Genomic DNA, 288358 nt, shown 5'->3' on the forward strand with positions numbered 1-288358 from the left:
GATATTGATATCGATAACAAATATCGGAACTAGCCTCATATTGCAACAACCCTATTTACAAGAATGTTCTTGAGGAAGTCTTTTTAAGAATACTGTACTTTTAATTTAATTGTCCCATAATAGTGGCGTATATATATCATTATTTTGGAGGGGGTTGACACACTGGGTGGTTTAGGAGGTATGAAATACCCTCCAAAATTAGGGGCTCGGAAATCTTTCCCTGGGAAATTCGTTGGGCTTTATGATCTCATAGTGTTCTAGCTTAAAATAAACTTCTGGGTGCAATTTAAACGTTTTTATTACAAAATTTCAGGGGGGGGGGTGCTTGAGCCCCCCTTACATATGCGCATGCCCATAACACTCTTTTTCTTCAATTTACATGAAACTTCATTTCTACATAGACACAACTGAGTTTGATGATGGTGCATGTCTATCCATGGCCATATTGCATATTGTGGGCTGAGCATCATCAAAGCTTATTGCCACAAAGATTTGTTTCTCTGTGCTATCACTTAGTAGGCTGGCAAAATTGCTCTGTCTGCCGGGGGGGGGGGGGGGGGGAGGATATCTTGAAAATAAAATGAGCTATAGACTTGAATTTTAGCTGCAAATTCAGTGAATTCTGTTACATGACATATGGTTTGTTTTACTTCTACTTTGATCAATTAAGAATAGAAAAAAATTAAGTTTTATTAAAATTAAGTGAAAATTGATGTATATAATAAATATTTTATTAAGGGCTGGAATTCCAACCAGAATTTGCTGTGTATGCAGTGTTTCATCTAATTTGCAGTTTTACTAATTTCATATTATTTGATTTAATAATATTACTTAATAATAAACTACAACCCTATTGAAAAACATTTATTTGTCACATGTGTTTTGGCATTCCACCATCTTCAGTGTACATTAACCTCTAACACACCTAGTTGATTATTATACTAATTAAAGATAACCATATAATGTGGAGATAACGACATAATTGATTTAATAAATTATCAAGCCATGTAACTTTCAAGACCTCTTATGTATACAAATTAAAATATTATTCTTTATAAATTTCACCATAGTACATCTTTTAAAATTAAAAGAAGATACAGTTAAAGGATTTTTCAATTTTACCAGACAAAGTTATGAGGGTACATTTTTATTACATTATTTTGATCACAGAACAACATCACTGTTGTATTATTTTGTGTAACAGCTGTAAATGAATTTGGTTTATTTTAACCTAATTCACTCAATAATAATATTTTCCTTTTGCACAGTAAATGAAGATGATAAATCCTGAACAGGACCCAGAATTGATGAGCGTGTTTACAATCGATGACGATGATGATGATGCTGAAGATAGTGATGAGGAATATTGTAAGTATTGCAGTTAAGATTTTCACAGCATTGTTTTCGAATTCATTTGGAAGCTTTATTCGACTATTTTCACAATATTTCATTGAATTTATAAGTTTCTTTTTTGTTATAAATATAAAAATAAGTTAACTTTCTGTTTCATATTACAACATTTTTATAACAATCTTACAATGAAATAACTAAGCCCATGAACTGAAAAACTTAGATGTAGGATATAATGATGAGTTAAACTTTGATAGACTTCTGATATAAAACAAACTGTAAACTCAATTTTGATATCCATATGAAAAAAGAAAACATCCCAATAAAATAAAATATTGTGAAAGCAGTCAAATAAAGCTGCCAACAAATTCTTTTTATTCGCTCATGGCAAGAATTTAAGGTAACCGGATTGACTAAAATTAAAAGACACTTCACAGATCTTATTGTTTTAATTCTTATAACAAAGGGGTTTTCCAGTGGATTCTAATCTGGTATTCATCTGCCAGGAGATAAAGATAAAATACAAGAAGAGCACTGAAGAATGTTAATAAGCTTTTTAGTTATCCAGAGTTACCAGAATCCATGCTCAACCTAGGTCCTTCTCCAATAATTCTTGTTTGGTTTGGCATATTCTCACACATGGCTTCCTCATGAGTAGAGATGATCCTCCGGTCTGCGACACTGTCATCACAGTTGAACATGTGCTTATTGACTGCCCTTGCTACTCGGTACATAGGCGCAACTCGAATCTGCCGGCTTCGTGGAACGATATTCTCCGCGACGACGAGACGGCAACTCAAAGACTTCTATGTTTTCTGAATACAACGTTGCTGATTAACAAAATATAGTATTGTGTTAAGTTTATCTATTCCGATTATCGATTGTTGTTAATATTTATTAATTTTATTATTTAATTTTTATTTATCATTATCATGACAGCTGCCAAATTAGGCCCTTTACAGCTACATTGGTGGCAGTAAAATTTGTTAAGTTTTTACAGTTTATTTAATTAATGTTATGTACCTTGTCCTTATTTATGTTCTATTTATATTTTTAGCCTCTATATGGGTTAAGACATCTCTACAGTCTTTCCCTTGTTACATATATTGTTATCTAGTTCTAAGGTTATTTTAAATTATTTACTAACCTACTTGCCTTGATTCCTATTTATATTTTTTCTTATAGAATGTAATCTATGTTTGCCTAATTGACACCACCAAATACGAGCAGGTGCCAATTTTCTCTTCAGGGCGATGATAACCGTAGCGTTTTTCGCCCCTAATAATAATTTTAAAAAATGGTTTGGCATACTTAGTAAGACTTGGTTGAATGAAGATACCTAGTGGGTCCAGAACTCCAATGGGAGGGTGGTTTGCCACAATTGGTAGGGTAGCGACAATTTGCTTGTAATTTTTGTTGTTTTCTTAGGACAAGAAGCTGAGAAATTGCTCTTTGTCTTAAAAGAACCTTTGCGCTCTCCCGGAGTGACAGGATATTATGGATGGATAAGGTTGGAGTAGAGGCTGCCTTTTATCAAGATCCTTGAGGAAGGATTTTGGCATAATCTCAGTCTTGTTTCCACGGAAGAAGGGAAGCTCTGAACCAGCCTCTCCAGCCAAAGCAGGCAGGAGTGGCACACCCTTATGTCTAGGCTAGCAACTGCCTTTGTCACTTAGGGAGCCCTACCAACTCTAAAGTCATCCAATGTAGATCTATCAGTCTATCCTTGCACCCCAATACAAGATACATAAGCCTGTGTAAAGTATCAGACTAGAATCATAGAATCAAGAAGAAGAATTGGGTCTTTACACTACGAGTTGGATGCCATGTAGATGTTTCAAATCAATACCATATAAATTTTAGATACCAATTTTGAACCTTGGGGCTTATCTAACCACAAAATACTCTATAGTAAACCATCCATATTTTGAAATATCTGCAGGAAGGAATAAGATTCACTCCACGATTTAAAGCAAGGGAGAATCAAAACGCTATAAGTTTTCTTAAAAAGATGGGCAAGTTTGTTGAAAGCCTTATAAAAGTCTAAAATTCTGAACAATCAAGCTTTTTCATACAGGGTGTAAAAAAAGTCCTGCACTGGCTTGGTAACTCCCGAACAATTACAGGTAAAGCAATAAAACTTGGTACATCATTACTGTAACTACAGTATAACTCTACTTTTTGAAGTAACTACCATTTTTTTGTCATGTCAAGGGGATGGCCCGCAAGGAGTTAGAAGGAAATCTTAGATGAGAGCGTAGGTCGAGTAGTACATAAAATTAAAGCTCTTTATTAGTAGAGTACAATGCATAAACTTTTTTTGCCAAACTCCTTGAGAATGAACCCTTTGAGGTTGGATTTGCGGCATTGTACTCTAATAATAAGGAGCTTTAATTTGATTTACTACTAGACCTATGCTCATCTAAGATTTCCTTCTGACTCCTTGAGGGCCATTCCCTGACATGAGAAAAATATGATATTTACTTCAAAAAGTAGATTTATATGTGCAGTAATGATGTACAAAGTTTTATTGCTTTACCTGTAATCGTTTGGAAATTATCAAGCCTGTGCGGGACTTTTTTTACACCCTGTATAGCCATAAGATGAAATAATGGATCATTATAGATATAACTGCATATTACTTTTTTTAAACCTGTATTTGGGTTACATAAGTCGTAAAAGTGAACAACGTAAAAGTGATATAGGTTCAAAACTTGAAAAGAAATTTAAAACTATAATGAAATTGTTTTTATTATTGTTGTTAGACTACTACTTTTTAAAAGAAATGAAATGTAAGATTTAATAAGTAAATAGTTCAATTGACTTGTAACAATTGAACGTTTTAGTTAAGAGTACATAACCTCAGCCAGTAAGAAACTAGGTACCTTGACTAATGCTACTATCAGTGTATTAATGACAAGATACTAGTGCCAGTAGCCTAGCGAGGGATAACCTTGACATCATGTCCATAAATGTGAGATAACCAGTAGTCAAATTCAGTAATCCCTTTAATTCTACAAACTGAATGAGTCTTTAAGCTTTGATAGCAAACTAATGTGAGCAATTTTGATAATGATACATATACAAATTGTATTGATTTCACTCTATTTACAATATTGTGTTGCGCATAAATATCTACATGATAGTACTTTCTTAATTGGAATATATAAACTATCCATTGTTCAAATGGATTAACTATCCTGTCTTCTGATTGCAGATCCAATAAGCCCGACGGGTAAGACACTAAGGGAGGTGGAGGACCCTTATGATAAGACAGTGAGAATTCAGCAGGCTAATCGAGAACTGTTCTCGCAGCCAGGCAATCGCAAGAAGCAACCCAACAAGGTCACCTTCGATCCTGTACCCAAAATGATAATCCTCAATGACACCGGAGATGTAACAGGAATGGTCGAGCTAACGGGCATCCTTCCACAAAGTAAGTCCTATCATTCGTCTTCTAAAATATTGGGAGTAAATTAATTTTTTAATATTTTTGATAGCAATTGTGAATTTTGAAGCTCGGATTTTAAATATTTGTTACAAAATGACTGGATAAAGATAAATACCGCACAAGTTGATTCTTGTTTAAGTTAGGAATCAATAAGCATTAATGTCCAGTATGAATAGCACAGAATACTTTATATTTGCCATGGGCTGTAAGACCAATTGAGACCCCTCTGTTTAACTCATTTGGCATTTATTCTGTCCCACAATTATGTCCAAACATGTTTAAATAAATATACATTGTTGGACTGTCTCTCCGATCATCCTACAGCAACGATTATGGCCATTCATCCAGACTGCATTATTAGAATAGAAGAATAGAATAGAATATTCTTTATTGCACATATTCTTGGAGAACAGGGCAAAAGTCATGTTTATGTTACAATTGGTGTATGAGTTATTGTTTGTCAAAAATTGTGTGTTCTACATTGAACAAATTCTTGGATTGTGTAAATTGGTCGCTCCAGTAGCCAGTTTCTCAAGGAGGCTTTGAAGTTCTTTTCTGGCAGTCTTCTTAGGGATTCAGGTAGAATGTTGAAGAACATTGCTCCTCGATAAGAAGGTTTCCTCTCAAATAAGCTGAGATGATGTTGATTTAGGAGAAAGTTGCTCCTGTGTCTGGTTTTATAGGAGTGTCTGTCTCCAGTCCTTGCTTGCCCTGATTTGATTGTATAGAGGATTGTCTCTTGGATGTAGAGTCCTACTACAGTCAGAATTCTCAGTTCTTTGAAGGCTGTTCGGCATGTGTCAAGTGGTCCTAGTCCTTTTAGAGCTCTAATTGTCCTTTTTTGTAGAACCAGCACCCTTTGGAGATTTGAGATTGTCGTGCCTCCCCAGGCTATCAGGCCGTATCTCAAGTGAGATTCAAACAACGAGTAGTATGCTGTCATAGCTACATCAGTGTTGCTGATTTGTGCAATTCTCCTTATTGCGTAAAGACTGCTATTTAGTTTTTGACAGCTGGTTGATGTGTGGTTCCCAAGATAAATTTCGGTCCAAGGTGAGTCCTAAATATTTTCCGAATTCTATTGTAGTTACTTCTGGGAGACCATGATAGTTATTTTGAGTAGCTGTAAAAATTAGTTGTTGGGTTTTTGATTCATTTAAAACCAAATCATTTAGGTTGCAATATTGTTTAGCCATATTGAAAGCTACAAAGGAGTCAATGTCTAGTTGATCTTTGTTTTTGTTTGCTACAATAAGGGCTGTATCATCGGCGTACATTACCATTTCACAATAGTTTTGAAGGTATTCTGGAAAGTCGCTAGTCAGAAGGATATACAAGACGGGTCCAAGAACAGAGCCTTGCGGCACTCCTCTGCTTACTGGTAGTGGTTCAGATTTTACTTTTTTGACTGTGTTGTGTGTAGTGTAAGTAATTTCCACAATCTGTGTCCTATTGCTGAGGTAGCTCTTGAACCAGTCTATTTCTTTGTCAATGATTCCCAGAGTTTGCAGTTTTTTTGTAATGAGCTTGTGGTCTAGACAATCGAAGGCCTTGGTAAAGTCCAAAAGTATACTTGTGGCTATATATCCTGCTTCCAATTTATTGCTGTGATTCCAAATATTTTAGACATTCCAGCAGTACAAAAGCCTTATCTTGAGTCCCAAAGACCTGCTACGACACATCTGAACTGAACCAAGAATCATTTTGTAATATTTTGGTGTGTTACAAAGATATGAACTACGCCTCCCTGTAAAGGCGATAAAATATCTACAGCTAGATTTACCCTTAGGCTCATCTTACATCTACATCATCACCAATGTACCACCAGAACTAGAGCCTTACTGATTAACTCAATGGGTGTGGTTTTAATCTTCTTTACCACCGCTAATGTCAAGTAAATTTTAGTGAGTAATGCACCACCATTTTCCTCTTGAAATGAGAGAACAGTACACTGGGAACAGTTGGTAAGCCTGCACCTGGTTGCACGCTGAAATACAATATTATAGTAATAATTTATAATTGAGACGATTGAATTTAGAAACATGGTACTTTAAGTCACCAGTGGTAAACTTAAAGTAGTAGCTTAGAGAAGCATACAAAATGTAATACTAAAGTAATTGCTGAATGCTAAATATGATTTAGTTACTAATACAATTACTACAAGAGCCAATACAGTGAAAAATTACAATTTGGTTGCTTAATTGCTATTTGGAGAAACTACATATTGATTTAGTTTTTTAATGCCAAAGTTATTGCAATTTAATTCATATATATACAGGGTAAGGCAGAACACCCGCCCGTGATGTATAGCGGCTAAACCGAGAAACCTACCTTCTTTGATTTAATGAAAACCTTCATATTTTGACCGACAAGAATTTGGGAAAATAATTTTTAACACTCAAAAATACCCCAAAATGGCACTTGGGGAGGGGAGGTAATGGTAATTTTTGAGATTTAAAAATGTAAATATTAGGTCAAGCCGTGCCTCATTTTAAAGGTCTATTCACTGAACGTTTCTTGAAAATGTAAACAAAAATGTCAAAGTCATACAGTTTCATAGTGTTATTTTCACAGTTATTTTGTTAAGAATTTTAGCATATCCAAATTGGTATCCAAGGTTACCAAGGAAGTACTCTTTCAAAAAAATTCTTACAGTTGTCACTTTTCAGCACTATTTTTAAATAGTTATGATTTAGGATATTTCAAACTCGTATAACGTAAAATATTCAAATAGCAAGGAATGACTTTCATTACACCTATCAATAGCTCTCTTACAAATTAAATTCTTTTGTATTTAAAGTTAAATTTTATCTTGGATGGTGAAGAAATTGTGTCAAGAATACTAATTTGGATGATGTTGTTTGTAAAGAATGCTTACTGTCACCGGAACCCCAAAAAAACAATATAGTTTTGGTACTTATAGTAGACACACCCGATCTATCCTTGCACCAGCCACTATGTCTAAACAGCTGTTTCAGCATGTACAAATCAGTGCAAGTTACATGACTTTTCCTGGAAAATAAAAAGCCGATATGTATGTAGAGGATGCACCTAAAATCCCTTTCTTACAAATCTTGGAACCACTTTCTCCAGTATTAAGTAGAAAGGAGAACACAACAACCAAAATCCTTTAGGGCTATACCAGATTTCCGCACTTTAGTATAAAGCCAAGCCAACTTCCAGGATAAAGATGCACAAGTGAGGTGATCTATTTTTCACTGTTAGCAAACCAATCTGACCCTGTCTTCTCCACGTTGATTTACTCGTATAAGGACCAATCGCCCACTCAGTCCTTCTGAGTCACTACTACTACTATGTGCATTACATTCCATTGTGAATTATTGGCATGTCGCTGTGTGACTTCTCCACAGCTCCATTGGTTTTTGTTATTTTTATCTTAAGACAAGAAGCTTTGAAATTGCAATAGTTCTAAAATGATCACCGCACTGCTTCCGGAGTGACAGAATATTTTGGATGGGTAAGGTTGAGGGTAGGGGCCGTTTCCTTTTTAGATCCATGAGGAAGGATTTTGGGCATTAATCTCAGTCATGTCTCTGTGGAAGGGGAATCCAGCTCTGTCTACACAAGTAATTATCCTATTTTTATTAATTTTTGTTCACTCAATATTATTATTTGTTTTTGTCTACTTTCTCTACAATTTTACTAAATATCAGAATTTCTAAGTCATAGCCATAAGTTAATCTGCTTCAGATAACTTCCTTCAATTAAAAATTTATAAAATTAATCTACACACTGCTCAAGCTAAAATTCAAACCCTAACAATTTCAACTCGAGTCTATGCACAGGCCATTAAGGCCCACGTAGGCTCTTTCTCCCATATTATTCAGAAATTGTGTAGCAAATTTAATGTTGTTTTTACTAGGTATGTGTGTGTATACATATATATATATATATATATATATATATATATATATATATATATATATTTTAATTAATCTATTTCATTACATGGATTTATTTCTTTTGATATAAGACTTTTTTATATTATTTTAGTGATAATTATTTTGAAGTGTATTATTAGAATACTTTTGTATATTCTGCATTAATTAGATATCCAAATGCTACAGTTGTTATCCTTTTCAATATTAAGATTTACATCTGTCTATTTTTGTGTGGAAATAAACGTGATTTGATTTGTACCAGCCTCTCCAGTCAAATGTAGGCAGAGGTAGCATGGCCTTATCGGGGGAGGGAGGGGGAGAGAGAGAATTCCATAACGAGAATAACAAAATATAGCGTGATGCTCCAAAAACACCAACGTAAATAAAACACTCGGTTCCTACTTGTGTCTTGTAAAGGAAAATAATACTCATAGATTGAGCAGTGGTCGAGCTCCTGCTCCTCCCTCCCCTTATGCGCAAGAAATCTTCGCATAGGTCGTTTTCAAAGCGGCTCATCTATAGTACTTGTACCTTCTTGTATTTCCTCTATGGTCGAAAATTTTATTTAAAATTGGAATTTTATACAAAATTTGTCAATTGCAAAAATGAGATCTGAAACACTGTAGCGATTTCCAGCAGAGACGGACCAAGAGGAGCGTGAACGGCAGCAAAGACTGAAAAATTCGTACCGCCGTCGGCAGACCCCGATGTTTTTGGCGTCTCGCCACACCTCGCAGCCCTCCACCTCCTCCACGACCACCCTACCCATCGCACCTCGCCTCACCGTCAAACCCAGGAGAGCCACCTCACCAGTCTGAAACACTCAACATTGATCTCGAGTCTGTAAAGCACGGAGAACACAGGTCTCAATTGGCTCAAGTAAATTAACAACACAATTTCATATTTTAAGACAGTCATTTATTTCGAACAGTTACAAACTTCTCACAGAAGAGATGTATGTACATAGATAGATATAACGTGGCGAAAGCAAAAGACGATTACAACTGTGGAAAAATAAAATTTACTATAGAATACTTAGTACGTTTGAGCTTTTTTCACAACAATGTAGGTTTTCAGTTCTATGTAGTTACCTGGGTTACACACTTATAATTTTTATTATACAAAATATTTTTGGACAAGAGTCCAAAGTTAATGTTACAATGTGAAATTTTTAAATGAAGCGTTGAATAACCTTGAATAACTGAATATACAATAATCTTAGTCACAATATTATATTATCACAAAATATACTCTGTCTCAAGAGCTCAAATGCTTCACTGACCAGACTATTCCAAAATGCTGTAAATGCTTACGATATTATCCAAGTACTAATTTTCTAAAATCATGTAACGATTAATTTGGTATATTAAAACCCTAATTCAATGTAAATGTTGTAGGGTATATCATTAATATACAAGTAATACATCATATTCCTTTATAATTGCGTCTTCAATAATCCTCTTATCCTGACATTCTTAACCCTTTGAGTCCCTCGAAATCCTACCATTTTATCCATATTGTGCAACGCAAAGAAATAATAAAATATTTTACTGCACCACTTTCAAATCGTCTAATCACAAATAAGTGAAAAAGCGTAATTGAAAACCATGTGTCGTAAAAAAGGTAAATTAACCTATTACAATTTTTCTGTTGGTATACTGTGTGCTGATGATGCATTTACAATTTTTTTCGGTTTCATTGCGCTTTCAAATAACAAGTAACTGTTAGTATAAAACACAACCAAGAGGCATAGATGATATTTATAGGCAAAATTTACTTTATATTTAAAAATTAAAAAACTAATTAAGTTGTATATTTTACGATGGTAAAATCTGTTTTACTCATACGTTTTCCACTCTGAAAAAGAATTTCTAATACTGTAAAGAGAAAAAAATTTTGGAGATTATAAAATTCAAAAAGATTTTAACAAAACAAAAATGTGTAGCATGCAATTTGTATAATTGTATTACTTGTATATACAAATATACACTTTGAATTTTAGGGTACATATTGTATGACACTTAAAGGGTTAAAAATTCTGTTTTATGAATAATTAATTTCAAAATTTAATAAAATTATTAGTTTATATAACTTATACTAATGATATCTTAAATAATACTAATAAATAAATTGTTAACTACTTAAGAGTATACTTAACCTAAAATTAGCTGCCGAAATATTAACTAATAGTAAATTATAAAGGCAGTGTAAGATGATTAGTCATCACAGTTTGCTCACGGGATGGAGATTTATCGTTTTGCAATTTTACAAAAATTGTGAAAATGTAAAAAACGTAATAATTTTGTTTCGTTATGTGAACTACATTCTAAAAATCTTTAAAATGTTTATTTTACATAAATGAATTTCTAGTTGCTTTGAAAATAATAATGTTATGATAAAATAATTCTTCAAAGAAATATTTACAGAATATTGTAGTTTTACACTGTCATTATTATTTACCTTTTGTAGCATTAAAGGTTTATCTGAGAACAGGAAACCATATTTTATTTCTATAAATTATAATATAGATATTTCACAGAAAATTATTCTAAAACTAAGAAACAACTTGATTCGGAATCTTTGATTTTCTCACTGACTACTTAAGTCACAATAATGAATCAGTCCACTTATTAAGTATGCTGAATGCCTAATCCTAGAATAATAAACAATATTTACATAAATGTTTAACAAATAGTATATAATGTTTTATGTACAACAACCGGGTACAGTTCAAGGACACAAATAAGCTATCATGTAACGTCAAGAGCACTTTAAAAGACACTAACAGAAAGTTATAAAAAAAGGTGTATGTATAGAAAATTCATACTTCAACAAAAAGAGGTACAAAAATAAAATGCGAAAAGTTCCCTGAACCGAAATACAAAACTGAAGCTTCTAAGAATTCCAAAACCCTGTAAAGAGAAATAGCCCCACTAAGGAAGATATAACATTGGTTAATAAATAGGCTGTTTATACATTAGCACCTTAATTCAGCCAAATATTTTTTGTAATTTTCACAAACGAGTGACAAGAAACGGTCACTACACGGACATGTACAAAATGGACATAACAGGAGCTGTTATATTCGTAAAAATACTAATAAACATGCAGTAAATGTTGTAAAGGACACTTGAGTGAAAATAATAAATAACTGGCTTTAAACATACACATCGCTAACTTGTTTTTATAAGCAAAATATTTTATCTAGAGGGAAATTGTCATAAAAATAAAATCAGTAAGGAAGCTGTATGTTTCCTTGATAAAACTAACAATAACACTACGAACGTCTTGTACAGTAATCACAAATAACAAGACGGAGCTTAGGAGTAAGATTCTACTCGAAGGCCTCAATCAGGAGGGAAACTGAATCAACTTTCAGGAATCCAACACCACAACATTTAGGGATGAACCTTAAAATAAAAAATTAAGTAAAAAAATCACTGATGAATTATACATTATAAAATGTAACGTTTTCTTTACATTTTATAAACCGTTTTCTTTGCCTCAGTCTTTGAGGGCACAAATTAAAGTAAGGGAGGCGCAAAGGTCCTTTTTAGGACTAAGCGCGGGGACAAACTGTCCTCTTCCCTCAGGAAAAAAAAAAAGAAAAAAGTTTTCTTTGTTTAAAATATTGCATCATAATAAAACAAATGTAATAAAATAATTATATTTCTTAGTATTTCTTAAAATGGCATATTAAAAAACATATACAAAATTCAAAATTTTATAAACAACAATTATTAAGAAATTTGTTATCAAACAAACTATTTAAATTTCGGCTCCTTATTTCCTTCAACTGCCAATTGAATGTTATTCTCATACGAATTTATAGTTTTCATACATTTATTAAATCTGTTAGTGATTAATGATAATCTTTTTCACCCTGAGTGGGCCAACATGTTGTGGTGGGAAGGCGAGAGCTCGCGTACAATTTTAATAATAATTACAGTCAGATGTCACTTGGGTGTGATGACTAGTAGTCATGGTTGTCGTCGATGCGATGTTTCTCCAGGTTGCCCGACAGTGTGGGGTCGGGCCGCCGCCGCTTGAAGAAGCCCAACTTCCAGAGTAGCAGGATCAGCAAAATCAACAGCAGGAGACCGACGACTATAGCCACTATGTAGATCCACCACGGCACAGGCTCGGCTGCCTGCTGCTCCAACAGGTCCACTTTGCACAACGTCTCCACCTGCACACAATCTCACTTTGCACTTTGCACAACAAACTGATTATATAACATTTGATATCATTTCACAAGTTGACAACTTGCATCATAGTTTCACTGTAAGATGTCAGAAAAACGAGATGAAAAAGTGTGAAATGCCATATGCTGTCTTATTAACCCATTATCCTAATTAGACAAGAGCGTTTTGCCACATGTACGAGGCATGTCCAGAAATGCTCTCACGGCCGGAAGGATTTTTTTCTTGACATGTTGGCTACACTGCCGTGTAGTCAGATTCCTCCCCTCCCCAACGACACCAGTTCAAGATCAGTACATTAAGAACTATCAATGGGATAATACGTTTAGTGAAAAATGTCAATGAATTTCCCGTCAAGTGCGAAATACACGGTTCGATCTGTTATCTTGTTTGGAAGGGAAAAACTCCGATTGAGGATTATAATGAGGTAGGAACTGCTTAATTCCAAACGATGAAGTGGAAAAATTGATCTGTATGGAGTTTATAGCGTTTCAAAAACTCTTGTCCCAAATCCACTCAATTCAACTTGTGTTGGTCTGTCAACTGTTTTGGGAGCCACCTCACGAACATTTTTCGATATTTGAGGGTCTCTGTGATGGTTTTGTGTAGCAGAGATCTGGAGATTTGCGGAAATATTGTATCTGTGATTCTTACGGAGTGCATTAACAAATCTTTTCAAGTAGTTGTCACAATTAAATATCTCCTTTCCGCTCCTCTGATCATCGTGTACAAACATATGACTGTTTTTGAACTCACGATACCACTTGAACACACTTGTATGATTTATAGCTTTAACACCATATGCAGTTTTTATGTCATTATAAACTTTAACTGGAGTTTTTCCCTTCCAAACAAGATAACAGATAACGCCTGTACCTCACAATTGGCGGGAGATTGGATTGACATTTTTCACAAAGCATATTGTTACATCAACAGTTCTCAATGTACTGAACTCGAAACAGTCTTGTTACCAAGGAGAGGAATCTGTCTGGCCTTGAGAGCCTCAGTACACTTATTTTCTGGATACGACTCCTACTTCACCATTTTCCCACAACATTACTCAGTCTTAATATTGTTTCTATGTTCTGTGTAAGACTACTGTACCATTTTTATATTTTGGACGTTCTTTTGAGAGTGAAAGATAAATTTTCTCATGAATTGTAGTACAATATTGAAAAAATGTAAAAATAATGATTGATTTGAAACAGAAGCTGCATTTCATTTAGAAATTAACTTCTAATTAACCCAAAATTAACAATATGACATCTTTTAAAGAAACTCTTTGGATGTATTAAAAAAACAGTTTTTGTCAAATTGCTGCCACTTTTAAATCAACATTATTCATATATTTAACCCTAGAACTGGCAATGGTGTCACTCTGTACAGGCGGCTCTATTTTAACAGCCTCGCAGACGTTTCTTATAATGTATCACATTTCATAACTGTTAGTCCAAATATAAACTATTATATGTCAATGTATTCACAACTATATGGAGAGCATTATAATAACAATATCTTATTGTTTCCATGGAAACATATTTTTATTTTTTTTTACAAAATGTAAGAAAAATGTTTTTTGGAAATTTTTTTGTAAATATTCCGTTGTGTAACTGCTTAGCAATAAACTTTACATCAAAACCGTAAATGTATAACTTATTTAAAATTTTGTCCTGATTCCAAAAATATATAATTATTGTAACTTTTAACTCAAAACGTATGTGTTACAGGGCTTTGTATGAAAAAGCACCCATATTTACTTATTTTCAAAAATGCGTACATTTCTTAATAAATATTATTGTTCGTGGGTAAACATAATCTCTTGACTGCATTTATACTTATATAAGTATGACAGTTAAAACAAAAATAAAATAAAATAATAAATTTTAATCTTACCTTATTTACATATGTACAATATATACAAAGTTTCATTTTTCACTTAGCGCCCTGCGAGCTCTCTAAGATCATTTGATCGGTCTCTAAAGTTTTCACCCATACTGAACAACTAAAACTATAACCTAAGAAAGCTAAAAAAAAAAACAATAATAACAACACCAAATACTATTGGATTCGTAACCTCAAACACAAAACCCGGCACTAGTTTAGTTTCACAACAATGTGGTTGACCCGTACTACGTTCACGTCAGCTGTCCAAAAAAAAAAACGATGTTTTACGGTAAACAAAGAAGACAATAATCGAACTAAGAACAGTAAATCGGTACTATAGTTATTGCTCTTCCAGAATATATAAAATAAAAATAATTTATATGACCTTAATTGCCTACAATTTCAATAACTGTACATGTCTACTTTGGCGACGAAAATTCGTTTCATACCAGCTCTAGGGTTAAACCATTGTAACAAAGAAAAATTAATTTTTAGTAAAAACTTATTTGTAATTAACATAAAACTAACCTAAATTAATATTAACACTGTCAAGTTTTACGTAATTTTTCAATAAGGAAACATATCAGAATGCTGTAAATTCACAACTTTCATTAAAATCTAAAAAGCAAAATTAAGGTAAAGAAATTTCAAACCAAATTCTTTTATGGTCTAAGCTAACTGGATTTACTGTGTACTTCAAAGGCAGCATAAACTAGTACCAGTCTTACAGTAGTACAGTCTGGGTTAAATGGCTTTCTAAGGCTTGTGAGAGGCCACCAGTTGTAATGCAACATAAGGGGACGTAATAGACAAACCTGAGCGACATCGTCACTGGTGTCCTGGTGGATGATGAGGGATGGAGGGATGTGCAGCTTGGCTCGGGAAGATATGGAGACATGGTCCACCTTGGGGTAGTCCGCCACCAGCGTGGAGTTCCACAGCCTGCAACCCCACATCAACACACACAGTGTAACAACTGTCTGCTTGTTACAATAAAAAAATATCATAAAAATTGATAAATCTCTGTAACTTTTTCAAAGTGCACCATAATGAATTATCATGTAACACATTAATGAACCATTAACAAAGCTTATCACTCGAGTGGGTGGAAAAATGTAATTTCCGTCTGTCATGAAGCTTCAAAACTGAGTTTGATAATTATTGTGCATGTCACTCCATAGGATTTAACTGAATTACTCAATATTTTTACATTGATCTTATGGGTAACCATATAGGCAACGAGAAAATCTATATATATATATAAAAGAAAGTCGTGTTAGTTACACTTTTTATAACTCAAGAACGGCTGAACCGATTTGGCTGAAAATTGGTAGGGAGGTAGCTAAAAACTGGGAGAAGGACATAGGATACTTTTTATCCCGTTCCTGATTCAGGATTCCGCCCCACTGGTCTCTAAATGTTACGGAAATACCCGTAAGAAATGCATTGCAGCAAACATATGTTATTAAGTGAAAGAGCCTGTTCAAATTTAATCAGCTGTTCTTTGTAAACATATATGCGACAAACAAATATGTTTATATAGTTTAATTACGATTTTAAATTTCTTTACATTTATAGTTTGAAAGCATAAAGTAAGCTTAAGAGAATCAGCAAATTTTGTTTCAATAAAATAAAAACCATACGCAATTTCGTTTAACATCTGGAGCTCATAATCATTAGACTGTAATAATATGTACCTAATATATGCCTATTTTCGTTTCAAAATTACATTGAGCGCCATCATTTATTACATCGTATTTGTGCAAATGAATTCGACTTTTGACTCCTGTCCACGCTGGGCTAATATAGTTCAATTGTATACAAAAATCATAGAATATTAGAGAAAAATTCCAGTTATTTCACAAGTGCATATTGAGAGATGTTTTAAAATTTAAATCTTAAATAGTTCATGAGCTTGGGGTATCTTTCAGTGACTATTTATCTCAGAAGGGTAATAAGGACGTTCAAAAGAAATATGCCTCCTATGTCCCAATTTTTCTGCAGGAAATCGCGTGCGAAGCCGTGGGTAACTGGGTATCTGGTTGTAATTGGTATTTTATTGAAAATCAAGAGTTTTCGTTATAAAATACTACGAATGTATTGACGAACTAGCTGTTACCCGCGGCTAATTGCGCATAATTGCTTTTAATAAGTAATATAAGGACTTTTCTAAAGATTGTGTGCGAAGCCGCGGGTAACAGCTAGTACCAGAATAAATCAATTTAAACAAGCTGAGTATAAGCATACGAGATTTTACTCTGTGACAAGATTTGTCTTCAGCACATTTTTTTTGTTGCAGTATCCTCCCTACTTCGTTGGGAACTTTTTTTTATTCAAGCACTGCTATGAGACCTAATTCTACGAACAAAACGTGAATGAATCACGTGGCAAGATATCATGACAAAGATTTCATCTGTAGACTTTAATTTTATGAACTTCATTTCTACAGACAAGAATGAGTTCTAAAGATGGTGCGTGTCCAACCATGGAATTTGGCTGAGCATCATTGAAGCCTACATTTAGTAGGATGACAATTTCTCTTTTGTCTGCCAAGGAGATGTAGGAAATATATTTTTTTCTGTACGAATGTCTGCCTGGCTATCTGTCCGCAAAACGCCTTGAGAATGAAATGAATACGTCTTATGAATGAAATACGTCTTGTATTTTTGTTGCTAAAGGCTTGAAATGTTCAAACAACTTCAGCGAAGTTTGTTACATGATATGTGGTGTGGTCTAGTCCTACCTTCATTAAAAATCACTGTAAAACAATGAACAAGTTAAACTACGTTTTAACTACATTTCAACTACGTTAAAACATTTTTAACATTAATTTGCTTTTTTTTCCTATTCGAACCTATGTAAAATAATAATAATACGCAATTAATGCCGTTTTCAGCTGACTTAAATGACTTAAACATCAGGGCACTTTTAATAGAATTTGGTAATTTGTTGACAAATTGGACTAAGGCCTGTGAAGGCAAACGTTCATATGCTACCATCCTGTGTCTTCCAGTGCGGTAGTTCTCCCTGCCTCTAGTCTCACAAAAGTGTAAGTTACTACCCATTATGATATTATATTTTGACTCAAAATAGAGACATGTCTCTAAATTTTAGAGGCAGGGTAGTGTCAACAATTTCAGATTTTTTAATGCTGGTATACATAACTCTGCTGCAATTTTTTAATTATTGGAACTGTGATTATAAGTTTTTTCTTCTCCAAGTGAATTTTTCACATATAATAGAAATAGGATAACATTTATATTTAAAAAATAAAAACTGTCCAATCACCTAAACATCCAAAATATTCTTTGTTTAACGTTTGTTATTGATGATGGACAGTTTGAAAAAGAGTTATATGACTTTGGACATTTGCGTTATATGTTACAATATGTGTTATATATGTACAAAAATATTACATTTTGTAGGATACAACAATGGGAAATTTCCAAAATCTTACTGTTCTTTCAGACCAAAAAATATTTTAACCAATGATTTTGGACTTCACGTGTTGAGATTTGAAAACATAATTTTTAATGTAAATCACATTTCCATTGTAACATTACAGACAAAAAACCCACGTGTAGAAAGGGCCACTAAAACAAGTTGTCTAGGTTTTTGAGGCGATTCCACAGAAAGTGGAAATTTCACACTACCTTGCTCGGATGGAGATGGTGGCCTCCTGGTTCTTCTGCAAGTTATAGACGACACATCGGAACTTAAAACACTTGGCGGTGCCCAGCAAGCAGTTCTGTAACCAACGTACGAGATACAGTCAACCAACAATATTTTTATGAATCGTGAATATTAAGGATAAAGGGTTATAGTTTTATTATTTTAAAGTTTACTGTTTCTAAGCAGATGACATCATAAATGCTCACTAACAATTCAAAACATGTTGATTTGTAATATGCAAACAATTTGTAATTATTGAATAGTGTCAAAAGTTTGTCACAAGCACATGTAAAGTCTTGTATATATGTATATTGTAAATAAATTAGCATATTTTAACAATTTCATTCTACTCAAATATTTATACAAACCCAGAATAAAATAAACTCAACATAGAATCAATAAAAATTATACATATTTTCACACCAAACTTTAAAAGGTAAAAAAATTATCTCATTGTGCCTGTTAAAAATCCTTAGATTTTTACTAAATAATCCATAATGCTTTATTACATTTGGAAGGTACTTAAAAAATCAGGCTTTTAGTTGTTCTCCTTATTTGGCTATTAGCAGATTTTGGAACTGGACTATCTCCATAGCTGACAGCTCCTTTTCAGCCGCCAATTATTGACACAAAATAGGTACTTCAATTTATCTCCTTTATTCACATGAGAGAGTAACTACTGAAATGGTATGTGGATCGTTAAGAAAAGGTTGTTATTGTCGGAAATTGTGTTCGTGTATCCCTAGGCAATGTTCCAAGTAATTGTAGCTTGTTTGGAACTGGTCTGCAGATTTCAGAATTGACAACAACTTAGTTTATTCTATGAGGTAAAAGAAATCAAGGTATTCACCGGATGGCTCTAGAATACACTGCCTTGTTTTAGCAAACTGGTTATCCATCCGATTATGATACAGTAAAACCTCCTTAATCCGGCATTCTATAGTCCGGAATTGTCTATAAGCCATCATCAACAGCAATCGACAAAAATTATACAATTGCCTTCACAATGAACATTGTAAAGTGAGCAACTCGACAGCTACCGCCAACATTTAAGAGCCACAAAGCATTACGCTCTGATCAGTAAATTTCATACTGTATTCAAATTTATTTCATCATGTACTATATTTTAAAAATGCATTTCTATAATTTAATGCATAAATTTTGCATTATTTCTCCTATATTTATATGTTCATTTATATTGTTTAAATAGCCCATGTTTAAATAATAAATACATACAGTAAAAGTTTTTGGAGCAAATTGTGTTATTTTTCATATGACTCCTGTATTTTTATAAATAACCTCCATAGTCCGGATTTTTCTTTAATCCGGCAAGCGTTGAGTCCCAAACGTTCCGGATTAAAGAGGTTCTAATGTAATGTGCTAAAATGCTGAGAAAATAATAACTACAATTTACTAGTTTATTAACGTCACACAATGTCTGAACTGCCTTACCATGTTGACAACTCTGTGAATACGGCCGTCCTTGTCTTTGTAGGTCTCGGCCGTGACAACCATCTCTGCGTCACGTCGTCGTCGCGTGCGCTGCCCCTCACCGTTCCCCTCCTGTGAGACATTGTACGGGGGCACCGGTGTGCTGCCATCTAGTGGCACTTCCAGTAGCCCCGGTCGGTCCACCAGCCCCAGGGGGTTCACCTGGTTCGGGGCCATGAAGCACTCTCCTCCACTCAATGCTAGTGACATCACACACAATTAAAAAATAGTTTAACCCTTTTAGGTCTCATTACAAATCGTACCAACATGCAGCCCTAGTTTGTATTTATTTTCTGCTATGTTACAACTTTTTTACATTATACAAACCAAAGTGTTTTAAACTTTTTTCTGTAATACTTCTTTTTAAAAGGAAAGTTAATAATTCCACGAAAGCCTATGCATTCTTTAAATTTTGTTATGTTTATACGTAATAATTTGTAAAATGCATTTTCATATTTTTTTGGACTACATTACGCGGCAGGGGGAGGGGGAGACCTTTATCTAGTTCTATCCAGCTGTTTGTCTACCTTGCGCTTACTACAGAGCCAAAACCAAATATATCCGCTGTCTGTCCTGATGATAGCTTTGAAACCTTAGAAAAAAATGCTCTTATAATTAATAGTTTACATAATGTTTCATTTTTATTATATTGTGCCATGAATTTGAATTTAGATCAAATTAACAGTATAGTAAATAGACACTTTTAGATTTTTATCAATAAATATGCTAACTTTAACTAAAATGCCATTTCCTATTTTTTTGAATTTACCTCTTATAGCATATTTATAATAAAACGTAGCTTTTAACTTTGAAAAGGGTTAAAACAAAATACTGACTTGGTAAAAATACCACTTGAGGAGCAAACACTGCTTTTCAGTCTCCTTTTATTCCCTTTTTTCACAAGAAACGTCTTCTATCTGTACATTTCTAATAGGGCTGGATTGTGGCCTTAAATTATCACCCATTTTCAAACTGTAACTCGCATGTCACAAGTGTTACAACACAACGAGAACGATGACAACATCTGATGCAATAAACAGCTGTCATCGGACAGTGGTTACTGAATTTCTACCAGTCACCACATGATCTAGCCAAATAAGATAAGTTGATTAGAGACAGTGCATGGCAGAAATCTTATAATCGGCTATTTAAAATAATATACAGTATATCGTATTTCAAATATAAAAACTACCTCTAATGACATCATTGTAAACAGCTGCCTACCTATCGCGATCATGACCAGGAGAGTTAAAATATGTATTTCTAAATACCATATGTACAACAAATACTGTACACAAGTCAACTGCCTACCTTCAATGTATGGTTTCTCCTCCATGTAGAGCAGCCACTTGCCCAGAGGCTTGGTGTTGGCCACTTGGAATGGCCACTCTATGTGTATCTCCAGGTTAGACACTCGCCAAGGCCCCTGGTTATACACCTGGTAGGTGTGTTGCACTCTGGAGCCGATCTCGTCCTTGTACACCATCGCAGACTCGCCTCGCACCGGACCTCCATACAGCACCTGCTCCGGCTTGGCTACCCTATAAACACAGTTAGTCTACTTGTAAACAATCGTAAACCTTTATCTCAACGGAACTCGGCATAATTCTTTGCTCCGGCTTTAATGAACAAAATTGTAAGTAAAAAACTTCTAAAGTAAATAATATATACGTGTTAGAAAATTGCTCACTTCAGTCAGAAACATTAATTCACCATCACATGCTCGTGAGCAAAATATTCACACATAACTTAATAATCGTTCAGTGCCTACCTAAAGACCTCTGCAGACTAGATTAACCCAAAATCAGGTAGGAGATGAGGATAACTTGGATACATTATTCACCAAACAAAGAAAAAAAATCAGTCTTTGTGGCATTTTGCTGTAGGAGCCCATAATGATTAACATGTTAAAATATTAAAAAAATTAAAATCAAGATTTAAAATGATTACTGATTACTGATTACAAATCAACTCATGTCATAACTACATAAATACATTATACAATGAACAATTAGACCAAAATTTCACTCCAATTTTAAACTTACCCTCAGAAAAGTGAAACCTTCCATCTCAGTGGTAGATAGTACATTGGGAAACTTCCTGCCTGTACTATAGCACCTCACTTTTATATTATAGCATTTTAACCCTCTCCCGCTCGCATTGTTTCCAGGCGCTCACGGTGCTTCTAACCTCAATTAATTCGCTCTGCCGGTCGCGCTCGGTCAAAATACGCGGCGCCTCAACTTACACACGTTCTGTCATTGTAATTAACTATAATTATATATATTAATTATTTTACTATATATTGGTTCAATGAAGTTGATTGTGCGAGACCAGTGAGGGGGCACACGGACAGCTGGGCGCTGGTGGCACGGGGTTGTTTGTTGCGCAGTTACTTGGTGAAGGTCATTGTCTGGCTCGCCGTCACTGCCCCTGCCACTGTGATCACTCCGAACTACATCCTCAATGCCACCAACCACTTCACAAAGCTCTGGTACATCACTACACTCACTTGAATCGTCGCAATCTCTACTAATAACGAGATCGATTTCTCTGTCACGAAGTGTACGACTACAACCCGCCATTGTTTCCGCACAACTAATATAAATAGCAAAATAATGGAATAAATCTACTGTAAAAATAAAGTAAATGGTCTCCTGATAGCAAACAACCCGTAGTAGTACAAACTATTGCTACTCGAGAGCAGCACTTATCGGCTCTAGTGGGTAAAGCAGTGCGTGCCGATCTGTGCCGTTTAAGCTGCAGTGGCTATGTGGTGGCCGTGCCGATTCATACCTGCGAGCGGGAGAGGGTTAACTGTGTTAAACTTATGAGTTTTGTTCTATTTCAAGTTTAGGGAGAAACTACTGATAAAATTAATCTAATACAGATAGTGCTATATTTTAATCCTATACTCGAAGGCAGTATTTATAATTTGTCCTTGGAGTTTGTATGTCCAGCTGTACTGACCAAGATATAACATTACCATGGCTTGTAAGGCCAGCACCACTGGCCACTAAACATAGCAGTTATTTTTTAATATTCTCTTTGTTTTATAATGAATGGTGAGTGCAGAAACCTATTGAGCAGCTTTATTTTTAAGTAAAGCGGAAAATTTTAAATTAGTCTATAATTCTTCTCTAAACATTGACTGTAAAAATAAGACAAATGACGTGTAGTGGGCCTATAAACTGAAGTGATAGAAACCTAGAAAATGTTACTAGAAGACATATACTAACTATTCTTGACTACACATAGGTATGTAATTTTTAAAAGTTTTATTCCGTAAAAATGTAGACAGAAAAATGTTAAATAGTTCATGTCTAAGTATAACATAAAAGTCTACTTTATAACATTTTTATTTACATATCTTTGTATTAGATTCATTAAAAATTCATTGTTGATTATTTTTAATTTCCTCTTTAAAAATCTTAAATTATCATGTAAATAATGCGGAGGAAAGTGAAAAATAATTCGCATCTGGGGAGGCAAACAACAAATATGACCACCGAACTGTCAATGAAAGTAGCACGGCCATCTGTACTGGCCATACGAGTTTTGAGGACAAACTACGGCAAAACTAACGCGAGCTGTCTGTAACCTTGGTGTGGCGCATGATACTGGCCTTTCGAGCTCAAAGGGTTAATACACCATTGTAGGTAAAATAATCTCGAAAGATAATTGACATTCTCTAACAAAACGTACATTCTCTATGCAGAGTACTAAGTGGTGTGATTACAACCAACTAAATTCTATTAATCATGTTTTAGTCTTCCTTAACAAACTGTCCATAAATTAGATATGGTGAAAGGTAACTAGTTACCCCTTGAGAGACAGTTCAGCACGCTTGACTACGGTGGCCCGCAGCACCAGAGGCTCCTGAGGGTTGACCACGACACTGGTGGAGTTGGCCCACACTGTGAACTCCAGCAGGCTCTGGGAGTCGTCCAACTCCCGAGGGTCGAACCTGAGCTGCAACTCCACCGCCTCCTGGTCCCTAGTCAGCGGGTTGCCGAGGCTACAGGCTACCAGCGTGGAGTTGAATGGGTTGCATGTCAACTGCTTGCCCTATTATAACATACACATAGTAATGTACATTTTGATATTTGATGCAAATAGTAACGTACATTATGATATTTGATGCAAATAGTAATGTACATTTTGATATTTGATGCAAATAGTAACATACACTTTGATATTTGATGCAAATAGTAACGTACATTTTGATATTTGATGCAAATAGTAACGTACATTTTGATATTTGATGCAAATAGTAACGTACACTTTGATATTTGATGCAAATAGTAACGTACACTTTGATATTTGATGCAAATAGTAATGTACATTTTGATATTTGATGCAAATAGTAACGTACATTTTGAGATTCAATGCAAATAGTAACATACATTTTAAAATTTTTTTAAATTGAGAATAAAACCCAAAGGATACTACTATTAGAAACAGCAGAAAAAAACATTGGAATAAGGAAGGACAAAAATGATAGTGAAATTTCGGTGGAATTGATGAAAAGTAAAAGAAATGAGAAGTCACTTTTAAAGTGTATAATTACTAACAAACACAGTCGTCTTACAAAAGTAAGAATGTGTTACCTTGCCTGTTTTGAACCACCAGCTGAAAATATCAGCTGTGATGTAGAATCTGTGTGCCTTGCAACCGAAATAAGAATGACCAAAATGTAACATTTGTAGCTTAATTTAAACTTAACTTACACATATCTTGAAAATCACAAAAATCAACATGCACTAGTATAGATTGACACTAAAGACAAGAATTTCCAGGTTTTGTCTATCATTAGGTCCAGTTGTCTACACTGAATAAAGAATTTTACTTTAGGTAATATTTTAAATATAAATAAAATGTGACATAAAACCAGAATTGCAATCTTTAAATGTGATATTGTGTTGTCTATAAACATATTTATGTTATTTACAAATTGTAAAACACAAATAAGAAAATATCACATTAAATTATAATTTTTTTAAGTAAAACAATTTGTAAAATAACTAAATTCAAAACACAGCTAAAAATTAGGAAGATGTAGCAGGAATGTATAATGTTCATTAGATATCAAAACTATAAAATGGTAAAAACAACGTATACGTTTGTTAAAATATATATTGTATATTTAGTACAAGTAATTACAGTACTAATTTATTCATGTCCAAACAGAATCAGCTGCTGTATATTATTACAAAGAAGGATTGATTAGTAAGAATGGGCATTTCCATTAATTCGTTTTTACTTCAATACTAGAATTACACTTTTAATTTTTTTCAAATAAATTAAGAACACCAACTTAATATATAATCAAGTAAAAATTAATGAAACCTGCTTGCCTCAGGGTTGCTATATAAGACTATAGCTACAGTCCAAGTAATATGAACTGTCTCAAAATTGACATCACATTTACATTAAACTGTGACTGTAACATGATTTGTTGTGATGTCAATGTTAAAACCCCCCCTCCCAATAACCTCAAATCGCTTGTCAACCTGGCCCTAAAGAGTTTTTAACCATACCACGAGTATATGTATTTGTTAAAGAATAGTATTGCCGCTCGAAGAACGTCATTTTCAAATTCAAGTGAATATAGTAGCGATGTTACTGAACGTCATTTAGCTATTATATTGCGCTAGTGGTAGTCTTTCAACTCTGCAGAGGAAAGCAACCAGCTGTTTCGTATCTATAACATCTGAAGCTGTTTCTCATGTAAATGTTTTCCGCAGCGACGAGATTTGTAACTCCGCCAGCTGCTAGCAGAGACAAAGACCCGCTTCATCTCACTAGTAGACGCTTTCCTCACCTTCTTACAACACAAAATCCCAGAAGGAATGATACGTCTGTTCCCATACCTCAAACAGAGAAAAGAAGAGGACGGATATAACTTTCCAGTTCTTCCTCTATGTGGCGTGGAACTGTGGGTGTTCTGATATGTGTATACTTTGAAGAATTTCGTATAAAAAACAAATTTTGGTCCTCTAATTTTTTGTTTGATCAAAAGTCAATATTTCATTTTTTTATTAATAAAAAGAAATGTTAGTCTAATTTTCATGTAAAAAAAAACAAAAATTTCTTACATTTTGGATGTGTACTCTTATAAACAAATCATGTAATAACGTTCCAGAATGTCAATACTCTCCTAAGGGTTAACTTCTCAAGATAAACATATAACCAGTAATGTCATCCTTCTTCAATGAATATTGATCTGCAATGTGCCGCTACCTAAGAACAATTTTTATATCACTCCATTGATATTGATTGACACTCCTTTCTATAAAATAAACTCTAGTTTCTGGGGTACCTAAAAAAGAGAACAAATTTCACTAGAAGCGTACAGGTCTAGATTTCTGTAATTAATATTATAAACTAAAATGCAAATTATTATTTCATTTACTTTAAACTTGTGAGCTTAATCATTTTTACCACCTCATCATAGATAATTTAATACGCTTTAAAACGGTGTATATGAAATGTAATAGTTCCGTTCTACAATAATTAAATAGTTAACACTATGAAAATATTAATGTTGTCCCATAGCCAGATTAGTATTAAATTATAGAGGATCCATGTGGTATAGCATTGCAAATTGCTCAGATTTACAATCAAGTTACAAAACACAAAATATTTTTAAAACTAATATTAGACTTTAAATAACATTAAAAATATAAAACAAAATTTTTTTATGTAATATAACATAACATAACTAAGCATTTTTACTACTTAAAATTCACTTTAAAAATATAATTGACTTAAAAATAACAGACTACCTATTCAGAGTACATTTAAAATCCACAATTATGGTTAAAAACACTCCCAGAATTCATTTGTGAAGTTTTCTATTTACAAACGATTGAAGCAATAAAACAATCTGAAAACTTTTGTAAAACACACTCTTTTAGGCTTAACTGTGTTAAATGACATTTTTAAAACTCTAATGGTTAAAAAAACTCGAGTTAAAAAAAATCATGAGTTTTTCACACAGAAGAAGGGTTCATCACCAGCACAACACTAACCTCATCATCCCACATTTTGGACATCTTTTCCTGAAAAGTCATCACATAACTGTGAAAACAAGTCATAGTACAACACAATTGATAATTTTACTCTCATAGCATTAAAATCCAACACAGTACATAAAATATGGATATGTCTAACGTAATTTTATAAAATCTTAAACTTACCGTTTTATGTACTTAATGAACAAGTAAGGTACAAACATTTTGTACTTGTTCTGTATTCCACAATTTGTAATGTGATCTTTATAACAACACACTGATTTTCCAGACCACTGAAACCAGTAAAATTGTAATAAATTAGTTCACATAATACCTCAAGATCAGGCAAATGTGACTTTCTACAGATTTTTGTCAACAATAAATAAAATTCACACCAATACGTATAATAATTTAACAGATAACTGAGTGAACAGTTTGAGCGTGAACTGACCTGGGCTTGGGAGCGGCCGATGTAGCTGAGACTGGCCGGGTGTGACACGAACAGCTGAGCCTCGTACGCTGACTCCTGCAGGTTGTGTGCCGTGATGTTCAGCACTACTTCCATGTGCTGACCCAGCATTAGCTCCCAGGATGACTTGTTCTCTCCTGAGAAAACACAATTTATATAATATATACAATACATTATATTCAACATATTAAGTGTTCCAAAATTCAGGTCACACTTTTTGGTCCTTTTGGTATATATTTGTTTTCCAGTTACCCAGAGACCATACACAGGAGAGTACTGTGTGTCCAACACGTGCAGTTGCCGGTTGTCTGTTTGGTTGCTACCGTAGGAAAACCTAAGGAATGTGACATTTGTGCAGTAATTCACTTATTGTTCGCAAACAACCACCATATACCTGCTTATATTTATCCGTCACCAAAACAAACTTCAAGAAACTTGTTAGAAACCCATGAAGGGCATTTGAACATTTTCATTTGTTCTAAGTTGAGGTGATTCTTGACCATCCTTTACAGAAGTACTACAAAACACTAACACGTTGTGAATGTACCGAAAAGTAACGGCAAACTTGTGTATTAGGTGTAGTCTTTTTACTAATATCTAAAAATACAACCAAAATTCAGTGAAGGATACTCTATAATATAATAAGGATTTTGGTCATAGTCGTAATATGCAGCAGACCACATTTTAGCACTAAGAAAGGGAGGTTATAATAATCCTAGGATAAATAAAATGTAAGGTGGCACATGAATATTTAAAATTTTACCACACAACTATGAAACAATCCTTGCAATCTGAATGGATAAATTCATGCTACCTTAAACTTAGTAAAGGACTAAAATATTATTGTTTCTGATTGGCAATATAGGACTCACCGGTGGTAGGCAACTGCAACGAAGCCACGACTGAAAGTTCGCTCTCACAGATATCATTATCGCCGCAGTCCTTGAGGAAGGTGACGTAAAACACCTTGTCCGCTTCTTGTTGGTTGAGTATAGGCAGGTTATCCACGGGAGGCAGAGGTTCACCCTCGGACGGGGGCACTGGTTCCTCTTGCTCTAGTGAATAGCTTCGCTTGAATGCTATCGGAGACTGAATGTCTCGTGTGTTCTCCTAATGACAGATACAATTCTTTGTTTGAAGTTTGTTTTGACAATGGAAGGATTTAGAAGGAAGAAATCATCGTTCAGTGATACAATACATTCAGTTACACTAAGTTTCGAGATCCGCAATCTGATCTCTTCCTTAGGTGAATGACTTATCTTGAATACATAACTACATACTAAGATAAAGTAAACAAAACATACCATTATATTCAAATGTTACTATAAATATTTAAATATAAATATGTGTTTTAAATTAAAATGGACAAATTCACATTTTTTAAATAAATTCAAAATTTGTTTTTGAAACTGAGAGTTTTCATTAATAAATCTCAATAAAAACCCTTAATTAGTTGAGGCATTTTATTTCAATCTCCAGAAATTTTCTTTCAATCTCTTTTCTATTGTAATATAAAAACATACTGATTTGGAAAAAATCAACAAATAAATGTGTTGTGTTATCAACAAGAAAATATGTAACAGTTAGATATGAAATATGTCATATATAGTTAGATGCGTTTGTTAAAACGTTAATATTGGGTATTCATATATCTTCTTCACCCCTATATGTTTCGTTTTTGGTCTTTCAATTACTATTTTGAAACTGGTTTAATGTGGAATATGATTAGATTAATATGGTTTCTTTGTATACTTGTTTGCAACCGTGGATCATCTGTTAATTGCAAAACCTGTAGTTAGACGCACATCACCATATAAATTATCTGTAAAGTGTGACTATTGAAGTAATGATACACTGTAACATATATTCTTAACTATATATTATGTAAAACTCGGTATACACCTGTAAGGTAAAAAGCTGCTCTTTTCAGTTAGTATCACAAAACTGTCCAGCCCGCAAAATACAAAATTTTGGACACAACTTAAAGATTTTAAATATAAACTCACGTCAAATTACACATTGTTTTAAAGGTCTTTATGAACAAAAAAATTAACAGTGAAACTTATAGGTTACTATTTCAAACCAATATATTTCATGGTGAAATCCAAGCACTCTAACCAATAACAATAATCATATAGTTTAAACAAACTGTCAGTTTAAACAGAACAAAAACATCAGAGGTTCCATGATTGATCCTTGTGGTATACCTGATTTTCTAATTACCTTGATGTAAACCGTGTGTTCCTGGCAGTTCTTGAGCTGACCAGTGCGGGGGTCAAGGGTCAGCACGACTCCCATCTCCACTGTGGACATTCTGGAATCCGTGTCAGGACCCAGGTACACTCGTGGCAGCTTGCGCTTCTTATCCGCTTCTAGCTTGTAGAGCAGGCCCAAACCGTCACCCACCGCTCGTCCCTCCACTGTCACACGTGACTCCAGTACCACACACGATCGGAATGAGAAACTGCAACAATAAGGTACAATAGTCACGAGACAACTAATAAAAAAATCAATTTTCTAAAAGTCAAATTTGAATTAAATCAAGTTATTTTTAGTGTGAAACACATTATGTTCATTGCTTAAACGTATTACTTTAACAAATTTTCTGAAAACATTGAAATAACAGAATAACATTTGATATTTTATTTTAAAGAACTGCCTCAGAGAATTTGCAAGGTGTTTCGAAGGATACTTTAATACTATAAACAATCTTTTTTATAGGATTGGAAATGCATCTATTGCATGTTATCTAGACAGACAGTCAAACTTCTGTACAATAAATTATTAAAATTGAAATTTACTTACTAGTCTATTAAAAAAGCAAATCAGCACCAAAACATTCAAAAAATTTAAAGGATTGTTGCTTACCGTTTGATTTAACTTAATTACAACATAAGACACTATTATTGGAAATATAACTTACAATAGGCCAGATATATAATAACAAATATTATTATCATCAAATAAATAACTCAAAATCTTAGTTATTGCAAAGTAATTTGTAGTCTCTTGCCTTGATTTGGGATAAAAATGTATAGAACTTGTACACTAAGCATACCAAAATATGTTGTGAATTTTACATTTATCAGAATCAGAAACATCTTTATTCAAAGTGTACACATGCTGTACATGAAAGGTGTCAAGTGTATACCACATTAGATATATTTAAATACATAAGTGGATGTTTGTAAAATCCACAAAAAGTTGATAAAAAATAAGCAATATTAGTGTTATAAATAATTTAGATAAGTATGAAAATAAATGGTAACAAAAATGTATAAAATCCTTATCCATTATGAATTTAAAAAATTCAGATAAGGGATATAATGTTAAGTTGGTTAGATAATTTCACAATTTAGTTTGAGAATGTTTAGTCTCTTTAATTAATTTCGTCTTCATGATACAATATAATTTATCATTTTCTCAGGTGACAATCTAGTGTAAGGGAAGCAACAAATTTACTGTACTAGTAGTTTTATATCTATTATTTAGTTTTTTAAACATTGCGGTCTTCATTTATATACGAGGGTCTTCCAGAAAGTAAAGAACGTTTTGTTATAAGTCAATAAAAACAAAAGATAAGAGCATGAAAATTTATTTATAACTTATAAACTTATACTTATAAACTTACTCTATTTTTCTACAAAATCGCCGGAACTGTCAAGGCACTTGTTGTAGCGTGGCACCAGTTTTTCTATACCGACGTTATACTGTTCTTCCGCCAAGGAATGAAGCCACGTTTTTACTCCTTCTTTGAGGTCTTCGTCACCCAAAAAGTTGTTTCCGCCTAAAAACACTTTCAACTTTGGAAACAAGTGATAGTCACTCGGAGCCAGATCTGGACTATACGGAGGGTGTCCGAAGATTTGCCATTTGAAAGAATTGAGTTCTGCTTTGGTTCGTGCACTGCAATGAGGCCGAGCATTGTCGTGGATCAGCACCACTTTCGACGACAGCATTCCGCGTCGTTTGTTCTGAATAGCGCGGCGAAGCCGATGCAAGGTCTCGATGTAGGCCTCTGAGTTGATTGTTTCGCCTCTCGGCATGAACTCCACATGGATTAGGCCTTTTCGGTCCCAAAAAACTGTTGCCATCAATTTCCTGGTGTTCAAATTTGGTTTTTCTTTCCTGTTTTTTGTTGGTGAATTCGAGTGATGCCATTCCATTGACTGGAGCTTTGTTTCCGGGGTTCGATAGGAAACCCAAGTTTCGTCACCCGTTACGATGCGGTCAAGAAACGCATCACCTTCTTCGTCATACTGAGTCAAAAATTTAAGAGCTGCTCCCATCCGTTTAGTCTTGTGGACATCAGTAAGAATCTTAGGCACCCAACGAGCACACATTTTCTGATAACCAAGACGTTCAGTCACTATTTCGTGCAAAAGCGACCTTGAAATTTGTGGAAAAAATTCCACTAGACCACTCAAAGTGAAACGACGGTTTTGTTGAATTTTTCCATCAACTTTCGCTGCCAACTCGTCAGTAACGAGTGACGGCCTTCCACTTCGTTCCTCGTCGTGCACATTAGTTCGACCTTCCTTAAATTGAATGCACCATTTTCTCACTGATGACTCGTTCATCGCATTGTCACCGTAAACTGCCTTAATTTGCCTATAAATTTCAATAGGTCGAACATTCTGTGCATTCAGAAACCGTATCACACTACGCAGTTCACACTTGGCGGGATTTTCAATTAACGCCGCCATTTTAAACTTTCACAGGAGACGCAAACGTGACCTCACGGTACCGCTACTCAGCTCACACTGAGGCAGAAGGTGTGGCTAACGAACAAGCTATCTACCGCGGTGGTGGGGGAACTGCGCCGCCCGTGATGCGCAATCGTCTTTACTTTCTGGAAGACCCTCGTAATACAATGTATACAAGTAATTTTATTATTATTAAATCAAATCACTTTATTCCACATATAATCAGAATATACAAGAAAATGACAAAGCTTTTATTCGTATGGACAATTCCCAGCAAGACTATAGGTCAGAGTGCTGGGAAGAGTTCTTTCTTAAATTTACATACCTTTACATAAAAGCTATATTAATGTATGAGAGAATAAAAATAAAATTTCTTTAAAAGTATAACCTAAAATACTAACAACATTGAGAAGAAAGGATTACAACTAAAACAAACAACTTGTCTAACAAACAAAAGCAGGCCTACGTATGAAAATCAATAGCTACATATTTATTTAAATTGACAGGTGCCAAGTTTTATGCAAAAATTAAATTAATAACTAATAGTCATAAAACAATTCATTAACAGAGCTTTGCACTGGTAATTTAGGTGTAAGGTGATAACAACAGCGCCTCTGCAGCCCGCCATACAACACGTAGTAACCATGCTGTCACCTTCCGCTTAAACACAATGACGCTGTCACTCTCTGCTTCTTTCATTTCATTAGGTAAATTTATATAAGTATTTGGGCCAGATAAAATGAGTTACTAATTCCTGAACTATGAACTAATCTAGGAATGCAATAACCGTAATTATCTTTGAGCCTTGTTACATAACGATGTTGAGTTTCAGTAAAAATCGTTCCTTTATTACTTCTTATGAATAATAACAATGTTTTAATAAAAAGCTGTCTTATATTGAGCACAGGATATTCCACAAAAAGTAATAAAAAAGAAAATTTATAGCTCTTTTTTAAAACAGTTTTTACTATTGCTTTCTGTGTGATCGCCAGGTGTTCCAAGATGGCATTGGAGGCACTATCAAACATACTTTAGAATTTTGACAAAGACAACTTATTCAACAAGAAATTAAATCCACTTATAGGCAAAAAACGAACGTTTTGAATTTTCCGTTTATAAATTTTATCATGGAAACGGACGTGGAAGTGACGTAACTGACCAGGTGAACTCCGAGTCCGGGTCCCTGGCACAGCCTTTCTTGTTGGGGTCGATGTTGGTGATGTCGTCTACAGGCTCTACGCTGGTCACCAGCCCGACGATGGGCCGAGCTCTCAGCAGCACTACGCTGTCACTCTCGTACGCTCCCACCAGCAGGTCCGGGTAGCCGTTCTTGTCCAGGTCCAGGCCTCCGGACAGGGAGTGGCCTAGGGTCCACACTCCGGGGAAACTGTCTGCACGGATTGTCTGCAACCAGAGGAGTTCACTCAAACATGCGGCATGGGAAAGCTCCAACAGGAATACTTCAGAATCAGAATCAGAATCAGAAACATCTTTATTCATATTAATACACATGGTGTACATAAGAATGGTGTCAATCCAATATAAATATTATTAACATTAACATCATTGTTAACAAATAGTAACAGGTCACAATTCATTATATAATACAATAGTTTCATACTAAAATTATTTAAAAATTACAAATGAAAATTTAAAAATTAAAGTTAAAGAAAAAAAAAATGTAATAAAACTGTTTTTATCCATGTTTTCTACCATGGATTTCAAAAAATTCAGAAAACGAATACAGGGGAAGGTTAGTTAAATATTTTTTTTTTTAGTTTAACATTGAACAAATTATTATTTTCCAGTAATTTTATGTAGTTTGACAACAAGTTGAAGAATTTAGCTCCCATGTATTTTGGTTTTTTACAAAAAAATTCCAAATTATGTCGGATGATTATTTCCATATTATTTCTATTTCTTGTATTATGAGTGGTTTTTTAACCACATATTTCAATATCATTTATTCGATTTTTCACTGACAGTATAGTGTTATATATGTATGCACTATAGACAGTCATGATTTCTAATTGAGGAAAGTGGTTTTTTACGGATTCATTCCATTGTAAAACCGAGCATAATACGAATTGCCTTTTTTTGTACAGTTTAGGGATTGAATTTAAATTTCTAATTGAAGTTGATCCATATAGGGCAATACCAAAAACAATATGTGAATGAATATGAGAAAAGTATACTGACTTCAAAGTATTGTTTGTACATAATTTTGATATTTTTCGAAGAGCATAAAGACCAGAACCCATTTTTGAAAGTACATTGTCTATGTGTTTATTCCATGACAATGAGCTATCCAATGTTAATCCCAGAAATTTTACCTCCTCGACTTTTGCTATAGAAATTTGATCCATTCGTATACTAGGATTAATTTTGTTTCTACACCGGTTAGTATTAAATTCAATATAGTTTGTTTTGGTTGGATTTAGAATTAAATTATTTTCTTGGAAAAATTTATTTAAATTGGATAGACTAAGAAACGCATCCATTTCAATGTTCATACTTAGATGGTGCGCTTATTCGCAGAGTGACATCATCAGCATACAAACACAATTTTTCCAATTCAGGAAGACCTTTTAGGTAGCAGAGAAATAGCAGAGGTCCCAATATGGAACCTTGAGGAACCCCAAAAATGGTTTGTTGATACTAAAATTATTTTTAGTGTTTTGGTGAGCTATTTCCACAAATTGTTGCCTATTTTGTAAGTATGATTTAAACCAATTGTATTCATTTTCTTTAAATACCTAGTAATGCTAATTTAGACAGTAATGTGGTGTGACAAACACTATCAAAAGCCTTATGTAAGTCCATGAACACTCCTATCACTTTTATCTCCTCTATCAATAGAATCAATCACGCCTTCTAGAAACTCGGTGGCAGCTGTGACAACAGATTTTCCTTTTTCTCAAGCCGTGTTGTATGTTATCAATTAATCATTTTCTTCTAGATAACTGATCAACTGATCAGCCATTGCCCGTTTCAAATATTTTGATATAACTGGTAGCAAAGCAAGTGGCCGATAATTTGCAGCATCCATCTGATCGCCTTTTTTGAAAAGAGGTTTAATTTTTTGTTACCGTATTTTAAGTTTTTCTGGAAAAATTCCAGATAATAAGGAAGAATCCACACTGAAGTGGTATGGATAGAACGAACAGATTCCAAACTTTAATTTCATATAGTATTATATTGTACTGGCTATACGTTTTGTTTACTGTATGTCGATTTTAAACGCCTTTGGCGAGTCGCGTTGATAGAATAACACTCGCGGCTTGTTGACAGTGGCCGTAGTCCGCCAACAGCGTTGTTTGTTTGGTTCTGTTGTTTCTAACAATTAAAATTGGATAGTGCTTTACGTTCTAGTGATATTAGGGAACTTGTAGCAGATGAAGAATTAAGTGATGTAAGTGTTAGTGATTTAGAAGCTGATAAATTTTCCCCGACGACGTTAGCCTAGAGGACTTCTCATCCGGAAGCGATGAGGTTTATGTGCCTAACCAAGACGATGTTGACACTTCTGATGATGAAAACCAGAGAATTGATGTGAGTGGTAATAATAATTCTAGGCCTAGCACACCTCAGCCTACATGGATGCGAGCTTATCCTCCTGAACCACCAATTTGACATTTCAACTGTTTTCACAGTTAGGAATCCAGGTGTTCGAAATTGCCCACCTCGAAAATAGCGCTCCTATACAATATTTCTTTTTGTTTTTCACTACCGCTGTGTGGCAAACAATAATTTATTGTCAGAGAAACTAATGAATATGCTAGAAAATTAATTGAAAAGAAAAGAAGATCTGGTGAAATGAAAACCTTTTCAAGGTTACAGGCATGGGTTGATGTAACAGTTTCGGAATTGAAAAAATATTTTGCTCTACTTATTAAATATGGGATTTAGTAAGTTAAGAACAATTTATCAGACTACTGTCTACTAGACCTAATCTTAGAACTCCATTCTTCCCTGAAAACAATGCCCCTGAAAAGATTTTCAGGGCAATAAGTTCAGCTCTCCATCTGACATCAGAAACTAGTGTACGTCGAGGCCAGCCAGGGTATGATCCCTGGGTTAAAATTAGGTTTATACTTGACCACTTTAATTTTTGTCTCTAAGCATCACTTTGTACCTACACAAAATATTAGCATTGATGAGAGCTTAGTGGGTATGAAAAATAGATGTACATTCATACAGTACATGCCCAACAAAAAGCACAAACAATTCGGTATAAAAAAATTTTGAAGTATGTGAAAGCCAAACAAGCTATGTCATCCACATAGAGCTCTACACTGGCAAGGATTACTTGTAGAACAGACCTGAACCATTTGTTCATAAAGTTGTACTAGAAATTCTAGAAAAAAGCCAATTGCTAAACAAAGGTTATCATATTTTTTACTGATAACTTTTTACACAAAACCCGATTTAGCTGAAACATTGTTGGAAAGAAAAACTTTCATGACAGGTACAGTAAATAAAAATTCTAAAAAACTATTTCAAAAAACCTTGTAGCCCACAAACTAAACAAAGGAGAGAGTATTTACTACAGAAAAAATAAATTACTGGCTATTGGATTCAAACAAAAAGTAAAAGGCAAAAAATGTCCTACTTGCTTTCGACTGCATGTCATGCGGAGGATGTGAATGTGAGAAGCAGAAAAGGGATCTGTACAAAAAAGCCACTAGTAATAAACCAATATAATCTGTATATGGGAGGTGTGGACACTAGTGACAAGTCTATATATCATCGTTTTCTTGCTCCAGGACAACATCAAAGTATTGGAAAAGACTGTTCACAAACATCCTCGACTTGTGCCTCCTGAATTCTTATGTAATTTTATTCAAAAAACACTGACAAACCTATGGCCAGAAAGGAATATCTGTCTGATATTGTAAATTCACTGGTTGAATGCCAACAAACAGTGCATCCCAATCCTGTACCACCTCCTGGACCAAGTTGGTGACCTTGCACATCAGATTGCGCACTTACCTGGACGCAAAGAAAGACTATGTGCTGTATGTTGGACCCACAAAAAAAAGAGGCAAAAGCCACTTTTGGTGTCCAGCCTGCAATTGTGGAGTTCACAGAGAGTGCTTTCCCTACTTGGAACATTATTGGAGACCTCTAAGGCCTGGAAGAAAGAGGAAGAAAGAAGATGGCTCAGATACAGACTAAAATGTCATAAAAAAACTGGTGTACATAATAGTTTTTATGTAATTAGTGTTAGTGTATTTTTTTTTTTTTAGTTAATTTAAACTGTGTGTTTTTCAAATTAAAATTAAATTTAGAACAAGACTGCTATCAAGAATAGTTGATTTTTAGCTATTTTTTAATTTCATAATTGAAGCCAAACATAAAAATTAAAATTTTCAAAAAAATATTTTGGTTTTTTCAACTCATCTACTTTTCAACTAAACAAAGGTAAGTAAATTATTTTTAACATTGTTACATTGTGTGTTTTGTGCAGTTTAATTTTGATATGTAATATGTCATATTTGTATAATTGTTTGACCTAAAAAATATGTATATATTGATACAATACAAAATAGGAGAAAAAGTCCCGCCACTTAGAGAAAAAGTAGTTGCCACTGGGAGGGTTAAAATCCACGAATAGATAACCTAGTTGGATGATCATCTTATATTTGTAAATAATATTTTGCTGGACACTTGAATTCAACTGAATTAAAATAGAATTCGAAATTCAAGAATCAATTTTTAAGATTCAGAATCAGATTTGAGACTTCAGGATTTACCCATCACAACCCTAGTGTTTTTCAAACACTAAGTATGACAAATCATGTTTTAGCTATTGAAAATGTGTGTACTGCCCTTCATCCAATAATTAAGAGAGGCGGTGGATCTGTGCAAAATTCAAGTCAAATACCATTGATAGATTTTCTCGAATACAAATTTTTGTTGAATGACTATTGGCATTAAAAAGTTATATATTTTGGAAGGACATTACATAATATATAAAATGAAAGTAGAAGATAGAGGATAACACTTAGATCAAATCTCTTTGAAATAGAGTAGTGTTATTGAATTACTTTTTGTGTTATTAGACGTCTACAAAGTTTAATTTGAAATTAAAGAATAGGATGTAGATTTTTGTTTAATAATTGGATAAGATTCGAGAGTTCTACAATTGTTCATTACTGATTCTCAACTTTCCTTTTCTATTATCTGATAATTTGCAATAGGAAAGGTTTTAAAATAACAGATACGCTAGTTAATGATTTTATTTAAATAAAACTTGGGTTAAAATATTACAATTCAAAATTTGACAATCAGAATCCATTTTTAAACTTTGGAATTAGATTTGAGATTTATAAGTACTACATTTATTTATCAAGTTGAAGAGATAACATTAAACTTAAACTGAGGATGAAATGTAATGAAGGATTTTAACCCTTTGTGCTAGGGAGGGTTCTTTAAGAAATGTCCTCTCAGTTCTGAGGGTCATTCTGATTTTTATATTACCTATCCCTAGCAACAACATAGAACAGTTTCTTTAATGTTCTAAAACTATTTTTCCAGCTATTTTAGAAATATGGAAAGAAGAAGAAATCGTTAGTGACCATCTGTGCTTGACATATCACCTCAGGGGACAAATAATTAAATATAACAGACCTCGCAAAGGAATGGTGGTATTGGTCATACGAATGCAAAGGAAATATGGAAATATGGAAATAATGTTGAAAAAAGGATAATATGAACAAACAAAAGGAGAAACAGTAACATCTACACAATGTCAGAAGGGTTCATTAATTCTGGTTTATACTTTCCAATTGAACCTACCACTGGGCAAAGCAAAAACCAATGTGTCACTTAAATCTGGGCAACCTTATGGATGTCCAGGAGCGGCACATCACTAAAGTGCAAATGTCGAAATTCTGGGGTGCAAGGGTAGATTGATAGGTCTAGTCTACTGCGGAGAATGACTGTTGGAGTTGTTGGTGAGGCTCCCTAAGTGTTAAGGGCTGTTGCCAGCCTAGACATAAGAGTGTGCCACCCCCTGTCTGCTTTGACTGGAGATGCTGAAATAGAGCTGGCTTCCCCTTCTTCCAAGGAGACGCGATTGAGATTAATACCCAAAATCCTCATTGATCCCAACAGGAGGTGGCTCCTACTACCAATATTATTCATCCAGAATAGCCTGACGCTCAGAAAGCAGCGCAAAGACCCTTTTAAGACTAAATGCAATTTCTTGTCCTAAGAGAACATATACACAAAACAACCCCACCCTTATTTCATCCACTCACTCCCTCATGTTATTAAACGTCTTGAAGACAGTACCTGAGAGGGTTCCACAATGAGTCCATCTTTGGAACCCAGGTAGATGTAAACAGTTCCATTCCCCTCGTAGGGGGCACCGATGGCAACATCTTCAAATCCATCCTTGTTCAGATCACCCAAGTTGGCAATGGCAAATCCAAACCTACATCAAACACACCTTATCAAACTGTTTATTTGGAAATACTAGATTATGGATTAACTAGGAGTACATAAACAAAACCGTTTTAGTTTGTCCTCGGTTTCATTGAAGACATTTTTTAGTTTGGCTTTTATGAGCCACAGTATATTTTAAGATATTTGAACAATAATGTACTTCGTTCACTGTTAGTTGATGAATTTACTGAGAACATATAGGAATTTTGTCATCTAATTTTATCACTTTGATGATCAAGCAGTGGTATATTGTGATCACAGAGTATATGTAAAACATATCACATAGTAATATATTACCATTGGCAAACCACGTAGTACTACAACAAAATAATCTACACCTGGTTATTAAGATACTATGCCATTACGTCATGTAATTATAATATTTTATAGTTATTCAAGTATCTTTACTGTACTTTTAATGTACTTATTAGTGTTTCCATAAATCACAAGATAAGAATCTTGGAGCGATGAGAGTCAATTAGACTGTGAGTTGAATGATCGCAACATTACTGTAAATATAATTTTAGTTTGTTACCGCAAACATCTTCTAAAAGCTGTAAAATGTGTGTATAAGTATACAATCAAGGTACCAAGGTACTGTGTTTAAGTACTTTAAAAAAATTGAAGTAATATTTTATAATTGTATGAATACACGGAATAAGTTTATAAATGTAACAATAATTTTTGTCAAAGTAACGTCATTTTCACTTTTTTAAGTTAATTAATAATGAATTGTATTAAATGAAAAATATCTATTTATGTTAAAACATGTATATATTGATTTTTAATCGCAAATTATCATAATTTAATAATAAAAAAATAACCATTCAAATGAGCAAAGTAATTGAGTCTTTTTTTACAGTTATCAAAGAAAATAGTTAAGTTACCACGTATTAAAGACCAACTCTAGTGGCAAATACAGGAACAATATCTGTTTAAATTACATAACGTGTACTCTATGAGCGTTGTTTTGACGACACAATGTCTTGATATTTCTTTCCTATTGATATTCGCATCATATTTCAGTGTCACCATTAACTTTAACGCCAGACTGAACAATGGTAAGGAGAAAGGAAAGAGAGATTGTGTGGGGAGTAAGTCAGGATCTCACCTCGACTCGGACTTTCCGGTGAGTTTGACAGGTTGACTGCAGTTGAGGCAGTGGTCCTTGTTCATGTAGATGTAGACAGCACCTCCGTCCTCACGTGTGAAGTAGAATGGAGCCCCCACTAGCAAGTCCGGTAGACTGGTAACAAAACGTTCTTGATAAAGTACGTTTTTACCACTTTGTTATATTTCTCACCACTTGGGCCATTCCACCTTGAGGCCTTCCCAGCGTCAACCAATCATTTATTATTATTAAAGTACAGATATTAAGTTGTAATATACACTGACAAAGTAAAACATTAGTTCATATACTTCATGATTAGTTAACATACATGTTTATAACATTAGCACTGATAGATCATGATTATCTCTCCATATGCAAAAGGATAGTTATGAATCCTAGATCTGAGCAAGGAGGATATACGATAGTACTGTGGATGGAAAGGACATGGTCCCCCTTTTTTTTCCTTCCTGAGGGAAGCGGACAGTTTGTCCCCGCACTTAGTCCTAAAAAGGACCTTTGCGCCTCCCTTACTTTAATTTGTGCCCTCAAAGACAGAGGCTTTTGCAAAAACCAATCAGATTTAAGGGCTCCTGTTCTCTAATGTCCTTGGGGCTGAGGAGATATGCTCCCAAGTATCTTTTCCTAGTCTCTACGATGGCAGGACAATCCAACCAAATGTGCTCCGCTGACTCCTCCTCTTCTCCACAGAGTCTACATTCGCTGCTCTGACTAAGGCCTACCTTCAAAAGGTGCTTCCTCAGAGGGCCATGTCCTGCCAACATTCCTAATATCAGTCTTATATCCTCCTTATTCTGGTCTAGGAGAGCTGTCCACCCTTTTGCATAAGGAGAGATAAACATTTTGGATATTCTTAAACCTGAGGCTCTACTCCAATTCTTGTGTCTTGTTCTCTTTTCCCAATCTTTGACCAGAGCTTTAATGTTGGAGAAGGCTATCCCACAACCTGGCTCAGGCCCCACCAGTGTGGATTCTGCTCCCTTTTTGGCGAGGATGTCCGCTTTTTCATTCCCATGAATACCTTCATGACCCGGTACCCAACCGAGTGTTACTCTGTTATTTGTTGCTAGCTCTGCTAGAGCATTCCTGCATTCCCAGACCGCTTTCGAATCAATCGAACAGGTATCCAGTGCCTTCAGTGCAGCCTGACTATCAGAAAGTATTAGGTATGATAATCCTTTTGTCCTCAACTGTGTGAGTCTTCTGGAACATGAATCTATTGCCACATGGTCCCCTTAGGAAACATCTGATGAAGGTGGCTCTAAGCCAGACTGATGAGTATTGACTCTGCGGAGGGGCAGAAGAATCAGCGGAACACATATGGCTAAACTAGAAAAATATCCTAGGGGCTTATTTTCTCAGCCCAAAGGACATCAGAGAACATGAGCTTTCAAATCTTAAAGGTATCTGAAGCCACAGATTTTGAAGATCTAAAACTTAAGTAAGTGAGGTGCAAGGTCTTTTCAGGACTCAGGCCCCTTCTTTTTAACAGACACATCGTAGTGCACTTAATGAGACAATGAGCATATCTCTTCACTTAGAAAACCTATTTTTTGTAGACTCTCTGATGTCAATACAATGTAAAGAGTTAGTTTTGAGCTTATTTGTCACAGATATTTTTGGATCTCTTTACATGAAAATGACTCCAAACTCCAGGAGTCAAGTCTGTTACAGTGTCAGATTCCAAACACTGCACTAAGAGGAAGGTGAACTGGAGCTGAATTCAAAAGTCACAAAGTACATAAGGTTATAGACAACTAGGACTTTAAAAAGTATAGACTCCAATAGCATTTTAAAGACTTCATTCTTTATACTGTCAAGAAAATGTTATCAAATGAGTTGAGCACTTCATTCCAATATGTTAAAAAAACTAAGTTTCGTTAAAGTCCCAAGTATTGAAGAACTTGTTGAAGATGATAGTCAGTATAATGTGACCCAGGAAAATTTTTGTCAAAAAGGCTGAATAATAAAAAACAGAGACGAGTGTACTCCTTGATACATTGGGCAACCTCCATAATGTTTTTTGGCCCTGTAAATATTCTAATTTTTTGTGCTCTCAATTTACACTTTGTTTTGATTTGTTTACTTCGTTCTGGTTGAAATATTGTGTTAGTTATGTTATTATTTTTGTTTCTTGTAGACCTAGACTAATTATAAACTTGGTTTGAAGTTTCTTTTTGATGGAAGGATTGTAAAATTATAACCTATTTGGTCTTTTTATAACCTTAAGCTCAAAACTTATTCCAGAGATTTTGATATAATTTAATTATAACAATTTACAGAGCTCCATTTAACACGTTCACGGTGACGGGTTTTTCCGGACTTTTTTATTTGCCGTCAATCATTCAATAAAAATGGCATAAAACCGTAATTGGTTTTTTACGTTAAACGTCTTAACTATAACTAGAAAAGTAAGAAGGCTTCGCTATTTCGCACAAAGAAAATTATTTCAACACTTTATTTAAATTTTTCTCTGTGTACCCCAAGGGGTACCTAAAAATCAATTTACCTTAAAAATTAAGCAATCGTGCGTCCGACGGGGTACACCACAATCTGAGGTATTTATTTAAGCGGGGGATAAAATTGAACAAACTATTAATAAAAATGCATAGCAATGCCCCCCATCGGGCGCACAACATGCTTCATGAAAGCTCAGTGTGTGCACCCTGGTACACGATGGAAGATCATGTGTACCCGATGGGGTAGACGTCGACATGAACACGTTAAATGCTTGTTAAGCATTTTGTTATGACTGTAGTACGTATGGTCTTAAGAAGTTTGGATGACAGTAACTCACCCGTCACCATTGACGTCAGCGGTGGACACCTCGTATCCGAAGCTGGAGGCGAACTGTTCTCCACCGATGACCTGTAGTACCTGTAGCATCACTGCGGTGGCAGTAGGGTTCTTGGCAAACAGCACGACCTGACCTGTACCCCCTGCCCGAGGTGCTCCTGCCGCATACACCATTCGTCCTTCCTCCAGGAACTGACCCGCCGTCACCGACATGCCTGTCGCCACATAACCGTCAGTTGTACAACATTTTAGGGTTATAAGACATGTAAGAAGTAAATATTCAACTATCTAAATTATTAGCTTTATATTCAATCTCAGTGATTAAGAGAATGCAGTGATTTAAAATGACAGCAAAGATTTCAAAAGGTATATTCTTAACTAGGTGTTTCATGCGGCTTCGAACACTTTTCGTAAGCTTTGCCCGTGTATGAGCACTTCTGGTTCAAGTGAATTATATTTCCAACGCCGATGTAGTTTGTATTGTTACCACAATCAAGAAAATCTATCAAAAGTGTATGTTTACAGCCATTGTAAACGTACATGTACTTTATTATAAAGTGGTCTAACACTCAAGCTTTAAGTTCAACCAGAAATTTATTTTAACCCTTTTAACCCGGGAGAAAAAACGAAGTTCTCTTAAAACTGCCACGCCAATTTTATGAAAGTCTCATAAAACTGCTGCATGCTCACTGCTTTGTTTTTGTACGTTTTTTTATAACAAATTATTTTTCTGATTTTTACTCAGGCTATTGTAATGTTTCTGCTACCAAAATTTACAGAATTAAATTTTCTAACTAAATGAAGAATTTTAAAGTTTATCAAAGCAATTTAATAATTAGCTATTATATGTTTTTTATGTTTATAAACTTTTAAAAATGTTAAAAAATAACTTTTAAGCCTTAAAACTACAAGAAATAATAAAAACTTTACTGTGGAGAGCCAAATATTTCAGTTCTGCATTTAATTAGCTATAACATATCAAAATTTCATACCCTTAGGGGAACAAATAATAATTTTATAATAAAATAAAATAAAATTGTTATGTGCCAATTTTTGGAAAAATAAAAACAAATACAAATCACTCACCAATAGCATCAAAAGGAGTTCCAATCATTGAACCAATGAAGTTTTTTCACTATCACTAAGTCACAAAATCTATTTACACATTTGTACAAACACTATTTTATATGTTTACAATTTTTTTTTAATCTGGTAGGCCTAACTGCAAATGTGTTTGGGCAAACACATTGGATGGCAGGCCTTTTCGCAAAGAGAACAGACAGTTCTAGATCTCTTTCTATTACTCATATAGGTCAACTTTCAACCAAGTCATATGATATAACTGTTGTATTTTTAGTTAATTTTTATATTATACAACAACAACCACACTAAAGCAATAAACTAGTTTTGTTTCAACTCAGTAAAAACATAAACATAACCAAACACAGTTGTTTGAAGCAGAGTAAAACAGCATCGCCTGCCGACTGCCAAGACGCATTGATCAGCTGTGGACGACTCAGTATTTAGAATAAAAAAAAGTCAAAGACTTTTAAATAGATGATTTATATTGATTACTAAATCACCAATAAACTACAAAAAACTATAAACACAATTAAATATATATTTCTTGAGCAAATATACTTTATTTCAAAACATGAAATCGGCGGACACTAAATTGTCCGCCCGTACACTTCGCGTAGTATTCGGCGGTCAATATATTGTCCACCTGGGTTATAAGGGTTAAATACAAATATGCATACAAAAATAGCGCCTTCAAATAGTGTTTGGCTATTTAATAAGCACCGCCTGGTGGTGAGTTACATCAATGGGCATAGCATATAAACCTTCTACATGGAAAAATACATATACATACAAATTTTCATAATGATCGGTCAAATAGTTTCTGAGTCCAAATAGTTTCACATAAAAATTCATTATGCTCATTTGTAATTTACCTAATTTTGCCCACTGTAAACAATTTTGTATAAAACTAAGCATCCTCCCTCTCCCATCTTTGTTATTTTGCCCACACTAATCTATATTAAGGAAGACCTCCACACTTTTCAACATATAACTGATATTCACGGCTATAAAACAAGAAACAGGCTAACTATTGTTCCACAAATATGTGTTTACTCTAGCACTTGGAACAGCTTTGTACATCAAGGCAATGAGCGATTCAATGTATTACTACCTCGATAAGTCAAGACATGTCTCTAAACAGATTTAAAACCACAGTTAAATTAGGGTTGACTTGAAAATGCTTGGATATTGTGAGTACTTTGAAGTATAGGTCAACTTTCAACCAAGTCATATGATATAACTGTTGTATTTTTAGTTCATTTTTACATCTTAACTATATTAATTTGGAATTTTAATTAGGCCTACGATGTGAGGGGTTACCCCCCAAAGATATCAGAATAGAACTGGTAGGGAATGGATATGCGTATTATGTGATTATTCCATTATGCATGTATAATGTGTAGGATGGCCTATTGCAATGCAGGTGACCTGGCTTGTTCTCTTTAACCGCAATGGCTGTTTAGCTAGTACTGATTGTTCTCTCTTTCTTTTATACAATGACAAATTTACGTGAACAATGTGCATCAGTGGAAATTTGCTCCCTGCTCAGTAAAAACGGTGCTGTAACAGTTTTACTGTTGAGAACAGCTTATAAAGATGACATAAGGAGAAAAACTCAAGTGTATGAATGGTTTCCTTATTTTAAAATTGGTGAAATGTCTATTGATAACTAACACGCAACATAGCTATGGTGACAAGGTTGATTCAAGTCAAATGTTGAGTTTAGCCCCATTACTCTGTTGAAAACTCTGTCGATGCATCGTGTTTTGGGATTGTGTCTAAAAAATTTTAGTACACTCAATTGTGCACCTGATGAGACAGTGAGAACACCTCTTCAGCTAGATTACGCTATATTTTGTAGTCCAGGTGTCTCTGATGTTGAAACGATGCCAGAGTTCGTTTGAACGTCTTTGTCACCAAATATTTTTGGATCTCTTCAGACATGACACGGTATCCATATTTCAGAAGTAAGGTCTGCGACAGTGTCACATTTTAGACACTGCACTGGCGGAAGTGAAATGTAGCTAAACTCAACATTCGTATTGATAACCGACTTATTCCGATTAATCATCAACAGCCTGAAGGGAAAAAAATGTTGAAAAATTTGAGAAACAGTTTGATGGCCAGAATCTTAACTAAGCCTTTTAGTTAGAGAATCTGTCTATGCAACAGTGTTCATCAAAGAGACCTGATTTGTGGCACAGGGGCCTGGTTTTTCCACCATGACAACAAACTGCACACACAGCCACCTCTGTTAGTCAGTTTTTGGCAAAAAACGGCACCTCTGCCTTAATCCCCTTGAACTCATTTGACTTAGTTCTACAAATTTTTTAATTTTCTCATCATCAAGAGAAGCATGAAAGCTTTGATGACATCTAGAAACAACAAGGGGAGAATATCCGTTATTGAAGATAAGTTCAAGCCATGTTTTGAAATGTGGAATCTCTCTTTTGATAAATTATCAAGTATAATGGAGGGTGCTTTGAAGGGAATAGGTTGTTTTGTAAAAAATATTAAATATACAGCTTTTTAAAATAATCTTGGTTTCTTTTGGGTGTCTCCCTGTACTTTTCCTAATTAATAAAACAGTAACATGTGTAGTTTGTTTCTTGATGTGTAACCACTAAAAGTCCGTGAGTTAAGTTTAATTCATCAGAATATTAGAAGCTTAAGAAGTAATTTTTAACTGAACTGACAGCTAGAAAGTTTTATCCAGAAATAATAATATTATCTGAAATATGGGTTAAATGTAACGAAATACAGTTCTATGACATTCCAAATTATATTAGCTTTTTTAAAAATAATGAAACTTATCGAGCTGGTGGAGTTGTGGTTTATATAAGGAATCAAGATAAATTACCCGTCATAAAATTTAATCCCGTTAATTTTAAGTCGGCAGATATTGTAACAGTAGAATTTAGTTTTTTAAACCAGGAGTTTTTGCTAATAGCTATATATAGATTACATTTGTACGACAAAAGTTTGTTTTTAAATGAGCTTACTAATTTTTTTATAAAAAATAACTTTTTTAAATCTTTTAAAAACACGTCTTTTTTGTTGGTGATGTTAATTTCAATATTTTATGTGATGACAATTTAGTAGATCGGTATAATAATATATTATCTTTTGGTGGACTAGAATGCTTAATAAAAGATCCGACTAGGATTACTGACGAAACAAGAACTTGTATTGATCATGTTTTTGCACAAGTAAATAGTAAAGATGAGACGGAGATAGAGGCAACTGTTTGTACAAGCAAACATAACTGATCATTGTATGATTGTGGTGCGTGTGCGTGTGTGTGTGCAGGCGGCAGGGTGCAGCTGACCTTTGCTTCTCATGCTACCAACCGGTTCTTACCGCATCAATTACGCCAACACTTAGATCGGTTCTTGCTAACACGGATTGGACGGATGTTTATTGTCAGCCTAACCCTTCTGATGCTTTTGACGTTTTTCTTAATGTTTTTAATTCATGCAATTTCTATAAGTAAATTTGAGACTGCAAATAGGGCTATGGTCTGTCTGTAAGTTAAAGCCGTGGATGAATGATTTTATTTGCCGTCGAATTAAGTTTAAAAATAAGCTGTTTGAAAAAGTTAAAAGGGCATCCAGAGAACGTTAGGTTGAAAATTTATTTTAAAAAAACTTAGGAATAAGCTTGTGTCAGATATCCGTTTATTGCGTGATTCATATTATAGTCTTCTTTTAGAAAACTGTCGAGGTGATTCAAAGTCTACTTGGAGGGTAATAAATGATGTTACTGGTCAGAAAACTCGAAAACCTGGAAAAATAGCCTTAATTGTATAATGGAAGTACAGTTAGTGATCCACATGTTGTGGCAAATGAGTTTAAACAATGTTTTTTCTCTCTGTTGTTGATAAACTAAATATTTCTAGTGAAAAGCCAGATAACTTTAATAATTTGGAGTATAAACAATATTTTTCCCCAGAAATTTACGTTAAAATCAATGTTTTTGGATGAAGTAAACGTCGAAGACCTAACAATTGCAATTCATTCATTAAAAAACAGTACATCACCTGGCATCGATGGTATCAACTCTACTTTAATTAAGTCCATTCTGAAAGAAATATTGGAAGTTTTTACATTATTTAATTAATTTTAGTTTTAATGAATGTATATTTCCTGATAAATTAAAACAGGCTGTAGTGATTCCTTTGCAATTCAAAAAATTATTGCAATAACTTTTGGCCTATATGGCTCCTTTCAACATTTGCTAAGATTTATGAGAAAGTAATGAAGAAAAAATTAATAAAATTTCTTCAAAAAATAATTTTTTTTTTTTAGTAAAAACCAGTTTGGATTTAGAAGTGGTTTTAAATACAGAAGATGCTTTAAGAAATTTTTTAGAAAATGTTTACTTTGGTTTGAATTCAGCTAAAAAGGTTACTGGTCTGTTTTTGGATATTAAGAAAGCTTTCGATACAGTGGATCATAGGATACTCTTAGAAAAAATGTTTGGCTGTGGAATCAGAGGTAAAGTTTTAAAAATGGTTTCAAAGCTATTTAACAGATAGAAAACAATGTGTAAAAGTTTGTAAAACAATCAGTGACTTTGGCATAATAAAACACAGTGTACCCCAAGGATCTGTGCTTGGTCCGATCTTATTTTTAATTTATATTAATGATCTTTGCGATGCACGTTTTCACGGTCACCATAACTTCTTTTGCTGATGATACAGCCTTATGTTATGTTGAAGATGATTGGGAAACGGTCAAAATTCCCTTAGTTTTTGATTTGAATGCACTTCAATGGTGGTTTTCTAGTAATAATATGCTGCTAAGTCCTGCCAAGACAAAATATATAAAACTTTAATTTAAGGATTGAGAAGAAATTCCAAGACTGTATAGTTTATAAATGTGCTAAATGCCTTTGTTTTCAATCCAAATGCAATATTGAATGTGCTATAGTAGGTCAGACAACCACTATGAAGTATTTAGGAGTTATATTAGATCATGAGTTAAATTGGAAGAAACATATACAAAATTTGAAGTCTAAACTTACTAATGTATTGAGATGTTTTTACTTTGAAAACAATTTGTAGAGAACAAGTTTTAAGAACGGTTTATTTCTCATTAGTTAATAGTAGAATGGAATATGGTTTAATTTGTAGGGGTGGGAATTATGAATCAAATATCAAAACCGATTTTTTCTTTTGCAAAAGTTTTTTTTTAAGATTAATGACAGGAAAGGTGAAGACAGAAGCTTTGTATCCTCTATTTGTAACTAGTAAAAATTCTTCCTCTGAAGCATTTTTGTTTGTTTTCAAGGTCCTAAAAGCTGTTTTATGTAAGAAGTGGGAATTTACCACAAAAAAAATAGTAGTTATTATATCTCTAAATTAAGAAATGAAACCTGTATTTACTGTGCCCAAGCCTAATTTAACTTTTTTTTTCAAAAAGGTTACATCTTTTTTAGGACCCAAAATTTACAACGTTTTGCGAAGTGTAATAATAAATTGTAATAATTCTAAATCATTTTCAAAAATTAAATTAAAAACGTGGTTATTGTCTTTTGAAAGTGTTGATTTTCTAGTAAATATAAATAGTTGATAATTAATTTTAAGTTTATTGTTGGTTAAGTCTGTACAAACGTTAAGTCTATATGGAAGATATAATAACTGGATATGGTTATAATTTATATTTATGGCATTTTATGTACTGAATTAGCTTTAGACTTTGAAAATTATATAATGTGTTTTTTATTCAAATTTGTTTTATTTAAAGCTTAGTTTAAATGGGAAGATTTATCGTATTTGAATTTATTTGTTAATTTCATTTGCTTGAGTGTTGTTTTCTTTTGTTTTTCTAAGAAAGTTGGAGCCTCTACACAGGCAGTTCCTTGCCTTTTGAGGTCCTATTTTGTTTTCTTGAATTTTGTTTATTGATGTACCTTAGCTGTATTAATATAAAAAAAAAAGACATGTTCATATTTCTTTAACAAAAAGTTAGATTGTTTTATTTTTATTTTCATGTCAATTGTGTCTACAACTAAGGAGCAATGTTTTGTGCTTAAGGTATAAATGATGTTTATATAATTTTATTATTGTACATATTTTCAAGAAATAAATAATTTTTCTATTTATTTTCTATTCTAAGTAAGTACGTGATTATACGCACATCTGGTTTTCTCACAAATACTTTTACTGTTTAGAACTTATGATAAAGTTTAATCTTTCTGTACTTAGCTTTTGATAAGAAAAGAGTACCACACGCCTTTATAAAGGATAGAGTGGGAACAACAGATTTTTATGAAATTGAAGTTCATTCGTCTTATTCTTGACATCAACAAATTAAAATAAATACAAATGGGATATTTCATGGCCACTGGGCAATCTGTCAACTACAGAGAGAGTGAGCAAGATCCTAACTAACAATCTTCCAACTTGGTAAAGATACGCATGTTTTTTGTGTTCAGCTCATTACTAGTATGCAACTGTCAAACGACTACACTATGCCTGTTTGGTGCAGACCAATTTTTAATCCTGGCTCTCACAGGGTGCAACACAATATAAACAACAATCATAAGGTTGTCACCCACCTAGATAACTGTACTTGTCGACAGGAGCCTCCCCCTCGATGACAGGGCCGTAGTAGAAGTTCTTGTCCCGCAGTAGGAAATCATCGGAGACGCTGAAGACAAAGACAGTGCCTCGCCACGTGTACGGCCCAGGGGTGCCAATCAAAGCCGTATCGTCGTTGAGCAGCAGACCACTGGTGCCGGCCTGGCAATAGCCGTACTGCTCGTGGGCCCTGCGTAAGACATTCCTGTACTACTGGCGAGACTACATTACACGTGTTACAGCCTCTACATGGTATACACTGCATATTTTACATATATGTCTCCCTAGATTGTAATTATTACTGACTGCAAATAATGTTAATTCACTCCAAAAGCTAGAGTATCAATATTAGGTTATTTATTGCCGCTGACAAAATGTTTATATTTCACTGAAGTGAAATACGAACAAGGTTAGTAATACTTACATGGACAACAAATTTATATATTTGATCAATGCTCTTAAATTTTTAGCAATAATGAAATTATATAGCCTACTCAAATTGTGTTACAAATACAGAAAAAATAAAAGTTAAACATTTTTATGTAAATGAAATTTTGAATACACAAAAAATATACTCAAATTTTAAAATGTGTTTTTTTTATTCTTTGATTATTTCTTTTCAAAATTAATCATAAAGTAACAAGATATGACCACAAATAAAAAATAAATGGTACAATTTTGGCCAACTCTTTTTATGTATAGAATTGCTTAGCACTTTTATATATGGTACCAGACAAGATGTTGTAGCACTAAAAGGGTTAATTTAACAATGTAAAAACAAAGATTATTTTGAAGATGCATATTTTAAGGTTATACTATTCATGTGCTAACTAAGTTCACTTTCAGCTCAATCCTTCTATTGACACTTCTACAGTATATACAAAAAAATAATATAAATCACTGTCTTAATTAAATGATAACATATATGTCATGGACTTGTTTTTGTTATATATTACACAATACTGAGAAAAAACATTTCAATCAATTATATCTGACCTTTACTTTTTGTAAATAGTGCGAAACACAAAACTAATAAAGTAAGACATTTTAAAGTAAAAAAAAACCACTGTACGTGCCAAGATTAAGTATCACATTACTGAACATACATTTAAAACCCACACCAAATCTAATTAATTTTAATCTACTTGAAACTTGAATTTTTTAAGACAGGAATTTGAACAAACTAAATTGTAAACAGTCGCCGTTAAGAGTGGATACTCTTGTCATATTTCTCAGAACAATGACCAGAGATTTATTAAGGACCCACAAGAATCCTTTTAAAATTGTGTTCTTGTCCTTATGCATATACGATAACATTTGATAGAAAAGACATAGCGAATTGAATTTCGTTACATAGGTTCCTCTTAGTCGAAAGAAGAACACTATTGATTTTGAATCAAAATTAAAGATAAAAATTAAATTCTAACATTTTTGCATTGATTGGTCTAACGGATAACACCATGATGGCAAAGAGAGACAGAATAAACAAATTTGTAAACTCACCAAATACAATCATATAACATTTTATCATTTGACATAGGAACACATGTGATGATGTTAGATTGTTACATTTTTGGCAAGCCTTTTCGTTAGGTTCTGTCAGGTTCTTTGATACTCTGTTTTAGCTATTTATTGATTCATTACTTAATCATATCAAACTGTATTTGATTTGATTTTTCTACGGGGCCGATCTCTACTAACATGAAAAGAATAAACGTTCCGAGAAATCACTGTAAGAGTACTCATAAAATCTAACACTTAACCCTTTTAGGACCAACTAACGATATATCGTTAGTTTGTCTTTTAGGCTAAAAATACCAACTAACAATTTATCAGTAGTTTGGTTTTATGGGTATAAGAAAATAATTAATAACTTTGATTCAACCAAATTTTGACTCCACATCTATTGATTAGTTTCTACATTCACAATCGTCTTTGAATTGAGTTAAATTTTAATCCACGGAGGAGTGGGAAATGATAAATTGCGCAGTTGGTAGCGCTAGCTCTCAGCCGCGACCAACACGCGATCGCCAGCGCCAGCTGACTGACACGGCCTGCCGAGTTTGTTTACGTTTTGTTCATTGTTTTTAGACGAGTATGACTAAAAATGACTAAAAGATAAGATGAAGAGATCCAGAACTGCCTGTGTCAAATGTAATAAAGGCTTACATGGAGTGTGCCTCACCAAACATGTTTGTTAGACTTGTCAGCAGTTCTGTAACATTTCTTCTTTGTGCAAAATAATTTATGAGTAAGTTTTAGAATAGTTCTCATGAACTTTCAAACTTAATAAGACAATGAAATAACTGAGTTAAAGACAAAATATTGTTTCATTACTGCTTAATTGGCCTGTTCTCTGTCGTTAAGTTATCTTATTCTGCTTCTATCTATTTTCTAATTTTTACCATTATTATTATTTTTCCTCGTATCTCAGCCATTTATTGAAGAAAAGTATTGAAATAAGTTGCAATCTCCTAAGCAATAACTTGTAAATACATGTATCTATATGTGTGGACTGTTCTATTTTTTTTAGATTACACAAAATTCCTGTAAACCAAAAAATAATTTTTTTTTTCAAAAAACTTTTTTTATTTATAGGTGTTAACAAACCTTTTTTTGATTTGCACTAAGTAAAACCTATTTTCTTATTGTTAGTCACTTCTTGCAGAAAAAATTGTTGAAAAAATTATTGAATTATCTCCACTACTTTAGAATATACAATTTTTACCCAAACCCTTACACTTTTTAAAAATACAAGGCGGTCTTTTAGGCATAGAAAATCTGAAAACGCGCGGTCCTAAAAGGGTTAAATACAACTCATCAAAAGATTGTAGTCTGTAAATTGTTAAATAAAGAACAACGACGAAGTGAACATAGGATGAACTCACAGATTGGTAGGTTTGCCCTTGCAGGGTTCCCAGCTGTCTTCGTAGTCCAAACGTTGCGTCAAGGAGTAGCACAGCCCTTGCCCCCACTGGTACTCCTCCCCCTTCCGTATGTAGCGGTGAGCGCACACCTGGACACGCAAATACCATTCATCATATCTGGCGTTCCACAACTTCGAGAATGGTGGATTATTATTTTTATTTATAGAGTCAAAATAAAAAAAGTACTATTTTGGCCACATAAACTAATTTTATACATTCATTTTCACAATTCCATTAGAGAAGTCATAGGAACATTAAATGTACACAAGCACGGTTTTTTAACATTAGTAGTATTATTCACCATGAGCTACAGTTTTGTCACACAGAGTAAGGAGAGTCGGTACAATACCGAGTTGACAGACAGTTTACAGTTCTACAAGATTTGACTCTATGATATCTCAAACTCAGACCAAAACACCAATACCTTAGTTTGTGCAGCAATCTGCTCTTTCTGAGAGCAACTGGCAAGAGCTCTTCTCTCCAGGGGTCATAAATCAAAGTAGAGTGCATATTAAAGACAAACAGAAAGAGTTCTTTCTCCAGAGGTCATAGATCAAAGTAGGGTTCATATTCAAGACCAACTGGCAAGAGCGCTCTCTCCAAGGATCAGAGAACATCGAGGGAGGATGTTCAAGACAAACTGAGAAAAGCTTTCTCTAGATAGGGATGAGATTATTAACGGAGAATATCTAAATCTTTTACAAGAGAATATGTTTATTTTAAATGAGACACAAAACAGACTAGAATTACAAAGCAACCTCGTTAAGTCGGACTCCTTTATGTCCAATCTCCGGGTAACCCGGATTCAGTTCAGGAAAATTTTAAATTAACTTTTTTCGTCCACCCAGACTGCAGAGTGTAAGGTGGATGTTTGTTTATCACTAAACTGTTTGTAGAACTCGAGAGTCAGCCGGACGCTGACAACGTGGGAGGAGAGGGGGATAGTCTACCTGCTCCGTTGGCATAAACGTCGATGGATTCTCAAACGTTGACATTAATAATATTGAAAGGTGGCTGGAGGCTGACAACACCGGAAGCTACGGTACTCTTACTGATGACCAAATTACATGTATTGCGACTTGTGATAAAGATGCTGATAACAGAGAGGATACTTACAAAAAAAACACTGTAAATATCGCAGTTATAAGCCTTGCAGAAGCAGCATCTCATTTGTGCGAATTAATAGTTTATTTCGAGCAACAAGGCTTCTCATGATTGTTAAAACGGATGCGTGACCGTACAGCACGGAAATGGCATTCAAAGTTAACGCAACTCAAATCAACAAATTTCTTTCTGAAAAATTATACTGTATTTATGCTTTATCGATGAATTTTTAAGCGCTCTTCCACAGTAAAAATTTTTTTTTTATACATGTTATTCTTTATTTTTTTAACATTCTCCATTTAACCCAAATTTTCGTTGTCGGATTGGCCGCAGTCCCGGCTAACGAGGTTGCACTGTATGTAAGAATTGAAAACCCCTCAATGTTCTACTACCTGGAAATTGATGTAGATTTTAACCGGAAAATAAACTCATAAATTACATTTAACAGTCTGAAAGTTAGGTTTTAGACGATATAACAGACTACCAAATTTAATACTTGCTCATCCAAAAGCTTAGTCTCATGAGAACTGTTACACAAGTTCCTGAAGGTGTGGTAGTCTTTGACTACACCTCTCTACAGACCTGACTACAATTCTTCACAGGTTACTTGTAGTGTTAGTAATACTGACAATGACTCACTATGACTTTCCCGCCGGCTCCCTGACTCCGCACGGTGACTCCTAGCCATTGGTTGTCCTTGATCTCATCGTCCAGTGGTGGCATCAGGTTGTCCGAGTCTATGGCTGCACAACACATCGTCGTTAACACACCACTTCTATAACCATCACTAACTTCAGATCAACTATCAGATAGAATAAAATACAACATTGTAAATCTGCTAGTTTTACATTTTCAACACAAAAACTTGAACTGATAAGTGAAAATTAGTTATAATATTGGTTAGCATTATTCAAATAATATAAAATTGTTAATCAACAGTTAATCAATTGCAGATCATACATTGCTCAAGAACCTTTTGCGCACCCTGGAAGCACACCATGAGGCCTACCAGTCTATGATTTCATGTTTAGTTTAGACAATCCCAAATGTAAAATAACTTGTTTGTAAAATTGTAAACCTCAACATCGATAGTGCATTTGCTATAAACAACTTATGTTCTTAATATAAAAATTTCCATATCCGGCTTTAACAATACCCTGTCTGCAGCGGCATTAGGCCGGTTATGACATGTTTTACTGTATTTGGATTTTATTATTAAAATCGATAATTCAACTTTACAAAATTGAACTGAAAAAATAGCTGTCGTATTATGTCCTGCTCAACACTACGTAACATTAAACCGTACATCTAATTTGTAAATGTCTTCAAGCATACAAACTTTATCAGTAAAAAGTTCCAAGTTTGTGTTGTAAGATGTGAGCTATTTTGTTTAAAAAAAGTGACTCAACTGTAATAAAGTTTGTGCCTATTTATTGCTTTATGTTTTCATATCAGAAGCTATTTTCATATAGCATCACTTCTATGAACTGTCAAAGTCTCAAGTTCCTCAATCAATTCTTTCCATGCGATTCTACAAACTACTGCAGATATCTTCTACGAAAGGCTGCTTCCTACTAAAATGGATATATGTGCGGTACAAACATTTTTTTAAATATGAATTTTCTGCACGCCTACTTAATATGTTCCGATGACTTTCTATGTTTTTGAAATTAGGATGTGCATGACCTGCTACGCATTCACGCTCATTTAGGATAGGTTCAAGTGCCGTTGTGATGCGACATCAAGGGTTTTAAATACTTTATTAGGTACTTTTTGATCATAATGGCAGGGAAGAGGCCATCTCATCATCAAATCTTGAGACCAGGTTTTCGATAACTCACAATGAGATTATCACTGCAATGACGGTATGTTACTAAGCGTGTTGCACAGTGTATTAACATTGAGTGAGAAAATCTCAAATTAAATCATATTCAAAACATTACAAGTTGCAATTGTAGATCTGCAATGGGCTAACAGTTACAGTTTTGTTAATGCACAAAAGTTCTAAAATAAATTTGTAAGTTTTCCAATAATTAATTTGCTAATTCAATCTAAGGATTTGGTATTTGTTAGACATTTATTTTATAAAAATACTCAAGTAAGTTATATAAAAATTGTATCGGACACAATTTCTATGGTACACTAATAGATAGAACGCTTAAAATAAAGTGTAAGGGATTAAGTGTCAAGATTGAAAACTTAAAATTTAAGACTTCAAGTTTAGACCAATTTTAAGTTTTACAAGAATAACATTTCTACAGATTTTTGGCCATGCTCATTCTTAAATCCACTATTATGGAAACATGTTCATGAGTAATTATTTTAAACGTAAAAAATGTAAATGCACTACACTTTGTAATACTTAGCAACCAAAATTTAAACTTAAAATTAATTTTGAGTACATCTTTCGCTGAATAATAGAGTAAAACTGTAATACTTGTATGAGAGTTGCTAAAAAATTAAAATAACTGTGTACAGCTCAAATTATTAATACTTTGTTTTAATAAATTTAAAGACATTGACACACCATGTTATTGATGTACAAAATATATTTTATTCCTCAAAATATTTTACACACTAAATGCGTGATTGAAATTTGTAAGGCTACTCATATCTTTAAATACGAAAACATAAACAGGTAATGAGAAAATAATATTGAAAGTCACATATCTCAGGTATAAACAGTTAAAACTAAAATATACATTTAGCTAAGCATTAATAGCCTAATGGCCAGGGCTGGAGACGTCAAGGGGGAATACCGGAAAACTCGACAACGACCCTTTGCATTATAAGAACTTCATATTTACCGTCTTCACTTTCAAACCATTCCCCCTCTCACAAAGCCTCCAGCCTAAGCAATTCTGCCGAGCCGTATATAGTAAACAAATTACATTCACAAACTTTGTAAAACAAGATTTGCCATAAGCGTGATCAACGGGCATCTTAAATTTTGACAGGAGAAAATCAAGAAAACACTCATCTGGAAAAATAATCATCTGGACTACCTTCTTAGCCCGAAATTGTCACTGATTACACACATCTCATAAACGTAAAGGTGCCTAGAAGAAACATCATCAACATCAATTTACACTAAGAAACACAACTGTATAATTTCATTACATATTTTTACAAGTCCATTCATTCACAATTTCTGGTGCAACATGCAGAATAGCTACAGATACAAGAAGAACTACAAAATTAAATGTCTACGCTACAAAATTTGTCTATTTAAACAGTACGATCTAAAACACAATAATTGCTCAAAAGTTAACATCACTCTAAGGTTGATTCAACTAAATATTATTCGGAACCAAAAGCAACAGACTATGTAATGTATAGCTACTTTACAATATTCACAAAAGACAATGAGTGAACGTGGTTATCTGATATCGCACAATTTGGCAGCACCTTCACACGTTAGTGTAGCTGAAAACAAAAGTGTACAAGAATGAACATGATTTCAAGTTAATAGTGACTATCTTGATGATTCAAATGAAACTATTACACTTTGTCTAGTTATTCCTGTAGAATTTTGGAAATATGCAGGTTAGCACAAATCGCTAGTGAGCTACCGCTCACACATCTGATGTTCCACTTTTAACACAGGGCTAATGTTTCAAACTACATTATAAATAGGAATTAGTCGCCACTCCATAAATGTTTCGCTTCAGAAATTAGATGTTAATATCTCAATGCTAATGAATCTATTGTAAATACTTGTTTATAATTTATATTGAGTACAGACTTTCCAATACGAAACTCTATTTTTAATGTCTTTTCCTTATAAAGTTACAGATTTACGAATTTGAGACAATTTCATTTATAATAGTTTTAAACTTTATCCTAAAGTTAAAATCAGAGCCTCCGATACATGTCTGGCACCTTACTAGCGTGACCTCTCAGAACGGTGAAAGCTTCATAAAATACACCCCACATAATTCTGCTCTGGTGGGGAATTTGACTTTTGGAACATTCCAAATGACGAAAGAACAGTTCTTTGAACCAAAAATTGGAAAAAATATCTCCACCTGGTATTATTCTTTAGAAAAATGTTCATATCATACATTTTTTAAACCAATAAATCTTTAAAAAAAAACTTATTCAGGTAGCAGTGAAGATGGCGGTGAAAACCTGCAGAGTATTGAGTACGGGCTGAATGGGAATTCCAGACCCGGAAATTATGTCATCAATTCTAGTCAACAAGTTCCACACCCGGACATCTTTTTGGGCGAGTAAAACCATTTATTTATATTTTTCCACATTTTAGGCTTGGATGTTGTATTATTTCCGCAGATAATGTATTGAAACGATCTTAATAAGAGGCTTAACGAAACTATTACGATAAAGCCTCATTAATTCTTCCCCTTGTTTCCTTACTTCGACAAAAAGGAAGTAAAACAATCATCCAATTGTTTAAAATGTTACCTCACCAATTTTTGTAAATTGGATATTTTGTTTATTAGTTTTTTTTAGAGAATATATATTACACGTTCAGAAACATCGATGCAATGATTTCCTATTTATCAATACCTCATCACTACCAAATAATTTCCAGATTACAAAATTTATATAGTTTATTTGATTATAAAAATCCATTGAAAATTAAAGCTGTCAGTTTTTTTAGCCAGATAACAAAAAGATCGTAAAAGTTGCACTTTGCATTACAAAAATAAGTGTTATACGATGGTAGAAAACCACTATATTACATATACTCCAAAGTTCGTGTGATACCCCAATATTCCGTGTATATATACTCCATCGACTCCATAAAGTTTAAGTACCTGTTTATGTCACCAAATAATCATTAACATTGGTGCCAAACTACCCACCTTGGAGAGTATTAATACACCACGCTTTTACTGTGGTGTAGCAAAATTCCAGCATGACTATTTAACCCTCGAACCGAAAGTATTTTTCTCTAACTGGCCAGCTATTACACGCAATTTGTTGACTTTTTTTATGTAATGTGAAAAACTTTGAACTAGAGAATACTACTGGTCAAAATATTAAAATGTCAAATTTTCTTTGACTCAGTTATAAAAACTGGTTGTAAAAACAAAAAGAGTGGGGATGTAACTAGGGGAGATAGGTATATAAATAATTTTAATATAGCCAAAATATTCTAAATTTTTTCTAATTACAACAATTATTGCATTATATGGCTTATAGTACATACAATGAAAATAGTACATAAACACATATTTTGTTGCCATAGAAACAGGAATTCGAACAAAATTATAACTTGTTATAATGCTCTTGAGTGCTTATTGTAACCAAAGAACAAGTTACTGCTCTTGAGTGCTTATTGTAACTAAAGAACAAGTTAATGCTCGTGAGTGCTTATTGTAACTAAAGAACAAGTAAACAAGATGAAGCACTGATGACAAAACCCTACCATTGGTTAACCCTTTTAGTGACAGGCCAAAAATTAAGTCATTTCCAAGAATACCGGGGATTTCCCAACCAGTACTACTGAAGGATTCCAGGCCTATTTCTGCCGTTTTGCAGTGTATTACTAAAAAATGGTTTTAATTTAAAAATTGAGATATTTTCTTAAATTTTTACATTTAACAAAAAAATAAATTTCCTCCTTAAAAACTGTAAAACAAATCTTATTTTTAAGTATAATTTTTTAATTAAAAAAATATTTATTTACAGTATATAATTTCTTCAGTTTCACATGACAAATAGAACAATGAAAAAAATATTTAACTGCAAAACATAATACCACTTGAAAGAGAAAATAAAGCTAAACACAAACAGATTAGTTTTGATTAATATTTTAAAAACTGTAAAAGTAATATGAAGTTTTTTTAGAATTCACTTTTTCACTACGTTTTCACTTTTTTTGAAATTTTTTACACTAAATTTCAAACTAAACAGCTGATTAATTTTAAAATATTGTCATAATTCTTTTCTTGTAATTTAGTTCATTATGATCGTTTATATACCAACAAATTTACAATACACTAAAAAAATGATCGTGGTAGAATTTCTTACGTGAATGTTTTCTGTATGTACGGACAAAATATTGTATAGCGCTAAAAGGGTTAAAGTACACAGACCAACAAACTGATCGTCATTGATTTTTGGCAACCATAACTCTCTTCATAATTATGTAATTGTGTGTTAATTAACATAAAGGAAAAAAGCAAGGCATTATGTTATTTAGTTGTTCCTGATTTTTCTAATGGTATGTAAATAATATGATTGTTAACCAGTATGCGTACTATAAAGTATAATAACTAATTATGCAAATCAACGGATGATCCATTAATCGTCAGTAACAAAACAACGTGACCAACGAAATATCCGCTGATTGGCAATTCAAAGGTTAAAACATTTGCTGTGACGCGGCTCGGTACGGTCAACACGTAAGTACAACAGGTATTGAGGAATGCAGGCGAATCAACACACCATATTTTTTTCGTTATTATAAGCCTGTATTATTACAGCTGAAACCATTTAACAACAATTGTTTTATAAAATATCACTTCCAAACAATTCAATACTCTTCCAATCCAACCAGCCACCTTCTTCCGATCTATTCCTGTAGGATCAACCCCCACCTCCGCAGTTACTCAGATACCCAATCACTACAAACCTCTCACCCGTATTAACTCTCCTAGATGCTTCCATGTTCTTAATCCCTCCATAAATACTGTAAATATTACACGAAATGAGCTTCAGTAGCAAAGTCAGATTAGTTTGAAGCAAAAACGAAAAAGCCTTGCAAAGATAGTGTTTTCAAGTCGAAATAAATAGGTGGAGGAATAAATCTAGTAGGTATCAGAGTTATAGATTATATTCAGTCATGATTACAAGAAGTCATTCTGTTATTTCTCCATGCACTTTGAGAACTTTTTATGTAACCACAGTAATATATTAGTTGAAAATCTCATACGATTTCGTTCATATAAAGATATGCTATTTGATAACTAAAAGTTAAACTTCAAATAAAAACCTTCAGTACATAAAAAAATCAACCTACAAAAGAAAATGTGGTGAGACATGAAAACTAAACCGATGAACTCAAAAACGCTCTGCAAGATCGTAAAGAAAGCAGTATGAAAACTGAAAAGGCAAGGTGTTAGTATTAGTATCGCATGCAATGTGATCGGTGAAAGCAACGGCAAATCGGATCACGGCACACTCAGCCCAGCTTATGTTCGAGGACTTACACGAGTCATAGAAGCCGTCGACTGCGTCTGTAGGAACAAAACAAATCAGCTTTATAGAGAGGTTAGACTTTATCAGTGGAGTTCCTTCTCCAGAGCACATGTCCTAGGTTTAAACAGAGTTTATAGTTATTATTACTTGGAAATTGTCTACCCCAGCCAGCCAGCACAGGTTATCCCATATTAGTCCTGTACATTATGTTAGTGCTAGTAACACTATATTACACATCTATTATGTTACATGACACTTCGGATATGTGTATGCCCTCGTTCTTACAAATAATGTGATCGATCCTTATAGCTTCGAAAAACTTAACTTCATCGAAAACTGTAACTTGACCAAAACTTGAATCACTACTATTATAGTACAAAGTAAATTACAGACTACTTTTTGAAAACTTCTATACAAAAAACATTGCATCTATATTAAAATTACAACTAATATCTAATTATTTAATAAAACTTCTACGCACTACAAAAAAAAACCTCAAAAATTATTGACCGTAAAAAATAATATACAATATTATGAGTTTTGAATCTAAAAATGAAGAATGACAAAACAATTTGATAAAAAGTATGTTAAAAAGAAGTATTTTATCAAAGTAAAAAATCTCAACAATTCTGAATCTAATATGAGGGTCATCCAATCAACCCACTGTTACTTGCATGGTATAATCTACCTTTTTATTCCTGCGAATTTCAAAAATTCTGTTTAATTTTTTTTAACTCACACTAAAGCGCAAATGAGTTTTCTGATTCTACACACCTTCAGGATATCAGAATCTCTAATTAGAGCAGTTGCACATTTCGTCCAACAGAGTATTAATTTCGTTTTTGAGAAAAGACACAATATACTCTACAGTTAGTCACATTTAAGTAATGCCGGATTAAGATATCAATAGCAAATCCACATAACTTGAACTGAAATTAATGTACAAACATAAAAACTTTAATTTTGATGATGTTGATTTGATTTTGGTTTTTACCAAATCACAGTTAGAAAAATAAAGTATCCATCAAAATGTATTTTTGACGGGAGGGAAACAACTAAATTATTTTTTAATCCATTGATTTTTGTAAATAAAATATATAATTTAGAGTTGAAAGTGATACGCACTGAGGACACCATAATTTGGAACATTTCAAACAAAGTTACGGCTTATTCAAAATAATAATAATAAACTTATTTATTGTGTTCTTACATGTAAAGTTACTTAAATGGAGACATTAATTTAGTCACTGAGAAGTCAATGATAAAAATGTAATCAAAATTAAATATGATAATTATAAGAAAATTTGTTTTAAACAAATACTATATACACTGATTCCACTTCTGTTATTGCATCAACACTAAAGACTGACTAATCCAAAATTTTGAAAAAAGGTAAAAAGGTGGCAGGCAGTTCTATAACGAATGATGTGTTCATGGTTATGTGTGGTTACTTCATAATACTCGTTAAAGACAATTCATGCTGAGGAGAACTAAAACATTACTTGTGATTTCAGATTACTTATTTTTTGAATTTACTAAAATAGACAGAAAATAATTTCATGATTAAAACTGCACATAAATTAATTTGCAAATTCACACTGTAAAAAAAAGGTGTTTATCTTGAATACTTTTGATAATTAATGGTGTTTAAAATATTCTTTTTCATTTTGTTCCATGAAGATCACGGAATTTTGCCTCTAGTGTGTATACGAAAACTTTGCTAACAATAATCTACAACACAAATCTGATTCAGCGTTGTTACTTAGTTACAATTCTACGTTTAACTAATCTAGGAGAGCAGAAATAACTCACACTGGTTGTTCCGAGACTGTACTGAGAAGATCAGTTCCATCACCTGTGGCTACATATGTACAGTAGAGTACTGCTGGGTACAGTACCGAATGCTACTACTCACTACGTGTGGTCTAACACTACACTCTCACCTTTCCTCAGAGTGTACAAACATTTTACAGTCTCATTTTGGAACCGTTAACTTTCACAGTTCAACATCCATTTACGTAAACACTTTAATATCATCAAAAAACAATTTTACTTTACTTTTAACAGAATTTAAAACTTGTACAACAACAAAATTTGGTTTTAACTCAAAACAGACCCATAAATACTCCTCTCTCAATCTATGAAATTAATTGTTAATAAATTTATTAATTAAAAGTGGCACAATTAAAAATGTATCGCATAGTAAAATTATTTTTGGTAAAAACTAAAGGAAAATAAAAAAAAATGTTTTAAGCAAACTGTTTGACTTATACAACCAAACAGAGTTTCGAGTTATATATTTCCTGGAGCGGTCTTGAAATATCAAAGCCCTATACATTTTCACAAACTTCATTAAACTGTATAAGTGGCAAGTAAAGAGTGGGAGATATTTCAAAAGTGGTGCTCCTCTCAAAGACTTGATTATCAAGTTTAACTGAGTTTTTGCAACCACGACCGTGAGGACCCCAACTCACTTCTCTTGCCGTCGGTGATGACCTGCTCGCAGTCGTCGGTCCATGTGGTCAGCGGACACTTCCACAGCGCCCCCGACCTGTTGGTGCCGGGCTGTAGATTCTGTCCCAGCGGAGCCCCCACCAGCAACCTGCGCAACAACAAACACTCAACACCGCTGCAATAACAATTCCATACACATATTATTGAGACACATGTAATATATTTACTTTCAATCAACAATATGCACTGTGCTGTTTATTGTATATTCATAAAAACCTGTACAGATATGAATTTAATGAATATTCCCGAAATACACGCTTGTCTTCTAAACTCACAATTAAAACTGAAAACCTGCACAAGGAAATGGCTAAAAAACAGTTTGCTTCTGCAGGAGTTTAAATATTTAATAATTTTACTATACCCATATTTGTTGGTGTAGTTGTAACAATATTTATTATGTTTTGTTTTAAAATGGTGTATTTACTAGTGTTAAATTGTTATTGCATTATTAGTTATAAAAAGTAATTTAATTATAGAGTAAACGTTTTCCTGGGATAACATGGTGGGATTACTGCACTGTATAGTAGCCATATGACAGTATTTGAAAAAGTGTATTAATAATGTATGTTTTTCAGAATCCCGCACGTGCCATGTAAGGCACATGGGATCATGTATAAAGTAAAAAATTGTTAATAAATAAACGTATTTGAACTGTGAACTTGTCTTTGTCTAATCTGCTTATATATCATTTTACTTTGAAACTAATAAAGCTAAAAGCATTTAGTTACCGAACTGTAATATTACACTGATAAAGGTATGCATACGGTAGGCGAGTCACGAGAAGACCCCTAGCGTCTTTGCATACCGGCAAATTCAAGGCACTAATCACCTATCTTGAGACTCTAACTATACTTGTGTGCACTAAATTAGCAGACGTAATTACTGACTCAAGTGCCTACAAAATAAGGTGATACCGCTACAATACACAGCTGCACTGAGTACAGGGGTCATCTCGTGACTCGCCTACAGTATAACGCTTTCTTATAAGTGTTAAAGAACACATTATTAACTGTCCATCTACACATGAATCTCATAATTGTCCTAAAAGAACAAACCAATGTTACAATTTCTATCATTTAAACTATTAAATACCAAACATTTTTGATTAAAATAAATTATTTAATAAGTTGCCAGAAAAAGCAAGGTTTATACCTCTAATAAAATATAAAACAGTTGTCAAAAGATGGTTTAAATGAAATGTTTAATCATTGCATTGAGAATGTTTCGGCTTGTGATGCCACAACATTAATTTTATACATTCTATTTGAATTTATTAGTAATTTATCTGGTTATTATTATTAACGGGTATTTAGCTTTATAAAATGTACCTAGATGTATTAATTTTTTTCTGTATCTGTAGGTATATGTTCAGTTTTTTATAATTCTGATGACTCAATCCCATAGTTGTATTTGACTAGACTAACAAACGTATTGAGTAGGGAAGCCAAATTTCAGAGCACAAAATTTCGGTTTACCAAGGAGTGCTGACAATCATCAACACCACACGAGAAGTGCTAATGACTGACATCTGTCAACGCAAAGAACTTCTCTCTTCACTAAGAAAGAAGCTCTCTTCCACTGATGCAAGATTACCCAGCTCATTCCTCACAACATCAACAGTGGGAGTAACACCACTTCACCAACTTTTCAACATCTTCAAGAAATACTAGTGGTGACCTTCAACTGCATTAATTTACAAAGAGCAACGTCTTTACAGAGCAATATTTTAGGGAATATTTCGCTAATTAAACTAAGAAATATATGCACAGATTGAAGAAATATGTTTTGCAATTATCTTTCAATACTGTGTGTTAGTGTTCAGAAGCCCAAGCAATTTTATTATGTAACAAATTTTGTAAAATAATCACAACAAATAGAAACTGAAATCAAAATATAATTGTTAAGAGTACGATAATTTGTCAATTTCTCACCTATTTACACTTTTTTATACACAAAGTACAAAACAACACGTATTTACAATCAGTAATTTGCTGTCGTCCACGAATAGATGAGGCAGACTCATGGTGATGCACAAAGCACAATCAAATTAAGATTTCCAAAACTAAGCTAATTTGTTAATTAGGCTATGAATCTACTGGTTTTCATGTAAGTAGTACAACAATAAACATGTTTCTGCGATTTGTAACTCCCGTACGATAATTAATGATGCAGCACGTCTTCGCAGATTCGATTGTCGAATCCCACCAACTGATTATTTGTTGGACTAGCGATTAAACTTCAACACATGCTAGTTATAATCATTATGCCACTAAAACTGATATTTTACAAAACAGAAAATTTCTGAATGTTTTAGTGGGAAAGAATTTTAATCTGTTTAAGAACAGTGTCCTTACGGTGTGAATGAGTAATACTGAGCAAAACAAATCGTTTTTTTTTTGTCTGAATGTTAGTGGCAACACTTGCTCATCCGTCTGTCTGGCACGATATTTCAGGAACGACAACTCCTAGCTTGTTGTAATAACTACAGTTCAGAAGTTCACTGTGTTGTAATGATATTCAATCTCTAATGTTTATGTTCAAATATTAATATTTTACTTAGCATTTATTATAGATTATACTGAATTGTTTATTCATATGCCTTACAAAATACATTGATTAGGCTAATACAAACAGGGTGCGAATTGAAAATTTAATTGACCCCCTCACCTTCACTTGGAAATATTTTTACCCTCCAAAAAGTCCCAAAAGGTATTTCTATAGGTATGGTGAAGATTTTACATCAATATTTCAATCCGTTTGGAATATATCCAGGTGTATCAGGATTTAATTTACACCCTGTATAACTAAGTATATTATTAAAATTTTGAAACCACCAATAACTTTCTACATACTCAATGATACCTAACTAATTACAATTTAATTTATTCTCAACGTTTTACGATACTGATACGTCATCTACTGTACGGCATTTCCTATAATTTGGGATTCAAATAAAAAGAAAAAAAAGGATAAACATAAATGTAATAATTTATGATACTCAGAGCACGTGATCACTCCGGCCAGACGTTGCAATGGAGTTTAATTGACTTCTGATCAATCTTATGACCTTTGATCAGAGGCTCGCTAGTAAACAGCTGTATTAAGATGGTTATATGTGCCTAAACAGTACCATATATTTTAAAGTAAAAGTAAAGTATTTGTTAACTTATGTTTTATCATAAAAAGTTGGTAACTGTCTTAAACCACTGAGGACTGAAAATTCAAATTTAACATTAAAGATTCGTGTTAAAAAGAATAAAAACTGCAAATAAACAACATACACTTCATATATTGCAGTTATACTTAAAATAAAGGAAATAAATTAAAATAACAACTTGTTCCAGACATTCAATGTGATTATCTATTTACCGTTTTCATAAAGAAAAGACAGTAGTAGGCTACTAAAAGATATTCCATAATTTGAAATATCTAACAAATTTAAAAATCATGTATTGTAGGCCACTTTTTTTCCTTTTAAATATCTACTGTATTTAGAAGACGATCTCTCTACATTACTAAACAATCAGAAATAACACTGTACAAAAACTATGACAGATGAATAATTGCAACATGATGAGTTGACATGTCATGATCAACAAAACCAAACTACTAACTACATACAACACCAACACATGTTCCTGTTCTCCACAAATGGTTCACACCACATCTCCGTGCATTGGAGTGCCAGACCACCTGTGTGTCTGTCCGTCTGTCTGTCAGCCAAAGTGTTGTACTCAAAAGGCCCACTGACGGTGATCGCTCCCTTTGCTGGTCTTTGGGCGTTTTACATACAATGGACTCCCACTTCGCGTCCTTTAATACTCGGTTAAAAGGATTATTTTACATCTCAATCCTCACCGAGCCCAGATAATAATAGTAGGTGTGGCCAACTTCCACAACTGGCCCTCTCTACAATCATTCTGCCTACTAATTTGAACAGATTTAAAACACTGAATGCAGCAAAACAAATTCCAAACTGTATTAGGCCTATTCCATCTAAACGAAAAATTCTAACTGCCATTACTCGGAAAAACTGATCAGTACAAGAGGTAAAATGTACAGACAGTTAGTTTTACATAGGCTATATGTAATTAGTAAAGCCTCGCACTATAAAACACTCCCACAATACCAGGAATAAAAATGCTGCATCTATTAATTTTAATAGATTGAGGAAAACTCTTGAAAGCCATTCTGTTATTGCACTGAGGGTGTACAACCATTTGTTTATCCTTAGTCCTGAAGTACAATAAAAAACATATTTTTGAATAAATATTAACTTACTTATGGCTGTTAAATAACCCATTTTATGCACTGGACGAGTTCTTCCTGACTAAAAAACATTTTACTTTAAATTCCCCAATGTCACTGGCTGAATTTGAGTATTGTGGTTTATGTTTGCGTAACATAAGATATAATTAATCTAAGATTTATAACTGATGGCTATATTTATATTGAAAGCTGTACAGTAATGAGACTTTGTCAATGATCTTTATTTTATGGCAATAAAAAAATGTTGATTGGTTGATATTATAAAATATATGTAGATAAAGGGAAAATTCATTCTTTTAACTCTCAGCTGCATAACTTAGCACCTTTTGTGCCATAAAAGCCTAAATTCCATACCTGAATTCCACACCTTTTAGTGTGGGATTATAACTTGAACTGCAACTTCTATAAAAATAGTTGCAGTAAAATAGTGACTCCCCCAGTCCCGCCCACAGACTCAGACTAGGCGGCCTGTTTGTCTAAGATAAGCTGAAACAGATAACAGGCTATTCCAGGCCAAACTATCTAACCAGCTAGGTTCCACCATTACACCAGTGCAGAGTCTACTCATTTTCTAAGAGTTTAGTTAGAACACACCAAATGTCGAAGATGGAGCAACATTAAATACTATCAGTATTGGTTCTTGTGATTTTCAATGTACGTAGTGGTTGAATTAACAGCAAATATTTCTGTGTTTAAAGACTCTATAAAAGATTTTTCAGTATTTATTTTTTTGTGTTTTAGAATTTTACAGAAACTATTATATAGGCCTATTATAAAAAGATACTTATCTTTTAAAGATTACAAACATTGTCATTTCCTTATCTCAAATATTGAATCATCATCTTAACTGGTATAAAAAAAAAACTTTTAAATTGAATCCCAAAATGAGACTAACTTTGAAATGTAGGTATGAACTAGGGCTTTAATTTGTGATGCAATACCTACTTATAATAACAATAACCGGTGATGGTTTGGTGTTTGTAAGACTTAATGGTTAAATAAATTCACAGGCGAATTTGACAAGAGAGAATGCTTCGAGAGAACAAAAATGAACTATATTGGTTCTGTAAACATACAACTAAACAAAAATATTTTCTTCACCTGAAATGGTTAAAAATCTACAAACTTCCTCCCCTCCCACAAAAAAAATAATAATAATAATAATAACGATTAGGACTACACTAAACATTATTATTTAACTTATTTAATTCTTTGACCTGTTCCATACAATTCATTCTTTTGGGATATTTACATTTCTGTTAATAATTAACTACATTAACACAAAACACTGTAGTGGTGGTGAGACAGAAAAGAGTAAACTCATGCTCATATCACAGAGAAACTAACTAATATAATCCTTTGTCTGTGCTCATATGAACTGAATTCTCGGTTAGCTAATTTATTCTCTACATCAATCACTTTCTGATGAAAACTTGTACCTCACATAAGTACAATGTGCTTTTTCAAAATATTCACTGTTAAAATAACCAAGATTATTTTACTATATCATAGAAATTCAGGATATTCTGGTCACAATATAGGACTCTGGAACATACTTTAAAATCAGAACAGTTTGGATTTATTCAAGGTGTCATTCTTTTATTTTTTTCTACTTATAGAACTATTTTTCTAGAAGTCGTCAGTGTAACAATAATAATAGTGGGCAGTACTGCGGAAGTTCACAATCTCTACTCTTTCAGCTACAAACCTTTGCACTTTAACATCACAAATTTAATTTAGCGTAACAAACAAGAAAAAAAAGAAAAAACAAGGAAAGAGGAAGAAGACCAAGAGGAAGACCGAGAGGAAGATGGGAGGACCAAGTGTGGAAAGACATAGAGAGAAGGGGACTACAGAAAATGCAGGTGGAGGAAGAGGAGACCTGGAATGACAGACAAAAGTGGAGGAGGCTGTGTACGACGACCCACGATAACGGAAACGTCAGATGATGATGATGAAACAAGAAAAAATACTTAATTAAAAATGCTTGTTAAAACCTTTCTTTACAATGCAAGTATTCAGAAGCTAGCGATTAAATACATTTACAAATAAAGAATCTCAAATAATAAGATAATAATAATAAGTCTATTTTATTTAGTGAAATACTAAAAAAATGTTGGCTTTCTTAAATGATTATAATAAACCTCCAAGAGCTCATTGTCTAAAATCTTTTATGACTTTAACATTACTTGACATTTCAAAATTAAATAACGTTAAACAGATTGTGATTACATTCCCATACAAATTTCTAGCAATTTCTTTGTCTGTATTCAAGGTTAAGTTCAAAAGAATCCATAAACAACAATTTAACGTTTATTAAACAACAGTATTGGTAAACTGGCATAATGTATTAAACACAAGATTGAGAAAGTTTTATCACATAAATGTTGGTTTTAAGACACTTGCGGGCTTATCACTTTACTAGGAACTGACCGTTATCATCAGAGCTGTTTCCTTCTGGAGAAAAGCAACAAAGAGTTTATCACTAGTCTGAGGTCTCTACCAATGACTCACAATGAGAGATGTGCCGAGAACGCATTCCATCACATTCAATCTTTGATTAGTCTGTACACGAATGACTAATATGTCTGCTGAAAACATGTGTCATCGCTCTGGATCTGAATAAGGGGAAGGCACAACATTCTTCTACACATGGTGGTCCACATGTTTGATTTGTTAATGAAACTATTCACTTAACAAAAACTTTACAATGTAAGGAAATATAACATTACATCTGTAAAAAACTTACCTTTCATCCTTTTATAGGAGTAAATGATATATCAGGTCATCAAAATGTATGTAAACTAAAGATAATTCTCATGACTTGTAACGGTTTTTCAATAAACAGCATGACAGCAGTGACATAACTAGGACTTCGTTTTGGGGGGAGGGGGGAATGAATATAATTGAAGAGCATACCACACAAAGGGGAGGGGGAATGTACAATAAATCTTAATAATTTTCATTTAAATACAATAGGATTCATTCAAAGTAAAAAATTTAACTACTGTATACCAAACACGTTAAATTGCTGTTATACATATATTTGTTTTAAACGTATTAATGGCACCGGTACTGGCGTATTTCATAAGACAGTGAGATCATATATTACCAAATCCTACCTCTATTACAAATATCAAACAAAGAGTAAATTTGTAAAATGATATATTCTGAACTTTCACAATTTAATACTTATTAAACAAGCAACCAGACCCTCCCTCCCAAGTACTAAAATATAAATAATAAAACTTCTTTAAAAAAACTTCTAGTAAAAGAGTATACATACTTGAATATAAATCGTGTTTATACTTCATGCATTTTTAGTTTTACAACGTGAATAGAAACAAATATGTTAATTTGGATGCAAAGCATTGCAATGCTAAAGAAAAGTGTTGCTCTATTTGTGAGTGTTGATGAACAAGCCAATACACTAGTACTGGCTAAACGTCATATATAAACTAGGTAGTTGTTATGTTATTAACTCCACTTATAGGGTTATCTATATATATTAATGTAATGAAAGTAACTAAAACCCTTTTACGTAAGTTACTTTTACATAAGTACTTATGTGAAAGGGTTTTAGTTACTTTCATTACATTAATATAAACTAGGTAGTTTATTTACCCTATATAAAGCACCATAACAAAGGTGTATTTGGTAAATTCCATATAAAGTGTAAGTAAAAAAAATGTACTTTACCATGTACACCTTCGTGCGTTCGTCCCTAAGGCACTCGCTTACAGGACAACACTATTGCTGCCAATAAAGCATTTTTATGGCAAAAACACGAATTTAGAGTAATGGCTGATGATGATGATTATGAAAATGGAGAAGAAATATTGCAACTCCGTGTTGCAGCACTAAAGTCAGCATTCATAAAGAAGCATGAGGAACGTAAAAAAGAGGACTTATTGTAAAAAAAAGGAAGCGGGAAGTAGTGGTAATGTAGATGATTTTGTTATTCCAAGTTTAAGAGGCCACGAGGTTCTTCTCTCAGAAAACAGTATGACTTCTAAACAAAGTGAACTTGAATGTCCTAGGTCACCAGAGACTGTTCAAGGTGAAGAGGACATAGAAATCGATTTTGATTCAATTGGGGATATCATAGAAAATAATAATATCCAAAAGACACCACAAATGATCAGTGATTCTACTACTTGCAAGCCTCCCTTATCCAACTGTGATACTATGGCTGATGTTTCATCTCAAGAATTTTGTAGAAATACTTATTTTTCTAGTTTTAAAATTATGACATTAACTTGTATCATGTTTCAACATTTAGTTTATATTAGAGAAAATGTTTATGTTTTTACTTCACACGAGTCTTTACATAATTATAACACTAAATTTGGACCAAATCTTTTAACACTCAATGTAAGAGTGGCTAGACATGTAATAGATACAATTGTCAGCAATTTAGAATACTCAAAACGTCACAGTAGTGTAAGGGATTTGCTCACAAATAAGTTCAAGCTAGTTATTTTAACTTGATTAAAACTCAAAGCCTTCAATTGTTAAGTACCGTTATATGAAAAGTAATACGCTTGACTTGTCTAAAGAAGTTACGTACACATTCTAATATTTATTTTAATCTTAATATAATATCATGATTGTAATAAAGGATTATTTAAATCTAATTATCATGTACAGTAATTGTAAATTATTTTTACAAAGCGTTATTTAATGACCAATAAATATTCTTGATTTCAAGACTGTAAATCGTTTTATAAGACGACATAAAACTCCTTTGACAGTGACTGAATGCAGCTGTGACACCTGAATCTATGTCACTGTCGACAGTTAAGTGATGAGGAGATTCTGGTGAATACAAGTCAGATGTAGACATGACATCAGAGATTTGTTTACAGCTGACTCATGGCAATGTCCTCTGTCTCTACTGACTCCACTCTCGCACACTCACTTAGTCGACAAAACTCTCAACTCTCGTTTGCCACCTTATCTTTTATCTCTGTTCACTGCAGTGCGATAAATATAATCTTTATTGAAAGGATTCAGCTTTGACTCATATCTTTAGAGCAGTAAAAATAAATATACCATTACCACCATGGAATGTGAAATTATTTTACACAGAAAAATTTTATTCATATGGGGCAGTATGACTTTACAATGATTAGATTAAATTTAAGAAATAAAAGATTTGATAAAGAGTTAAATGACTCACTACAATAAATCATTCTAGTCATCAAAGATTTTTCTGCCCGTATAAATTTGTTTCTTTGTTTAAAATTTTGAGAGTAAAGAAACATAAATATAGCATTTTAACATTAAATACATTTATAATAAAGGTTTATCAACGTTCGCTATTTTTGATAAATAAATTTAAGCAAATTAACAGAATAATTAATAATTCTACACGAGGAAATATTGTCAAAATTTAAACCAAAGTAGAATTTTGAATAGATTTTTTTTAACTCTTAACTTGAAAGTTATTTTTTAATCTGATGTTGTATCTAGGAAACACTCTAGTGTGAACCAATCCGAGGACATTTTAAGATGGGAAGTTTAATATTCTCATAGTAAAAAACAAGCCACCGATAATACACAATCACTCAAAAAATGTTTTCATAATTTTTTTAACATTTTGGGCATTGCATATTGTTGGTTAGCTAGTGACTGACAAACCAATTTGGAAATAAAAAGACATCTTCAACTCTGTACTTGCATCAACAGAATAAAATGTGTACATCATGATGTTTAATGCGTGGTGTAAAAATGAAAAGTATGCGTAATAGTAATTGATGGAAGGTATAATTATGTTATGTTTAGAGAGGTTGTATCAAACTCTGCAATTGCCAAGCCAACATGGATAGGCCACTCACCCATTCTTTGTTTAAACATAGTTACAATGTGCTTCTACAACATTTGTTCAAAGATTTCTGTAAAAAGGTTATGGTCACAGACAGAATTTGAACCTGCACTATCTCAACTCATATCCAAAGTCCAAAAAATGTGTGGCTATTGACTCTTTCCTATCCTAAAAAATAATAAAAAACAAAAAGGCATATGATGCTTATTCTACCTCGGTAATAAAGGCATTTTTCAACACATGTGTTTTGTACCACTTTAAATACAGTTATAAGCTGAGCCATCAGTCGGCTAAAATTAATAATTATTTTATTTTAGTTCCACAAAATCAAAATTATAATTTTGCAGTAACAAATGCCACATTTTATTGTTTATTTTTGGTTACAAGTTTTGGGAGATGTATCGTTTTAAAGATATGAATTTTATGTACCAACTTCTTTTCAGCCTTGTTTGATTCTATTATTGGTTAATCAATCGCAATTTTTTTTCAAAACATTTGATTTTGAAAAAGCGCAAACACTACTTCAGAAAACTCCAGAGGAAACAATTGGACTCATGCATGTTGCACTTTTTACATGTTGAAAACTTAATAACTACTAACCATAAGGGCATGAAGGGCCAACGTTCATATAATTCTCAAGGGCGCTTCAGGAGAGACAGCTCAAGTTCATGTTACCACTTCGGTTGCCAACACCCCAAGGTTACCAACAACAGCAGTCTGTCTGCTGAATGTGGGCCACACACATGGCAAAAAATGTGTACATCATTTTCAACGCAACAACGATATTCAAAACTTAAACAATTTTTAGTTGAAAATTCATTACTGATCATAGAAATTTGCAAAGGATTGTGAATTAACTACAACTATATGTGCAACGACAAAACCTGAATCATTTCTAATGATGATAATGTTTTTTGTAACACATAATGATAAGAAATGTATGTAATAATTTCGACTCCTTCATAATGAAAAAGAACAACAAACTAAAGACAGAACTGAAATGATATGAAGAGAGAAAACAATGAATTAATCATGGAATATGTGAATAACTGCTTCAAGGTTAAAAGCCTTCAAGTGTTGTTCATAACAATTATTAAACAAAGTAAATATGACTGGAAATGCTATTACTTCTTTTCAACAACCTCTATTCTGCAATAGTTTTTTGTTACTAATTTTACAAATAAAAACTAACAGGAGTGAAAACAATATTTTACCAAGGTTGACAAATAGACTGAAAGATAATCTTCTAATGAAGTTCTTAACAATTATTTTTTGCACAATTTATTATGTTTAGACCACAACAAAATTTTAAGAATATTAAAAATTAATATATTTCTCAAGTAAAAGTAGAGAACTAGAGGTGTAAAACTTTAAGAAAGCTATATGTACATTACTTAATTTATAAACAAATACTCCAATAAATATGAATAATTATTATTAAAGCATTTGTTTATAAATTAAATATTTGATTTCAATAAGAAGCTGGTAGAAAATATGTGTGTGTGTGTGTGTTTTATTTAAATACTTGAGGATAAAATTAATTTTATTTTGAAAACTCATTAGGAAGAAGATTAGAGCTGGTCTAAATGTTATTTGAATCATTTCAGAATGGTTTTATATTGATTCAAATTATTTTACACAGGAAAATAAAAAGAAATAAAAATAAAATATGTATTAAGGCATTAATTTAATTTAATTTAATGTTGTTAATTTATCCATAATATATACAATAAATTCCACAAGTTTTTTAGCAATAGAATATTGTTTAAGATGTTCAGTTAATACAGATTTATATGTTATAGAAAGTATATTAATTATATCTATAAGAATTTATTAAATTTTTGTCTTTACAAATTTGTGTTCATATGCACTCACGCACACAAACATGCATTTATGCTTTTCTAAAATAATGTATTATTATAAACTAATCTGTTTTAAATAATTGATTTTATCATTAAATCGTAAATTACATAAGTTCAACTGTAGAAGTTGATGAAAGAAGCACATTCAAAACTGTATTCCTGTAAACTTGAAAGAACATTTTTTGAAAAAACAAGCAGTGACACCAGTAGTTTTTAACTCTACAAAAGGTAGAAATAATTTTAACACTACTTCTCTTGTAAATAAACGTAATGTTTCAAAAACAAATTCAGTACTTAGTTAATTAATCGAGCGTGGTAGAATTGAAAACAACACGAGAAATAGGGTGAATCATTTAATTAAATTAAGCGCGCACATTCTACATTAGATCTCTCCAACACAAAGCCGTGTGTGTGCTGGATAGCTAGAATCGTGAAGAATTAAACTCTACTTTAGAAATGACAAATGTGCTGTGGTTGTAAACAGAAAAGTTATTATTGGCCAAGCTAAATTTAAGACCATCCATTCCTGGTGTCAAACATCAACATTGGTAAGTCAGCTGTATAGGTGATGAAGGGTGGAGTTCGGGAAAAGTGAGAGTACCTGGCGTATCGATTACAACGCATTACAGTTGTCTAAGGGAGCCTCCCCCCACCCACCCCCGCAAGACAATGGTCAATTTGACTAATTTGATGGCCCGCTGCTATTATTGGACTCTAGTCTCGTGCTGTCTCTCTAGTCTCCTCGCACACTTCAACTCGTCTCCCGATTTAACAGCTGACCTGGCACACATTCTATCACCCCCTCCCCGCCCCCAACATCACATTCTCTAATATTATAAGTATTAAGTATGTAACCAAAAATGTACACATAAATATTAAATTATATTACAAATTACATAAAATATGTCTTATTATTTAAGAAGATTACAGGTTGTATTTCTAAAAAAAGAGATATATAGAGAAATTTACTAACAATTCTTATAACACGATTTTAAATTACAACCACGATTTTATTTGTGACAATTAAATTAAACACTTTTATTACTGAACTTATTTTTCTACTACATAATTCTGGTTCATTCACGGGCTTTCACTATTGATTAAAAATTAGAACAATACCTAATTTCTTGTTAGTTTAATTTATACAGATTAGAAGTACGCTACACCACATGTCATAACAGGCATCGCTGATGTTACATGTAAAATTTCTAATGAATAGCTCATTTCCTAAATATGAAATGACGCACCATAGAACTCATTCTTGTAGAAATGAAGTTTCATAACAAATTTAAAATCTACATATGCAATCTTTTTCAACATATCTTGTCATATGATACATTCACATTTTTCCATACAATTTGGTTTCATATCAATGTTTAAAATAATAAAATTATATAAAATTCACTACAAAATGATGTATGTGTGGGGATAGTACACTACACGTGTTGCTACGTTACATGTTTGAAACTCTTATGAGGGTACTGAGTTTGTTAAAAAATGTATTTATTCTTTATTTTCACGTTGCCATCACGGTTATCCATAAAAACAATGTAAAAATATTCGCTAACACTCAGCCAAATCTTATGTAGTGATATGCACCATCATCGAACTCAGTGTTCCTCATACATAAGTGAAGCTTTATACACCATTTCAAGTCTATATGTCAGTTCGTTTTTGAAATATCGTTTGGACAGACAGACAGACAGCAATGACATTTTTCCAGCGATACTTTTTGCTAAAGCTCAGCCAATAAATGTTGACTACTATCATGTTGTTAGTCTTTATCTTTATTAGGAAAGACGAACATAATAACATGTACTTATGATTACTGGTTTTTACATTTCTATTTACATGTTGCTTTGTGTAAATCTAAATATTTAGTACACATCTAAAATTTGTTTGTATATGACTCCTAAAAATAAAACTATTAGTATAATTGCCACCCACGACATTTTCTACATTTTTATGATTTTAAATTTCAGATCGGTGTATCTTGTGAATTTCTCTGTAACTATATTTTATGGGGTAAGGGAATTGGGAACTTCATATCAATTATGAATATATTTATTGGCTGAGCATTAGCGAAGCCTAACATTCAAGGAGCTAGAAAAAATTCATTTCTGTCTGTTGCACAATATCTAAAAAATTAACAGACCTGTATACTTTATATTACGCATGGAAGCTTTATTTCTGTGTGAGGAACATCGAGTTTGATGATGGTGTCTATCACTCCGTGAGATTTTACTGAGTGTTTATATTTGTCTAATGGGTAAACAGTAATGGCAATGAGAAATACAGAATAAAAACATTTGTAAACAGACTGAGATAAATCATATGACTTTTTAACATATGATTATTTGGTTGGTAACACTTTCATTACTATCAATTGGGTCCTTAGATACTCCGTTGTATCCGTTTATTTGTATACAGACAAGGTAGAGTTCAATGATGATGCATGGGATTTGGCTGAGCGTTAACAAAGCCTATAACTCAGAGTGATAACTACAGATTTAATAGAACTATATCTCAAAATTTTGTATATTTGCTTACCTATCATAAAGGAGTCTAGTAAAATTTCTCTTCTGTCTATGTCTATCTGCCTATGTGTATGGTGGACATATCAAGAACAAATTAAGCTGTGGACTTGAAATTTTCCAAGTTACATCATTTCTACTTAGGCAATGTCGTGTTTGATTCCATATCCTTCCATGGAATTTGGCTAAGCCTTCACGTAGCCTAACTATCTAAAGGATATTTCGAGAGTGCTTTCATCTTTAGACTTCAAATTTCACATGAAACTTCATTTCTAATTAGGCAATGTCATGTTTGATTCCATGTCCTACCATGGAATTTGACTAACCTTCGCGTAGCCTAACTATCTAAAGGATATTTCGAGAGTGCTTTCATCTTTAGACTTCAAATTTCACATGAAACTTCATTTCTAATTAGGCAATGTCATGTTTGATTCCATGTCCTACCATGGAATTTGACTAACCTTCGCGTAGCCTAACTATCTAAAGGATATTTCGAGAGTGCTTTCATCTGTAGACTTCAAATTTAGCACGAAACTTCATTTCTACATAGACTATATGTATGGTGGACATATCAAGAACAAATTAAGCTGTGGACTTGACATTTTCCAAGTTACATCATTTCTACTTAGGCAATGTCGTGTTTGATTCCATATCCTTCCATGGAATTTGGCTAAGCCTTCACGTAGCCTAACTATCTAAAGGATATTTCGAGAGTGCTTTCATCTTTAGACTTCAAATTTCACATGAAACTTCATTTCTAATTAGGCAATGTCATGTTTGATTCCATGTCCTACCATGGAATTTGACTAACCTTCACGTAGCCTAACTATCTAAAGGATATTTCGAGAGTGCTTTCATCTGTAGACTTCAAATTTCACATGAAACTTCATTTCTAATTAGGCAATGTCATGTTTGATTCCATGTCCTACCATGGAATTTGACTAACCTTCGCGTAGCCTAACTATCTAAAGGATATTTCGAGAGTACTTTCATCTTTAGACTTCAAATTTCACATGAAACTTCATTTCTAATTAGGCAATGTCATGTTTGATTCCATGTCCTACCATGGAATTTGACTAACCTTCGTGTAGCCGAACTATCTAAAGGATATTTCGAGAGTACTTTCATCTTTAGACTTCAAATTTCACATGAAACTTCATTTCTAATTAGGCAATGTCATGTTTGATTCCATGTCCTACCATGGAATTTGACTAACCTTCGCGTAGCCTAACTATCTAAAGGATATTTCGAGAGTGCTTTCATCTGTAGACTTCAAATTTAGCACGAAACTTCATTTCTACATAGACAAGGCATGAGTTCAATGAAAGCGCATGTCCATCGAGAGATTTTACTGAGCGTCATTGAAAGAAGTCACTCAGTAGGCTGGCAGATTTTCTCTTCAGTTTACCTGGACGGTGTAAAATTTGTATTCTGTCTGTTTTTGTGTCTGTCCGCAGAAATTCTCGGGCATGAAATGAGGTATAGACTTCACACATTCCACGCAACTACAGAGAAGCATGTTACACAAAACGTGGTGTAGCGTACTCCTGCCTTGATTAATATATCTATTGGTATTAAATATGGTCCGTTAGGTAGTGTTGTATTTGAAATCAAACATTTTGTTTGTTTGTTAAACTGTATAACATATTGTGTGGAAGAGTAGACACATATTGTCTATTAACCCTGGAACTTGGCCTAATTAACCCATTTCTATTCAATCAATCAATCATTTATTGTCAGAACACAAAGTGTATAACAACGTCAACAGTTAAAGGATAACAACAATCCACACTAACGTATAATTATTAAATACAAATACATATTAAAGGTGAGGTGTTCTTTGTACCCTGTACATCGCTTCCTCCAATTAAGGCTGAACATTATTTTTAAGGCTTTCCTTGTAGAATTCCAATTTTGCTTCAATATATCTCCAAACAGAATAATCCAATAGTAAATTGGAGTGAATTAGACACTTTAAGGTTTGCATAAATTTGACATTCTCGTAAAAGGAAACAAGCCAATCTTCTTCAAGGCCACAACATCTATGACCATATTCAAATTAAAATTTTAATCCAATGTTGACAAAAGAATGGAGTTGTTTTGATTTCAGACATTAAAAGAACTGATATTCTTGAACTTTGATTTGTTGTATTTTTAACATTTAAAAAATTAGTTTCTTCATTATTTATAAGTAATTGTTGAGTATGAAATAATTGTTTTGAATTATTTGAGTTTATAAAAAACATACAATATTTTCACTTCTCCAGTCCTACCTTGGACATTTAAGGATCATAAAATAAATATAAATGGGTAATACTGCAGTTTTGATCTGATTTTGTAGAACTCCATATTTTACAAGGGAAGTGTTATTCCAAATTTTCTTATTGTACAATGGGATTTCTTAGTGTTGTACAACACTTTTTGTCGAACAAACACATCCTTATATAATTTCTTATAATAACTACATCAATGTATCAATGTGATTTATGCACCATTGATTTAAGGCAGAATTGAGCTATTAAAGTTATATTTTTTCCAAAAGAGACACATTTTTAGTTTTCCTGTTTGCCATCTTGCAACAACTAGATAAAATATCAAACTAATTTTACATATACAGTTTCCACTATTTAATAATTAAACAAAACACTGTAAATATTTTATTAGAACAATCAGTGTTAAACATATTATTTACATAAGATTATTATAAGCTAAACACCAGTCAAATAAAAATATGAAAAGGATTAATAATTTTTTATGTTAGTTAATAACATAAAAAAACTAATACAACAAAATCCGTACTGATTTAACAGATTTAAATTCCTATTTCTTTTTGAGACACAAGTTCTTTACAGTTATAAGGAAATACAAAAACATGGATTCTGGCCATATATATATATATATATATATAAACTTAATTTCTAAAGCGTAATCCAGAGCTATTTCTACATCACCTTTAATTTGGTTTATACTTTCGAGATAGCAATTTTGCAAAGTGTCTGATGAAGATAGCCTTGCTATTTAGAAGTCTAACATAATAGAGAGCTTGTTGCGAATTTTCAATACTGTAATTACAATACGAAACAAATATAATCACCATTTTTCAGATTGTTTCTGTTATGTTTGATACAACACTTTACGGCAATACAGAGGAAACTTGTTTGAACTCACTATACAATACATTTTTATCATCAGGTTTGAAGTTTCTAGTTGAGTTTCCTACAGACATCAGACATAATCTGTATTTCTCCATCTTCTTCTTTAAGCAATTAACATCATGTGATCTGTCGTTGGTTCGCTTCTTTATTGCTGCTTGAAACTGCACCAAAATATATTTCCCTCGCATAATTTTTACACAGTAACTGCTTTGGAACTTGTACTATCAACGTTAGTTTCTGCAAGGATTACTATTTGAATTGTCATCTGTCAGAATGAGTTTTTAACCCTTTGAGTGCCACGGCAAATTTTCCCAAGTCATACGCATAAATTGCCGGAGCATTTCCTTCTGTTTTGCAAGCGTGTGTGTGCAAAAAACTATATTAAAAAAACTATTCAACCGATTTGAATAATTTTTTTTTAGTTTGTGTGTTATAAAACAAGGTATTTTTTCCATATAATATTATAATTTTATTTTTATTTACACAAAAAGAATATAAGTTATAACAAAAAACTAAAAAATGAAAAAAAATAAATTTCAAGTTTGAACTAAAATTTTATTTATACAATATTTTTTTTAATGTAAATCATAAAAATAATTTCAATTCCCAAAAACAAATTTTGGTACTTTGGGATTATACCGACCACACCAGTATGAAGAACACAAAAATAGAAATTTATAGAAACAAACATGATAGAACGAAAAAAACAACTCTTCAATTACAAAATTACAAACTTACAAGCATTTCCAGGTATTGTGATCGGTATTGTTGTCGCTGTTATCTTATCTTTCTCGAGAATCCTGATTACGGCAGGCCGCGCGGCATCACGTGATTTGCACGGTACATCATTGCCTTTCCATTACAATTCAATTTATATTTCTGATTAGCCCCTCTAGAATTTGATATTTTACTGATAGGTACTATCTCGAGGGATGATGTTTTTCTTTCGTCGACATCAGCGCGGGGCAGCACCTTCGGTGCTGCCGAAGCCCGCGCTGATGGCCGGAGGCACTCGCATTTTGGGTGGCGGAATGTGATCAAGAATAAAAACAAGTTTTGAGTGTTTTTTTAATAAAAAGTTTAGTTTGGTAAATGTTTGTTTTTGTTGAATTTTTGTGTTTGGAGAAATGTAGAGGTAAAACACGGAAGTACAACAAAGCGATGCACCAGCTGAACGGGCGGCGAGACTCTGCAATCACGTTATCTACTAGACGCTCGACTTTGACCTCTGTCTGAGGATGGGGAGGTGTTTGCGATAAGACAATTCCTGTTTTATATTGACGAAATATTGTTCTACGCTAATCTAGTAATCAGTAGAAACGAAATGTGAAATAACGATTCATGTCTGGGTGTGGTCGGTATAATCCCAAAGTACCCAAATTTTTTTGCAAAATAGTAAAATTTTGCGTTTTTACAAAATGTACATATTTATGTTTAGATTTTCAATATGGTTATTATATCTTAAAACTTTCATTATTATTTATCACTTGATGGCAAATTTTATGATAAAAAAATTGATGTCACTTGATACAATCAACTCTAGAGTAAAAATAAAACAAATCAAAATACTAGCAACTAGTAAAAACTAGTCTTTTGACTGTATAAAAATGTAGCTAACTTTGTTTGAAATGGATATTTTTCTGGGACCAGACACTAATAAACAGATGCCCTTCTTGAAGAAGAAATTCTGAACGCAGTGATGTAGCCAACCTGTTTCCCAAACAAAATTGTTTGTGTCAATTGTACAAAACAAAATCCTGTTATTTTGCATTCTGTCGAAGTGGGCAAGCAGAAATCGCAAACGAACGTTTTTTATTGCTACTTTATAATTTTGTTGTGTAATTATTATTATTCAATAATAATAATACTTTAAATTAAACTGTGAAATGTCCTATTAATCTGATATACAATTTGTCCTACTTAAATCTGATGTTTGATAGCAAAGTTTGATTATAAAGATGGCTGCAAAAGACTAGTGACTAGTCGTTTCACACTGAAGAAACATTTTTAGGCGACTAAAAACTAGTCACTAGTCATTAGACAGATCCAGGGGTAATAGTTTTCAGACATTTTACATCGTTATATATTACGTAGACAAATTTTTGTATTATATAACAATGGCAAATGTCCCAAATCTATTAGATATTCTTCTATTTAAACTGTTCTATACCCTTAGTGACTGGATTTGTCATCTTAATTGATTGCTATGGTTTGTAAATATTAAACAATTAATTACAAAAATTCCAGGATTTTTCAGTTATCCAGTAGTTGATAGCTTTTCACTGGTATCAAATTATTTAGTTGGATGTTATTAATGGGGAACATAATTTTAAAATGCCAAATATTCTAATCGAAAATAGGTTGTTGTACTAAATTATACCAAATTCTAGCTTTAGCCTTCTTTAGGATAGAAATATAGTTACTCTAGTATGGTAAGGATCCATGTTTTTGCATTTCCTTATAACTACAAAGATTTTGTGTCTCAGAAAGCCATAGGAATTTTTATCTGTTAAATTCATGCAGATTTAGTTTTATTAATTGTGATGAATGTTATTAAACTACCTCTTTTAATATTTTTGTATTTAACACCCATGTTTAATAGGCTTTTGTGTTTGGTACTGACTATTCTAATATTTATAGTTTTTCTTTGATTATTAAATGGTGAGAATCAATATAAGTAAAATATTTTAGTTTAATACTTTATTTAGTTTTTTTTTTTTTTTTTTTCTTGAGGGCCAATTCAGATCTGCTGTAAAAAATCTCTAGGCCTAGTGAATATTCTTGTCCATTTATATAAAAAGTTAATAAGTAATAGAAAATGGGTCATACTAATTTTAGTATTCAACATTGTATATTTTTTTACCGTTCATGTAAACTATTACCCATTCACAAAAGAATATTTTATTAGCAAATAGATGAGGATAACAGTTCTGTATACAAACACAACCTCTTGATTGGACAAATGTATAACGTTTAAAGCTGAATTACACTGGACCCAAACAACCAAGCTGAGAAGAATATTGAAATTAAACCTTTATAGTTTTTAAGTACTTTCCACTACAAAAACCATAAATAATGTGAAGTGGGACTTGTAATCATTTATCGTAAAATAAAATTAAACAGCAAGGGTCCATTATTATTTATTTCCTTAATCCTTTGAGTTCTGTAACTATTTTGCTATATTATCCTATTATAAATTGCCAGCCTGATATTTTTATATCTGCTAGTTTTTGGAAAAATATAGTTGTTCAATAACACTGAACCTATTTTCATAATTGTTTTGCAATTTAATAAGGAATACATATTTTTCTGGTGAAAATAGAATACAATATACTTCCAATATGTTTTGGTTGGTACAAAATGTATTTTTTAAATTTTGTTCTTCATTTAAAATTGTCCATAAATACACGATCTTCACAAAAGGGTGTCACAAACTTCTATGGATAAGGAAGAAATGTCTCGTCTAGCCGCTAGCCACCATTTTGTACTTTTTATAAAAAAACTATTCTCTAAAACTAGCTAAGCTGAAGAAACCAAATTTGGTACATAGGTTTGAATAGATAAAAAGAAAATAAAAAAATTATTGTTTATTTTCAGTAATATTAACAAAATGACGTCTGTTGAAAATGTTCAAAGTACTAGACACTAACTACTTGAACTATTTCATTACAATTCCAATGATACTTGTCTCAATAAATTTATTCAATGTAAAAGCAAGAACGAGTAATTTAAAGGTGCGTATTCTGAGTAAAAAAATATGTAATATAACATATATATTCATGTACAATTGTATTAGCAACACTTATAAACTAAACTCTTATGTATACACCTAATTTTCTTAATTTATGCACAGAACTGATTTTGTTTTACAGCTTTATTATGGCTTTATAAATGTGTATAAGGTTTGTTTTTCTAAAACAAGATAAAATTTGACATAAATTATCTCACATTTACATTTTACTCGCAATAACTTGATTTTATAGGTAAGGTCCCACCCAAATTAAGGTATCTTTTTGCTTTTTTTAAAACATTTTTTAAATTAATATTTTATTATGGCCTACTTTAAATGCAAATATTATTCTTTGTTTAGTTCTGAACAAAAATATATAGCCTACATTTATATATATATTACTCCTACTTTATATTTTTAATAAATAAAAAAAAACCTTGCCTGAAGCTCTAAAACAGCTCGACACTACAGGATGAAATGACTGCCAGTTATAGGGTTAATAAGGGACCTACACATGTTATTTGATTATTATCATGAAATGATTCGTCATATAAACTTCAATTTATCTAATAATTGTATGCAACAAGAAGTATAATACATTAACAAGTATAGCCTGTTACAATAACAAAAGTAATTTTAAAATAGCATTAAAATAACAAAACCAACTTTATCATAATATATTAAGGCATACATAAGAGATATTTTACAATACTAACAGTTTGCCCGGATAGCAGTGAGCAAGCGGTTTTGGAAAATAGAGAAAAGGGTTTGCTCCAGAAAGGTGCTAAACAGTCTGCCAATATTATACTGACCATCACCAGAACTGCCACAATCTCATATCCATTACCATTTTCAAATTCTCCAAAAATGAGTTACATTTTGTTCTCAATTGTTTACATTTAACATAATTTTAATTTATTAATAAGTTGAAGTCATAGCCTATTTTAAATTAAATAAATTGTAATATCAAATTGTTTATTTTATAAAAACAATCGAAACATTCAACATAAACAACGGAATAACAAGTGTACCCAACAGTGTAAGCCTTCTTATTAGTCTACCCAATAAAAATAATTAACCTACATATCAAGGCTACTTAACCTAATTTAAGCCTTCCCCCTGCTTAATGAAAAGAGTAAGTGGTCATAAGTTATATTAGGCATATTTTTAAAATAAATAAATAAAAGTAGCCAGCTTTTTGTATTGTAATTTTAATAATTAAAGAGACACTCACCAACTATGTTCAATGGCATCATCTATTTCATTCACCGACTGATGTTCGGCCACAGAATAACCAAAGTATGTGTTTCCACCTCCTCGTTTTATCACAGGTAATCTTGTTTCTAAATTAAAGCCGAAGACCACGGTTACAAAAAACACTAAAGATAAAAATAAACTAAAAGCGTTATTACTCATTATAAAGTACATTAAATATCACTAACATTGAAACCGCCACTCCCACATACTACTGGATTCCACTGACTGACAATAAAAACATCCAGGCTTTTTTCTGCCCCCACTCGAACTCAGTCTCTTCTACCAACATCTACTCTCATAATAATGCCTCTTAAAAACACCATATCCTAATCAGCATATAATTACCGTACGTAATACAACAGCTAGAAGGCTTCGTTGTTGTATAGGTGGATACTGCTCATATTCAACTTGTTCTGACTAAATAGAAAGAAAAAACAATTTACACCATAGGCCTGTCTCCATTTTGCCTTTATTGAGCAAAATATTCGAAACACTCTTTTTGTCAAGAATGCTACATTTTTTGAACAAGCGCAACCAGCTTTCAGACGACCAATTTGGTTTCAGAGTCGACAATTGACGCTATAGTGAATTTTGTCGATATGGTTGTAGAGAGAATTAAAGGTCACAATCATACATTAAGTGTATTTCTTGAACTTTATAAAGCATTTGAATGTGTTGACCACAAAACACTGCTTGACAAATTGGAATCCCACGGGATTCGAGGAGTGCCACTTTTATGGATTAGTTCATTCCTAAACCATAGAACACAGGTCGCCCAAGTTTCGAATCAAATTTCAAAACCTACTGCACTGAGCTATGGAGTTCCCCAGGGATCAATACTCAGCCCAATTCTTTTCCTGATACATGTTAATGACATTGAATCATCACTACTGCATGGAAAGCTTGTGCAGTACGCAGATGACACGACTCTGTTTTATAGAAAGTACAAAAAAATTTAGAAATACATACCTTTGTTCACCTTAACGATTGTATCCAACATTTCAATAGTCTCAATCTTCAGATAAACTCATCAAAATCAAATTTCCTAAACTTTTTAATGCGCTCTACAAACATTGAAAGAGATCCTGCTGTTATGGTTGCAAATACATAATTGCAGGAAGTTTATTCTTCAAAGTTCCTTGGAATACACCTTGATCGAAGGTTGACATGGAAAAATCACATTGATCATGTTTGTGCCAAATTATTCTCAGGAGTTTATGTCTTAAGATCTTTGGCAAAATATTGCTCGAATCAGGTACTGATTACGGCGTACTACGGCCTACTTTATCCCCACCTTTCGTATGGAATCGTTTTGTGGAGAACCTGTGCAAACAAGCATTTTATGAGAGTTTTCAAATTACAAAAAAAGCAATTCACATTATCACTAAATTAAACTTCAGAGTCGTGCAGGACAGCGTTTAAGAATTTGCAACTGTTGACTTTGCCGTGTTCCTTAAAAACAACCTTGTATTGTTTGTCTAAATGTACCTTAACCAGAGGACGAGACATACATATATGAGACAAGACGCAGAGATAACTACCGTTCGGGAATGCACAGAACGGTGGTTTATGAACATTTACCTTCGCAGGCAGGTGTTCATTTTATAAACAGGTTGGCAAACAAAATTTAAAATGCCTCAACACCCAAGGTGTTAAAAACTCGTATCAAACTGGCGTCAAACGCTTTCTACAGTGTTGATGAGTTTCTGGTGTTCAACTGGAAGACAACGCGATGAGGAAATTGACTCCAGCGCCGAAAGTGGGCGTAGTTGGCATGGAATGAATGGGGAGTGAATGTTCGAATTTTGTAACATTGAATGTGGCCTTGATGTGGGATGAAAAAAGTTAGGTATGAAAATTGACGATTGCTATGCAATTAAACGATTTGATTTGATATTACCGCGGGTTTATGACACCACACACACACACACACGCACGCACACACACACTTTTTGCAGTTTCCTTACATCACTGACAGTATTTATATTGTATGAAGAGTCCAAAGAATGGCAATCAAATCGCATGTAATTGCCACAACGCATGACAGAAGATACCTGACAAACTTAATTTTCGATGAATTTAAAGTTTTCAATATAAATCAACTCTATGTAAGAACCCTCATTTTATATATTTTTGACAACAAGTCTACCCTTTTCACACCTATAGGCCACCACTACCTTACTCGTTCAGTGCAAAATATTGGAATTGTGATTCCTAGATTATCGAAATCTATTAACAAAACCTGTTCGTTTTACATAATTAACATGTTGTATTCAAATTTACCAGCACACCTTAAAGTTAACGATGTCCTAAGAATAAATAGTTACAAAAAATTAGTAAACAAATGGTTAGTTGAAGTGGGGAGAGAAGGTGTTGAACGGTTTATTGTTTCTATATATTCCTAACGAGCGGTGTGGTGTGTGGGGGGTGTGTGTTTGTGTGGTGTGTGTGTGTGTACGAGAGCGGCTGGGTGTGTGTGAGAGAGAATGAGTGAGAAATTGGGAGGTAAGTGTGAGTGAATGTAAAAGGGAGTGAGAGGGATATTGACTGAAAGGAGTGAGAAAGATATAGAGAGAGACATTGCTGATTTGTCTTGTACTTGTTGATAGTTTCACATGCAGGACGAAAGGATGCCGAAATTTTATAGTGTTACATAATTTTACAAATTAGGTCATTGTAATTAGCTTATCAAATAAGTAGTGTCAAATTGTATTACCTTTCTTTTCTCATCTATCTCTAATTCGCTAATTTAAGTATATTAAACCTATTCATAAATTGATTACAAGAGTTAATTTTTTGTTTCTTAGAATTAATTCAGCTATCTTATATTTTTATTTATACTTTATGTTTGCTATATTTGTTTAGTAGACTTTTAGAGCTCGTTACCAGCACACAGGCATATGCCTTTGCTGGGAACATATTTCACTTACAAATATGTATGTATTTAATGATTTCTGTGTGAAATAAAGTTTCTCATTTCTCAATTTACCATCATTACATACGTCTAGAAATAAAAGTCGTTAGAATTTACAAATTTCCAGTGAAAATGTAACATAAATGAATTTGAATTTGGTACTGTGTGGGATATGGCAGACTAGGTGCACCCGTTTCCGTTGAGCTAGGGAGAGTAATGCAATGGAGAGCGAGGGAAAATTAAATTTAGGAACTGGCTTTCATTGACTACACACTGTATACGTATTTTTTAATTCTTTACTCTATGCCAGTCACTACATGCGAGTTAACAATCAGTTTAGTTAGTTTGTGTAGCGCTGAGATGAACGGTTTCAAGCGAACCACTCGCTGCCATCACAGGTCGACCTGTAATTAAAGAACAGTGGGAAAATCACAGGTAGTGATTTTGGTTCCATCACTAGAAGTAACCAGTCTGTGATGCAAATTTACGTGTTTCACAAACTTCACTTACTGTTCTGTTAAGTACTATACTTACTGCGCTCTTTGAAAAGCGACCAGCATACAGAGGAGCCAAGTTTTTCAATGTTCTACCCAAAGAACTGAAAAGCCTAGATTACCCTAAGATGAAGTCTCCTCTCAGGAAGTGGCTGTCACAACGACCCTTCTACTTTGTAAATGAGTTCATCTCTTGGAGAGACTGGGATATTTTGTGTTAACTCATTACTAAACTATCTTTGTTTTGTTTATTTTCAATGACCATTTATGACATTTTGCTCATTGACGCCTGTCAAATCTTAAAGATTTTGAATAAAAACTTCTCTCTCTCTCTCTCTCTCTCTCTGTTCAATACACAGAATTATCAGTAAGGGTCATACCACCAAGGTTTTTTTACTTGAGTGCACTACAATGTTTTAGATAAGATCTGTAAGTACGTTGGAGCAACCGAGTTTTCTACACATAACTTTGCTATCTATGGCGGCAAGAGTTGATTCAATGTAAATGTTGAGTTAATCTCCAGTCCACCTTCCTCTTAGTGCAACACATACAATCTGACACTGTTACAGACCTTACTCGTGAAATCTGGATTCATGATATTCTGAAAAGATCCAAGAGTCTGCAACGAAAAAGCTCCAATGAATGATGTAAGCATTGTTTCGATATCAGAAACATCTAGATTACAAAGTATAATGTAATTTAGGTGAAAAGGTATTCTCATTGTCTCATCAGCAAGGACGTAGCCAGGAAAAAATTGGGGAGGGGGTCAAGACAGCTGATATTTTTCCGTAGTGAACAGAAAGTAAAGCAATTGTAGTCAACTGCTCATTCCCCATTTTGTTCCTTAAAACTGTCTTGACCCGAATGTTGAGAACGATCCTTCAGCAGTACATGTTAGTAATGCTGAATTACTTAAATACCAATAACCGATTGTTAAGAAAGTAATTTGAAAATTTGGGGGGAGTCCGGATTCCTTGGACCACCTCGCTGGTTACGTCCTTGCTCATTATGTGTACATGTAAGTGACGATGTTTTAGACACAATCGCTAAACAAGGTGGAGCAACCTAGTTTTCTTCACATAAGGTATCTATAGTGTGAAGGGTTGATTCAATGTAAACTTAGAGTTTTAACTTCAGTTCACCGTCCTCTTAGACCAGTGACTGAAGTCTGATGCTGTTATAGACTCGACTCATGGAATCTGGAGTCATGTTCGTCTGAAGAGATTCAAAAAGTATTCTTACTAATTATTGATTACACTATCTACATTAATGATTAACCTCGACTGAGCGATTAAACAAGGATATCAAGAAATGCTCCTCTTTTAATTGGACAGCTGAAATGTTTAGTAGTGTTTCACATCCTTTTCTCCTTTCCGTACTAATATAAATTCAGGATATATACCGTTATTAAAATATTGTAGGTGTTATTCTAAGTTAGCCAATTTTGTCATCTACTTCAAATTGTGGTTTTATTATTCATTTTATGATTACTATCATTTTATGATTTTTTTTCCAACTGGTATCATGGTGGAGGCTGTAAAACAGCGACTCCTTCAGTGACAGCAGATTCCATACCAAGTGCTCCAGGATGGAAAACCACACTCATTCCTGGATATGCCTATTCTTCATCACCACCTACTGTACCAGTTAGATAAAGATTAACTCCCTGAATAAATGTAAATTTAAATAATTAAAGTATCCTAATTCAAAGTAAAACAATAAACTGCTGTACTTACAACAAATTAGATTGCTGTTATACAAAATTTTGTACACTTTTTAAGAATTCTGGAAAGGGTTCTATCCCTCTCATCCCCTCCCCCCTTAGTTTCACCACTTGATAATATTATAATATGAAATAGGTACTATTCAATTTGAACATACTACTGCAATCTGATGGTTAATTTATAGCAGTTTTAGAAAATAACGCTAAATTTAGGTTGTTGTTAAAAATACTAAGTAGCATAAACCACACTAAGCATTCTACCGGAGATGATAGTGAGTACTAGAAGGCAATGACACAATGATGAAATGAGCCATACCATAAGGCCTGACAAGATATCAGCAATCCAATTGTGGAATTGAGCAATCCATTGGGGGTTAAAAGGAACTTATTTTTTAATCCTTTGTGGTAAATCAGTAAAGTACAAGTTTTTAGGCTTGGTGAAAATTTTGTTTACAGAAAAACGTTTTTCTGACACCTTTAGATGTAAAACCTAGTGTGTGATTAAAGATTTTCACTTAGTCATTTTCTTAACGGTTTAATGGCAAAGAAAGCTTGCTGATATATCCGACTGCAATATTTACCAATGCACAAAATAATTTTCTTTTAAAAATATTCATTAAATAAATTTTTTGTAAGTTTTCACACATATTTTTACCTTTGATACAGGTTTTAAACAGGTTCAGATGAAACATAGATTGGTATTGGCTTGGTTTGATTTTGCAGATATATCCGCAACCGTCCTGAAGATTTAATGTACCGTAATGTATTTAATCATTTATCAAAATGCCTGGTTTCCATTATCCAATTATACCATTAATATGGTACATAATATTAACGAAAAGATCATTACTTCCTCCCTAACTGAAATCCTATCTATGCTATTGACATATGATTTATCCAACGTAAAAACACTACGAGGGTTTGTGGGGATAAATAAGAAAGAGAACGGATACTTGTTATAATGAATGTAATAGTAACAAATGATGGCAACTGACTTGAAGCACAGGATATAAAAGGTGAGGATTGTAAAACTAGTGACCATCATAAGTACAAGTCATTTATTGATTAAAAATAGTCCATATTGACTAGGGAATTGTTTCTTATCTAATGTTGAAAAATATATCTATAGGCAATGATTATAATAATAACAATGTATAATATATATTATATTAAACAAGCTAAGCAGGTTGAGATGGTAACGTTCCTAACGCTAAGTAACAATTGTCAACACGACCGCCACACCAATCTGGTTGCTTATTCTTTTTAACGGGTAATTTGTTTAAAGTAGGCTTTAAGAGGTATCGATATTACAAAATAACATATAAATGTATAACAATTGGTTATAGTGAGTGTTTCACTATAAGTATTCATAATTAATCACTCACATTGGGAATAAATATAGTAAAAATAAAATTTATTATCAATAACATTTAGAAAGTAATGAAAAATATAATTATATATAGCGCTAAGTAAAACAACTGGAATTTTAACATTTAAATACACTGACAAAACAAAAAATAAAATTTACACACAATATTAACAAACATTCAAACAGAGAAGGTAAACAACAATAACTATTACTAAGATGCAATACTTAAAAAAGAAAACAAAATGAAAGTGGTTTATTTTGTAAGTTGTTTATTTATGTATTTATAATGTTATTTACCACTAACAGGACAACAAAGTGCATTAATATCAAATAAATAACACAAAAAATTAATAACATTTAATATAAACTGAATTGAAAGCATGTAATCACACAGATTACTGTTATCAATAAAAAAAAAAACTAGTTAATAGGCTAACGATCTAAAATATCCAAAAGTAAAATTCACCAAATTATATAATGCAAAGGGTTTTCATTGTGTTTTTTTTTTTTTAGACCAAATGATGTGACAATTGCGTTGACTCGGAAATGTGAACACTTGAACGTATACGTACAAGGGAGTATTGTGCAAGGGGACGTGAAAGACAAATATAAAAAGTATTTACAAATAGTTAAAACTGTGTACATAACAATTTAGCAGATAGAAGCTTAACAATGTATTATCATATAACATACAAATAATTGAGATGATAAGAGCATTGCACTATTACTTAGGCCTGTGCTTAAGAAAAGCATGTCTTTTATAATGGGGTAGGCTAGACATTATAATCAGCTGGTTAGGTGTCAGTTAGTGTAGTTTTGCTGCGAACTTGGACGCATCAGCATATTAGTGTTCAGTCTCGGAAACGTATAGTCAGTTGTTTTAAAACAAAGCTTTTAATAACAGACAATGAACTATACAAAACTAAAAAGAATTAAGTACGGAAAACTTTTGAATATCTCGATGCTACTATCACCGTCATATTTTACACACTACTAGGAGAGAAGTAAAGTGACTATTTATATGTATATATATATATATATAATATATTGTAAAAATTAAATCTGAACACAATAAACACATACAAGTGTCATTATAAAATACATCTAGCGTACATTAAACACATTTAACTATAATATTGTTATATTGGTGTTATGTTTATGAGCAAGCGTCAGCAAAGCTAAATTAAATATGTAATTGTAAGATAGGCCTACTAAAGACTAAGTAAAATGGGACGGGAGTGGACTTAATGAAACTATCGCAAAAAACTAGACTTTTTATAAACTGCTTTGTAACTTTATTACGGATCCAAAATGCCATAAATAAAGTTTTAAATACATTAATACAACAATAATTTCAGTACGATTATAATTTCAAGGTAAAATTCTAGTCTTCTGAAAAATATTATAACTTGAAAAAGTATGTTTAAATTCAGAGAACTTCCAATAAATTTACATCATAATTACCATATTTGTTTGTCTTTAAAATGTTGATTACTTATTTACTAAATCAAAGCATATTATTAAGTATTTTAACAAAACTACACCAACCGACAAGAATCTACTGTAGAATAGATAGGTAGCACTAGTTCGTGTTTATTTTTGCCAAAATTCTCTACACATAACAAAGAGTTACCGCAATACAAAATCTACGAATTCACATAAACATGAAAGCCCTGATCCAAGGCAATATAAAACTCACTGCTAACATACTATCTGGTAGAAACGAGACAGAACATTAATAGTCACTTCGCCACTAAACTAGGCGTACATTAAACTTAATCAGACTGGAGAAAATCAATTAAGTACTTATTTTGTACTATCTAAATCGGTATTAGGAGATCTTTAAACACATGAGTAAATGCCTTATTAAAAGTCACAAACATAAAAACATTTAAATGTCGATTTGACCACCACAGTTCTATGTTGCTATGAATAAAATCTTAAGCAAAATATCAAAACATTTTTTATAAGTGTTTGAAACTATATTTTACATTGTAGAGAATATGCAAATAAACGTAGGATAATATGTGAGACAGTGAAATCGAACTGGAAATTTTAAGCGGAATTATAATTATGTACAAGACGACCTTTTAAAGGTAATTATCTGGCACAGGACAGGGAAATCTAATGATGAAAATAGGCTACATCAATTACATAACAATCTTAACAATGTAATAACAGAAAACAAAAGTTCGGCTAAGAAAAATAATATTGATATTTTAAAATATTAAACGCTAATATTTTATTTTCACATTATTCGTAGTAAACTGTTAATACAATATTAAAAAAATGAAAACAATGTTTTTCCTCACAGCCCTATATTGCAACACACAGAGATACAAGTGCACGATAAAATAGCAGATATAATGTGACGTAAGTGTAACGTAATGACAACGTTGGTGTTAGTATGACGGAGGATTCTCTAAGGAGCAAGGCGCCGATCTGAATCTACTTATGCGACTTTGCTTCACATACTGTAATTCTTTGTTCTGACTGAGAAAAACATCAATATGAACACTTTAGACAAAAGTTTTAAATGAGCCATTACAATCAGTGTAAACAATCAATTTAATTTAACAAATTCAATTTCAATCTCTAAACTTAGCGATTTGATTGTAAAAGAAACAAAGGGAATATTTTAAACTAATTATTAACATTTGTACAAATTTAGAGAAATAATCTTAAAAAGAGGTAAAAAAGCATGTTTCTCTTAAATATATTAGATTCAATTTGACAGTGATGATTGCTAGGATATTCCTTAAGGAAAACATTTACGACCGATTTGAAACTGCTACATCCTCCTACGTGATGTTATGTCACTATAAAGTTTTAACACTAAATTATTGAGTTGTACATTTTATAAAAGACATCAAAATGTGTTTAAATTGAGTAGCAAATTTTTTAATATTGAAATGTCTAAATTTTTACAGGAAAATCACAAGAATTTACATGCAACAGGGGAAGCGTTAATAGACCGAGAAAAAAGTACTTGAAATCTATTTTGATGTCAAACAAAACATTTAAAAACATTCACAAATGGCAACTAAAACGGAAAATTCTACCAACTACCTGACACCAGAGCTAACAATGAAAACAAGTCACTAAAAACGAGTAAAAAGAGATAATTAAGGTAATTTTATTTTCAATTTACACTAATTATCTCTTTTTACTTATCGTTAAACAAACAAGGTAAAACTGTAACAACTTTTTTCAAGAATAACAAAACACATTTCGGAAACTTCGATTAAACCTTAGAGATACCATGAAAACAAAATACAAACGAAACAGTCTTGTATTTCAGACAGATGGTTGTACTATGAGCACAAATTTCATTGGAGACAATCGTTAAGCAAAACGCCAAAAGGAATGCAACCTGAATTCGCTAAGGTAATATCTAATAGTAATAAAAACATTACTCCATTTTACCAAAGTAACAAATAATACGAATATTTTTTCACTTGTGAGCTACCAAAAAGAAAACTTTACAAACAATAGATTGTGCTACGTTTGAATATTCAAAGTGTCCCTCGACCTACCTACCTCATTGTAATTCACTATAATAGTTAAAATGTATATTTTTTATATAGTGGCTTATCAGAGATGTGAAAATATGAAAAATTATTCTAAACTACGGATAGTACAGTGACTGGTGTATATTGAACAAGAGAATTAGTATTTACAAAGGGCAGATCTAGTATTGTTGTTCATTTTCTTATCATCTCCCGTAGGAAAATATTCCAATACTTTAGTTTTATAGGTATTTAAATGAGCTGTACCAAACTCCAAGTATAGTATTAAGTATAGTTTATAAATTTATAAACTATATTTGATGTTTTAATAAAATGTTTAATTTGAAACCTATTAGTAAAAATTAATTGTTGAGATGGATTCTCATATCAATATGTTGGCTCAATCATCCTTAGTAATATGGCTAATTAACTCTGACCAAGCACAGCAATAATAAAAAAACAAATAATTTATTTTTTGTTTTATATACAGTATATGGTTATTTATACATGTACCGGTAATCGATTATTAAAATATGATAAATGTTATTTTTCTAAATAAAAGTTCATTATACTATTCACAGTGTCACAAATAAGTAAACAAGCTGAATTTGAAAATAAACAAATAACTTCTATTTATTTTTGTCAAAAATGAAAAGGTACTATTTAACGATGATTAAATAAACAAAATATAAATTTTTTGAAGGTAATTGTAAAATAGTTTAGTGCATGACTAACTATTAGGCAATAATTGTTTATATAATTGGTAAGGAAAGTACACATAGTGTGATAAAAATTCAGAAATAAAAAAATAAATAGCATGTTATGGTTATCCTTACGTATAAAATAGTAATTTTTATAACGTTTTAGCAGTTGTCCAAAGAAGCCGATCAGAAATAATACTTCTAAATTATACATTACTTTCAATAAAACAAAAAAATTTCAATTCGTAGAAGTAACCACACATTTTTATAAGAATTTTATAAAACCTTATTTCTTCTAAGGCCTATATGCTGTACGATTTAATTTTGAGATCTTTTTCAAGTTCAGCTTTTGGGAATCAAGTTCAAATGAATTCAGGTGTTTTTTGCTCTCTTTTGTGATTTTTGGGTATTGCGGAAATTGGAGAATTCCAAAGTCCTTTTAATAATTTATTAAGACAAATTATTTACATGTACGCACATGTTTTAGTAATAAATTTACAAATCAACATAGTTATAGTAACTCTTTTCGTAATGCTGTTCTGTAACGTACTGGAACTTGACATATCATAGTAAAAGTATTTATTCCTGAGTTTCCTTCAGGTTTCTCTCAATCCACAATGGACAACAACACTAGTTCATCGCCCGATTGGAAAGACTATTGAACGAACAAACACTATGATGAGTTTGTACTGCTACATGGTTACAAGTCTAATGGTTTGAGCCAATGTCAAGCATTCTCTAGTCTACAGCTTAACTGAGACCCGACCTCCAGACTTGTCCAAACCGGAGCTTTCACACTGACAAGTGCTTCTTGTGTCTGCTAACAGACTGTTATATTACGTTAATAACTTTGTTATAATAATGGTATATTACGTTAATAGCTTTGTTATAATAATGGTATATTACGTTAATAGCTTTGTTATAATAACGTTACATTACGTTAATAACTTTGTTATAATAACATTACATTATGTTAATAACTTTGTTATAATAACGTTACATTACGTTAATAACATTGTTATAATAACGTAAAAATAGTCAAAATAACAGGGAAACATACAAAAATTATAAAATAGGCCTAGTTGGTAAGTTGACAAATATCCAATAGACAATTTATGAAACAATAACATTGTAACTGCACTTCTCTTGGTGAAACTGATTGTCTTTTCAATGGTGAAATTTATGTTTTATCAGATGCTTGGATGTACTGCTTCACAAAACCCAGTAAACCTTGAAAAAAAACTACACTAACTTGATAAAGAAAACACACAAGGGAATTCCACGAGCATCAACTGTAAATGATCGTGCAAATAAGTTCCGAACTGATAAATTCCTAACACTTCGGTTTTGACAGTTTCGTAAACATGTAAAAGGACTTTCGCTATAAGTCTGGAGACCGATCTAGTACAATGGCAAACTTGTGAGATACCTAAAACCTACTTAATAGTTGACCAACTAAATGTACGTTACCTAAATTCGAACCATTTGTATCAAAAATACGATCTTGAACACGTGATCACACCAACAAACAGGCCGACCAACTTAACTTAATAAAAATATGTCATTTATTTTTTGTAACAACGAATCATAGCTTTCTACCTAAATCTAAAACATAACCATCCCAATAAACTAATACCAGTTTGGAAAATAAACACACCAAAACTGTAACTATTCAGCGTCATCTCTCGAACTGAATCTGTTTCGTGGTTTCTGAATTCACTCACGTGCTGGTTCCAGTTTGCAAGTTCGCTTTTGATGTCTTCTGCATATTATTACGGTGTGACCAGAGCATGATGGTCAGACCACTAAAATCGGTGCTAGAAATAATCTGTGTTGTTCACTAGGGTGGCCACAGTGGCAACAGAAAGGCTACTGAAGAAACCGATGTGTTACTATGGTGCCTAGCTGGAATAAATAATTCTGTTTCAAATCCTGAACGTAATTCAGCAGTGAGTTAGGATTGAGGTTATGTTACACAAGGGGTAGGGTAATATAACCTATTTTCTTATTTATTTTTACAGTGAATATAATTGGTTTCTTCCCATGAAACCTGAGATAAATTTAAGATATATTTATTATTTATATTACACAATCCTCTTGAATCTTTAAAGAATCAAATTTTCAAACCTAAATATAGAAAGTTTATTTTATTTTATTTTACAATGGTGAAGACATTGAAAATTGCATTTTTTAGTTCTAACATTTTTTTTTAATACATAATTTGAAACTATAGATTACAATCTCCTCCTGAATATAAACAACCAGTTTTTGGGCTGATGGGAAGAGTATTATATTTATTAATACCTGGGAACCATACGTGATGCTAGATGTTTTTGACATATTTTGGGATAATTCTTTACACCAGTGTTTCAATTTTGTAAAAAACCCTAATTAAGATGTTATGCTAATTAATATGAAGTTGAAGCATTTACTGTCTACTAATCTTAATTTGAAAGTCGCCTATGATAGTTTAGTGGTCTGGAGTGGGTCAAGCACCTCAAGCTTCAGAGTACTAGTCATTCCGAAATGGGTCACACTAATAGAACTAAGACCAATCTGCAGAGAAGCCTTCGACAAACTCAAGATATTGACAGTAGCTGTCCTGCAGATCGTAAAACCAGTTCTGCATATAGTAAAGACAGATCAAGCCAAATTAGGAGACCAAAAGATTTACAGCACAATAGGCATATCTTTATACTGCACCTAATCACTCATCATCTGTGTCTATTTGAGAAGAAGTCTCCTATCGAAGACCTGCCTTCTACAACTGATTTCCAGAAGTTACCAGAGAAGAATCTAAAAACTCTAGCTGGCTCTCAGAACAAACAGTATATTCAATCCAGGACTGTCTGGATTGCAGAACAACAGTGAAGACGCATGTTATACTTTAACTTTTATTTTATCACTCAATTCTAACGCTCTAACATTACTTGACACCATCGCTATACTCAATATATTTACGAATAATGATTGATTTACTTTTGGGATTTGGATTTTGTCTTGTAAGTAAGTGCACTATAGTTAGGCAAGTAAGCTTTGTAATATGTTATCATAGAATTCTCAGAGAAGTACGGATGACAGTGAAGAAGTCGAATATGCCACTATAAAAAAGAATCCCAGAAAAAATTAATGGTTCTCGAAAACAAAACATTTAGAAGAATTTTTGGCTCTTTCCAAGAGCAAAAGAGAAAGGGAAATTAGGAAAAATTGGGAGCTAAGAGACTTGTACCCGGAGCCAGATGTAGTTCTCTTCTAAGAAGCAGAAGATTAAAACGGCTGAGCCATGTTAATAGAAGTGAGGAGTCGTTTTAAAAGTGTGAGAAGGAAGACCATAGAGAATGAGACGAAGAGGAAGACCAAACATGAGATGGGAGATGAGACAAGAGCAGACCTGAGGAAGATGGAACAAGATCTGTGGATAAGCCAACACAGAAGAGTGTGGAGACGCATTGTTAGTGAGGCCAATCCCAGTGGGGTTTCTAGTGGCCATAGGAATAAGAAAGTATGTAAGTATATAATACAAAGTAGATTGCTGACTCTGGCTTGTAAGGGTTATACCAAGTTCTTAAAATCGGTTGGGTTTTAATTTGTATGCACAACTTGTTTTTTTTAACTGAGTAACTGCAACTAGTAATGTACAGTGTTTATTTCCTGTTCCCAGGGGCGTATTTAGAAATAATTTCGGGGGGGGGGGGTACAATGACACAGTGAGTGTTTATGAAGTATAAAATACCCTCCAAAAACGGGGGTTCAGGAATCTTCCCCCAGAAAAGTTTGAGCTTTAAGACCTCATAAATGTTTTCAAGCTTAAAACAGACAGGGTGCAATTTTAATGTTTGTCTTTCAAAATTTCGAAGGGGGCAGCCCCCCTTATATTTGCCCTTGCTGCTTCCACTGTGACCATTGTTGTCTTTCTAGAAAATGAAACTTAAAAAACGTTTCCTTGATTTCCGGAATCTGAATTGGCGTGCACTTCGATCAATGAATCTACAAACTGTACTAGAACAAGTTTTTTAGTAGAACTCTTTAAATCTTTTTTTATTTTCACAGTTACTATTACTGTGCTTTTATCAAGTAGGCCAAAATGTCCACAACTGTTTTATGATCTACATATAACAGTTGTATTCTATAATGTATTGGGAAAAGAATAGAGCTCTTTTGAACAGCAACAATTGAATTAATTTATGTTTTAATAGTCTACTTATTTTTCAAACATTAACCTTTTGCACTCGGATGGGTCCTGCTGACACAATTTTCTATTTCAGTCACCTCTACAACCACAAAGATCTACTCATTAGCACAGAATCGTGTTTTAGTATCAAAAGTTTTCAGCGTTATATAAAAATTTAACAAGTTATAAACAACGTTTTTACCAAAATAAAGGAACAGAAAATGTACTATGGTAATCTGCCTTTTTGTGCTATCTGGTAAAGTTCTTATTAAGATATATTTGTTCATGCAGATAATTCATGATTATAAAAACTAAACCCTTATAAAGTTCATCTATTTAATACATGGTTTTCTTTCAAGTAGATCATATCTATTTACAATTGTAAGAATCTAAATTATTAAATATTTATTAAGAAATTTATTCCTTAAGATAAAAAATATCTCCCACGTGATAAGGAAATATTACTGCTGAAGTGTTATAATTTGTAAGAATTCATACTAACTGAAAAAATAACGTTTTGCGAAGTTGGTAAGCCTGGACAACCAATCTGTGAGTGCAGAAGGTTAACGTGTTGGCAAATAAGTGAACTTTCCACAACATTAGGTTTATTAAGTGTTACACTTTTATAACAGTTAAATGATTTAATTATTAAGATTGCAGTGACAGCGTTTATAAACACTTGCAGGCTGGAGCAGAACTGAGCTGAAATACTCGAATAAGACATAACACAGTTATTGTAGTGAACAAACATAACAACTGTGAGAAAACATGTCTTAGCACCATACGATGTTTCTCTGCAACCGGATAACGACTGGCAGCGAACGTAAAGTGATACATATCGTAACATTAAGCAGATACGATGCTAGAAGATTGTAAAGGTAAAGATCATTGCTTGTTGATTGTTGCACTGGGCAGGGGCGAGAGCAGCGAACGAAGACAGACAGACGGTCAGACATGTAGCCAGCTCAGCCGGGGCTGTCTGTATCGTTAGCGGCTCTGCAAAAAAAAAAAACAATATAACTTAAAAACATTATGAGAACATGGTATTCTGTAGAGACTAATCCTTTTTTATTGTGAATTATTTCAAATTCATCAATGAATTGGTTTTTATAAATAGAAATAGCTTCAATATCTTCCTTACTATTACAGCAAAATTTAAATAACAAAATAAATAAATGCATGAAAAATAAAATAAAAAACGTACAGTTATTTTACCATAAAAATATATGAGGTGTCCTAATACGCACACGCACACGCACACACACACACACACACACACACATACACATACATACATATTAGTATATTATGAATGTTTGTCTGTATGTCCTTTATAGAATCGTAAACTATTTGACTGACCATTATGAAATTTTGTATGTATATGTATTTTTCCACAGAGAAGGTTTATATGCTGTGTCCATTGATGTGACTCGCCACCAGGCGGCGCTGCAAAAGATGCAAGTTTTAAAAATGCCTGCACATTATAAACTGCAATTACGGGACAATTACGTATATTAAATAGCCAAACACTATTTGAAGGTGCTATGTTATGATGTATATTTGTCTTTAAATCAATTTCTTGTTGAACTTAAAACTTGAGTGTTAGACCACTTTAGAATAAAGTACATGTACATGTACAATGGCTATAAACGTACACTTTTGACAGATTTTCTTGATCGTGGCAACAAGGAAACTGTACATCGGCGTTGGAAATATAATTAACTTAAAGCAGAAGTGCTTATAGAAGGGCAAACTTAATAAAAGTGTGCAAAGCCATGAGAAACAGCTAGTCAAAAATAAAACCTACATCAAAGATTGGTAATATGGTCTTATTATTCCAAATTTCAGGAAAGAAGAAAAATACGAACTATAGTATAACCTGTAAAATATATTAACCTGTTCTCAAATTATTTCTCAGTTTTCTACTTCATCATGTAAATCATAACTCAATATAACTTTACCTTAAGTATACCATTGAATATATTCAATGGTTTAATTAATATTTGGTGTATTGAACTATCATAAATCTCAGTGATCTATAACAGGTTTCAAGCAAACAAACTTTACTTGAATTGAGGTAAAAACGATTGTATTTTGCGGAATACAATTTTTAAAGTTTAAACTCCCAGCATCGAATTGCTAACACACAGAAACAGTTGAATGTAGAAAGATTGGAAGGGAAGATTGCTCGTCCAAATATTTATGCAGTAGTCTATCACTGAATCATAATTTCAGAGTCATATACTTAAAAAACAATGATTGAATTCTTATATTATTATTTTAGTAAACAATTCTAAAACTAGGAACACGATATGATAAAACATACCTGAAACTGTTATTTTGTTCTATGGAAAGTGAACTGTCTGGATAGGATGACTTTTGAGGGGCATCCTTGAGACATAGGGCCACCTGCCTCTCTCTTTCTGCTCGTTCTCTCTGTAACCTACAACAGAAACACAACATGTGATGGCTGTATGTTGAGACATAGGGCCACCTGCCTCTCTCTTTCTGCTCGTTCTCTCTGTAACCTACAACAGAAACACAACATGTGATGGCTGTATGTTGAGAAATATAGGGCCACCTGCCTCTCTCTTTCTGCTCGTTCTCTCTGTAACCTACAACAGAAACACAACATGTGATGGCTGTATGTTGAGAAATATAGGGCCACCTGCCTCTCTCTTTCTGCTCGTTCTCTCTGTAACCTACAACAGAAACACAACATGTGATGGCTGTATGTTGAGAAATATAGGGCCACCTGCCTCTCTCTTTCTGCTCGTTCTCTCTGTAACCTACAACAGAAACACAACATGTGATGGCTGTATGTTGAGAAATATAGGGCCACCTGCCTCTCTCTTTCTGCTCGTTCTCTCTGTAACCTACAACAGAAACACAACATGTGATGGCTGTATGTTGAGAAATATAGGGCCACCTGCCTCTCTCTTTCTGCTCGTTCTCTCTGTAACCTACAACAGAAACACAACATGTGATGGCTGTATGTTGAGAAATATAGGGCCACCTGCCTCTCTCTTTCTGCTCGTTCTCTCTGTAACCTACAACAGAAACACAACATGTGATGGCTGTATGTTGAGAAATATAGGGCCACCTGCCTCTCTCTTTCTGCTCGTTCTCTCTGTAACCTACAACAGAAACACAACATGTGATGGCTGTATGTTGAGAAATATAGGGCCACCTGCCTCTCTCTTTCTGCTCGTTCTCTCTGTAACCTACAACAGAAACACAACATGTGATGGCTGTATGTTGAGAAATATAGGGCCACCTGCCTCTCTCTTTCTGCTCGTTCTCTCTGTAACCTACAACAGAAACACAACATGTGATGGCTGTATGTTGAGAAATATAGGGCCACCTGCCTCTCTCTTTCTGCTCGTTCTCTCTGTAACCTACAACAGAAACACAACATGTGATGGCTGTATGTTGAGAAATATAGGGCCACCTGCCTCTCTCTTTCTGCTCGTTCTCTCTATAACCTACAACAGAAACACGACATGTGATGGCTGTGTTGAGAAATATAGGTCCTTCTGCCTCTTGAAATTTGAAATGCTTGGGTTGCAAGATTTTGCTAAAAGGTGAGATTTTAAATGGAAAAATCTAAAACACACATTGTAAAAATTACCATGCATCATATATCATAAATGTATCAGGTATCACTTAGCAGTTGTCATGGGCTACTTCTCTTCATCATCCTTTTTGGTTTGCTACGTTCAATACCAACTTCTCTGACATTGGTGATGTTTATCCAAATGGAAACACAGTGCCTTATAGAAGAGCAAACCTCCAGACAGGGCTGATGTGGTCAAACTTCAGTGCTTGTTACCTAAAGGTAATCAACTAAGTACGGAAAAATGTCAGACTGTTGTATTTTGGAAATGGGTCCTTAAACTAAGGAGTAAGTTTAAGATGACTTTCATATACTTAGAGTGCATATTGTATTTAAATATAGCTGTTAAGGACTTATTATTTTTTTTGTTAAATGAGAAAAAGAGTCTAAGATCTTACACTTAGTTCTTAAAGGACCTTTGTGCCCCACTTAGTTATATTTAACCTTAAATTCTTCATGGCTCTGTCTTCTGCAAAAACCAATTAGATTTGTGGGCTCCTGTTCTCTGATGTCCTTTCGGCTCAAGAGATGAATTACTAGGACTTTTTCTTACTTTTACAAAAAGCAAGAGAGTTTAGCCATATGTGCTGTGCTGATTCTTCTGCTTCTTCATAAAGTCTGCGTCCATCATTCTCACTTAAACACACTTTCATTACATGTCTCATGTCTTCAAAGAAAGCCATGTTCTGTTAGCACATGGCCTCGTTTCACACCTAGAAGCATCGGGCCACCCTACTAATCGTATATCCTCCTAGCCTATATCTAGGAGCCTGGAACACTGTAGCATATGGAGAGATAAAAATTTGTGATTGCTGAAGTATTGAGCCTTTCTTCAGGTCTCGGATCTGATCCCTCTTTTTTCCAGGTATTTACTACTAACTATTTACTTTCTAACTTAAGGTTGAAGATTTTGACGTTAGATGCAAGAATATTTTTCTTCGCAAAGTTCCATTTATCAGGATACAAAATCAAATTGTGATCTATCACATCTAAGAATCCATGTGAATTTTATAATAGTACTTTATAAATCAAATATATTTTTGAATTTTTCAGGCAAAAACGTAATTAATCGTGGTTGTTTAAAATACTACAGAATAAAACTCAAAGACAATGCTATCTGACTGTAAAAATACTATTTTAAATTCAGTGATGGATTATTATATAAAAGAAATATGATTAGTTTATCACATTAAGATTAGATGTGCAAAGTTACTTACCATCGTGCCGGGACTGATTTCCCACACACTGACGAGAGCATTGGGAAAGAAAATTGTTTGTACTGACAAATTATCGAAGATCATCTCAAAGATAATATATATATATATATATATATATTATTTACTGATAGATAAGCCATTCAAAAAAAGCAATGTTGATGGAAATTGATTATACGGTAAACAGTTCTATTATCTGTTTTAATAGCATTAAAAAACACTTTTACTTGATTTTTCAGTAACTGACAAAAGATGGACTTTTGCTTATACAATATAGCAATAGCAATCAAGATTACATGATTAGTCTGTTTGTAGTCTGTTGGAGAATAATGTACAGGGTGTTATATAATGTGCGGCACATATTCAAAAGATTTAAGTTTGAGGGAGGGGTCAAATTTACCTCCTAACATTTCTGGTCAGGAGGTAGTTAACATTTTGTTTTGGAATAATATGGATCGTAGGGTACAAAATTTGAAAATGTGATCCAAATCTCTGAGGAATGGTTTGACACAGAAAGTTTATTCTAGAATGAGCCCATATCTAGACTAATTTACCACCTGCTTGAATTTATATTTAAAAATTCATAACTCTAAGGCAGTTCAAGTGATAATTGTAAATTTACATGGAAATTTATTAACTAAAACATAATTAGGAAATAAGTTAGAGCAACCTTTTTGTTCATTTTAACCAATAGAACCATTTTAGATGTGGCTGGATTTGTGTTTCAAATTATTGTTTATTGTAAAGATAATATTATAATATCTAATATAACATTGGAATTTCAAAACACAGTATTGCATATGTAATGGTGTAAAATATATACTTGGTAAGTATTAACATTTTATTATCTCTAGATTATTTAGACTAGTGATGGTTGTAAGATGAGAGAAAAAGATTTTTGATTTTATTCTAGTAAATAATAGAGCAGTTTTATTTTGGTAACTAAAATTATGTTTTTTTACTGATTTTTCTGCTGTTTGTTTACAAAGACAGGTTTGTTGAGTTTAGATACATACTTATTTATGAAACAAAGTTATTTTTAAAATCGTACTATTTTTTATATATCTTCCTAAGTCATTTTCACTATCCGTATCCGTGTCATCACCACGCAAACAAAACAACGTCATTCGGCTATTTGTACATCAGATATTTCTATGTATAGTACAATAAACACTAGAAATAAAACTGTAAAATACTCCAGGATGGGTGACATGCAACATGTGGTAGCTGTCTGCACTGTGCGACTACAGGGAACTCACCAAGGTACAAACACTCAAGATAGAGGACCAAGTAGGTGTTGATATCTAGTAGAAAACACCAGAACTCCTTGTGTGACACGCAGTTGTTATAGAAATTCTTCTGTGCGTTATTACGACAAGCAGCAGAATAAAGCAGGAATAATATAACGATGCATAATAATTACGTCAGAAGTAAACTTTTACGTAGTTGCCGCTATGAGCGTAAAATTACGTCAAAAACTGTGAAGGTGTTAATAAACATTACCATCAGCTGAATTGTGAATGGCACCATAAAACTGCTACTATCTATTGTCTTCAGCTGATAAATGTAACTTTATTATTGATTGTAAATAGATTTTTTTATACCGTAAGGTAGCATTTGAATAGAATAATTTAAATCAGCAAATTGTTTGTTTGGATTGAGTTTCACCCAAAATGTTGAGAATGACAAAACAAGTGTGGAGCGAAACGTACATGATGTACTGAGTACATTAAATGAGTCGAACGGTTACGTAAACACATTGTATATAAATGATACTAAAGTACACATTTTTTGGCTCATGAAGATAATTCGTATTGTACTGAAATATTTTCCAATTTTTGGCACAAAATTACATGATTTTGTCGAATGATCCAGAATTTCAAACTGTTGCGAGACTGAGCTGTTTACTCACTTGTTCTTGGATTGTCTCATAAACTGTTGGATCTTGCGTGCAGCTTGGTGCTGTCTCCTCTGAGAATATGTCCGCCTGAAACCACAAAATGTTTTAATATAAGTTTGTGTTTTATAAGGATGTTAAATTGTTTTAAAATTTTTAATCCAAATGATGAAAATTTGGACAAATAATGAATAGTAAATTTGCAACTTAAACATTACTGTTGTAACAGTTTTTTGAGAAAAGAAGTGGTTAACTAGTGGAGGGTGGGTGTGGAAAGAGTTTATGAAGAAAACAACATTGGTCCTAGTGCGGATCCCTGCGGTACTCACTTGAGGCCAGTGGGTGGGGTGGACTCCCCTGCTCTCCCCTGATCCCTGTAGTTGCGATAGTAGTTCTGTATCCTCACCGCTGCCTCTTGGTTCTTCTTGAACCTCTTGTGCTCACAGTACGAGCGGAAACCGTTTTGTATCACCATCGCCGCTCGAGTCATCTGCTTGAAGTAGGCGTACTGCACACCACAACATTGTTTGTTGTCAACGTTAATGAGACAAATTATAACGGGATAAGAATGAAATGGAGGGTAATTTAATTTTGCTTTCCTCGTTATTTATACTTAATATAACGCCAAACAAGAATCTACAGAGACAACTAAAAGCCTGGAGATGCCTAGTTTTTTTAGTGTTTTGGAGTAGAAAAATAAACTAAAAATGTATTAACGCAACAAACTAACTCTGTATAAGCAAAACATAGTCCAAATAAGTTCATACAAAAAAAGTTTAATCAACGCCATGCATTTTTGTTAAAAATAAATGCAAGTACAAGGAAACAAAAGGGTCTAGTAAATTTAAATGGAAAAGGTTAAACTCTTGTGTGTTTAACTCCAAACTTTTCTGGAATACTTATTAGGTCATTCCCTATATTTCGCTAGGATCAATTAAGATATTGTTTGTCAGGGTCCAGGATATATGGATCAAGGAAAATGATGTCTTGGAAAATTTGGTTCAGCATTAAACATGATGACACCTAAATTTTCTGTGGAATCCCCAATCATGTGATCTTTAGAAGTACTTCAAACTGTACACAATGAACAGACAAGAAGATGAAGAATATTACTAGTCTACAAAACTTCAACTTCCTATAGTGACAAATGCTCTTTCTTGTGAGCAGATGTTTATTTCCTCAGATAGTGAGGTAATCATAGGGCATGGATATCTAAGTACCAATCTTTAAAGATTGACTATTTTTAGACATAATCCACTCTGTGTAGACTATGTAATTACCAAGACGAAACTGCAGAAAAGTTGCTTTTTGACTGTAGGAATGTTAGCTAAGGATTTTTTTTATACTTTGGACAAGGATGGAAAGTTCCCTCATTGGTTGTCAACACCTTTAGTATGTTTTCAGTATTTTATGGGACTGTTGAAATTGTAAACTGCTAGGGGTTCATTTCACATTTACATGGTGTGCAGTAGGTCCGAGAATTAAGTAGTTGGCAATAAGTCACAATTTAGAAGAAGACAATAGTCAATAGAAAGAGGAAAAGGAAGTGCCTCCGCACCCTGGAAGGTATCTTAGAGAAACAGTCCAAATTTAACAAAAAGAAAATATTTTATTAATTTCATCACAACAACACACACACAAAAAAACAACTTATCCTGTTGAGTAGTAGCTGAAAATGGTTCCAAATGAGTACTGACCGTTTTAACCGTCCATCACAGAATTATTCAATAATCTATATTATGGCTGTTTACGTTCTCTAATGGCGTTTTTAAGTTCTATTTCGACTGTGAAACTATTGCTGTGACAGAATATATAATCACAGCTTTGCCGTCAAACGTCCCGTCACTTTCGTTTGGCAAGTCTGGTTATAGATTACTTTCAGTTCTTTCAATTCATTGACCATTGATGTACAATACTGGCTCAAATACCACTTGGAGTAAGCACAAAAGAAAAACTGCTTATGAGTGCACTAATTGTGAAGTAGTATATTGCATGTACCCATGTTTAAAAAAATTATCATACTTACAAAACATATAGCTTTAACGTCTCAAAGGTGCAAATAATGCATTATTTTGATATTTTATAACGTTTCAATACATTTTGAATAAATACAACTAAAAAGTGTTCTTTACTCATTGGAGTCCATTAATGATAATTTTGCCTACTTAAGTAGTAGACCCTAGGTAGGTCGACGGTTATATCCGTCAGTACTCCTCAACAGGTTAAAGCTATATATTCAGTAAGGAAACCCAGGTTTTATTCAAACAGTTTTCGAGAACTTAAATTTTTCATGAGAAGGTTTTCATAGAATAAAACTGAAAATTGGTTAATGCCATTATGCTCCTATTACAAAAAAAGCTATCACATTTCCAACTTTCCAGTGCCATCTGAAACTGTACCTGTTTATATCTGCGATAGTAGTTCTGTATCAAGATGGCAGCTGCACGCTCTTTGTCCTGCTCCTCCAGCTTCTTGCGGCCCTTGTACGAGCGGTACGCCTTCTGGATGATCTTAGCTGCCTCGTACAGCTCCCTCTGCTCCCGATCTGTCCACATCCAAGTTTTGAATGAGTTAACTAATCATTATAACTGGAAAATCCAAATTTCTAAGAAAAATAAAAGCATTAATTAATTATTGCTCCATTTAGATGTGTTTAAAATATTCAAACGACTTAAATGAAACATTTTTTCTATTGTTTTACTATGACAAACATTTTTGTCATTTAGATTTAGCAGACGTGTATTCAATTCCTTCTGGTGGAAAGAGATTATTTGTCAATATTTCCACAGTGTATCTGTCATTGATGGCTCTGCGGAACACGAGCACAACACCCGATCACGTATGAACCTCCGACAGACATTACTCGGCTTTGGCTGAAGGTTTGCCTCTTAATGTCTGTGCCAGGTGTTTTTGGAGGCTTCCTGATTGCCTAAAGTTCATCCAAAACAAATCGGAATTCAAGTTAAAATTGAGGGAGCACTTGGTTGCGGGGTGCTTTTACTCAGTGGTGGAGTTTTTAGCGTAGATGTATTACATTTGCGCTTAACACTGATTCTCTTAATTGGATTCCTCTGTCTAGGGTGATTTCTTTTATCATTGAATGAATCTAAGACCCTTGTTGTTTTTGACTAATGGTTTTGTTATAGCAATTAATTGTAAGATATTGCACACAACTTGTAGTTGTCATATGACAATAAATGTATTTGGTAACTGGTAAAGTGCTATTGCTGAAATGACTAGGAAGCTGTGAATTTTGTCACCGCGTGATGTGTATAGTGAAAATAATTTAAATCCTTACATCAAATCAAAAATAATTTATTTCATTCGTTCTAATATACGTAACATTGATACCAGCTATTTTGACTTATATGTAACAAATACATTAGCTTCTGCTATTAGTTATTTACTGAAATGTACTTCCACATAAGCATAGCTTGTGTCTGGGAAGGGTCACTATTGATTAATTACATTATAATTTTTACATGAATTTATAAGGCTGCTGCAAAATTTAAAAAGTACTAGGAATGACTTATTTTAAGACAAATGAATGTAGAACATAATATTTAGGGCAACTATAACTTGTACTACCAGCTGTTAACGAAGGGGCAAAGAAGATCCGGAAATCGGTTCGTAATATATGAGGTAATTTCTTATTTATTAATTAATACTTATTCTGTTATGTTTGCTTATTAGGATAGTAAAGTTAAGTTGTTATTTATAGGTGTTAAAACAAAAACGATTTTCAACATTCTGTGTTTGTATTTTAATTATATGCTTGAGTTTAATACTTTTTGTTGAATAATAAAAACTAACTAATATTTGCTGTAATAGTTTTTAATACCATATGATCTTAAATTCACAGCATGTTTACTCAAAGGGTATAAAACACACAAATCTCTCCCGGATGACAAAATTATAGGAGAAGGTCACCTACCGGACAGTGTCAAATTGGAGAAGTCCTTCTCGAAGAAGAGACTGTTGGAGGAGGCGTGGAAGAACTCACAGAAGTCGGCAGTGGTGGGGGGTGGAGAGGGGGAGTCGGGGAGGGCGAACGAGGACGGAGAGGGGGAGGGGAGGCAACTAGACGAGGCTGGGCTCAGACTGGAGCTAGGCGTGCTCACGTCGTAATACCTACACATGTTGGAACATGTCAGGTGTACAGTGGTTGGATACTAGTTCAAAAATAGACAATATTGTTTACAAAAAAAACTATGTCTTTTCTCTATCATTAAAATGAAAGCAGTAAAAAATATATACATATTTTGCAGCTGTGTCTGCAAAAGTAACATATTTTCTTCTGATGCCACTGCAGTACTGTCACTCTGTATACATAACTGTGAAAATAGTGTGAAGTATTTTCTTCCAAACACACTTAGAAATGAAATTAAACGATTGATTAACCCAATAGAACATTACACTGTTATAAGGCTCGTCAAGATACAAAAACACTAAATACTAAATAACAATGAACATAACTAAAACACTCAAAACGTATAGCTAAATCTAGTTGAAGTATGATTTTCACATCTTAATTATTTTCTGGTGAATTCGGACAAAATCGTCAAAAGTATAAATTTCACTTTGCATATATATCCATAATAGTTTTTTGAAAACCTTTCATGTAGTAGTCTCCCTCCATGTTAGGGGCAGTTTATAAAAAAAAATGGTGACTGTTTTAAGAGAAAGAAATATGTTTTAAAATGGGTTACTGTGTGTATAGGCACAGGTAGAGAATGACTGTAACGTGTTGTGCAGTTATAATAGGAGATAAAGTGATTGGACTGTATTCTTTTATAAGTTTGAGTTAAAACTTTCATTATGTAAAGACTTCTCACTGTCAAAATTTGTTTAAAATATATTGTACAGTACCTATAAAAGGAAGTATGCAACTTATTTCTTTAGCTTCAAAAGGAATTTACCTGGTTACAAGAAATTATGAATATTTTAATTTGACTTAACAGTGTAGAAGCCCTTTTGTATTGGAATTATTTAATTAATTTTAAAACAAACACTCCAATAATACAATTTTCATTTTTCTTCTTGCATTTTTGTTTTAGTTGTCGATTTTAACGTTTTCTTTATTCTTTAGACTTTGTTGAAAAGTATTTGAAGAACTATTAGTTATAAGTTTTACACTATAAGTTCTTTTGAATTGAAGAGAATGAAATGCTTTTGAAAACATGTGTTGTATCAAATTTAACTGTTCTTAAAGTTTTATTTCTATTATCACTTTAAAAATTTATTGAATTCCATGTTTAAATTTGACTATTTTTTAAATGTGAAAATTACTTCAATTTGTTCAAGCTGTTTTCAAAGGTATGTTTGAGTAGTTTATGTTATTTATTTATTTATTTTACATTTTACATGACAGCTACAGGACAATTATCGCTGACAAACACAATTTGACAGCTATCTTACTGATTAATGAAATGAAAACTAATTATATGGGGAAAAAATTTCTAAATTATTTACCTGAGGAAATCAAAAAAGAAACTCTAATTATAACAAATTTGAAATAAACTTTTTTAATTTATAGAGTATCTTGCGAACAAAGCACAATTTACTTTATTAATGAATTGGGGAAAAGTAAATTATTTACCTGAGGAAATAAAAAAAGCCAAATTTGAAATAAAAATTAAGAGCCAGCACTTTACTTTATTAATGATTGGTAGATGAGGCCAGAAATTAATTGAGGCAATAGTTTTAATACAATCAATGTATTAAAAAATGTAAATATTATTTTTAGGTTAGGTTTAGAAAATCATATTTTAGTATTAGTACTGACGCTATTCATATACATTTAATGTATTATATATTTCATGGAATAAAGATGATTCTCTCTCTCTCTGGTATTACAGTTCGCCCAATGTGCAGCGACATAACAATCTAGTTAAGGTGAACTGTCTCAAACAACACGATCTGCAATGAGTTATAGAGAAACGAGGAAACCGGACAGAAATCACTGACCTGTAGTTATGGTCGAAGTTGAACTCGTTGTTTGTGTCGAAGCAGCAGGAGGATGATGAGGAGGGTGGCTCGTCCAGGAGTAGGGGAGACTCCATCACCTCAACAGACTGATTGCTGAGCAGCAGCATCATGTCCTCGCTCTCATTCTGTGACAATCAGTCTCCGTCAATATTGATGGAGTTTAAAAAAGTAAACGTTCATTGACGAATAACATAACTCCCTTTGAAATGGTTGCGATGTGCAGCGATACATCCATTCCTGTTACACAACCGCTTTCTGAATCCAGGTGAATCTAACTTCGATCAATAAAGCAATAAAGAGTCTAAGAGTATTTTTATATTAATTACGCTAAGATATATTGTAACTACAGACATCCTCATTACTGTCTACTATGCCTACCTTCATAGTTTCTTATCTTATGAAATTATTGTATGGGGCAATTAATTGTAACACAACAAAATTATTAATTTTACAAAAACGTGCAATCAAGATTGTAGCTAATATAAACATAAGGACTTACTGTAAACCTTTATTTACAAAGTATGGTATTCGTACAGTACCTGTACTGTATATTTTAGTTGTCTATTGTATACAAAAAGAAATTTACATCCCATGCCTTCAAATAGATCTGTTGATAACCGTATGATTAGAAACTCAAATTCTCTTAGAATATCTCAATGTTGTCTTAAAACCACTTTGAATTGTTTTGCTGAAACACGCATTAAACTCTACAACTCTCTTCCTTATCACCTTAAATCTCTTGAAATTAATTGTTTCAAGAAAAGTGTAAAATGCTATTGATTAATATCAGCCCATATGACATCAGTGATTGTTTCGCTATAATTGGATATACACTTGTTAGGCCTAGGCGATGTATATCATAGATGATTGTTTATGCTGAATTTGTTTCTGACACTGCTTTACACTGTGAAGATATTCTGGCAATAAAGAATTTGAGTTTGATCAATGTCAAAGAGTTTCTGTGATTCGGATATAATTTCAGATGAATATCATGAATATGCATAGGTGCAGTAATGATTTACCAAGTTTTATCGCTTTACCTGTAACCATTCGGGAATTATCAAGCCCGTGCTGGACTTTTATTACACCCCTATATATTGAAATAGTCGTACAATTAGCATAAACGTAAAACTTCCTGGCCAAACAGAGGTAGCCGCTACACCATGTACTCCATGAGTGATGTCTTGCGCAGTGGCGGTGGACGAAACTAGACCGCCAGGCTGTCACACCTATTTTTCTTTCCACCATGGTCCACCACAGATTTTCAATTGAACTGATATCTTAGGAATCCCAATCTTTTACTTCATCATGCCTTCAGATTCTGCAGAGTTTACATGCTGAACAAACTACAAACCCATTGATAATTGAGTGAACTAATAATTACCTTGATCCTGTCGGGCATGGCTGCGATGATTTGTTCTGCCAATGTCAGCACTCGCACCTCTTGTTCCCCTGAAACACAAAAAATAAATATGAGAACCTGGCAAAAACGAGAGCAGATTGTTTCAGACATTCTAGTTTTGACAAGTTCAATTAACAAGTTGATTTATTCAACTCTTGTTGATAGAATTTATTTATAAATAATTGGCCAGAAGACGGCTTGATGACTTTTTTATCGGTTAATTTACTAAAGCAGCAATCTGCGGATCAATATAAGATCTAAAAACTACTTTTGTATTCAGGGGCAAATAAAATTTGTAAAACAAGCTTACTGCATGGTATATTTGTAAGTAAGATTTTATTCTACATAACCACAATGTTTAGATATTATTTTTTTTATATGCGATGGTTTTTTTATATGGTTTGGCTTTTTCATTTTCTAATTCCTGTGATTAGTTACAAACAACTAACTGTTAGACTCATTCTGTTACCTATTTTTTACCACGAGAAACATTTAGCAAGTTGAATTTCATCAATTAGAGGAAATTTAAAAAAATGTGTCCATACGTGGTAACAATGGGGCAAAACTTCAGCGTGCAATTCGAAACAAAAGGAGAGGAATGTTTAGGCAGGAAGTTGTGTTGTTCCATAACAATGTTTGAACACATCCTGTTGATGGCAGTTAAAAAGGCCAGTTCAATTTGAAGTTTGAAAATGACAAATTTTGAAAAAATAAATAAAAACTCTTGAGTAGTTATTCCAAAATTGAGTTTTGTTCAAAAAACTTAACTCTCTCAGTCTTTTCAGGACCTAGAGGTGTACAACATTAATATTTAAGGTTTCCAATTCCAGTGGTTAATACTGATGAAAAATGCTTTCGCAAGAATTCCCAGCTTAATTTGAAACAGGCTGATTTTCTTCTTTGTGGTGATGGAAATAACACAAAGAAGTTGAGCTCAATACACCAGAGCCCACACAACAGAAATTCTCCAGTAGTACTTACAGTGAGGTTGAAATGACAAAACCCGTTGAGAGATTCACTCTGAAACTATGAACCACAACATGTCATAGGCAAGGCCTGAGTATCCATTACGTGGAATAGCTGCAACCTTAGGCTACCATACTGAAATTTTTAATTGAGAAGCTTACAACCTTCTTTAGAGTATCATGAATATTACCAGAAGTAATAATGCTAAACAAATCCAAATTGAGACAAATAAATATAATAGTTTCAGATTTGGTTTCTATTATTTTGAACGGTGTTTTTTTTGTTCTCTTAGGCCGAGTAGCTGAGAAATTGCACTTAGTCCTAAATGGACCTTTGTGCTGCTTCCAGAGTGACGGGATTTTCTGGATGGGTAAGGTTGGGGGTAGGGGCCGCCTCCTGTAGAGATCCATGAGGAAGAGTTTAGGGCACTAATCACAGGTCATGTCTCCTTGAAAGAAGAGACCAGCTCTGAACCAGCCCCTCCAGTCAAAGTAGGCAGAGAGTGGCACACCCTTGTTGAGGCTAGCAAGAACCTCTGATGGTTAGGGAACGAACCCCATCAACTCCAACAATCATCTCCCGCAGTAGACTAGATCTATCGATCAACCCTTGCACTCCAGAATCTCGACATTTACGGTTAGTGATGTGCCGCTCCTGGACATCCATAAGGTTGCCCAGATTTAAGTGACACATAGGTTTTTGCTGTGCCCATTAAAGGTTTAACTGGAAGGTACGAACCAGCCAGAAGTGAAGACTCCTGAGGAGTTTATTAGCACTTTTGTTGTGTTAATTTTGGACTCAAGTGACAATTAAATTTCCTTACCTCGACCAAATCCAAAAATACAATGAAGCGATCTTGAGGTTCTTATTTCATTACAACTACACAGTACATAAAATGGAAAACAAACTTTTTACACTAAACATATTAAAATTTTGTATGCCTACATTTACATGAAAAGCAGTTAGTTAATATGAGTAATTTATTGTAAATTACAACCAATTACTTGTCAATTGCATCCAAAAGAAAAAAAGCTAATGAATTTTTGTTACCCTTGTCTTTACTCATATTCATTTTAGAATCCTCTATTGACTTTACAAAGACAAATAATGAATAACCTAGTACCAATGTTTCTTTATGATGGTTCTTCCTTATACAGGAAATTCCAAATAATTGTATTTTTTAAATTTAATTTCAGAATTAAAACAGAATACAGTACTTAATTTATTATATGTGAATTTTATAACATCATATACTACAAAATTCAACTAAATACATTATTATTCCCAAAAAATAAAAAAAGATTTGTAATGAATACAATATATTTACACAGTTTTATTCTACTTAGTAATCGTACTTAAGTAGAAATCTAAACTAAGTTATAAATTAATCTAAGAACAAAAATGGGTACAATTCAATACAACAGTTAACAATGATAGCTCAATGACAAACATTCAGCATTCCTACACTAACATTGCTAGATGCCACATTATAACATTAAATAACCCTCCATCCCAAAATGTTCCACTTCTATATATATAAAAATGAATGTTTGTATGTTTGTCCTTTATGGAATCGTGAACTATTGGACCGATCATGATGAAAATTTGTACGTATATGTATTTTTCCACGGAGAAGGTTTATAAGCTATGCCCATCCCTTTCCCGATTCAGGATTCCGCCCCACTGGTTACAGAAATACCCATAAGAAATGCATTGCAGCAAACATATGTTAACGTCTTTTCAAATTTTTAATCAGCTGTTCTTTGTAAACATATATTACACTTATAGTTTTAAAGCATAGAGTAAGCTTAAGAGAAACGACAAATTTTGTTTAAACTGTTTTTTGCAATCACTGTTAAACATAGACTTTACTATCCAGATAATACAATTCAAATTTGACGTAAAAATTCACCTTTAACTGCAATATTTATTTAATATAAACCATGCTCATGCTTGATCAGAAGAGTAATGCAGATATCATAATTACTATCTTACGTTGGCTACAAATATAAAGAATGTTATAAAATCAACCTTAGTTGTTTTTTTTGACAGAAGTATGGTTCTCAAAACTCCGTGTGTACATATTCTCTCGATCGAGACAACAAAGCAAGCTCAATCGTGGCATCGGAGATATAACTAATTTAATCTAAAATTTATTATAGTAAAAAAAAAAATTTACTAAGTAATATAAGGACTTCGGTTCTTAAGATTTGCGTGCGAAGCCCTGGGTAACAGCTAGATAGAGGCAGGAATATGGTACATACCTTCATAATACGCCCAAGAGGCTCACGATGGAACGACTATCAATTATCTCAGCAATGTTTAGAATGTGATAGAAAAAGAATAAGTGAATATAGTGTACTGTTTTCAACGGGAAATTGCGTGCGAAGCCGCGGGCAACTTTTGCAAAAAATTATTGAAATGCGCAGCAAAGCGCGCCGGGCCCGCTAGTTAGTCATTAAAAATAAAAAAATAATCAGCTGATATAAGTTTGAAATAATCATAGCATGGTCTTATTCACTGTGAGATAGGATGATCTGACAAGTGGAGTCATATACAACTCTTAAACTATTTTATCTTCTCAATATCATATGTATAAAACTAACAGTATTGCTTGTACAATCAAATTTGGATAATTCAAACATTGTTAGTAGTTCTAAATTTTTGAATCGATCAAATTGTTCTCCAGGTCTCTTGACATTTCTATACAATAATAATAATAAAGTGAATAAACAAAAATCTTGGGTAGTTTGATTTTTTTCATAGGTTTCCTGAACTTTGACTTAGCCAAGTATACATGTAAATTAACCCCTTAACGGTTTTTGACGTAGTAGTATTACATTCATAGCGATTGTGTAAAAGTGTGATACTGACGTAATATCACGCATTGTTATATTGTTCCTGTTTTATTCTGTTGCTTGTAGTAATATTGCGCAAGAAGCCTTTCTATGACTAACGCACATCACGGAAGTAGTTCTGGCATTTTCTACTAGATATCAGCACTTCCTTGGTTCTCTGTCATGAGTGTTTGCACCTTGGTGAGTTCCCGTAGCCGCACACTGCAGACAGCTATTGCGTGTAGTTGCATGTCATCCGTCCTGGAGTAATGTATCGTTTTATTTCTAGTGTTCATTGTACCATGCAAATATCCGATGCACAAATACACGATTGGATTTGTTTGCGTTATGTTGACACGAAAATGTATATTGAAAATGTCTTAGTGGCAATATATAAAAATAACAGATTTAAAAAAACAATAAATACTTTTTTGATTAAAAATTGTAACAGTTGAAGGAAAAAAGAAAACCGTTAAGAGGTTAAGTCATCAAACAACTATATAAACTCGTGTTTTATTTCATATTATAAATTATACCCGCACACGCTGAATTCGTAAAACGCTTAAAAACTAGTTACTTAGAGCGAAACGACCACTAACACTCAGCACTTACGAATGTACGCACTAGAGAGAGTGACAAGGTACATACCGACTGTGTCATTGTTGGCGTGAGCATCTTCATCGGAGAGTAGCTCCACGTCAATAATGGGCGACTCACTACGAGGGCCCGAGGTCACCTCACCTAGCAACACTAGTGCTCTACAAGCCGTCAACACACTGGCCCCCCCTCACACCTCACTCTCACTCATCGAAGTGTGTATGTACAGAGTATCCGTGAATTGTGTCAGCATTTCATTGGACATTCACAAATATTTTACGTAAAATACTTAGTGTTCCATTAACGTGACTGCATATATTACCTATTCAATCAATTAAACGGTTTGCGATGTTCAGGTAGAATTTGCACGTAACGTAACTATGGTGGGAATGGTTCATTGATTCAATATGAATTTTGAGTTTACCTCCAGTTCACCTTCTTATTAGAGCAGAATTTGTAATCTGATGCTGTAACAGACTTGACTCAGTCAAGTTCATCTGTTGAAGTCGGCAACAAAGAAGCTCAAAATGAACTCTCTATATAAGATGTTTTGACATCAGACACACCTAGACTACAAATTATACTGTTGCTTAGGTTCTCATTGTCTCATCAGGTGCACAAATGAATTCAGGTGCTTTTAATATGAGAATGCATGTCCAAATGTTAATCTGAATGTCAACCTATTTTTCAATTTGTACCTATATTTTTTCATTGAATAAAAAACATAAACTCAGACATAAAATGAAAGATCACTTTTAATTTTGATTGTGGAAAAGAATCTTTTAAGTTTTAATTTAAAGAATTAATTTGTTATATCTGTTGACACAGTTCAGGGATACCTTTGTGGTAAAAGGAAACGCGCTGATTGTATTCTTACAGAGGTCCAGGTATTGCAATTCGTAATATTAAAAAAATAAATAAATTTAGTGTTTATAAAATAGTTGCCCAGTTGTTGGAGCAATAAGCACAAAGTGGTTGAGTTGGATTTGATTTAACGTATTGCTCATTATTCCAAATTGAGATAGTGTATTACTTTGGTGAGAAATAACATTTAGATGTTTCTCAAAAGAAAATTTTAATTCGTGAATATTGATCTTTAAAAAAAATTGAATATAATACAAAACCGACTATCTGATATAGTTTTTTTCATCTATAGTGACAAAAATAAAAATATTCTCTGTGTGTAAAGGCACGACTTAAACATTTCCTACCTGACTGCTTGTACTTTTAAGATGTCACTTGTAACGTGTAGTAGTTTTTCTTTCTTGCCAAGTTTGCAGCTTTTAAAATGCACACAATAACATAAATAACCGATGTAAGCCTGCGCAAAAGCCTCACAAGCCAGTTAAAATACGTTACATGTCATCATCCGCGTGAAATAAACTTGTGCAGTTCGCTGTACAGATACAGAATTGACTGTTATGTTAAGAGACACGCCGGATAAGTCTACGTTCAATGTGGCATCAAATTGTCCAGGAGCTTAGCCAATTTGCATTATATAAGCACCTATACCTGGGTTTTCTATGAAACAAGTTGATCATCAGACGTGCTAGTTTTGGCAGAGGTAGAAATGGGACGGTATGAAAAGTGTTAAAAATATAAAATGTTAATTTTTTTCATTGATCATATATTTCCTAGCTTGATACACTTACAACAAATTGTCAGATGGGTTAATAAATAATAAATCAGCCTCGGCTAACCATACACAGATCCTGAAAGTGGGGATTTTCTCTTGCTTTACCTAGCTATCCGATGTTGATATAACGATTATTTATGTGTATAACGGTTAGTTTTAAGTGGATCAAGCTAGGAAAAATATAATCTGAGAAAAAATTATCTCAGATATAATTGTAACCCTTTTGATACCCCCTCACTTCTGACTCCCACCACAAATTTTTCATTTTTGAACGTGTGCTTTGAGTGAACAAATAGTGAGTCATTTTTGAAAATATGAGAAAGAATAAGTACCGGACTTTCATAACTAATTTGTACAAGCAATCATACCCTAACTATTATGTTAAACGAATTTTCCTCAACACAAATTTTTTTTATAAAACGTTAAAATACAAAGTCTCATTATTTTTACCAACAATAATTACAATTGCGTCAATTACAGAGTGAGTTGTGAGGGCACTAGTGTACTGATAAAAATTGAGTGCAAAAACATAGAGCCGAGTAATCTGAAAATGCAAAAAGGTAGAATACAATCACAATAAGCTATCAAAAAACCAAGACTAGGATGATGCAGTGAGAGTATCTCATTTCTAATCATAATCTCCAATATGTTCAAGAACAATATATAAATTCTAAGCCTACGGACTGAACCAGTTAAAATAATGTGCAGTTAACAAGATGAGGTATTCATGTACTGGAAAGCTTGCAAAACACAGTTAAACATTGTATGAATGCAGGTAAGAATATGATTTTCAAAGAAAAAGCGAAAATGTGTGCTATTCACATGGCTAAACCTTATCTACTAAAATTTGTTTTACATTCAAAGGTTTCTCAACAATATGCTGTATTTCTGATAGCTAAAACAGTCCATGGATTAAAAACGAATAAATCAATTTGTTTTCATATAAGAGTATACAACTACAAGCGTTATGATGGAGATGAGTTGCATTAAACAAGAATGCTTGTAAAAAAACAATATCCAGCAAAGGTCACTGTGGAAAAATAATAATTAATATTTATAAACGGGAACACGCACATAGTACGAGGGCTATCCAGAAAGTAGGTTACGTTTTGATCCAAACAAAAAACGAAGTACTAGAATAAAATTGTATTATATACATCTGAAAGTGACACTAAAATACTATTTTTCAACATAGTCAACAAATTTAGGCACTCATCTTACCATTGAACTAGTTTTTAAATTCCAACGTTATAAAATTCTGCCGCTTGAGACTAAAACCAGGTCATACCCTCCAGCAGTTCCTGTCATCATCAAAGCGCCATCATTTGGTTTAGCAATTCACGTGTTATACCCAAGTCTCGTCTCCTGTAATGATTTGATCAATCAGCGAGTCATCTTTTTCGTACGTGTCCAAAAATGTCAATGAAGCTGCCGATTTTTATAGGTTTCTGTTAAGATTTTCGGTACCCATCTTGCATTAAATTTATGGTAACCTAACTTCTGCATACAAAACTCCCTGAAATTTGAGGAAAACTAAGAGAGAGTTCTGTTATTGTGAATCGGCAGTCCTTTTTAATCTTCTCATTGACTTTAGAGACAATTTCATCGGTTACAATGCTTGGCCGTCCACTGCATTCGTCATCATGCACATTAGTTCGGCCATTTTTAAACCTAATGCACCACTGACACACTCCACCTTCAGTAATCACATCGTTTCCATAAACTTCACAGAGTTTTCGATAAATTTCAATTGGTTTATTGTGCTTGCCAACAAAAACCGTATTACTGACCGCACTTCACAACTCGCAAAATTTTCAATTGCGTCACACATTTGAAATTGTTATTGTAAAACAACGAGTGATTGTAACCTCTCACTAGCACGGCTGGATAGCCACTGAACAGAGAAGTGCCCTGACATCAAAATGGCCGCAACAGTCCCGCCCCTAGTGGCTACAGAGTTACATGTAATCTACTTTCTGGATAGCCCTTGTAGAAATAAAGTCAATTAAAATTACTTTTATAGTTAAGTTTTAATTATAAAAAAATTATTTCTGTATACATAATATATATTTATAGCACTTCCATTTATAATTACACTAACCCATGAAAAAAAGAAAATTATTAGGGTTATTTTCTCTTTTAAGCATCTTTAGGAAGAACTGATACTATTTCAAGCCATCTTGGACTACTGCTCAGAATTTTTTTCTATGCAATGCAGTTTATTATTCAAACAAACTGTAAGCAGATTTCAAACTGCCCTTTAAGTTCCTAATAATATTTTTACAAGTATTATGATTATGTAAACTGGATTCACTTGCCACGTAATTGTCCCATTGTAGATAGTATTGTGTATAGAATACAAGTTACTATAAATTCAGGAAAAGAGGGAGTAAAGATTTAACTGTAATATTTGGCAACAGTTCTCATGAGAAGTTGTGTTTTTAACTACAGTTTAAGGTACGAATGCTTCTTTCTTTAGACAGTACATTAAATGGACAATTTTGTAAATGAATCTAGATTCTTTAAATGATAAATTAATACTCAAAATAGAACAAGTATAACTTGGTTTGGTACATCTATGGTTAGTTGTATGTTAAATTTTTTCAAGATTTTAAACCAGGTACACGAGACTGTACTCACACATAGTAAGTAATACAATTTTTTTGGGAATCGTGGCATTAAAACAAAACATTATTGCAATAATCCAACAAGTATGGTATTTTTTATATTTTACTTCTGTCAAAATCGGGCATTTAATATTGTATATTACTAGCTAAGGTGCTATTTATTCTTAAAATTATTGGAAAATTGTTATTACGATTTTCTTTTTAAAATATTTTTAATGCTTCTTGTACATGTAATAAAATTTTCCATAAACAAGACTTTTTGTACAGGTTTGTTACGTAAACCATGTTTTATCAAACACAGCTATAATTTAATTATATACAAAAATCTTGATTGGTTTAAATGACTACAGATAAAAATAAGTTATTATAATTATTTTTTCATTTATAATAATATCCAACAAAATTCTTAAAATTCAATTCCAAAAATAAATCTACAAATATTTCTATAAAATAATTTGGTTCAAATAAACGTATAACTTAGTGAAGCGTTTCCGTTCCTTAGGTTGTAAAAGCTTTGTGCAGTCTGAAGTGTGTATAATAATAAATATGTATAAAGACAAAACCAAATGCAAAACACGAAGAGTCAAGAAAGTATTGAAATAACAACGACAGCCAATGTAAACGGAGATATCTGGTTCATGTCTACCAATGCACTAGGGTCCGCTCTTTTGCGTATCGGGGTGGGTAAGCTAAAGCCACATGCCCACTTACCTCCCGCCGGTGGTAGTGATGGTTGTGGTGGTAGTAGTGGTTGGTAGTGGCGTGTTTATCTTTCACACAGTCAATTACGGTTCAAATTTTACAAAATGAATGGTGACAATATGAATGTTTTAGTTATGAGAATTGTTCAAGTTTAGTGAGTGGTTTAGCAACAGGAGTTATGGTAAATAAATCGCAAACTGTTTATGGTAATGAGGTTAATTTGTTTTTATTATAATCTTTTTCAAAAAGAATATTTTAATTCATAGCATTTAATAAACCATGTACTACAAATAGCAAATTATCTGTTTAAAATAACTGTCAAAATATGTCTACTTAAAACTAAAATTTAATTTCACGTAAATCTGCAAACGTAACTTGTGATTGAATGAAATCCTAAAAATATGGGGTCTTTTGTGTATGTATAATACTAAACAGTACATGACAATTTAATATCAAAAGCTTACTGTGCTTTCTCCAGTATTTTTACATTCAAAAGTACGTATTTTTATATTACCTGATAATAAAAACTATTATGCATAAACAGTATTATTTCTGATCCCTGAATCAGCCATCGAATGAACAAAACCAAATGTTTACCTCTGTTTAAAAGTACAAGTATTTTTTGAATATTTTTAAAGGTAGTTTGAATTAATTAAAATAAATTTAAAAAAATCAAATTAATATTTCACGAGTATTTTACGAGTCTCTTATTCACTACAAAACAAATGTGTTTGTCTACATATAAATGTATTCAGTTGTATAGAGCGATCATAAAGATGAATAACTAGATAAGGTGAAAGTTTAATTGTGGGTGGAGAGTGAAAATATAAAATCCTTCACAAAATCAAATGACTGAGAGAAAATATTTTGTCAAAATAGTTTAAATTTTCAGCCTACTGCCAAGATTATCTACCTGATTATTTTCCACTAAAAATTCCAATTTTAATTAGTTCATTAGGTTAATAACCATTTCTTTGCAGTAGATTTATTAAAATTAGTAATAGTTTTACTGCAACTTGAAGTAGAAATATAGCTGAAAAAGTGGAGGGTGGCAAAATTGAGGGTAGAGACTTACAGAGGGCAAAGTCCATCCTACGGGGCGGAGAGTGGACAATGTCGCTGTCGTAGGCAGAGTCGGTGCCGGAGTGGGGAGAACTGAGGGGCAAGGACATGCTGCGCTCAAACCTGTATCAACATGTCTCAGGTTAGTAACGGAGTAAGAGATAAATTAATGATAAATTAACTCTGGAACTGTCCTTATACTAGGATTGTTATCACTCTGGAACTGGAAATGAAATGTGTTATCACTCTAGATAGGGCTGTAGTTATCAACTCGGATTGTTATTTACTCTGGAATACTGTAAGTTATTAAATTATAATTGTTATCACTCTGGAACTGTCCAAAATTATACTAGGATTGTTATCACTCTAAAATACAAAAGAAAAGTCCTTATATACTGTAGGTTATAATATTGTTATCACTCTGTAGAACGATTGTTATCACTCTAGAACTGTAGTTATACTAGGATTGTTATCACTCTAGAACTGTAGTTATAACTAGGATTGTTATCACTCTAGAACTGTAGTTATACTAGGATTGTTATCACTCTAGAACTGTAGTTATACTCGGATTGTTATCACTCTAGAACTGTCATACTAGGATTGTTATCACTCTGGAACTGTCCTTATACTAGGATTGTTATCACTCTGAACTGTACTGTCTATACTAGGATTGTTATCACTCTCTGTCCGATACTGATTGTTATCACTCTGGAACTGTCCTTATACTAGGATTGTTATCACTCTGGAACTGTCCTTAGTTATACTAGGATTGTTATCACTCTAGAACTGTAGTTATACTCGGATTATTATCATCTGGAACTGTAGCTAATACTAGGATTGTTATCACTCTAGAACTGTAGTTATACTCGGATTGTTATCATCTAGAACTGTAGTTATCACTCTAGAACTGTAGTTATACTCGGATTGTTATCATTCTAGAACTGTAGCTATACTAGGATTGTTATCACTCTGGAACTGTCCTTATACTAGGATTGTTATCACTCTAGAACTGTAGTTATACTCGGATTGTTATCACTCTGGAACTGTCCTTATACTAGGATTGTTATCACTCTGGAACTGTCCTTATACTAGGATTGTTATCACTCTGGAACTGTAGTTATACTAGGATTGTTATCACTCTGGAACTGTACTTATACTAGGATTGTTATCACTCTGGAACTGTAGTTATACTCGGATTGTTATCACTCTGGAACTGTACTTATACTAGGATTGTTATCACTCTGGAACTGTCCTTATACTAGGATTGTTATCACTCTGGAACTGTACTTATACTAGGATTGTTATCACTCTGGAACTGTAGTTATACTCGGATTGTTATCACTCTAGAACTGTAGTTATACTCGGATTGTTATCACTCTGGAACTGTAGTTATACTAGGATTGTTATCACTCTAGAACTGTAGTTATACTCGGATTGTTATCATTCTGGAACTGTAGCTATACTAGGATTGTTATCACTCTAGAACTGTAGTTATACTCGGATTGTTATCACTCTAGAACTGTAGTTATACTCGGATTGTTATCACTCTGGAACTGTACTTATACTAGGATTGTTATCACTCTAGAACTGTACTGTCCTTATACTCGGATTGTTATCACTCTAGAACTGTAGTTATACTCGGATTGTTATCACTCTGGAACTGTAGTTATACTCGGATTGTTATCACTACTATTGTTATCACTCTGACTGTGATTGTTATCACTCTGGAACTGTAGTTATAACTCAGATTGTTATCACTCTAGAACTGTAGTATCACTAGAACTGTAGTTATACTAGGATTGTTATCACTGGTCTTATATACTCGGATTGTTATCACTCTGGAACTGTATTATACTCGATTGTTATCACTCTAGAACTGTAGTTATACTCGGATTGTTATCACTCTGGAACTGTCCTTATACTAGGATTGTTATCACTCTGGAACTGTCCTTATACTAGGATTGTTATCACTCTAGAACTGTAGTTATACTAGGATTGTTATCACTCTGGAACTGTACTTATACTAGGATTGTTATCACTCTGGAACTGTCCTTATACTCGGATTGTTATCACTCTGGAACTGTACTTATACTAGGATTGTTATCACTCTGGAACTGTAGCTATACTAGGATTGTTATCACTCTGGAACTGTAGTTATACTAGGATTGTTATCACTCTGGAACTGTAGTTATACTCGGATTGTTATCACTCTAGAACTGTAGTTATACTCGGATTGTTATCACTCTGGAACTGTAGTTATACTAGGATTGTTATCACTCTGGAACTGTCCTTATACTAGGATTGTTATCACTCTGGAACTGTCCTTATACTAGGATTGTTATCACTCTAGAACTGTAGTTATACTAGGATTGTTATCACTCTGGAACTGTCCTTATACTAGGATTGTTATCACTCTGGAACTGTACTTATACTAGGATTGTTATCACTCTGGAACTGTCCTTATACTAGGATTGTTATCACTCTGGAACTGTCCTTATACTAGGATTGTTATCACTCTAGAACTGTAGTTATACTCGGATTGTTATCACTCTAGAACTGTAGTTATACTAGGTTTATTATCACTCTGGAACTATACTTATACTAGGATTGCTATCTCTCTGGAACTGTCCTTATACTCGGATTGTTATCACACTGGAACTGTAGTTATACTTGTATTGTTATCACTCTAGAACTGTAGTTATACTCGGATTGTTATCACTCTGGAACTGTACTTTATACTAGGTTTGTTATCACTTTGGAACTGTAGTTATACTTAGATTGTTATCACTCTGGAACTGTACTTATACTCGGATCGTTATCACTCTGGAACTGTAGTTATACTCGGATTGTTATCACTCTGGAACTGTACTTATACTAGGATTGTTATCACTCTAGAACTGTAGTCCTTGTTATCACTCTGGAACTAGGATTGTTATCACTCTGGAACTGTACTTATACTAGGATTGTTATCACTCTGGAACTGTCCTTGTACTAGGATTGTTATCACTCTGGAACTGTAGTTATAATCGGATTGTTGTCACACTGGAACTGTGCTTATACTAGGATTGTTATCACTCTGATACTGTCCTTATACTAAGATTGTTATCACTCTGGAACTTTACTTATACTTGTATTGTTATCAACTCAAATACGAGTTGAAGTGATGTACATGGTTATGCAAACGGTGAGTGGAGATGATGAACCCAGCCGGACTCTACCTGTGGCTCAGCTAGCTTAGAGGACGACTGGCTACCTGAGATTTCATTTGAGCTGAGCGAGGGTACAGTAAGGTACACTACACCTAGTGGCCTATCAATGCAAAGGGTTAACTTTCTAAAATCACTATTAGTAACACTGTAGAAGAGAGCTCACCTAGATAGTTTAGTAGAGTCCCGGTGACTCCTGTGTTTGGTGGGCCGCGGGTGTGCAGGACTCTGACGTCCTGACTTGAGGGTTGGCTCTGAACCTGACAACATGTTGTCTCTTGTCGTTGTTGTCGTCTGTGTACCATGGGACTTGTTGTTGGCACTCTGGTTGTTGTTGTTGTTAGTATTGTTACTGTTGTTGTTCACTAAAACAGATGGAAATTAATCAATATTTTAGTTTGATGTCCATTTGAGTTACAGGAGCTCAAGAAGCTGAGTCATTATGGAAAATGCTCAGGGAGAAATAAAATATATATAGCTATCTGGTTGAGGTATAAAAAGTTCCTGTAATAAGTTCAAAGCCTATTTATTTTTTTCTCTTGTCTGTGATTCAGGGTATACCAGGTGATTCCAATAAAAGTGAGAATTTTTCAGGGTTGATAGACGATGTGAATACAAACATTTTTGTCCAGTACACATGGAGTCGCAAATGTTTTGTTTTCAAAAAAATTGAGAATTTGTGAAAAGCCTCCTCGTAGGCAACACATAGTGTTCTCTTTGAGATACAGCCAGAAAAACGCAAAGCTACAGAAACTAAATGTGTTTTTCTTGTTAATTATAAATAAAAGAACCACTTCCTGCAACAAAGAATGTAAAAAAAGTATTATTAAGCAGGAAAAGTGGGAGAAAAACCCAAATCCTTTCAAAATACAAGTAAAACAGTCAATGTTATGAAGGGATAAGCTTAGTATTGACACAAACGGAAGAAATTTTGAAAATAATTTTTTTACATTCTTGTTCACATTATGTGGTTCTTTTATGCAGTTCTTTTGTCAATTTTTGTGGAAGCGAAACATTTGTGGCCCCATAATGTAGTGGACAAAAAACTGTTTGTACTCACATCCTCTAGAAAAATGTGCACTTTTATTGGAATCATCTGGTATATTACAGTTATAAACTTTTCTACATGTCACAATACTATAGTAACAACATTAGTTCTCAGTATTATATTATGAAAATTGCTGTAATTCCTCACATGAGACCACATGGCTAATGCCACATGCACACTTGATTAGTTACCCAATAGCGTTCTCATCAAAGTGTTAATTAGTATGCCTTGATGGGTTAAGACATATTTATTTTAACGCTTATTACCAAAATACACCGCATAAATAATACTGTATATATACTGTACTGTACATTCTGTAAATACTGTACAGAAATTAACATATTTTTGGCTTGATGAGAAAGGCAATTTGTTTCTTATAAAAAAAATTATTTGGATTTTTTGTACTTTACATTGACTATTAAATAAAAAAATACGAATTTTTGTCATTGTAAGTCACCTGTGTTTGGGCTGGGAGTGGAGCTCGACACAGCAGGCACTGAGTTGTTGGTAGATGGAATGTTTACATATAAGCTGAGCAATTTGTACTTCTGTGCTTCATTCCTGTAACAGAACACATTGTCAGAAATAATAACCAATAAGGATGCTGCACATTACTTGGCCCCACCTCAATTAATTGTACTGCTTATTACTTGGCCCCACCTTAACTGTACTGCTTATTACTTGGCCCACCTTAATTGTGCTGCTAATTACTTGGCCCCACCTTAACTGTGCTGCTTATTACTTGGCCCCACCTTAATTGTGCTGCTTATTACTTGGCCCACCTTAATTGTACTGCTTATTACTTGGCCCCACCTTAACTGTACTGCTTATTAATTGGCCCCACCTTAATTGTACTGCTTATTACTTGGCCCCACCTTAATTGTACTGCTTATTACTTGGACCCACCTTAATTGTACTGCTTATTACTTGGCCCCACCTTAACTGTACTGCACATTAACCACTTACTAGACCGATATGAATAGTTTGTGATCCATCTAAATGTGCTAACTCACAATAATACGACAATAAGTATATTTTCAGAACATTGATTCTTTGTAGAGTTTAGCTCTATAACAGATCTACCGCAAAACTTATTGCAATTTAACATTAATACATGCTTGAGCTGTTAAAGATAAGATGCCGTTTTACAAAGTAATTAGTACAGTGTTTGGTACGAGTACACACACAGCAATACGACGTCCTACGATACGAAGTGAAACTATATAAAAAAGTTAACGTATGGAATAAAATACACAGATCGTGTCATGCCACTATATTCATACTCTCACGTAGGATTACAAAAACTGTGTTTCATTACAAAGTAAAGTTGTTATTGTAAAGATAGCTGTGAAAGTTTTATTGGATTTTTTGTAAAGTAAAAGTATTTTTCAAACTGCTTTAATAAAAACATGACCCAAGTAATAAACTAATATATTAGTAGTGTTAACATGTATGCCTGTGGTTACCTCGGCACTGCGCCCGGTCGGAGGAAGATCCCTTCGTCTTTGGCAGTGGAAACTCCGAGATCTGTCTCATCTCGGATGCTGTCTTCCGTTATCGATTCTACAAAAAGTTGCCTGGGTTATTGAGTAGTGAGAACGTTAACTGACCAACACAAACAGGATAGGGAGAGAGTATGTACACTGATTTACAACAAAACGTCATTCACTTTTAAGGCCATCAACACTGTAAATTTAAATTTAAATTTCTCTTGGGGATATAATACAGAGTGCGGGGCATAACAGCTTTAATTCATATTTTAAAATTTGATTTCAACTTCAAATAAATCATAAACTGGACATTAGCCTAACTAAAAAATTATTCACAAGAATTTGTAGAAGCCTAAATAAGTGGACATTAACTATTTAAAAAGGTGGATTCTAAACACTAAAATGTATTTAATATTGTAAATAGCAAATTTGTATTATTAAAAAAAAAAAACAAATTTAAATTGTAACTATTCAGTACTTTGTTTGTCTACTATACATAGCACAATAACCCTCTCCAGACGTAGCCTGAATGTAACACCAAGTTTTATGTTAAATGTTTATTAATGAAGTTAAAAAGTCATACCTGGCAAGAAATCTTGAAAAGGCAGTGGCATTAAATAGAATAAAAATCATCTGTAATATTTTTATAAAAAATATTGTAATAAATTTCACTAATAAATAATACAAATTAAAGGTAAAAATAATTGGTATACCAATTGTTATTTTTTTGGATAATACTCGGAGTTCTTAAAATAATTGGAGTTCAAAGGGTAGTAAAATTTAATTAAAATAAAAAAATATTAAAAGAAAACTCTCTTCACGTGGCTCTGTGATGTCAACTGTTGGTGATAGATACCTGGTTGTGATATGTTGGCCTTGTCACGATGCACTGCTCGTAACTGTTCCACCAGCCCGTGGTGTCTGTTGGCTCGGGCCAGGTCCAGGGGAGACTGTCGCTGGCTGTTGGTGACGGACAGAGCTGTGCTGTTCCACTGGTAGAGCAACAGTGCCGTCTGTGTGTGTCCCCTCAGGCACGCCCACATCTACACAACAATAACCAATTCTTTATCGAAACAACAACCAACAATTTTAATTTTGAATTTAGAAATTCTTATTTGTAAACAAGGGGTGAAATTTATCGATGACCTGTCCACCAGATGTAGTATGAATATCTGTTATAAATTTAAGGCATATTTGTCCAATATCAAGTTGTTTTCAACAAAAGCAATTGATATTTAACTGTGCTTTTTGTTTTTTTAAATCTTGAAGAGCAAGAGCTGACTGAGGAAATCATTACTACTTTTGAACCTGAAAAGGATTTGATCCGTGTGGATTTCAAATTAACCCCTTGACTGCCACATCAATGTGATCACGGTAATTTATTAATAATTATTATATTTTATTAATAAAGTAACTGAACTTAAATTTTTTCTCCCGTTTAAAATCTTGTTATCAGAAAAAAGAAGAAGTACCATTGCGTGCAAAAGGTAAACATGTTGTGTCCATCCGTTCAGCGGCCTAAAGGCTGAAAGGCACACATGCTGTTTCCTCTATTCTGCGTTTAGCATTAACGATTGTATTTCTTGACATTTTCGCTAGAATGCATTTGGATCCACTTCTCAGCTAGGTTTGATATTTGCTGTTTTCACACTAATATAATAATAAACATCTGGTAGAATGAGCTCAGATGTTCTGTTAGATTAGACAGGTTGGTTGTGTGTTTTGTTCATTTGAGAACTTTAAATAAACGTGAGTAAAATATGTTTGTTTCCTATTAGTTCAGATTTATTTAGCTACTAAGAGATGTACAAACAATGTATAATAAATACTCTATATATATATATATATATATATAGAGTTTCAGCCCTTTTACTAAAAGAACTTTTTTAAATACAGATATAATCCAATTTAGTTCAAATTCAATTTAATACTGATGGTAAAGTTAGATCAAGTACTAACATGCCCGCTGCCCGCAATTTGTTAATACTGTAACTAACACTGTTACTAGACCCTTATGTTGATATAACCAAGTTCCTTAGTACTAAGGTAAGAGACCATCACACTCACAAGAGGGGTGTTGCCGTCATCGTCTTGACTGAGGGCGTCCACTTCGGTTTCCAGCAGGAGTGAGGAGTTCTCGGCACGCCAGTGCAGCATGGCACAGACCAGCCTACAGCACACAGTGGAACAAGTAAGAGAATCTGGACGTTATTATAAATTTCATTAGTTCATAAAAACAAACACCTCATTTACTAACCTATTCCCATAACTCAGCTTTGGCGGACCCCGTCATGCCCCGCCACCCCACCCCTGTCACACCGCTTCTTCCTCCACTCACCGTTGTCCCATTGACAACATCTTATTACCTTGTTAATGATAATTAATACAGAAATGCACTGTTCAGGGTTTGAAAGTGATTGTAATGATTTTGAAGTAATAGTCACAGTCTCTTCGAAATCGTAATGAACAATATTACAAATTTAGCCTATAATAGTGTTACAGTTATTAGATTGAGCTACGTCTGATGTAGATGGGAAACTAAGTATCAGAGACCCATGTTCATATGGTGAAATATGTTTGTCGACCTGAGCAATAATGTGGTATAGCTTTGTCCAGAGAGTTACGGGACACCCTGTATAATGGTTTCTTGGGCTAATATACAATTTCATCCGCTTAATACCTTAAATATGACATACATTAAAGTTTGCCTAAATTTCTCCTAGCAAATTTATTTTCCCCACATTCCAGACTTGACAAGCAACAAGTAGATACTGCTGGTACTGACTTGGTGTAGCCGAGAGACGCCGCGAGGTGTAGCAGAGTCATGCTGCGGTGTGTCGAGCACCATGTGACCCTCGTGTCTTCCACGTCGTTACGCCACGCTCGGCGACTGAGGCCCTGACACTTGTAGACCAGCCTCTCCTCCAGGTTCTTCTGTTTAAACAGCTGATTGCCTTCCACCTTAACAAGCACAACACAAATTGTTACTTACCTTAGTGTAACTGATCACATTGCTTAAAATTTAACACTTTAATTCAATCTATTAATAGTATATACCTTATCTTGTAATGGTATTTTATTTTCTAGAGAGCTATTGTTTACTGTTGACCTAAAAACATAGACTGGAAGTCCAATAACCTGAAGAATAACTAATATCTGCCTTTAGAGTGTTGCTACAATAATGACTAATACACCATACCAGATTTTCCTATTTTGGTACCAGTGCGAGTAGGATAGTGAGGGTTAAACTGTTGTCATACACTATTATAATATATTCACTTTTTAACTATATTGTTTCTTTGACGATTACTTTACACATACTTAATCTTTACTAGAACATTATAATCTTTTAAGGAGTATAGACTTTTACAGATTACAATTCGGGTGTTATTGTGATTTAAATAGTTTTTTGCAACTCTTAAAAGCTATTATTGTGATCATGGTTGAATAATAAATGCCTCATGGAACATAAAAAATGTAAATTAAGTGGTTTTTTTATACTAAAGACAAAACAGATGTTTTAGGTCTGGTACATTTATACAAAAAATCACTGATTCCATCAACTTCTACTCAAGCCAACCACCATTAATTTAACATGGTTCTCCCACCGACTTTATGACAGACAAGTGACTCATAAGTGTACACCAGACCGCAAAAATCTCTAATGTCAGACACGGAAATCGATCCCGTGATTCCAAGGTTAACGCTTGTCCAAGATCCTCTTAGACCACACAGGCATTCTGACGATGTCTTGAATGTTCAGATAGCTTACTTAGGATACCTGTGGCTTTGCACACTATATTGAGTGTATTTCGATTCATCATCGTTACTCTTGTGATCAAATCATGTAATGACATTCCAGAACGTCAACACTGTGGTTGAGTACCAGAAATTACATTACTACTAACCAATATTTTTCTTCTTAAGGTTTTTCAACTACTGCATCTACTCTGAATTTCAACTATTCTAAGTATGATTTTTAATAAAGAAGTACTCATGATCTACTATAAAAAGAACACACAGGTCATTTTGATTCAACTAAAACAATGAATACCTAGACAAAGCATTTTGGTAAAATTTAAAAGTACGCAAAAATTAGACAGTCTTCAGAGTCGCTTACAAAGTCATGTCCAGTGTCCGGCTCCTGTTTGATCTCCAGCCTTTCGTCCATGGCCTCCAGCCGCTGGAGAAGGGTGAACTTGAGCAAGTTATCATTGGGGTTGGTGACTGTGTCCTTCACACCCTGCTGCTCCCTCGGTGGTGTCTTGTACTCAAACATGGCAGAGTTAGAGATGACGAAGCCCTGACACGCAACCTGCAGTGTGGCCAGGCCTACCTCGTGTGCTGCGGAGAAATTAAAATTATTATTAAAATTAAACGTCAGTGAGCAAAAAATCACACACATTTGATATAGACATTATCAATAGCCCTATAAAAGTTGAAATTGTTATAAGGTCTTAGTTACATTTAGATACTTTATATCAGTGTAGTTTTGACATATTTAAACTTACAATGGGTCTTAAGTTCAAATATGTCAAATAAAATGTAAAATTGGAAAAAGTGTAAAATTAAAATGTAAAATTGTAAAAATTATAAAATTAAAGTATAAAATAACACTTGGGTCATATGTTATGAAAATTATTAATTTACTCTTGACTCCAGTTATTAAAACTCCAGTAAAAGTTTTACAAACAAATAAATATGCAACAAAACTAGTTTTCATCAATATTAAAGTTAATTTAAAGCTGAAGTTGTGAAAATTATTAATCTACTCTAGACTTCAATATATTAAACACCATAACAAGTGGTAAAAAAAGAAAATACTATAAAAATATAATATTTTTCTGCTAGTTTTACATAAATATTAAAGTTTCTATTCAGCTAAATCTATATAAATCTCATAAATCTACAGTAAATTATGAAATTTTTCATAAGTATTCAATAAAAAGTGAGGGTTTTCATAGTTACTTTACGTAATAGATGTTGAAGGAAACCGTTTCAACTTTTTTGTATAGAAAAAATGTTGTAGAGTCTGTACCTATTATTATTTTTTCAGTGTGAATCGTTTAAAAATTTACCATAAAATTGTTGTTACTGGCATTAGCAAAATGATCAGAAAACAAAACGGTTCGGATTTGTCAGCTAATGAAACTTTATTTAATAATTTCAATATGGTTTATGAAAACCTCTCTCTATATATGTACCTGGACAGTAACACCGTAACACTCCAGATTGCACCAGAGTGGTGGGCACAGGGAAGGAGTCAAACAGTACAGTGTACGGAGAGGTGGTGGAGTACCAGGGTCCCGTCACAAGCACCTTCACGCCACCCTGTATGAGACGACGTAGCCGGTCAAGCCAAGATATTATCACAGATAAACAAGCAAAACTCTTCATATATAACTAGGCAAATCTTTTAGTTGTTATAACTTAACTGCATCTATTCTGTTCTGGTAAATACTAGTAAACTATTATTAACTCTCTGACTTGTAATAGTGGCTTCCATTAAAAAAATTAAAGTCTGTAATTAAAGGTTAAGCATTACAAATATCAGCTGATCCAAACTTAGGTTACATACAGGATTTGATAGATATCTTCACCCAAACATAGTCCAGGAACCGAAAATCAATTACCATTTTATAAGCACACAGACCAGTTTTTCATGAAACCGATAGATGAGTTCCTCCTATGAAAGAACCTTTTTGTTGTACCAGTTTTCTTGAGGGTTGAAATTAGAACGTATCAACAGCATTAAAGTATTGATGAATCACATTTTTCTCGGATTGTATTTTTTTAGCTCAACAGTCTTAAAACCAGCTGTCAATAATAAGAGAGCTATCCAGAAAGTAGATTACATTTTGATATAATCAAAAATCAAAATTCTCGATAAAAATTGTATTATATAAATTTGAAAGTGATATTAAAATACTATTTTTTAACATACTCACCATGCAAATTGAGGCACTTATCATAGCGGTGCATTAGTTTTGAAATTCCAGCGTTATAAAGTTCTGCTACCTGTGACTTCAACCAGTCACACCCTCCCGCAGTTCCACGTCATTTGAGGAAAACTGAGAGTTCTGTTATTGTGAATTGGCAGTCCTCTTTAATCTTCTCATCAACTTTAGAGACAATTTGATCAGTCACAATGCTGGCTGTCCACTTTGTTTGTCATTATGCACATTAGTTTGGCCATTTTTAAACCTAATGCACCACTGACACACTCCATCTTCAGTAATCACATCGTTCCCATAAACTTTACAGAGTTGGAGATAACTCTCAATTAGTTTATTGTTATAGTTTATAGCCAACAAAACCCATATTACCGAACGTGCTTCACAACTCACGGGATTTTCAATTTCGTCAGACATTTTAAACTGCTACTGTAAAACAACAAGGAGCGACGGTAACCTCTCACTAGCACGGCTGGATAGCCACTGAACGGAGAAATGCCCTGACATCAAAATGCCTCTAGCGGCTACAGAGCAAAATGTAATCTACTTTCTGGACAGCCCTTGTAATTATACTACTGTTGACCGAACAAGATAAATGATTGCTGTCATGTTCAGCCAAATATTTGGTTTACATATAGTTGGTTAACAGTGATTAAACTTTTATTTCCATATTTGACACTTGCTTGTAAACAGCATGTCAATATGATGCTTTATTGTCAATTAAATTGTATCATGGTTTCTAGTATTTTTCCAAATGTTTATCCCTTAAAGAATACAGACAAGATCATTAATTTCACGAATAATTCCTTAGATTTTGAATTCAAGTTGAACTTTTATACTTACATTTACATTTAACATTGAAGTAACAATGTTACCAACTGTTAGCGAATAATAACTATTACTTTAGAACATGAAAATGTAAACCATTAGATTAAGAGTGAAAATGGCTAATTAACAAAAACAAACCTCAGGGTACGCCCACTCTGGTGAGTAGTCGGTGATGTTGGCCGAACCCTCTCGGTACTCGAGGTCAGTCTGAGGCTGCCCAGGGCTGTTCTTCTCCTGGGAACTGTCCTGCTCCTGATCACTCAGCTCCACGATGTTGTTACCTGCATATTACATGACATCTAAATCCACACAATCTTTGATAAGATCTATTCAGCGGGTATTCCCAATATCATCTTAAAATTTGTCATCATATGGTGCAATCATTGGAATTACCAATAGCTTTTCTCAGTTCCAACTGGCCACTTTGGACAAAGGTAGAGTCTTTTGTTTGTCTGCATAAGGATCTGAAGAACCAATTTAATAATCACTCCTGGATATATGCAATAGCTGCTACGTTGATATTCTGGCCACGATTTGTGGTCGGTGTTGGAAAAGATGTCAGCTCCAATGCTTTTGTCCCATTCTTACTTGACCTTAGAATATCAAGTCCCAAATTCACTGTGTGTAGACAATTGTACGTATTTCTTCAATTAGTGCTAAATTTTTACTCCCTGAATACACACAGAGCCACCCACTTGTAAAATCAAACCCCACAACAAGATCAGCTACACAACAGAGAACTTGTAGTTGGGATTACAAGTGGTCTCCTTGCTTCCTCTGTGTATGCGCAATTTGAAACCCACCACCGCATTTCAAAAAGAACACTACTGTCCAAATGCGATCAGTGTGGCCTCATTTGGTAAGCAAGGAAGCTATCTTTTGAAACATAGGTAACATGCACACAGACACGCAAGCCGTGTGGAATGGCCGTAAGTCAAATGTATAGTGGTAGGTTTGAAATTCTAAATCTGTTCAGTATTTTCTTAGATGAATTGGATTCTGGTTAGCAAAGGTGCTTTTCAATACTCTGCAGTGTATCTTATGTGCCCTTTCTCGTGTACTTGCTGGATTTTTAGAACTTTGTAGAAAACTGATCAAATGTACGTATATTAATTTTTTTATTACTTAAGGCATAGAATAACAACAAAGGTAAATAAACTATGAATATATGTTTTGAACTTATAATGTATCATAATACGAAACTTGAATACCCTTAGTGGCAATGTTTAACAAATCTTGAGTTAAATAAAACCTTCGTTAAGTGCAAAAATTCAAAATATACAGTAAAAAATTAGGCAATTTAGTTATAAATTAAATTTGTTAGTAATAATCAGTATTCCATGCATATTTTATACAAAAAGTTCATTATCACCATAGGTTGTGTTTTATAACAATGGTTTTATACAGCATAGGGCACCTCACAGAATATTGAATGCCATAAAATGTTAAAGATAAATTAAAGAGCTTTTACTACTAGAGCTTATAGTAGCATTCCTTAAAAAAAAAAAAATACTATACTGCATTGTGTGGAAGTCTAAAACGTAAAACAAAATAAATATTATAATACAGGGAAAAACAAATTCAAAACGTTATATTTTTATGGATTTACAAGATAATGAATAATATAACACATCATATAATTTATACACATAATTGTACTAATTATTTTTGTAAGATATTTTACGATTTACTATAATTACTTAATTAGTTTATTAATTTTACTAATGCTGTAATAGTGTGACAGGTTCAGACGATACGTGAGAAGTGTGTCACAATTCCAGCTTACCGCTGTTGGAGTCCAGCACCTCCAGTTCTGGGAAGTCCCCGAGCATGTCAAAGGCATCCAGGTTGACGAAGACGTCGTCGTCCATGGCAGAAGGAGGCGAGCAGGCGACATCGATAAACTCCATGGGATTAATACCAGAGACTAACACGTCCGACTCTGTCTCGTCCCGTTTATTGTGACTGCTGCGGTCCCTGTGAGTCGTAAACTTATAAACTCTGAGTTAAAAAATGTACTGTTTGTTTATTATTGAATATGCTGGGTTAGTTGAATAGTAGTGGTTGGATTTTTTTAACTACTTAACTCAGCTAAACGTATAATAAACTACTAAAACTGTTAAAAAAGTAAAATGTGTGTTGGATGGTGAAAAAACATTCTGAAGTAACCTTAAAAATGTACTTTTGAAAAGAAATTTGAAAATGTTCAACCATGATATGGTGAAAGAAGAATAATTATGCTAGCTAATAGATGGCTGGGGTTATGCAGTATAATCCTTTACTATGGGACTGAAACTACTTTGAACGTTACACGATCACTTAAGAGCGCTTTGTACAGATTAAATAATTAGTCTGGGCGCGCGGCCGGTCGGTCGGTGGTAGGCTATGGCGCGGGGGGAAGAGGGGTGTGTGAATCGGTCATTCCTGAAAACATCACGCCCGCGCCACGGTGGCGGACTTCAAGGTCGGGCCAGCCGGAAGGGCTTGGCTGACTTGTGACTCATCTTTCCCTCCAGCAAACCTTCCCTCCAAACAATATAATACCAATGTGACATCTGTTGTCATAGAGTGAGCATCGTTAAACTTCAGAGTTGTTCTAAGCTGTGTGTATTTACTGTGTGCAGTTAACTGTGAATAATTATTACGTTCAGTGTTTTTGTATTGTGTTATTTTGTTTTAGTAAGAAGCTTATTTCATAAGCAATATGTGTGACCGTGTGAAATCAAAACTGAAGGGTAGAGTTTTGCACAGTCAAAGTCGTGAAATTGTCAGTAATGTATATACATTCATGAAAAAGGAGGCTGATGAAAAAACTTTAAGTATTCCCTTGGCAAAGGCCCGTGTCCGAACAGCAGTAGCTACAGGCGTCTCAGAACGTGAAATCTCAAGAATTAATAAAGAGCTTAAAAATTTAACCGTTAATAATGACAATGGTGAAAGTAGCTTTCTCACCCCAAACAAATTGAAAAGGAATCGTAAAAAGCCTATTACAGGATTGGATGACTTTGACAAAGCTCTGATAAGGCGAGTTGTGTACGAGTTCCATCTTCTAAAAAACAAGCTACCAACTGTATCTTTGTTACATGAAGAATTGAAACAGCGGATCGACTTTAAAGGATCAAAATCAAGCCTCAACAACATTCTTAAAGAACTTGGTTTTCGATGGAGAAGGACACAAAATAACCGCAAGCTTTTGATCGAGACTAATGAAATAAGAGAAAAAAGAATTTCGTATTTAAGAGCACTCAAACGTTACAGAGATGAAGGACGTCCAATTATATACTTAGACGAGTCTTATATACTGACAAGTCATGTGTCAAGTTCATCGTGGTCTGACGAATCAACTAAAGGAATGCGTGTTCCCATTTCGAAAGGGGAACGGTTGATCATGATACACGCAGGAAGTGAAGCTGGTTTTGTTCCCAATGCATTGACAATGTGGAAGGCATCGAGTCATTCGGGTGATTACCACGATAACGTGAATACGGAATCAATGATGAAATGGGTGAGAGAAAAACTTCTGCCTAACATACCACCAAGATCAGTTATTGTTGTTGATAACGCCCCCTATCACAATGCACAAAAAGACAAAGCACCTACTTCAAAAAGTAAGAAACAATTTATGAAAGATTGGCTTTCTAAACATCAAATACCTTTTTCGGATGATTTGCTAGTCCCGGAGCTGTACAGGGTTATTCTCCTAAATAAACTGAGATTTGTTAGGTATGAGCTTGATGAACTAGTGACCAGCAGTGGAGGACATGTTGTGCTTCGGCTCCCACCATACCACCCGGACTTAAACCCTATTGAACTCATTTGGGCTGAAGTGAAAAACTACGTAGCCAGTAGAAATATTCAGTGCAGTTTTTCAAGTATTAAGTCTTTAGCGGAAGAAAAGTTTTCACTTATAGGTGCAGAGGAATGGGCCAGAAAGTGCGAACACGTGAAAAAAATTGAAAATGATTATGCTTCAGCTGAGCCCCAAATCGACAATCTCGTGGAATCAATGATCATTTCACTCGGCAGCAGTGACAGTGAAAGCAGTGAAAACGCGCCAGATGACTTGAGCGGCATTGAAGACTTGGGTGATTTGAGCGGCATTGAAGATTTGGATTGAAGCGTATGTATTAACTTTGTACATATTTTATTATTATTTATTAACATGTTTCAAATTATTTCTGTCATTAAAAAACTGTGGAGAATGTTGAATACAACACTGTTCTGTTCTATTCTATTATGTAAGGATCTAGCTTTATATTTAAGCCATTTAAAGACAGTTTAAGATTTAAAATGTTAAAACTGAACTTTTATCCTTATTTTATCCTAGAAAATACATTAGGTGAAGTTTATAGGTAAGCCAAAATGTCATTGCTTTCACGCTAAAAGAACTGAAGACCGTACTGAGACTGGGAGAAGCTCGCGCGCCGAGTGTTTATAAATATTAAGATAACGCTTAATTTCCCCCGGAATGAGGGGTCGTAGAAAAAAGGTTTTTAGACAAAAAATGCAGTTTAATCGATTTTCTAAAACTTTTCCACGGGAAGTTTGATATTGACAGAATAATAAAAAACTTCCTCGCAGAGCGAAAATTTCATGTCATAAAATTAACCAAACTAAAACTGTACTTGGTTTTTACTAATTTAGACATTATTATTTTAGAATTGACATTTTTTATACGTATTTGTTGGAAAGACAAGAATGTGTTCTTTAATTTGATATAACTTTTATTACGATAAAGTAATGGCAAAATGCTCCCGGTTTAAAGGTTATTTTTGACGATGGAAGGATTGTGAAGGAAACAGGATTTTTCCGGACATTTGCCATCGTTCAGTGAAACAAGAAAACAGTAACACTACGTTTCGAGATCTGCAATCTGATCTCGTCTTCAGGTAAAGAACTAACCTAATACATAATTACAAACTAAGTTAAAATAAACAAATCTTACTAAAGCGTTGTGGCACGCCTAAGTCAGGAATCACAACCTACATGTTGTTGTCAATTTCACTAACACTAAAGACATGCACTTAATACAAAACTATACAAAACACTAATCATTAAAACTAAACTACGGAATACAGGTCACAATGCGTCTTCACTCGTCTACTGACCACCTACGACTGACCAGAGGGACTAGCCAATGGCAATCGTGACGGCTGGCTAAAAAAAGATGAGTAATTATGTATTAGGTTAGTTCTTTACCTGAAGAAGAGATCAGATTGCAGATCTCGAAACGTAGTGTTACTGTTTTCTTGTTTCACTGAACGATGGCAAATGTCCGGAAAAATCCTGTTTCCTTGGCAAAATGCTCATTTCATGTGTTGAATGGAATTAGTTTTGTGAAACGTTGCGCGTGACAGCGAAATAGAACCTCGAGCGAGCCGAACCTTAGTTGAACGGCTAGTAGTGCCAGAGCCGTGAGCCCAGACTAATTATTTCATCTGTACTAGTGGCCATCTTGATTTTAGCACCATAAGAACAACGTTAAACCTTTAAGTTTTGTCACAGAATTACGGAAGGTGTATCATTCTATAGATATAATTAATACGTATCCAAATGCATTCTAGTTAAAAAATATTTTTACTTGTTATTCGAAAAAAATATCAAACTGGTTCACACTCCATTGTCCAAATATAAAAAGATATATTTCATATGAAATACAAAAAAGTGTTTGGATGTGTGGACCTCCTTTAATTCAAGAACCAAAAACAAGGTCGTAGAATAAATATATCGTTATTTTTATGGAGTAAAACTTAGTCGTTTCCCATCAGCAGGCTCTCAAAACACCTCTGTTCTGCAGCTATTATATTTGCCAGTGTTTAAAACTCATGTTTAAATGAAAACAATAACAGCAACAAATAATAGAATTAAAGAATTGCGATAAACTCCCCAATAAACTCCACCAACTCCATCCAATTCTCAATTCATTAAAAAACACATGTATCATCACAATTCTACACCACTTACGTCTAGAGTACAATGTCAGATCACTTACCTCCGACCCAGATGGGTTTTTTCAAACCAAGATACATTTTTGTCAGTCCCGGAAAACTTGCTAAAATGGAGTTGACGGGTTTTGTAACTAGGGGTGTCACAATCGTTAGACATAAAACTGAAAGATACAGACGAGGATTAGACAAGAACTGAGGCAGTAGAGAACTGAAACACTCGAGAACAAAGGTCAGGAGTGAAGTCAACATACCAAACAAAGATAATGGAGAAACTAAGAGCAAAGAAAGAGAAGCAACAAAGCTAAATTAGTTCAACAAGAAGAATGAAAATATGTGAATGTATAATGTGTCTGTTAGAAATCTTCATATTAATTATTCAGTTAGTTGGTAAATTTTCATTTATCATAAGTAACACATCATGCTATTAATAAGTTAGCTTCCAAGTGACACTGTAAAAACAATCACTGTAACAAACATATCACTGTTACACTTACATTAGAACTTCTTATCTTCAAATTTAAATGAGTTTAATTTAACTTAATAAATTAGATTTTAATATTGTAAAAGTTATCTAAAGCTCAAACCTCCAACTAAATCTGGTGCGCTTGAGGATTGAACAGGATTAACTGTGAGGGGATATTTTCATTTTATTTTGTTTTGGTTTAAAGTTTTTCTAGAAATAAAGTCTTTATTCGTAAAAAATATGTGTAATACTGAGTGTTTTACGTGAAAGATTCTGTAAAATGTACGATTTTGTTGATTCGAAGATGACTGCATTTGAGTGCAAAGTGATTCGAATTCTGACAAACGTGCAACAGCAAGAAATTTGGAACACGTCTGTATTCTTGTGGTAGTCAACAAGACCATGTTCAATAACTGAAATCTTGAATTCCAAAATCTGATTGTAAAATCTTACATGGAGATTTAAAAATTAATTGAGATGCAGAGTGATAAAAAGATCTGATTGTGAAGAAGTCATGTCTGGATTCTTCATCACAACACGAAACAGGCAAAGTGAAATAAAATAACCAGTGTCTTTTGATTTTTGGCTCTTCCCTAAAAAATCAATTGAAAACTCCTTTGCAAATAACTAGATTTGAGGATATAGAGTAATGAAACAACTTTTTAGCTGTTCTGAAAGCTACGAGATAAGGGATATTGCTGGAAATGAGAAGGACACGCAAAAGGCAGGAAATACATGAACAGTAAGTAATGTTTTGCTCAGAGTTACTCACTTTCAAACTACAGCCAGGTTACTTTTCTGTCAAATCTGAAGTTTTGTCATGACATAATCATGTAATAAATCAATACTACTTTATCGAAATTGATAACGATTGCAATAACTTATATTTTTTTAACAAACTACAATATAAAAAACAACTTTGTTCTAATAAATTCAGTATCATAAACACATTGTCAGACTTGAAACAGCTTAGAATGGTACAATAGGAGGTACTACAACGTGATATTTTAGTTGTTTATATTTAAGTCTTTTTGAGTATTGGAGGAGAAATGAATGTGAATGAACATTATAAAAATTAACATCTTTGATGCAGTGTAATGGAAAGAACAAAAATTGTTAAAAAATGTTTCATGAGAAAAATAGAATTTGCTTTTAGGAGCAGAAAAAACACAGTTTTCAATATTAAAACATGACAGTTTGTAAAAATCTTGTTTTTGTTTGAACTTTCACAAAATTTAGGCGGACATGAAATATTATGTGTAAAAGCATATTTAATGAATTTGCTACAAACACATTACATAATATTTCAAAACAGCACCCTTATTGTGATTGAGAAAAGTATCAAGTTTAAACATGTAAACTTTAGTTTAAGCAGATTTAACAATTTGGAAAATAAAAGGGAGTTAATGGCAGATTTCAAATGGACAGATTGAAAGTGTAGTGAGATTTTTTGGGTGGCTTTAATAAAAAAGAGTAATTTAACCCAAAATAAGTCTAAAATCAGTTACTTTTGATTTTAAAACATTTTGCCACAGAATTGAAGGACCTCTTAAAATCAGGAGTAACTCTTACAACTCATACCTGTGTTGTGACTCGGGGGTGCCGCAAGTCATGGGCATGTTGGCGGACAGCGTCTGTTGTATATCCTCCTGCGACAGGTCCAGAGTCTCGTTGAAGAACTGATTGCTCGACAGCGACTCTTTCGAGCTCAGACTGTCGGAGTGGTGCATGCCGAAGGGCTTGACGTCCACCAGCATCTCCGAACCAGCCTCGTGTTGCTTCTGTCGCTCCTGTTCCTTGGCGGACTCCCGGCGCCGGGAATAACTACGATCGTAGTCTCCTCCCGTCAGCAGGATGTTGCCGTTGCTGATGTCCATCTTCTCCGGCTGACTGGGAGCTTGCTGAGGAGGGTTGTTGAGCTGCGGTTGGCTGTTACGGTGGGACGGTTGGGACGGCTCACTCAGCCGGTGTTGCTGTGCTGAGCTCATCATGTGACACGAGTTGACCACTTCCATCTGGTAAAACATCAAAACTACACTACTTTGTTCAGCAACAGACACGCGTAAACACAAGTATCCTGAGGGTGAGGAAGGCAAGAGTAGTTCTACAGATAACAACACGAAGAACAGTGCACTCTGAATCAGCAAAGCCAACAATTAAACATTCCACAACCCTCAACGAACACGACTCAGCCTTTTACTCATGGAGATGTTATTAGTTAAAGATAAGAATACGGACAACAGATCATCTTCATATTACTTTTTGTAGGAATCCATCAAATTGTTATCCTTCTATTCAGTAGAACACATTTGAAAAGCTGTTTCTGGAAGTAATGTATTCCATAAAAAGTATACTTGAATAGATATAAATAACTCAGACGGCATAAAATTCTGAAGACAATTATTTTTCCAACTCCGATCTTCATGACTGTATTCACAAAGAGAATACATACAGCAACCTCGATCACTGTTACATGAATAATGGATGCCTTGATAAATTGTATCCCAATCAACCAAAGCCAGAATTATTATTTACGATCTGAAACATCAAAACCCAAATGACTCTAAACTGAATCTATCCCAGTAGGGATTAAATACACTTATTCTAACTAGGTGAAGCAGCTAACGAATGGCATGTGGGTGGAAGAGGGTAGCACAGACAGAAGACAGTACAGAGAAGACAGAAACAGAATATCCTGCAAGAGACAAAGGATGAAGATGAAGTGCATAGATGTATGGATGGGTGAGATGACACTAACACAGGGGCAGATCATGCTTGGTAACATGGGTAGTATCTTGTGGAGGTTCTCTCAGAAATTTCCTAATCGAAACATAACTTACGATTATTAGATCGTTACAACTAAACATTTTGTAGCAGAGTTCCAAGATAAAAATTATTTATGTAACTACTACATATCAGCCTTACATCTAGTGAAACGTTTGTCTTTGGAAAATAGATTTTGTAAGAGCGACTAAAGATGTTTTAAATATTAAACTGAGTAGAAAAGTATTAACAGTGTTCAACTAAAAAGCCCATTGAACTTGACTATTCATTTTGTAATAACTAGCAATACAATCTACTTGTATTTTTGGAAAGAAAAAAAATCCAGAATGCAATAAGAATTATTTTTATTAATTTAAAAGAATAGAAATACTTTGTCTACTTATTTAAGGAATACAATTATTGATTAGAAAATACATCCCTGATATACTAGCCTTAAAAACCATAAACTTTATTTTAAATCAAAGAATACTTGAATTTGATCTCAAATTCATCATTATATCCAAAATGTAAAATATTAAAATACATCTTTTACAATACGAATTAGGTATAGAATTATGTGTTTTTAATAAACTATAAGTGTGATTTATATTTATCAAAAGCAACAGCATAGGTACTTCAGTGAAAATAGACTAGTGTTGTTATGAAAATTTATAGTCCGCTTGCTTTACGTGGAATTTTTTCTATTAAACAATATTTATATTAAGGTAGGAGATACAAATTAAACAAGCTAGCTTACCAATTACTGAAATCAAGCATAAAAAATGCCTAAAGATTAAAAATAAAACTAGAGGAGTATAGAGATAGAACCACCACAAGATGTATCCCCCACTGTGAGGCCAAGACCGATCTGAATCCCCACCAACGTTACCTCCATGGCTTCTTGCTTGAGGATGACCTTGGAGTGGGGGCGGAAGACAGCGGGGCTGGGTGTGGGACTGGATCCCCCGGAGTTGAGAATGAGCAGACCTCCAGAGCCCTGGATCTGGGACAGGCTGAGGACCAGTGGGGAACCAGAGGTCTGAGCGGTGGACACCTGCTGCTGGCTTGTATTGGAGCTCACCTGTAAATGGCTCAGGTTAGCTGCTATAGATAGCAAACTATGGGCCAATATCACTCTTATCATTTAGATAAGCATTTACCTCCACAACTGGAGGTCTAAATGGCTCAGGTTATCTGCGATAGATAGCAAACTATGGGCCAATATCACTCTTATCATTTAGATAAGCATTTATCTCCACAAATGGAGGGCAATATGCTTACATCAATGGAAGATTTCACATTTTTTAAACTTATATTGCTCTCCAAAAAGAAGAAACACACACAACTATATGATCATTGGTTTGAATGCAGGAATCCCTAACTTTAAGTTGGTGACTTTCTGAATTTGATGAATTAAGATTCACCATGAATAAAAGATCAAATCTTTTTTTCCGCTTAGTTATAAATCCATCCAACCTCATTCATGTTCAACAATTCAATGGAGATATAAAACAACCGTGAAGTGCTAATGGATCTTGTCTTCTCTTCCGTAGAATCTCTTGATATATCTGTCAAACAGTCTTATAGTACCATAGGATCCTATAGTACCAACCAAGTACCACCATCCTGCTTTAAATATTGGAATGGTAGCTCTGTAAAGGAAGGAATGCAATGTACAAATCCAACTTCAACAAAATAAACAAAGAAGCTATACATTGAAACCAGCAGCTCTGGCAGTATCCTATGTCAAATAATGTTCTGGAAGTTGACAAAGATTTTTCATCTTTTTGTATAAATCTCAGAATTTGTTGTTCTTCTTATTGCAGATTATTTTTCAGTGTTGGCCTTGTTATTATTTATTGGTAATATTGCCATTGTACTATTGTTAATTTTATACGATATTAAATGAATATCTGAATAATTATTTTCTCTAATCTCTTTTTTGTAACTTTTTAATTAGTAAGTATGATAAGAAAATCCAAAACTAATTCTACTGTTTTTGGATTTGAATGGAAGATTTGATTGTTTGTAGCAGAAGCTTCTTGAAGTGCAAGACATACTGTTTCAGAAGCACCAAACTTGGAGAAGCGCTAATGCACTTGATAGTGAGTAAATGATATGGCAGCATATTTGCAGACTGGGTAATGCTGGATTATCCTAACGTTCATTCTCCAGAATAATAGACAAAATATTTACCTTCAAGGATATCCCTAGACTTGTAAAAGGATTACGATAGAGCTATACCTACAACAATTGTCCTACTTCTGGAAATTTGATGGGTAGACACTTCATCTTCTTCAGCCTTACAAAATCCAGCTTTTAATTCAACCTCATGATACCTTTATTTATTAGTCTGGATCCTCTAATATTTCAGAGAAAAATGCTAGTTGTAAGCAAATTTTTAAGTCAAATCTCTAGGCCTTAATTCCCAGCATCTTTCTATTTGCAGTGCAGTAGATAACTTCCTTAGGGTGAACTTAGGGTGAAAGTACTTGCCACATAAATATACTTAAATCTGATTGCCGGATCCCCAAACTTGTTAATCTTCCACTAGGTGCAAAGTATGTGTATGCCAAACAAGTACGCTCGTAGATGAGAGATTAAAGTACCTGAGCGTTGGACGTAACAGCACTGTGATGTCCGAGATGAGGATGATGCAGAGTCATTGTCCTCTGCTGCGGCTGAGCTACTGACATCACTCTTCCGTTACTGTGATGATGGTTTAGCATCGTCGTTGACGACACCTGGACACATCATTGCGTAACTGGGCTGTGCGTTAATTGTAATAAAAGTACACAACAATAAAAATTATTAGATGACATCAATTTTTTATGCCCATAATCTAATACACCTAATTGAGTTTGCTGTTAAAATTTACAGTTAAAAAATCAGAAACACATTATAGTTTTGTACTGTCTAAAGCAATATTAAGGTATATTATATTAATTTAATAATAAAAAATAATATTAACAAATGCACAGTATAAAATACAGGTAACATCTAGTAATAGGTAATTAAATAATTTTATTATTTGAAGTTATTAATGCAACAGTGAGCAACAATAACATGGAAGGGTTTTCAGCAATTTTTATATACTTCTATTTTTTTATTATTTTAGTTATGTATTTCAAACTGTTCAAATTTTGCTTATGACGTAAATGGGTAATGTTGTTAGTTATAATAATATTGGTTAATTCAATTATGTAAACTATCCAAATTGTTTACTGTTTAATATGAAGTTCAACTGCTGAGGGGTTGTTGAATAATTATTTATGTTACGTTAAATAATTTTCTGTTTAACATGTTGAGTCCTAGTGTGGGCTGGCTGTGTAGGGTGCTCCAGAACACTCAGTATTGAGCCACAGTGAAGGTGTTGAATACTTAATTGTTGTTTTAGTGTTTAAAGATTAATACAGGTTTGTAATTATATTTTTTATTGTGTACAACACAAACTGTAATTACAATACTGATGTTAAAATTACTATTATTAGAAGCACATTATTTATATTCTTGTAATCGTAGCAGATAAATCTAGATTTCAGCTAATAATTTATTTAAAACGTAATACATATGAACGCTTCTGTATTTTAAGATAAGTGTTTGAGTTAATATATTTTTCTGAATTGGCATAAGATATCTTTAAAAATTATACCAGATTCACTAAAACGTAATAATTATAATAAGAATGACAATATTATCTTATGTCTGCATCATGAGTCACAAATGTTGAGTCACAAGGCTATCAAGAACCTCTGACACTTAGGGAACGAACTCCACCAACTCCAATAGTCATCTCCTGCAGTAGACTAGACCTATTGAATTACCCTACAATCCAGAATCTCGACATTTGCGTCATGCTCCTGTACATCCATAAGGTTGCCCAGATTTAAGTGACACATCGGATTTTGCTGTACCCAATGTGGGTTCAACTGGAAGGTATAAACCAACCGGAAGTGAAATCTCCTGGGAACGTCTGTGAGTACCTACCTGGTTGTTAGGAGGCTGGGCGGCAGATATCCGGCGGATGGGCTGGGAGCAGGACTTGGAGTCCCCGCAGGAGTTGTCCGGACAACCGCACTCCAGTTGTTTGTTGAGCGCGGCCGCCCGTGCAGAGCGCTGCTTCTCCATCAGTTGTGACACGATGGCCTCCACCGTCTCGGCAGTCTGCAGTGACAGTTATAAGAGGCTCTTTACTTACTCTCACCACCACAGAAGGCTCACGGCATTATTTGTGGAGCCTTTATATATAATTGTAAAAGACTTTACAATTATATATAAATCTATTAACCCCATCGTTCATTAGTTATACAAATGAGCTAGTTCTTTTGGTACAATCACAATAATTAGAATATTGCTTATCAAAATTTTTACATAAAAATTGTTTTAAGCATAGGTACAATAATGTATGGAATTTAAGAATTTCCCTTTGGATATCATTCTTCTGTCACAACATGAGTATAACTCAATAAATACTTCCTTCTGCATTCCTCAGTAAAATAAAATTGTTATAATTGGAATTTCTAAGTAGTAGATACCACTGTAGTCTTTGTTCATGTTCCAAAAATAATGCATCCTGGGTGAAAAATCAAACGATTGCCTTAAGAGCCAGTTGGTGGCCATCTTGATCTTGATTTCAACCCCATAAGAACTTCAAGCACTTTTACGGCCTTATTTTTAATTGTAGAATCGTGGGGGATGTTTCATTTGAAAGATACGATTGATACACATCCAAACTTTTTTTATAAATATTTGTATGGTTAGTTTGAATAAAAATGTTCCAACATTTTGGTATTTCATGTAATAAAAGGTAAACAATTTAAAAGAAATAATAAGTGCTTTAATGAGTATTCATCACATCTTTAAAATGAAACAACTGCCATAAGTTTATGACTAAAAATAAGACCGAAACCATTTTAAGTTTTACATTGTTCTTAGGGATTACAATTCAAGTTCGTTTCTCTACAGACTTTACATTTGTATCTCTATAGCTGTTCAATTTAGCTACTCTTACGGTTGATCAACTTGTACGGTTGTGGGGGGGGGGAGAGGGGGAGGAAAGAGCACTTGTCCTAAAAATTAGTTTAACCATCCAAAGCAATGCAAGTCTTGAATTAAGTGCAGTAGAAGAAAATTTTGAAGCTATAAGATTTTAATGCATTACTAAAATTTACAACAATGGTACACATTTTACCATCAAAATAGACTCATATTTTAAATGAAATAAAACACCCAAAATCAACTCTAAAATTGAGAACTCAAAAAGTTTTCATCAGTTTTTGTGCTATTAAACTTTATATTAAAGTTCAGTATCTGTAATGTAATTTGATACAAGAGTTTAGAAATCGATACACATGAATCAAATAGATTTAGTTACTAATGGATAAAAATTATTTCTTTGTATACTTTCATTGTTAAATTAAACAGTTATAATTCACTTTTATTGTGTATCAGTCTCAAACGCACATAATATCTGTCACCACACATATACGAGTATGTATTTATCACAAATAACATTTACACTTCCTACTCATGTATACGACTGTATACTTCAAGTTCTTAAAATCAAGACATCGAAGGACACTTACTGAAATTTCCAGCTCGTTGTTTAAATCAGGTTCATCCTCACTGTAGACTGAAATAAAAAAAAAAGATTATTTAAAAAACAATATTAATTTTGTACGAACAAGCTACTTTTAAAACATGTAACTGAATTTAAAACAAGAAACAAAAACAAGGATTGTTAGTTTTTATAAACATACAACCTCACACCAAGCTGTTACATCCCGTAAGCTGTTTATAACACTTCCATGTTAACCAGAGTTACAATATACCATGCATCATGGGACTGCCAGTTATGGTTTAAGGGTAAAACATAAGTATCATTAACATAACATATTTTTAATCTTATTCTAATTAGATATTCTTGAAATCTTTGCAATAACAGTTTGCTTTTTTCTTAACAGAAGTGCAGAAAATTACTTAGAATTGTTAGTGATCGAAATTATAGATTGTACATAATACAATATGTAAGTATAATATAAGTTTATTAATACATAATTTTCAGGGGAAAAATTATGAATAACTTATTACATTAGTGATACATCCATCTTCTCCGGTAGATTATGAGGAGTTGAAAATTTGTAAGGTAAGCATGGGATAAGCTTGACATGAATTCTGTTAAGAAAATGAATTTTATTTGACTCTTTATAAAAAGTCACTTATTGTTTTAATGTTGTGTATTAATTAAACCATACTAATCTGTACACATGATCAAATGTACAAATGGTACTCAACATTAAATTTAATGTGACATAGCCAAAAAAAGTTTCACAGTAAGGGATTCATGAGTAAATATTTGAGGGAAGAAAGAAGGAAAAAGCAAATGTGGAGTTAAAGAAGCCATTTTTATGAAAAGAATTTCGAAACATCTTAAACTTTCAAATTCAAATTGATTTAATTTATTTAACAGAAAATTATACTCACAAATTTTAATAACTAACCACTAATTTCAAAGTGGTTATGAAAATGAAAATTTTTCTTGCTTTATTGTTCTTTCCTTTAACAAAATCTTTAAAATAATACCGTATGTAGTTGAAAAATTGAGAATCCAACAGGTTTTTATCAGTCAGACTAAAGGACGTAGCCAGTGAGGTAGGACAAAGGTTTCGGACCCCCTCAAATTTTAAATTTTTTCTACTTCCTTTTTAATTAACAATTATTGCTATTTAAATAATCAGTATTTACTGCTGAAAGATTGTTCTCAACAAATAAACGGGTCAAGAACTTTTTAAGGAACAAAATGGGGCCTTACTCACTGTCCACTAAAGAAAAATATCAGTTGTCTGGATCTCGCAACATTTTTTCCTGGCCAGTTCTTGGTCTGACTCTTTCTGTGCTGTTAAACTTTATATTTTAGTTCAGCATGTGTCAAGTAATTTTTCAAAATTGTGAAGTCGATACACATGACTCAAATAGATTTATTTATTCATAAACAAAAATTATTTCTTTGCATACTACGCTCTTGTTTAAGGTTTTTACTTAATTTCCCAGTAGGACATTATTCTGAGAAAGCGCTGAAGAGTTACTTATAATATTAGTGAGTGTACGTAAAAAAAAAAATAGATCCTTCACTGATAAGTAAAGTCCTCATTATGAACCATTATTGCTTAAAATCATTAAAACTATCAAGCTGTCCAAGGCATAACACTCTCCGAATTCAACATTAGGACACAACATTTATAATACTACGCCTTGCCTTAACATTCAAATACCACAATGACCATGATGCTGTAACACCGACAGCAACACCACAACAACAACTGTAACCAGTACAACAAACAGCACAATGTGACAGCACAGACATAGACAAACACTGACCCTGGACGTTAGACAGTACAAGTAACTCCAACACTTCTCAACTGGCCAACACTACAACATTACAAAGTAATTAAAACACCAAAGTGATATAAAGCAGTGTTCATATTCATAAAAGAGGATAAATGTGAGCTAATGAATTGCTACAAAATTATACATTTTAAAATTTATTTCACACCTAGCATAGCCTATGGCCTAATATAAATGTAGGTTCTACAAAATTTAATTGCACAAGTATTAATTTGATACACCAATTATTTAATATACTTAATGAACTTTATTAGTGGTTGATAAGTAAAAGTACAATTGTGACGATGGACCTACACTAAGATATAATAATTTTAAAATGATTTTCAATTCAACTTGGCTTAACAAAGAAGGATGAGATGTGAGAAAAAAATACTTACACCTAAGAAAAAAAAGTATGGTAATTGTAATTAATGATTGCAATACAGATTAATTTTGTATATAACTTTCATATTTTTAATACTGAAAAGTATAACTATAACAATATTGATTCACTTTATACCGTAAATACGATTATAAATCATGCAATAATGTCTGTGTAATTTGAACTCATGATTAAGTTGTTTAGTCTTTAGATTTTAGCACAATTTAAAGGTACTTGACAATTAAGTCAGCTACATTAAATAACTATTATTTGTTCGTAAACGTTAAAAATTAGATTACTTTAGTACAATGTTCTAGTTTCAAGTGTAAGAAATTAAGTAGATTTCTGATCCTACACAATAGACAAAAATTCAATAGAGCCAAATCTAACAACCATCAGACACAATAGGAGCATCCTGAACAAAAAAATTCAATTAATTTCCTTGAAATGGATCCTTATTTATGAACGATTACATATATCATTTAACTGACCACTTCACAACAACAGGATTTATAGTCTGTCTGTTTTTAGCAAAATAATCACAATGAGTCAGGGGTGTAACTAAGGGGGGATGAGGGGGATAGAACTGCTCCTAAAAGCCCTAACAAATTAAAAAAGAGATCCAAATTGTTTAATATAGAACAGTTAATTTTTTACTTTGAATCAGGCCAATCTAATTTATTTACATTTATATCAATTTAGATTTATTTTATAACCCCAATGAGGTGTGCTCTTCAGTAGGATTCCCCCCACTCCCCCCTCCCCCGAAAACAATATCCTAGTTACACCACTGCTGATTGAGCCACACCAATAGGAAGCAATTTATCAATGAACATTCCTTGCAGGTAAGGTATCCATTAGACGTCAATATTATAAAAATGAAATTAATTTGAAAAAAACTGGCACCTGAGAAAGGCCTAGGTTCGAAACTTCACCTCTTATTGCCTAATAAAGCAAACATTAACCAACCAGTCACTCATCAAAGGCCATAAAATGAGGGAGTAGAGGCAAAGTTAGGACTTAAAAGAACTCTCTTCTACTTAACCTCTAAACACATAGACGTTAAGAGAGAAGATAAAAAGATTTTTCATGCTTACTTTTCTCTGTCAGTATTACAAAGCTGCAGAAAGTAGTAAGCGTTTTGTACATAGATTTAATTAAAGGTTAACCGCTCTTCGATTAACTGCTCATCCTACATTATGTGTAAAATTAAAATAACTAAAACCATACACCCTAAGAGCGTAAAGTGCAATTCTGAATTACATTAGGTTCTTGTACCATAGAACAGATACACACTTCATACATACTGTATAATACTTTTCATTGTACCCTAATATGTTATAAAAATCTAGACTGGAAAACAATACTAAAACAAATTGCTACTAGGTTATCAAGGAGTTCCAAATTATCATACTTTTGCAAAGTATACTTGAACAATCATTGATATAATGAATGATTTTCCCCACATTCAACAGATTTCACGATGCACGCTTGTAACAATTTGATCTGAACTTGCCTGAACAATTTGATCTGAACTTGCCTGATTCCATACAACATTAAATCCTCTCTATACCCAAAGATCGTAGTCCAGATTGAGAAGTGTTGCAGCACAAGAGAGTGAGAAAGAGAGAGTGAGAGAGAGAGAAAGAAAAGGAAGCAGTAGCGGCGAAGCACACACCAGAAGAGTAGGAGGGGGCTCCAGACTCACACATCGGCTTCAGCTGGCTGACCAGCTCCTCCTTAGTCCACTCCTTCTTGTCACCCCAGAGGGCCAACGAGGGTGTGATCACAGCCAGCTTGTTGTCGTCAGGATACGGCACATTCAGGTAGTGGACCAGCACGATGTCTGGGTTCTGTGAACACAGTCAAGAGAGTGAGTTTCTCAAAGTTCACATTCTTGTCACCCCAGAGGGCCAACGAGGGTGTGATCACAGCCAGCTTGTTGTCGTCAGGATACAGCACATTCAGGTAGTGGACCAGCACGATGTCTGGGTTCTGTGGACACAGTCAAGAGAGTGAGTTCCACACAGTTCACAATCTTGTCACCCCAGAGGGCCAACGAGGATGTGATCACAGCCAGCTTGTTGCCGTCAGGATACGGCACATTCAGGTAGTGGACCAGCACGATGTCTGGGTTCTGTGAACACAGTCAAGAGAGTGAGTTCCACACAGTTCACATTCTTGTCACCCCAGAGGACCAACGAGGGTGTGATCACAGCCAGCTTGTAGTCGTCAGGATACGGCACATTCAGGTAGTGGACCAGGACGATGTCTGGGTTCTGTGGACACAGTCAAGAGAGTGAGTTCCACACAGTTCACATTCTTGTCACCCCAGAGTGCCAACGAAGGTGTGATCACAGCCAGCTTGTAGTCGTCAGGATACGGCACATTCAGGTAGCGGACCAACACGATGTCTGGGTTCTGTGGACACAGGCAAGAGAGTGAGTTCCACATAGTTCACATTCTTGTCACCCCAGAGGGCCAACGAAGGTGTGATCACAGCCAGCATGTAGTCGTCAGGATACGGCACATTCAGGTAGTGGACCAACACGATGTCTGGGTTCTGTGGACACAGTTAAGAGAGTGAGTTCCACACAGTTTACATTCTTGTCACCCCAGAGGACCAACGAGGGTGTGATCACAGCCAGCTTGTAGTCGTCAGGATACGGCACATTCAGGTAGTGGACCAGGACGATGTCTGGGTTCTGTGGACACAGTCAAGAGAGTGAGTTCCACACAGTTCACATTCTTGTCACCCCAGAGGGCCAACGAAGGTGTGATCACAGCCAGCATGTAGTCGTCAGGATACGGCACATTCAGGTAGTGGACCAACACGATGTCTGGGTTCTGTGGACACAGTCAAGAGAGTGAGTTCCACACAGTTCACATTCTTGTCACCCCAGAGGGCCAACGAAGGTGTGATCACAGCCAGCTTGTAGTCGTCAGGATACGGCACATTCAGGTAGTGGACCAACACGATGTCTGGGTTCTGTGGACACAGTCAAGAGAGTGAGTTCCACACAGTTCACATTCTTGTCACCCCAGAGGACCAACGAGGGTGTGATCACAGCCAGCTTGTAGTCGTCAGGATACGGCACATTCAGGTAGTGGACCAGGACGATGTCTGGGTTCTGTGGACACAGTCAAGAGAGTGAGTTCCACACAGTTCACATTCTTGTCACCCCAGAGGGCCAACGAGGGTGTGATCACAGCCAGCTTGTAGTCGTCAGGATACGGCACATTCAGGTAGTGGACCAACACGATGTCTGGGTTCTGTGGACACAGTCAAGAGAGTGAGTTCCACACAGTTCACATTCTTGTCACCCCAGAGGGCCAACGAAGGTGTGATCACAGCCAGCTTGTAGTCGTCAGGATACGGCACATTCAGGTAGTGGACCAGGACGATGTCTGGGTTCTGTGGACACAGTCAAGAGAGTGAGTTCCACACAGTTCACATTCTTGTCACCCCAGAGGGCCAACGAGGGTGTGATCACAGCCAGCTTGTTGTCGTCAGGATACGGCACATTCAGGTAGTGGACCAGCACGATGTCTGGGTTCTGTGAACACAGTCAAGAGAGTGAGTTCCACACAGTTCACATTCATATACATTCTTCTCAGTACCTCATTCTTCATACAATCGACTTTACTCAGAGTGGGAATTAATTTTAAAATGGTTACATCAACAGAAAACCTCCTGAGGGTACGCAACAGCAAGACTTAAAGCTACGTGAAGTACTTAATACTCAGGAGATTGGATACTAATTGTTGGTAGAAGTCGGTTCGCAATAAGTTAAGTTAAACATTATTACATTAAATTTATTCTTTCACCTATAATTATGGGTTCAATTACATACGCTGCTCCTAATAACTTGTAGCCTACGTTATTACGCACAAATACAACTTCATAAAAATTTAGAGTAAATGATCTTTGAATTTGAATAAAGTAAATATGTGCTCAAAATAACCAAGAAAGTACTTGGTAATTTAGGTTGAACATCAACATTTTGTTTAAATAAACTAATGTTCGAATTAAACTAGGTTTGAAAGAAAATGTTTCAAAAGTGGTTTATCAATTTCACACAACTGTTATACTTACAAATTTTAGATAACCCTTAAGATCTCAATATATGGACCCATTTATTAGACATCGTAGAGTAAAATGGGAAAATGTTTTAGTGTTCTCATTTAATTCAGTAACGTTTGTTCTTACACGTTTATTGGCATCTATTAATGATGTTTGAATGAATTATGACAGAGCCTGTCAAAATGTTGAGATAAAAGAGGTGAACGTATAGTGCAAAATAGTGATTACACATGGTTTGGATAATAGTAAACTTTAAATTTCGTTTAGTATAAAATATGTTTTAGAGGTCTTTAATAAATTATCTCTTAATATAAGATAAGTTTCGGTTAACACTCTTCCGTTTGAAGTATCCGAAATAAATTTGTATATACTAAAAGCTCACAGTTCATTCGGCCCTCATCTTGCAAACAACAGCCATACAACAAAGCCGACTTTACCGGTAAAACCTGCGGGAGATTAGGATACTCCGCTTCCGCTCAGCCTTCAAGAACACACGATGATTGACCGTGACATCACGTGATCATCACACATACCGTGTCTGCCGGATACAATAATTACACCACTTTTAGCGCCAGAAAGAAGATGTAGGAAACGAGTCGTATTCGTGAAACATGTATTCACGTTTTTATCATTTCTGATTCATTTATTCAAACATAAACCCTAATAAGTGAGGGAATTTATTCTGTGGTAGTGGCACCTTTTTATAGCACATGTGGCGGTAGAATGCTGTATTTTGATTCAGGTTTGACATGCAACGCGTGAAACTTTGTGTTCTGTTCGGCAATATTACACGGACCTGTACAAGTGGCGCTGAAAAACTGACGTTATACTCGTATAGTTGTTGCCAACTATTCATAGTGAAGTCCCATTTTGTAATTACTTGTTCTCTACTCCAGAATAAAAAGACGTAATATTCATTGTAGGTCCAACGCATCCATTTCACATAATTTGGATAACAAACTAACTTTCTAGTTGTACTAGACCTAAATGTATAAGACCTATTAAAATTAAAAGTAGATGATTCTCTTACGCTGTATTTGGTCAATGGTACGGGCTAACTTATAAGTAACCCCCAAGAAAGGGATGCTAACTTCGGATGGGTGAAACAAAATTGCACAGTGTGGAACATTTAAAATTATGTCTTGATAATAAATCCAAAAAATTCCCCCTAGACATCACGTTGCCTCACCATTACCTTCTTCCTCCTAACCATCGCATTGCCTCAACATTACCTTCTCCCTCCTACACATCACATTGCCTCAAAATTACCTTCTCTTTCCTACACATCACATTGCCTCAACATTTCCTTCTCTCTCCTAGACATCACACTGCCTCAACATTACCTTTCCCTCCTAGACATCACACTGCCTCAACAATACATTTCCCTCCTAGACATCACACTGCCTCAACATTACCTTCTCCCTCCTACACATCACATTGCCTCAACATTGCCTTCTCTCTCCTAGACACATCACACTGCCTCAACATTACCTTTTCCCTCCTAGACATCACACTGCCTCAACAGTACCTTTCCCTCCTAGACAACACACTGCCTCAACATTACCTTTCCCTCCTAGACATCACACTGCCTCAACAATACCTTTCCCTCCTAGACACCACACTGCCTCAACATTACCTTTCCCTCCTAGACATCACATTTCCTATCATCCGTCATTCTTTCCTGCTATAAGAAATGTCCTGGCCTTTTTAAAAGCAATTTGTTCGGTATTTACCTATTATCCGCAGCTTAACAGCGCTAGATCTTCGCCCTTGTCATATACTTATCGTCCTCCTTGAAAAACCTTGACTGCTCCACCCTTCCACCTATCAGGGAACCTCCCTTCCCCCTCGTTCCTAGAACACAATGGATCTCGTAGTTGTTTGTTTTTCCGCTAGATCGCAGTGGTATGTCTTCTTTCGTCTTTAACGGCAATAGTTATATATGTTTTGTTTAGTTATGTTGCCATAGCTTTCAATTTTCGTTACTTCCACGTCCAGCTTACGTTCCGCACATTATATAACGACTGCTTAGTGCTTATAATTGTGAATATGTAGTATTTAGAGTTTATCCACCAACTTATTAGTAATGGCAAAAACAACTTTCTTACTTCGGAAGTGGACATATACTTAGGCAGTGGCTTTAAAAATAAGTGACAACGAATTAGATCAGACAGTAACATCAGTGATGACGATGTAATGAAAAGTGTATACATAATCGGTGTATATAATGTAAAAATTTATCAATTTAGTAGTGACAATTTGATATAGGACTAACAAATAGTTTAATTTACTTCCGAAATAACTATTTTAGGAGCTTCATATCATATTAATAAAACATGAATAAACGTTTTGTTCCTTTTATTTGAATTTATATGTATACTAATCACCACTGTCACCCACACATTGCATTTCCTCACATTTACGCTTGAGCTCTACAGCTCATCAGATGGTAGATGATAAGGAGACGACAGGAGTCACTCTACTTAAGGAAATAACAACAATAAATTATAAAGACCACAATATTACAATGAAAAACCCCTACTATTGAATAAAATTTACTAAATAAAAAAAAAAATATTTTTATAAAACTTAACAATTACTCTTACACTGTTTAAATGTGGACAAGTACGTACCTGAAGAAGCCAGTAACATCGTCTATGAAACGTCGGTAGGATGGCAGAATGAACGTAGCATCCGTATATACACTGAAACAAATAATAAAAACTGGTCAAAACACTGTCATAAAACAATAAATTAAATAGTTAACAGAATAAATAAATCATTTAGTACAACAATAGTTTTTAACAGCGTAAAAGAAAATTTGAAAACTGATAAATTTGCGTACTTAAAACGATTTATTTGTAAAATTTATTTTACAGTTATATCCAATTTCTAATATTAGTGTATTAGATATTACATACTGTATCCTTGCTATATACGTAATATTTCCCTACACTATTGCTAAATACATATTCTAGATCTCAAATAATACTTTGTTTTCAAAAACACACCCCTTCGTAGTTCGAGTCCTCCAAATTAGAAAGAGTAAATCATATCTGACACAAATCTATGTACGCATTTTTATATGTGCTAAAAGATTCGAAAATTGACGAAGGAATACATAACAACGTGAAAGAATGCAGAATTCTTTGTTTTACCATGTACACACATTATCTTCAAAATCGTTTTCAACAATACAAAAAAGTAACACTGCGTTTCGAAATCAGCAGTCTTATCTCTTCCTCAGGTGGGTACAAATCAGATCTCGAAACATAGTTTTACTGTTTTTTTTGCGCCACTGAACGACGGAAAATGTGCGAAAAACGTGCTGCTTCTTTCACAACCCTTTCATTGTCAAAAACAACCTTTAAACAAGGAACTTTTAAAATGTTAAGAATATCTTGCGAAAAACTCTTAATTAAAAAAGACCGAATCACGCTAGTGATTAAATTTATGTTGATAATTAAACTGACTATAGGATGGGATTTTAACGGAAAACGAAGAAATTATGTATTTAAAGGTTTTTTTGGTAGAATATACTACTTCCTAAAGTTTGATGATGGGGGCAAACTCAAAATTTTGAGCGGATAAATCACGCATGTTACTCGGATAACCTACCCAGGAAGGAAGAAGGAAATATCGAACTAGTTGTCCAACTAGAAGATAAGTAAAAGGTCGTAAAAGGATTGAATAACGTAGCAATTAAAAAGAAGAAATTCAAATTTTAGAGTGCTTAGAATCTGACTGAGTGAATTCTTGAAAACGACGCATTAAAACCAAATTATTGATTTTGATGTCTTCATTAATGACCTTCAGAATGTCGTCACATCGTCTAGCCTGTTAATGTTCGCGGATGACGCCAAGGTATATAGGGAGATATCCACACTTCAAGACTGCGCCTCTCTGCAATCTGACTTGGAAAGTGTCGTCTCCTGGTGTGTGCGGGATGGCATGGATATAAATTTCGCAAAGTGCTCTGTGGTCTCATTCCATCGCTCAGCTAGGGTCATAGTCTTCAACTACGAGATGGAAGGAACCATACTGAATCGCTCAAGTACAGTTAAGGATTTGGGAGTTATCTTGTCCTCGTCACTGAGCCCTGAACAGCATCTGTCTGCAATTACTAGGAAAGCCACTATTGCCCTCGGTCTTATATTTAGGACTTCTCGAGATGGGTTTTCACCATGGACACTTCGGGCCCTGTACGTCCAGTTGGTTCGACCAATATTGGAATACTGTTCGCCTGTATGGTCTCCCTACCTGTTGGGTCAGGTTGAACTCGTTGAAAGAATTCAGATAAGATTCATCAGGCTGATTGGGTTGAGACTTGGATTTGCCTACGACGGGGTTCCTGTTGAAGATCTGCAACGCCACTTTGGGCTCCTACCCTTGAGCACCAGACGCCAAATTGCTGACCTGATGTTCTTGAAGAAGATTTTGTCGTCGTCTTGTGATTCCCCGAGACTTTTAGAGAGGATCAATCTTCGTTGTCCTCGACCATCTTCAAGATCTGTGCAGCTTTTCGAGAGGGAATTCCTCGCTACGAACTATGCGTACAACAGTACAATACCGAGAATTCACAGGTTGGGAAATGGTCTTCCTGCGCATATTGATTTGTTCAGCATGTCCGACACATCATTCAAGAGGGAGGTCACTAAATATCTCTCTGGCCACACGTGAAACTCTGACGCTGAACGTTATATTTTGCTTGCTGTTTTTTTGTTTTTGTTTTTTTGTTAACACTTTTGTTTATATTTAATGGCATCAAACCCTGCATGTACTGTCGCATATTTTATATTTCGCTAAATAGAGATGGTTTCTTGTGAATGTTATATATTGCTTGCTATTTTCTTAACACTTTTGTTCATATATTATTATAATAGCATCAAAATTTGCATGTATTGTAGCATGTTTTATATTTTGCTAAATGGAAATGGTTTCTTGTGATTTGTTTTTTTTTTATATATATCAATGAACATAGGCTACGCTAATCTTTAATTTTTCTTTCGTATTGTATTTGTTCATATGCATATGTAAGTCTCAGTAGTATATAAGTAACTCTATATTTTATACGCTACCGGTACTTTAATTAAGTCTTTTTTACGGTTCCACCTTCATGTTGCACTTGTTTATGAACTATATTGCTGTTGTAATTTTTCTTTTTTATTCACGATGTTGATGTTATTTGGCACTTGTTTTGCTTATTTTTTTTTTGCTTCTGTTTGCTTTAGCATGTATGCATGTAAACTATTTATGTAAGTTGTTTATATCAAGCCTCTTGTATTTTCACAATACCTATAACAAATGTGAAATGGTGTATACCGTATGTAAATAAATAAATAAATAATGGGCTTTAAGTCATGGTCCAATAAGGTCTAATATTGCATCTAACGCCTTTGGGCGCTCTGTTCTCCTCGGACCATTTCGGAACAAAAACTGAACTTGGTTCCATCATAAATTAACGGTTAGGAATGTAGAGTTGGCAGTAAATACCGAGTCGTACACATTTTGTCGGACGATGTGACGATAATGAAATGGACAAAACTCCGGAAATATGCTAAATGGCTACCAGTGGTTTTATACTCGCTGGACTAAATGGGTATATGGAACACGTTGTTTATTTTATTGCACATATTATTTCCGCTAAAATTGGCGTGTTTAATGCGAATAAAGTGCGGTGTCTTAATTTTAATTTGCGTAATTTTATTTGGAAAATCGTGTACAATAAACTATTGTGTCTAAAATATCGTTTCTTTACTAAAGGGAGAGACTTAGCAAATTTATATATTTCATTTAGAGATCGTATTAGAGCAAATTGTTCAGTTATCCGAACAAAATTAACGGGAAGTTTAAAAATTATCACAACAGTTTTACACGTTTTAACGAACATATTCAGGAAGGATACAGGTTTACATCAATCGAATGGTTTAACTAATCCGTTTATTTGAGCATTTAGCGTCTGTGACATATCGTGGGAACGCACTGTGGATAGAATAAATTTCACTAGAAACGCACATCGCATTGCATAAAAGTGTTTAAGAGCTACAAAACGTGCTTACAAAGTATGCTGGAAGCTTCACTACACGGGGTTTGCACCTGAATCTTCGCAGGCATGCCTTCAGGATGAGCCAACAGACCTACAGAGTGCATTATGAAAGTAATGCACAAATTATATATATATATATATATATATATATATATAGTCTCCTCATGCATCATAACATCTGTGGAGGCGATTCTGCCACGCCTGGAACGCACCCTGGAACTCCTCGACTGGAACGTGAGCTCGGATGTTCTCCACCGACTCCCAGTGCTTTCCCTTCAGCTCTCTCTTCACTCGGGAGAACAAAAATATTCATACGGAGCCAAGTCAGGGCTGCAAGGAGGCTGGGGTACCACGGGAGCCTTGTTCTGGGTTAAGTAGTGGGTAAAGACGAAGGCCGTTTGGCTGGAGGCATTGTCGTGGTGGAGCTCGGAGACATTTTGATTTCAGGCCTGACACACGCGACCTGATATTCAGTACTCACAAATCATGAAGTATTGACTATGTAACAATGGTCTGTTGGTCTGGTATCACTGTCTGAAGAATTGTAGAACAAGTATAAAGAGGGCAGTAACAACTCAACCTATACGTGTAGCATGAAGACTCTGACAATATAAATTACATTCAAAGGCCAAAGGCTTCGCTGAGGTCGTGCGGAAAATTTCAAGTACACAGCTCACCTCATCAGGCCACATTGTGTTATTAACGCACATGTTAAAATGCCATATTTTTTTTTAAAGGAGACGCCGATCCCCTTTCAGGCCTTATTCTGTCCGCCCTCATGGGCCACTGGCCTGTGCGAGGATCTTATCAAACAGAATAAGGGGGAGAGTCGATACAGTACAAGGTCAATGGTACTGATAAAAAGTGCAATGGTCACAGACAGGATTTGAACCTGCGTTATCTCTAACTCAGACCCAAAGTCCAACGACTTAGACCCCTCGGCCATCGGCACTCCCCATATGATGGTACTCTGCGATTTTCACGTTGCCTTCATGGTTACCCACAAGACTAATGTGAAAATGTTTGCTAACACTCAGCGAAATTCCATGGAGGGACAGACTCCAATTTTCAAATTTCAAGTCTATAGGCCAGTTCGTTCTTGAGATTTCGTGTGTACCGTGGAAACAGATAGACATACAGAAATGAAATTGTTGCAGCCCCTCTAATTTTGCTAACGCTAAGCGAAAAAAGTAATGTAATTTAATTTTTGTCAGTCAGTTGAGTCATGAAACGTTTACTTTTAGAGCATGTTTGTCATATTGGATCAAATTAAAATGAAAATGGCAAATGAAACATATATCTCATATATTAAGAGATGTATGACTTTGCATACTTTAACTGTACGACTTACAATGATTTATACGACTGAGATCATTAAAGTCTCACAACGTAATTTTGATACAACGTTAGATTCAGTAGAACCTCTTGAAATCATACATTAAGAGATATATGACTTCGTATACTTTAACTATACGGCATACAATGATTTACACGACTAAGATCGCACACGACTTACTATGAGTCCTATACTTAACAAAACATGCTACAGGACTTTAAACAAGATAACATAATACAATTTGGAACAAGCGCCACCAAACCATTGGTGCGAACAACACATACAATGATTTTATTTGTATTTGATTTCATTAAAAGCACAGAAACGTACCCAACGATAAGCACCGTTATATATCCGCCGTAACACAAGCACGTAGCAAGAGCTGTATCTCCATTTCTAGCAGAAGTGATATATTATTTGTATTTGATTTCATTAAAAGCACAGAAACGTACCCAACGATAAGCACCGTTATATATCCGCCGTAACACAAGCACGTAGCAAGAGCTGTATCTCCATTTCTAGCAGAAGTGATATATTATTTGTATTTGATTTCATTAAAAGCAGAAACGTAGAAGAGCTGTATCTCCATTTCTAGCAGAAGTGTATTTGATTTCATTAAAAGCACAGAAACGTACCCAACGATAAGCACCGTTATATATCCGCCGTAACACAAGCACGTAGCAAGAGCTGTATCTCCATTTCTAGCAGAAGTGATATATTATTTGTATTTGATTTCATTAAAAGCACAGAAACGTACCCAACGATAAGCACCGTTATATATCCGCCGTAACACAAGCACGTAGCAAGAGCTGTATCTCCATTTCTAGCAGAAGTGATATATTATTTGTATTTGATTTCATTAAAAGCACAGAAACGTACCCAACGATAAGCACCGTTATATATCCGCCGTAACACAAGCACGTAGCAAGAGCTGTATCTCCATTTCTAGCAGAAGTGATATATTATTTGTATTTGATTTCATTAAAAGCACAGAAACGTACCCAACGATAAGCACCGTTATATATCCGCCGTAACACAAGCACGTAGCAAGAGCTGTATCTCCATTTCTAGCAGAAGTGATATATTATTTGTATTTGATTTCATTAAAAGCACAGAAACGTACCCAACGATAAGCACCGTTATATATCCGCCGTAACACAAGCACGTAGCAAGAGCTGTATCTCCATTTCTAGCAGAAGTGATATATTATTTTTGAATAGGTTTAACGTCCAGGAGCGTATACTGTTGGCCAAGATACTGCCATATCCTGGGCCATTCTTTACATCACCTCTATAAATAAACTTTAAGTATGTGTTAAACCCATTCTCCTTTTTCCGAGTACTAAACTGCTTACAAATCACCCAGTTCATCTGTCACACTGCTTTACACGAAAAGCTTCAGTTCGCGAGACTGAAGTCTCAAAAAAAAGAAATTGGGGATTTTGTGGCAGAAATTTTTACTGTAATATTAGTTATATGCTGCGGCTTGAGATGGAACTAACATACCAAATCTTCTCTTAAGAGTCGTAATCCATTTGAATATTCTATCTGATCGCTTATTGAATAACTGCATTTATAACTTGGGGTATTTTTTCTTTTTACTATTTTCATGTTTAGCTCTGTCTTGTAAGACATATATAATCACTGTTTCTTTCATTTACCAATAGACAGCACGCAAGTATGATTCATGTGGTAGCAAATTTGGCGTTGATTCGCATTTTAGAACAAGTAGTAGCAGTTGCAACTTTATTAAATTCCACATTGTCTGAAACAGCATTACCAAATACTAAATAATCTAGTCTGAGCTTTCCTAGGGTCGCACCAGCTAACGATTTTATCGGCTGTTGACAGTATATTTAAACTATTTCCTAATTTGTGTCCACGTAATTTGTGAATAAACACAAGGAAGAAAGTTTAATTCGCAGAAGACGTACACGAGTCTTACTGGTACAAGTGTACACAGCATGATCCGATGGCCGGAACTAGTACTACAATTGAAGAGACCTTTTGAATGTTGAATTTAGCCCCAGTTCATCTTCCTTCTATTGCGGCGTCTGGTATCTGAAGCTGTTATCAGATTTGATTCCTGGAATCTGGAGTTATGGTCGTCTGAAGAGATCCAAAGAAAGTCGACGGAGACGAAGCTCAAAACGAAACATTTACATTGTTTCGATATCAGAGACACCTATAAACAGGTGGTAGTCTCATTACCTCATCAGGTGTACACTAGAGCTAAATTCAACATTCAAATTGAATCAACCCTTCCAAACATAGCTGCGATGTGTGAAAAGACCCACTGCAACACTTGATAATTGTGTCGACAGGCGATTTTTAAAGGTGCAGTTGTGAGTAAATTGCTTGCAGAAATATTTGTGTCAGATTCAAGACCAAGAGCGTGCGGTCTATCTGACAACCATTGAATTTAATGTCAGGCAATATCAATGACAACGATCACGTGAACAACAATTTATCCGTTCACGTATCACACAACTTAAATCGAAGATTAGAAAATGAATCGATGGGTTGAACGAGTCCTTGTTAAGACGGTGCAATCGAGATTTTTTGGAGTATTTTTTATTTTTAAGAACATTTTTATCATCACATTAAGATACCATTTTCAAAGATATAAAAATAGTAATATATTTTTATCACCCTAAGAGGAGTAGAAGGTATTTGGTGATGAATTAAGGGGAATCCTGTAATTAGACCCAAAGAAAAATAGATAAGGGTGTAAATTTGTGTAGTATTTATACATGACTGGAAGGAAAGGCATGTTTTTTATTTACAACTAGCTGTTTCCCGCGGCTTCGCACGTAAATGTTCGTAAGCTTTGCAAGTGTATGTGCACTTCTGGTTCAAGTGAATTATATTTCCAACGCCTGTGTAGAGTTTGCCTTGTTGTGACGATCAAGAAAATCTATGTATGTTTTTAGCCATTGTTCACTTACATGTACTTTACTATAAAGTGGTCTAACACTTTAAGTTCAACCAGAAAAGTATCTTAAAGACGAATATACATAATAACTTAGCGCCTTCAAAAAGTGTTTGGCTATTTAATATATGTAACTATCTCGTAATTGCAGTTTATAATGTGCAGGCGCTTTGAAAACTTATCTTTTGAATAGTCGCCTGTGGCGAGTTACATCAATGGGCTTAGCATATAAACCTTCTATGTGAAAAAATACATACCAATTTTCATAATGATCGGTCAAATAGTTTCTTAGTCTATAAAAAAAACATTTCCCTAATGAAAAAAATTAGAAGCATATTATTTCTTTAAATTATATTTAATAAAAATATAATTTTCTTTAACCATAAATTAAAAAACATATCACTCCATGAAAGTATGATTCATATACATATTGTAAAAAGTTGACATTTATATCTTCAGCAGTTTATATGTTGAGTCTGATTAAAAAATTGCCCAAATTACCTACTTCAAATTCCTGTATTCCTCGTGGAATGCAAAAAACGTTTTCTACCTTATTTGTTTTTACGGAAGTTATGAGTTTAAAATAAACGTATCTTACTAACAAAAGATTGTTTTCACCCTCATGAAAAAAACAAAGTATACACTTCTTTCAACTGCATGGATGTCTGTTAACTCTTATTTACGGAAGATGTCCTGACGTGAGCATTATGGAGAGTAATGCCTCTCTTTACGACTTAGTTGATAGAGAACAATTAGAATTGAATAAACTGTAACTTGTACACGAACTAAGCTATTTTATCAGTAATGCTTGTCAGCTTTGTAACATGGTTCGTGAGATCTCCACGAGACATCAGCACATGGCCGTCACTTGTCACTGTACACCATAATAATTGATGGACACGAGCCGGTTCGCACAAGTGAGCCAAACACACGATGTCGGGCGAGAAAACACTCGTGTAACCCGGACTCACTCACACACTCTAATGATGTTCCGCCAAATTGCAGCGAACATCTCACATTGCCCAAATGTCCGCTTGAAGTCAGAGAACGTCTGCTCGATTATTTTAATATCTGTCGAACTTGAAACGCTCGTTATTTTTAATGGGTGTTTATCTAAATATGTGTCACTTTCGCACTTTAAAGTGTCGTTAGCACATTAAATTTACGAAAATGTTATTCAGTCGAAATCCAAAAATGGTTACAGTAACGCTTTTATCGGAAGTATATAATTTTATCTGTACAACATGTTCAACTTTTATTTTACTTAACCGTAAGTTTTTAAATTCATCTAAAACATTTTCCACTAAAGGTAAAATTAAATTTCTTATAAAGGTTAATAAGTAGATGAACATGAAATTAATTATGACTCATTAGGTCTACTTGAAAAATAACTAAATAAGATATCAAAGGCTAACAGGATTTCGGACATTTGACATTGCTATATGTTACTAAAGGTATAACACAACGTTTCGAGAATTGGAATTTATTCTCTTCGTCAGGTGGGGGAGGTAATAATACATACAAAAATAAAGAACAGAAAGAAGGAAAGAAAAGGTTCCCTTCTTTTGGATAACACCAAAGTAACGATGTGTTTCCTCAGATTCTTGCTTCACCCCGAACTTCTAGCGAAAAAAATAAAAAACATCCCTCGAGATAGTACCTGAATTCAAGCTCAGGTCACGTGAGCGCTCGTACACGGCAACTTTAAAGTTTTCTATTTATAATACATACGTGTGTATTTATTTACTTTATATAGCCTAATCACAAAGTAGATAGGGACAGAGTGACGTCCGGATAACACCAAAGTAATGATGGGTTTCCTCAGATTCTTGTCCATGCATGAACTTCAACATAAGCACATCACTAACTTCCCTTCTGAGGAATCGAAAGCGCGACCTGTCAGATAAAGCCAAGAGTACTGTGTTACGGTAACTACTAACTTAAAGAACATTCTTTGTTTAAATTTAATTATTAAAGGTCTGAAAGGATAACAGGATTTTGGACATTTGCCATAGTTATTGTTACAAAAGGTATAACACAACGTTTCGAGGATTGGAATCTCTCCTCTTTGTCAGGTGGGGGAGCGTATTAATACATACAAAAATAACAAACAGAAAGAAGTAAAGAAGGGAGTATTCCACTATAGTCTGTGCTAGTGTGATGTGTGATTATGATCCTCATACTTGTGATTTGTGCTCGGTACTAGCATCCTGTGCAGTGACAACGCCTGGACTCTCCTCCTTTAATTCTTTCTGTTTGTTATTTTTGTATGTATTAAGATGGCGCAGTACCCCTCGAGGATCGTGAGTTTAGTCCCATATGTCCAATGTTAATTTCAAAACGACGTCCTGACCTTATATTTAATCGGATTCGTACGATGTTTTTGTCATTTTATTCGTTAAAGCACTGTCTACGGGATCCAGTGATTACTTTCCCAAAAAACAACAGTAAACATTTATTAAATGCAATTTTGTCATTGTAGTTTAATAAATTTATTAAAAATTTCCCAATTTAAAAATCAAAATTTTGATCACTGGATAAACTTATTACATACATTAGCTTCGATATACTTTTTTTTCGTCAAATGATCTCGTTTAGATACGTCAGGAGGACGTTTTGAAATTTTAATTGATTGTCACTGGAACGGAGCGGTACCTGGTAGCCTAGATTGTAACTACTTGAGAAACTCACCAGATTATTTCTGGCGCTAAAATTCAAATGTCTTACATGTATCTTTTCCAAACTATACTGCATTAACTTTACATCCCTACCTGACGAAGAGGATAGATTCCAATCCTCGAAACGTTGTGTTATACCTTTTATAACCTGTAACGACGGCAAATGTCCTGTTATCATTTTAAAGGACACGCTGAGAAGAAACAATAAGCTGTTGCGGCCAACTACGCTCGAGAGCTTTGTCCGGTTTCTGGGGGACACTGGAGACAATGAGGCCGGCGACAAAGGAGGGCAAAGATTAGAGAAGAATCTCGGAAGTTGCCGCGTCGCGCTTGACAATGTCACGGGGCCACTCAGCTCTCTCTACACAAACAGCAGTTTTGTTCAGTTAACGCACAATTGGAGCAATAATAGCTTCCTTAGCCACTCGGAGTGCCGCTGTTACGTTTAATTGTACGGCGTTACCTCCCAGATTACCTTACCGGCTGTTCAGCTTGCCTTTTGTGTTGTATTTTATTTAAAGAAACATTCTGGGCGGAGCGAATGTGACAATTGTTATACTATTGATAGTCATAGAGAACTGTATTTTGTTTTGGGGTCTATATTATTAGTTTTGGAAAACTATCTAAATCGTTTAGGAGCCGAATTAATGGTATGGGAACTGTAGGAGAATTCACACCAAATTTGGTGCCCTGAAGTAATTTTGTGCTTAGAAGCTGTTGACCGTTGATTACGTAACTCTACATTATTCAAAATTTTAAATAACATACGTTGTCGTAAAAATATTGTTTATATATTTTATATGTGTAATAAATATAATGTTATAATATATATTATAAACTAATAGGTGTAAAACATTAAGTTCGTGATTTATAAAACGTTTTCAAGTTGAAGCTTTCTTAAATTATATTGAATTAAAATTATAAATTACTTAAACCATAAATGAATCAAAATATGCCCCTTCCTAAAGCTATGGTCCATGTACACACCGTAAAACTTACTGATTCATCGAGTTCACATTCCCGCTGGAACATATACGTAATCTATCAATTTCCTAACGGGAGGTAGTTTAATGTTCTGGGACTTATGATTGGCACTATTAATTTAATGCAACATTCCGGGGACGCTGACACACGACAAGACCGTATTCGTTAGATTTCTAAAATAATTTAGAAATGTGTACCCATCAATAATTTTTTCGCAATAAACGAAGCATTAACAACGCCATTGAAAAGTATGTTTAAAACTGATTAAGTGTCTATCGTAATGTTAATAATAATTTAACGGTTGTTAAGAAAAGAATGTAAAAGTTTGTACCGAATGGACGAAACTCATGGAGTTGGATATAACTGAGGTCGTAGTAATGAATACTCGATTTTCAAAGTTTACTTTTATGTTTAACTGTGGCAAATAATGATAAAAGCACCACTTCTAGATGTTAAAAATAAAATAATATATTGCTACGTTGCTGCCAAAATAAATTAATAATGAACTTAAATGATACCTTTTGGGTGGGTCCTAATGATTCCATGTTCTATGGAATTTTGCCCACGAAACTAATAATTTACTTAAAACTTTAAAATTGACTTCCTTTCAAGTTGATGTCGACTCACACGCGCGGCGTCAGCATCTTGGTTCGACATTGCACCTATAGTCGGAAAAAGTGAAGATTCGTAGACTACAAGTCTAAAACATGAATACTGTAAGTACCCGAAGTTGTACTCATAATTAAAGAGCACTAGTAAACACTAAAACAAAATCACGACGGTATTAGCCATTTATCAAAACAACCTATAGTCACGACAACGTGGTCTTGTCAGAAGGACATAACACAAATATTATCTGTATTACTCATCCAAATCAAACATCATCAAAGGTAAGTTACTATTTACAAATTTATTTTATATCACATTAAAATTAGATGTCTCGCATGGAAGGGCTAATTTATAATACGAAAATATAAATTTTACTTACGGGCAAGGCGCGCGAGGTGTTGCTTGGCAGCAAGATGTTCAGCTACAAAGTTCGAGAGAGAAATGATTATTAAGCGTCCCAATTAATTCGCCAAGAATTTAGTTCCAAAAACATCAGACTAAACTTATGCTAACCAGTAACTAGTAATAGGGTTGCGAAAATATTTGTATTATAAATTAAACTAATTAACGGCCCAAATTCACCCCGAGACACCGCTTTACAATTAAACGTGGAATCTTGAACAGGGAAAACTGTCTGAGCAGTTTTGCGAACGACAACATGAAAAGTAGAGAAAGAGGTGGCGCTGTGGTCATGAGAAGTCGCTCTTACTTTGTCAAACAGACACTTATTCCCTTTAAATCCAACACGGACACTCGACTTGTACAACGCCACTTCGCCCTTTCCTATCCCTTTAATAGATACTTTTCAATCCTTGTTGGGAAGTGTAAATGCTTTTCCATTTATTTACATATAAAGTTACAAAGACCATACAAGACAAAGCGCTTGTGCATTTGAGGGGAATACGGAGGGGAAGGGATGCGTGCTTTTGGAGCAAAACATTAATTTTTGAGTTGAAAAAGTACAGTTATGGATCGATAAGACTAAATATAATTATTATTTAGTACCACCTGCAGCTTCACAAGCAACTTAGATTTTTAGTTTTTTTTTTACCTCCGTATGAACACTTCTGGTTGGAGTGATATTACATTTCTGAAGCCAATGTTGAGTTTTATTTGTTGCCACGACCAAGAAAAATATTTTTAATGGTATATTTATGGTCGTTGTAATTTATTTCTTTCTTAGAGTTTTTGTTTCATAATTGATTTTTCCTCATTTCCCGATCAGGAAAATGCATATCACAGATCAGAGGTTTTATTTGGTAGTAAAAGTCACATCGTAACTTGGTCTTTTATTCTCATACTTAATTTTGTCTAAAATGTAGAGTTAAAAGTACATTAACAATTCACGTGTTTCTTTCTTTATAACCTGAAAAATATTTTAAATATTTTTCAGAAAATTTAGAGCTGGAACTGGTACATTAGTTCAAAAGCTCGGTCCAGTGATCTTTCATCTAGCATAGTTGTTGCCGACTGCTTAAATAGACGTCTTAGGAGCTAAATTCTGACCATCTTACGTTTTATGAAATTTTCTAAGGCAGATGAGTACTTACGTAATCGCCGAAATCTGAAAACTGCGTGAAAACTAGTGGTTAATCGTTAGAGAATTTAAACACTATAAATGTAAACAAATTGAAAATATTGGTCAAATTAATTAAACGTATGGTTGTGCTGCTATGGAACAATGTTTACACAGAACATTTTATTAAATTTGGTAGGCTCTTTCAATTAATATTTCACAAAGTTTGAGAACAAGATGGAATTTTAGTTGGAACAAATTACTTTAAGGCCAGAGGGGCCTCTAAGCTCGGAGGGATTTTCGGAGTAGGGAAAATTTGTACGTGTAAAATTCAGTACAGTCGGATGAATAGTTTACGGATGAAAGCAAAGCCAACAAACAATAGCACTTTCCCATTTATAATATTTTATTAGGATTAGGTTCAGATTGCATCATAGTTATTTCAAAATACTAGTATTAAGATGTTTTACTTTCAATCCCCCCGTTTCGAAAGAACTTGCCAATTACAGCAACTATATAAAGACTAAAAAGAAAAAATATTTTGATTATTGGCTTAGCGGCGGGGTTGAATTGATCATTTGCTTACTTGTAGGCCTACAATAAATATTAGCCTAATCTATAATATAAAAATGAAACTGTTCGTGTGTAACAGCATCACTCACAAACGGCTGGACGGATTCGCCTAATTTTTTTTTAAATTTGTTCGTCTTGATCTGTAGAAGGTTATAGGATACTTTTTATCCCTTTCCCGATTCAGGATTCCGCCCCACTGGTTACAGAAATACCCGTAAGAAATGCATTGCAGCAAACATATGTTATTAAGTGAAAGAGTCTTTTCAAATTTTTAATCAGCTGTTCTTTGTAAACATATATAATGCGACAAAAAATATATTTATATATAAATTTCTTTACACTTATAGTTTTAAAGCATAGAGTAAGCTTAAGAGAAACGACAAATTTTGTTTAAACTGTTTCTGCAATCATAATATATAAAAATGAATGTTTGTGTGTTTGTCCTTTATAGACTCAGAAACTATTGGACCGATCACTATGAAAATTTGTATTTTTCTATGTAGAAGGTTTATACGCAATGCCCATTGATGTAACTAACCACCAGGCTGTACTGCAAGATATAAAAGTTATCAAAGCGCCTGCACATTATAAACTGCAATTACAACACAGTAGTTACGTATATTAAAATATCCAAACACTATTTGAAGGCAAAGAAATATACGGGCAAAGCTTAAGAGACGCGTGCGAAGCCGCGGGAAACAGCTAGTTAATTATAAAACATAGTAATATCCATATTCTTCATCTAGTACAATTATTGTGATCTCGAGTACCAATGATTCGTATTATACAATGAAATAAGTTTCCTTTCTGTTATACATGAATATTTTGTTTTTTTTTTAAATAAAATTAATAATTTAAGTTTTATTTCAAAACAATAACACATCATCTGGAAAAAATAAAAATTACAAATAGCAATAAATACTCAAAAATATACAAAAATAAAGAAAAAGTTATTGAAATGTAGCATTTCAGCCTCCATTTAGTAGCATTTTAGCATCAGTTGGTAGCCCTGTTACTATAAACAGCTGTTAAGTAACGAGTGACGTTTTGCAGCCAACACGTTCTCCCCAGTCAGGGAATCCGTTAGTTTAACATGAAATAAAATCCAAAATATTTAATTTAGAATAGTGGAAATTTCCCACCGAAATGTCACGTTTAAATTAAACTATCCAGCAAGTTTTAATAAATTACTATAATTAAGCGAGCACTGTAGACTGTAGACTGTAGGACGTGTTCCTGAAAGTAACAAGAAACTCAGGACGTTTTTAACAAAGTGATGAAAGATGGGGACGAGATAGCACGGCGGGCGCGGCTGTACAGGAATAATTCATCAGTTGGTAACACTGCAGGACAAACATCTGTTAATTAATCCACAAGAATCGCCGTAGTTTTGGCCCCACTGCCGCTCCGGAGGACGTTTTAGGAAATCTCTCTGAAAACTTCGCTCCTATCCAGGTTCTTCCCTGATTAGACAACGTAACCTAAACCTAGTGGCCACAATGGAAGTTTCCAAGTTTGTAAGATTTATACAAGATTAAAAATTTATTTCTAAGAATTGGATGTACGGAATGTACATCCACATAAAGAATGTATGTTGACTCAAAACACGTGTAGCAGGTATTCTAGTGGTGAAAATAAGATGTTTGGTTATGTGAATTTACAACAAATTAACTAAATAAGAATTAGAGAACTGTACAATGTGCTTTAACTTTGCTGTAGCTTGTGGGTCTCTTCGTGAGAGGCCACGGGTTCGATTTGTAAATAGGTTTGAACAGTTTTCCCCATAAAAATTTTATCACAATGAAATTAAATGCCACCGGTTTAGAAAGAATCATCTAAAGATTTGAAACATAGTTCTCTATTCCAAAGCAACAGGATAAGAAGACAGTATAACCATTATTGGTCGTTCCCTGTTGAAAAGTTATTAATTTTTTTTTTGAAAAATACTATTCACATTTTGCACAGCATAGCACTTCACTCAAATCAGAATCCAAAATATGAATTAGATATATAAATTAAATGAAGAGAAATTCATTGTAAGTAATAAAATATGTACAATTTGCGTATTTACTTTTTAGAAAAAAAAACACAGGAACAAAAAATGTGTTGTTTTTGCTCATTGAAAAGTCCAAAAAATCTGGCAAGGTCAAAAATTTAATTCAACAGATGCGTTTTAGACGCAGAACATATAGACGGCTAACCGAAAAATTAATAATGCAGTTTTCTGGTATATTACTGTATTAAATACATTGAGAAATATCATCAATTATGAATGTTATATCGTTTGTGGCAAACGTCGAACTAACCTCGCGTAGCGGGCTGTCAGCACGTTTAGGGCTAAACATGTTGTGTCGTGACAAAATGTTTTTAAACAGTCTCGTTTAAATCCGTATATTAGTAATTTAAAACTGAATACATGGATATACTTTTATCAGAATCCTCATGAGTAGACAGACTAAGGATCTGTCAGAATCCTCATGAGTAGACAAACTGAGAATCTGTCAGAATCCTCATGAGTAGACAGACTAAGGAGCTGTCAGAATCCTCATGAGTAGACAGACTGAGAATCTGTCAGAATCCTCATGAGTAGACAGACTAAGGAGCTGTCAGAATCCTCATGAGTAGACAGACTGAGAATCTGTCAGAATCCTCATGAGTAGACAGACTAAGGATCTGTCAGAATCCTCATGAGTAGACAAACTGAGAATCTGTCAGAATCCTCATGAGTAGACAGACTGAGAATCTGTCAGAATCCTCATGAGTAGACAGACTAAGGATCTGTCAGAATCCTCATGAGTAGACAGACTGAGAATCTGTCAGAATCCTCATGAGTAGACAGACTAAGGAGCTGTCAGAATCCTCATGAGTAGACAGACTGAGAATCTGTCAGAATCCTCATGAGTAGACAGACTAAGGATCTGTCAGAATCCTCATGAGTAGACAAACTGAGAATCTGTCAGAATCCTCATGAGTAGACAGACTGAGAATCTGTCAGAATCCTCATGAGTAGACAGACTAAGGATCTGTCAGAATCCTCATGAGTAGACAAACTGAGAATCTGTCAGAATCCTCATGAGTAGACAGACTAAGGAGCTGTCAGAATCCTCATGAGTAGACAGAGTAAGGATCTTTCAAAATCCTCATGAGTAGTAGTTTAACTAAGGGATCTGTATAGTCCACGATTTAGCACAATTGTGGAAATGTCACAGGGATATACTGAAAATATAGATTTCAGTGATATAATAATTAATAATTAAGGAAGGTCTTTAAATATATTTTTACGATTTATATGATAAACCGAAATGCAGTTTCTAATTAATTTTGTATTAATTATAATACAAATATATATTTAGTATTTCATTAAAATAAGCATTCAGTGTTTTTTTTTTTTTTTTTTTTTTTTAATTTTAACACATTTCTACTATTACAACCATGTATGTCCATGCATGTTCACTACATTTGTCTATTAAGAGCTAAGCATAGGAAAGGAACAAATATTTAACAAATAATTAACTGTTGCTGCAAACTGAAATCGGTTATATGAAGTAAACCGTCGGTTGGTAGCACTGTCCACACAAACAGCTGTTAATTAGTGGCTGGGGATCTTTTTGCCGCGAGACGCTCCCAGGCCGGCCGCCGCGTGTAACTTTGCTGTGAGAGCAGTGTCCAGTCGGTAAACCTCAGCCAGAGTTGTTCTAACTCTTTTTCTCCAATGAATTCGGAGAAGTTCTTCTCGTAAAAAGTTCTACTCTACGGTTATACTGAACTGTGTTCGGGCGTGCGCGTGCGGGAACTCACGTACTCGGGTCGCGCTGATGAATGATACATTCATTTTTCTATCAGGATCATAAATGATCACGATCAAACTTTCTTTGGATCAAATACTTGTTTATGGTGTCTTCATATTAAACACTTAACTAACACTGGTGGTCCGAAAGGATAGCAGGATTTCGGAAATTCGCTATCGTTCTATGTTACAAGAATAGAACGCTACGTTTCCAGGATCGAAATCTATGTTCTTCCACGGAATAATTGTAAAAAAATCTTAATGCAACCACAAACAATTTGAAAATAAGCAGTGTGGAAAAGAACTTTCTGAACACTACACTAAAATTGCAAGCAGAGTTTGTTATACGTCAAAAAACATACAGAAAGTGCCCACACTAATTTTCTCCCCAGTCTTCCATTTTCCCTGATTCGTGTGACATATGTTGTTGTGTAGTGCTGTCCGTTCTGTGCAGTGTCATCGCTTGGGTTCATTGTCACTATTCTGACTTTATGCTGATGTTGTACCAGTACGTACTTGATTTTTACGTAATTTACTCTTCTCTTGTCAAATTCACTTCAGTGTGTAGCCACAATTTTTACTTTTTGATTTTTGGTGCATGTCTCTATGGTTTTTGTATACCTGAGGAAGACTTTAGATTTCTATCCTTAAAATGTTGTGTTCTATCCTTGACGAAAAAAATATTAGAAATCCTATTATCCTTTTAAATCATCCATCGCCAATGACAAAATTCAATAATGAACTGGTGCTCCTTTGGAGATAAAATGAAAAAGGTACGAATGCTATTTCGAATAGGAATGCCACATTACCGACACTGGAGCTGGTAATTGTCAGGAGAGCTATTAAAGAACCACGTGTTCCCTCCTAGCAAACAAGAGGTGTGAATACCTCTTCAAATACGTAATTGAGACATTCAAACCCAAAGTGAAGCAGGGCTGCGATAGATGTCTTGTTGCCGCGAGTGCTGTGTGAGGGCCCCAATACTCCTGATGCCATTAAAAATAACGAGGCCAGCCGTACCAACGAAATCTCAAATTAAAAGCTTTAACGCAACCAGTAATTATGGACATTACGGACGAAATTGTGCGAAAATTTGAGCGCGGCAAGGAGAGGCGGCATCATGATGACACATGAGGCGGAACTGATGCTGTTCGAGAGCACGTGACACACTTTTACATTCCGATTTGTAATAATTTTTACACGAATCATATTTTAGGAATATTTTGGTAATCACAGTTTTGCAGTTTAATGAAATAATTATCTAGAATTTAATTTGTTTAAAGATTTTTTGCAGATTATATTGAATTATTAGCAGTTACCCACGGCTTCGCGCGCAATTTCCTACTGAAAAACTGGGCCATAGAAGGCATACTCGTATTTCTTTTGAATGCCGTTATTACTCTCTTGAGATAAACCACTGAAAGATATTCCAAGCTCATGGTCCACTTAAGGTTTAAATTTTAAAACCGTCTTTATACGCACCTGTGAAATAACTTGAAATTTTCTCAAATATTCTATGATTTTTGTAAACAATTGAACTGTACTAGCCCAGCGAAATAATTGAAATAAAATGTGTTGTTATCTTTAAGTTTGCTCTATGCTTTAAAACTATAAATGTGAAGAAATTTTAAATGGTAATTAAATTACGTAAACATATAATTGTTTTGTAAAATTATAATATATATATATATATATATATATATATATATATATATATATATATATATATATGTTTACAAAGAACAGCTGATTAAATTTTCACAGGCTCTTTTACTTAATAACATGTTTGCTGCAATGCATTTCTTATGGGTATTTCCGCAACCTTTATAGGCCAGTGGAGTAAAATTCTGTGACTTTTTATGATATTTAATACTTATTATCCTATTCCTGGCAAAAACAAACCCAAAAACACAAAAATCATAAAAAAACGGTCAATCCATTCTAGAGTTATAAATGGTGTTGACTAACACGACTTTCACCGTGCATTTCAGAAAACCTAGTTAACTTATTAAAACCAATTACCTTTATTGGAAGTTAACATCATTCATACTGGAAATTCAGGCGTTTATTCAACTCTCAGGAAATCGTTTTAGGAATCGTGTGAACCTCCTAAAGTGTATTAAAATTGATAATATCTACCGTGACACATTGTACGCATTTTTATTCAGGATGGAGCACGTTACTATGTTTGTACTGTTAGCTATCCAACTAAACAATTAACGTATAATCTAAAATGCATACGAAGATTTTTTAGCAATCTTTTAATAGTAAATATATATACTTTGTATGTCTGTGTAACAAAGCATGGAAATGAAAACTTTGCAAAGATAGTAATAATATTCAAAGAAATATTTTTGTAGAGAAATGTTGTAAAGTTTTACTCAAATATAAATAAGGGGATTAACAAATTGAAGAACACAGTGATTACTCTAAAATATAACTATAATAACTAACCTAACACATAAATTACAAACTAAGCTGAAATAAACAAATCGTACCAGATCGTTATGACACGCCTAAGTCAGTAATCACAACCACCATGTTGTGTGTCAACTTCACTAACTATAAAACATGCACTTATTAAAAAACTAAACACAAAACTAATTATTACAAATGAACTACAGAATATAGATCACAATATGTCTGCATTCGTCGACCATCCACTTACGACTGACCAGAGGCCAATAACAAATGGTGATCGTCACGGCAGAATATACTATACTGAATATTGTTAATGGCAAAATTTTAAAATCGCATATTTAATTTACATGTACGAAAATAACATAACATGATAACATTCTATTTTCATTTCCCTGGTACAACATATCTTACAAAATCCAACACGGTTTAAAAACATTTCCCTCGTCACTTTCGTATCGTTTTAATTAAACAGTGACAGTCAAAATTGAAACTCTAAAATACTCTATGATAAGTTCGATGTATAAGTTGAAACAACAGCCTTGATCATATATATCACAGAAAAATAAGAACTTTGCATTAGGTTAGTAAATAATTAATAAGAATTTTGTAGACAGGTTAGAAACGGGGGAGTTTTGTGTTGGTAGCACTGCCCACGCAAACAAGACGTTAATTAGGCAACCGGTGGACTTTTTGCGCGAAAATTCCCCAGACTCGCTATGTACTGACAACTTTCTTACGTGGGCGCGCGTCCATCTGTCAAAGCTTTGGCCAGAGTTCACCAGAGTCTGGAGTTGCTCTACCAACTCTTCACCCAAAATGTACAGAACATTCTTTCCTCACTTTATGACAGAGTTTTACTAAAAAAGAAGATTTAAAAATAATCAAATCAGGAGTAAACGGGAATGTTTTACCGTAAATTAAAAAAATCATACAACTGGGTATTTTGATTTAAAATTATCACGGCACAACTTTTCAGAAATTTACCAATACAACGCGGCAAAATTAGCAATAAAACAACCTCTTATTTTTATTTAAAAACACTTAAGAGGAGCCAGCGTCAGAGACAATCCGAGGAAAACAATCAAAAAGAAAGTTGTACGAGAGAAGTTTTCAGTGATTACATTGTTATTGGTGTTGTAATTGTTAAAAGGTGATTAAACGAATCACCTGGGCCGTAACAGCCCCTGTTACGGTTTCAATTTTGACTGTCACTGTTTAATTAAAACGTGTTTAAAGTGACGAGGGAAATGTTTTTAAACCGTGTTGGATTTTGTAAGATATGTTGTACCAGGGAAATGAAAATAGAATGTTATCATGTTATGTTATTTTCGTACATGTAAATTAAATATGCGATTTTAAAATTTTGCCATTAACAATATTCAGTATAGTATATTCTGCCGTGACGATCACCATTTGTTATTGGCCTCTGGTCAGTCGTAAGTGGATGGTTGACGAATGCAGACATATTGTGATCTATATTCTGTAGTTCATTTGTAATAATTAGTTTTGTGTTTAGTTTTTTAATAAGTGCATGTTTTATAGTTAGTGAAGTTGACACACAACATGGTGGTTGTGATTACTGACTTAGGCGTGTCATAACGATCTGGTACGATTTGTTTATTTCAGCTTAGTTTGTAATTTATGTGTTAGGTTAGTTATTTACCTGCAGAAGAGATCAGATTGCAGATCTCGAAACGTAGTGTTACTGATTTTTTCACTGAACAATGGCAAATGTCCGGAAAATCCTGTTTCCTTCATTATTCTAACAGTTTGATTATAAAGATGCTCGAACTCGTCGCTGTTATCCTCGAAAAATAATCTTAAAATTACGGTCTGATTTAGTTTACCATTTTACCAGTTACAAAACACATTACATATTACTGAGAGAGTACGGTCTGCGCCTTTATACAGACAATTCCAAAGATGTAATGTCGAGTGGCTGAAATTTATTCAGGAAAATATCAAGAAAGAGGAGGAAGGAATTGCTAAACAAACGACTCGGCTCGGCGCTAAAACTTTGCTCAAATTTCACCTCAGAGAGCGGAATAATTCATCAGATGACAACAGTGAACAACACCAAACAGCTGTTAATTAGTCAGGGGTCGACTTTCCCTCCAAGTGGATTGCACCAGTTGTGACGCCAGTTCGTCCTGGCGAGGGACTTTTGGGCAGAATTGCAGAATTGTTCTAAAAAGACCCGCAGAAAAATTCTAAACTTCTCTTTCATTTTGCACAAAAGAGAGTCAAATGTGAAACACAGTAACTACACTCACAAATTAAAGCCACACACGTAAGTAAGCTTTAATTGACAAAACGCTTTTTATAAGTATCATTTGGTTCCAAAATATTAAGTTTTTGAGCCCAAATGGGCTCTCATGTATCATTTAGACGCTTGATATTCTTCTAGTTTTGTAGCTGTGCCAATTGGAAGGACCAGTCAAATGTATAAGTAAATAGGGAGCTGAATACCCAATACGTCTCGAAAACTAATACATAGACAAACTTTTACAAGCCAGGGCGTTGCACTGTTCAGGATGATATTGGTGAAATTGAATAAATTTAAAGTTCTTCATGGAGTGGGGGACCGACGCGACATGCACAAATTTTAATTTAGACGCGTAGAAGAAAGGTCACCAAATTAAAAATTACTTAATAACAGATTTGAAAACGATTCCAGTTCTCAAGATTTATCAAATTTAAGAATTTGTAACACGCAGACTTAAAAAATGATTGGTCACAAATAAACGTTCCGTGAGCGTAACGCTTTTGGTTTCCCTCACTATTGACATATTTTATTATTTCCTCGGGAATCGTTTTACATTCCATTTCGAAAAGAAAATATGAATCCCATTTTAGGGAATCCTCCAATACGTAATTTGTACACCCTTATAAAGAAATACCTTAAACTGAGAAATACCTCTGAAAGGAACCTCTTTCTCTTCCACAGTGTTCCTTTGAAAATCCTGAAGGTAAATGATGGATTTTTAAATTATTTCTGAAAGCACATCATTTTTGGCACTTATGAGCAAAGAGCAATATTTCTGAGTTACATGTTAATGTTATTTCGACCCTTTTCAGCATCCTTTTAAACATTTCTTTCTCAAAGGTAGAGAAGCATCACATTCCTCTGAAACTGAGTTACTTTATAAACCAATTAGAGCTTAGCATCAATTGACAGTGTCTAGGATTTCTTGCGTACTCTACTTTTCTACGCCGACCTGACATGCCAAAAAGAATCTGCAACCCTCCCAGACGACGGTCAGGGGCGGTTCCGAAGCGTGTGAGTCATACATCACTTCGTGTCTACACACATGCACGGGTTCGGTGTATCAGATACAAGAACCCACTCATGCAAGACCAGTTTGAATATTAAACTGCACCGTGTAAGTGATACATGCGTGATGCATGTTGCGATATGGTAATCACTAAAGTGGGGGCGGAGTGTGAATTTTAAGCTGTAGAAATGTCTGGCATCCCTCAAGGTACATGTTTGAGATAAAGAGTTTAATAGTGTGAAAATTAGATACTTTTCTTTATAGAAAAATCAGACGGATCTGACATAATTTACCTACTTTATATTAGGTTTGTTATTACGATCGTATGTGCATTAAATTTGTAATTTAAACGTGAAAAGCCTCGTTCATACTCTGCTCACTCCCACTGCGCCCAGTGGCTTGTGGGAGGATTTTATCAAACAGAACAGTGTAGAATTGATAAAGCTCAATGTCGATACTACTGATTTACAAAGCTACGGCTACAGGCATGACTTGAACCCCCTTCACTATGTGTAACTAAAAAAATAAACAGCTTATGATAAAAATTCAAAATTATAGTTCTTACGGAAATTTATCATTGTGGAAGTAACCCTATAGAAATTCAATGTTTTACAAAATAATAAATACCTGCTCTGCTCATTATCAAATGTAAATACATTATTGACAATTTTTTAATTTATGTCACAACTGACATACAAGAAGACTGTTAGAAGCTTCCAGTTTCTTATTTTTGCAAAAATATAATGTAAAAATTCACGAAAAACGGTATTTACAGTACTAATAATCGATGACGAATTCAGCATACTTTGCATGACAATAAATGCTCAAGTTGTTTTGAATACACTTGTATTGCTTTCACAATATGAATACTGCCAACAACCTAATTTTAACAGTTAATAAATGTCTTATTACCTAAATAATTAAATTGCTGCTCTGAGGTTATTTTTAACTCGATTACTTAAACTATATGTCGTTGGATTTCCAATAAAATTTAATTTTAAACGAAGCTATACTTGTAAAATACCGCGTTGACAGGGATACATGTAACATTTGTATTAAAAGTTTGAACTAAGCATTAATAAAAAAATAAAAATTGCCTTCATTTAGTCAGCGTATTTCAAGTTACAATTGCTTTTCAAACTGTTGTCCAGTAAATTAAAAATAAATACACGTAAATAAAACCTAACCTAACCTAAAAGATAATGGAAATTTTGTGGTATTATAAAGTTATAAAACTAATTAAAAATTAATTAATGTTACAACCTATGCCAATTTTGGTTAATTTACACGTAAGAGTTTTAAAATAAAATATTTTAAACACAAACCCATGCATACAAACAGAATGCCAAAAACAATACCAAAAATGAGTTTACTATTACCATAGAAACGATCCCATACAATGTTCGACAAGAGTTCTGCAACACACCTGTATTATACTCGTAATATAACATAATATACTGAAATATTAGCAGCTACATGAAATATTATATTAATGCGGTTGGTTTAGGGGTTTGTCTAAAAATAAGTACAACGGGAAGGGTAGTTTATCGATTTTAAGTTATCAAACAAATTAAGCGGACTAAAATTTATTTTAATTAATCGCGGAATTAAACAAAAGCACGGTGGCTGAGGGAGGGAACATTGTGCCGCTGATAGCGATCAAACACCTCAAGGTATCAGCTGATGTTTCTCAGCAAAACAGCTGTTTTATTGCGTCTAACAGCTGATTAAAACACAATTGCCACCTCGATAGCCTGTTGTAGGAACGCGGTTACGTTTCATTACAGGGTTATTAACTTTAATGGCATCGCGGCTATATGAAACTCTTGTTTTACAAGTGCTTTTATCAAGTAAGCATTTGATCGTGTTTCACATGATCTCTAGAATCACACATCAATGAATGATACAATTATTTTTGAAAGTAAATTTCAATAAGTGACTACTTGAGTGTGGCTAAGTAACGTTGGTATAAATAAGTCAGGTAGATTTAGAATCACCATGAATAAAAATAAGAAAACGTGTCTCTTCCCCAATTTTGAGATGTTACTTGTAGGCACACACACAATACACATTTATAGGCTGAGCGTTAGCGAAGATATTTCGAGAACAAACTGATATATTACGGACTTTGCATGAACAATCATCATATAAGCTGCATCGAGTTTGGTGATGGGGCATAAATGAATGTTTGTCTGTATGTCCTTTATAGACTCAGAAACTACTTGACCGATCAATATGAAAATTTGTATGTGTATGTATGTAACCAAGTAGAAGGTTTGTAAGCTATGCCAATTGATATAACTCACCACCAGGCGGCGCTGCAAAATATAAAAGTTATTAAAGTGCCTGCAGATTATAAACTGCAATTACGAAACATTTACGTATATAAAATAGCCAAACACCATTTGAAGGCGCTAAGTTTTTATGTATAGTTCTCTTTAAAATAAATGTCTAGTATACAAATTAAGTGTTAGACCACTGTATAATACAGTACATGCACTTGTACAATTGCTATAAACATACACTTTTGACAGATTTTCTTGATCATGGCAACAAGGTAAACTCTACATCGGCGTTAGAAATATGATTCACTTGCACCAGAAGTGCATATACACGGACAGAGCTTACGAAAAACGTGCGAAGCCGCGGGAAACAGCTAGTTATATTATAAAATATTACAACTGTGTTTGTCAAAATATTTTTATCGTATGCCCATTTCTAGTATTCATTAAAATTACTTACAAGATTTAAAAAATGGATTCTTGCGGTATAATTAGATTTATCGTAAATAAAAAAAACTGCATTGACGCCAATTGTGTGAAATACGCATTAAAAAAAAAATAAACTGTGGAAATGGTCGCAATAAAAAAATAAAGACGAGCGTTTGTGAATGTTGAATAAACACTGTGCGGATAGAAGCTACAAGAGACAACACGGAACTAGCAGAGAACGACTAGTGTGAGCGCATGAAAAGAACTCTAATTAGTATAGTATAGTACAGTAGAGTATTGTGTAGTCGTGAAAGACAACTTGAGCAGTTGTGAATGATCTTCTGTGGGACCTGGGGGGGAGGGTGAGGGGGGCGTCACTCGTCTTGTCAGCCAGGTGCATCACTTTGATCCTTATGTCTTTCACAATGACTCTGCCTCGTCTAGATATGTGTGATTCACTGAACTAACTCAGCAGTTCTTAAAAAGCAAATACATAAACAACCCCTTAACAACGTTACGAGGATTGAAATCTATCTTCTTCGTAAGGTGAGAAGACACTGTTTCACAATCACCTGTGCTGGTGACACGTGTGTTAGTGCTCTTGACTATTCATGCTTGTGACTTGTATTCTGTGCAGTTTCAACACCTGGGTTAATACACGTTGTATCTTTTAACTACATGTACATGTAGTAATTGTCCCCTGAAGAAGTTGATTACAATCTACGAAACGTTGTTTTATACATTTTGTAACAAATATAAGGATGGAAAATGTCCGAAATCCTGTTATCCTTGGAAACATTTCATAGCCAACAACAAACTACGTTTAGGATTTAGAAGGGAAAGTTGTAGAGGATATTTTAGTGGAGAGGGAATCTTAACATTGACCACCCCTCTTTGTCAAATCTATTTCTATTTTACTTTTCAATAATACAAGCCTATTTCCTGAATATTACCACCAGTATAATGCAGGAAACAAAAACAGTTGCATGATTCCTAAACATCGATTAAAGCCCTTCCAAAAATTATTACTATATTTGGGACCAAACATATTTAATTTCATGCCTAACATTAGTCCTTTTAAATCCATGCTGTGATCCTTTCTTATGAATGGTGAATTTTACAATTTATCTGAACTGTTCATAGTCTCATAATTTTAAGAGTATTTAACAGTAGTTAAAGAAATAGTATTTATTAAACGTTACGACTACGTTCAAAACATTGTAATACGTAAAGGATAACCGGATTTCGGACATTTGCCATCCATCGTTGTAGGTTATGTTCGTTATTTTTGTATCTATTAACACCTCCCCCACCTGACGAAGAGGATAAATTCCAATCCTCGAAACGTTGTGTTAATCCTTGTATAACGATGGCAAATGTCCGAAATCCTGTTATCCTTTCAAACCTTCCATCGTCAATGACAAACTTTAAAGAAAGAATTGTAAGATGTCTATGAACAATACAGTACTATTGGTGAATGCGTAGCGGCGAATGAATACCGGTCCCTGTATAAGACCGTAGTATATCTCAATAATACGGTCGTAAGTATTGTTATCTTTTGATTAACAGGATCGAAGGGGCGGGGGGGGAGCGGTGAACGTAAGGTTAACGTAATCTCAGGACAGCCCCCATCCGTTCACTCCTATCGTACCACATTGTTGCTCGCTTAAACGTTCCATTTCCCCTCTCCCCCTCCGAATCCTGGAACTTTGTAACAAGACACAGTGAAACGTGTAATTCTAAAGTGTTTAGGAAGATTTCCTCTGTTTAACTCCGCACTTTGAATACCTTTATAGGACGCACTGTGTAATACATGCTTACCTAACCAGGAAGGAAACAGGATTTTCCGGACATTTGCATTCGTTCTGCAATCTGATCTCTTTTTCAAGTAAATAACTAACCTAACACATAATTACAAACTAGGCTAAAATAAAACACATCACACCAGAGCCTTGTGACACGCGTAAGTCAGGAGTCACAACCACCATGTTGTGTGTCAACTTCACTAACTCTAAAATATGCACTTATTAAAAAAACTAAACACAAAACTAATTATTACAAATGAACTACAGAATATAGACTACAATATGTCTGCATTCGTCGACCATCCACTTACGACTGACCAGAGGCCAATAACAAATGGTGATAGTCACGCCAGAATATACTATACTGAATATTGTTAATGGCAAAATTTTAAAATCGCATAAAAAAGGAACGCTCATTTAATTTACATGTACGAAAATAACAATAACTAAACGCAACAATAATTATCAAAACTTAAGTACAGAATACAGGTCACGATAGGTCTGCATTTGTCTTCCAACCACCTACGACTGTAATTGTAGTTATGTGTTTAAAATTTAGGTTAGTTATTTACCTGAAGAAGAAATCAGATTGCAGATCTCGAAACGTAGTTTTACTGATTTTTATATCACTGAACGAAGGCAAATGTCCGGAAAATCCTGTTTCCTTCACAATCCTTCCACCGTCAAAAACAAACTTCACAAAGAATTAACTAGTCATGTAGGAGAGATTTAACATAACCTCCTAGCAACAATACTTTTGTACAAACCGAAGTCTATAGCGTTATTTCTCCATTCAACAACGGTTAAGGTAAAGTACGTCGTTCTACAATCATGGAAGGACTTACTCAACTAAGTTTTCGATCATTGATAAAATTACGAACGGACACAGCTGATGAATGAGGACGTAACGTAACGTAATTTGGCGTTTCAGTTCGCCAGTTTATCAAATACCACGCGTAATTGTACAATTACGACTTTGGTAGTTGAAGCGTTAATAAGCGTTGAAAATAAACCAGCTTATTGAAACTTTACGTTATAGACTTCTTACGACACGAGTGCGGTAAAACATGTCATTACGTGACTTATGGAGTAGGACGATTTAACGTGTGGAGTTATGTAAAGAATTATTATTCAACTTATGGACGATAAACCTTTTACAAGGACAAACATTTGTTTATACTAAATCCTATTAGGGAATGGTAATTTTTCGGACGAGGACAATATTACATTAACCCCCCCCCCCAATTTGTAATTGGGGATTATTTAATCGCTTACTGTATTGTAAAACATGAACGGCGAAAATCATGAAGAAGTCAGGGTTAAAGTCACCCAAAATTAAAAAAGACCCGAATTTTAATGAAAATAATGATTCAAAATCACATTATTGATGCTACAAAACAGAAAATGCTCATTACGTTACAGCACTTTTAACACAGAAATAACATATAATAAACAAATGTTATAGATCCATTGACAAGGAAATAAAAAACAAAACAAAAACAATAGAAACCGAATGTTTTGATGATTACGTAAAATAAATGAATATCTACTTACAAAACAGTAAATCCCCTTCACTATGTCATACGGTATACAATAAATGAAATGAAACGAATAAAATTTTATATATATATATATATATATATAAATATATATATCAGGTAAAAAATACATTATAATTTCCCTATTGAAAGAAGACACGGCCGAAGAGTACCAGTCAATATATTCAGATAGAGCGCTGCCCAGTGGCATCGTCACATTCACAGGAGCGTTAACCCCCAGACTGGTGAGTGCGAAATGAGGACTGAACAACGCTGGGACTCTGGACGCGGGCAGAGGCACAAGGAAACTGAATTCTCCACGCTGGACAGAAGTTCTCCACAGTCGATACGCCCAGTCATTAAATTATACTAGATGTGTTTTCGAAAAGTATTTGCTACTGGATTTCTATTAAATTACTTAAAAATTCAATGAAAGTAGAATAAAATAAAACATTAAATCGCACTCAAAAATCAATAAAATGATTTATTAAAGTATATGACAAAAAATTGAGTCCTATTTTTTGAACGGTGAAACATATAAGCACCTAAATATACAGATTTACTAAACAGGGAACACGTGAATAGTCGTAAATTAATCCTAAATGTTTGTTTATTCACAAGAAAAATACGAGAACGAAAATCGCATTTATTAGTTATAAAAATTGGAACATTATTTATATAACAATAAGGGGATGAAAATTGTTCATCATAAATTTTAAATACTTAAAATAAAAACAAATAAAAAAATATTTCCAAAAGCCCAAAATCTACATACACTATCTCGCACACGAGATCTATAATATACCACACAGGAAATAATAAACATTAGCGGCAGCCCACTCGCCACACCAGTGTGGCCAACATTTAGAAAACAATTATCGACTGTAGATAAACAGGCAAGGTTGGCAACAGTGCCGACATTTGGCAACCCTGGCTGACTACATCGTTGTAAATTATACCCGTCGTTACAATTATAACCACAATAAGTCCCGACATGCAGGCGTGGCGGGGCGGGGGTTCCATCGCAAAGGGTATGTTATCCATGCTCGACAAGAATCATGCATGCCCACCTATATCATGCATATTCACCGAAGTAGATGTATTATGCATAGTGTGACTTGTGGCTTGAAAGGATTATCACTCACAGATTCAAAGCGGCCTATGCGAAAACTATGGGATCATAATACGGGGAAATTCGTAATATTTTGGAAGTTCCTCTTAAACTACAAGACTAGTTGATTTCTACGCTAGATTCTTATGGTGCTGTTTCAAATAAGTCATCTCTAATTATAAGACGTAAAGATTTTTTTAAAATTGTTATTCTTTAACAACTTTATTAAATTGATTTAAAAGAAAATTGGCACAGGTAATTAATTAATGGAACAAAATTATAACCTACGTTAATTCTTGGGCGCCGCACAGTCGAAAAAGGTTTCTACAAACCCACCTGGACATCACATGAATGCATCAATTTGAACCAAAACTGATGTGAACGTCTTTTGGAAGACATTTTTGTCGATGTACAGTATGTTATAGAGATCCTTTGAGGGAAAAAGAGCAAGCCTCTGAATCAGAAGTTTCCACAAACCTTTCTTGAAAAACTTGTGGATTTATGGATTTTAACTGGAATTGGCATTGGTGTTCTATAGAGTAAAATTTAATGGAGAAAAATTACAGGACGGAATGGTTTTTGAACAAAGAGTGGAGTATCAAAACTGTAGGATGCATCGGTATTACTATTCACGTTAAAACTTTAATTAGCTTGAGGCTTTAGATATTAGGTTCCTGTATATGACTTATACACCTTCACACTAGAGGAGTTCAAGCGGCAGGTATTTCAGTTTATGGAGGATTCAAAAGTGCAAGTGAAAGATTAACTACAACGAAAATATATTTATATATTGTCGTCAATGAGCCAACATTTACTGTTTTATTGTCAGGTCAAGATGTGATTACTTTTATTATCATGTACTGTCTATAATTTTAAATGCTTAGTTATTGAAATAAAAAAACATGAAAAACCGTACCTTATTAAAAAATGTTGCTAATACTAGGTAAAAAAGTTTAATAAAAATCACACCAAAATTATAGTTCACTATTGGAATTTATAACTATAAAAATAAGTATCACTGATAACTTAATTTAATTACAAATCACGATAGGTGTTCCAATCGTGATTTGTTTGGTATATCAGTTTGGTAATAATTATTGCGAAAAGCGTCTATAATTAAGGCTAACTTTATTTTAAGAACAATGCTGAATCTTAAACACTTCCATGGTGAAATTTTGATCGTAGAATTAATAACAAGAATAAAACAAAAAACGGACATTTATTCAATTTTTTGTATGGACATTGTTTTTTTTATCTCTAACTAGTTTAAATTAATCGTGAAATTATTCAAAAAGTATTTATTTTACCAGGGAAATTTAAAATTGTTAAGATCTGCACTAATAGTATCCTTGGCGAGATATTATATAATTTTATCCATAAAACAAGATATCTTCCATCATTCTAGTTTAAAAATATGTGAATGAAAAATCAAAGTTAAACTTTTTTTATAGACTAATGCAATAGGTCATTTTACTACTGCGGGCTATTTAAGCAATTCCCTAAGTTCACACAGATACAGTGTTTTATAAATGATAAAATATGTAAGATTGTTTTAAAATAAATCAACACATTCATTTTTAGTTATATATGGTAGTATATTTCAACATTTCCTAATAAATGCAGAGTGGTACTGATTTTCAAATTTTTTTTCTTAACGAGTATTTTTGTTTTGCAAATACGAGCCTTTCTATTTTTATTCGTTTGAACACTTAATAGTAGGCGACTTTTAAAAACTGTCGTAGCCTAAAATCTACATAGTACACTGAGACAACTTTAAATACACAATTGTTAAAAGGTAAACATATAACGTACTTTTTAGAAGATGAACTCCGTTTTCAATAAATTAACCGTTCTCCAGAAAAGGAACAAAATTCACCAGTGTAAAAAAAATTAAAAGAAGTTCTGCTAATCCTCATACTGTAATAGCTGGTTTAACTGCTACAGAGATAGAAACAAACAATCTTTTGCTTAGTATCCAGTAAGGGTATTGTTGTTTTTCATCCAACCGTAGTAGAAATACGAGTAGGCCAGCATGCACCCTGGGCCACCATACTTATAACCAAAGGAACAATAGATGCAACAATACAGTAGCATGGCTACATACCCCGTTATACAAGGACTACATAGCAACGTAGCCAACATTTAGTAGCAATTATTGACTGGGGTAAAGAGAGCATTAAGTTGGCAGCAGTGGCAGTGACACTGTCTCGGCTGTCCGTTGGCAACACTGGGGAAGCCACAGCTGTTATTTATTCACTCATTACAGTTATTGTGTATGTGTACACTTGGCCACCACACACTGCATCCTTTACGGGTCTCCGTCTAATCCAGTGGGGGCATTTAAGAAGCCGTGTCTACTCAGTACGCCTGAGCTACAAATACAGTAACTGTATTTCATATATTCAGAAAATGCTATCAATATTGTAGAAAACAATTGAAATTATATTTAAAATAGGTTACTTATTTCGGAATTAGATTATAAACGTTTGAAACAACGTTATTCATGTGAAAGAGACAACAATTTTCACAATGAGTCAGTTCGAAGAATTTTAAGCGTTTAAAAAATTATAATATTAAATAATTTATATTATTGAGAAATTTTTACCAAAGTATGGATATTTTGTAATATTTCCTTAAATCACCTGACACACTAATAAAGTTCAAAAAAGTATTTACCGGAAACCCGCATAAATATAAAAATCTTACGTCATTTTATATTTATTTAGATCAAAGTATGGTAAGCCTATTAAAATAAAATAATTCATTTTTGGTTTCCCAATAGTTTTGATTGCGAGAATTGTAGGATTTACCAATATAACAAGAACTATAGGCACGTACCTCGGTCCCTTGCACCTTGAGCTTCATGTGGTCCTCCCGCGTGGTCTTGCCGTCCTTCCGCTTCTTCCAGCAGTATCCGTCCCGTCGGTACCGCACCTTCTTGCGACTGTACAGCAACATCGATCCGCTCTTCGGCCTGCAACATCGCAAGATCACACTTCCATCAGCCAAGTATTAACAACTTTCAACATATATCCCATTGCTTATCATCATAATTTTCTTTACAAAAGGTAACGATTTAAAAACTGTTGAGTCTTTATTGACCAACGTAAGGTTTCTGATACACTTCTAGCGTAGAAGATCGACAGTAAGATTGTTTAAGGGCAGCAAACAATACATTCTACTTTTTAAAGATTTAAACAACCTTAAACGGTTTATTACGACAGCGAAAATATCACGTTGGGAGTACTAAAAGGCTATGTATTTGGTTCTCTGTTGTTCATTTTACAGATAAATGATGTAAGAAATTGGATATTTATGCAAACTATACATCATTCGGTGATAGAAGGCCACTATTCTGGGCTGTAGGTCAACACATGAAGAATACAATACGACTGACTAATAGTTTTGGGAAAATGATATGTCATACTGATTGGACAAAGTTGGTAAATTTCAATATTGCACCGAAAGAAGCTGATTGTATTATTATTAACTGTGTCTGGGTCAATGATTATCGTTTGTCATGAGCACACTATTGGATTTTTGAGTATATCAGCTGACAAAAATGTGTCCCTGCTTTCCTGTGTGTACTGTAGTAAATAGTTATGGTTACAAAAGTAATAAATAACACAACATTTCGAGGATTGGAATCTATTATCTTCGTCAGGTGGGTGAGGTATTATACTGACGAAGAGGATAGATTCCAATCTTCGAAACGTTGTGTTATTCCTTTTGTACTACCATAACCATGGTCCGAAATCCTTTTATCCTTTCAAACCTTCCATAGTAAAAAAAACTTTAGACAAAGGGAAAAAAGTTATGTTCTAGAATATTTGTGTTTTGTAGACTTTTTTCCCTCCTTAATAGCAATATACTATATTTTATAATTTAGTATTTTCGAAGTTGTCTTAAATTGCATATACAGTACCAATATTGGGGTTCGAACATTGAGTTTAGTCCATTTCACCTTCCATTTAGTGCAGCGTCTGAAATCTAACATTGATACAGACTCCTGGTATCTGGAGTCTACATATTCTGTCTAAAGAAAACGATAAGAAGTTAGTGACTAGATGTTCAGATGGAGCTAAACTCAATATTCGTATCGAATCAACCGTTCCACCGTAGCTGCGTTACGTGTAGGTAACTCGGTTGCTCCGCCGTGCTTTCAGATCGCGTTTAAAACATCGTAGTACACTCAACTGTGCGCCTGATGAGAAAATGAAACTACCTCTTAATTTAGCTTACACTGAATAAGCTGCTGGGTAACCAGAAATAACTCCTTTGTAGTCTAGGCGTTTCTGATGTCGAAACGATGTAAATAGTTTGTTTTTAACGTCTTTCTTCGTCGCCGAATTTTTATAGATCTCTTTAGTCAGACATGGACTCCAGATTCCTGTATCATCTGTGACTCCTGTATCATCTGTGACTCCTGTATCATCTGTGATTCCTGTATCATCTGTGACTCCTGTATCATCTGTGACTCCTGTATCATCTGTGACTCCTGTATCATCTGTGACTCCTGTATCATCTGTGACTCCTGTATCATCTGTGACTCCTGTATCATCTGTGACTCCTGTATCATCATCTGTGACTCCTGTATCATCTGTGACTCCTGTATCATCTGTGATTCCTGTATCATCTGTGATTCCTGTATCATCTGTGATTCCTGTATCATCTGTGACTCCTGTATCATCTGTGATTCCTGTATCATCTGTGACTCCTGTATCATCTGTGATTCCTGTATCATCTGTGACTCCTGTATCATCTGTGATTCCTGTATCATCTGTGACTCCTGTATCATCTGTGACTCCTGTATCATCTGTGATTCCTGTATCATCTGTGACTCCTGTATCATCTGTGACTCCTGTATCATCTGTGACTCCTGTATCATCTGTGATTCCTGTATCATCTGTGATTCCTGTATCATCTGTGACTCCTGTATCATCTGTGATTCCTGTATCATCTGTGATTCCTGTATCATCTGTGACTCCTGTATCATCTGTGACTCCTGTATCATCTGTGATTCCTGTATCATCTGTGACTCCTGTATCATCTGTGACTCCTGTATCATCTGTGATTCCTGTATCATCTGTGATTCCTGTATCATCTGTGACTCCTGTATCATCTGTGATTCCTGTATCATCTGTGACTCCTGTATCATCTGTGATTCCTGTATCATCTGTGACTCCTGTATCATCTGTGATTCCTGTATCATCTGTGACTCCTGTATCATCTGTGATTCCTGTATCATCTGTGACTCCTGTATCATCTGTGATTCCTGTATCATCTGTGACTCCTGTATCATCTGTGATCATCTGTATCATCTGTGATCCTCTCTGTGATTCCTGTATCATCTGTGACTCCTGTATCATCTGTGACTCCTGTATCATCTGTGATTCCTGTATCATCTGTGACTCCTGTATCATCTGTGACTCCTGTATCATCTGTGACTCCTGTATCATCTGTGACTCCTGTATCATCTGTGACTCCTGTATCATCTGTGACTCCTGTATCATCTGTGACTCCTGTATCATCTGTGATTCCTGTATCATCTGTGATCCTGTATCATCTGTGACTCCTGTATCATCTGTGACTCCTGTATCATCTGTGATCCTGTATCATCTGTGACTCCTGTATCATCTGTGACTCCTGTATCATCTGTGATTCCTGTATCATCTGTGACTGTATCATCTGTGTATCATCTGTGACTCCTGTATCATCTGTGACTCCTGTATCATCTGTGACTCCTGTATCATCTGTGTATCATCTGTGACTCCTGTATCATCTGTGATGTATCATCTGTATCATCTGTGACTCCTGTATCATCTGTGATTCCTGTATCATCTGTGACTCCTGTATCATCTGTGATTCCTGTATCATCTGTGACTCCTGTATCATCTGTGATTCCTGTATCATCTGTGACTCCTGTATCATCTGTGATTCCTGTATCATCTGTGACTCCTGTATCATCTGTGACTCCTGTATCATCTGTGACTCCTGTATCATCTGTGACTCCTGTATCATCTGTGATTCCTGTATCATCTGTGACTCCTGTATCATCTGTGACTCCTGTATCATCTGTGACTCCTGTATCATCTGTGACTCCTGTATCATCTGTGATTCCTGTATCATCTGTGACTCCTGTATCATCTGTGACTCCTGTATCATCTGTGACTCCTGTATCATCTGTGACTCCTGTATCATCTGTGATTCCTGTATCATCTGTGACTCCTGTATCATCTGTGACTCCTGTATCATCTGTGACTCCTGTATCATCTGTGATTCCTGTATCATCTGTGACTCCTGTATCATCTGTGACTCCTGTATCATCTGTGACTCCTGTATCATCTGTGACTCCTGTATCATCTGTGACTCCTGTATCATCTGTGACTCCTGTATCATCTGTGACTCCTGTATCATCTGTGATTCCTGTATCATCTGTGACTCCTGTATCATCTGTGATTCCTGTATCATCTGTGACTCCTGTATCATCTGTGACTCCTGTATCATCTGTGACTCCTGTATCATCTGTGACTCCTGTATCATCTGTGACTCCTGTATCATCTGTGACTCCTGTATCATCTGTGACTCCTGTATCATCTGTGACTCCTGTATCATCTGTGACTCCTGTATCATCTGTGATTCCTGTATCATCTGTGACTCCTGTATCATCTGTGACTCCTGTATCATCTGTGACTCCTGTATCATCTGTGACTCCTGTATCATCTGTGATTCCTGTATCATCTGTGACTCCTGTATCATCTGTGACTCCTGTATCATCTGTGACTCCTGTATCATCTGTGACTCCTGTATCATCTGTGACTGTATCCTGTGTATCATCTGTGATTCCTGTATCATCTGTGACTCTGTATCATCTGTGACTCCTGTATCATCTGTGACTCCTGTATCATCTGTGACTCCTGTATCATCTGTGACTGTATCATCTGTGACTCCTGTATCATCACTGTGACTCCTGTATCATCTGTGATGTATCATCTGTGACTCCTGTATCATCTGTGATCATCTGTGATGTATCATCTGTGACTCTGTATCATCTGTGACTCCTGTATCATCTGTGACTCCTGTATCATCTGTGACTCCTGTATCATCTGTGACTCCTGTATCATCTGTGACTCCTGTATCATCTGTGACTCCTGTATCATCTGTGACTCCTGTATCATCTGTGACTCCTGTATCATCTGTGACTCCTGTATCAATTGTGATTCCTGTATCATCTGCATCAGTGCCAGAGTTCATACGCCGCACATACGGGTATATCACAAAAAAAACCTGGCCAAAACTAAATTTTTGTGATTTTGGAACAATTTAGTGCCAAATGACTTTTTCGATCAATAATAATTATTCCTATACCCTTTTTTCGAATTCATATGCAACAATTATTAGTAAAAAAAAAATTAAAAATGGGATAAAAATTAAAAAATCCAATATATATAACATTCATAGGTGTCTTGATTTATTGTTATATGTTTTTAATCACTAAAGTAAAGTAAATTAAATATACTCTATAAGTTACAAATATTAGCTTATTCAAATCAAAACTTATATAATAAAAAAACATATACGAACGAAAGTAAACTAAATTATAAACTAAATGCAAAAGTGAAGAACATTATTATTGAATTCACTATTCTTATTAACTATAAAAATTTAAAATCTAACCCTGAGAAAAAACACACAATTTTATAATATCTAAGTATAATAGTTTAACAAATATAAATAAATAAATATATGTAGCCACATGTATTAATCTGGTGTACAGCTTAGGGCACAAAAAATAGGAACTATTTGCAAAAGCATTTGCCGGTTTGGGCACAAATACATTATCTAACATACTATATTAATAATAAATACAAATAACAATACAACAATATTAATATACAATTATAATTATGTATGAAGGTCCGAAAGGAAGTGGAAGTAGTACTTATTACTAATAGTCATCACCGTCACTGTCGCTAGTTTCATCAGTACTCGTGCTAGCTGAACACTCGAACTCGTCTGCTTTTGGAAACGCCAAAGTTTCTGTTGAGAATGGTTTCCGCTTCTTTTCTATCAGCATTCTACTGCTGCAGCTGAGATAGACGTCTGAAGTGAGAAGGAGGCGATTCATCACATCTTGGATGCCGCACTAAGCGGAAGGGAATCGGTGCTAAACTTATTATTCGAATTTAATCAACCCTTCCCACCATAGCTATGTATGTAATATGGTGGTTATGAAACTCACGCACAAATCTATCAAACACAATTGGCTCACTTTTCTAGACTTTGTTGAAACCATAAGCTTAGTATTACTCACCACACGACAGTATGATAGTACTAAAATGAAATTGTCTTGTTTAATACACGTCGTTATTACCTTAAAACTAGATAAAACATAAAACGCATTTATTATTAATGACCTAAAGCAAGTTTGACTTTCACAATGGCTTCGTATGCAGTGGAAAAAATTGCAAAAAGGCAATACAGTTGAAGCAACAGTTGAAGACGGTGTTTGCTAAATCACCGATGGATGGATGATTGTTTCCGATTCTCAGATATTTTGACCAATTAAAGCAATTTTCGCAAAACAGGTTACCAGTGAATAGTGAACAATACAAAAACTGCATAAACGGCAGCTCTCAAAGTAGGCCATGTCTTGTCAAAGCAAATATGCTCTAAATCAATTATTTAGATAAATAATTTTGGTGTAAATTAGATTTGTGATAAAATCCTCTAAAAGCTGTTATTATTACAATTATTGAGAGCAAAACTCCTAGTTATGATGATATTAAAAGTTAAAAAGTTTTAATGGCCGCCATTAAGAAAAGACTAAAGCTAATTAGATGTAATTCTTTTCAGTAACTGCCCTTGTTTGAGGTATTTGGTATATACATTTGAGCCAAATTTTGTATATATGAATTCATAACTTTTTAAGATATTAATGTTTTTTTATAACAAACACATACAGACAGACATATGGGAAATTAAGCATCGGAAACCCAAATTTGTTCAAATGGGTTTAAATTTGTTATGTTTGTCTTGACCTGAGCAATAACGTGGTATACCTTGTCCAGAGAATTACGGAACACCTATATACTGTGTATATACAACTCTGTAGAGTATGTAAAAAAACAAACGGTGTTATACATAATTTTATTTTATTTTGATTTCAGTATGTTCCGGTGATATCCACACAATCGGATGAATCAATTGACAAGAATACCAAAAAAAGGATGCACAAAGAATGAACCGCTGTGATGTATTTCTCAAGGTTCAAATGTACCGGCCATTGTTCAAGATAAAATAGGCCAGACAGCAGAGATATCCGGTTGGGCAGAGTTGATAGTGATCTCTATTCTGCCCGACACAGAGACTGGGGGCCGACACAGAGACTGGAGAGGCCGACACAGAGACAACTGTGGGCCGAGATGCGCTCCGCTCACTATTCGGCCCGTGTTCCTGCGACATGCGATGCATTTGAAAACCAAATGCACATTCGATAAACCTGCTGTTTCCGTTAATGCTTCGTCCCACACTGCTTTGTGGTTCCCGGCCTCTTGCAGTTCTCAGAAACGCGGAAAAACTTGCAATAACAAGAATTTGCTGCACGTCCCATCTTTGAACCATGTAACGTACATCGAAAATATTTCGATAAATTTTCGTTTTGCAAAAACTACTTTTTAATACTTTACATATTGGGAAAGGATATACAGAATTCCAGAGAACATTATTAGGAACAACTTGAACGAAAAAGTAAATAAAAAAGAAAGTGAGAAAGAAGAAGAAAATAGAGAGATGAAGGGATGGAGTAGAGGGGTAACTTTGTGGTATTTGAGTTAATACCGAATTAAAATGGTAGAGGCAGAGTTCAGGAAGCGAGTCTATTGATGTCTTTTAACGAATACCGATCCATTGTGAGAATGTACTTGCCCTCACCCCTGGTCAGGTCCCTACTAAACGTAAACATGGTATAAACTCCATTGTTGTGTTCCTGATACTAAAGGTGTTGTGGGTGTGTGTTGAGATCATTTTGAAAATTTTAACCTGTTTGTGACATTTCCACAACAATAGATCACGTGTGAACAAATTTTAATTAAATTTTTATTAAGCATGTAAAAAGTGAAATTGGTACGCAAAATTTATTATACTTTTCTTTTAAAAGTATAGAGTAGTATTTTCGAGCAAAAATCTGTACTTCAAATTATTGTGTTAAAAGATTCATTTTTAGGACTCCAAAAATCAAATATCACCACCACTGTTACCTAGACAACTAGATCAATTTCGTTCAAACATCTGGTATGTGAATTTACTACTAAAACAAACTTCAAAATTTTTGCATGTATTAGTTTGAACTAAAACGCCATGTTCGTGTAAAATTATATATTTTCTTAAAGAGGCATAGTATTTTTATTTCGATGTGAATGTTGAATTTAGCTCCAGTTCACCTTCCTCTTACGTGCAGCATCTAAAATCTGATGCTGTTACAGATTTTACTCCTGATTCTGGAGTCATGTTCGTCTAAAGGGATTCAAAAATAGTCGGTGATGAAGAACGAAGTTGCTCAAAATCGTTTCGTCCAACTATAATAAGAACGAAGTAAAGTAAAATGGCCATAAATATGCATTTGTTAACATATTTTGTTGATTGTGGCAAAAGGTAAACTCAACACTGGCGTCGCAGGTAATTGCTAGTTAAATATATATTTCTTGCATCTTTGGGACTAAACTATTAGAGGTTGTAGAAGAACGTTTTTAAATATAGATCTCTATTTAAAGCTCACATATTTCTAGTAAATACTACTTGTAAGTTCTCTGTTGCACTCGCAAGCAAAGACAATTCGTTTGTCAGATTCACTCAAACTCTATTAATTTGTGAATCAAAATACGGAATACAATATGAATTTATCGAAGCATTCTAAAACATATAAAACAAAGACATGATCGAGTATTGTTCACGGAAGTGTTTATAAAGTGACATGCAATTGTTCAGCATGTGCAGTGTCCAGACAGGCACAAGCCCTTCCGCCCATCCATCTGTTTGTCAACTCGACTGGAGAACTAACTCTGTTACGTGAGTTGTTACTCGCGAAACAAATTTATTTGTATGGATTCGTCTAAATACCAAGATACCTGCTGGAGGCAAACGTTTGGCAGTATGTTCAATTCATTTATAGTTTATATATATATGCATAAAGATGAACGTTTGTCTCTGTGTCCTTTATAGACTCGTAAACTATTTGACCGATCATTATGAAAATTTTTATGTATACGTATTTTTCCACGTAGATTGTTTATATGCTATTTCCATTGGTGTAACTCACCACCAGGCTACGCTGCAAAATATAAAAGATTTCAAAGCGCCTGCACATTATAAACTGCAATTACGAGACAGTTACGTATATTAAATAGCCAAACACTATTTTAAGGCACTATTTAAAGTTTTTAAAATACATTTCTGGTTGAACTTAAAGTTTGAATGTTAGACCACTTTATAATAAAGTAAATGTACTGGACGTGTACAATGGCTATAAACATACACCTTTGATAGTTTTTCTTGATCGTGGCAACAAGGTAAACTCTACATCGGCGTTGGAAAAATAATTCACTTGAATCAGACGTGCTCATACACGGGCTTAGCTTACGAAAGGCGTGCGAAGCCGCGGGTAACGGCTAGTAATAAATAAATAATTAAATTAGTTGGGGAAGTTGGACCAGTATATTCTTGTGTGCTAGCCTCAAAACATCCTTTCTTAATTTTTTGTCTTTTCTGTACATAAAATATCATTTTCCCCAACTTTACCCAGAATATCCTGTCACTCCGGAAGCAGCGGAAAGGTCCTTATAGCACTAGGTGCAATTTATAAGCAAGCTTCTTGTACTAATAGAACAACAAACGGATTAAGGGTAAAGTTTATTGGAAACAGCACTATTTATAACTCAGATCCAAAGTCCAATCCGGAGAATATACTTTTTTAAATTTAGAATTTTCGTCACCACCCTTCAAAATACCAATTCTGAATGCAGGGTACATAGAAATATTTTTATTATTTTACGACGAGTGGTTAGAATTTAAACAAGACATTTGTGACATCTCATAATCTGACAAAAAAACTGTTGAAGATAAGAATATCCACTTTTAACACTATGCACGCAAAACATGACTGGATGAAGTGACATGTTTCTTGTTTAAAAAAATCATTTCCTTAACAAAACATTTTTAAATAACGTGTAATTTGCCTAAACTATTTATAATAAAACCAAAGATATGTCACTATATGGAGCTATTAATTCATGTAAAAAAGTAGAAAATGGTAAATTGTAATCTTGAGCAATTATTTATTTGGGTCTGATTAGGAAGTGCATAGATTTCCTAATTTTAATACCCGTTATTTCTTGTGGAGTGACTGAAATTGATAATACTTATTCTGTAGTCTGGGAAGTTATTAAAAAAATTCCCAGCTACAAATCGGTGTATGTGGCCACCACCCTACTTCGGCTCTTAACCTTTTTACCACCCTGCCGGAGTACGTGCGAAATCTTGAGCTTGGGAAGCTCAAGAAAAATCTGAGGGGCTGTTTGGTGGAGAGGCCAATCTATTCCCTAAAAGAATTGGAGAGTGGGTTTTTCTGCATCCACCGCCATTGTGATTTGTGATTTGTATATAGTTTTGTGATTTTAATTTGTATATAGTTTTTGTAAAATGACGCAGTCAATCCGGTTTTACCGGTCATCGACGGAGCTACCAAGTATCAAGTACTGTATCACCTTCTCCAACATTTTTTTTAGGTAACGGACATTATATTTAGAGAAATTCCTTACGTTTTACTACGATACGAAAGACAAATGAACATAAAAACAATCAAACCACACGTTAAGGTGCCTGAAAGAAATGCCCCCTGCCTCAATCACCCCCCGGGGGGTCACACCAGCACACCAGTGACTGCTGTATCCACCGTAATTAAACATTAAGTCCCAACATCCGCGTGGCCAACTTTGCGCTGTTTTTGTTATTTACTGCTTGTGTTACTTGTTGGGTTAATTGTCTTCACTTTGCTGCTCATTACAAACTTTCCCGGGGATTAGAGTGGGCTGAAACTTAAGGAAGATCTCTGTATCGTTCACGTAAGGCCTAATTAGGGGAACAGATTCAGAAAACATTCAGCATTTCCCATTTTAATTCGTGCTCAACATTCGGTTTACACCACATACTTGTCAACTTCAAGAACATACAGGAAAAAGACAATATTTTTATAGTGAAATAAAAAGCCTTTCTGGCAATTAAAAGAAAACCAGAATCAAGAATAATTGAATAAAAAAAGAAGTTTTTATATTAATACGTTCTGTTTTTGTTTTCTTTATAGGAAAATCCTGATGTAAGACTTGGTTGTATTGTAAAATAGTTCGGATTCACGATTATACAGTTCAGAATACCATCGTACTTAGATTTGCACTTCATACCGTCAATTGTCATACCTAGTACCATAGAGAGTTTAAAGAGTTTAATAACGTATAAACATAATGGGCGCCAACACGATAACTTTTACTCATTTTACATATGTCGGAGAGTAAATAAAACAAAGTTCGAATGAAGCACGTATGGCGGGAAGGGATGATTCGATGTGGATGTTGAATTTAGGTCCAGTTCACCTTCCTATTATGTGCAACATCTGAAATCTGATGCTGATACAGACTTGAAACTTGTACCGTAAATTAGTTAATTAAATTTCATATAATGTAAATTTCGCAACCTAGTCAGCCAGTATAATTTAATATTATTTTTATCCAATGTTCCGGAACTAAATTATCGGCGGAGTAACTAACTAATTGGCACGCGGATGAATATTTTCTTCTAACCCTTTGTAGCAGCCCAACTACGTGACCGAACAGACCTCGCGCGCTTTGTCCGTAAGTACAATTTATCTTTTCGTATTATTAAATTAGCCCGTTGATGCCAAACATATAAAAATGAATGTAACGTAAAGTAAAGTTGTAAATAGTAAAGTTACTTACCCTTGAAGATCTTTTATTTGCTTGATTGAGATATATAAAAGTTGTGGCGTCGTCCTTAATGGCGAACACGTTGTGAAAATAAGTAATTTGTATCATTAAATGGCTAATACCGTCGCGAATTTGTTTTAGGCGAGTTCACGTAGCTCACGTACCTGATGTATCTCACGTGTTGTTTGAGTAGATGGCTACCAGTTTCCCAACTTCTACTCCTCTTCTAGAAATAACCGTTCTTAGACTGCAGCTTCAATGTCTCGTGCCATGACGCCGACACCCGGGTTGTGAGTCTACATATTGCGAAGGGAAGTGAAATCTTATTGTTTTATAAAGTAGAACATCGTAGGCATAATTCCAGAGAACATTGGATATTTTAGGCTCACTTAGAAGATATTCGTTTTTAGTTCTTGTGTTCTAATTGGCAGCAACGTGGCATTACATACTTTTCCTTTACCATCTAAAAGTGGTGCTTGTAAGTTTTCGTAATTAAACTGAACTTATAAGTAAACTTTGCATTTCTAGTATTTATTACTAGGACCTCAGAAGTCACCGCCCTCATGTGTTATCGTCCAACGGTAAAAACTATGCGTGGGGTTCGTTTTGGGGGTGTTCGTTCTTCGTCACCGACTAGTGGATCCCTTCCGACGAACATGACTCCAGATTTCAGGAGTCAGGTCTGTAACATCATCAGATTTACTGCACGTAAGAGGAAGGTGAACTGGAGCTAAATTCCACATTCACAAAGTTCGAATGATTGACTTCTTTTCTTGATGATTTAAATACTGATATCGAGCGAGTGTAGGTTTCTAACTAGATCGGAAAATATAGAATATCATTAATTATTGGGTGATATTCTTTCCCACGATAAGGGGAATGATTCTCTGCTATGGCGTATAACTGCAATATTTCGCCTGACATTTTTCACATTACACAACACAGTATTAATTTGTCGAACGTTTTTTATCCCGTATGCAAATATCCGACATGTGAAGGGCGCTGTTGTGTTTTTTTTTCAGTCCCATTACACGGGAGGTCCATCTCATTACACACATCTACGTGTGCACAACTGATCTCATACATTTAGTCTCTCATTATGTTATTGGCTGAGCGTCAGCGAAGCTTGTTACTAGAGGGCTTGAAAAAAATAATTTCTGTCTATCCCCAGATATCTCCGGAACAAACGGACCTGTAGGCTTGAAAGTTTGCATACAGCTTCATTTACAGAAATGTTCAATACAGAATGGCAACACAGAGTTGATGACGGTGCATGTCACTGCGACAGATTTTCCTGAGCATTAGCGAACATATTTACATTTGTTTTATGGGTTGCGATGATGGCAACTAGAAAATTGCGGAATAAATAAATTTGTAAACAAACTGAGTACAATTATATCGAATTTTGAACATGTGGTGGAAATAAATGTGGTGTAAACTAGAAAATTTGCGTACTTCCGCAGATAGGCAAGCCTGTTATGCGACACGAGGCGTCGCTTACTCCTGCTTTGTTTAAATTGACAAAGTTAGAGAATGTCTTATTTTACCAGGTGAAGTTAGGACTAAAGTTCTCTCTAACCCTTAAACTGGGGACCAACGGCTTAAAGGTGACTTCTGAACCACCACCAATGGCCGGGCAGGCGGGCTGCTTCCAAGGACAGGATCGCTCAGCGGTCACCAATCCAAGAAGAAGCCACGCTCGACGTTGCTTGATTCGGTTGTGTCGCGATTAACCGCTGTGCCCGCTAGACTGCGCCACTGGAAACTGTGATACCTTAGTAGCTGCAGTCAGAATTTCCACAAATTTACACGGCATCCAAATATCGCTTTTGCAATTAAATTCCTAGAACATTTCAAAGCTATGCTGGGCATTTCAGTCTAGAGATGTTAAGCCGAAACTGCCAGTAATACGCATCCGTTTGTGCAGATGAGTTGAAAGGGGCAGAGCTTTATCGTGATTGGCTGACCAACGTTAGTATAAGCAACAATGATTAATTTGGCTTTTTTATCACGTGCTGCCAGTTTTTCGGTAATCTGACGCTATTTTCATTGTTTAAATTATTCTTTTTTTATTATTTCTAGGATTTCTCTGATTTAAAATATATTAAAAGAATTTTGAAATTTATGTAAAATATTACAAACAATAACAAATTTAATAGTTTGGTGTCTTTAACAGTCTGATTAGTTTTTATTTTTCATGCCATATTATTAAATATTGTGTTAAATGAGAGAACTGATTTAACCCAACTACACCTTCCATAAATATTCAAGTAAACGCTTCGTATGGCGCTTAATGGCGCAAACATAATGGTTTTTTCAACATTTATCTTTTTTATTTTACAGTATATAAATTAATTTAAATTACAAACATGTTACATACGTACACAATTTATATAAAGATAAATAAGTAAATAAGTTTTACTAGAAACCACTTAAAGGTTTAGAGCTATTAAAGTCTCGTTTCTAGACGTTAGAGCTTCTAAATATTCAAAAGTAATGTATTAATACGCCAACCACTAAAGGACACCTAGTTACATCAGCGTTTAATAAATAACCTTTAAAACTGAGTTGGAAATTTAATATTTTAATATGTAAGACACATGAAAGCTATCTTCTCCTAACGTTCCGATAGAAATAGTTTCAGTGGGTAAGCGATGAGATAAACAACAACGATGCCAGACCATGAAACGTTGCACGTTTTCTCCGTCTTCTGAATCTATTGGTAGTACACTTCTGCTACAGTACATTATCCAATATACAACTTACAAACTATTTCTATAACGATAAACGTCAGTTATTAATTGACGTTCTGGATTTTTAAACGATGCTATAAAAACGATATATTTCCTCCACACAGCCATATATGATAACTACGTGAATATCTTTAAACATCCATAAAACCCATTGGATATTTGAAAATAGAATATTTAAACAATACACGACGCATTATGTATTTACAGCCTGGGCCGCAAGAATGCAAAGCGCGGGGCAGCGGGGCCCAGACCGCTTTGTTTATGGCTGCTTGTTATTCCTTGTAATTGTCTTCAGTTACCCTCTCCCCCCACCCGCCCCTCGCGAACATCCCCACCCCCACACAGTCTCTCTGGAGCCCTCAGTCTTCACGACTTAAAAGACTTTCCTACTTCATTATCCCTTCTGTCTTCCATTGCTTTATCTTCGACTTACACGTCTTCAGAGCCAGTATTTACTTTAACAGTTGCCAGAACTTCGCAAACGCTTGTTGCAAGAGGGTTTCAAACACGAGGATCAACTAAACTTATTTTTGAAACGCCTCCTTCGACTTTACACTGTAGATTACACGCTGCACTAGAAACGAACACTTTATATTAATATTACATCAGCAATAAAAATATATTAATATACTTAGTAATTGTTTACTTTAGCCACTTCACACTATTTGTTGTTTTACTTAGAGAAAATACTTAAAAATTAGACTATAAAAACAACAGATAAAAAATAAATTTCGTAAAAGATTTTTAATCTTGTTCAACGCGTTAACAGCAATGCCTCCATCCATCAGCGCGGGCTCCAGCAGCCCCTCGCTGATTGCGAGAAGGAAAAACATCCCTCGATAGCACCGATCACTAGAATATAAAATTCCAAAGGGCTGTTTACTAACGTTCACCAAACATTAGAAACCATATTAAACCGTCTAAAACAACGAAACAACAATGAGTGTATCCTCAGCTAGAGAACAATGGCCGCCATATTTGTTACACAGAGAAAATGAATGTAAATTTACATGTCTAACTCAAAACTACAAAATATCAGAACGTCATTTTTACCAAAAAAACTTGAGAGAGGAACCACTATCCATATTGTCCGTAGATAAATCAAAAGAAGTTCATCATTTGAAATGTACACGCAGCCACGGCCGTTGTGTGTATCTGACCATTACGAAACGTGAAAAAAATGTCAATAACCAGATATGCAGTTACGATACGTATTGGCAAACGAAGCCTAGAGCACAGAGAAAAAAATGACAATCAAACTTCATCATAGAGGTAGAAACTGTTGCAAAAATTATGAACGAGCACTATTTTCGCTTCATGTTGGTATCCCGATTATCTCCTCCACCATTACCTAAGCTTCCTTAGCTTCATATCTCCCACACAGAAACCTAAATTTACGGTTCTCCCCGGACACTAAATTTAAAAGTAAAAGGAAAGTTGTCTTTTACCAGGCGAAGTTAAGGCTGACACCCTCTCTAACAACTTAACCTGGGGACCAACGGCTTAAAGGTGACTTCCGAACCATCACCAATAGCCGGGCAGGCCGGCTACTTGTAAGGACATGATCGCTCTGCGGTCACCCGTCCAAGCAGCAGCCACGCTCGACGTTGCTTGATCTGGTTTATCTTGCGATAACCGTTGTATCCGCTACACGACGCCATTATCAGTTATTATTCATTTATAGATCTCGACCGTTTAAAAAATTCTTTTTCAAGATAAAAAACATAGGCCCCTACTATTTTAAGAAATTAATAACGGTGGTTTTAGATCGTTATAACTAACGTGGCTAATGCAAATATTATCCATGAATTTACATAACAAAGTTCACTCTCACTTCGTCAGTGCTGTTTGGATGATTGCATACGATTTGATCACGGGGGCATCTACTGATCTGTAACTGACGTACGTGTGCAATGTGCAATATGTAATGTGCAAGCAAGCGCAAGTCCGTCCATCGCGACGGTTCGCAAGAAACACACTCAACTGAGCACTAACTCGGTTGGCATCGGATTCATTTCCTCTGGAATCGACTGGAGTTTATTTACATCTGCCATTTCTACCATACCATAATATAATATATTGTTCTTAGAATTCATATAAATTTCAACTGTTTATTCAAATAAACAGTTTTCTCCAAATAAATACGTTTTGATGACAAATAGATACTTTGTTTATACTGTCAAACTTTAGGTACCGTAGTTGTAATTGTAACAAACCATAATGCCATTAAATTCGTCGATGACGATGGATAACTTGAAAGGATGGAAAAATTACGGAAATCTCAAGTTACACGCTACAAACTCCGAAACAGAATTTTTCTTGAACAAGCATCTGCTCTCTTTCCCAAGTGTAAAACGCAAAAACATGAGATAAACAAATAAACAATGCCAATGGCGCAGTGTAGCGGGTACAACGGTTATCGCAAGATAACAGAATCAAGCAACGTCGAGCGTGGCTGCTGCTTGGATGAGTGACCGCTGAGCGATCCTGTCCTTGGAAGCAGCCCGTCTGCCCGGCCATTGGCGGTGGTTCGGAAGTCACCTGTAAGCCGTTGGTCCCCAGGTTGTGTTAGAGAGGGGGTTCTTAGTTTTAACTTCACGTGGTAAAATAAAACATTCTTTACTTTACTTTTAACTGTAAACAACGTGACGATGGAAACACCAAAGTTAAACTTTACATGCAAAATAATGTAAATCAGGAAACACTTGGAATCCAACACCAAGAAGAGAGGGAACCAAACTATACCAACGAAATACCAACGTAACAGCACGAATTGACACCTGTTGCACGTCATATACAGGTTGGCAGGTTAGTGGAATTTGGATGGGTTTACACAAAGATGAGACCATATGGTCTATTATTATTTGGCTAATTACAATAGCTAATGTTATAAGTTCTGTTTTTATTTTTTTTAATTGATACCTGTAATTGTATTTAAAACTCTTTAAATAGTTCGAGGCTGCTTTCCGTAGACATTATTTTCTAACATTGATATCTAAACGGTTATATTTTTACGGCGAGGATCCAAATATGAAATAAAAATTGAAGAATCCATGGCTTTTTTCCACGCAATACGTAAATTTTAATATACTCCTCAAATTCAAATATTTGTTAACAAATTACTAGATCAGCATTCCACAGTATTAAGACGTATGGGTATAGGATATGATACATGAGTCAAAGCTGTAGTACAGTATTTAGTACTTATGTTAAGTTCATTTAAAAATATTAAAGTATGTTAATTTTATTTATTTATTTTATTTTATCTGACGAAAAATCCATTTTTACAACATGCCAAAATTGTAAGGGTTACATCAATTCTTAAAAGACAAAATAAAAACACGCCAAGGAATTCTATAATAAATGGCTACAAAATAAAGGTACCAAGACATTACATGAACAAAAATATTTTCATACATACATATATATATATATATATATATATAATATATATATATATATATAAATGCAATCAATGTACATACATAACAGGTTCACAACTCTTAAGAATAAACAAACACTAAATAAAAGAACTATAATTATATAAAATCTAAATGAAACAACAAAAATGGTATGTCAATATAACATGTAAACAATTCAACAGATACTAAAAGAAATGCGAGGAATTTACCAACTAGTTAATAATGTGACAGTTAAGAAACAAGAAGAAGAATTAACAATATATCAATACGTTAGTCATATTTTCATACAATACATATTATACATTACTTGGTGTAATTATTTATTCGGGATACTTTAGCCAGTATAATAAAGCAGATCTTCCATGGATAGAGCAACACGAAGAGTCTGAAAGGTGTTTTGTAATGTCTGTAAATAAAATTTGTAGTGTTTAGTATTCGTAAAAATGTAATTAATACACTGATTCAAATGGCACTTACATTTTGGTAATCTATGGGAATTAGAACATATTTTAGTATAAGTGTGAAATATGAATGCAATTATTCAAAGCGGGGTGTTTTGGAGCAATTACGTTTTATAGTGACGCGTTTGATCCACCTTCCAAGCGTTGGAACGCACGCAATGTGCAAGGAACGCAATGTGCAAGGAATGCAATGTGCAAGGAGCATCCCTGGTCGATCGCGCGAGATCATTCGACTGAACATTTAACTCGCTTACCATCGGTACCTCCTCCGAGCGTAATTTGCTCGCAGCGACAATCGCTTCTACTCCGATAAACACTTCATAACCGGATGACCTTTATTCGTTTATTTGGATCTGAAGTATCGGAAACACAGGGAATGCTATTGATATAACGGTCGTCAGTGTGACTTTTAAGAAACCAAGTAATGAAATTATGTGAATGAATTATAATTATGAATTATAACATTTTATTAAATAAATATTACATAAGAAATTAAGCCACAAATAGATTACCATTAAATATTTACCAAATATTTAATAGTAACTTATTTTTGGCCTAGTTTTTTATCCAATTTAATTACTTATAGAACAGTCATTTATTTAGTTTCATCGTAAATGCTACTATTTAACCAGACAGTGTTTTTTATGAAAAAAAACCATTGCTAATAAATAAGACATTGAAAATCATACGAAACATAGATTACCAGACAGTTGTACAGTTATCTTTAAACTAACTTTTGAAGTTTTTTTTTAATAGGAAATAATTGCAAAGTCTACATTATACAAAGTAAATAATTAGTAGATTGCCACCAATGAAGTAGCCAATAGTTCTGAACCAATCCAATTATTAGTTATGCAATAAAGGTCACCAAGGCGCGTGCGTGCGCCTTTCTTTATCCTGACATATAAAAATCAATCAGCTTTGCAATCTGCAAGAACAGTGGATTCAACTATCGAACACTTTTCCGAAGATAAATATAGATCTGATAAATGATTCAGCTGCTCACACAACTATTTTAGACTATATTTGACACACGCGGTATTTTTCACTTGACCGGTCAAAAATTCAAAGTCTTGATGAGATAAAACTGAATTTTACCGTTATCTCAAAAACGAGTTCTCGTATTGGACAGAGAGGGCTCTGATATAAGTTGCAGCCTTTGCTTTTTAATAAATATACATGGTATGTAAAATTGATGAAGAGAAAATATGTAAAAAAGTCTTGGGGTTTTCTCCATTACTATTAAAGTGAAGTAGGGTTTTCTGAAGAAGATGAACGTGTGGCCTTTTCGGGTATTGAACACGTGGTTTTTAAAGGGGTTTCCATGGGTTCCCTACGATTATCTCGTATACCAGATTCCACACCAATCGTTGTGCGGGCGTTACTGGTATGTAACGTTTTAAAAAAAAGATAGCACCGGATATATAGATCTTCAAAGCGCCCAGCGGGACTAGCAATAGAAGGAAGTCACACAGAGAGAGTACACGGTATTTGGTTCTCTAATGCGTCGCATGCAGGCGACCAGAAATACACGGAGTGCATACTTCACTTTTCCTTGCATGACCCCTGACCTCTTGTACGACAGGCTATCGAGCAGTGACTCGATTACGACGTATTGGGATATGTACGGGTCAAACGAAAATTAAGTCCGGGCCATAAACTTTATGTCTATGGGATTTACGTTAGTGAAAGAAGGGTACTGTATGCTTTTAAGGTAATGGCTTGAAGTAATGAGATCACGCTAGATTAAGTATTCATCGCTTGTTAACCAAAAAATGTATCCCTCCCGAAAAATGTGGGTTTGTAGGTAAAATATTTTGAACCGCAATTCCATTGTGTAAAGTAGATTTATTAAATTCATCCAACATAGCGTTTAGTTGAAGATCGTATTTAACCTTTGTTCATACGTTACCCATTGTCGAAAAAGTAGCAAGAATTTTGTTTTCTCGACGTCGTTGGTTTTATCTTATCAAGATCTATAGTTTGATTATCGCATTTAAATTGTCGAGTTTACTCTTAATCTCATAGGGAATGGGGATATGGAGTTAATTTTGATATCCAACAGAAACATCTTCAGTAAGGCCTTAAGGAGAATGTTCAATTCTGAACCGTTCAAAAGTTAAGTTTTGCGGGGAGGGAACAACTTTGGCACAACCGGTAAAATAATTTTGATCCCAAACTCCTCATTAGTAAGTAACGAGTTACTATCACTTTTCTCAATTCTGGTCTCCTAAGCCTTCCAAGGCCTATGCCTCCAAGCTGCTAGATTACAAAACTACGTCAGTAACTGAACGCACATTGTTCACAAATAAACATTGAACGCACAAGACAACCTCTCCATATCTCACTCACCTCGCTCAAAAAGGTACCATTCAAACACGAGGGCCTCCCGAACAAAGACCAATCCCAGAATCAGTCCATCTCGCTACGAGAGCGACCGCAGTGTTTAACGTCGTGTAATATTTCATTAAGTCATTGTCCTCTGGTTAGCGAGCCTTTCATGAAATCCTACTTCCGTACTCCGAGTGCTTTGATTTCACTAACCAACCCTCTGGCGATCTGCCAGTATAACGAAATCTATAATCATATCACGACAGAAATACCTGCTCCCTTCTTTAGAAGGAAATTCCTTGGCATTTTAAAATTACTCATGTACTTGAAAGATGCTATATACATTAATTATGCGCGTACATTTGAGACGAGTATATTTTATTCAAATAGGAAAACAATATTACTTCAGAAATTATTGTATATTATCTTATTAGTTTAAGAAGTAGTAAAATTCGCTTCTTATCAATAAATACTTCTTCTTTCGTTATTTTTGTTTTTGTTTTTAAATTTTTCAAGGAGAGGCCGATCTCCTTTAAACCTTATTTCACTCATCCTCATTGGACCACTGACATGCTCGAGGATCTTATCAAACAGAACAAGTAGAAGAGTACAGACCAGATTGACAGTACTGATAAAAAGTGCAATGATTGCATGCAAGATTCGAAGCTGCGATCTCTTTACGCAATTCCAAAGTCCCGAATCTCGGCAATCGGCCTCCCACCAGCACCACCGGTCCATTGCATGAAAGCTTCATAGCAATAATTATTAAAAAAAGGTTAAATTTAAGTTTGAATATAAGGGCCCAGATCATGTCTGTACTTCACATTTCAAAAACTTCCTGGTGAGACATCCATTATGTGAGCGGAAAATGTTTCTCACAGTTTACTCTATTTATGTGATGTATAGTAAAGCCGAATAAATATAATATAACGCATCTATTATTAAATAAAAAAAATAAATTTTGTATAATCATTTCGACAAAGATTGCCACTGTCATTTATTTAATAATAACGTTTATTTAATAATATAATAGTAGATTTTTAAAGATTAAAACACACTTTTGTCGATAGTATGTTTCTATGAGATCATTTGGACCTAATCAGATATCTGATTTTTTCCATTTACAAAATTTAATGTTATTTCTGTTCATTGGTTTATTACAAATATCTAATCGGTTTGATACTTTTGGTTTTCTTTTTAGTTCATTTTTCAGAACTGGCAACCAATACGGCTTAATGTAGACTGATGGTTGACTGATTGGAGGAGCCAATTTGCCTGAAGAAGAGATCAGATTGTAGATCTCGAAACGTAGTGTTGCTAATATTTTGTATCACTGAACTATGGAAAATACTGTATGCATTTAACTATTTTAAACTGCGCATGCGTCAATTTTACATTGTTATGTTCAATAATAGGGTTTATCATATGGGCTTTTTTGTCATAAAATTATGGTTTAAACCCCACTTGTGATATTATCTTCATCTCATTATTCGAAGTGTTTAGAACAATACAAACTGCAATCAGATCTAATCGAAATTTCCAATCGTTGTTTTTGGTGCAATAAGGAGACACACGTTCTCCATTACATTTTGAAAGGCCTGTACATATATTAATTTTAATTATCGAAGTTTTACACGAACAAGAAAACAACTCCACTTTAGTATGTAGACTCGATGTAGTGTAAGAAAAAACAGATTTCTTGTGGAACAATTTAAGAGAATAACTAACTAAAATGGTAGCAGTTCTAGTAAAAATAAAACAAGTACACGAGCGTAGGAGTGTAATGTTTAGCTGCTTCTTGGTTAGGGACTGTACTTGCTCCTGCCATCCTTGGAGAGTGATTAAAACTTGGTGTACTTCTTCCAAAGTGTAGGGGGGGGGGGTTAAAGAAAAACAAGTATCGGTCGACTTTATTTCGTTTTTAACTTATCATATATATGAAAATAATACTGATCCGTTTATAGATATTTAACGCGTATTTTTAAAGTTCTTTTAATACACATATTGAACAACTCACGTATTTTCTAAATAAAAAAAATTGCTTTCAAGTAGGTATATGAGAATAATACTGATCCGTTTATAGATATGTAACGCGTATTTTTAAAGTTCTTTTAATACACATATTGAACAACTCACGTATTTTCTAAATAAAAAAAATTGCTTTCAAGTAGGTATATGAGAATAATACTGATCCGTTTATAGATATGTAACGCGTATTTTTAAAGTTCTTTTAATACAAATATTGAACAACTCACGTATTTTCTAAATAAAAAAAAAATTGCTTTCAAGTAGGTATATGAGAATAATACTGATCCGTTTATAGATATGTAACGCGTATTTTTAAAGTTCTTTTAATACACATATTGAGCAACTCACGTATTTTCTAAATAAAAAAAATTGCTTTCAAGTAGGTATATGAGAATAATACTGATCCGTTTATAGATATGTAACGCGTATTTTTAAAGTTCTTTTAATACACATATTGAGCAACTCACGTATTTTCTAAATAAAAAAAATTGCTTTCAAGTAGGTATATGAGAATAATACTGATCCGTTTATAGATATGTAACGCGTATTTTTAAAGTTCTTTTAATACACATATTGAGCAACTCACGTATTTTCTAAATAAAAAAAATTGCTTTCAAGTAGGTATATGAGAATAATACTGATCCGTTTATAGATATGTAACGCGTATTTTTAAAACACATATTGAGCAACTCAAGTATTTTCTAAATAAACAAAAATTGCTTTCAAGTAGGTATATGAGAATAATACTGATCCGTTTATAGATATGTAACGCGTATTTTTAAAGTTCTTTTAATACACATATTGAGCAACTCACTTATTTTCTAAGTAAAACAAATTGCTTTCAAGTAGGTATATGAGAATATTCGGAATTGTTGGAATTTCAGATATTTTCTTCTCAGTGTAAATGTAACGTATCGTATCAAAATGACCAGAAACTTTTAGCTTTATAAACCATATTTAATAAACAACATCAATATTTAATGAATCCTTCGTTGAGGCCGCATGAAGAGCTTGGAACTCCATTCCAGATAGCATCAAAGAACTGAAAAGCCGGGCACGGTTTAATTCAGCTTTAAAATACTCTTCTTAGTTCGGATGACCGCGGCTGCCGACACCAATGGCGTGGGCATGGGTGTAAGCGGGGGATGAATGGCTGAATGAATGGGTTTTAATAAATATATTTATGTGTTTTATGTAATATATATTATTATGCAAAGTGATATTAGTTTTAGTTTTAAATTATTTTAAAACAGTACCGAGATTTAAGTTCATCATTTTCTTTTGACTGGAGAGATGTATTTAGTGCTTGGTTTTATTTGATGTTCAGAATAAACGAAAGGCCATGTGGACCACCCCTAGTTTACCTCAGTTCTCATGTACAAATAAAGAAATAATTCATTCGCTTTTGTCCGTTTGTGTGCTTATTTCTTTTCAAAAGTCAAACAGCTTGGGAGAGCCGATGGCGGAGCGGTCTAAGTCGTTGGATTTTGGGTCTGAGTTAGAGATAGCGCAGGTTCAAAACCTGTCTGTGACCGCTGCACTTTTTATCAGTACTATCAACCTTGTACTGTATCGACTCTCCCTCTTATTCTGTTTGATAAGATCCTCGCACAGGCCAGTGGTCCATGAGGACGTGCAGAATTTAACTTTAAGGGGGACCGGCTTCTCGTTTTTTTTTTTTCTTTAAAGAAAGAAAGAAGAAAGCTTACAGGGTTATAATAGCTACATCATGGTAATTCACAGCTACAGATCTTTCTAAAGAACTAATTCGTTGCAAAAGATAATAAAACAAAGGCGACAAGTTTTAAATGGCGCTTTCTATAAAACTAGTAAAATTGAACTTGAAAAAAAAAAATAACTGTACAATATGTTTATGCTTTTATAGTTTTGTTGTGTTTGCATTATAAATATAACAATGTGTAACAAGACACGGTTTAACTCTTTTCTTACAAGAAGACATGAGTATATTTATACATAACTTATTGAAATTGAAAAATCTCAAAATTTCAAACTTAATAAATTCTCCAAAGGTTTTTTAAATTAGGTTAAAAATAAATATCGTAAAATATATACCTTAATTATGGTTACACCTTAACTGCTTCAAACAAACAAAAAATAATAATTTTTGCCACTTTTGAATGTTCTTCCATTTCTAGATTATACCTTATCACAATGTAGTATAATTGTTAAATACATATAGAAAATGTTTTAAAGTGTCACATACCATGGATATATAAAAAGAAATTAATTTATCAATTTTCACGATTGACAATATCGCCACAAGCCGACAGTGTACTAAATAAACACCTCCTGTAACCGATCTATCTTACACTGCACTCGGCCAGGTTCCCCGGGCCAACCTTGTTATTGTTTACGGCGACCTAGCTGTCACCTCCTTTGTCCCTAAGGGGCTTGACCCATTGCCGGAATAGTCCCCTAACTGGCTTAGCCGGACCCTAGGGGCTAATCTCAAATTCTGAACTGCCTCGCCCTCATATTTTAGTCTACAATTGCCTTTGTCACCTCTCCACTTTGTTTTACCGGGCATGCTCCCACGAAAGGGCACTTTTATGTAGGAAGCGGCATAAAATAGATCCTCTACTTAGGTTTGACGACTGCTTTATTTAGGATGGTGCCATTGGGGTTTTTTTTATTTGAGATGAAACAAATCCCAGCCCCTTAAGAAATTTTATAGGTATTTAAAGTTATACATTTTCACTATTTTGTTACTAGGCCCATGTAAAAACTGCTAAATACTATCAATTTTGTAGCACATACAAACGAACGATTTCTTAGGAATAACTCTTTTTTATAAAATAAAATTTTAGAAGACACATTTTTTATGAAAATTGCTTAAAGCAACTGTTTTTTTTTTACATATAAAAGACTCTAATTACTTTTCTTGTTTTTAATTTATTTATAGTAAAGATTTAATATTTGTATATACCGTACAATATTTTCTGCGGGCCTGCTTTGAACATGCTTCCAATGACTTTAGGCACACATTCATCGAGGATAAATAACAATTGTTTTATTTTCCTATATTTATGGAAGATTCCAAGGTTGTGGCTAAAACTAAAAATACACAACCCAAATCTGATTGCACTACTGTATGTACAAATAAGAGGCGGTTTAACAATTACTACACTTGCGTTAATTGTATTTACCAAAGACTTATATATTCTGAAGTATAAATAACAAGACTCAAACCAAAATTGCTTGCACACATCTTTTGGAGCAGTGTGAATGTTGAGTGTTCACCGTTCTCCAGGAATCCGACGCTGGCACAGAGTTGAGTCCTGGAATCCGGAGTCAAGTTCGTCTGAAGAGGTCCAAAAAAGTCAGCGACGACCAAGCTCAAAATGAATTCTTTTCGACATCAGAGACACCTAGACTACAAAATAGTGTAATCTAAGTGAAGATGTATTCTCATTGTCTCATCAGTTGCACAATTGAGCGCACTACGATTTTAGATTCCAAGAGTCAGTGACAGAGTTAGATTCCAGGCGCTATGAGGAAGGTGAACTGGAGTTGAACACAACATTCGCATTGAAACCACCCTTCCCACCATTGCTACAATTTCAAATATCTTTTACAAAATGGAAATAAATAAAACGATTTCTTGTGTGATTGTAATTGAAATTACACTGTCTCGTTATCGTACATTACTTACGTTAGTAGTGTATACTCCGATAAAGTCCTGACAGAGTATTTTTTAAATCGTAACGTGTCACTTCTTCCGTAAGATAACTGATAGGAAGTTCTGAGAGACTTTAAATCTGAGCCATAGGTTTCTCTTAGGCCAAAGAAGAACCTCTATTGATTATGGGGTCAAAAGGTTAGAATTAAAGATGGAAATAAAATTCTTACATTTTACAATGGTGTTATTGATACCAATGATGGGAAAGATAAAATAACAGAATAATGAATCAGTTGTAAACAAACCACGTGATGAATTAAGGCCTCATTGCATGGCCTTATCTAAGTAGTCGTTATAAAAAAAATAATATTAAAAAACCGTACTAGTTGTTAAAGATAAAATCGCCGTATGCAAACGTCACACAATACAAGGGACCGTTCTGGAAGAACCCCTGTAAAATCCGTGATAGGCTGTATGAATTAATGGCTAAACTACCCTTTTATCCTCAGAATTCATATCTGACACCGACGTTCAAATTGATTAATTAGCTATGAACATGAAACTTATGCAGTGTAAAAAGCTGTATTCACGAAGGGCTACAAGTAGAGCTTAATGAGATGGACCTCTGGTGTAATGTGACTGGAAAAAACAAAACAGCGCCCTTCATACATTTGGGATTTACGTAAGGGACAAAAAATGAACTACATGTGCTCTAAATAAATGAGGTTGTACATTATTTCTAATAATCCGCAAAAAACGAGGCAGAAATCAATACAAATTATTATTTGAAATTAAAATCATAATTAAAAAGACTACTGAACATCTGCAATTAACACCGTATCCTTTTTGTTATTTTAGGACAAGAAACTTAATACTTGGACATAGTCCTAGCAGTACCTTCCCGCTGCTTCCGGAGTGACAGAATATTCTGGATGGGTAGGGTAGAGGGTAGGGGTTGCCTCCTGTCTAAATCAATGAGGAAGGATTTGGGCATGCATTTCATGTATGTCTCCTTGGAAGAAATGGGGGGGGGGCAGATCTGTACCACAATCTCCAGTCAAATCAGGCAGAAGTAAAAGACTAATAATGACAATATTATATGAACATGAAATTAACAGTTTTTTGTATCACATCCTCATTTGGATTGAATATCACAACAAAGATATAAACAGATTTCCTAACTATCCCGGGAGTGTTCAGTTATGGCTGGTTTATACATTCCAGTTGAACCTACACTGGGCACAGCAAAAACCGATGTGTCACTTAAATCTGGGCAACCTTATGGATGTCCAGGAGCGGAACATCACTACCCGCTAATGTTGAGATATTGGGTATAAGGTAGGTCTAGTTTACATCGGAGGATGGCTGTTGGTGGTGTTAAAGGGTGTTGCTAGACTACTAGTCTAGACATAAGGGCATGCCACGTTCTGCCTGCTTTGACTGGAGATTCTGGTACAGGTTTGGCTTCCCCTTCTTCCAAGTCTCCATGACTGAGATTAATGGCCAAATCCTTCCTCATGGACCTCGATAGGAAGCAGCCACTACCTCCAACCCTACCCATCCAGAATATCCTGTCACTAAAGAAGCAGCACAAAAGTCCTTTTAGGAATAAGTACATTTTCTTAACTTCTTTCCTAAGAGAGAAAATAAAGAAAAATATGTATGCCTAACGATAACATTCTTCTTAAAAGTTTGTCTGGGAAAGGTGAATTTGCATCAATAGAATGATGAAGATACGCGATACTACCTTGTAATTGATCAAAAACTAATTTCTACAGAATTTGAATGTTTATCTACTTTTAACAGGTTATTGGTCCACATTATGATATTTGTAAACCTTGTCTTAACTGCAATGAATCCAGGGAGGAGGTAGAAATTACTGTCAAATATTGCATAGATTTAGTAAAATACTAGTTAATGACAACCGAATTATAAATAATATTATTTGTAATAGGTTAATGAAAACAGTTTGTTAATTTCATCAGGAGATATTGTAGAGCATTTTTACTCCATTTATTATTTAACAATTTCCGGAAGTATTTATTGAACCCGTAGGACGAGTTTTCTAAGAATGTTTGAAATTCAAATTACTCGCCACTAACCCCAAGGAAGCATTAGTTCACATATGAGCATATAATTTAAACTGACCATCATTAACAAACAGTGACGTATAGACCATAGCTACACAGAATTCTACTCTGTACTTGTTATAGGCAATGGCTGTTCTACTCCGGCCAATAAACAAAATGTACTTACATTACTCATTATTTATTCGTCTGGGGCGAACAGAAAACTTTACTGCCGGTGAATAATACATGAACCCAAACTAAAAAGTCCATTAAAAAGTTAGCAATTAACCCACAAGTATGTAAAGTGTAGGAAAACCCAAGTCTGAAACTTGCTTTGTTTATGGATCCTTGTTATTGTCTTTAATTGTCTTTACAAGTTCACCCCTCCCAGCCCTCCTTGCCCACCCACTACACAACACTGTTTCTTCTGGTAGACATTTAATCCATTTTTATATACTATTTTTAGACACGTAGACGTAACCAGGTGGGGACATTGAGAGAAGAGGTATTGTGAGGGAAACGCTAGTCCTTATTTTAATCCATCCAACCGCTATGGATGGACTTGACCAACTGACCTAGTGCAGCCCCCGTAGCTCTGGCGGTTTTCATGTTCCACCCAGAAATTACTATTTGTCTGTCTCGTAGATTCCAAATCTGTCTGTGTTAAATCCCGCGACGCGGGAACTGAACTAATTACAGTGGTGCAATCAATTTCGAATTTGGAAACTTTTTATGTTGAATTCTAGGCCTTCAAGATATCTTCTCTCAATACGGAAAAGGTAGACTTTTTATCACTCTGTGTGACATTAAATATTAATATATTATCACTCGATGTGGCATTTAGAGTTGGCAATTTAGACTATTGTTAAAAAATCAAGCTTAAATAAAATGGCTTAAAATGTGTAATGTTTACGGTATATAAATGAGTTGACATGTTTATATATATATGATCAAAATATTGGTTTTCTACGTTATCTGTATTTTGGAAAATTATTTAAAGAGCTATAAATGTCACATTATAAAATTTCCAACACAAATTTATTTCACCATCTTAAAAATTCTGCGCTCAGAAGAAATCTGACTCTGCACGACGATAAGCGACGATACTAGTGCCAACACTACTCTAGAACAAAGCCAATATAACTGATGGAGTACATGAGTTATTCGCTACCTCCTTAGCGTACAAACCACTTAACACACGACAACTTCTCAATAACCTAGCGTGATTAGCACGGAAGCCGTTGCTTCCTTTGAGATGTTTGAATTGAGATCATCTCTAAAGTCTTCCTCAGGGACCTGGTTACTCTACCGGGAGAACAGAAAACCTTCCCTGTCTGTGATGACAATCCTGTCTTCTGCAGGATACTTCGAGAACGAATTGCTTGATTTTTTGAAAATTTACATCTGCAGAGGCAACATAGAGTTTGACGTCCCTTGTTAAGATTTACATGAGCGTTAGCGAAGTCTATCACTTAGGGAGATATATCGATATCGAGGGAGGATAAATTGAGCAATAGACCTGAAATTTTGTACGAACTCAATTTGTGCATATGTAAGACCGATTTTGACGATGGTACTCATCCCTGAGCGTTAGCGAAGCTTATCACTTAGGGAGATATGTCGATATCGAGGGAGGATAAATTGAGCAACAGACCTGAAATTTTGTACGAATTCAATTTGTGCATATGTAAGACCGATTTTGACGATGGTACTCATCCCTGAGCGTTAGCGAAGCTTATCACTTAGGGAGATATATCGATATCGAGGGGGGATAAATTGAGCAACAGACCTGAAATTTTGTACGAATTCAATTTGTGCATATGTAAGACCGATTTTGACGATGGTACTCATCCCTGAGCGTTAGCGAAGCTTATCACTTAGGGAGATATATCGATATCGAGGGAGGATGAATTGAGCAACAGACATGAAATTTTGTACGAACTCAATTTGTGCATATGTAAGACCGATTTTGACGATGGTACTCATCCCTGAGCGTTAGCGAAGCTTATCACTTAGGGAGACATATCGATATCGAGGGAGGATGAATTGAGCAACAGACCTGAAATTTTGTACGAACTCAATTTGTGCATATGTAAGACCGATGTTGATGATGGTACTCATCCCTGAGCGTTAGCGAAGCTTATCACTTAGGGAGATATATCGACATGTAGCGATGACAAATTGGACTATAAGCTTGAACTTCATTTCTATACAGAGGGAAGATTTTGATGACCATGTTTGTGAGATGGTACATTATCTTTCAATGTAATGTGCCAAACTATATCCTTGGTGAAGCCTCTTACTCGACACAAGTAGTCTCAGGAACTCCTACTTTGTCTATTTTTGAATAAAGATGATAATCTATCGAAATTATACTCAACAATAACCAACACAAGGAATTGGAAACGTGGTAGATATATGTTGTTACCATACAAACGACCGACAGCCTTCCGATGGAGATTGTGCTACCACGCCAGTATTCAGTCTTTTATGGAAACTAATTCCACCGTTTCACCTTAACTTTGAGTAAATCAACAGATTCCCCGACACGTGAAGGAGTCGCTGCGAGCGAAGCGAGCGGCCAGAGGTCCCTGATGAGTACAAAGCTTTAGAAACAAACACCAGAGTTGTTACAACCCCCTCCCCGCCAACCCCCCCCCCCGACGGAAAAACACCCATATCCATATATTTGGTTCGACACGGTTTTCATGCATTGTTTAGTGGATAGCTTCTGACGAGGAAAATATTTCACACACTTTACGGCCTTAACGTTCCCACCTCAGTGTTTTGTCTGGTCGAGGAAAGTGTTTTCGTTCTCATCCCACTTCAAAAATCCAAAGCGCGAAAATAAACGTGATACAGTGTGATAACGTACAAGGCTTCCAAACAAAGGAACGGTCTATGTTTTAGCTAAAGAATAAATTAAAGAAAATGTAGAAATAAACAAAAACTGTTATTTTTTTAATAAAATGTAAATAAACAAAATTTTCTGATAACAAAAATTCTGCATCAAGACTTTGGTAGTTTTCAAATAATTTTAGTTACGTTATGGGTATTGGAAACATCAAGTCTAACAGCAAACTTATGGGAAACCTTTTTTTTTGGGGGGGGGGGGAGGAATTATAAAATTTAAGATGTTGCATTTATAATAACCTATAGTCAAATTGACGCATATTAAACAAAAGTGTTTTCTCGATACTAAAATCCTTGTAGAATCTCAAAATTGGAAAACTAATAAACATTCTTCATTTAGATGTCAGATTTACAGTTTCCAACATTACAATAGTGGCCTATTTAAAACGCACTCTGTATGTATTAACTTTATTATAGAAGGTGTTTTGTCCTTGTGATTTATTGTTTATGCATTTTTACTTAAAGTACTTATACACGTATACACCTTTATAAATTGTAAAATTTACAACATTTATGTGTAAATGGGTTGTTTAAAGGATTATAATCACGGCAAAAAGCGATCACAGATTAGAGGGTTGCATATATATAGATTTATCGATCTTAGATATATTAAAAATAAAAGAAGCAAATTAAATTTGAAAAAAATACTGATAAAACTCAATAAGTCTTAAAAATGTTGGAATATGGTTGACCAAAAACATATGATTACTAAGTAGGCTATTATAAAGATTTAAATAGCCATCATTATGCTCAAATTGCATCATATCATGTAATTGGTTTCGTCTCATCATGGTCTTTAAAATTACGCACACGTGACCTGTTTAAATTCAAATTCATGGTTTGGTTATAAGGTAGTTTTTCAGGTTATGTACTCATGTTCAAATTTTAAATGTTATAACCCAATCAAATAATAAACTATGTTCGCTCTTATCAATCTTATAATTTCGTTAGCTAGTTGATTGCTTGTTCCTGTTGCACAGAGAGTTTTTATAAATATTTTTTCCTTTGCGTAATTATTTATTATTCTACTTTTGTTGATATCTACCTATACTTTAGTTGTTTTTTATTGTTTTTTTTTGTAAGGTCCAATTTATTTAAATCAATTTTCTGAGTTGTTTCCATACTTGAGTAATTATTGTTGTTTGTTAATCTTTATTTTTATTTTTTGTTATGTTTTGGATATTTATAACTTGTTATATCTTTGGATACTTATTATTTATTATCAAATTTTTGTATATCTATTTTGTTACTTTATGTAGATTTTTCATCTGATTGTATTAATTTTATTTTCCGCTGTATTCTACCATCTATGCTTGTCTTTGTAAATTGGCTGCTGCCGTTGGAAATAAATAAATAAACTATTACGCCGCTTCCAAAGTTAACCATTGTACAAATTTTACTCACGTTTGATTTCAATTAACACAACCTACTAACCAACTCATTCAGTTTTTGTTATTACTTAAAATGTCTTGTTAGAGGTTTTTGAAAGGTTTTTTCCATTACGTGGCTAAAAATAACATTACTACGTAGGTAAATCTATTAATCAACCGAACCTTAAAAACAAACCCGTAATAGACATACAATCGTTAGACAGATATCTCGGCCATCACTATGGGCAGCCAGTGTATGAAAGCAGAGGAGAGATTTACTTCAAGATCTGTGAAAGACCGTTACGATGTAACAGCTAACGGCCAATTACACTTAAGTTTTTGGGCCGAGCCCAGGAGACGGTTCTGTAAATCTGGAGAAAGATGACGGGCTTTGACCTTTGTATCGGGAACTCGTGTGGCCTGCAATGGTCAAGCCGATATGTCTGTAATATGGGGAAAAGTTATATAACTGCAAAATTCACTAAATATAACAAACGAATTTTCATAACAAAGTGGTCCTAACAAATATTTTCACAAAGAAATACACGAATTTTATAACTCTAATTAGTCATAATAATGAGAACTCGTTTTTTTATCCCACAAGGAATCATGGCATTTATTTAGAGTGGAGGGAACCGGATTTTTCCCGGCATTTGCCATCATTCAGTGATACAAAAAAAATCAGTAACACTACGTTTCGAGATCTGCAATTTGATCTCTTCTTCAGGTAAATAACTAACCTGACACATACAAACTAGGTTAAAATAAACAAATCATACCAGAACGTTGTGACACTCGTAAATCAGGAATCACAATCACCATGTTGTGTGTCAACTTCACTAACTCTAAAACACGCACTTAAGAAAAAACTAAACTACAGAATACAGGTCACAAAAGGACTGCATTCGTCGACCAACCACCTACGACTGACCAGAGGCCAATAGCAAATGGCGATCGTCACGGCAGACCTAAGATGACGGCAAAAAACAAAACAAAACACATATTATTTAGAGTACTATTCGGGGATACCTTGTAACCGAGCCCAGAGAGAAACGACTAAAGACAATAAATTTTAATAATTTTTTAAAGCATGTACATGAAACGATGCCAAAGTTAGTACCATATTGTTTGTTTATAAACAACTAGTAGTTACCCGCGGCTTCACACGCAACTTCGTGGGTTTACCGAGTGTATGAGCACTTTTGGTTCAAGTAAATTATATTTCCCACGTCAATATTGAGTTTGCCTTGTAACCTAGATCAAGAAAATATGCCAAAAAGTGTTATTTATGGTCATTGTAACTCACTCCGGTCTTTTATTTTGGTATTTTATATTGCCTGTTTCTCCGATCAAGAAAAAATATGTAATACACTGATTAGTCTCAAAAGCCTACTACTTTCAAAAGACAGCTATGATGGGTTTGATAACAGTCTTTAAATGTATGGTAAAAGTTAGATCGTAACTTTGTCTTTCACATCTGCTATACAGTACAGATCAAAAACTGCATACTTAATATTTGCTTAAATGTCGAGTTATAAATATATATATTTATTAAAATCTTTTACCTTTTTATCTGGATATTTTCTTACTCTGTGCTCAACAGTGGTTCTAGAAAAGGTTGAAATTAGAACTGTTTTTACTAACAAGCTTACTCTATGCTTTTAAGAACATATGTAAACAAATTGAAAATGGTGGTTTAATTAATAATCATATGGGTGTGCTGTCGTAAAACAATGCTTACATAGGAACAGTATATGGTACTTAAAACAATAGACTCTTTCAATTTGCACTATTTGTTTGCTGTTATACAACTTTGGAGACCAAGATGAGATTTTCGCGACTTTAGAGACCAAAGGGACGTTGCCCGGAGTGATTTTCGAAATAAGAATAAGCCTATTTGTTAACCAGTGACCCTAAGAATGTGTAGTGTAACATGATTGAGTAATACACATACGAAAACATACACTCCATATACATACATAAACATATACACCATTCGATTTTATATAATACTATGAATATGGTTTTACGTTTACTAACTGAAATTAGAAACACGTTATTTTATTAAATAAAATGTCGCTAAAACCGTAAATTTCTTAATTTATTCAACGCCTAACGCCTGTCATTTGCTTGCCATAAATCACACATAATAAAAAACATATGTTTTTTTTTTCTGAAAAATCATAAAGTCTTATACAATTTTTAGATAATTATTAAAAAAAACATAAATAACAGGGTAGAAATTAAACAATTATGCATTGTAGCATTCAGGGAAAAAATATGACTTTATATATATGTGTGTGTATGAGTGTGTATGTGTGTATATATATATGTGTGTATATATATATATATATATATATATAATTTCTTCCTAGTAGTTAATAAAATTTTAAGATGGATATAAAATTGTATAAAACATTAATTATTTAGAAGTTTGAGAACAAAGTTACGTATTCACTACACAGCTTATAGTAATATTTACACGGGTCATAAAACACGATTAATACAGATTCCAGGCGTGGAAGTAAAAACCCTTTAACTAAGTCAGGAAACCCTAAGCCCTTGAGTTAAGGGCTGGTGTAAAGCGGTGGAAGGGATTGAAGTGGAGCAGCGGGGTGGCGGGGTGAGGTGGCGTAAAGTAGCGACAATTAGATACAACATGCGGCGATACACAAGCAAAACGAAAGTCCAACATTGGGAGCATCCATAACCACCATTACTGAACCGATACACGTTATATAAGTTGACTTTTTGATCTTATTTGAGTAGTTCGATCAATTCTGTTGTGCATTCTCATTATATATAAATGAATGTCCTTTATAGACTCAGAAAATATTTGACCGATCATTACGAAAATTTGTATGTATATATATTTTTCCATGTAGAATGTTTATATGCTATGCCCATTTATGTAACTCACCACCACGCGGCACTGCAAAATATAAGAGGTACCAAAGCGCCTGCACATTATAAACTGCAATTATGAGACAATTACGTATATTACATGGCCAAACACTATTTGAAGGCGCTAAGTTACGATGTATATTTGTCTTTAAAATAAATTTCTGGTTGAACTTAGAGCTTGAGTGTTAGACCAGTGCTCACACACGGGCAAAGCTTAAGAAAAGCGTGCGAAGCTGTGTGAAACAGCTAGTAATTAATACAAATAATTGCCACACGAAACACAATTTCTTTTTTACGATGACCTACGCAGAGAGACTCAAGTCCGGGAGGATGAAACTCATACCGATCATAGCCTCTAGAACACATTTTGAGCGTATTTACGAAACTTACAAGTGATAATGTATGTAGATTGTAACAACTTGACAAGGGGCAGAGACCTGCATACACATAACACTCTGGGCTACAAACTTTAATATACCAGCACATAGAATGGCACTGTACTCGGAAAAAAACCATCTTATATAGGAGCAAAGAAGAAATAAAACTACAGGAAGATAGCATCGCTTTCAAGAGGGAGGTGGTTGGTGAAGCACCCGTTTTACACCATTGATGAATTGAAAAACCGGAGAACTCAATGGGATTTGGAGGCTTGAACACCTTGCCGAATTTGACCTGTACTTTTCTTGACTCAATTTCATAACATGTTGACGCCATTGTAATTCTCGAAGAATGTAGAAAATAAAGATATTTTGTCTATTGTCTGATGAGATACAAGAAAGTGTTTCAATAATACATTACAATACCCAAAGTTATTATACTGAAATTTGTAATATCTCACGTATCGCTGTTTACATTTTTTTAATTAGCAATTGCAAGTTTGTGAAAGTGACAGGTTTTCCAGCAAAGTACAACACAAAAATAAAAAAATTAGTGAAACTATTCTTGAAAATAAAACTCGGACCTCTTCTTCTGGTAACTACCCTAACACGTGTCTGCAATCTAGGTTAAAATTGGTATGAAACACTTTAACATTAATTATTAGAATTAGTGCCCTACCTACCTAGCCCTACCTAGCTTGATTTAACGTGGTAGGGTTACCTGAGGAAGATATATTTTCCAGATCTCGAAACGCAGATTTAGTAATTTTACCGTTAGTAAGATACGAGTATAAACCTCAAATTTATGTTTACCGACAAAACAATTAAATACACTTTACAAAGATTGTCGTTCTTTGTAAAAATGAAACTAAAATCTAGTTTATTAACACAAAACATACAGGAAGGAATTCAAATATGTATTTGTCCTTTTATCAACTGTTCAGGATATGGAGAAGAACTGTACATTAATATTTTTTAGGATGGCGGAAAAATAAACTTAAATTTAAAATACGAAATGATTTCGGCGAATAGACTGTTTATTTATCCAGCACTCACAGAGTTTTGGAGAGAAAACATTGACAATAATAATTTGAGTAACCCTTCAGAGTTTATAGCATTCTGTTGTAGTAATTACGGCACAGCAAGAATACAATAAAATTATTTGACAGTGTTTTATTATTATTTTATACTCATTATTTAATATTTAAAAATCGTTTAAACGCACACAGACACTGAGCTCTTTTTATTTCTGCAAAAAATATTACAAAAACAGATATTTAAAATAATAAAGTATCGAATGATAAGTGAGAGCAGTGTTACCAATTTATGCAAAAATACAAAACCTCGAAACAGATACAAAAGCGGGTCGTATGCTGACAATTTTTAAGAACATCGGTCTAATTTATGAACACAACTTTCAGCGGATGATTTGTCAAGTTGTGTGTGTTCTGAGGCCGTTAATCTCGTTTCTGTTACAGTTAAAACTGGCCAAGGCTCCATTGTAACTTTAAACTCGCTCCAAGTTTTCGCCAATAAATAAAATTATTTCTGGAACATCGAGTGGACTCGTTGAGAACCAAACTCTTTTGACTGAACTGGAATTTCTATGGTTCAAATTAATTTATTGCGTCGCTCAGTAAATAGTTAAATTTATTATTATTTTTCGTGGATGATTTGCGAGATTATTTCCCTCGAAAAGAAGAGAAAGTAAAGATGTTTCGTTCCGGCTTTGGAGAAGAGAACAGTAGTAATAAATATGTAACAATGGAACAACGATATTGATGGACCTACGTAAAAAAGCTGCTATAATGAGACAAACAGTTTATTATTCTATAATAAAATAATACTGACAAAGGTTTCTTTAAGTGTCTGAATATGTTTGTTGATACACATCAAGATCCATCTTTTTCTGTATCAGTTGTACACGAGTTTTTAAAGAAAAATTCTATAGATACCTTCACATTCCACTTAAATTATAAACAAACACTCCAATAATTATTAAATGTTATGTTGTGAAGGCTTTCGTGTTCAAGGAATACATGATCAAAAATAAAATTTTATTATTATTGGAATGTTAGTTTATAATTTAAGTATTATATTCCAATAAGAAGGAGCTGATAGAATGTATTCACATACCTTTTACATTTGTGTGTGTGTGTATATATATATATATATATATATTTATTTATTTATTATATTATATATATATATATATAATAAAATTATTTTAAAAGGGTTTTAGTTACTTTTCATTACATATATATATATATATATATATATATATATATATATATATATATATATATATACATTAAATTTGTATAAATGGCAACCATTCCGGGTGAATGTGGTACCATTACACTACAGAGCCCTCAAAGTGAGAGATCCGGGTTCGAGTCCCGGCGGAGCAAGTACGTTTTGTGATTCAATGTTTATCGAAATTATATATATATATATATATATATATATATATATATATATATATATATATATATATATAAAACATGCGCATAAGGAACAACTCAAACATTAGGGACATGTTTATAAAATAAGTTTCACTCGTTACTAAGCATAAATCAAGTAAAGTAATACATCATCCCTTCCTTCAGAAAATACCACTGCAATTTTCTACTTTTTTCCCTCAAAAAGTAAAAATAAATAAATAAATAAATAAAAATAATTTTTTATATTAAAGGACGCAAAAATCCAAATATGGTACAACAGAACGATTACCAGACATATGATGTCCGACATAAAAGACTGATTATGTTTCAGTAGCACAAGTTTGCACGTATAGTTTAGCGTAAACCCCAATTCATGTACAGAGAAAACAATTTATTCCCACTCCTACATCATCTGCTAAATTTAAACATTTTCCAAATTTTACAAATATTGAATGAACAAAATAAAATATTTAGTACACAAAAGTTAGCATGACAGATTGAGAGTATGTGTGTGTGTGAGAGAGAGAGAGAGAGAGAGAGAGAGAGAGAGAGAGAGAGAGAGAGAGAGAGAGAGAGAGAGAGTGAGCGGTGGAGCTCCACTTCATTCCTAAGATTGACAATGAGTTATCTTTAATGTAATATCTTTGACATCGTTAGCTACACAAGTGATACATAATTTATTTGAACGTGGTGTAATGAGGTCCGGGGGGTTATTTTGTTAGTTCTGAGGTCCGACGCTAGGGCTGCGCCACATAATTTTGATTGCTAGTTGACCTCTCACTCCACAGATTGCAGCCCAAGCGCTCACTTTTGTCTTGCCTCAATTTATAGCATTGGGTGAGTTATCTCTTGTGTAACTAATACAATCAAAGGTAATATTGTTCTTCATACCAGTGGAATATAATTGAAAATCTGATTTTCGGCACTGAAGCTAGTTTTAGTTTAACTAGAAAATCTTATTGATATTCCTTATAAAAGACTCACAAAACCTCGGACCTTGAAGATACCAAAATAAAAATTATCCGACTACATTTTTAATAGCAAACCCATTGTCGAATCAGAATGAGTAACTTGCCTTATCTCAAAATGATTTATAATGCATGAGTTTGTACATAGCCTTTTGGTTCTTAATTTTAGCCATGTTCTACTTAGCCTTTACTGATTATAGCACGAGACATATCACTGCAAGCGTTTCATTTTGTAATTTATAAAAACAGTAAGGATATATAATTAGTAATTGTAATAATAGTGCTACCGAAAGACACATCTTCTACACTCATTCAAAGCTGAAACACCATAACTAAGGCTTAAATGCATTAAACAACAGTCTATTTGCCACTAGCCAGGCTTGTAATGATATGTCTCATAATTAACGTGACCAGATATTTTTCACTCCAAAGCGGGACACTTTCCTAAATTAGCAGCGTTTGGGGGGGGGGGATTCGAGTAATAGTGACGTATGCAAGAAAAAAACAAGCACATATCAAATAAACAGTTGGCATATGTTTTAGTTTACAATGTAAAATGACCTAGCTGAACCTGAACATAGACACTGAAGTCTATATAAGTCTCAAGTGTTTGATTTTTGTCACTGGAACCTCTTTGTTTTATTAGATTAGGCGATGATCGCAACTCTACACGAAAGTCTTGGCAGCTTAAATCGAAAGTAAATTTTGTCAACAGAATTGAATTCAAAACGTCCACTGAGGCTTGTATGGTTAACTAAAGGAAAAAATAAAGTAAATATACTATATTGTACATATTGTTACTCGATATTTAATGTCTGACCTTCAAAATGGGACATTTAAGCGTCCCAAGGTCATTTGTGGAGACAGTGGAACAACTTACTGTAAAGCCGCACTGTCCCGCCCAAAGCGGGACGTACAGTCACGTTACTCATACTATAAATCATGCCTTTCTTAACCTTTATTGATTAAACTTATTAAATGTCTGCTACTTTGTAAATGGCCAATAACATTTTCTATTGTCCAAAACCACCCTTGGTAATTTATTCCACCCATTCCCAATCATATCTCTCTCTCTCTCTTTCTCTTTCTCTCTCTCTCTCTCCCTCTCCCTCCCTCTCTCCCTCTCTCTAATAGCTCAGCTCTCTAAATATATTTATATTTGAGCAGTAGCCTAATTTTATTTGTTAAATTAGGCTACTGCTCAAATATTTTATAACATATGAATTTTTGTTGCCTGTCATAGTGGTGGAGTGGACCATTGGTCTAAACCATGGCAAGATAAATAAAGAAAGTATCAAAGTATCCCTCCCTCCCTACAAGGCCGAATATCCACACGAAAAACACACACAAGACGTTTAGATTTGTTGAAGAAGCAACTCTTCTCTGTTGTATTCGTTCCCGGCACAAGTTGAGCCCGGCAATTACCCTGGGGGATAAGCGTGCTAGTAAAGTGGGGGGCAGGGAGTGAGGGGGGAGGGGGCGTACGCCTCGGCGCCCCCAGAGTTGCTCTAAGCAGCGCCTTGTTTATGGTCTTGTTTAATTTCTTTAATTGCCAAAACTTTGCCAGTTTACCAAAACACCTGCTGCGAAAGTTCTGGCAGAGGGTTTCCCCATCAGAAATGTCTCTCAAAGGTAGCGTTTTTCTATCTTGGTTGAAATTAAAATTACCTCTAGACCTCTTCGAGGGCCTCCTGAGGTCGGGAACTGCTGTTGTAACGACCGTGATGAGATCAGCCGACAGGGCTTAGCTAATCCCTCCAGCTGTATCAAACCTTCTGTCTGACATTCTCCTGAACTTTTACACTCATTATAGCCGAGCTGTTCACGTGACAGGTACTCCCCCCCCCCACCAGGGTTACACCGGTCTGTCGGCAAGCACACTTTCATCAATATAACCAACACAGTTTCACGCCACTTCAAAATAACACTCGGCGTACTACCAGAACAAACATCACAAGTCACTGTCATTTCATCATTACAACTATGTACATTAATACATTATCTGTTCATTCATTTTCAAATTAAATTAGCTACAGAATTTATAATCTTAAACAGCTACATTAACAAAATACGTTTAAAATAAGTGATTACTAAATTAAAAAAAAAGAATAGAAATAAGGAGATGGTACATATCGATTAAAAGAAAATTTGAAAAGTGAATATGACGATTAAAAAAAATAAAACCTTGATAAAGATAAACATTGGTTACTTTAGTATCTTAATTAGTTAATAATATAATTTAATATGTTATCTTAATTTGGTTTCTAAAAAATTCCAAAACTTTGTTATGCTGAAAATAATCCAATATCAATATTCTTAGCACTAATAAATCCCAAACTTCTGAATAAAGGAAAATTATAATAGATCAAGGATGGAAGAGAGACAAGGGGGAGTATTTAATGCTCTAAAATTAAATTTTATCATAATTATGTACTTAAAGTGATGATCTAAACTGAAATTAAAAGATTTTTTACTTATTTAAACGGAAATAGTCAGGTTTTAGAATGTTAAATACAATTCAAAATACAAAATTTTTTATAAACTCTTACCTTCATTTTTCGAGTTTGATTTGAAGTGGTAAGATTTATTAGATTTAATTTAACATTTCCCCCAAAAAATCAATGTACTGTTTGAAATTGTAAGAACAGGTTTTGGAAAAAATATTGATACACGTATACATGTATTATGCTGTTTCGTTTTAAGTAAATAAAAAAAAATAAAAAAAAGTAAATACTGTTTATAAGAAAACTCATCTGAGAAGAACATCACACAAAATAGTAGAAATGTACTCGACATTTTACACCCCAGTATTTCTGCTCAATTAGGCTCTGATTTAAAGTTATTTGAGCCAAACAGATTTTTAAAGGAGACAAGCCAAGTACAAAACAGAAGTTCACTTAAGGTTTCGGCTTGAGCCACGAAACCTAAGGCACACGGCGGTGATATGCCAAAGTGAAATGTTGTTTTGATCCCGGACTAAGGACTGAGAGGACGTCAGAGACAATAACGTTTACTCGATGTGACGGGGCGTCCCTTCTGTCAGCAGCCCTTACACTCAGCGGCGACACTCCATCCGCCCTTTGATGCACCTTCACTTGAAATGAGGCTCAACAAACTAGTACAGACTCAACGGCTACTTCTCTTCTTTGTCAGTTAAGTGTCATTTACTCAAACATCCTTTGTATATAGATTTTTACAAAACATTTCAAATAATTAGGGAATATTTTTATTTACATTTTTATATGTTTTCAATACTCATAAAACAAACTGGGAATATACGGAATGCGTAAACACCGGTTTTTTCTGTGGGAACAGGGGCGTAGCCAGCGAAGGGATCCAAGGGGTCCGGACCCCCCCAAATTTTCTGTAAAACAGTTTTAGTAAATAATTATTATTTAAATGATTCTGTATTGCTGAAATATACAGCTGACAGATCGTTTTCAACAAAGAAACGGGCAAAGAACGTTTTAATGACACACAATGGGGCCTTACTCTCTGTCCACTACGGGAAAATATCAGTTGTATAGATCCCCCAAAATGTTTTTCTGGCTACGTTCTTGTGTGGAAACGTAAACTTGTACATAAATTCATATTCTACGGAAAATAATATAACACTTTCACACTAACATTTTTGAAAATTTAAATATTCAAACACCACAATGTCATTACTTCGAGTTTTACTTCACACCTTGCAACTTGTGTGCACAGTATTTGATCATTTATTAATTAATCATTTATTAATTTGTTCTTTTTTATTGTATATTTGTTGTATCTTGAATTCAAAGTAGCATTCGATTATATAAGTTGTTATCTGTTCTTTGTACTTATTCGTATTAATTTACTAATTAAGTAACACATAAATTTAGTTGAATTTTAAATGTGTAGTATCATAGTTCTAACACGTGTACAAATTTAAACGAATAGGTCAATTTCTGAAGAACTGAAACAAATCCTGTACGGAAACCTAATATTAGACTTTAATTATTTCAAAATAAAATTACTATCATTGTGTCATTCCATATCCTACAGTCCTAGTGTTCTGAAATATAGACATTTGATTGGTCGTCCGGCTTAGACAATACCCTTCCACAATTCATCCCCATAGAAATCACTATAAGAAAAGCCAAAAAATTCTTTAAACACAACGGAATTTATTACCAGAACAATGACTATTGTAAGCTCGCAATGTATGTGTACTGGTATACTACTTAACTTCTAACTTAAGGTTCAATATTGAATAATAATGTAAAATTTCTCATGATTGTTATTTCTTGAACTATAAAATGTTGTTCTTATAGATTTTTTAAAAAGTTAACTTTATAGTTATTTTTCTTGATTTCAGGTTTTATTTGTCACGCATTTTAGTTTTATATGATATTTTATATATTGACTGTCTCGGTGTATAATATTTTAATATTGGTTTGAACGCGTATAAATTACATTTGCTAGTAAATTGCTCGATATTAATTTATTTTCACAAATCATTGCTTTCAGTTGAGATAAATTTCAACGTTTATATACAGGGTGTAAAAAAGTCCAGCACTGGCTTGGTAACTCCCGATCGGTTACAGGTAAAACAATAAAACTTGGTACATCATTACTGCAACTATAAATATAGTTTTTGAAGTAACTACAATTTTTTTGTCATGTCAAGGGGATGGCCCGCAAGGGATCAGAAGAATCTTAAATAAGACATAGGTCGAGTAGTACATCGAATTAAAGGTCTTTAGTAGAGTACAATGCTGCAAATCCGACCTCAAAGGATTCACTGTTTAAAAACTTACGCTGGTTTAAAGTTTGAAACAATATATGTCCTGTTCAAGGTGGTTTAACATTCTTGACTTGGCTCAAGTTGTGAAATGAATGCTGGACTTAAGAAATAGTCTTTAAGGTAGTTATTTGCAAGAAGACTTAATTCCTTATTAGAAGTGAAACTTATTGTAATGTAAACAACCTAATATTATATAATCTTTTCCTTCCCAGTGCGAAGTGTTAGGTATACTTATAATTGTGAACGTTTCGTGGATTCACAAACTGGCTCAGCCTAGTAGCGTGGTCTAGTTATGAATGACCCACAAACGTAGCCGAGGGCGCCGCAAGTCATTCATGATTTACGCCGTGACGTGGCGCGGGGTGCAGGACGATGTTGTGGGGAGGGGGTGTGGAAGGGTGAGGGGGGGCATGGAAGTGTGAAGCCAACTTGACTCGTCGCCAGTTCTTGTATCGTCCCAATTTATTAACACAACTTTCCACAGATGATTTTTCAAGTTTGGTGTCCTCCCGGGCCCGAGTGTTCTGCAAGTTACAGTTTTATTGCTGGATGTTCCTCGGGAGTCGAGAACTTCTCCAAACACTTTGTTTTCATCTGAAATACTTCGCTAAAATCTGCTGGATTATAAATGTGAAAGCTTTCCCGACTTGTTTTCTAGTCCAACGTTGGGTCCGCCTTGCAAATCAAAATTTAATGGCAAAGCAAATACTATTGCATAAAATTAAATTGATTACGAACCGTAGGAGGGAAGTTTCAGTTAAAAGTGCATTGCGTTTATTCTGTTCGTGAAAATCAAACGTAAAGTGATATTAGTTATGACGGAGGGATGGGAAGGGGAGGGGTCGAATGGAAAATTGGAATTAGGTGAGTGGGAACCGATAACACGTTATTTTATTTGAAAGGTATCTCCGCGCTGTATTAAACAATATGAAAATTATGATGATGAACCTGATTTGTCCTAAATGTTATAGTTGTGTTAGTAGTGATGTCTGTAATACATAGCGATCAACAAAATGACAGGGAGGTTACAATGAATACAAATGAAATGTAACAGGTCTTTAGTGACATGTGAGTCATGGCTGTAAAGTACTTTCTACCACTTAATTTTACGATGTTCAAAAAAGTAATGTAGTATGTTTGTAATTAGGAGTTACATTAGCGTTATCAATCAAATTTGACATCCTCTAAATTAAACTAAAATACAAATTGTGAAAGGAAATACAAAAGAAAGTATAGAAAAATCGAATACTCGAACGAATATTCGCAATAATGTAAAAAATCGCCATAACTTACCGAATTTTGACTTCCTTCGACTGCCAGTCGGAATGGCGCTCGAAGCTGATGAGGATGGCTGCGATTTCCTGAAAAAATAACACAGAATAACAATTTGATAAATACAATAACATTAAAGGAAATCAACATAATCAATTTAAATAGTCCTATGAGTGCTAATGAAATAATACGAGTGCTAATGAATCCATCTTGTACATTTACAAGAAAAGAAAAAAAAATATAGCAGAAAAAAATAAATGTGAATATTTTAAAAAGTATGTATACTACTACTGTCTCTACACTTTTCAGGTATGCAAAGCATTTCTAACGTATTTAAGAGTGTTTTAGACAGAAAAGGTTCTTTATATATTTTTAACGATCACAGATTCAAATACTACAACCAAGACACTATTAAAATAACAAATAGAACTAATATTTGTTTAGAGTTTGGTATTGCCGATGGAAGGTTTGAAAGGATAAAATGATTTCAAACATTTACCATCGTTATCCCACTGTAGCCTGTGCTAGTTTGATGTGTGATCCTTGTACTTGTGATTTGTGCTAGTTACTAGCGTCCTGTACAGTAACAACACCTGGACCGGACTCCTTTCCCTTCTTTATGTTCTTTATTTTTGTGTGTATTAATCCCCCACCTGACGAAGAGTATAGATTCCAATCCTCGAAACGTCGTGTTATACCTTTTATAATCTACTAGGTGTTTCCCACGGCTTCACGCGCTTTTCGTAAGCTTTGCCCGTGTAAGAGCATTTCTGGTTCAAGTAAATTATATTTCCATCGGTAATGTAAAGTTTGCCTTGATGTCACGATCATGAACATCTATCAAAAGTGTATTGTACACGTACATGTCCTTTATTATAAAGTGGTCTAACACTCAACCTTTAAGTTCAACCAGATATTTATTTTAAAGACAAATATACATAAAAACGTAGCGCCTTCAAATAGTATTTGGCAGTTAAATATACGTAACTGCCTTGCAATTGAAGTTTATAATGTGCAGGCAATTTGAAAACTTTTATCTTTTGAAGCGCCGCCTGGTGGCGAGTTACATCAATGAGCATAGGATATAAACCTTCTACTTGAAAAAATACATATACATACAAATTTCCACAATGATCGGCCACATAGTTCACGATTCCATAATGGACAAACACACAAACATTCATTTATATATATATAGATAACGAAGGCAAATGTCCGAAATCCTGTTATCCTAATAGAATTAGAGCAATTTATTAAACTTTATTTAAAAGTCTCGATGAAATACCTTAAAAAAGAATTTCATAGCGTAATTTATTCGTCATACATATGGATCTTGTGCCTTTTCAGAAACAATTGAATACGTGGAGGGGAGTAGAGACAGTAAGTATACTACTTACAAAAGTGGTCATGGTATACATGGTGGTACATTTTAATGTTTAACCGGCATCACTCAGATTGTATAAGTTACTCATACTTATTAAGTATAACAATAAAATCGACCAGCAACGAGCGCTTTTTCCACGAAAGCGACGCATAATCGATGCATTTTTGTACAAAATTCAGAAGAGGACCATGAAAAAAGAACATTTCTGATTGACGACCCCCTGTTGAGCGGACCCGGGTCAGGTAGTGGGCGTCGCGACGCCATACTCACTATGTATACTTATATACTTAACGAGGCCAAGTCGCCGGTTAAGCCACATTCATTAAGGAGACGGTTTGTTATACTTGCGCGGAATTAGCGGTCAGGGAGTTGTCCCGTTAATGCCAGGAGCATAATTTACCTCTGTTAACTTTTTCTACCTCTCTTTCTCGCGAGTGCCAGAATACACGAAGCAATTCTGAACTGAGTTGCCGAGAAGGTGAATTCTATTGAATTATCGTCCTCAAACATTTTAAAGTCGGAATAATACATTTTAATTTACAAAAAACAATATAAAACAGCACGAGTGTATAATAAACTGCAGAATACTTACACTAGAACTACGATAATCATTGACTGACACTAATGTTCAGTATTTAAATCGTTGGTTTGTAAATAACGCGAGGGAATTAAAAGTACGTATATAATAAAGTTAGTAAATTGAATTCGGTAAAAGATACAATAAACACCAATCCAGAAGTTCAAATTACATAATAAAAAAAGTTATGAAACTTTTTGTGAACGATTGGTGATAAGAAAACAACTGTATTAAGGTAGGTGTGTGCAATTTAACCAACAATCTACATTTATTTTTATATTCCGCAATATTTTAAAATAATATTTACAGTACAAGCACTTTTGTTTAACTCCTTTAAAATAACTAGTCCCTGAAATATTTACTAAGCGCAAAAAGATTAACGGTTTCTACTAATTAGTACTAAATACTAATACTAATTTACCTTCCGAAAAGCTTTGCGCCTATTGAACCAGAACCCTACATGTAATTTGAGACATTGTAATGTATTGACAGTTTGTCAATATATTACGACTATATTGACAAAAAACTATCAGTTGTAGTTTATATAGTTGGGACATATCTTTTGTTTTAATCACTACATTACAAAATCACAACAAACAATATGGTATAACTTTTATTTTGGTGAGGCCTTTCGATAACAAGTTTATCTTCGTCAGATCACCACAAAAATAAATAAAAAAGTAATTTTATTTATTTTTAAACACAGGAACTTTTAGTATTCATTTTCCTGTGTGGAAACACATGAACTTTTGGTATTAATTTTCCTGTGTGTTGTAGTTTGTAAATTGTAGATAAATTATTACTAGGAATTTTTGAAAGTTATTTTTGTTATTTTCACGACAGTTTTATATAATTTTGTATTGGTCCATCTTCTTGATTTAACATTCCTTCTGCGTTTACTTTATCTATGTAATACGATTCCTACGCGTTTAAATATCTTGATGTACTAACATCTTTTAATAATTTTTTTATATGGTGTATTGATATCCAGTATTAATAGAGTGACTTTGACTTCTTCTCATGTTCATTTTTAGCCTTTTTAAACATACATTCCATTAAATCCGTTTTGATATCTGCTAAAACAGCAAATTGCAAAGAGTTCTTCCTTGCACCAAGAAGAACGTATGTGAAAGTTCCTAGTCACTAGAAGAGATATCACACAAACAGACAGACAGACAGACGAGGACACGATTTGGGGAAGGACCAACAATTGAGCGCTTAATAACCCAAGTGAATAGCTCATTAAAGTAGTTTTCGTTATGAATAAACATCTCTCATAACGAAAATTCACAAAGTTTCAACAGCATCCACGTAGAAACGAACAGCCGAACAATCCTCAATATTTGGCCGCGTGACGTCATTTAACCGAGTCTGTGTGGGGGGGAGGAGGATCCATTACCACTGTCTCACATTTCTAGCTCCTATCCGTCAAATATATTAAAATCTACAAAGACGCGTAAGTGACTAAATATGAACCGTCTGTTTCATAAATGGTGATTACTAAAACAGCTCTGATTTTGTAAGAAGTTTAAATGATCATTCAATTATTGTAGACTATATAGTCGTCGTTCGCTGTTAATTTCGGTCACCAGGTTTTCCAAACTGCTATTAAGCGCTTCGTAAAACTGATCTAAATACACGACCAGCATAACCATTAACTTACTATTTAAAAAATACATGTCTCTGTTAACGCCTGCGAACATAACCCACAACAATACATGCAAGTCAAGTTAATCATAATGATTTAATTGTGAAAATACGTTATCATTATGAAGAATACAAAGTTAAATCTAGATTCCTTACGGGAAATTATTATTAATGATCAGGATAATAATGCAAACGCTACTGGGCCAACGCGGCATAAATTAAACAGGAAGAAAATGGCTACGCCGAATGTAGACTTTTTTCAACTAAAGTAGGCTTTCCCAGACCAAATATGTAAATTCTTCTTTTTTTTTCTTGGTTGGTAACAACCAAGGCAAACTGTAATATGGCGTGTGAAATATGATTAAATGACATGAACCATGAATACTCTTTTTCGAACTAAACCTGAAATAAGAGCCAGTGAAAACTTTGATCCTCTTTTCAATCTTTTCAACAATGCACACTGAAATAATAAGTACTTTAGTCAAGTCTAACTCCGATTCAAAATTATCGTAGGACTCTTATCATATTACATCATAAGTGCTCTCGCTAAGATTAGAACGGACTTAGCATTTACCCACTCTGGCCTAAAATAGTTCAAATGTTGCTGACATTGTTGGAGCCATTCATTCAAATATTTATGGAATGTTGGAGAGAAATTGCTGCATTTAATAACTAATAAAAACTATTTCACTTTCCGAGTTCAGGGACCCAAAACATTGCTATTTAAACTCGACGTGAATTGGATCATGAGATTGGAATATCTTCAGGCGTTTTTATTGTTTGCAAATTAAAAAAGATATGCTCTTGACGTTCCTAATATTCGTAGGAAATAACGTGCAGAGCCGCGGGCAACTGCTAGTTAGTTATGCAGTGTAAATTGTACAATGTGTTGTTTGTTTCTTAATTATTTTGGAACACCTTTCATGCGATCGCTAAATTAGGGCATTCATTAAATTACGTTAGCGTTAAGCGGCATCATAATTATTTCCTTAATTATGGTCCGCAAATAAATAAATTAGCTATGATCAAGAACTGGCGTTTTAAATGTTTTACCTTCCAATAAAAAGTACGAAAAAAGCCCTGCGTTAGCAAATACAAGAGATTAGAGATCGATTTAAGCGAACACTGTTGTGTATTGATCTTGACTGAAATGCGAAACACTAAGAATGGAAGTCGAACCCTAACTAAAGTACAGGGTATCGTATCTGTTACCTGTATCGTTACTTTACCTATTCCCATAAAGTTAGAAGCTAAACTTCATGCATGCACATAACTTATGTGTCTAAGGAATCTACTAGAATTGCCATTCCAGAAGTTGGTTTACTTGGATCGGTTAACAATGGCCTTAAACTCAATATAGGTAAGTGCATTGTCCTTCATCTTGCCCCACACAATCTGGCGCAGGCCCTTGGTCAGAGAGGAGTGAGAGTAAGGCTCAGTGTGGAGAGCCTGCCTGTCTTTGAGTCAGTCAAGACTCTCGGAGTTGTGCTTGACAGTGAGCTCACCTTTTCTGATCATGTCACTCATGCTATCCAGCGTGCCCTTGGTAGGCTGAGGGGTCTGTACAGATTTCGAAGTCTGCTGCCAGAATCCGCTAAGCTCCGGCTTATGAGTTCTCTTGTTCTATCTGTATTTTATTACTGCTATCCTGCATACGGCAACAGTATCTCTAGGGGAGACATAGATCGGATTCAAAGACTGCAAAACTCTGCAGTTCGATTCATTTTCAATTTGAGGAGCTTTGATCATGTGTCACCCTTCCGAGATGCTGTCAGTTTGTCCCCCATGGAAAATGTATGCAGGATCCTGACATGTGGCATGATCCACAAGGTGCTTGCGCTAGGTGAGCCGCGGTACCTGATCGAGAAGCTCCAATTTCGGGAGGAGGTCTCTCAACGCAGTGTCCGCCATGGTGACCTGCTTCACTTTCCCAGAGTCAAGCATGAGTTTGGGAGGAGGAGCTTTTCTTACTTTGGCCCAAAGTTGTACAATGACCTCCCCCAGAACCTTAAACTGACTTCTGTTACTGTTTTTAAAAGTAAATCAAGAAAAAAGATTGTACAGTAATTTATTTGTCTTGTTTGGGTGTTTTCTTTAGTCTATAGGTTTTAGTTTTTATTTTTATTTCCCAGTATTGTAAATAGTGTAAGATATGACAAGAGTTGTTCTGTAAAGCAGTTGTTATACTGAGAAACGCTTGCAATAAAGGCATTTTTATTTATTTATTTATCTCGATGGGCAATTGCAACTCCATAATCGCGCATACACTATGGGAAAAAATTACCATTTTTATAGATTTTTATCGTATTCTATTCGAAATCTGTAATATTCCCTCGACAATATGAACAATTCAGCAATTCAGCACACATAATGCCCTTTCCGAAAACATCGGGTTTATTGACAGAGAAGATAATAAAATTACAGTCGAGGAACATTTGCAAACAACCATGTGGACATAACTTACACCCAATGGATTCGGAGTAGACAAAAGATGTGAGGCAAGGTTAAGTGGGAGGGAATGATGAGGGAAATAAAATCTTCAATTGCCTGTGTAAAGCAGCCATTCGAGCATTCAAGGAGTACTAACATTGGCTTTCCTATTGCACTCTACTCTGTCCCATTCCTTTATATTCCTACAGTGGGCTTATTCACACACTACTCTTGGCAGTTTAGACAAGCACTTTAATTTATCCATTTAGTTCGGTACTAAAAATAACAAGTTGGACTGTGTACCTAAAAATATAAATATAACTTTTTGGTGGAATATTCGTTGAATTCAAAAAATCCAGTACAGTTTACAGAAAATATCAATTAAACTACCACTTTAAACAAAACATTTATACGTAAATATGCACTTATGTTTGTACAGTTAAGCTTCAGAATAAAATACGACCAAGGAAGAATTACGAAAGAAAAAAATTGATTGTACATAATTCACTTTTACTTGATGTTATTAATATTAAGATATGTTTGTCGTTAAGCGTGCAGAATGTTAAATTAGGGAAAATGAAAAGTAGGAAATGCAAAGGAAACAAACGTAATTACGTAGGACATAATTTGTGAGTTTGCATTATTTTGCAGCTCTCAAGAATTCGGGTTCGAGATCAGACCCTAAGATTTTTGATGTTTTACCAAGAGTCTTCGCCGATGTCTCGCCCCGAATCGCGACGAACGAAATTCAACCCTCGAGATAGTATATATTAGTAAAATATCAAATTTCTAGAGGGTCCGATCATCAAATACTGATTCCCACTTTTTATTCGCGTTTCTTTAGTAAAGTTGTAAGAGTAAATGATCTAAATATGAATATTACATTGTGAGTGACAAGTCCATTGTACCCTTTAATCGAAAAACTATTTCATTAAAATATGTATATGAAGGTTGTTCAAATTAAAGAAATCTTTCTTTAAAATACTTTTAAAAAGCACCGATATTTTTTATGATAGACGAAACATGTTTATAAAATCGTACAAGACAAAAAGTGAGAATTCTAGTTATTATAGTTTGAGTTTACTATATGTATAAAACGTAAGTACGCTCTGACCTCACAGTACTCTCATGCAATGCACAATTCATACCTATCACAGCTTGTCTCAGAATTAGTACTGTTGATAGTTATCATCAATACGAATATGTCAAGAACATTGAAAAATACGATCTGGGCAGTGGTTAAAAAGTCAGGAACTCAGGAGCTGTATGATATTCATTAGACAAACATATCAATACCTCTCGGCCATAACCTATTATGCACCAACGGTCAGCAGTAGGAAGAAATTGAATTTTATCAATACGTCAATAATTATTAGATTGATTAAGGTGACTTATTGCAAATGTTCATAAAAAATAAATAAAAGTAATAAGTAAAGTAAAGAATGTCTTATTTTACCAGACGATGTTAGGGCTGAGATGCCCTTTCTAACACTTAACCTGGAGACCAACGGCTTAATGATGACTTCCGAACCACCACCAACAGTGCAGGCGGGCTGCTTGCAAGGACAGGATCGCTCAGCTGTCACTCATCCAAGCAGCAGCCACGCTCGACGTTGCTTAATTCGGTTATCTTGCGATAAACGCTGTACCTGCTTCACTGCGCCATTGACTGTGGGTATAGTGGTTATTGCAATTATTTGTCCGAGCAAACCACTAAGCCTACAAACCCAAAATGGGTACACCTCAGAAGAGAGATGGACTGTCTCAGTCCAGGAGCCTGCCTTGACCGAATCACGTATGATATATTAATCATACTTAAGATTACTGCACAAGTATGTCAGACATGTTGTATACTAATAAGCAATACTTGATAATGTTTAGTATTTTATCCACAGTGAATTGCTACTATTTTTTTCATTTTTACACATAATGGTTCAATACACAGTTACGTTCTTTTAAGAGTTGTTTGTTCCTACAAGCAACTTGCGCCCATAAAATTTTTTGTCCCCAGATGTAACACAGTCCAACACTGTAATTTTTCATTTGTTGAAGCCTTGAGGAATTTAAACTTACTTAAGCGGGTAGATGTGTTCTTGGTGAGTTTAAATAACAAATTGACAAAGTTTGTTTACTTATTATAAAGCAAACCATTCAAATTTGTATTTTTATAACAATTATTCCTTTGTTTAGGTAAGTATGCTACGTGTTGAACTTGTACAATGCATTATTTTAAATTTTGCTTAGCCTAATATTCGTATTTAAAGTATTTTTTTCTTCGTATTGAAATGTATTGCAATTTTTTCTTTAGTTGGGAGTGCCGACGGCCGAGCGGTCTATCAGTACCATCAATCTCGCACTGTATCGACTCTCCCCCTTATTCTGTTTGATAAGATCCTCGCACAGTCCAGTGGTTCACGGGGACGGACAGAATAAGGCTTAAAAGGGGATAGGTGTCTCCTTTTTTTGTAAAAAAAGTTTTTTAAATGTCCAAATAGCTATAAGGATATTTCATCTGTGGCTATTGCATATAAAATTGAAATTAAAAAAATTATATAATACGTTTCAGTTCAAATTTGGGTTGTATTTACTACTTGGTTTCCGTGCAGCGCAAACATCCATGTATTTAACTCTTCTTTAAAATAAAAAAAATAAACGGCTATTATTGAATGTGTCCCCGAACACAAATTACTCCTGAAGTTAGCGGAATTGAAGAGACCAAAAAGTTAAAGTTGGAACAAGTTATAGTTGAATAAACGGAATAAAATATTAAATCTGGCGAACGTGAAAGATCGTGATATTCGCTGGAGGGCGGCCAATTTCATACACAAACACGAATAAAATACTAAGGCACAATACAGACCGGTTCTTGGCCACGTGACAGAGGACAGGTCAACCAACGCTATCTGTTGTGACTTGACGAAACTATGTCAGTCTAAAGTGGCTGCCGTCTTCCCTGCTCCCCCATCTGGAGTATTGTATTAAAGGATAAAAGGGCTTACACGTAAAAAATCTTCATCACAAGTAATAAAAAAACATATAACGACAAAAAAAAGAATAAATGTTAACATACAATTGTATATAAATTAATGAACTAAAAACCAGTATCTGCACACATGGAAATGGTATATAAAGTCAGTGAGCATGTACGATCTGATACCAAGAGTTAGCAAGACAAATACTCACAATAAGTAAAAAAAGAACGAGTAAAGAAACACTGAAAACATACCCTATTAGCTAATTCAATAATTCAATACTATATTAAAGGCTAGATCCTCAAATGGATTTAAAAATAAAAACAAACAAATTAAAGTAAAGATGTCTTATTTTACCAGGCGAAGTTAGGGCTAATAAGCCCTCTCTAACACTTAACTTGGGGACCAATGGCTTAAAGGCTTAAAGGTGACTTCTGAACCACCACCAATGGCCGGGCAGGCGGGCTGCTTGCAAGGACAGGATCACTCAGCGGCCACCCATCCAAGCAGCAGCCACGCTCGACGTAGCTTGATCCGGTTATCTTGCGATAACCGATGTACCCACTACACTGCGTCATTGGCGTATAATAGAAATACTTGCCTAGTGTTCAGAATAGGGAGTCAGAGCATCAGAATATGATTGACGCAACCATTTGCTCCAGAAAAAACACAGAATAAACAAATCCTAATTTGTTTAATTTCCATCGTGTATTCTAATACACGATGGAAAGTATTCATATGGAGTTTTAAAAGTTAATTACCAAGATACATCAAGACAATAGGTGGATTTGGTTGAGTTGACGAAACGCTTGATCAAATTAGTTTGAGCAGTGGAATAGCACCCTCGGCAACCTCAATAAAGCTCTCGCCAAAATTTTAGATTTCGGATTTACAGTAGATGAAAAAATGGGAAGTTGGAACACTAATCAAACTTTTAATGCATGAACAGCGAAAAAGTTAAAATGGCCATTGGAAACAGAGAAAATATTAAAATTTGCCAAAAAAATAATACACACATATAAACCCATAAGATAAGGGATATTGTTTACTTGTGTCAGATTGGTTATAGGGGCGCACGCTTCTATGAATTTCATAATTATGAATTAGGAAGCAGAGAACCCAACGACCACATTGAGATCCAATGTTTGATTTGTGCGATGATCTGTTTACTGCTCGGAGACAGTGCAGAGCAAGGTCTCCCCCAACTACTACTGCTACACCGCCTGTCGTGGGGACATGTTGCGATGATCTGTTTACAGCTCGGAGCCAGGGCAGAGCAAGGTCTCCCCCAACTATTACTACTACACCGCCTGTCGCGGGGACATGTTGCGATGATCTGTTTACAGCTCGGAGCCAGGGCAGAGCAAGGTCTCCCCCAACTATTACTACTACACCGCCTGTCGCGGGGACATGTTGCGATGATTTGTTTACAGCTCGGAGACAGTGCAGAGCATGTTCTCCTCAACTACTACCACTACACCGCCTGTCGCGGGGACATGTTGCGATGATCTGTTTACAGGTCGGAGACAGAGCAGGGCAAGGTCTCCCCAACTACTACTACTACACCGCCTGTCGCGGGACATGTTGCGATGATCTGTTTACAGCTCGTAGCCAGGGCAGAGCAAGGTCTCCCCAACTATTACTACTACACCGCCTGTGTCGCGGGGACATGTTGCGATGATCTGTTTACAGGTCGGAGACAGAGCAGAGCAAGGTCTCCCCAACTAGTACTACTACACCGCCTGTCGCGGGACATGTTGCGATGATCTGTTTACAGCTCGTAGCCAGGGCAGAGCAAGGTCTCTCCAACTATTACTACTACACCGCCTGTCGCAGGGACATGTTGCGATGATTTGTTTACAGGCTCGGAGACAGTGCAGAGCATGTTCTCCCCAACTACTACTACTACACCGCCTGTCGCGGGGACATGTTGCGATGATCTGTTTACAGCTCGTAGCCAGGGCAGAGCAAGGTCTCCCCAACTACTACTACTACACCGCCTGTCGCGGGGGACATGTTGCGATGATCTGTTTACAGGTCGGAGACAGGGCAGAGCAAGGTCTCCCCAACTACTACTACTACACCGCCTGTCGCGGGGACATGTTGCGATGATCTGTTTACAGGTCGGAGACAGGGCAGAGCAAGGTCTCCCCCAACTACTACTACTACACCGCCTGTCGCGGGGACATGTTGCGATGATCTATTTACAGGTCGGAGACAGGGCAGAGCAAGGTCTCCCCAACTACTACTACTACACCGCCTGTCGCGGGGACATGTTGCGATGATCTGTTTACAGCTCGGAGCCAGGGCAGAGCAAGGTCTCCCCAACTATTACTACTACACCGCCTGTCGCGGGGACATGTTGCGATGATCTGTTTACAGCTCGTAGCCAGGGCAGAGCAAGGTCTCCCCAACTACTACTACTACACCGCCTGTCGCGGGGACATGTTGCGATGATCTGTTTACAGCTCGGAGCCAGGGCAACGCAAGGTCCACCATAAATCCCGGCGCGGCCGCCGAACTTGGCTCAAGTTGGGCCATAAATTGGGCCACTTCGCGACCACTTACTGTGCGGCTGTCGGCCCAACCGGCTCTCACTTTATCACGCTCCTTTCTTCATACGAATCTGAATGTTGCGACTTAAATCGCACACGCTCCTGCAGTGAAAAATGATGCAGATATGGAAGTTCCTAGAGCGATGACAAAGTGTGCTACGAACGGCGAGAAAAATGTTATTAAAGTAACCGTAACTTGTTCATGATGTGGATCAACTAAGAGGAGGATTGGTTATTTCCAAAAGCTAAGAATAAACATTCTCAGTAATGACACTTTCATTATTCTGTGGTTTAGGTCATTGATATTCTTATTCAGAAGCTAATGGTGGAATTGAAAATTAAGAATATAGTACTCAACACAATTAATAATTTATAGAGTAATTTTAAAGCGAGATAATAACAGGAGCATATTTGGAATTACCACGATTTATTGATTCAGAGCTTCATTGAGCATGAAGGACACGCACAATTAAAGAAATCGACAGGACTAAATTCCTAAGTATACTTATACTGTACATGTCAAAAGACCGACGAAAATATAGCACGTTCTATAACGCTAGTCTGATCTTAAAGCATTACACGAATCCAATAAAAGTATAGAATTTATCTTATTTCTTTTCGGACTTGCAATTTGCAGTAATACGATTCAAGATGTGTTCGGTCCTCAATAAAGGGGAAAAACAATTCAAAATCAAGAGTATTCCCAGTGTCCTGTCCAGACGGGCAGACAGACAGACACTATTGTTCAAGGAGGCCTCGTTTGCGCTACGTGGCCGGAATGTGGCATCAGCACTAAACTCTTTCCCCTTCAGAACTCCTTTAGGCCTTCCTGGCCTCGATAGAGCCGAATTATAGAGATCTTGCAGCGATAACATCCTATTATTTAATCACTTTACCTCAGGTGACATATAGTAAAGTGACAAATACCAACGATGTCAAAAGTAATATTAGTGAGAAAAACCATACATAGTCGAGAAGCAGTAATATACAGATCAGACTTATTGGTATTTTTACACACGTAAGGAGTATATTTTACTAGTTAAAACGTGTTGTTTTGAATAGTGTATCTTAACACTTGAGAAATACTAATATAAGATTAAAATAAATTCTATATGGATGTTTTTTAATCGATTAGAACATTTCCCATGAGAAAGAAATCGATAGTAAGTTGCAAAGTTTTAGTGGAGGTCAAAATAGGAGGGTAACAAAAGGGTTACGTTTGAACCCTTTTCCTTCCCTTCTTTTCTTCTTTCTGTGCTTTACTTTTGTACGTATTAATACCTCCCCCCCCCTGATAAAGAGGGTAGATTCCAATCCTCGAAAAGTCGTGTTTTGCCTTTTGTAACAAACAACAATGGCAACCGAAATCCTGTTATCTTTTCAATATCTGAGAGTCACCATTGCCTCGTTGACTGGCGCAAATATAACTGATATTTACATGCATAACAGTTAATTTGAAACTTAGGCTACAAAAACGTATGAAACAAATCATTGGATTAATAGAACATTTCGACTTTTTTTCCTTCTTAGGGAACTTTCCACCAATAATTAAATGAAAAAATAAGTTTGTTCTTATTAAATTCAAAATAGCATACACCACTGACTACCAATCACACAACTTTAATGCAAGGGTTAATTTTTGTAGAAACTTCCTTAAAAGTCCTTGCATATCCTTAAAATCAAATAAACTATTTATACATCAGCTATAAGGCAATATAATAGAGCAAAATTTAAAAATAGTACATAACTCATGAGTTACTAAAATTTTGACTTATGTTCCTAAAATTGTTTCGAGTGATCTCTGATGACCACATAAGTTTTGGAGGATGATTTAACGAAATAATTTTAATTATTTTATAATTGAATATAATTTAAGTATTGTTATAATATTTTATTAAACGTTGCTATAATATCATATTGTATACTTATGCTGGCGAACACGTCATTTACTTTATTTTCAAAAGTATGGATTTTCTCTTCCACAGCTTTGTGTTAAAAAAATTACATATCTACTTAACATAAAAAAGTTTCTGTATTATGGGATTGGATGAGTCACTTACTGATGGACATTTCAAGATGGCGACTGTACTAACAAGAATTTTCCTCTCGTTATTTGCAGTAAAGGGTATTTGTACATATCAGCGTTTATGGCCATAAGGTACGTTGTAAGTAATGAAACTGGACGGCACCAATTTTAGGCCAGTTAAAAAAGCCAACTCAGTTTTCTTATTACATTCGGAGCCAAAACAAAAAATATGTTAAATCAGTGAAAACACAGTAATCATGTTAGGGAGTTACGATTTCAAACGTAAAGAAAGACACTTGAATGTTACAGGTCACTTTTAACACTCCTTTATTTAACTCCAATGTCCCAACAGCCTCTTACAAGTACGGAACACCCTGTACAGTAAACTATCGGTGTCGGACAAGAACACGACGAGAGGAGGCAGATAGCGGAGATGTATAGCTGCGGGCGGTCTTAGTCTATGGTCCTGATCTTGTTCTTGTTGACAATGGAACTCTTTATCGCCAACTACACTTAGAATCGCTCCTAAAGAGCTGGGACCAGAATTTGTAAGGCTCACTCATAGCAAATTTTACAACATTACATTACACGGTACTATGTCACAATAATTGGCTGAGCGTTAGCGAAGCACATTACAGTGTCTGTCAAAAGTATAAGGAAACTAGTAAAATACTAATATATAGGCTATATTCCTTAAACATTTGCTAAATTCAATGATGTTATACTACTGTCATATAACCCATGAAAAATGAAATTTTTGACACAAATTAGACTTCTCTATCTTTAATACAGCGAATTCCACAGGTATTTTTCTGTTTGTAAAAACGGCATAAAAACCCACAAAATGTGGTATATAAAAAGGTATAACCCTAGAACGGATAAAGCTAGACTAGCAATTTTAGGTATATGAATAGGCTATTAGTTAAGGAGTGTTTAGCTGGTTTTAGAAAAGATTTAAAAAGTTGTGGTGAGTTTGACGCAAGCTAAAATTTGATTTTCTTTTTTTTAATTTTCTACTTGAAAGTTCCAACTATTGATGAATTTTTCACTATTGAACAAATAGTGAAAAAAGCTCTTTTAAGCAGTTGTACCAACTCACAAACTCTAGGTCTACATGGCTGTGAAGTTTTTATACACTATAATGACTTCAATTATGAAACTAGGTATGTTTCAATGTACTTGGGACTGAAAACATTTCTTTTCAGACGAACTGACCTTTACACTTAGAATTTTTCATGAGGCTTCATTACTATATAGGCAAAATTGAGTTCGATGATGGTGCATGTCACTATGTATTTGGCTGAGCCTTAGTGAATATTCATACATTGGTCATACGGGTAACCATGATGGCAACGATAGAACATCAGAACAAATAAATTTGCTAAACAAACTGACTACAATCGTATGACATTGTAACATTTTCATTCATAGAATAACAAAATAGAGTAATAGAGCGGAAAATAAAAATGTTAAAAGTAGGTGACAAGGTTTTATTTCACTGTCCTCTTGCTATGCAGTACCTTCGCTAGGTCACCGGAAGTTTTATTATTTCAACAATGCTATTCAAAGTAAGTTAATGGAAAAATGTGAACGTATCTTGTGGCAAAATATTTCAAGAAAGATTTCATCTGTAGACGTTAAAATTAGCATGAAATTTCAAGTCTACAACAGACAAGAATGAGTTCTATGATAGTGCATGTCCATTCATGCAATTTGGCTGAGCGTCATTGATGCCTATCACTCAGGATTCAGCTGCACAGTTTCTCTTTTCTACGCCGGAGGATTTAAAACTTTCTGTATGATTACCACCCTGTCTGTCTACCCGCAGGACGTTTGAAATTGAATTAGTCTAATTTGTTAAACATTATATAAATAAATGTAAATTTAGTATACCTGTAAGTTACGTGTCAGTGACCCAAAGTCTTGTATCATAAAAATCATTCAATCTCGGTACACCTTAAACAAACATTTTAATTTATGCTAAAGATTAAGATTTTGGAAAAATGTCGCGATGATGTTGAAAATCAATGGCGGTCTTCCTGGGTGGAAGATACACATTGTACATACCACATTGCAGTAATCAAGGTGAAGTAGATGTCAGCACAAGACATAGCCATGGTTTCGCCATATGTATGTATGTTATGTACATATATATATATATATATATATATATATGTATATGTATATATATATATATACAATAAATTGGAAAAAACGTAAACACAACAATGAATAAGAATGCAAGAATGCGTCGGTTTAAAACGTCATAGACAACTAAGAGTGAAAATGCCAAACATCAATCAGCCAAATATTTTAAATAAATTGAAACACACACACAACAATAAATAAGAATGCAACATTTTCAGTTTGTTTAGCAAAAATTAAACTAACCTCAACAACAACGAAAGAGTCAATGGTGGAACGCTTCGGTTTAAAACGTCATAGACAACTAAGAGTGAATGAAAATGCCAAAACATCAATCAACCAAATGTTTTAAATAATAAATTGAAAAACACAACACACACACAAACCATAAACAAGAATGTAAAATTTACAGCGTGTTCAGCGAAAACTAAACTAACCTCAACAACAACGAAACAGTCAATGCTGGTGGAACGCGTCGGTTTAAAACGTCATAGACAACTAAGAGTGAAAATTCCAAATATCGATCTGCCAAATATTTTAAATAAATTGAAAACACAACACACTCACACAAAACAATAAACAAGAATGTAAAATTTACAGCGTGTTCAGCGAAAACTAAACTAACCTCAACAACAACGAAACAGTCAATGCTGAAATGCGTCGTCGGTTTAAAACGTCACAGACAACTAAGAGTGAAAATGTCCTGTATTAACAGCGCACCGTGATTACAGCCATCACCGTAACGAGAGGCGATCGGACAAATACTTTGAGCAGGATAAAACAGCTGATAGCAGCAATTACTGTAATTATCATTACATTGTGGGCTCTGCGCCTGAAATAAATATTACTGTTGTTCAGGTCTGATTTTGGTAATTCGACACCAAATATTTCCGTTTGTTTATAGAACAAACGATTATAATATTTAAAAACTAACTCCGCAATAAATGTAGCTTAATCAGAGCAGGATGTATCAAACTAATGTAAAACACATTCAGCGCTATGACACGTAACGCAATTCGTTCTACACAGGCCATTAGGTTTTTTTTAATATTAAAAGTTCAGTGCCATGTTTATCACAAAGGATATTTACCTCTTGTACAATTTCTGATATATAAGATATATTTACGACACTACGATGTGAAGGCGATAAAATAACAAAATAAGCAAGCGAATGTTGATCAAGAATGTCGGCAAGAATCTCTCCCTGTGTTGGTTACTTACGTTATAAAACATACTAAATCAGTTTTTAATAAGTACATTACTGCTTGAATAAGACTATAATAATCTAATCTCCTTATCTTCAAACCTATCCGTCATCGAGGGGGGGGGGGGTGAAATTTCAAAGAAGTATTGACCACTTACAGTGAACACTATGAATATATGTGTTCACTGTAAGTGGACAGACGTAGTGGGGGAGGGCGTTTGCAAAGAGGTTAGATAATTTTGGAAGGAGATCAACGAATAATCTGATGAAGTGTTTTGGAAATAAAATACTGCTGAACCGAAGTATATTACTAACATTAATTATATAAATGTTTAAGATTAGTGAAATTATACAAAAGCACTTAAAATTAATGGAAACTTTATGTTTTGTTTCAGTTAAAAATTACAGAAAAAATTTTAAACGTAGTAAAAACCATTAGACCAGTTTAAAATTATATGCAACAGAAGTTAAACGAAACAAAGACTATTGGTTTCAGTTAGAAATAAAAAAATGTTAAACGTAATGAAGAGTTTTGGTTTCTTTACACATTTGTTTGAGTAAACATATATCTAATTAGGTTCTAATGTATGGACAGTATATGACTTCTCAAAACAGTTTCGTCACGTTTTATTTAGGTAACACGACACAAATAACTTGTGACTTTATTGGGTAAAATTTCTAAAAATATGAAGCCATAAGTCATAAAACTGAACTTAATATTGTGGAACCAATCAAGGCGGCTAGCTTTAAAGTTGAATCAACTAACAGTTGTAAGTATAAAATAAACTAGTAAAAAAAACTAAAAAAATACTGTACAATAGGAAGTACATCCGGTAAAACATAAACGGTGTTCATTTCCAACAAAACGTACAGAGTCTATTTATACACACTAACTACTCTACTGGAGGAATCTAATATTCCAGAATAAATTCCAGCTGACTGAAACTGGAATGTTCCAGTTCTAGACAGACCTGTCTGTCTTTGCTTCTTTTTGATTGCACATTAATCACTCTGTTATATAAATTGTTCTTATTTTAACTATTCCTATTTTGTATTCGTAAAAGCCTTGTAACGGAATTATTGTGTTTGGAGGGCAACTGTACAAATTTATAGAAAATACTAAAAGCAGTAAAAATTACAGTCACAAAATCGCCTCTCCTCATATCTCCTGTTATCTGCACAAAACTAATTTACAGCATATGCATTTAAAACTTGTAAAAAAATTATAATTTTGGGAAATTGTTCGATAGAATGAAATTCGAACTATTTGAAAATATTACTTGCCTTATTTTATTTTTACATGCTACCATAAGTCAAAGTGTATCTTTCGTGTAAGAATTTAAAAAATTAAATTACAATCAGGGAAGAGGCAGTAAAGTTGAGTCTATAATAAAATATATCAGTTGCCACCTCATTCAGCGTAAACCGTTAAAAACATTTTTTAAACATAAACTTAATCAAAATAATCACCCTGCAAAAAATAACTTGTGCGTGCCAATAGCAAAGCGGCCTAAGACCTCGGACTTCAAATCCTGCGTGTGACACTATTACTTTTTATCGGTACCATCAATTACACCTTGTACTGTATCGATTCTCCATTTTATTCTGTTTAATAAGATCCTCGTACAGGCCAATGGCCCATGGGGACGACAAATTAACGCCAATAGGAAATTGGCGTCTCCTAAAAATATAAATAAAATAAAAACTAGCATTGTAGTGATAAGGGATCAAATTGTTCTTAGTTTTGATAACTCTCTCCTAGAGCTCCAACGAAAAATCCATAGTAAAATATGCACAAATGAATGTTCTCTTGATTGCTAGTGTTGTCCAACATTTTGTTTTGTTTTAGATTTTAAAAATTACATTGTTGAATGATTGTAATGAGCTGAGAAGTCCTCTCTAACACTTAACCTGGGTCCAACGGCTTAGAGGTAACTTCAAAACCACCATCAACGGCCGGGCAGGCAGGCTGCTTGCAAGGGCAGGATCGCTAAGCGGCCACCCATCCAAGCAGCAGCCACGCTCGACGCTGCTTGATTCGATTATACAATGATATCGACATAACATAGCCCAATTAGCAAATTGGAGTTTCATGACTGATTCACAATAACTATTGCATCGCTTTACTCGGTGAAATAATAAGGGTTTTTTTTTTATTTCCAGACCATCCTGACCCTTGCCAAAGGAAGAGACTGGAGCTCTCCAAACGAGAGGTCACGAGTTTGATTCCGGGGGAGGTCAATAAAAATTTGCAAATGGATTTCAACAGACTGCCCTTAGGATGCTTGGTGGAATCAATTAAACCACACCAGCGTAGAGACAACCTCTAAACCTTAAAAAGGTACTGACTTTTCTTTTGATACTACAGGTAGAATTATTCAATGAGACAATAATAGACAATGAGATTGAAGCAGAATGACAACACACAGATGAAGAAGGGGGAGGTGAGGCGACAGATTTCTCTCAGCTGGTTGACATTTTTAGTGCAATATAGAAGTTATTAAACATAGTTTTACACTACTTGAGATATTTAATAGCAAACTGTTATGATTTCTTTTGTGTACCTAACCTAATACAGTGTATCACTTAATTTACTTACTGAAGCAAAAATAATGCTGAATAATGGAAAGAGATTATAAACTATAAATTTCCAATACTTTGTGACGATTGTGTCAAGACTGTATTTAAATTCGGAAAGGTGACCACATAGCTGCTGCGTTAAACAGGCAGGAAGGGGAAGCAATGTTTGTGACACGGACGGTGTTATCAATATTGATAAAAGAGAAGGGTCAAGACTGGCCCTGGGGAGAGCTGCACTTGCAACTACGCCATATCTCTCCCGCTTCAGCTGAGCTGAGGTTCTCTTTATTTTCGAACGATACAGGACTTAATTCTCTCCCGGGGAGTCATTAATATGAAAATAACCGGAGGCTGTTCTTTCAGAGGTACCTGACCTTGGGTATACAGCTTTGATAATATTACACACGGTTAGCTGTCCATTAAGTGGATACAGTAAATTAAAAATATTGTTTGTCAATCTTCCAGGTCACGAATATTTACTAGTCAACTCTAGGTTCAATGGGTTAGATTCCAAGGACAATGTGTACAACAATTTTGTAATATTGGAATCTCCCAACTATTTCTCTTATGGATTTCATTGGAGACAATTTATGATATCATCAACGTAATAACTATTACCAACCTTATCTACACTAATACACGGTTTTCACACATCAGAACGATTCCAAAATAACTTCACATGGGTAATGCCAACCTAACAAACCATTACCAAAAGCCTATTGCAATACCTCGAAAGCCCGTCAGGCCAAGTATGCCCTCTGACGGATTTTCAATTTGTTAAAACCATTGATTGATTTAATTTGACTTGCAAGAACTAAACAGTTTGAACCCATACTAACATATTTACTTCCGAGAAAGTTAAAGTCACAAAAAACTCAATAAAAACGACTCAGTGAATTAAAAACTAATGTTTATGACAAGAAAATTTAACTTTATCTCCGAATTTGAAAATGTGCACAACAACAGTTTAGTAATATTGGAATTTCCCAATTATTTTTTGTGTGGATTTCAATAGAGACGATTTATGAAATTATTGACATAATAGCCTTTACAACGTTATCTACAATAATACGCGCGTGTGTATATGAATAATCAAATAGCCAAGTATTAACACGCTCTTATTTACAATAGAATATCTCCTAATCTACCTAGGACCATTGTATAATTTAAAGTCACAAGTCATTTAATCAACTCAACAGAGCATACAAATTTCCTGTTCAGTAATATATGTCTACCTGATTATAATTATGTATTAGATCGATAAGGTAAAGTGATGTATATTATTAGAAAAATACTATGTGTTAATGAAGAAACCTGGATTTTTCCGGACATTTGCCATCGTCCAGTGATACAAAACAATCAGTAACACAATTTTGTATCACTGAAAATAGCACCGATAGCAAATGTCCCGAAAAATCCTGTTTCCTTCACAATCCTTTCTTCGTCAAAAACAAACTTTAAACAAAGTACTTTGTGTTATTGACTGCTGAGATATGTATCGATGTACTTGATTCAAATACAAACAGTGGCTAAGTATGCAACCATCTGAAACCATTCAATTCTTACCCAAGTATTGATGAATTGGTCTGAAATAAAATTTAAGTAGGATGTCTAAAAATAAAAATAAATTTGTGGTCAATTTAGTAGACTTACAAATTACAGGATGTCAATTCAGGAACGGTTTCCTTTAATTGTTTTTACAGCCCAAGAAACGATTACAACCCACTTCTGAAGCATAAACATTCCCTGAAGGCTACTAGGGTTCGTATGATAGTTCCCATGATATGGTGCCATACTGAGTTATTGATTCCACTAGGCCAACATATTTCTAAGAGTATTACACAAAAATAAATCGATCTTTCCAAAAGAACACTACAATAAAAATACAGTTAAAATAATGCTGATAAAGACTCTTGTACTGCCTCACTTCAACTACTGTGACATAGTCATTAATGACATGACTGTGGAGCTTTCAAATAAACTCCAGCGTGCTCAGAACTTTTGCATTAGGTTCATTTTCAATCTCAGACGTGATGATCACGTAACGCCCTACTTCAATCAATTATCTATCTTAAAATTAGAAGACCTTCGAGACTATCACTCACTCATTCTGTTGCACGCTCTTTTAAATACAAATTGTCCTAGTTATCTTTCAAACAACTTTCGATTTATGTCTGAAATAAGTGAACGAAGTACAAGGAGGGGTACATCCTTATTATCTATCCCAATTCATCGAACAACTACCTTCAGCAAATCGTTTACAGTTTCTGCCTGCCGATTGTGGAATGCTTTACCTGTGAACATCAGAACCATCGATAAGCGCGCTCGCTTTGGGGCGGAGGTCAGGGCCTTGATGCTGGGGGCTCAGGGGGTATAGCGGTTGGCGGCTTTGGAGAGCGGTACTTAAGGCAATTGCATGGAAGTTGAATGAATGCGAGTGTGTGTCTTGCGATATTATTGTAAATTTGTATGTAGTTACATTAATTATTGATGATTGTTTTTATTTTAAGATTAATTTAATATGTAATGTAAATAAATAGACTAAGTTTTAGTTATAATTGTATACATATATATGTTAGTTAAATTTTTATGAGTTTAAGTGGTAGAGAGGACTTTATAGTCCTAAATTCGCCTCTAATAAAGTTATTTTTCATTTCATTTGATAACAATGATTAAGTTAAATATTTATTTAACAATAAAAGTACTTGTATACAGACTCACAGAGTATACCGTATCAGCTCGGTGCTGTTAAACAACATATAAAGATTATGCGAGAGAGAGAGGACAGTCAGACAGTATATGGGCCACATACACTGTTCACACATTCCAGTCAGGTTCTGTCTCTCAATATTTAAACCGGTCACTTCTGTGTCACTCTGCCGCCATCACTCTGACCCTCCTCCCCGACCTCTTTGACAGCCTGAACGCTCCTGTCGAGTTTTTACTGTATTAAATCCTATTTCGCACATAATTTCTCAGACGAATTCTTATGTTTACTGGTAATCAATTTTTGGCATACTAGAGAACCCTTTTATTGCTTGGAAAGACGAAGGTCGGTCACAAAATTATATTGTTATTCTCCTTCAAGATAATTTTCCCAGTGGCCCAATCTCTAGGCCAAACTGGCGTCATTTCAGTTGTCAGAATTGCGCGATTTAAGCAATCCTGGCAGGAAAACATTTAGGATCTCCCTTGCTCATTAAGGAAAGAGTGTTGCAACTCTTTTGAAACCTGATGGAAACGCTTCACTTTTTGGAGGGAGAATGAGGGAAAAATTCTGTTTCTAAACGTTGGATGGCGAGGAGCAACACTGGGATGATAAAACGAATCCAGCTCGTATTTAATCAGATCAGTACATAGGGATTTTGTGAGCAGCCATCAGTTAGGTTCGACTTATGAAAGAGCGTTATGAAAGATGACAAAGACAGTTATCTGAATGCACCCATAAATATTGGGGATTTTGAGCTTTTTTTGCTATTCGGCAGATAATTACTGAATATTAAATTTGACCAACATGGATTGCAAAATAGGAGGACGATGGATTAAAAGATGTTTTTTAACTTTAGTAAAATGCGTTCACTTATTAATTGAATGATTTATTTAATGTTATTTTGTTAAATATTCATGCTTACTATTTTCTCGCGTTTCTAATGATACTGATATCAGTTTACACACTAACAAAGCGTTCAGTTGGTCAATATTTATTGTTTAACGTTCCTACATATACTCGAAACGTCTACGTAACCGAAAGTCGCTCTAAAAAGTGACCGAACTACTAAGGTATTTACCGGTGAAGTGGGATGAAAACAATTTCTAAAGGAGGAGTTCACCGTGAAAGGCAAAGTCAGGGATAACGAGTAAAGGATTTGCCCGGACTTGGACAGTATCGGATGATTTGTCAGAGCCGAGCAGCAGACCGGAAGCGATCGATCAGCTGTTTCATTGTTTCCGGTGGCCGGCCGTGCGTCTGCTGCCAGTCACGTGGTTCTCTGTTACAGTAATCTATTTATACCGTAAGAGATGATCCGACCCCTTATCTCCACAGTAAAAGGTGTCTTTGATGGAACAGTGACGTAGTCTAGATTTGTGTTTGGGGGAGGGGGTAAAACCCATCATTTCATAGTTTGGCATCGTTCAGTGATACAAAAAATCAGTAACACTACGTTTCGAGATCTGTAATCTGATCTCTTCTTCAGGCAAATAACTAACCTAATACATAAATAAACAAATCATACCGGAGTGGTGTGACACGCGTAAATCAGGAATAACAACCACCCAATTTGTGGGTATTCACTAACTCTATAACATACACTTAATAAAAAACTAAAAACAACATTAATTAGGTTACAATAGGTCTGCATTCGCTGAAGAACCATCTACGACTGTCGTATGTCCGGAAAAATCCTGTTTGAAGATCCACTATGAAGATTTGTAAAACCTAATTTTATACATCAAAATTTACTATATACTATGTCCACCTCCTTCTCAAAATAAACCACTGTGAAGGAATTATACGCGGCTAATAGTCGAATAAAGGATGAGTGGTTAAAACTCAAGACGGATTGCATTGCCTTAGTAGTCTATACTTATACAGGTGTATTATTAAAAGTATACTATATACAGGGTGTAACAAAAAGGTTGGACTGACTACGTATTTTCAAATTTGGTTTGCAATTCTAAGCTAAAAGTAAAGAATATTTTTTTTCAAATTTCCACTTCATTTTGCCGCTAGCTGCCATTTAGTATTTTTTATGAACACATTATCTCTAAAACTAGTAAAACTAAGAAACCAAATTTGGCACACAGGTTTGAATAGATAAGAGGAAACAAATTAATTTATTTTCTTTAATATTATGGCGTCTGTTGGAGATTTTAAAAGTCCAATAACAAAAAAAACGGAGTAGTTTTATGTGTGTGTGTGTGTGTGTGTGTGTGTGTGTGTGTGTGTGTGTGTGTGTGTGTGTGTGTGTGTGTGTGTGTGTGTGTGTGTGTGTGTGTGTGTGTGTGTGTGTTTTATATCTGTATTATGTACTGCGTTAAAAGTAAATTTTATGTAAATGTACAGATCAAAGAAAAAAAATTTCAAAATTGTATTTGTTCGAATTCGAAATGTAAAGGTACACTAAACACAGAGTAAAAAGTCCTTTGTCTGTGCTAACATCTAACGGCAGTGAAAATAGTAAACCGCGGTGGCGTAACACGGGCAGGCCGGGCTCAGGCTAAGCCCCGGTGACAGATTTTGTAGCGATTTTTGGCGGGAAACTGAGTGCCGGCCGCTGTAGCGGTCACTGTCACCGTCCTGTGGCCGGGCATTAGTGGCGGCGGGGTCTGTGTATCATTGATAGCTACAGGACCTTTTACAATAACTGTTAATTTATGCAAACCTATTATTTTGTGTTTTCAAATAATGTGTTTTGAACAATATTTTCTTAGAATCTTTCTTTCATTCATAAAATAAATTCGGGAGTTTCCGATAACAAAAATTTGGTATGTTGAAATTTATCAACTGCTAACAATAAAGCTTGAAAAGGAACTATGAAAAAAACAGTGAAAACTCAAAAGCGTTCCAGAAATATACAATTTATATTTTTATTTTGTTCCAACTACTGTTTTTACTAAAGCAGTCTCTAATTTCTGCTTGTGATCTTCATCCCTTTCACCCCAAAAAGACTTTGTGCTATAAAATTACGACGGAACACCAGAAAGTATAACAATTTAATTAAGGACATAATAATATATCTAAATATTAACACTTATTAATTATTAGAGTATTAACGCAGTTAATAAAATCAGAAAGCAAATTTTGTAGTGAACGATTTCTATGAACAAATGTTCAAACATTACTTTCTAGAAGTAACTGGAAAAAACAATACTCGCCAGGACACCATTATTATTCTTGATACTGCTTTATAACTTAAACGTCTTTGGGGCTTATGTATTAAGCTGCTTCTAATACTCCAAATCACAAAATGAAAAATGCGATTTTTTAAACCAGAAAAATGTACCCTGATTAAAAAAAAAAAAAACGTGGGTCAGACCAATCGCATCCAGAGAGTTTACGCGAAGTGTCATCTGTCGGGCGCGTTTTCATAAACTTGAGTATATCCTTGTTATCTTAATCGGTACGGCAAACGTGATGATTGCCATGTTTACTCTAGTCCGGCTGTTCCCTTGCTTGCAATCTCGACATCGTTTTACGACTGGGTTAGTTCAAACTTCTGTAGGATTACGTGACAATGGGACTGACCAACATGTTTCTGTTATATTTATTTGAGGTGGAAGTCGAGTTTTTGAACTGTTTGTTAATGTTTTTATATTTGGTTTAGACCTACATAACATATTTCAGAAGGTTAAAAATAAAAATTTGGCCCAATGAGGGTTAGTTTGGATGTCATTTGGGACAGAAAAGTTGATAACTACCCTGGTTAGGTTAGTCTGTATTGCATAAATATTTTCACGTTGGTAACACAAACTAAGATGTCAAAAAACCAGTGGTAAAAGTACGTTGAGACTGTAAATGTGAGAAACGTTCGACAGAAGTAAACATGACAATAGTTACGTTTCCTCATGGATCAATTCTAGTTTATCGAATACGATGAGTGGAAATAGACATTATGTTACTAAACGGCCACAGGGAACTCTAAGAGTCATCAAAGTTTGTCTTGAAAGTCACATTTTCCAGCGTGTGATTATTCGAAATTTTAAATTAAAAGTACTAAGACATCTTTGCTATCTTCATACCATTCATAATTTCTAAATAACGTTCGGTTGTATAGTAAAAGAAATGTTTTAAGGCGCGTTATTTCAAAATTAAGAATGTACAATTATTCGCTTTAAAGTAGAGGACTTCTACATGTTTATTTATGTTATGACTTTATATAGATTATGATTTTTTGAAACCACTTCCGCGCGCGCGTGTGTGCGTGTGTGCGTGTGTGTGTGTGCGCGTGCGTGCGTGCGCGTGTGTGTGTGTGTGTGTATTTGGAAGTCACAGTTTCAACATAAATGTACGTATTAGAGATGTAGCCTCGAGAAGTGTTTTATATGAATATACAATCATAACATTTTGTATTCTTTTTGATAGATTTTATTTTGTACAATGCACATTTCAAATTCAACTATTCATCATCATGTACTTGTAGGTTAAGGTAAATGAAGTAACATTTATTATATAAGTATATAAATGTACGATTGAAAGAGACAAAACGCGGTATTTGATGATGGAGGCAGGTATGCTGGATTTATGGAGATAACTGCCTCCTTTCGACCTGTACGACTTAGTCCACTATCACAGCAGGTCCATCCGTCATATTAACACGTGTGACTGAGCTGTATTAAATCTCGTCCATCTTCCCCCTGTTCATCTTTAGCGAGATCACTGCGTCTTGATCTTTAGACAAACTCCAATCTTTAGATGCATTCTTCAGCATGAAACAATGTTTTTGGATAATGACGTCAAAATGTACATGTCGTAAATGAGAGGTTTATGACGATGATTTAAACCGTAAGTGATGTATCTCCGGAACGTTTCTATGCAGTACGTAGCTCGTGGAGCAAACGATCCGAATTTGTGAATATATTATATTTAAATTATTACATAACATTTATTTGATTTTGAAAATCACAACTTATATGTACTGTACAATAAACAAATATTAAGTACAGTTGTGTTGGCGGTGTCTTAAAAAATACATATATACAAAATTTATATCTCATTTCAGTAATTAATTACTCTTTACTCTATTGAGAATATTAATCTTACGTTAGTTTGTTATATTTTACATTAATATGGTCACTTTTTGTGTGTATCACATATTGCTTCATTATTGGACGAAACTTTTTAGTTTATCTTGAATTCTGTACTTCACAAAAATTGTACTCAGACGTTCTCAATTATTTTTAGAATACTGAGAGTAAATAGGTGTTTATTTTATAAAGTAACACATAAGTAGAATTCGAGTTCAAAGTTCACGAGATCTGATCCAGAAAATATAAACTTTTAAGGTGGTGACATCGATTTTGGGTTGAGTAATTAAAAAAAATATTATCATAATCTTTCCAGGTACCCTTCTTGAATGTAGAGAAAGAAAAATATTTTTTTTTTAATCACTTCAGGAGGAATTATAAACATCTGAAGTAGTCATTGTGGGCTATTTTATAATCAGGCAATTGAATTGTCTTAAATAGCATAATAAAGTGTACGGCCAGAGCAGATTTAAATAATACGTTCTACCAAAATAGCGTTGTTACTTCATTGAAAGGTCCAATAAAAAAAAACCTGTCTGAAACAAGCGGACCATACAGTTCTCACAATGATCCACTGAGTATTTAGGGTAATGAAGGAATGTAGGGGGTGAATGGTGGTGGGGGGAGGGGTAGAGAGGGAGTTGGAGATCCGCCAATGTCGGCCAGTGCTGTCGCTCAATTTGTTGGCCTAATGAATGCTTTATTGCCATTTGTCGATTTGTGATATTCTCCTAAAAGAGTAAAGGACGGGCAAATGTTACAGTGTCAACCTGGTGGCAGCCTGTGTTAGCAACACTGTACACGACCCCGGTTAACAACGTTGGATGAAAGCATTTGCCTCGTGCAAGTCAAAACTCAACTTTGTTATATAATACTTTATTTAATTTTTGTCAAAAACCATGATTATAGGAAGGCCTAATTATGCACATTATTTTAATTCAAAACATACATTAACTGATTATCTTTATATATAAAAATGAATGTCCTTTATAGAATCGTAAACTATTTGACCGATCATTATGAAAATTTGTATGTATATGTATTTGTCCACTTAGAAGGTTTATATGCTATGCCCATTGATATAACTCGCCACCAGGTGGTGCTGCATATGATAAAGTTTTTCAAAGCGCCTGCACATTACAAACTGCAATTACGAGACAGTTACGTATATTAAATAGCCAAACACTATTTGAAGGCGCTAAGTTATGATGTACATATGTCTTTAAGTTAAATTACTGGTTGAACTTAAAACTTGAGTGTTAGAGCCCTTTATAATAAAGTACATTCACGTGTACAATGGCTATAACCACTCACAGATTTTCTTGATCTTGGCAATAATGCAAACTCTACATCGGCGTTGGAAACTTCGCTTGAACCAGAAGTGCACATATACAGGCAAAGCGGGAAAAGTTGTGTGAAACAGCTAATTAATTATATCGATTTTTCAATTTTAGTACAAAAATATAACTATTACACTTTTAATGAGCAAACATTTTATTTACTAAACGACACAAATTTCAAATCCCAATACTTAATCAGAAGAACATGTGATGATTAACCAAGTTAGATTATGTATATACTTTTAAAATATTGAAATTAATCTGAATGTAGGCAAATATTACCAATGTTTTATAGTTTAAAAACTGTCATTTCAACATTGTATTCATTTGATAGTTAATAAATAATATTATTATGTATATCATTATTATGATGATAACGAGTGTTAGATATAATACTTGTTTGTTTATTTCACATTATTCAAGAGCCATATATTTAAATGCCATCATAATACTTAACTTAAGTCATTTAAATTTTCGTTTTTTTGGCGCGATCCATTACCATATTCCTTATCGTAATTAAATGTAATTTAAAATAGGTTTAAATTGATATGTATTTAATATATTAAGTATTTGGTAAATATTATGTATTTATTAATTTATTCCAGCTTCCCAATGCATTATAGTACCAGTTATTTATTACAATTTCACTACGCAGTGATAAAAAATTTACAATAATATCTTATATCCGTTTTACCACGGCAAGACCTGTACATTACCTTACTGTGGTAAACTTTTTCAAGATACAATATCAAAATTTATTATTAAAATAAGTTAACAAGTAGAATAGAATATTAGAAATATAAGAATGTATAATAAGAAACAAGGAATTAGTATTTAAAGACATCAGAAGCCTTGACTCATTTTTGTTAATGATTACAATATTTTTAATATATAACAATCATATAGGCAACTCGTACTTATCCGTAGCTCGTGCAATAGTCCCAGCAGACACATTTATTTTACTTTTCTTATTTTTTTATATATTTTCTTTCTTATTTCATGAGTTTACTATATCCACACCTGAAGAAGAGGATAGATTTCAACCCTCGTAACATCGTGTTATTCATTTTGTAACATATAACGATGCACAACATATTATCCTTTTGAACCTCCCTATTGTCGTCAATACCATGCTTTAAACAAAGAATATACAAACTTATTCTTTTTAACAACGAATAATCATTGAAATAAGGAATGTGTTATAATGGATGTACACTGATTTAACTTCAAGTAATTGCTCACGTTGAACTGGCAAAGAAGTACTTGACAGTAGTTATTGGAACTGAAAGAAGAGGGAGGCCAAGGCAGTCCCTTGGGGAACCCCTGCACTCACAACTACCGCCATATCTTGCTTTACTGTACTGAGGTTCTCGTTTATTCTCAAATGATATCAGACCTCACCGTGGCCCTCCCCCCCAACCGCCCCCTCGGGGGGTGATAATGGAGATCACTACCGGAGGCTGTTTTAAGATTTCTCTGCCCTTTCTCGATTACGCAATTCTTGCATCAAAGGACGAGATAACCCATCTCCTAATTATTGGTTTTACTGGTACACGAAAGGGAATACTTCAGAATTATTTGATAATGCAATTAAGGAAAAAGTATACATGTACTATTAATAACGCAAAATATATTTAGGCAAAAGAAGGAAAAGCTAAGAATACAGTTTAGCAACATTTCTTGAGACTATTGTAAGTAACCGTTGCATCGAATCAGCTGCAAAATTTAATCTCCTGTGATAATAAAATTAATCTTCACAAACTGTTATCTCTACAATCACTAATATCATGGCTTTCCTTCTCAAATCAGACGATTAGAGTCTGTGTATGTAGCGCATCTCCACATCCAGATACTGTTACTCAGTTCTTTGGCAACAATAATAATAATCAGTGAGTCGAAGCGTTAGTCACCCGTAAGTTACAGAGTCATTACCGCGTGTGTGCGGTTTCACGTGACATGGGATAGGGCATTTTACCATACGAAGTTAGCTAAAAGATCAAAATAATCCGTTTTAATTTCTTACATTTTCAATACAAATGCTTTTCAAATAAGACAGAAAATTCCGAAATACACAACGATACAAGCAGTTGAATTGTGTTGTTTTCAAATTTTGGAACACAAAATAGTATTTTGTTTCAATTCAAATAACACGGGTCCTGTAAATACAGTTAGGACTTCTTATCTTCGAGTTTTTGCCCATTCATCGATAGTAGGTTACCCTAAGTGTAGATAAACAGTTGATTAAGAAGAAATAACCTGATTAAGTGCAAACCATATTGAACTGGTCAACAGTACATACGGCGACCAGGTCTACAGTCTTATGCTAAATGCTAAAATTACCCTGCGCTCAATGCTCTTGCGTCTTAACCGTAAGACACTAAAAGACTGAAATAAGATGGCAAGTAATGCTCTGAAATAAAATTCTAAAATACTAACAAAATAATTAAATAAGTACAGTCAGATCATTATGATATTTTTAACGAATGTAGAAGGCATAATAGAAAGATCTTGAAAGGATAACTGGATTTCGGACATGTGCCAACTTTATATGTTTTTTTTCTCTCTCTCTCTCTCTTGGGACAAGAAGCTTATCAATTGCACCTAGTCCTATAAGAACATTAGCGTTGCTCTCGGAGTGACAGGATATTCAGGATGGGTAAGGTTAGGGAGTAGGGGCCGCCTCCTATCGAGATCCATGAGGAAGAATTAGGACACTAATCTCAAAGTCAATGTCCCCGGGAAGAAGAGACCACCTCTGAACCAGTCAAAGTAGGCAGGGGGTGGCACACCCTTGTTGAGGGTAGCAAGAACCTCTGAAAGGAAACAAATTCCACCAACCTCTAACAGTCATCTCCCGCAGTAGACTAGACCTTTCGAATTGCCCTTGTACCCCAGAATCTCAACATTTGCGGTTAGTGGTGTGCCGCTCCTGGACATCCATAAGGTTGCCCAGATTTAAGTGACACATCGGTTTTTGCTGTGCCCAATGGTAGGTTCAACTAGAAGGTATAAACCAGCCAGAAAATACCCCTGCTGGATAAACGTTATATGTTACATAATGCATGACACAACGTTTCGATGATTCGAATCTATCCTCTTCAGATTGGGAGGGGGGTATTAATACATACAAAAATAAACAGTAGAGAAATATAAAAGAAGGGAAAGAAAAGGGTTCAAATCAAAATGCTCCCTACCTGACGAAGAGGATAGATTCAAATCACGAAACGTTGTGTTATACTTTTTGTAACATATAACGAAATCCTGTTATCCTTCCGAACCTTCCATCGTCAATAAAAAGCTTTAAAGAAATAAAGGTCTTGTGCTCATTTAAATATAAAGTAGTCAATAAAGCAAAACAAGGTATAATTTTAATAAATTCGTATGGCTCTCGTAAATTACAAATTTAATAACTAAGCACTGTAAACATAATGGGTTAAGAAACTGATGACGTGTGCTCGCTTTTTACCCGAGTTGCGAATTGTGACAGCGGCCATAACCGTAGTGAAGGAGGCAGTTGTGGCTTAGTTCTGGGGGCGAGTAAACAGAACAATAACAGCGTAGCCCACATTGGTCAACGACAGGAAACTGCAGTTTTACAGAACAGCCGGGACAGATGGGCGCGTCTCTGGCACAATAACCGCTCGCCCAACTTTGTGTCTGTTACGAGCGAGCCGCGGTCTGACTGGAGCAAACTATCGCTACTGTCCAGGAGCCGGGGGTATAACTATGCAATCTGGTTTGTCTTGACATCGATATAGGAATTCCTCTTAAGAAAGAAATCTATTATGGAGGTCGACATGGGAAGGTATCAAAATGGTTAAAACGAGCATTATATAAAAGTACCCGTAAGATACACAAAAATAAATTTTTAAATCCCGTAAGGTTTCAATTTAAAAATTATCTTTATAGTTTACTTTTTTCATAGCCATTGATATGAAAATGAACTTCATCAGAAAAGGTTATTTTGTTCACAAAATTGTCATCATTCTGATTACTGCCCAACGCCCAGTTGAGAGATTCACGCCACCGTCGATGGCCTCCCTGGTTTCTCTTGAAACCGATATAGGAACTCCTCTTAAGAAAAAAGTCGATTTTGGCCGAGGTCAAGATAGACGGGTATCAAAAGGGTTAAAATGATCATTACCCTCGTAAGATACGCAAATAAATAGTGGATGATTTAGTTAGAGGTTATAATTAAAAATTCAGTAATACGTACTGTAGTTTTACTTAATAGTTATATAGCCGTTGAGTTGAAGATGAGCTCCATAAAAAATATGTATTTGTTTACAAAATGTTCATCATTCTGATTACTGGCATCTGTCGATGACTTCTCTTGTTTCCCTTGAAAACTATATATTAACTCCTCCTAAGAAAGTAGTCGATTGTCAGTTTCGGTTGAGGTCAAGATAGGGGGGGGATTGCCTCGCAAGGTACGCAAAAACACTATCGGCGATTCAGTTAGAGGTTGCAATTTAAAAATTAAATAATACGTAAATTGTAGTTTACTTAATATTTAGATAGCCATTGAGATGAAAGAGAACTTCATCAGAAAATAATGTTTACGAAATTGTCACAATTCTGATGATTGTCCAACGCCCAGCTAAGAAATTCACATCTCTGTCAAAGACCTCCTAGATTCAATTCTGTTGGTCAATTGAATCTTGCTGCTCTGTACCATAGGAAAAGCCTACTTGCTGGGGATAAAGAAGAATTGAGGTTGGCGGATTTTCTGAAACACTTAATGTTTGTTGCGGCGATAATTTCCACTGGTGATCGGCCAATCCGAGGGCTTACTGGTTTTCGAACATCTAACACTGAATCCGTTACAATATAAGTTTTTTAATCGCCGCACGTGATGACGGTTATGGTTATCAAAATCATCATTTCGCAGTGCTTGAATCGTGTTAGTAAAATTTCCCCCATTTTCGAAAAAGGTTTTTAGAACAATCGAACAATGCTAAAAAAACAAACAAATTTCACTAAACAAATAAGCCCAATTACAAAACATCAGCTTGCATACGAGTACAGTGCTGCATACATTAAACTGTAACCACTAACTGAATGACTAAGTCAACGTGAAAACTCTTCCCATAGAATCCAAACTCGATCAAATCTCGAAATTATGTTTACTCCTAGTGTACTGCATACACAAAACAACATTTGATTGCTGCAATCACCGATACAGCTCATATGAGGAATACCAGAAACTCATTCTGCCCATCCTTTTTTCTCCTATTACCACTGTTCCCATTTGTTAACACTTGATTTATAGGCAATGTTTTAAAAGTATACTTAAATCTTAACATTATATTGGGGCTAAATAAAGACTATGAGTTTAGGTTGAAAATTGAAATTTTCTCAACACGACAGTAAGAAGTTTAATACCAAAGAATTTCAACCAGTGTTCGAAACACAAACACTAAAATAACATATAGTGATAGTACAATAAAATTTAAACAGATCACACTTTCAGAATATGAAATGAAATAAGTAATCTAAGAAAAACATATTCTTATGGGATCACAATATGGATTAATAATACATTAATACGGATTCGCCAAAATATTTCTCTGAAAACTTTCAGTATTTGGAGAGGAGTGGCGCAAGAAAAACTCGGTCTGGGGCACTAACTCTCAGAATTCCGATACACAGAACCACAACCTATAACCGATCCTTCACCGTTACCGCCAGTAGATTATGGGACTCCTTAATCTGTCTGACCAGATTCCGCCAAACAAATTGAGAGCCGGGAACGGTTTGTGGCGGAGCTGAGACGAAGATACCTGGACCGGATGATCGTGGCGGGCGGCGGGGCTACTCTTTGAATCGTGACTGTGTGAATGGAATAATGTGTTAGTAAGTTTTGGTTAATACGCCTTATTTTGTACAATTAAGATTAATTTTGTTTAAGAGGTTAAATGTAAGAAAGGACCACGCGGTCCTAATTTCGCCTCGATAAAGAAGTGTTTCTATTCTATTCTACCACAATCACTCCATTTCGGTTGAAGAATGTAAAGAGAACCAGGAAAGGTTCAATTATAACATAGTTTTCAAAGTCCTAGCTCCATTTTAGTATAGAAAACATAATACCGGAAACGCGAGGCGACCCCACTTGTGATTGCCATTAAGGAAATACGCCTTTAGTTCTCAAGAGCAATAACCATGTGGGCGAAGTTCATTACTGGGGCCGACGCGAAGGCGAGAAGCGGATTTGTGAGCTTAAGCGCGCAAAGAGCAAAACAGAAACAGGTCCGTAATTATTCCAGGTGTTACTTGGCCACCACACTCATTATCTCGGCCGTTAGTTATGTTGAGCGTATTACTGGAGAAATGTTGCGAGTCTACATTTTATGGAAGGATTTGCATAATTTATCTCCAGTCATGTAAAACCCTCGGTTTCATATAATTATTATTCGACTCGAACCAAATATATCGGGCGACTAACTTCGTGTCGGCCGACGACCTTCTAACTTTACAAATAACTTTAGACATTTCAACAATAATTCTTAAAAACATTGGACACTAAATGATAGAATAAGTTTATTCCAGCCAATACATACACAAAATACATTATTAAACTAATATAAATATATAAAACTTAGTGTACTAGCTAATCTATAAACATCTATCACATCATCATGAGAGTGCCGATGGCCGAGCGGTCTAAGACGTTGGACTTTGAGTCTGAGTTAGAGATAGCGCAGGTTTGAATCCTGTCTGTGATCGTTGCACTTTTTATCAGTACCATCGACCATGTACTGTATCAACTCTCCCCTTTATTCTGTTTGATAAGATCCTCGCACAGGCCAGTGGCCCATGAGGACGGACAGAATAAGGCTTAAAAGGGGATCGCTCTCTCCTTTTATTAAAAAAAAACAATCTTACTGCTATTTTTTAGAAATGTAACTACAGTGTGTTCATTTGAAAACTTCACAAACTCGTATTAAAAGACAACAATACAGGTCCTACAATAGTGTCACAACAGTATTAAGTGAGTAATTTTGTTGTTATTAGCAGTAGTTTGTAGACTAATAATTGTTGTATAAGAAATTACATTATTGGCTGCTGATACCAAACGGCTTGGCCGATTTTATTTTTTTTTACCAAAGTACAGAATTTTTTATGAGCTTAATTTTGAGGTGTCGCAAGGTCTTAGTTGCAATTTCAAAATTTTGGCTTTGGGTACGGAGGGGCATGGAGGTAAGAACCTCCATTTTGAAAATAATGTTTTTGTTCTCCAAATTAGTACTATACACTCCCGTTTTCAGAATTTTGATACCAAGGAAAAGTCTTTTAATACAAGTTTGAAGTATTCAAATGAAGTATATTAAAATAATAATCTATAGAAAAAGCCTACATGGGCAGTCAGCCTGTGCGTACGCTAATTGTTTCCATCTGCTTTAGTCATAAAAGTAATAAAATGCCGGAATGACAGACAAAACATTAATAAACAAGTTTATTAGTAGACTAAGCTTTTTGGTTCACCTTGAAATATAAACAGAAAATGAAAACAGATACAAAAAATGTAGTGGCAACATTGAAAAACATTAACAACAAAAAAGAGAAATATATGACAAGGAAAACGTTACACTCAACAATCAGATAAGAGAGAGATGATATTTTTATTAATAAAAACATCATACCGACATGTCTCACAGTTAAATCTGGTTTCAAAATACTTGCTTTAAATTTCAGCCTACATAAAAATATACATATTAACATTTGTCCTTTGCTCTCGGGAACGTACTGCGATTAAAAACCGTCTACTTCTGACACCAGTAATCATCTTTCGATCTAAGATATTTTCAGGTCTATAGGTGAATTTGTCTTGTCGCGAGAAAAAAAATATACACAACATACATAGGAGAAGCCAATAACTGAAAAATCATATAATTCCGTTATATGGAACATTAAAAAATAATCGTGTCTAAGGTTTTATGTTTATTTATTTATTTATTTATTTATTTCATTCCAACGGCAAAACCAATGTTTACAAATCAAATCTATAACATGCAGATACTTAAATATACTAGTAACAGAATACTAGCATGCAAGCAGTATAAATACAAGCAGTATGCAACAACTTGAAAAGTATACTAAGTATAATAACAGCGATAAATATGTATATATAGTAACAAAAACAAAAACAATTAATAAATACTATCTGTACGTATGCAAGAAATAAAAGACAAACCAATGTTTACAAATCAAACCTATAACAAGCAAACAATAAGTATACCAGCAACCGAATACATGCAGATATAAATACGAGCAAAGTATGTAACAACTTGAAAAATATACTAAGAATAATAACAATCGATAAAAATGCATATATAGTAACAAAAACAATAACAATCAATAAATACTATATGTACGTATGCAAAAAATAATAACAAATGAAGAATAGATACGGTAGGACGTTTCATGTAGAGTCCTGCTGTGCGGCTGTCAATACTCCTCTCCTTATGGTCGAAACCCCGTCGTGGAAGAGATCCAACCCGCCGCAGTGACGGTTGCCAATCCTCATCATCCTTGCAAGTGGACCATGGAAGTCATAGTTTCTTGAATATTGGCGCCTCCCAAACAACTCCCTCGAACGAGTCCCCGATGGTATACGAAAATTCACTCGCGAAAGCAGCGACGGGCAGTCCAGCTCCCCCCTTATCAGCCGAATCAGCAACAAGACATCCGCCACACAGCGCCTGGTCCGAAGATCTGGGAGAAGAAGCTCGGCCTGCAGCTCAGCAACAGGAATGTCTCTAAACAGCAGTCCTCGCCGCAGTCCCACCAGTCTCAGGAATCTCCTTTGGACCGCTTCCAGTTTGTCAACAACTCTGTATGTTACATAAGTCTTGTTACTTTTCGGACTATAATGTGGAGAAGAATCGCTCGTTAAGGCATGTTGTTGTGTTTATCCTCAAGGCACTCAAATACCTTATCACAATTCCATAGAAGTCAACCAGTTTCAAGTACCTTATGTGAAAACATTTATAGCTTTGTTCACAATATGATCAAGTGGTGCAATCTAGAGTATAATTAGATATTAACGTTGCATTTGCTGTCTTTATCACACTACTGATCAAGCACTGTTCTAAAATTTTAACAAATGTATCTGTATGTTTGACGAACTTCAGCTGAATTTGTAAACAGCTAAATGTGGATTGTAAAACATAAATACAACTATTTTTGCAAAAGTGTTCCAAATAAAATTGCAGATATTTCTCTTATTATTAACCTTCCTTGAATTTCAACGAATCTTTTACATAAAGAATTAGCTGAAATGGTCTTATCGTTCTCAAGATTAGCGCTTACACCACATTTCACATTTAGCGATATATATATATATATATATATATATATATATATAAAAGATAAATTATCAAGTTTATTAGATTGAGGTCAATTAGTCTACTACTACAGAAAACATATTTTACTAAAGGTGTCTCTGTATATAGGTCAGTCATATATTTTCGTTATTCTTACTTAGCATTTTGGTAGAGTTTAAACATATTTTAATTAATCACCTTAAAAGTGACTGTCGAAGACACGCTGAACAAGATAAGTTTCACGATAAAAATAATTGCTCGTGTTGTAGAGCATGGAAGCAAGGCGAAGGAAATATGATGGAGAGTCCGGATAAGCAGGAGCAGGATGTGGCAGGATGGGACATGTACGGACCCGCTGATAAATATTTAAACTGGCCAGACACTGCTTGACATGCGACGTTAGTCTAGGCCACCATGTCTTGTATTTTCTTGCTTCCATTCTCGATCGTTATCGTAATTATTGCATAAAAAATACGATTAAAAATATCCTAAGTGTCATAATTGGGAACTAAATTTCTAAATTGTATATATTACAAAATAAATTTAACAACAGTAGCACATTATTTGAACATGTGAAGGGTTACAGTGAGTAAACCACTGTAATGCATTTAATACTGTAAAATTGTAATTTTTAACATTTACTTGATACTACTGTCGAAACATTAATTAAATTAATTGCCTGTTTCCGTCTGGCTATGGAGAAGAATGGATGGCCGATTTATTAGAAGCTATTTTCAACAACAAATTCTACAATGAAGATAGCGTCAAATTATCGAAAAGCTGACAGCCTGAGAGGAAGAAACCATATTGATCACTGTTGGTTATTGCTCGTTTTTAGGTTAAGTTTCGACCAATCGCGATTAAGTTCCGCCCTTTTCGACTTACCCATGCGGATGCGTATTACTGCCAGTTTCTTAGACTGAAAATGACTACAGCCGGCCCCCTTGCATTCGTATGGGTATTGCATGGTAGAAAGTTCGATAAAGCTAGTTCTGTTCCGTGACGCGTAGATAGCACCACCATACTAAATCATTTGTTTTGAGTTGTAATTATTTGTAATTATCTAAAAATAAACTCAGATTCATAAATTAGTTGAAATGTTGAATACTTTTTAATATTATTTGCGGGTAGACAGTTTGCAATAATGACGTTTCAAATGGAAAAAGATGCAACAACTCTTTGTAGAATAACGTAAAATTATGCAAAAAAAAGGAAATATCCTGTACAACCATTAAAAGCTAACTTTAAACTGCAAATTCAAAGGGGAAACAGAACAGGACCTATGTAATAAACAGATAAACACGTGACTGGCAGCAGACGCACGCCCGCCCACCGGAAACAATGAAACAGCTGATCAATCGCTTCCGGTCTGCTGCTCGGCTCTGACAAATCATCCGATACTGTCCAAGTCCGGGAAAATCCTTCATTCCTTCACTCTTTATTCCTGACTTTGCCTTCCATTTTAGATTCAATACCTGCGTTGTGTTCTTTCTTTGACCATCACCCACTTTGATTTCGCTCTTGAAATCTATCAAGACGAATTAATATGAGTATTAAGAAGTAAGGTTCTTCCTCAATTAAACTTTGAATTAAAAAAAAAAAAATGTTATAAGTCATTACTCACCCTTAACAGCGTTAGCTAATTCATTTATCACAGCTAATTTGGTTCAAAGTGTACCTGATTGTTAACTCAGGTGCAAGACATAACTGGTGATTCTCGATTTTCACTTTGAGCCATCCACTGGAACAATCTTGCACACCAGTACAATGAAAAAATATTTTATTTCTTCTTTCAAACATATAAATCAACGTGTAGCCTTCTACCCAACACAAACCTATTGCAAGTTACCAAATTTAGGGAATCTTAAGTTATTTGCATGCATTTGATATTCCAAGTATAGAATGTTAATTATTTCATTTAAAAAGGTGTTAAGAGAAGAGCTAAGGACAAAACAATTGAATCCTAAAACGGCGAGAGATTTGATTGTAGTGGCGAAGGTTCTAGTTTCAAGAGTATGCGATTTGAGTTCAAATTACACAGCGGAGGAGTAAGAACGTCTTGAAATCTTCACTACATTTGTCATAAGAAAAAGTATTTATCTCTCATTAACAATAAACAATATCATTACATAATATTCTATATAACCAACTACGAACAAAGATATTTTTTTATAAAAGAAAATACAACACTGTGTGTGTTTTTAATATCCTCCCCCGTTCACGGTACGGTAGGAGTCTATAGTTGTGGCAAGGGTTAGCTGATGGACGACAGGTTCTACACAAGAGTGATAGAGGCGAGGTAACACAGAAGTGACCGGTTTAAATCAATAGTCAATAGTCAATTTTTTATTGCGAAGACAAAATACATTTGTATAGCAAACGTCAAATAGGTTAAAATTTGGACATACATACCACATCGAGCTCTCATTCAGACATACATTTGATCACTCATTCCACGTTCATCCATCGCCAATAATTCCCACTTCGTTCTAGAGTCAGTCTTGTTATTGTGTGGTCTCCCAGTCATACTCCAGAAACTCTTTTATATTGTAAAATGCATTTGACGCTAAACAGCGTTTTAAACGAGTTTTTAACGCCTTGAGCGTCGAGGCTTTTCTTAATTCATTAGGCAATCTGTTAATAAAATGAACCCCTGCCTGTGAAGGCAAGCGTTCATATATTCTCAAATATTGAGAGGCAAGACCTGACTTGTGTCTCTTAACACCTCACCTTATACTGTTATTGTCCTGTTTGTGTACAGTCCAGTAGGAGTCTATAGTTGTACAAGCGTTAGCTGATGGAAGACAGGTTCTACACAAGAGTGATGGAGGCGAGGTGACACAGAAGTGACCGGTTTAAATATTGAGAGGCAAGACCTGACTTGTGTCTCTAAACACCTCACCTTATACTGTTATTGTCCTGTTTGTGTACAGTCCAGTAGGAGGTCTATAGTTGTACAAGCGTTAGCTGATGGAAGACAGGTTCTACACAAGAGTGATAGAGGCGAGGTAACACAGAAGTGACCGGTTTAAATATTGAGAGGCAAGACCTGACTTGTGTCTCTAAACACCTCACCTTATGCTGTTATTGTCCTGTTTGTGTACAGTCCAGTAGGAGTCTATAGTTGTACAAGCGTTAGCTGATGGAAGACAGGTTCTACACAAGAGTGATAGAGGCGAGGTAACACAGAAGTGACCGGTTTAAATATTGAGAGGCAAGACCTGACTTTGTGTCTCTAAAAACACCTCACCTTATACTGTTATTGTCCTGTTTGTGTACAGTCCAGTAGGAGTCTATAGTTGTACTAGGGTTAGCTGATGGAAGGCAGGTTCTACACAAGAGTGATGGAGGCGAGGTGACACAGAAGTGACCGGTTTAAATATTGAGAGGCAAGACCTGACTTGTGTCTCTAAACAAACTCACCTTATACTGTTATTGTCCTGTTTGTGTACAGTCCAGTAGGAGTCTATAGTTGTTACTAGGGTTAGCTGATGGAAGACAGGTTCTACACAAGAGTGATGGAGGCGAGGTGACACAGAAGGTGACCGGTTTAAATATTGATAGGCAAGACCTGACTTGTGTCTCTAAACACCTCACCTTATACTGTTATTGTCCTGTTTGTGTACAGTCCAGTAGGAGTCTATAGTTGTACAAAGCGTTAGTGATGGAAGACAGGTTCTACACAAGAGTGATAGAGGCGAGGTAAACACAGAAGTGACCGGTTTAAATATTGAGAGGCAAGACCTGACTTGTGTCTCTAAACACTCCACCTTATGCTGTTATTGTCCTGTTTGTGTACAGGTCCAGTAGGAGTCTATAGTTGTACAAGCGTTAGCTGATGGAAGGCAGGTTCTACACTAGAGTGATGGAGGCGGGGGTGACACAGAAGTGACCGGTTTAAATATTGAGAGGCAAGACCTGACTTGTGTCTCTCTAAACACCCCCACCTTATGCTGTTATTGTCCTGTTTGTGTACAGTCCAGTAGGAGTCTATAGTTGTACTAGGGTTAGCTGATGGAAGACAGGTTCTACACAAGAGTGATAGAGGCGAGGTAACACAGAAGTGACCGGTTTAAATATTGAGAGGCAAGACCTGACTTGTGTCTCTAAACACCTCACCTTATGCTGTTATTGTCCTGTTTGTGTACAGTCCAGTAGGAGTCTATAGTTGTACTAGGGTTTAGCTGATGGAAAGACAGGTTTCTACACAAGAGTGATAGAGGCGAGGTAACACAGAAGTGGACCGGTTTAAATATTGAGAGGCAAGACCTGACTTGTGTCTCTAAACACCTCACCTTATGCTGTTATTGTCCTGTTTGTGTACAGTCCAGTAGGAGTCTATAGTTGTACAAGCGTTAGCTGATGGAAGACAGGTTCTACACAAGAGTGATAGAGGCGAGGTAACACAGAAGTGACGGTTTAAATATTGAGAGGCAAGACCTGACTTGTGTCTCTAAACACCTCACCTTATACTGTTATTGTCCTGTTTGTGTACAGTCCAGTAGGAGTCTATAGTTGTACTAGGGTTAGCTGATGGAAGACAGGTTCTACACAAGAGTGATGGAGGCGAGGTGACACAGAAGTGACCGGTTTAAATATTGATAGGCAAGACCTGACTTGTGTCTCTAAAACAACTCACCTTATAATGTTATTGTCCTGTTTGTGTACAGTCCCAGTAGGAGTCTATAGTTGTACAAGCGTTATATGATGGAAGACAGGTTCTACACAAGAGTGATGGAGGCGAGGTGACACAGAAGTGAACGGTTTAAAATATTGAGAGGCAAGACCTGACTTGTGTCTCTAAACACCTCACCCTTATACTGTTATTGTCCTGTTTGTGTTACAGTCCAGTAGGAGTCTATAGTTGTACAAGCGTTAGACTGATGGAAGACAGGTTCTACACAAGAGTGATGGAGGCGAGGTGACACAGAAGTGAACCGGTTTTAAATATTGAGAGGCAAGACCTGACTTGTGTCTCTAAACAACTCACCTTATACTGTTATTGTCCTGTTTGTGTACAGTCCAGTCAGGAGTCTATAGTTGTACTAGCGTTAGCTGATGGAAGACAGGTTCTACACAAGAGTGATAGAGGCGAGGTGACACAGAAGTGACCGGTTTAAATATTGAGAGGCAAGACCTGACTTGTGTCTCTAAAACACCTCACCTTATACTGTTATTGTCCTGTTTGTGTACAGTCCAGTAGGAGTCTATAGTTGTACAAGCGTTAGCTGATGGAAGACAGGTTCTACACAAGAGTGATAGAGGCGAGGTAACACAGAAGTGACCGGTTTAAATATTGAGAGGCAAGACCTGACTTGTGTCTCTAAACACCTCACCTTATACTGTTATTGTCCTGTTTGTGTACAGTCCAGTAGGAGTCTATAGTTGTACTAGGGTTAGCTGATGGAAGGCAGGTTCTACACAAGAGTGATGGAGGCGAGGTGACACAGAAGTGACCGGTTTAAATATTGAGAGGCAAGACCTGACTTGCGTCTCTAAACACCTCACCTTAATACTGTTCTATTCCTGTTTATGGACAGTCCTTACAGTGTTCGCTGAGTAATGAAATATAATGAGTAAAATTCAGATAAATGTTCATAAAGTTTACAATTTACAAATAAATCTGTTAGATGTTACACAAGTGTGGTCTGTAATATCTGCCTCAAAGTTAAGTTAAAATACAATTCAGAAGCAGAAATTTCACTGATGTTAGTAACTAGTAACTAGCAGCAAGTACAAGAATTTGTTAGTGAAGCATTATATCTTGTTAATGATAGTCTCTAGGTTTGCCCGTCCCGTCGTATGGCGCTGGATAAAATGTTTCAGTAAAGATTCTGTATTCCATATTAGTGTCCTTTATATGCTTATGAAGGAAAAAATTCAAATAGTCCATTACCAATCACTGAGAAATGGACATGGTTAACAATATTATCAAGAGTTTCCAGTTGAAACCGTCTCAAAATATTGTTATCACAGTTAACATCATGAAATATCTCGTCCTCTCTGTGCAGAGCCATATTCAGAGTCAAGAAATTTTAGACCAAAACTGGCAGAGCGAGTAATTCACTTCTGTCAGTGAGCGGAGCTTCGTCGTGATAGGCTGAAACTTAACCAATCAATGATAAGTCTGACCAATCAGCAATCGATGTAGTCTGTGTGTCTCACGGGCTGCCAAGTTTTCGATAACCTAACGCTATATTTCTGAATCTATTTCTGAGTTCACTTATCCCACAATGATATTACGAGTGCAATTTTATTTTATCGAAGTCTAGTAACTTTTTTACATGCGTTGCATTGTTACCTCGTCCTTTTGATGGACCTTTCGTCACGATGTTATTGCTAAGTACAGATATCTCGTTACGTGTGTACAAATTACAAGTGAAGCAACAAGACTTTTACCTTAAAATGCCCTATTTTAGAAAACATCTTGGGTTTTGTTGGCTATAAAACTAATAACTGAGCCGATGTCACATTCTAGAGGATACATCTCTTTGACATGCCTAAAAGCTGCTTTACATTATTGATACTTTTGCTTCATATGCATAACAACTCTTTACTTGAGTATGAATAACAGCAGTTAACTATTTAGTTAAAAAGAATGATTTATTTATTCACGGTAAACCCAGTACATACAAAGACTAAAAAAATTGATAAAAAAACCTGCTACATTAGAATAAATATCGACCAAATAAAACAATTTTACTATACATTATTTGCCCAAACTAATATTTTAAGTGACATATGTTGGTAGCCATAGCTATACTCGTTTCAGAATTTAAATACTGTTATTTTATATCGTCATAATAAGGCCTTCTCGCTTAAACCCTAGAAAGTATATTTCAATTGTATTTTTAAGGGATGAACGATTTCATCGCACGTCATTACATAGACATTTAATACCATTATAAGCTATCTCTCGGGTGAGTTTGTAATTAAAAAAACAATTCTCGTAGCTAATGAGAAACTGATGCTCATAAACCAAACCAAATCAAAATTCAGGTTTATGTCCATTAAACAGCATATTTTTAGAATATTAAAGTGACATAAGTCATGCACACACAAGAAAAGGGTTGGTTTCGGCAATTTATTACGTTCAGTTATTTGAGAACTAAAGAAAGAGAATAGTATTCAGAACTGCACCTTGAGGAACACCGTATGCAACTCTTGCAACACCGGATGTTTGCACATTACAGACATTTTGCGATCACGAACGTGGTCATATTTTAAAAGAAAAACAAATAACCCAATATTCCCTTTATTGTGCTGCAAAAGTTAGGCTTTGTTAATAATTTCAAATAATCAATATTCCTCTATCAAGAGTATTGAAATTATTTTGTTTGTATCGATGTTATTAAATTTGGCACACAAGTATCACAAATTTACGACAGAAATAACTACCTCTATATAGATAAGACGTGTAAATTAAAATAAATATATATTACACTCGAGAAAAATCTTGATCGTTTCAACTGCTACAGTACGTTTCAATGTTTTACACGCTATAAAAAGTCAGGGCACGAATTCAAGAGTAGCGGAGTGCGATACAAAGTGTTCAAGTGGCGCGCGAACAGTCAAAGACATCAAAAGTGGAACGTCTTTTCTATCAGTCGTATCGTATTATGAGACACGTTTAGAGGTTCTTGAGCGTTACTTTCTTGTACCTGTGTATTAAATGTTTCCACCTCCTCAGTGTGTTTTTATATTAAATAATTGTAGATCATTATTACACGACTTATATCGATATTTGTGATTCGATTCTGCATGTCACCCCGTGTCACTTCATCCTTACGCCATTAGAATGTCCTCGATTTGGCACAAGGGAATTTGAAAAGTGCTTTTATATTAATTGGCATTTTGGTTGAAAACGAATAATGGTCATAGCGGTTTTTGAACACGTAATATGGCAGTGCCCAGCTGTCTAAAATATAGAATGTCTAATAATAGCAATTAGGAGATAAAATATGGAGTGTGAAGGAAAGAGGATTTTTCCGGATATTTTTCATCGTTCAGTGAAACAAAAAATCAGTATCACTACGTTTCGAGATCTGCAATCTGATCTCTTCTTCAGGTATATAACTAAATATAACTAACCTAATACATACCTACGACGGTTGTGAGTGGTTAGTAGACGAATACAGACGTACAGTGACCTGTATTCTGTAGTTCAGTTTTAATGATTAGTGTTGTGTATAGTTTTTATTAAGTGCATGTTTTAGAGTTAGTGAAGTTGACACACAACATGGCGGTTGTGACTCCTGACATAGGCGTGCTACAACGCTTTGGTCTGATTTGTTTATTTTAGCCCGTGCTACAACGCTTTGGTCTGATTTGTTTATTTTAGCCTAGTTTGTAGTTATGTATTAGGTTAGTTATATACCTGAAGAAGAGATCAGATTGCAGATCTCGAAACGTAGTGTTACTGATTTTTTTGTTTCACTGAACGATGGCAAATGTCCGGAAAAATCCTGTTTCCTTTACAATCCTTTCATCGTCAAAAATAAACTTCAAACAAAGAAAATATGGAATATTATCTTTGAGCCCTAAGTGATGAGCTAGTGAACGTCAATATCCACATATATAGAAAAGCAAATTGTGGGTCAATAAATTTAACAGTGAAATGGGTTGCACCTTGATAAACCTTATTAAAACCCAGCAGAGTACTACAAACGCGTCGTGAAAACGGAAAAATCAATGTATGGAACAAAAAATACTACTGTGACAGGAGTAAATTACAATATATAATTTTTAACATATTTTCTTGATCGTGGCAAGAAGGAAAACTCAACATTGGCTTCGTAAATATAATTCACTCCAACCAGAAGTGCTCATACAGGTGCAAAACCTACGAAATGGCGTGTAACTGCTTATTCAAATCAAAA

General features: G+C 34.5%; 3 protein-coding genes across 10 annotated transcripts; 1 reads left to right on the forward strand and 2 right to left on the reverse strand.

Annotated features, from left to right (window-relative positions):
* Window positions 1-559: 559 nt before the first annotated feature.
* Window positions 560-11887, forward strand: LOC124366377. 3 transcript variants are annotated; one of them, XM_046822886.1, is made up of 4 exons: window positions 560-639; window positions 1269-1368; window positions 4568-4786; window positions 9340-11887. In XM_046822886.1, the coding sequence occupies exons 2-4, from the start codon at window positions 1272-1274 to the stop codon at window positions 9519-9521; spliced, it is 498 nt and encodes a 165-aa protein (XP_046678842.1). In that variant the 5' UTR covers window positions 560-639; window positions 1269-1271; the 3' UTR covers window positions 9522-11887. The 3 variants fall into 3 exon arrangements, with proteins under 3 accessions (XP_046678842.1, XP_046678841.1, XP_046678843.1); XM_046822885.1 differs by lacking the exon at window positions 560-639 and adding an exon at window positions 959-1139; XM_046822887.1 differs by lacking the exon at window positions 560-639 and having other exon boundaries at window positions 1197-1368; window positions 9343-11887.
* Window positions 11888-12352: 465 nt separating this feature from the next.
* LOC124366379 (integrin alpha-PS1) lies at window positions 12353-87780 on the reverse strand. Of its 3 annotated transcripts, XM_046822888.1 has the most exons (20): window positions 87513-87780; window positions 64862-64989; window positions 62399-62425; window positions 55857-55960; window positions 54075-54202; window positions 51165-51376; window positions 43522-43735; window positions 40707-40841; window positions 39443-39584; window positions 33303-33547; window positions 29661-29901; window positions 28310-28547; window positions 27420-27574; window positions 26987-27016; window positions 23776-24020; window positions 21264-21493; window positions 19914-20152; window positions 18443-18537; window positions 15605-15731; window positions 12353-12892 (listed from the first exon to the last, which is right to left on the reverse strand). In XM_046822888.1, the coding sequence occupies exons 1-20, from the start codon at window positions 87704-87706 to the stop codon at window positions 12677-12679; spliced, it is 3345 nt and encodes a 1114-aa protein (XP_046678844.1). In that variant the 5' UTR covers window positions 87707-87780; the 3' UTR covers window positions 12353-12676. The 3 variants fall into 3 exon arrangements, with proteins under 3 accessions (XP_046678844.1, XP_046678845.1, XP_046678846.1); XM_046822889.1 differs by lacking the exon at window positions 62399-62425 and having other exon boundaries at window positions 87513-87779; XM_046822890.1 differs by lacking the exon at window positions 26987-27016 and having other exon boundaries at window positions 87513-87779.
* A 5836-nt stretch (window positions 87781-93616) lies between these two features.
* On the reverse strand, window positions 93617-241632 carry LOC124366380 (calmodulin-binding transcription activator 1). Of its 4 annotated transcripts, XM_046822895.1 has the most exons (29): window positions 241569-241632; window positions 196669-196804; window positions 163143-163214; window positions 158104-158278; window positions 154246-154292; window positions 152648-152824; window positions 151270-151404; window positions 149550-149741; window positions 147479-147912; window positions 145479-145595; window positions 141273-141463; window positions 139625-139767; window positions 137909-138035; window positions 136825-137048; window positions 135490-135665; window positions 134772-134874; window positions 133561-133747; window positions 132681-132777; window positions 131672-131775; window positions 130333-130531; window positions 126974-127083; window positions 116516-116583; window positions 115111-115256; window positions 113078-113274; window positions 111543-111688; window positions 109473-109651; window positions 109159-109233; window positions 104743-104859; window positions 93617-103412 (listed from the first exon to the last, which is right to left on the reverse strand). In XM_046822895.1, exons 2-29 carry the CDS (start codon window positions 196786-196788, stop codon window positions 103382-103384), a joined length of 4089 nt encoding a protein of 1362 aa, XP_046678851.1. In that variant the 5' UTR covers window positions 196789-196804; window positions 241569-241632; the 3' UTR covers window positions 93617-103381. The 4 variants fall into 4 exon arrangements, with proteins under 4 accessions (XP_046678851.1, XP_046678849.1, XP_046678847.1 ...); XM_046822893.1 differs by lacking the exons at window positions 163143-163214; window positions 196669-196804; window positions 241569-241632 and adding exons at window positions 107250-107277; window positions 120985-121077 and having other exon boundaries at window positions 158104-158267; XM_046822891.1 differs by lacking the exons at window positions 163143-163214; window positions 196669-196804; window positions 241569-241632 and adding an exon at window positions 120985-121077 and having other exon boundaries at window positions 158104-158267.
* Between the last annotated feature and the right edge of the window lie 46726 nt (window positions 241633-288358).

Source organism: Homalodisca vitripennis, chromosome 7 (genome assembly GCF_021130785.1).
Source record: "Homalodisca vitripennis isolate AUS2020 chromosome 7, UT_GWSS_2.1, whole genome shotgun sequence".
Taxonomy (NCBI): domain Eukaryota; kingdom Metazoa; phylum Arthropoda; class Insecta; order Hemiptera; family Cicadellidae; genus Homalodisca; species Homalodisca vitripennis.

What these genes read in the sequence shown, in the direction of transcription:
- LOC124366377 (XM_046822886.1), top strand. Translation starts at nt 1,272, where the DNA reads ATGAAGATGATAAATCCTGAACAGGACCCAGAATTGATGAGCGTGTTT. An exon ending in AGATAGTGATGAGGAATATT is followed by an intron (nt 1,369 to 4,567) that starts GTAAGTATTGCA and finishes TTCTGATTGCAG; the next exon opens with ATCCAATAAGCCCGACGGGT. An exon ending in AACGGGCATCCTTCCACAAA is followed by an intron (nt 4,787 to 9,339) that starts GTAAGTCCTATC and finishes AGCGATTTCCAG; the next exon opens with CAGAGACGGACCAAGAGGAG.
- LOC124366380 (XM_046822895.1), bottom strand. Translation starts at nt 196,788, where the DNA reads ATGTTGCTGTACAGTCGCAAGAAGGTGCGGTACCGACGGGACGGATAC. An exon ending in ACAACGAGCTGGAAATTTCA is followed by an intron (nt 152,825 to 154,245) that starts GTAAGTGTCCTT and finishes CTGTCACTGCAG; the next exon opens with ACTGCCGAGACGGTGGAGGC. An exon ending in CTCCAATTTGACACTGTCCG is followed by an intron (nt 111,689 to 113,077) that starts GTAGGTGACCTT and finishes GGATGTGGACAG; the next exon opens with ATCGGGAGCAGAGGGAGCTG.
- LOC124366379 (XM_046822888.1), bottom strand. Translation starts at nt 87,706, where the DNA reads ATGTACTTTATAATGAGTAATAACGCTTTTAGTTTATTTTTATCTTTA. An exon ending in CCGGACTCGGAGTTCACCTG is followed by an intron (nt 29,902 to 33,302) that starts GTCAGTTACGTC and finishes TTATTGTTGCAG; the next exon opens with TTTCTCATTCCGATCGTGTG. An exon ending in GGAGAAACCATACATTGAAG is followed by an intron (nt 20,153 to 21,263) that starts GTAGGCAGTTGA and finishes TGATGTCACTAG; the next exon opens with CATTGAGTGGAGGAGAGTGC.